The sequence below is a fragment of the Ascaphus truei genome, chromosome 14, assembly GCF_040206685.1.
Source record: "Ascaphus truei isolate aAscTru1 chromosome 14, aAscTru1.hap1, whole genome shotgun sequence".
Lineage (NCBI taxonomy): Eukaryota > Metazoa > Chordata > Amphibia > Anura > Ascaphidae > Ascaphus > Ascaphus truei.
In genome coordinates this window covers 42,465,070-42,753,427 of record NC_134496.1, presented here as the reverse complement: position 1 = coordinate 42,753,427, position 288,358 = coordinate 42,465,070, and the positions used below count along the sequence as shown (strand labels likewise).

Here is a 288,358-nt window from a genome sequence, read left to right as displayed (position 1 = left end):
GTTATCTCTAAGCCTCTGAGTTTAGTGAATAGCATATGAATAAGTCATTTGGTGTTACATACTAATTTTCATGCGCATTTGCATGCTCTGCATTAAAACTATTACATATTGCTGCAGTTAAATCCGATTATCACCGCTATACCGCTGGCGTAGTTGCTTTAGGGCAAGACTGTCCAACTCCAGTGCTCAAGGGCCACCAACAGGTCAGGTATTAAGGATACCCCTGCTTCAGCACAGGTGGCTCAGTCAGTGGCTTAGTCAGAATGACTGAGCCACTGATTGCGCCACCTGTGCTGAAGCAAGGATATCCCTAATGACTTGCCGGTTGGTGGTCCTTGAGGCCTGGAGTTTGCCACCCCTGATTTAGTGAATAAATAGGAGGATTGAAAAAAATGTCTTTGAACATTTATTTCCATTTATCTACATTTACTGCAGTTGTTGCAGAAATGTAGTCAAACCCAATAAGATAATAAATAGTGTTACATAGTTACATAATTACATTGTAGATGAGGTTGAGAAGAGACATGCGTCCATCAAGTTCAACTTATGCTAAATTTAGATGACAGATATCCTATATCCTATATCCGTACTTACAGTATATTGATCCAAAGGAAGGCAAACAAAAAACCCCAGTGACACATCATTCAACGATATCTCATAAGGGGAAAAATAAATTCCTTCCTGACTCCAAATAATGGCAATTAGATTACTCCCTGGGTCATCATCCTTCCCATGTTTACTTATTTGGAATATCCCTGTATACCTTTCCTTTCTAAAAAGATGTCCAACCTTTTTTTAACAAATCTATTGTATCTGCCATCACAATCTCCATGGGTAATGAATTCCACATTTTAACTGCCTTATTGTAAAGAACCTTTTCCTTTGTTGCTGGTGAAATCTCTTTTCCTCCAACAATAAGGGATGACCCCGAGTCCTTTGCACTGTCCTTGGGATAAATAGCTCTTTTGAAAGCTCCTTGTATTTTCCCCAAATATATTTGTATATAGTTATCATATCCCCTCTTAGACGCCTCTTTTCTAATGTAAATAAATCTAATTTAGCTAGCCTCTCCTCATACTGTAAGTTAGATTGTCCATCCCCTTTATTAATTTGGTGGCTCTTCTCTGCACTCTCTCTAGTTCCATAATGTATTTTCTAAGGAGTGGCCCCCAAACTTGTACTCCATATTTTAGGTGTGGTCTTACTAATTCTTTATAAAGGGGCATAATTATGTTTACTTCCCTTCCATCCATTCCACATTTAATGCAAGATAAGATCTTGTTTGCCTTTGCAGCTACTGTATGACTTTGGGCACTATTGCTAAGCCTGCTGTCTACCAGCACTCCTAAATCCTTCTCCATCAAGGATTCCCCCAATTTATCCCCATTTAATTTGTAAGTCGCCTGTTTATTTTTGCTTCCCAAATGCATAACCTTACATTTATCTGTATTAAACCTCATCTGCCATTTACCTGCCCATGTTTCCGGTCTCTTCAAGTCCTTCTGGAGAGAAATTACATCCTGCTCTGATTCTATTACCTTACACAATTTAGTGTCATCAGCAAAGATGGAGACTTTGCTCTCAATGCCAACCTCAAGGTCATTAATAAACAAGTTAAAAAGCAGGGGTCCCAGTAAAAAAAAAATACAATATACCCGAAACCATAGGAACATAGAATTCTGTATCACCATTGTCATGATATTTTTATGAAGAAAAGACATCTGAGGCACTGATGCACGCCAGGGTTACAAAATGGTGCACTTGCTTGATAGAAAACCACTTTCTTCTGATGTTGACCAATCTTCCGGAAGTTTTGGAAGTCCGTCTAATATTTCCAGGTTTGGCAGACTGGAGAACACTCTAAAATAAGAACAGAGCTATTTGTAGAGAAGGCAAATGAATGCATGCCACACTCAATAACATTACTACAGAAAGGAGCAGTTATGATAATAGGTGCACACTCTCCCTCTGTGTGACTATCTCCATGGGTGTTAGGCACATTGCCTCAGGGTCATCAAATGGCTGGTAACGCTGATTCGGGCACGATACAGGGGGGTCGCGCTTTTATTTTCACTTTATTTTCATTTTCACCCACAATTGTGTCTTGGTGTTTTGTGTGTTGTGTATGAGTAAAACACGGAAGGGGTGCAATGCTCACCAGGCCAAGGGGCTATTTAGGTTTCAGCCCTCACGTTAAAGCTCCTATTTTGAGGTGCAGTGTGCCGTCCGACTGTATTTCTATGAAATGTTACAATGTTTTTCTATTTTGGAGAAGCGTTGATGCAAATAATATGAAACCGGGTATATCTGGAGTCAATGTTGGCACTGCCAATGTATTTTTTTTCTATGGCACTGGATTAGGCTTTGAAGTCTACATTTAAAAAGCTATTACAATGTTAAAAAGGCACAGAAGGTGTTACATGCGTAAGTGATTTCTTTTAAAGCTGCAGTTCAGGCAATATCCTGCATGTGTGTTTTTTAATAAATCAGTTCTGTAGTAAGAAAAAATACTTTTAGCATTTTCTGTTTTAAAAAAACAACAACTTTGAAAGACCAATTTTCTTGTATTCTATTTTAACAAGCATGTTTGTTCCTATAGCAACGATTTACATTCCCCATATTTAAAGATGTCGCCAAACTTTGCCGATCAATAGACGGAGAACGAATTGACCGGCAGCTACGCTGTTCTTTAGGTAATTAGAGATTGCCCACATGAAACTATTGAAGTAAAAATAAAAATAAAAAAAATAAAAAGACAACTGCAGCCTTAATAGCAACTTCCGAATATGTTGTTAAGTGGGAATAGACAAACTTTTCACTGCCATAGGGCAGGTAGCAACTAACTTATTCCATCCCGTGCCTTATTCTGATTACCGCAATTGCCAAAGGATTAATATATGTCATTGTGCATTCATTCTACGGTTGTGGTTTGCCAACCCAACTTTTTTTTTTTTTTTTTTTTTACAATCTTGTGTTTTAGAAGTGTTGTTTTCTATGTAGGAAATGTAGTCATTTATATAACCACATGCAACACTCTTTTTGAAAGAGCATTTTGAAATAAACGTAGGCCCCAAGTCACATTGTTATGAACGGGGAAGTAAAATTGTGCTAAAACTTTGCGCCCTTTTGTGGCTGTTGGCCTAAGTGGGATACACAATTTCAAAGAGACAGTTGACAATATAAAAACACATTGTACAGGTTGTGTAGCTAGTACATTTTAAGAAAAAAACAGCAAATAAAACTATCCCTTGTGAGCACATTCACATGTCTCAGACAGGTCAGCAACCCTTCCTTCCCCCCATTATCTCTTATCATACGGCGCTTCCACTGCAGCAAGGGATTCTGGGTAATAACATGCAAATGAGCGCAGTGTGTCCCTTTTTGCTTAAAATTCATTTTGACATGGATCCCCTATAAGAAAAAAAAATCACAAATTCATCCGAACATAAACATTGTGTGAAATATTATTTTTTTGTAACAAAATATTAGATTCATGCAGAAAATGAATTTGTTTGGCTATACACAACTGCTGCTACACAGTAGGAATACTTTGAGCATTACAGTGAGAATTTGATACTTAGCACATACATTTTTAAGACTTACTGTAGTCTGTAGTTTTCCAGAAACTCACATGGATTTGACTTCAGAATAAGTGATTCCAGAGGAGTATGTTTCAAGTCTGTTAGCCCACTGAATGTTTCAATGTTATTTGCTGCAAGTGACAAGTGCTGAATTACAGGCATTTTTGGCAGCTGCTTGAAGGATATAAAGTGATTTCTGCTTAAATTTAATTCTTTGCACCTGCAAACAGAGAAAAGCAATGCATTATCCTTAGCAATCCCAGAAAGTCAATGTTTGTGGTAAAGATTTGTGTAATAGAAACTGGTCAGCGAAAGCATGATTGATTTTTAAAAGGCCTTTGAATGGTTTTCTTTGGATTTGTAATAAATAAATGAGATTTGGCTACATTTGCATCTGCAGTGACAATCTATCACACTACAAAAGGTTTTTCTTTTGGTAAAATGGCAGCGAAATCTGAATTTACAATGTGTGTCTCTTAAAGCTGCAGTTCAAGCTGCCGTTTTTATTTTATTTTTTCCATCAAATATGTGCATCAATACAATCTGCACACTGACAAGTGATTAGCTAAATTGCCAATCGATTGCTGAATCAGGGGTTATTTAATTCACTGTTAGGGCTGTACAAGAGTACCCAGGATGCAAAGTTCTGTGTTGAAGATCATGTGACCAGACAGGCCTAGATACAATTTGTGCACTGCTAGAGAGAGGGCAGGGCTCAAGAGCCAGAGCCGGTCTCAGAAGAGGAAGGGGATGTGACTTTGTAAATGATTGTTTTTTTTAATGCTACAAGTATTTTCTCATGGTACAGAATGGATTTTAAAAAAACACACATGTATGGTATTGCTTGAACTGCAGCTTTAACGCTTTCGGTGTCCTGGGACGTAACTACTTCGTAATGGAGTCTGGTGCTCCAGGGACTCCATTATGTCGTGACTACATCCCAATGTTACTGCTCTTTGTTCTAGGGGAGATTGTGTCAGCGCAGCCCCTGATCTACTCTGAAAAGGAAGTGAGGGGACTCCCCCCCCCTTTTTGTTTTATGATGGAGTGATCACTGATCGTAAGTAGGGCCCTTAGAGACTTAAAGGAACCTCTGTAAGTTTGGGTAACCCCCCTTCCCCCTGTTTGTTCTACATGGGCGGGAAATACATGCAATGTCTTGTATATAATGTATAACCTGCTCATTTATGTAACTGTATCTGTAACCATGTAGTATTTGTCTTAACTCTGTACCCAGGACATACTTGAAAACGAGAGGTAACTCTCAATGTATTACTTCCTGGTAAAATATTTTATAAATAAATAAATAAGTAGGGGGTCCCTGGTGGTCATTTTAGCTTTGAGGACCCCTTGGTTCCTGATATATATATATATATATATATATATATATATATATATATATATATATATATATATATATATATACCTGGAAAGGTGCTTCCAGTACCCTAATCTCTAGGGGAAACAAAATAACATTTTAAATCTACCGAGTCACGTGGACCAATGGGAAGCTACAACATCCTCTGTCGCTGCTTCCTATTGGGCCGCGTGACGCGAGCAATTGAAAAACCTGGTAGTGTATGAAGCCCCTTGTCCAGGTATGGGACTCGGAAAATTAGAGCTCAATTTAAAAAACAAACAATAAACACAAATGGCATCTTGCTCGAGGGTCTGTAAAATGACTACAAGCGGAGTGTAGGCTTGTCTATCCTTAATTCACTTAAACGTCGCGCTCTGGGTGGGAGTAAAACATACTTAATGTCATATGATTGGAATCTAACGCAATGTTCTGCTACAACAGGGGTAGCAAACTCATGTCCCCAAGAGCTACCGATAGGTCAGGTTTTCTGGATATCCCTGCTTCAGCACAGGTGGCTCAATTCAGTGGCAGTCAAAGACTAAGAATGTTTACGTGATGTTCTGAGAAGGGCCGGCTTGATGGCGGTGCAAATGCACTGAGCCCCGCACTTACAGCGGCACCCTGCTCTACCCCACGACATTTAATCTGATTGCCGGGGGATAGCACGGGTGCCGGCATCTCCTCCTGCTGTCATGTGACAATGCATCGCCATGACAACACCATATGACAACACAATGTCACATGATGCCGGCTACGGATAAGGGAAGAGGCCCCGCCATTATACTTCCACTGTACCGGGCCCCACCAAACTCCCGGCCGGCCCTGGACCTCTGAGTACAACAGAGCTTTCTGGATTTCGCCCTAAAAGTGTGTACATACCTTGGCAATCGTATGGCACTCAAGTCTTTCAATGCGTTATCGACCAACCAAAGTCTTTCTACTCTTATCAATCTTCGAAGTATCCTGTGAAAGTTTCTTTGTTGATAAGGGTCCCCAAGGCCCTGAAATGAAAGGTTTACATTCTACAAAAGAAAGAAAGAAAGTATTAATTCATGTCGCCCGCACTCTTAGTATCGCAGCCTAATCCTAATTGTCTCATTGCAGATCAATGCCAACATTCATTCACGCTTTTATACGTTTTGTGTAATTTGCCCGGCGTTGAAAGATGAAGGAATATTATGTAGAAAAAATTCGCCAGTGGTACAAATATGAAATCCTACTAAATCTGCACATCATGGAGAAAAAAAATGACTTAAAGATCAATAAAAAAAAAATATTTTCAGATATGTATATATACATATATGCAATTTACCCAAAAAATGTGACGCTTACCAATATTTATAATATATATATATATATATATATAGAGAGAGAGAGAGAGTGAGAGTGAGTGAGTGAGTGAGGTAAAAATAGAGGCAGAACAGTGGGGAAGAGAGAGCGGGAGATGGGAGAAATAGAGCAGGACCTCATAGGGGCAATAACAGTTAGGGAGCGCTCCCCTCCTCCCCCCTCACTTTATATGTATGAATTCAGATTGTAACCAACCTGCTGGAATACAGAAGTTCTTCTGTTTCCAAATGGGCATGCAACACATTTTGGGGGTATTAAGCATTGCAGCCCTCTGCACCACTGAAGTAAATCAACCAACGAGGCATGTCGTCCTGGTCTTACGGCTCATGTCTCAAATGGTTTGTGGTTAGTCACAGCAAAGAATTATTTGTAACTTCACAGAACATGCTGCAGCTACACTGTGTTCAGACAAATGATAAATCTCATGGAGATAGTAAGCAATGCCAAAATATATGACTTAGAAAACCAACATCAGCACAAAGGCTACAGACTGGAAACTTACAAGACCTGGCTGCATTGAAACTGTGCAAAGCCTGTGCATGGGTTGGAATGCTTTGAGTCTGCAGATACAGACACAGAACACCCGTTTCAAAATCCCGCCTAGTCTCAGCATCAGCTTTCCCTGTAATAGTCTAATTTCTCCTGTTGCAGCAGCTGTGTATCCCATGCCACGTGTATCCCATGCCACATGTATCCCATGCCACGTGTATCCCATGCCACAGCTACTGTGAGGGCATTGGTGTAGAGGGAGAAAGGGGGTGGCCCGGTATTAAAGGGGTTGCACCCCATTTGGCCATCCCCTGACCTCACCAGGGAGACAAGGGGTTAACTGGGCTGAGGTCCAGAACTGTGATTTAACCCTTGTTATAACATGTAAATGTATTTTCCCCTGTTCCCCTGTTCCATTGTAATGTCTGGTTTAATCAGTGTCTGCATCACACACACACTAGAATCCATCCGGGAGCACAAGGGTTAATAGTTCTTTAATGATTATAGCTCTTTGTGTAGTTTTCCCGCCTTTTCAGGCACCATTTTGCAGGTCCCCATTGGCCGCCATTAGGGCTCAATGCATTTCAATAGAGAATTGTGCTGTTTTAGTCCTGTTTCCTGTAAAGACCAGCAGGTGGCGTCCGAGAGGGAGAGCGGCGGTTTCCCATTGAAAGTCAATGGGCCCATTGACTTCAATGGAGATTCCTCGAGGTAACTTTCGAAGAACGAGTTGGCTGCCGTCCAGACCGCAAACCGCAAAGCGGATACAATGTCCTTTAAAAGAGTTAAAATCACTTGAGTCAAGTTCAACGTTAATTGGCGTGGGAATAAACAGTTCTAGAGCACCTAGAAATAAAATTCTTTTTGCCCCTAGTTCCTAGGCTTCCCCCCACTCGACCACAACCGGGTCCCCGAATCCTGGACCCCCGATAAGGGTCGAACCAGATAGAGCGGGTCACGCCATAGGCTTTGCCGGCGGCGGCAGAAACGGCTCAGAAAAATGACTAAGTGGAAAATGCTGAATTTTGGTATTCCATAGCTCCGGTTCCGGAGGGCCCAGCGGATCAGGGTTTGGGGTATCTGTATCCACTGCTCCGGCATCGCTGCAGAACCATCCTTGACCCGCTTGGACCAACCCGACGGAGTATGGACCCCCTTGAAAGTTCAGGATTTCTCCCATAGACTTCAATGGCGGCCAAACCCCATTGACCGGCTACGGCGGAAAACTCCCATTGACTTCAACGGCGGCATCGCCCCGTTGAAAGTCTATGGCGGGGATTCCCATAGCCGCCAACGGCGGCGGTTTGCCATTGAGAGTCTATGGCGGCGAAGCCCGTTGTTTTCAATGGGGATTTAGTGAAAAGCTGAGATTTCTTTTTAGCGGAGATTTTCGTATTAAAATGAAAAATGATTTAATGTGCATTTGTGTATCTCCGGTTCCGAAGGTCGTAGCAAGTCTCTTTTTGGACCATATGGTGTCCCAGTTCCGGCAATGAGAACTGGGAAGTTTGGACCTGCTAGACCCAATGGAACCGGATATTTTAATACGTTTATGTTTTATGTTTAATACTGTGTCCCAAGGTATGGACAAAGACCCAGAGGAAATTCCTTTGCATACCAGGATAGCAGATGGCCCTAGAGGCGACCCAATGTCTAGGACTTAAGTATTGTTCAAAGGGTTTTGTCACCCTCACTGTTTATTTGTGGGCGGAGAAGGCTCAAACCAGAGCAGTTTTTAAGTGTCCCATTTAACACCTTCCATCAAAGGTTTTCCTGCCAGAGATCCAAATGGGTAGACTGGCTGGCATTCCATTTGCATATGTGGGGCTACAGAAATGAGACCTCAGAGTTCTACTGCGCCTGTGCCAGCTAGCAGGGGGGCATGTGTTCAAATGTGTTCCCACGTTAAAGATTGGCTGGAGGGAATTGAAAACCAATCACAAGTACTTAATGTTAAGGATAGAGGGACAAAAGGTTTATAAACTGCTGTCCACCCTATATCCTTGGTCGTCTCCGTTTGCTGATATGGTTACCTGATATCACCTGAATGATTACCTGATTGCTGAAGAGAAATGCTACATCATACTTCTCATTCCCCAACCTCTAAGTAAGTGTACTTCTTGTCTGTTACTGTATTATTTCGTGTGTTCACCTATCCTAAGGAATAAAATCACTTTATTATATCTTAAGCCTCGTTCAGTTCAAACCCAGTTATTTTGTGTAATATTAATAGCCTGTTGAAGCTATCGTCACAATTGGTTTATAAGCCATAAAAGAACTTAAAGACTTAACTGCCATGGCATGAAGTGAGATGCCAATCTGTAGACACAGCTAGAGGGTGTTTGTTAATGGCTCTGTCTTCATATTTATGCCACATACAATGACACAACATACACAGATGTTCCTGAAAACACTTTCCCCGCTGAGTTAAATGATTATAGGAGTTGTGCAACATGCAGTATGCACTAATCTTAAACTCTGCAATCCGGAAAGTGCGTTCTGATGTCTAAATGTAAGGTTTTTGGGAAAGTCTTCCTTGCATATTGCACAGAGAGCTTATTCCTCCCCATCTTTCCATTGTAGCACTGTCTGTAACCCACTGTGTGAAATTACCTACAATATCTGGCATGCCAGGTATGATGTCTCATTTTAAGCAGGGGATATGTTTGCATAACAATGTACATCAGGGATATGCAAAATTCCAGAACCTCCACCTCTTTTTCTGTAATGTAGGTAGGGTTGCTACCTTCTACTGAAGGCCAACCTGGATACAAAATTATAAAATGTCGCGCTTACCGGTGGTTGATGTCTCCCGGCATCCTCAGGCATCGCTCCAACATCTTCGCGGCATTTCCTGCTGCAACCTGTCAATTTGGCCGTGCGGCGTTGCACATTGCCATGACAATGGGATGCTAAATGGCTTCACGCAGTGTCAAGTTGCCATTACAACGGGACGCCTTATGGCGCTGAGGCATCACGTGATGCCATGTTGTCATGGCATCGCGGCATCGTGTGACGTCAAGACGTCACGTAGGGTCCTGTTGTCATGTCAACAGCATGACCTGGCAACGTGGCGCCATTTGACACCACGCGACCATATTCAAAGGAGTTACTAGCAGGAGAAGATGCCAGGAGAACCCCCGAGGACGCCAGGAAACGCCGCCAAACACCACCACCTGGAGGTTTACTCGGTAAAAACGTGGTAAAAACCCGTAATCTCCAGGTCAAACCCGGAGTGGGGGCAGCACAGAAATCTTAGCATAGATCATGAGGCCAAATACAGGCAGCACAAACGTTCTGAAGGTTGAGTTAAATACCAGCCATAGCAAGATCGCTGTAAGAGGCAGATTCTTCCAGCACGGGAATGAGTTAGAACACCAATTCTGGCGTTAACTCCTACTGACCGTTGGATCAGATGCACTATCCTGTTACCGGCACTTGATGAATCTTCTCCTTGGAGTCCTATTTCATCTGGGTTTCTGATACTTAGTGAACACAAGTACATTTTGTACACTTAGATTGTAAGCTCTTCAGGGCAGGGACTCCTTTTCCTAATGCCAACTTGTAGTACGGCTGTAAAGTGCTATGAACATGGATGGCGCTATACAAATAAAGATATACAGGTGCGCCGACGAGTATTTTAACACTTGTCTTAAACTTGCCTTGGAAAATCTGGGTCTATCACCAACAAGACCCAGGTACATGCTGCAACATTTCACACATTTCTGCAGAGACTAATGGCCCATTGGATTAACACAGCAGGGCAGTCCCATTCAGTTTGAATGAGACTGCCAGGGACCCCCGCTGTTAATTCGATGGGCCATTAGTCTGTCTGCAGAAATGTGTGAAATGTTGCAGCATGTACCCAGCATGTACCTGGGTCTTTTTGGTGATTGCCCCTGATTTGTTTTAGAATAATCATCGGCACTACAATACATACATATACACACAGATATATATATATAAATACCTACATATATACATAAATGAGCATCGTCCAATATTTATTCCAGTCATTTATATAGCTCGAGTATGTAGAATACAATATTAAATGAAAATATAAATCTAATTAAAAAAAACATACAATAAAACGTGTTTTCATTGTTAGTCTTGTTAAGGATATCCTACTATATTGTCTTATTTAAAATGGGAATTGCATTGTTTTGCCCCAAAAGACAAAACGTATTCAAGAATATCACAGTTCTAATAAGTAAGGTAGAATATTTTGTATTTTACAGTCTTACCACACAGTTCTCCCAGTTTTCTTGCAGTCTTTGTTGCCATATCTCTTTATCTGTTACGTGTATCTCTTCTTGTAATAGAATGGCCTCTCCTCTCATCACAAGTTCATCACTTGTTGGCCCTAATTTAAATGAAATGTATGAGCACAGTTAATGCTAGTGAAACATCTCGTATCTGGGTTAAAACTGTAACCAACATTAAGGGGAACATTTTCAGTAAGACTTTAGCAAATGCCATTTAATGACCAGAATACTCTTACGTTACCTTCTCTCACTCTAGGGCATTGAATTTGAGTCCCCTGGACATCGTGTTCTTTTAACTTATGCCAAGTTAGATATTTGAACGCATCACATGGAAGCTTAAAAACCAGAGAAGAAAGAAAGCTAATTATTCTTTGAAGTGTTTTTTATATACATTCATGTAATACTTCAAAGTGACTGAATCACAAAAAAAAGCATCACCTTGAGTTAACCAAAGGCATACAAGGGCAAATATGTGAGAATAAATCCAAACACTAAGAACTTCTATCTGTTTTAAGGGTAACTCTCTATCTGGGGACTACTAAGTAATGTATGGAGTTAACGGCCTTAATGGGCTAAGCAGGTGGATCACTCTGGTATTTCCCCTCCCCATTGTGTGATGTAGAATGTCTTGTTACCAGGGATGTCACCATAGGGAGATAGAAGGATATATATAGAGCTTCACCCAATGTTCTAGAAGCAGGTTCATCAGAGTTCTGACAGAGGGCCTCATAGTGAGCCCTGTAATTATGTTTAAGTATATAGATATGTATTTTAAGAGTGTCCTTTACCTGTTTATAGTTTTCACTTAAGGAACGTGCCCTATATAGTTAACGCCTACAGTAGTGGCCCAAGATTGGTCTCATGCAGGAAGAGGAGTGAGCGTGTGCTTGATAGGAGTTCTCAGAGTAGTATCTCCAGATCTTAATTGGATCGGCCCAACCGGAAGGTCCTTAGCAAACTCCCATTCCAATATTCATGGACGAAGTATGCAGTACATAGTAAGGGGAAACAGATCCCACAAAACAGAATGTATTCCCAACAGCAGCCAACTTGAAATGGGGCACTATGGACGCTATACAGGAGATCTCACCAATACTAAGGGAAACAAACATAATTTCTTCTCCAGTGTAGGAGTGAGAGCTACCAAGGGAAGAAGCACAGAGTACCGTTATGATGTCCTACCAGTTAATATATCTAATGTGAAGTATGTCCTTGTGTGGTGAGCCTTATAAACAGATCTGAATAAAGCTCTTTTGTATTATAAAAGTTCCTGGTGCCCATTCTTATTCTATCTTCATATCCACAGGCAGCACCCTGAACAGGTGCAAATTGGGCAGTCGGGACACTGGGCGCCTGGTTGGCCGGTGGGTCCGGGGCCCACAGCTGTTTTCTGGTGCGGTGCTTTGTGTCACAGTTACAGGATCCCTGCTCTCCTCCCCACAACAATGAAACTGATTGCCAGGGGAGAGAGTGGAACTCTTCCATAGATGTCATGGCGTCATGTGACACTGCATCGTCATAGCAACATCACACGGTGACACGTTTTCATGACAACACACCATCACGGATGCAGCAACATCATGATGCTGCAATATCGCGGGAGGAGGTGCCGGCACTCAGTCAAATGCACGGCCCATATTTCAATGCCAATCCACCCCTGGATACTGAGCATTGCCATGTATAAAGTTCAACTCGATGTAAAGTCCTTCAGAGCCAGGAAACGAGGCTTACATACTTTACAGTAAGTTATATAGAAATAGCCCTTGGAGAGTTAATTTAATGATTGAGTGCTTAAAACAGCTTGATACTTCTCTAGTAAATAACTGAGATAAAAGTCATACTTATCCTGGGTATCTTGAAAGTCAGTGCAGAACCCTATAATAACTTTGGGCCATGGTTTAGTGAGATGGTGTGTCCCTACTTTGTTTGCATATGCAACAAATTATCTGTTTTCTGCAAATGTTTTCAATGTTTAATCAACAAAACAGTTGGGATAGGCTGTTTACCACAAGTTGTCAAAAACACAAATTGCTCTGTTTTGAACGTTCTCTACATTTTCTGGTCACTTCTGGGAAAAGCCAATAAACGAGCCAGCAAACTCTGCGTCCGATCTTCTCATCAGAGCCCATTTCCCAGTAGCCATTGACCAGGTATCTAAGGCTGCGTCCACGCTGCCACTGAACGCGCTTGACGCTTAGCACATTGAGTTCAATAAATCTCAATGTGTTCGGCCACGCTCACGCGGCCCGCGTGAAATTGATTTCCAGGGGCGCTGAAGGGTCACATGGCCTTCAGCAACCAATCAGTGCCAGTCACTACTCGGCCATGCCCCCAGACACGCTCGCGCTTGAAAAAAAATATGCAGGACAGCTGAGCGCTCATGCTTGGAGAGTTGGTGACATCACTGCTCTCAAGCATGAGCACACTCAGCGGCAGCATGGCCACAGCATAAGGCTTGCTATATAGTACACACTGCTGCATGGGCAGGCGCGTGCCCGGCGTTGCACGTGCATGTGGCATGCGCATTTAGTTGCTATAGTGCAAGCGGAGACGTGCGCAGCAAGGGGGCATGGCTCCAACGTCACAGCGTAAGGCCGCGCTGTGATTGGCTCGCGGTGGGGCAGCAGCGTGCAAACAAAATTTTCTTGTATTTTTCTGGTCTGCCGCGCCACCGCTCACGGCCGTGCACGCGCACCCCAAATATAAAAATATCTGGCTAACACAGCCAATTGTAATTGACGCACGCGCAATATGTTACAGCCCTAAGAGTTTAAAGCAGCGATCCTGTCTACTTCACAGTTTGGGCTTCCTAGATATGTGAGCAAATGTAAATCACGCAGGAATAAATTACCTGTATTAAAAGAAAGTCAAGTTAATATCCAAAAGGTGTAAGTAATAATAAAGCAAAAATAGAACATTAACATTTTTTTTCTTTGCTAAAATAGACATTCCAGATATTAATAAAATAACTATTGCTACTCAGCACCGCACCAAAACATATGTGTACTGCAACTGGTACAGTATGTGTGTAAAGAACAGTATATCTGTGACCATTTTTATGTTTCCAACAAAAGACAAAAAAGTCCAATGCTACATCCAATATGACAAAAAATATATAGTTAAATACATAATTGTATATCTTCCCATAATTAAGGGTCATACAGTTAAACTCTTTGGCCAAAGCATTATAAGCCTGCACCCATATCACGACATGACTAGTATGCAGGTCCTAACACTACCTGTGAAAATTCTCATTTACCTCAATTTTTTGTCATATTGGATGTAGCATTGGGTATTTTTGTCTTTTATTGTATACATTTGCTTCATTAGATGGGTGCAAATAAATGTCCCACCTTTAAGTGATATATCAAATAGCTCACGGTCTGGTTCTTTTCTCAATGTATTCAGAGACAAATAGAAAGCATCTTTTCCAGCATCGTTTCAGTCAGTTACATCAGGTGTTCAGGCGCACATACTGTGCAGAATGTGCTTACAGAGTGGAGAAACGTCAGTTTAGTTGATGTTAAATGATTCTGAATTCCATACATCCAGGTATAATCGTTTTACATTTTCCTCAACATCCTGTAGTAATCACCCGTTTTTCTCGCTCTCAGCCAAATGTCCTTAGTTAATCATCAACGTTAGAACAATGTTTCTTCATTTAGCAATATTTACTTTGATTTACAAACCCCCTTACTCTGTCACTAAGTATCTATAGGATTAACTGTGTTCCTAATCTTTAAAATCCAATCTCTATTATATTGTTTTACCAAGTAACTATTTCTAACCTTGGATTCCAAACACAGCCTTAGGCCCGTAATATAGTGGGGGCGCGCGCTGCGCCGTGCGCGCAGTTATAGTTGGCTGTGGTTAGCCAGCCGTTGTATGCTAGGGCTGCACTTGCGCACGGCAGTGAGTTTGGAGCCTGGCGATAGCGGGGTATACTCAGAAAACGAAGTATTCGCGCCGCTACCGCCGCTGTAATGTATGTGTGTGTGTGTATGTGTATGTGTATGTGTATGTGTGTGTTTGTGAGTGTGAGTGTGAGTGTGTGTGTGTGTGTGTGTGTGTGTGTGTGTGTGTGTGTGTGTGTGTGTGTGTGTGTGTGTGTGTGTGTGTGTGTGTGTGTGTGTGTGTGTGTGTGTGTACAATGTTAATAAATAATTTATTCTCAACGTGTCTTTTTTTTAATTAAAAAAATATATAATAAATTAATAACACACAATCTACATGTACACACACACACACACACACACACACACACACACACACACACACACACACACTGCAAACCTGTCGCTCCCGGCAGCACGGACTGTACACACAAAAAGTGTGCGTCACGTGCACGCGCGTCCGCACCTACTATAGAACAAGCCTTAACTATTCAACTCAGCAGACATTAAACATACCAAGTTTTATACAAAATGGAAATTAATAAAACAAGATATATTCTTGAGTCACATAAAACATTTCTACACCTGCCTGTCTTCAGTCTGATTTATGCCTTCTTATCTTTGCAGAGGCAGCTAATCATTTTCCAATATAATTTCTAACTTAATACTATATTCTTTATTTTAACTAGTTGCATGCTGAATATATATGTATATAGAGAATATAGCATATTTATTATTCAGGCTTGACATCGTACTATCTTCAGACATTTGGTCACACCCAAAAGCACTCATTTTGACACACATATACAGTATATGACATGCTGTGGTGGGTGTTGGGGTGAGAGTTTGCAGGGATTGTGTATGTTTGATCATTTTTATGTTACATGAAATCCAAAACAACCTTTTTAACATTGAAGTTTAGATCCACTGTCACCTTCAACAGTAAAGCCTAAACTTGTTTTATAAATGTATTTTAATTATAGTATCAATTAATACATGTTGACGTGGCTAAAATTGACTTATACCGTACATTTTGAAAAGGAAATATTGTTTTTTTTTGATAGGTTGTCACAATATAAAAGTTGACATTCAATTGTGAAAATAGTGACACTATATATTATTGTACTTATGTAGTGTTGCAGAAAGCACATCTAATGTACAGAAGTGTGGGATCCAGTTACTTTTTCATACCAAATTACAACCATTGTATTGTTTCAACTCTCAGAACCCAACATATGTAACCTAATTGGTCCATAAAACAACCATGACTTATATATAGAGTAGAGCAGGAGTGGACAACTCCAGTCCTCAAGGGCCACCAACAGGTGAGGTTTACAGGATATCCCTGCTTCAGCACAGGTGGCTCAATCAGTGGCTCACTGATTGGTGACCCTTGAGGACTGGAGTGGGCCAACACTGGTGTATAGGAAAATGGGCAGACTAGATAAAACGGGCAAAGTGATTCTTAGCTGCAGTCAAACAATGTTTCTCTGTCATATTCTATGTTGGATTTCTCACCTTGACGTGACGCTGGGTCACAAAGATATATGACATAAGAAACTACAGCAGATGACAATATTTAGCATTGCAACAATAAATAAAATTCTTTCTAGATAGCCACCTTTTCACTGTTTTGACAAGGTAGTTTGCCTTGGGCTTTGACCCTTTGAGATGCCGCTCCCGAGAAGAGACACCCCCCATCTCTCTCTTCCCTCCTCTCATTCACTCCAACACCTCCCCTCTCCCCCCAATCCTATCTTGGGGTGAGCAACGGTCCTGCGCCAGTCCAGGGACCCTGCAGCTGCGTCCTCCGGACAGGCGAAAGTTGGATCTCGGTGTCGACAGGAGGAGGGAGAGTATTGCAGACAGTGAGGGCCGGGCTGCTGCATGGGGAGCCACAGCACAGAATCACAGCACCGGCCCATCAGGGTAATCCCCATCGCCCGATAGGACAATCTGTCCCTGCCCGTCTTTATAGTAACTGCATCATAAAATTGTATTATTTATAAAAATGCCATAAAGTCGCAAACATTATTTTTAAAGATGGGCACATTTTTGGGGCGAATCTGGATCCGCAGTGGATCAGACGGTTCCTTTGGTCCACGGATTTCAGGGGATCAATGTGAAAAAGGGCGATTCACGTTTTGCAGATTTTTTATTATTATTACCAATACACTCTGTGGATTCCGTCACCAGTGGACGCATTTATAGAATCTAATCCTATTGGATTCTACAAATCTCTCCAGGGGTTGTATCGAACTGAAACCGCCCAAATCCGTTTGCGGATTTTACACCACGAAACGGATTTTGAGGGAAACATCAGCGAAAATCTGGGTGACGGATTTGCCCATCTCTAATTATTTTAAATGTACAGATGTAGCCACACTTACAGTCTCTGGTGCCGTGGCCGAAAAAGTGATAGTCCGCAGCACCAGACACAGTGTCAAGCTGCAGGGGATCCATGCTTCCGAATGGGAGTCGCCCCTCAGCGTTAATCCAGGGAACCTGGTTCAATTCCTGGCGTCAGCTCCGTGGGCAAGTCACTTATCTCCCTGTGCCTCAGGCACCAAAAGCATAGATTGTAAACTCATCCGGGCAGGGACTGTGTCTGTAACATTCCTATGTGCTGCGTACCGCGCGCTATACTGTAACTGTAACGCCCTTTGCGTCCCATTGAGAGAAAAACGTTATATGAAATAAAGTTATTTTTATTTACTTTCTCCTGTTCATTAAGTAGTTCTACTTTGCAAGTTCTGAGTTTCTTTTTAGAACTATACCTTTCCGTATAATATGAGCACCTTACTTCTCACCATAATTAAAACCAGTGTTCCGAAAGAGGGTTCAGCACAAAGGTCACATTGCTATGCAGACAATATCTAAAGAGGAATATCAAATCACATCAAGGATGCTTAACGTTTGGGATAATACTTACTGGGGATGAGATGCCAGAATCACATCTCTGCTGCAGTACTCCTCTGCTTGATAAAACTGGTAAAGGGGTATTGGAATCACTTAAATCAGAGCAGTGCGATGAGTAGGATTTAGAGAAGCTATTACTGCTTGTATTCACACCTGAGGAGCTAAAGAGATAATATTTCTAAACAAAGCATGGAAATCACAGGCTATGCTTCATCGCAGTGATATATTATTATACAGTATATATAAAAAAAAAAAAGAGAAGGTTTCTCCCACAAGGGAAAGATGGATGTCAAACCTTTACAAAATGAATACATTCTCTCAGACAGTACCAGAGACATTGATGGTCAGTCTTGTGGTCGGTGTACACTACAGTATGTGCTACAGGTGAATAGTATATTGCAACTGTGAACTAATATGAAACAATATAATATAAAAACCAATGTTATACGACTATATTACAGGGTTTTCAATTTTTTTTGTTTAAGGAATCCCTAGAATAAGATTGTGACATTTTGGGGAACCTCAACCCTTTCTCCCCCGTCCGTCTATCTCCCCCTGTTTAGCCCGTCTCTCTCTCTTCCGCCCTTTCACACTCCCTCCTCTTTGTTCCCCCTTGCACTCCCTCCCACTATCTCCCTCCCCCTTATGCTCTCTCCCTCCCCACCTTAGGCTGCGCTTATAGTGCCTGGCGACGGCAACGGCGCTCCAAAACAAATTCATTGACTCCGTCGCACGCGCTTATAGTAAGCGCCACATGTGACTGTCTCTAAACCAATCAGAGAGCGCTGCCCAACCCCGTCATGATGTCACTGGCCTTATCACCAGCGACGTCGCTTAAAACTAAAATATAACTTTCGCTAGTGGCGATGGTGACGGGTGACATCATCGGTCGCGTCGCCAGCACTATAAGTGCGGCCTTACACTCTCTCCCTCGCTCTCTACACCTCTTTCCCCTTACACTCCCTCTCTCATCTCCCCTTACTCCCCCTCTCCCCCCACCTTTCTCTTCTCCACACACACACACACACACACACACACACACAGACGCACACACACAGACGCACACACACAGACGCACACACACACAGACGCACACACACACACACACACACACACACACACACACACACACACACACACACACACACACACACACACACACACACACCCTCTCTCTTCTTCATAACCCCCCCCACCCCACCTCTTTGAGGCTGCGGTAAAGCGCTGATCCGCATCTCTCTCCTCCTGTCAGCCGGAAGTTGTACACGACTTTCAACGCCGACAGGAGCAGGGACAGGAACGATCGCAGTGACCGGGCGGCTGCTGCTGATGAGCCTGCCCATGGTTATTTGAGAGGCATTTTAAACTTTGCATACAAAATAACTGATCTCCAAGACTATTAAGGCTATATAAATGAATAACAGAAAAAAACACTTAACTGGCACAAATTCAATTGCTCATCAAACTCCAAGTCTTAATGTACATATTTATAGCGACATGTTTTTATGTCTTCAGGAAAATGAGGCATTAAGTTCTATATTTGTTACTTATTGTTTGTATATACGTTAAAGTCTGCAAAACATGATTGTAATTGCTTTCAGAAATCGCACAATTAAAGCCAAATGCACAACGCTATGCATTTAGTGTAAGAATTATGCATAATGTAGCTTTTATTATGCACATTTAATGTTACATTATTTCAAAGCCATGCTAAATGAGATGTAATGGCGTTTCGTAGCTCAAAATGATCACGTTGTATTTTAAAAATCTGGATTCCAATTAGTAGTTATTAAAAGATCATATTGGACATAGGGCCTTGCTGCGGAGAATAGATTTACAAGTATAATAAAAGCTTAATTCTAAGGGCTTTTAAATGGCACTCGTCAGCAAGAAATGATTTCAGTCTATTTCCACCCTAATTTAATTTAGTTCATATAAGAAATGCTTCTAAATAATCTGCCATCCAAAGTTTCAGGTTAATTTCAATATCTAGCACATTTATTTAACAAGGCTGCGCTTTCCCACCTATAATAGCTACTACCAGCTGTACGTCTCTGTACACTTTTGAAAAAGACACTTAATCCTGTAACTCTATATTGCTTTCATTCGCTTTGAGATCAGACAGCGTACAAATAGGCGATAACATTTTGTATTACTTTCCTACCTTTCTGACATGTCTTGATGTGGTCGCAGTTCTCACTTTGTGCATATAAATGTGACATCGGCTTGCAGAAATTTCTCACACAGGTTCTCATTTGGATTCATTGTGGCTGTTCCATCGCTGCTGGCTTTGTACTAAGCGGATGTATGAGAAGGTTCCAAGGATTCGGTTTCTCCAGGGACGGTATCGGTTACTTAGTAACACATCGTAATTTCCGCTCTTCTGAGCTCCATATGGCTCCATATTGAGAAGTAGACATATTTGAAGATGACGTGCAATAATATAGGTGCTCTGAGTTTAATCACTGAGCTTGTTTATATTAAAGGTTTTTATAAATTAAAAGTTCTGTTCATAGCAATATCAAAGATGATTTTTTTTTTGAGGATCTGAAGATTTGCTTCATTAGACGGGTGCAAATAAATGTCCCACCTTTTGGGGATATATCAAATAGTTCACGATCCAGTTCTTTTCACAATTTATTTAGAGACAAATAGAAAACATATTTTATAACATCATTTCAGTAATGTATGGCTTCTTATCTTTGCAGAGGCAGCTAATACTTTTCCAATATAATTTCTAACTTAATACTACACTCCTTATTTTTCTAGTTACATGCTGAATATATATGTATATACAGTAGACAGCATAGCATCTTTATTATTCTGGCTGGAAATCGTCCCATTATCACTAACTATATGTCATTTATCACAGTTTCAGAAGTAAGTAATAATAACTTTATTTCATATAGCACTTTTCTGCCAATGGGACACAGAGAACGTCACAGTTACAGTATAGCGCGTGGTGCCCAGCACATAAAAATTGTTACAGGCACAGTCCCTGCCGTGGAGCTTACAATCTAAGTTTGATGCCTGAGGCACATTCAGTTTACAGATATTTAATGGACAGTCAGAGATATGATTATGGCATAAGTAACATTTACAGACAGGATTAAACTTGTATTAGAAGAGGTAGGATAGACCTTCAATGTGTTAGAAGAGGCCCTGCCTCAAGGGGCATACAAACTATAGGCAGGGTAAGTAGACATTGGGTACAGGAGATGAGAGGGCTGGTGAGTTTCAGAAGCTATAGAGCAGCAGTAACATAAATAAACAGCAGTGAACGGTGGACAGCCTTTGGCTGCCCTTTGGCTGTCCACCTTTGGGGCAATGCAGATGTAGACTGAAGGGGTTCTGAATGAATTCGGCTGGGCTTTGAAATTCCTTTGTCCAGTCATAAACACTGCAGTAGGTCAAATCATTGTAAAAGCATTAAAACAGCAATTCACAATATTCACACTGCTCATTTTCTTTTTGTGATTATCAGCGATTTTCGTTGCGCAGAGGCGCGATAACTAATACACAACTCATGCGCAAAAATAGTGCAATACAGGCAAAATAATTGCAATGCCAATGTGGTAATAAGATATCCCACTCATATGTTCCGTGAGGGATTCAAGCTGTGTGGTTATCTAGAGCAGGGGGGAGCAAACTTTTTTCCCTGCGCCCCCCTGACGGCTGTCCCCTCGCTCCCGCGCCCCCCCCAACCCCAACTTACCCGCGCTCCGGCGTAATGACGTCACGTTGCCATAGCAACGTGACGTCACGTGACCTCGCAGCGTCATTTTGACGCCGCGTTGCCATGGCGACGCCGGGAGGAAGCCGCCGGAGCCACGGGTAAGTATGGTTTACAGAGGCCCTGCAGCTCCCCCGGCACTTAATTTAAGTGCCTTCGGGAAGTGCGCGGGGCCTCTGTAAACCCCGCGCCCCCCGTCGGCAGTCTCGCGCCCCCCCTGGGGGTCGCACCCCACAGATTGCGCACCGCTGATCTAGAGTGACCAACTCGTATGACCACCCAGACATCCTCATCAGCCATCCATCATTGTGAGATGAATAATGGAGGGAGGGGGGATTCCCACATAAAATAGAGTAAAACAACAATGGTGCAGATTGCTTTATAAGTTAAAATAAATACAGTAATAAACTCAAAATCAGAGCAATAGTTCAGGCATTGAGACCACCCAGGGTCAAAATCTGGAAGGCACACAGCACTTCCTCTCCCACCAATGTTTCCGCTGTCACAGCCATTTCCAACTGGGGATAGAGGAATTAGTTCTTGGCTGAGAGCACCTCCAGAAAGTCCAGGAACACCTGAGGGATCCTCCAAACGCCAGCATTACTCCACCCTGCGTGTTTCACTCTTCACGAGCTTCCTCCAGGGATTTTCCTGGTATTAGGTCACACAAATATATCCTACATTCAATTTAATCACTAACAACTATAGTGCAGTTTATGACATTTATATAATCCCTAATATACTGAATGTCTTTGTACGACACAGGTAACTTTTTGTAGTGAAAGGGTTTAGACCTATATTTAGTACATTGCTGGTAGACTATTCCCAGAAATAACGCAATGATTATCAGGGTCTGGCTGTGAGTAACGGCAGGTATTTGGTATGACCTAAATATTGAGGATCTGCGTTGGTAAAAAAAAAAAAAAGGCTCATTAGCATATGATTTGCATATGAGTAAGCCTAACGGGCATTACAATGTATCGATGCGATCGCTTTCACGTTAACGGGCATCATAACGCAGAACCCCTTTGCGGATATGCATTACGGGTATCAGTCCGATAAATGGCGGTAACATAGCGATACAATATTTAAAAGACTTCTGAGGATCTACTCTATTGATGCGAATTTACACACATCCACGCATGCGCGTTAAACTTAACAGCCGACACAATCTAAAATGAAGCTGGCTTGCAAAAACATGGCATATTTAAGGTCTTTAGCGTGGCATTCAGTAAATATCTTGATGTGTTACTTGTTGAAGCTTTTCAGAGTTTATAAAGGGACAGCCTATGGTAACAAGGAAGTTAACATAAATATAGCTGTTATTATTCACTTTAGTCTGCGTTGTTTTGATAGTTGTTTTTAAAACTCATCTAGCTTAGCTGGATTATACGTGTGTAAACTGAACATGTCACTTATTTAGACTGTCTTTCTGTATACAGTACACATTTGTCATGAAGGCCAGGGAACATATCGTTGTGTAATACAATACTAATCACATTTGTACATCCTGAGGCTTTTAAAGGCAGATGTTGGTTTTTTTTGTTAGAACATTTAGAAGTACAGCGTGAAGAGATCTCCATGTCCTCGGTTCTGATCCAGTTGACAGGATGCCTTATGGAAGAAGTATTATAACAGTGCACAATTTTCTGGACAACAGGAACCGAGGGTAAGAGTCAAATTGAGCATGAGATACTCAGACACAGGGGAAGAGAAGATTGATGTGCAGTTGTTCAGCTGTTACGTCGTTTTTTAAGAGCTGAGGGAAACAAGATGCAAATGAAATCTGATTAAAATAAAAAGAGTAAACTTTGCCCGTAGAAATAATGAATGAATTAATGCAGCATTTGCACAAAATCTGGGCCGTTGGTAACAAGATACTTGATAAATTGTTAGAAAGTTTGATGATATTCATCTGGTTAATGCAGGGGTGCTCAACTCCAATCCTCAAGCCCCCCAACAGTTTAGGTTTTAAGTATATCCCAGCTTCAGCACAGGTGGCTGAATCAGTGGCTCACTCATTGAGCCTGACCTGTTGGTGACCCTTGAGGACTGGAATGGGCCACCACTGGTTTATAGGAAAATGGGCAGACTAGATAAAACGGGCAAAGTGATTCTTAACTGCAGTCAAACTCTGTTTCTCTGTCATATTCTATGTTGGATTTCTCACCTGTGCTGAATCAGGGACTGATTGAGGCACCTGTGCTGATGCAGGGATACCCTGAAAACCGGACCTGTTGGGGGGTCTTGAGGACTGGAGTTCAGAACCCCTGGGTTAATGGATTCCCATTGTTTGTTCTCACCACAAGAGAGAAAGGGGGTAGATTATTCAAGCGCCAGTTAAGCGCACACAATCCGGAGTTAAGTGCCTGATGAATCTGCCCCATAATGAGAGAGCCAGTTAAAATATGAGGATTTCTTCTGCAAGAGTAGACTGGTATAACAGGGGAAGCAAATTGGAAGCAATAATGGAACTTGGTTGTCAACCAAGGGAGTGTGTCCAGATGAATCACTGAATGTGTAGGGAGTTGTGCTGCATTATGTAATGTGTGTGTGCTTTTGTGTGTCTCCAGGCCAGCAAACAGATATAGTATGGGCACCACTAATGCATGTACAGTATAGACACATGCTCTGCAATGGAAAGAGGCAGCTGTTATTTTCATACTCGTCTCACATTCTCTCGCCTCCTCCGTCCTTCTCCTCTCTCCCCCACCATACTTCTCTCTCCCCCTCCATCCTTCTCCTTCTCTCTCTCCCTCTGTCCTTCTCTCTCTCCCACTCCATTCTTCTCTCTCCCCCTCCGTCCTCCTCTCTCTCTCTCTCTCCCTCCATCCTTCTCTTTCTCCCTCTCCATCCTCCCCTTCCATCCTCCTCTCTCTCTCCCCTGTCCTCATCTCCCCCTCCACCCTCCTCTCTCTCCCCCTCTGTCCTCTCTCCATCCATCCTTCTCTCTCTCTCCCTCCGTCCTCTCTCTCTCCCTCCGTCCTCCTCTCTCTCTCCCCTTTCCTTCTCTCTCCCCCGTCCTTCTCCTTCTTTCTATCCCTGCGTCCTTCTCTCTCTCTCCACCCCCCCCCCCCTTCCTTCTCAATTTGGGTTCTTGGTTGGTCAGTGGCAAACTCTCAAAAATTTCTCAAATGGACCATGTTGGCCCTTTATCAGATGTTAGTCAAACTAAAGCGATACACGATTAAAAATCATTTGACTAAAATTAACAGGTGAAGAAATGTACATTAACCTCGTGTTCCATTTCAAACATGACCCCACACTGTCTTCGTTTTTCCTTTGGGTCTGAGGCCGTAGATGTGACCACTCAATCCTTTAGCAGGAGAAATGTCATTTTTACTGTACAAAATGTGTGGATGAAAACCTCCTATGGCGCTGAGGGAAGAATGGACACTGATTCTCTTGCTGCAGATCTTTTCTTTGAGCTGAAAAACCTCAGATAAAGGGAAGACAAAAGAGAAGGCAAAAAGCACCGCAATAGTGTATTACCAGGGATATGCTAGTGTATACAAATTAAGAGCAGTTTATTAAAACATAACAATTAAGACATAAACATATATCACATTGGACAATTAATAGATTAATCGGATATAAAACTTCCAAGCGCTTGTGCTATGGAAGATGTGCTGCTCCGCCTTGGTAAAATTGAAATCCTACTCACCGAACATGAGTAGGACATGTGCAAGGGTTTAGGGTCTTTTCCTCCAGAAGACACCGCTCGCTGTGGGGTACGTCCGTCTATTAGTGCGGGGGGACCGGCTTCAATACTCGTGGGCTGGTTGTTCTCTTGCCGCCAGAGTTCGCCCGATCGTCTCCTCCGATGACGTCACCGCCTGGAATCCAAAGCTACGGTGTCCCTGAGTTGCCAAAAACCACTCCTACGCGTTTCGAAACTCCTATTGATGGGTCTCTTCGTCAGGGATCCCTAAATTGCTCTTAATTTGTATACACTAGCATATCCCTGGTAATACACTATTGCGGTGTTTTTGCCTTCTCTTTTGTCTTCCCTTTATCTGAGGTTTTTCAGCTCAAAGAAAAGATCTGCAGCAAGAGAATCAGTGTCCATTCTTCCCTCAGCGCCATAGGAGGTTTTCATCCACACAGACTCTATATCTGGTTAGGAGATACCGGATCAACCTCTCAGGCTGCTCAAGGACTACCTTAACATCTCAGTATCACAGGTTTTAATAATACTGTTTGTTGTATATTGTTTGTGTCACATACGGTTTACACTAGCGCTATTTACACTTTTTTCCATCACTTTACTGTACAAAAACCTAAATATTTTACATTAAAAACTAAGCAGTATATCTTTTCCAGAAACACAACTGGAATAAACCATGGTGAGTTCCCTAGCGTTTTGGGGGACTACATTATCAGATTTACAAACAAATAACAAGTGTGAAAAGTATTCTGACACTTAGGCTGCTATACTGGGTTAGACGAAGGCACTTTGGGGGTTATTCAGTAAACTGCGATAGTGTCGATCGGTTCACTATCGCACAGAAACGCCCATTGGAGTCTTGGGGAGTTTCTGTGCAATAGTGCCCTGATTGGCACTATTGCAGTTCAATCAATAGCCCCCCTTTGTCACACGAGGTAATGGAGTAACTGACCTTTCTTTAACTTCTAATGCATATTATTTGGTTTCGGCAGAAAGCTAAATCTTTTCTTCAAAGCTGCAAAGGAAAACAATGTCAAAGTTTTGAAAAGGCTAATTGGAGAGGATGTTGATCCATGGAATAAAGGTAAGTTACTGCCCTATAAGAGGTTCCTGTGCTCTATAAGACGAGCAATCTCAGTGCTCAGCCAAGCAGGGCGACCTTCCTTAGTTAGCCAAGCATATTTGCGTGCTGATATGTTTTCACACGGAGGTGACATCTCTGCATGTTATTCTCTACACATATATAACCTTTTGTGGAAACGGCTGCCAATGATCACAGGTTTGTAATGCTCAGTTTAACTCTTCTATAGGCAGAATCATATTCATGTACAGGATTTATCACCAGGAGCTGGTGACCTTGTTGCCAAACACATAATTCATCCAGTGGTTGAGGGTCGGATTGCAGACAAATATCGGCCCAGGCGTTTTCCCTCTTAACGGCCTTCCTCCTTCTTACGACGACACGGCGTAATGTCTCGTTGTCACGGCGATGCATCACTACACATCGCGATGTGACGCCATGGTGTCATTTGATGTCGGGTCACCATGACTACAAGACGCTGCAGGCGTATACGTATGGGCAGCACTTCACTCACACAGGTAACTTGCCTGGGTGCACCAAAAAGTAATAATAGAACTACATGTGATGATGTAGGCCCTCATAGGTCTATTCAAGTGGTTTATTCAAAGGGATTGATTCTGCGATCAATGTTTTGGTTCATACATGGTTGCGGAATAATTCACCCTTTTTTCCACTTCACTAGACCTGCGAGTGCCTCCTCCATCCCATGTTGTTCTCTCACTCGTGAAAACATTCAATGTTCAGTACAGAAAGTTAGCATCTATCACTAGGCCTGACGAAGGGGCGCCTGAAACATTGTGCTGCCTCCTCTAAAATGTCTCAGTGACTACAGTATCTTCATTATTGAGTGCAACTACTGTATCTACTTGCTTTCTCTATTGAATTTGGAATGAAGGGTTCTCATTTAGGTGACTATCTACAAGATGCCTGTAACAGGGACTTAACACTGTCAAAATTAGGCTTCAATAGAAAGCCTCTAGTGGTCTGAGGAATCCAGCAGGGAGCTGGTTAATTGCAGCTAAAGACAATTAATCTGTCTGCACCTGGCTAATCGGACCCGTAGAAAAGCCTCCTGCTGGGAACTGACAGGGAGACTCTTGTGCACACAGAAGGACTGTGTGCTGCCAGAACCTGACATGAAGGGCCTTCTGCTTTTAGGTCCGCTTTTGGACTTTAGGGGATTAGGTTGGAAAGAGACGTATCCTCCCAGCCTTGCAGATAGGGATTGAGGATGTGAGTTAGCCCTTACAAAGGGATAGACTGTTTATTTCTTTGTGTATATTTCTTTAAACTGTGTCGTTTAAAGTCACGGGCTGAATAAATGCCATTATTTAATTTCCCCCAAACTGTCTCCCTGGTCGTGCACATGTCTCTAACAATGCCCTGTTTGGGAAGTATTGTATTGTGAGCGCCACTTAGGGTTGCCAGGTGGCTTCTCCAGAAATACTGGACACAATGGTGAAAGGTGTGACAAGCTCGAGACACACACACACGCTCGAGATACCCACACGCACTCTCGAGAAACACACACGCTCGAGACACACACACACGAAATACAGTTTCCTCATCTCCTTGGCCCCACCCCCAGGTTCCTGACACCTCTTCCTCCTGATTGTCTGCATTACTCAGCAGCAGCCTATCAGGATGGAGGAAGCTGCCCAGGCCCCTAGCAATAGGGGAAATCTCGCGGCCCCCAAAGCCGGTCAGGTCACTGTGTCCAGAAAGGTAATACTAGACACATGCATGCCCAGTATTACCTCTAATTTCTTACTGAACAGTGTCCATATTTAATACAGTCCGTTTTAATACTGGACACCTGGCAAACCTAGCCGCACTTGCTCTTCTATTACTATACAGCAGGACCCCGGGCATGCGGCTGGTTCCGTTCTATGGGCCCGCCGCAAAGCGGAACCGGCGTTTTTCGGAATGTGCACGTGCACAAACCGGCAATTCCCCCTTCTGCTCATGCGCAACCTCCGTTCGGTGCGCACAACCTCCGTTTTGCGCATGCACATCCTGGTCAACCGGCTGTTCTGCACATGCGCTACCCCTGACTTCCCCGTTCTGCGCATGCGCAGACATGGTGGCCCCCTTCTCGGTACTGCCATATCAGTGGATCGCCGAGAAGCGGGGCCTTCCTATATATAGTGAAATAATACAGTACAATGTTCGGTCAGAAAGCTATAATCTATGTCTCAATATTAATATAAGCTAAACTGTACAGTGCAACAATGCAAGGCAGAAAGACATGTAGAAAGCAACATTTCAGATGTAGCAATGCATTTTTAAGATCTCTACAAATAGATTACCGCAGACACGTGCCAATTATTTGCCGACTTTCGATTCACCGCGATTATGGCTTTTATTCACATGAGCTCGATTTAAAAAAAATGACATTAGCCTCGCCCACAAGTCCCAGAGTCTGAAACATGGGTGAGAGAGGGCGACAGACAGAGAGAGGCTGCGAGATGTCAGGATTCCAGAACTTCTGGCGAATCGAAAGTGCAAATGGCGGGCGCCGGCGGAATTTTATACAGTGGCTCTAATTTCTTGACAACATCAAGTGAAATTCGTCAAAAACTCTGCTAGTAATTTGCGGATTCAATTATGAGAAATTCGCCCATCGCAATGTGTGATATAAAAATAACCTGTTTCTATAGTTAGTGTATAAACAGTTTTTAGAAGATGTAAAATCTCAAGAAGGCATTTTATACAATGTAGTATTTTTTTCTTTTCGCTATTCAGGTGCCATTGGGGAAAATGCGTTACATATTGCAGCACTGTACAGCAATCAGGAAGCCCTCGTTGTATTGCTGGATGCATTTCCTGCCCTAATCAATAATCCAATAGAATGTGATCTATATAAAGGTATATACAGTTTACAAAAGAATATGTCAAATACATCTGTTCAGCTATAGGGCAATTGAATAATATGTTTTCCATACATAGCACCCTAAAACAGGGGTGAGCAACTTCTGTCCTCAAGGGCCACCAACCGGTCAGGTTTTCTGGATATCCCAGCTTCAGCACAGGTGGCTCAATCAGTCTCTGCTTCAGCACAGGTGGCTTAATCAGTGGCTCAGTCTTTGACTGAGACACAGATTGAACAGACTGTGCTGAAGCAGGGATTTCCTGAAAACCTGACCTGTTGGTAACTCTGGCGTTGCTCACCCCTGCCCTAAAAGCTAGTTAAAAGCAATGTCACAGATATTGAATGCAATTCTTCTGTCTTTACCTTTCTCTCTGACCACTATGTTGTCTCTGCTTATCCAGGGGAGACGGTATTACACATAGCAATTGTAAACCAGAATGTAGAAATGGTGAAGGAATTAATTGGCCGGAAAGCTGACACTCGGAATGCTCGAGCCGTGGGAACCTTTTTTGCCCCAAGGAAAAAAGGACACTATTATTATGGTAAAGTTACAGGAACGCTTTGGGCAGACGAGAGAGGAGAGAGAAGAGAGAGAGGAGAGAGAGAGAGAGAGACACCCCTGTGCTCTATCACATGGAAGATGGTTTCACAGTATACTGACCAGGGGGCATAGTTTTAGCGTCAATTTAACAGCAAAATAACCATTGTTTGTGTACCTTACTAACAGACGCGGTGCAGCTCTGACTGGGGAGGAACGTCCCTGCTCAGATATTCCCATACGTTTTTTGCTCTTGTAACTACAGATTATGGAGAGGACAGGGCAAACCGACAGGGGGGGGGGGAGAGCCAGGTCAAGGTCCCAGTGGCTGCGGGGGGCCAGGGCAGGTGGCAGGGGCTAAAAGTTGGACCTGGCCAGAAGTCGGGCAAAAATTGTGCATCTGGCTGCCGGGCCTCTGGTTTCCATTGGGCCCCGGCTGTCCCCAGCTGTGGGCCTCCCTCACTGTCCCGGGCAGGGCCTCTCTCTGACGTTGGTGCGCTAACACTAACATTGGCATGAGAGATAGTCCTGGTGTGTGACAGTGAGGGAGAGAGGCAGCAGCATGGAAAAGCCGAGGCCCAGCGGCAACCAGAGGCACAGACGCAGAAGTTGGGCCTGATTGGTGGCTGGACCCAACTCCAGGGCCAGCCGGGCCCCCCGCAGATATCGGCATGAGTGGCCCAGTGCGGGAAAGTGAGAGAGGCCCGCAGCAGCGTGGGAGAGAGACCATCCCCAAGGTAAATGTAAGAATGTATGGGGGGGGGGGGGGGGAGAGAAAACTTGTGTAAGAATGTATTTGAGAGGTAGTGTAAGAATGTATAGGGGGTTAGTGTAAGAATGTATCGGGGGTTAGTGTAAGAATGTATAGGGGGTTAGTGTAAGAATGTATAGGGGGTTAGTGTAAGAATGTATTTGAGAGGTGGTGTAAGAATGTATAGGGGTTAGTGTAAGAATGTATTTGAGAGGTAGTGTAAGAATGTATAGGGGGTAGTGTAAGAATGTATTTGAGAGGTAGTGTAAGAATGTATAGGGGTTAGTGTAAGAATGTATTTGAGAGGTAGTGTAAGAATGTATAGGAGTTAGTGTAAGAATGTATTTGAGAGGTAGTGTAAGAATGTATAGGGGTTAGTGTAAGAATGTATTTGAGAGGTAGTGTAAATGTATAGGGGGTTAGTGTAAGAATGTATAGGGGGTTAGTGTAAGAATGTATTTGAGAGGTAGTGTAAGAATGTATAGGGGGTTAGTGTAAGAATGTATAGGGGGTTAGTGTAAGAATGTATTTGAGAGGTAGTGTAAGAATGTATAGGGGGTTAGTGTAAGAATGTATTTGAGAGGTAGTATAAGAATGTATTTGGGAGGGTAGTGGAAGTGTGTATTTGTGGGGGGATTGTATTGGTATTGGGGGGAATTGTGTATGTGGCAAGAGGGGAGGAGGGAATGGGATTGAGTGAGAGGAAGGTAATTGAGTGATAGCTGAGGGGGGTGGAGACTGAGAGGGCTGTAAGAGGGAGTGAGGAAGAGAGAGGGGTGCGGGGGGAGGGTGATAAGCGTGAGAGAGGGATAGAAATACATGGTGAGAGGGAGGGGGGTAGAGGAGGGGGCTTGCAAGACGCTGGCAAGGGAGGGGGCCTGGTCCGAACTGTAGTCTTGGGTCCCAGGAAATCTGTCGGCCGCCCTGGGAGGGAATATATCAACATCACTAAAGTGTTTCTTACATTTGACACAAATTGTTAGGCAGAAAAGTTCAGACCTCCTCAGACCTGGCAGAGTTTTTTTGACGCGGATACAAAATACAAACGTGACACACCGGACGGAGAGTTTGCTACATCTCATTATATTCTGCGCGTCATGTTACTCCTCCCTAACTTCTATTGTCACTCCCCAAATTGCAAGCCGCCGCAAACGGCGCGAGATATTGAGCCAAGACCTTGATACAGTGACGCAAAGAGACACGAGATGAAAATTATGCATTTAGCATCAATTGTCCTCCGAATTTGCTACGATATGTCACCCCCAATATTTTTTTAATCTTTAACTATCCTTCACAATTTGATTTGTGAGTTCCTCTTAAATTGTACGATTTATTTATTTTAGAAAGTTCACCCTCGTTCGAAAAATGCACGAAAGTGGCTCTATGAAGAGTCACGTGACCTCAATGGTCAAAAGGTCTTCAAATGTGCTTGACGCAAAGAAAAATGGCAAATTTCACCTGCGTTGCAAACTTTACCAAAAACACTGCACATCTCTCTGACTGTAATTTATTCACTAGCCTGTTTCTAGTACAGCTGCACAAGCCGGTAGCATTAAAATACAGAGCAAGCCACAACAATCTGTTTTGTTGTTCGTCGATTGTGTTGGAAATCTTTATTCACGTTGCAGGAGAATATGTCACATCCTTTGCTGCTTGTGTGGGGAATCAGGAAATTCTTCAGTTATTGGTTGAAAGTGGAGCACCTTTGGATCCACAGGATAGTCAAGGTAACGTGGACAAATATAAAAAATGTATTTCATGTTTTGATTCATTTGAAGTATATATACAGTATATATATATATATATATATATATATATATATATATATATATATATATATATATATATATATATATAGTATATAGAATACTAAGTGCGCAAAAAGACAAAAAGATACAATTTACATCCAAAATATTAACAGTTGCTGCCTAATGTTCAGCTACACACAATAGCATATATATGGGGAAAGGGGGGAAACAACGGCGCAAATGACTGTTAACTGTATAATAAGTTTGAGCATAAGTAGAATGGGGGTGTGGTTTTACCAATGATTCTGAAATAAATGAAGAGAAACAAAATATAGTGAAGTACGTTTAGTTAAAATATATGCGCAAAAGTAGATCGCTACGTACTTCACTATATTTTGTTTCTATTCATTTATTTCAGAATCATTGGCAAAACCACACCCCCATTCTACTTATGCTCAAACTTATTATACAGTTAACAGTCATTTGCGCCGTTGTTTCCCCCCTTTCCCTATATATATATATATATATATATATATATATATTTATATATATATATATATATATATATATATATATATATATATATATTTCCATTTGCTATATGCTTTACTGTTGAGGGTTTTTGTCACCTTTTTACCCACCATAACTTAACTAAGTATGTATATTTGTTTGAATTTCATGGATTGTGTGCAATTAAATGCAATGAAATGAATGAATTGTAATGTGTACAGCACTGTGCTACTGTGTCAGTTTCAGGTGTTTAAAAACCAGAACATTAAAATGCCATTTTCTGCTCTCATCTGCACTTGTGTCTTAAGGCGGTACGTTTGGAAGAAATCGCGCGCCATGACATGGATATTCCGAGGTATACAACTCGTGATTTGTTAAAATAATGGCCGCTGCATCTGTATTTGTCCCGAGAAAAACTGAGCCAAATGTCGCGCACGCGCAGTTACGAGCACCGAGCAGCGAGCACCAACTGCACATGCGCGAGCATCGAGCGCATGCGTGAACTGCGTTTGCCAGCCGCTTATGCGCCTGAATGATCGGCACTTGCTAACCGCACATACGCGATCAGCAGTTGCTGACCGCTCATGGGCATGCGCGATCAGAGCTTGCCAGTCACGCATGCGCACAAGCAGCCGGCAATCTTCGATCGCGCAGCGCAGATAAAAACCAGGACAGTGGCCAGAAAAGTCTGGACCCAGGACAAACAGCTAGAAACCAGGACGGTCCCAGCCAAACTGGGATGCCTGATCCCCCTAACATTAACATTAAGATCTGGTGTATAAAAAGCCAAAATAAATCAAATCAAGTAGGGTTACCAATAACCTACATAAAAGTAATAAAAATGGGCCAAGTAGCTAGCGTGAGTGATTAGATGAAAAAATTGCAACTGTTTGAGCGCTTCTTTCATTCATCTATCTTAAAGACTGAACACAGTCTGTAAAAGTTGAAGCTGCATTTATTCACTGTCATTTCTATTTAAGTAACGTACACTTATAACCGCTTTCTATTACTGTATATCACTGGAAGTGCTTCCTTCCCTGTTTTTCCCCGTGAGTGATTAGAATTCACTAGTAAAATGGATGTTTTTAGTAAACCAAGGAAAGAAATACCATATGGGGAAATTCTAACCTAAACGTTCAAGGCAGTAAAAAAAAAAAGCATCAAATGTGAGTCGTACAGTATGAAAGCAGCGATTAAAATGATGCATTTTGTTTGAAGGAAATACAGTATTCCACATCCTGGTTCTGCATCCAAATAAGTCGATGGCCTGCAAAATGTACGATTTCCTAGCGTCACTTATTCCTGAAGAACGAGTTCTACATTTAGAAAGTATTACTAACAACGAAGGGCTGACGCCATTGAAACTGACTGCACAGAAAGGAGATTTAACGGTAATTTATATACGCATTGTATGTTCTTAAAATCTCCGTGCGCCCGTCTGTGTGGCAAAGAGTATTGGTTATATGCCATTTAAAGCCCGACCGGTCAGGTTTTAAGGATGTCCCAGCTTCGAAGACTGAGCCACTGATTGAGCCACTTGTGCTGAAGCAGGTACAGATTGAGCCACCTATGCTGAATCGGGATATCCTGAAAGGCTGACCTGTTCGTGGATCTTGAGGGCTGGAGTTGAGATCCCCTGCTCTATGTAATAACAGCTTTGTAACGATAGTCATTCTACACCAAAGAAACAATAAACGCTATTTACATTTTCTAGATGTTTAAGTACTTCATGAAAAAGAGAAGACAAACATATTGGGCATTTGGACCACTCACATCAACACTATACGACCTAACAGGAATTGATTCTTGGGATGACAGACTCTCCGTTGTTGATATTATATGTACGTCAGAGAATCATGCTGTAAGTACTTCAGAATAACTTTTCTAAAAACCCAAATGCAGATGTTAAAGAGCAGTCCAAGCTGTCTTTTTCTTATTTAATCCCCCCCCCACCCCCTTTAATATGTGCATCAATACAATCCACATAATGATAAGTAATTAGCTGTTGCCGATCGATCCATTGTCCTGTGATCGAACAGCGAAGAATCGGCTCAGGGGTTCACTAAATGGCTGTCAGTGCAGCAGAAGAGGACCAAAGGTGCAAAGTTCTGAGGGGAAGATCATGTGACCAGGCAGTCACTAGATACAATTGGTGCACTGCTAGAGAGGGGGCAGGGCTCAAAAAGGGGGTGAGCCAGAGCCTGTTTCAGAAGAGGAAGGGGATGTGACTTTGTAAATGGTTGCTATAGAAACAAAAAAAGGCTTGTACATTATAATACATTAAAAAAGGCTTCATCTAGAGTTGTTTACAATAATAAAAAAAAAAAGCTGCAAGTATTTTCTCATAGTACAGAACCGATTTATTAAAAAAAACACACGTAGGATATTGTGTGGTCTGCAGCTTTAAGAGTTCATAAAGTTTATGTTATTATTTGAAATAAAATGTGTTAACCCCTATGCAGTGCAAAGCTTTTAGCAACGTATTGTACTTGACCAATACAGATTAATCGTAGGTAGAGATGGGGAAAAACATTTGGGGGCGGATTTGAGTCCGCCACGGATCGGGCGGTTGCTTTGGTCCGCAGATTCCCGCAGATCAGTCTCAAAAAGGACGATTCGCCTTTACAGGGGTTTTTTTTATCACCGACAATCCAAAGCGCGCATTCCACAATCCGCTGGAGGAGTCGAAGGGTACAATCCGTTGATTTCCGCAATCTGTGGCAGGATTTTTATAAATCCTCCAATGGATTGCGGAATCCGCGGATTGGATCGGCAGAATCCGCGCGGATTGCACCCAGTGGTGGTTTTTAATTCATCCATATGGTTTGAAAGTGGAACAATCCGCTGTCGGATTTTACACCGCGGTACGGATTTTGAATGGAATGCTGGGAAATTCCACTAAACGGATTTTGACAGTTCCACCCATCACTAATTGTAGGCGGTGATGCAATTTAATGGACGAATAAGAAAGTTATTGATAGGTCTAATAGCTTAGAAACATATAATGAGACTTCTTAGCAGAACACATGAAGGAGAGAGCTATGGATGTTTGAAAACTGCACTCACTTTTACACGTATTATGGTTTATTTGTAAGACGCCAACAAATGCTTTTAATTCATTTGCTGCTAAATGTGCCTGTGATTTGTGATGAACTGTGTTCCAGGTCCCTCTGACCATAAGTGAGTTAATTAAAATGTGAAAGGTTGACGTTTTAGTAGAAAAAGGGAATTCTTTTTGTAATGTTCACTCTTTTATCTCAAAATAAATTAAATGCATCCACTGAGTGTCATCACAATGCAACGATTAACTGGTTCAGTCGTATTTATTCCCATGAATGAAGGCAAGAACCCTTCTAGAGATAACACCATTGAAGGAACTGCTTCACTACAAATGGACAGCCCTTGGATATAAATACTTCCTGCTGTGCACACTTCTATACATCCTGTATACAATCATCCTGACTCTATGCTGTTTCTATCGGCCACTAATGCAAGAGACCACAGATGGAAAAGAAACAAAAACCGTCAGGAAGCCATTAAATGTAAGTTATTCTAAAATAATTTTCATTGCAGTGATTCATCCATATTACAGAGAGAACCGATAGCTAAGGGGTGGCCAAATTCAGTCCTCAAAGGCCACCAACAGACCAGGTATTAGGGGTATCCCTGCTTCAGCACAGGTGGCTCAATCAGTGGCTCAGTCAAAGACTAACTTTGTGCTGCAGTCTGTAACATGCTGCAGCTGATATATAACATTCTATTACTAAGTTTCAGAGAAATAGACAGTCTGCTGTTTGGAACACAGCAACAGATCTGTTTGTGATACTTTGTTGCCAAAGGCAGAGCTCAAAAAGCTGGTTTCAAAAGAGAAAGTGGATATGATTTTGTAAATGGTTACTGTAGCAAACAAAGGATGATTACATTAAAAAATAAAACATTGCATTAGGACTTAAAAACAATATGCTAACAGTATTATCTAATACTATATAACTGATCTATTTTTTTACAGCTTTAAGTTTTGTGCTACTAAGCAAATCTGCAATTGCCCTAATTTAGAGCAACAATTTGATCTGCCATTCTGCAAGAGGCAGCTGGTTATGTCCAAAGTAAACTCCCCTTCCTATTCCGTGAGCAGCAGTCCGAGTACTTATGCTTATTCTTTAACAAAAGCAATAGCCTCTTTAAATCTGAACAACCCGCTTTTCTTTCTTGTCATCATTATTTGTTTTCAAATTGTGGTTGGAAAACACCTTCTTTACAAGGTATTATTTGCAATATTAATATGTGTTTGTGAAATTTGCAGGAGGCATACGAAACCCACAATGACTATGTGAGATTATTTGGTGAAATATTTGTGGTCCTGGGAGGATTTTTAATTCTTGGCCTTGAGGTACAGTATGCTGATTACAGGTGAAGAATATATTACAAGTTGCGGTCCAAATGAGTAATTCTTTAGGCTCTAAATGTCATATATATTTTATTTTTGTTTCCAAATTATGTATCAACGTCCTTACAACACCAACTTATTTACTGAGTCAGAACTCTCATCCTTATTTAACTACAGATCACAAACCACTTTTCAGCAGCACTGTTAGTGAAACGCTTTACATAATATCAAACAGTTTTACAGAGCAGTGCACGGAGGCGTCTCTGGTAGCAAAGGGAATAGCAGTGGTGGTGTTCTACAAGCAGTGAAACCATCTATTGCCTGAGAAAAATACGCTTCCACTAGTCTAATAATGTCAACGTTCAGAACTGCAACATGCAAGATAGATGTTATCGCAGTTTTAATGGAACCTGCAATGCTACTATACTGCGAAGATCTTATTATAAGGTGGCCATTGTTAGAAGATTTCTAACTCCATAATCAATCTTTCCTTTCAAACATTAGCCAATCATCCCAGTGGTTTTCGCAGTGTGTATTTCTCATTGAAGTCTCCTGGGCATGTGGGACTTGTTGTTTTGGGGAGGGAGGGGGGGGGGGGGTGAGGGCAACTCCAGTTCTCAAGAGCCAATAACAGGTCAGGTTTTAAGGATATCCCTGCTTCAGCACTGGTGGTTCAATCGGTGGCTCAATCATTGACTGAGCTACCGATTGAGCCACCTGTGCTGAAGCAGATATTTCCTTAAAACCTGACCTGTTGGTGGACCTTGAGGACTCCTTTGCATTCCCGATCTAGACTATACATCTGCATATGTAACCCATAACTCTATATTAACTGGACTTGACCATTATGATTTTAAAGACACAAAACACGGAAAAGTGCATTCACGTCTCATTCCCCAAGCTGTTCCGGTCTCTAAAGTATTTCCCAGAGTTTACTCTACAGTGAATATAAGTATAAATAACAAGTCTATACCCTTTTACATGTGCTGAGTAGTTGAAAGTCTTACTACAGATTGACTCCAAAATGACTAATATATTTGAATGTAAGTGTTGGACATAATTTAATAATTTTGGAAAAGATGTGCCTCTCTGTGGAGTTTGCCCCTAAGGAAGAGATTGCCAACTGGGCGTCCAATCGTTGTACAACATATTAGAAGCCAACCATTTCTGTTACACTCTTATCTGTTTCATGAAGGCAATAAAATATTTGGAATTAATCTGTAATGACTTGTGTACATATGGCTTGCAACACCTGTGATCAGTAATACTGTATATACCTGATTAACATCGATGGGAGGTTATTTACTAAAGTTTCCAGGTTGCAAAACTGAGGCAAAGTCTGTGCAAAAGAATTGCACCAGATTTCTCAAAAGGAAAAACTCCCTTTTCACTGGGATTCCTTTACTTTTCTGTTTTCTTGCTCTGGTTTTCCGTTACGTTTGCAGCCGTGCGACTTTAGGAAGTAGGACCACTGATTGTGGTAACGCTGCCACCATTTCTGTGCTTGTTTTGTATTACAGTTCTTTGTTTTCTATGGATGTAGATTCCACGGCTGATCCGAAAAGGGCCAAGACATTTCTTTGGCAACACAGTCACAGGGGGACCGTTTCATGTCATCATGTAAGTGTTTAGCTAAATATCATTTCAACTGAATCATCTCAGCCCAACACTTACCGTATCACATTTTGAGATGGATATTTGTTACAATTGTATTTTACTTATCCTTGGAATCTCAATATTTCAATGACTGGTCATCAAAACACTTCCCAAAATACTGCAGGTAACTTCTGCACTTTATCAGGAGACACAACTTTGACTATGCATTTCATATAAATAATAATTTGAATCTACAATAATGTTACAATTATTCGGACTGCATAATCTTTATCTGTAAATGGTGCAATGATGCTCCAACTTGGCTGCACCATTGTTGAGAATAGATATGCTCATTTGCATGTCATTACCCAGCATCCCTGGCTGCAGTGGAACCACTGTTTGCTAAGCGATAATGGAGAAAGGCAGGGTTGCTGACCCGTCTTGAGACATGAAAATGCACCACAAGTGGTATTTTTATTTACTGTACTGTGGAGGGTTTTTGTCATTTGTTTTTTTACCCACCTTAACTTTTCTTAATGTCTTGAGAATAGATAAAATCTAGGTCAATGCATTTAATAGTGGAATGTCTTTTAGGAAACTTTTGGAACTTTCAGGCACCGCAAATCTTCTAAGTGTGTAGTGATCGGACAAACCGCGGCTAGTGCTGGGGTGCTAAATATAACACATTTAAACTTGATTTTTAGGTTGCTGTATGCCTGCTTCATAGTAACGATTATGATACTGAGATGTTTAAATAGTGAAGGTGAGACGGTTGTAATGTCGTTGGCTCTGATAAGTGCCTGGTGCAATGTGATCTACTTTGCGCGTGGTTTCAAACACCTGGGACCATTGTGCATTATGATTCAAAAGGTAAGTGATCCATTTATCATCATATCCTACAATGTGCAAATAATTAATGCAATGATACTAATAAACAACCAATATTTTACCAGCACAATACCTCTCATATAAAGTACTAGTGAGAAATGTCTGACTGGTAACAGTTGTTATGCAGGTAGGTGGCACCTACCCCCAAAGCTCACTTCTCACCTTTTTAACTTGGGAGTTCTTTTCACTTTGCTGCAAAGAACAGGATCTATTATGGTTCTTTCCCCTCATACAGAGGTAAAGGGAAGGGTTCAGTGTAGTGTAGGACCTACATTCATTTTGGTTACACAGTATCTTGAAGTGGTATGCAGGCTTATGATGCTTTTGCCAAAGGGTTTAACTAAATAACCAAGTAAATATTATTATTATTATTATTGAAGTATTTAAACTTTATACTTATTACTGTATATGTTTTGTCAATTGGATGTAGCATTGGGCACCCCTGTCTTTTGTTGTATACATTTGCCACGCTCAGTGGCACTCTTTTTGACATAAATATATATTCATGATGTGGTGTGTGTAGGAGTTTGAGCTAGCTGGGAATGTGTGCCTTAGGCCTGGGCCTAATGGGAAATATGCCACTGACTAAGGGCTAATATATTTCATATGATATGCCACCAAAACCTAAAGTAGTGTTTAGACGTGCAAGATAGAACCTAAAAATGTATCACAAAGTAAAATTGCTTAATGTTTAGCTAAAATATATTTATTTTATATACAGCTGAATTATAACCAGTAATAAAGGGGAGATGTGGTATAGTCTCATCTGTATTGGATTTAATATTTCATGTGGACGTCCTAAATCTATTATCCAGAAGATAACTTTTTCAAGTATACTAGGCTTCTCCAATTCTTTATCTAAAGGAGTGAGATTTAACCTTTCTATAAAATCTAATTTTAAGAGATTCAGCTCGTTGTTGAAAACCTGCATCACCTAATATAACGGCCGTGTGAAATACTGTTTATCAAATAATGTTATTCATCTTTCTTGTAGATGATACTTGGGGACCTTCTAAGATTTTGTATCATCCTGATAACGGTTCTAATTGGATTTGCTGCAGGTATGATATAGCTGAACACAGTGAGATAAGCGTAGGTATTTACCTACAGGGACAGCAGACAGTTCTATACTAAGAATGCAGGGTGGGGGGTATCTGGTTTTGATTGGCTGATTTATTTTATGTATAGATAAAATGTGAAGGTATTATATTCTGTATAGCATATATTTTACCATTATTTTAATATCTAGTGATTTGTTCCTAACAAAGGTATCCTCGTGTTACAGGCACAAAGAATGTAAAGGGGAAACCCCAGGTTTAAGCTTGTATTAACCCCTTGTGCTTGCTGATATGTCACATATAGTAGCAGATCTCAACTTTAAAGGAAATTCTGTTTTTGGTACCTTTGTAATGGATAGTCCCATTCCCTTAAATCCTGTTATTAGCAGTGGCGTAAGTACTGCCCGGGATCCCAGCTCGGGGGAGGAGCCCCGAGGGAGGTGCGACCTTTCCGACTCATGGCTGCGGAGCGGCATCTCACGTGACCCGGAAATGGTTCAAGCGAACCCGGATGCAGTTCAGGGGAGGAAAGAAGAGCTGTTGCGCTCTCTCTTACCACCGACTGGGTTTGAGAGAAGTGTGACGAGAGCACACCAGCTCTAATCTCCTTTCCAGGTCCCCTCAGTCATTTGGGATGCTGCTCTGCCGCTGCTTGACAGACTTACCGAAGTGAGCACCTCTACAGCGAGCTCCTGGGAGGACTCCTGTCTGTCGGCAAGCACCACCCGGGGCACAGTGAGGCTGGGGAGGGGGGGAGGAAAGCAACCCGGAGAATCCACAGGGCCCACTGAATTTTGTGCCCAGGGGGCCATTACGGTGTACTTACACCACTGGTTATCAGCATTTTACTGCTGCTTTCCATTCCCAAATTACAGGGATGGATCTTATTGTGTCAGAGATTATAATAGTCAAATAAAATAATATAGATGGTGTAGCATCAACAGTGTAAGGGGCCTATTCTCGTAGCCCCAAAAGTTGTCATTGCCAAATCGTACATTTTGGCATGTTCAGAAGTCACGGTATGAAATGTGAGAAAAAATGGTATTCTCTATTGCAAATCCTAATTTCTAAACTGCGTCAATAAAAAGTGACAAGGCGCCTGATTTGTACTTGCTTTAGAGGCGAAATGACCTGGGGGAGGAGGGGAAGCTAATTTAGTAGTATCTCCATACATATATATATATATGTCCCCTCAAACATCCCTCCAAATAAATTAGGGAGAGATGCCTGTGCTGAAAAAGGAACACAGCTCAGGTAGCCTGGGAGATATGCTAATGTCTATACAAAGTATATTTAAATGAGTCACACGTGTGTAGTAGAGCTCAAAGGTATGCTGTGACAACATTTCTCAGCATCTGGGTTAGGTTAATGCTTGAGTTACTTCCCTGGATGACAGGGTTGTGGGTTCTAATACTGTTGAGTCTGATACTGGTACCCCCTTCATCACAAGGGCATTTAGACTGATTGGTTTTAAGGATATATTTTAGTTTATACTTAAGGTTGTGTGACTCATTTAGTAAATATACTAGGTATGTTCCTTGTTCAGCACAGGCATCGCTCCCTAATTTATTTTGAGGAAGGTTTGAGGTTTAATATATACAACTGGAGATACTAGGAAGTTACAAAGTAGTAGTCTCCCTCCTCCAGTTTTCAGTGATATTAGAATAAAGCGAGTTTGCAAAAACAATTGCAATTTTGGTCATTCCGCACGGATTTGCACCGTCAGAATGAAACCGCTTATATAAGCGCCTTTTACACATGGTTTGGACATGCGAAAACGGCTCACAGAATATCAAAACATGGAAATTCGCTTCAAACGTGTACTTTAGATGCGTTAAGTCACATTTCCAAGCTGCTAAAAAAAGGCCCCTAGGAGTTATTGAAGGATATATGATTAATATATTTAACATTAATTTACGTTAATTTCTGAAGATTTTCTGAAACCACAAGAAGTAGAAAAACTGGTCTAAAACTTTGACAGGTAGTGTGTCGAAAAGGCGCTACTGCATATGACAGAACTCCAGTAGGTCCCGGATGATGCAAAAAAAACTTTATTGGCACATAATGACACTAGGGCTACACCACGATCTTAACTTTATTTACCTCTCCACGCACTCCGGTAACTCTAGGGTTGCTCATAGCTTCCTCATACCCAGCACTAATGGCTGATTGACACCTTCTGGTGCACTGCAGTGTAGCTGAAGCGCAGGACAGGTTTTTCTTCTAAAACTTTGACAGTCCATACAAATTTTTTTTTATAAATAAATCCCTCTCCTTCTGGGTGGCTTATGCAAACCACTACAATTTCCCTTTCTTTTCCAGCTTTCGATGTCCACTTCCAGGCTATGAATGTAACCCTATATCCAAACTTCAGAGACTTCCCAGTTACCATGTTTACACTATTTCAGTTAATGATGGGTGTAGACAACCTACCAGGACCACCACATGTTACCATGCCGAAGATCATAACTGTTCTATACATGGTCTACATGTTTTTCGCCTTCGTTTTGCTTTTGAATCTTCTCATTGCACTGATGACAAGTACCCACTTCCGTGTTAGTCAAGAGCGCAATACTTTATGGAGAACACAGGTAAGAAATCATGCTAAATTCCCAGGCCATTTTGTTAAAATATGAACACACACACACAAAATCTTAGGCATTCTATTGACAGATTGATCAACAGTTAGGTAGGACCTTTCTGGGGACCGAAACGTTGACCAATCTGCCAATAAAATACCTGAAATGCAGACTGTTTGCCAGTCCCTATACTTCACTGCATGCTGCTTCTAGACTATCACAGCTTGACCTATGTTACATGTATATGATTATTATTGGGGTCCTTATTGATGTATTAGGGTTCTACCAACTATGCTAGATTTTATTTTTTTAAGCTTTGTATTCACTTCAACTTTTTTTTAATTCAGATCAGCATAACACAATAGGACATCCCTTTACAATTACACGCCTACATACGTAGGTAACCAAGTGAAAACTTACTAGGTTGTCTGCTTTGTTTTTATAGATTGCGTTTCATTATTAGATTCCTATAAATTGAGTGATGACATCCACACTGACCGTTTCCACAGTCAAAATGTCACTGTAATGTAGCTTACACTAGTCCGATAGACCAGACCCCTGCTGTCAAGTCTAAAAATATTTATTTTCTGTTAGTTATCGATCATCATGCACCGTAATCAATATACAGCACTGTATATACACACACACCATTGTACAATATAATTTGGGCACATCTGAATTGTAAACACCATTTAAATATAGGAGGGACCACTGACCCACTTAGAACATTTCCTATATATCATGGGGTGGTCCTAGCGGTAATTAATTTATTTTTAGATTGCAGCTACTACTATCTTGCTGGAGAGAACCATCCCCAGTTGGCTTTGGCCAAGGACTGGCATACCTGGAGAAATTCTTGGTCTAGGAGGAGGAAAATGGTATTTAAGGTAAAACAAAAAGACACAACATGACTGGATTATGTAAACCAGTGTGCTTTTTTCCCCCTCCCTTCTGTGGGTAACATTAATATAAAACCACTCAAAAGGAATCGCTTCTATATTGGATTATACCTTAGTATTGTTCTTACTAATAAAGTTATTTATATTGTGCTTTTCTCCCAATGGGACTCAAAGTGCTTCAGTTACAATTTTTTTTGATAGATATATAGAAGAAAACATTTAAAGGTTATAAAAAAGACCAAACACAAGGAAACATATAATACTGGATGGGATGGCACTGTAGTTATTATATTTCAGACAGGCTGTGGTTTATCAATTTAAATCCCTGGGTAAAACAAGTGGAGTCTGTTTTTATCGATTCCCAGAGAAGGGCCTCTCGAGCTGTACGAGGCTGTCTGTTCCAAAGAGTGGGAGCAGCGTGGCTAAGAGCTCGGGTGCCAAAAGGAAGTCAGATTCTGGGAACTGCTAGGAGTCCTTTACCTGCATTTTACATTTGCAAGTAGACTAACTATAGTTTATATTAAGACAATTTACAAAACATTTATTGTACAGGAAATGTGTATTTTAATTTTTTCCAAGATACCTGAATATTACATTTACCATGGATTTTGGTTACAGTTTTTATTTAAATATATTACCATAGGTCATGTACATAAATGTAATGCTTTTATTTATTTATTTGAAGTGGTTCAAACATTCTGTAATGTTACATTTTGGCTTTTGTTATAAAATGTTAGTGGAACCATGTTCCTCTATCCCAGGAATCTGACTGTTGTCCCCAAACTATACTATGGAAGCGATTGTGTTTTATATCTATAATGGTTTTTTTCAGGGTTGAGGAGAAAAATGAAGCCCTCTCCCCAGAGAAAAATGAAAGAAATTCCCAGAAACAGAAATAAATCTCATTATGGCGTTGAGTGGAACCTTTTTAATACCAACATTACTAATACAGTTAAGAACATTCATAAAAATTAATGATAGATGCTCAGGATTTAATGTACCATGATTAACACGTCAAAAAATTCAAGGTGGATGCAATAGTCTGTAATCTTTAGAGTCATTTTGTATTTGTATATACACAATATTTCCTTATTTTGTGTTTGTAGCAAATGGTGAAATCGATATGGTTACACAATATGTTGTAGAACTAAATGAAAGATGGGTCAAAAGAGGGAAGGCAGAAGGAAGTCTCCTTTGGAAAATAAGATCCGAGCTGGTCCTGGGGTGTGAATAATGCAACTTGTACTGCAGAAAAGCAGCACTGTCATGCAGCGCAGATAAATAATACAACAACGGAACACAGAGAAACACCGATTTTATAGAGCAACATACAGAAGCATAAATACATACAACTTTCTTCAGCCTCCATTTGGATTAGACAGTTACATAAGGGTCTTAGGACAGTACAATAAAAATATATATTTTTTCACATGTATACAATGTTATTTTGCAGACTGTCACAAGAAACACAGCCACAGAAACATATTACGGTAGGCTTTGCACCATATGTAACTTACCATTTAAAAACCACGAGATCCTAGAAGAACTTTAAATAGTAATGAAAAAAAAAAACATTTATACATCAAATTGTTTTATTAGCCAACTATGTGCTTCTATTATTTCCTGGGTGTGTATTAAGGTTCACAGTTCTTCAAAATCATGGCCACCAGAATTCAGTGCCTCTGGATGCATGACTCTTCCCATAAACAAAACAGAGCCTGAAATCAAAGCAGAATCAGAGATTAAAAAGAAGAAGTATCTGAATGTAGACTGTACAAAGCATGAAAACTGGAAAATCAGAACACTAATCCAAAGGGCAGCTGTACATCCCTGAGAACGAGTCTGTACGTACAGTATGTCCTTCTCTGGGGTGTGTGATTAGCAGGCGAGATACATTTCAACGACAACTCTGAACACCGATTATAAGGGCTCGACAGTCTTAAAAAAAAAAAACACTTGCGCGGGCCACCCCCCGCGAGTCTTACCTGCGGCATCTCCCGGCATTCTCAGTCTTCTCCCCGTCAAATGACACCATGTTGCCATGACAACGCGACGCCGTGGAGCATCCCATTGTGATGCCAACGCAGCGTCATTTGATGCCGCGCGGCCATTTTAATGGGAGCGGTTAAAGTTGCAGGGGAGAAGACGGAGAATTCCAGGAAACACCGCCGCCGCACGCCACTACAAAGTACCCGACAGCAGGCAAAATGCACTCACCCAGGCGAGTGCATTTTTCGAGCTCTGCCGATAATGATAATGTGCGTCAAAAAGGGTCAAGCAACAAAAAGTCTTTCCTGCTTCTGTAATTAAAGGGCTACAAATTCTGACAGCAAGTGTTACTTTGGTTATTGCTAAGAACTTCTACCAAAAACTAATGTCAAAGCACTCGATCCAGGGAGTAATCTGATTGCCATTATTCGAGTCGTCAGGAAGGAATTAATTTTTTCCCTTATGAGATCATTGGATGATATTTCACTGAGGATTTTTGTTTGCCTTCCTTTGGATCTATATACTGTAAATATAAAGATAGGATAAGTATCTGTCTTCTAAATTTAACACAGCTTGAATTTGGACATGTCATTTTTTTAACCTATGTAACTGCATTATCGATGGTAACACACCGAGATGTTAAAAACCACTCACCAGTTTTCCGGCTTCTAATCAAGAAGAAGAATGGATGATCAACAATAACCTGAGGATACAGCACTGCCATTCTACTACTTGCAATCATTCCTAGAAAAGAAAAAAACCCACAATACACCCAATAAACATGAGACACCTAGGGCAGAACATTAATCTATCAGACACAGAATGCAATTTATGTAACAATGGATTTCAATTTGGACAGTCATTTAAAGAACCTTTCATTTTGAAGTACAACATTCGTTTTATACCCAACGAAACTTAAATGACAAGTATTCTAAGAATGTATACCCATTTTATATAATAAAACACGAGTGAGTAATTTGGTTAGTGAGCAAAGAAGTTTATCAAATTAAACCGCTTGCATTTCTCATGAGCCTTTTTAAATTGAGACGTTTTCCAAGGGCCTGATTTACCAAGTGGTGCAAAAGGCATCATACAGCCTATCCAAGGGTGTTACCCACTATGGCTCGACCATTATTTACATAACCAAGGACAATATTCTGTACCGGAGGCTGCGGCAGCTTCAGACCCTTCTTCATTAATCTCTAGGAAAGACTTGTGGACCACTTTATCCACACAAAGATCCTTGTTGTCTAGTGGGACAAACACAAACATTATTATACACTTGACTGCTTGAGAAGTTTAAACATGGTTACGGTTCTACATGACCACATCCACCCAAGCCTCGACATGCAAAAACCCATTACCACCCACATTAAACCCCATGAACCGTGTGCATAGGTAAAGCGAATGACTATGAAAATAAACCAAACCCATTTGCACATCCGATAGTTATCAAGATACTTACTGGTGAATTCACAGAGGTTAAAACCTCCTGCAGAAGAAACCAAACGCCCTCACATGTGCAATGGTAACCACAGCCCCAAGGCACACCCAGTACAACACATTATTTAGTTCATGACTATAGCTTACTATTCTCCTAAGTTTGGGTCAATTACTGTAGTTCAATCTTTTGGCCAAAACAGAACAAGCCTGCCAACCATGCCAAGGTAGGTCTTGCAGACATTGTGTATGTCTAATTAGAAACAAAACAGCTGCCAAAACTCAGGCCAAAAAGAAGCCACAACATAGTTCGGAAATAATGCCAGTAACTTCACCGGTATCTCAGGAACTGGGTGGGGGAGAGAAAACATAAGTGCAATTCAGCCAAGCAGGGTGCCCCGGTTATAAAAAAAACAAAAAACACAAACACACAAATGTTATAGTATGCAATTATAGAATCTGACAACATTTTAGAAATATTTAATATTTCTATTTTTAATGGTAAAGGTTCCACAACATGCCCAACACTAAAGCGATCTTAATATATTTTCTTCATATAAAAAAATAAATAAAAATAAAACACACACACAAAAGGTTGAAACACCTGTCGGTGAGATTTTCTGGCAACGCACGTCTATAACCCAGGCTGTGCAATATGGCAGGCATAAGCTTACAGGGCTCCATGTTAAAATGGATCATAAGCAAAAGGTGAGGCAGTGTGCTCATTTGCATGTCATTACCCAGAATCCCTAGCTGCAGTGAAAGCATTGTATGCAAAGAGATAATAGTGAAAAGGGTTGCAGACTTGTCCAAGCGTGAATGTGCTCACAAGTGATATTTTTATTTGAGGAGACTTAAAAAAAAAAACAGCATGTTTTGCTTAAATTAAAATCACAAAGTACTTAGTTATATGTAAACCATTGCTGAACTTATACTTCGAGATCCTTTTATGCACACTGAATATGCAGGTATATTTAGAAAAAATATAGATAAAAAAAAACAAAAAAAAAAAAAACACCACATTGCAAGTAGGCTATTAATAATATATTACATAATAGTAATAAAAACAAAATGAGAGAAATCACATGGAAAGCACAGAATTAGGAGGGATATAGGACAGAACGGTCTTACCGGATATCGCAGAGAGATCCGCTTGTCTAGAGAATATCTCCGTGATGCCAAGTCGCCTCAATGTGTCCTTTAGATTAACTACTTCTTCTACTTTGAACCTATAAAAACAGGCGTATTAAGCAGTTGTAAATAAAACGTAATACTTTAACAGTAGACATGTACCAATGGAAGATGAACCATTAGATATTTAGATGAAACAAAAACATGTTATAAATGTTCAAATGGATTTGAAGCAAAAGGCGACACACGATGCTCATTTGCACATATACATTCGGAACATATACATATCATCATCCTGGATGGCCCTCTGCCGACTTAAACTCAACATGTCAAAAACAGAGCTCCTCATATGTCATCCCAAACCTGGCCCCACTACCTCTTTACACATTACTGTTGGAAGTTCTGTCATACACCCAGTAGCGCAAGCACGCTGCCTAGGGGTCACGCTCAACTCTTCTCTCACATTCAAAACGTATGTAAAACCGGTCGCTTTTTCCTCCGCACACATATACGCCCTTTCATCTGTTACTCAACTGCTAAAACTCTGACACAGGCCCTCATTCTCTCACGTCTCGATTACTGTAACCTCCTGCTGTCCGGCCTTCCTGCCTCTCACCTGTCTCCCCTACAATCTATCCTAAACACTGCTGCCAGAATCACTCTACTCTTTCCTAAATCTGTCTCAGCGTCTCCCCTCCTGGCCTATCAAATCCCGCATCTCACACTCAATTCTCCTCATCATTTTTAAAGCTTTACACTCTTCTGCCCCTCCTTACATCTCAGCCCTAATTTCTCGTTATGCACCATCCCGACTCTTGCGTTCCGCTCAAGGTCTTCTCTCCATCCCCTTTGTATCTAGAGCCCTCTCCCACCTTAAATCGCTCACAGACTGCCCCAAACCCAGAATCCCTAGTTGCAGTGGAAGCGCTGAATGCTAAAAGATAATGGTGAAAAGTAGGATTGCAGACCAGTCAGACGTGAATGTGATAACAAGTGATATTTTATTTTGCTGTATGCTATTGTGGAGGGCTGTCTTCACTTTTTTGGCCCACCATAACTTTTTTTAATGTGTGGTTGAAACCTATCCCAGCTTCACATTACAAAGCCAATATAACCAGCCTCACACCGAGACCCACAATGTTGAAACAGCTGTCTGTGATTAGGTTTACCGCCTATGCACTTGTTTAACACAGGCTGTGCTTCAAAAGCGGTGCAAGGGCTGGGACCCGCTGCGCCCAGCGGCGCGGGCGGCCGCGTGAGCGTTCCCCACTAGCAGGGGAATCCTCCTGAGCCGGTCCCAGTCCCCCCTCGCTGCTGGCTCACTACGCGCTGTGACGCGTCAGCCGCCAGGGGATGCAAGAAAATTGTGATCCCGAGCGGCGACACGTCACGTGGTGCGCTGATGAGCCAATCAGCGGTGGGGGCGGGAGCGGGAGCTGTCAGGAAGCAAGGTAGGGAGGGTGTGTGTGTTGCTTTTGCTTACCTTCCAGCTGCAGCCCGAGTCCGTGGAGGGAGGGAGGGGGGGAGTAGCGGGTCCCTCCGCTCAAGCCACGCCCCCTCCCACCCACCTCCGGCTCCCTACAGACCGCGTATCGCGGTCTGTGTCTGTCAGCGCCCCGCCTGTCTGCAGTGCGGGTGCGCTGACTGAGGGAGCGGGGCCTTAGCCTAATGCAGCAGGGATAAGCTGCATAAGGTCCATGTTCAAATGAAGCAAAAAGGGTGACACTGTTTATTTGCATGTCATTTCCTAGAATACCTGGCTGCTGTGGAAACATTGTATGCTAGGAGATAATGGGAAAAGGAAGGGCTGCAGACTTGTCTGAGTCATGTGAATGTGCTCACAAGTGATATTTTTATATGCTGTATGAGACACACACACACTAAAAATATACACACAAGCAGTAGTTCATGTTAGCAAATCTTTCTATAAAAGTGAACATGCTGCAATGTATGCAAGTGTTGATAACCTCAAAACTAAAAAGGAATTAGTCTTCATGGGTACTTCTTAAACAGTGCAGGACACACACACACACACACACACACACACACACACACACACACTTTATTGGATGATTAGCTATTTGGCATGGTTTCAGGAAAGCGCTTGTCCCAACACGTATTCTTCTATAAATGTTCCTACTTAATTACTATGAAACCCATTATGCTTCCGTTTTGGTAAAATATGTAACATAGCACTGCGACACCATGTCATTATAAATTCACTCTCAACCATCAAGAACCAAACCCACATCACTGCAATATTAGAAACCCAAGAGTTCTTTCCTAGATACCCATGCATGGCTTTAAATTGTTTTTTTTGCATAATTTGCTTATTGTGTTGAAAACAAACTGTGCCTTACAGATATAGTCGAGACTTTCTCACACTGGCAAGTACATTCACTTTACTACAGCCTCCCAAGTACTCTGCCGGGCTTGTTATTTTTAAACTTGGAGAAATTGGAATTCTCTGGCTGGCAAGGATTAGGGGAAATAGAAGTGATCACTCTTGTGCCTTAGCTTTTCATTTCTCAGTGGACATTATCTGCACGCTACACTTCATAGCAGGTCTACTCGCGTCAGTAGATATAAATATTTATAGTGTTTATTTAGTGCTTTGATAAAACTCGACACCGCTTCTGCATTTTAATCAAAAGCCAGCACTTTTACCAGCCGTTAATCTCACAAACCTAAGTAGGGAAATTACTGAATCACTACATCAAATTTCAATCTTGTTTTCCTACACAAGCCTGTATATCATGTTGATATAAAGCAAAAGGGGCACGCTCTTCGTACCAGCAACTGAATTGTTTAAACCTTTTTTATTGATGGGATCCAATGCAGAAACCTTGAACTTCATAAGAAGAGCCATGTGAAAGGTAGCAGAGAACATTGAATACCCGTGAGGTTAATAAAAATGTTACATATATTACAGATAATCGTTTGTACAACCCCCCCGCCCCCCTCCCCCAAAAAAGGCATGAACATTAATCTAAAGAAAACAGCAAGGACGCAATACCAAAAGGTTTAAAAGTCCAAAACTGGGTTAATATAAAAACGTGGGAGACTTTTAAAGAAAATCAGTCATCAGTGGAGCTATTGGGTAATGCAATTCTTTAGGTGCAGAACACGATTTGGATTGCCACAAACCATATTGTTAACGTTGCTCCGAAACGAATTACCTGCAGACAATCACTGAAGAGGTGACACACACACACACACCTTTCCATATTTTTTAGAGCTGTAAAACAAATCATATCTTCCCATTTAATTGTAGAGAAATAAATAAAAAAATAAAAAACCCAACATAGAACAACATGTTCTCTATTCTATTAAATCCTAATAAATTGTGATCCCTTATGGCCATTTATACTCCATGAAAAGTAGCCATGGATATCAATATAATGATAGTATTATCAAATACTCATTTCACACATATTCCTTTGTCCCCAAGGTAATTCGCTGATGCAGTACATCCATATTTTCTAGGCATCCGTTTCCTTTTACTGATGTAAGGGGACTCTCCGTAGATGGTTTATGCATTCACCAACCTGTCGACAGATGCTACATCAGTCATTGATGGCTTATGCTATTTACCAAGTAGGATTCGTCTTTCTGGGAAGCCCTCTGTTGGAGCAGCTATGTGCCAAATTATAGGATTTCTAAGCACAGCTCTTTCTTGTAAGTCTCTACTAAACACAGCAAATAGATATTACACGTAAGGTATGCTCCACAGTCTCCAATAAGTCATGTACTTAAAAAGCAGCAAAACATGTGAAATCATTTTTTTTTTAAATCTGTTCTGTAGTATTAGATTATAATTACTGTATTCATATAAATAAAAATTATTATTAAACTCAATTTCTAATAAAGCATCCTTTGATTTGTGTAGCGGATTTTTAGCCCACCTCCCCAGCAGTGCAAGATCTTTGCAACCAGTTCCTGTTTGTAATACTTTGTTGCCAATATTCCCAGCAGTTTGAGCTGTAAAATGTAACAATAGATGTTATTGTAGTAATAAAAGGATACATTGTAGCTGCTGAGTTACATTGACTGAAGCAGCTATTATGTTAGTCAAGCCATAATGATTTTTGACAGATTTATATCAGGAGCACCAAATTATTGCCAGTTTCGGTAAGAATGTAGAATTATACATTGCCACATGCTGTACATATACAGATACGGAAGGGGAGGGGGGATGTAGTATTGCTGTTTTAAGACCCTCTGATATCGACTGTCTTTTACTACACATCCCTCAGAAACCAAGAGTATTCCTGACAAAACCTGCTCAGCTGACAAACGGTTCAGTGACTTACTGCTGTCATGGATATATTACAGAATATAACAGCCATTGCCATGAAAAACAGTGAAAAAAGTTGGGTTACTAAAGCAAAGAGAAGCACCCTGCATAGTATACAGCAAAATAATGATCTCCAAGTGCTCATCTTTTTTAGCAAAGCTCTCATCTAAAATAACGAGAAGATTTGAGGCTTTCAGTGTTTCAGTTCCAGAGCAGCGTGCATTGCATGTGTCACCACTCTGATACCCCAGAAGAAATCTAAAACAATGGCTGCCACACAGGAATTTCAGTGACATGGATTGTTATGTTAATACAGGGTTACAAATGTATTCCTTCAGTTCTCAGCTAGGGAAAGTACATGGGAAAATGTCATCATGTTATGGTGCATTACAACAAGCACAAATGTGTGACCATGGCAGTTGCCTTCCATCTAAGGACGTGTGGGCAACTCCTGTCCTATAGGGCAAGCAAATAGGTCAGGTTATCCCTGCTTCAGCACAGGTGCCACAGACATTGACTGAGCCATATGCACTGAAGCAGGGATATTACAAAAACCCAACCTGTTGGTGGACCTCGAGAGCTGGAGTTGTCCACTGCCGACGGAAGGTGAAAAAGAAGACACAAGGCAGCATGCGCTACTCCTGCAAACAAGGTTACTGAAAGAACCACGAGAGCTTCAACACGACGCGTACCTTGGCAGGTAAACTTCCACTTTTTGCTTTTTCACAGAGTTAGCCCAGTCTTCAATCAGAGAGGCTTTGACCAAAGGTTCAAGTGTAGCCAATGGAACTTCCTGTCTGGAAAGAACGATCATCAAGCTTAATTCCTCCCCTTCATATGGCATTTCCAGGACTTGGTAGACTCCACCTGCCTCATTAGATCCATCACTAAATTCCCCTGCAACAAAATGCTAAATATTAAAGAATGGTTAACCAGAGGACACATGCATACCAAAAAAGAAGGCGCATGTACTCTTCTAAAGTCTAATTTTGTTAAAATATTTGTCTCCTTGTTATAACTTGGCTGCTTCAGGTCACATTATTGTTGTCCAAGTTCTACCTGGCCAGTATTGTGTGTGTGAATTACAAGTTCTTCCCCGGAACTTTTGACAAAGAACATTCTCAATATTAATATTTTATTGCATTACAAAGGCATTAGCATGTAGTAAACTGCGATCTCACAACATAGTGAGTGGGTGGACAACTTTGGAAATAATTACCAAATTCTCGAATAAGAGATGCTCATAACTTGAAGCTAGAACGTCTACAGTGAACTTCAAAAATCAATGAAAAAGGACCTAAATAAATGATCTTCCACTGGCAAATAACAGAAGTCTTAGATAAAGCATGGATTCGGACAATACACCTACAAGGACAACCATACATATCCAGAAAATGGATCACTCTGCAACTGTTCCTAATGCTAGGCCAGTCTCGTACAAAACCTGCTGCATGTACCATAGACTTAAGGCCACAATACATGCAGCATTGCATTTTTTTTGTTGTTGTTTTATTTGGGTTTGAAGCAGGGGGTCCCTGGAGTTGAACAGTGTTAATTTCAGCTTCTGGGACCCTCTGCTTCGAGAACCTAGCCTCTGTATGGGGTGCCGGTATCTCTGTGCAGTTTATATGTTCCGGTCACGCTGGCCAGTAGAAAACCGCGCCGGATCATGTCACTGCTTCCGAACGGCCCGTGTGACATTTAAAAGCCACCATTGTGTTAGATGCACAGGTTCCCTGGCTGCAGAGACACCGGCTCCCCTACAGAGGTTAGCATCACTGGAAGCAAGTTGTCCCTGGGGCTGAACAGATCAGCACTGAAGACTCCCTGCTTTAAAGCTGCAGTTGTCTTTTTTTTTTTTTTTTTTTACATTTATTTTTTTACTTCAATAGTTTCATGTGGGCAATCTCTAATTACCTAAAGAACTGTATAGCTGCAGCTCAATTCGTTTTCCATGTATTGATAGGTCGAAATTTGGTGACATATTAAAAGCTGGCATTTGTCTATAATCTGCTTGACTGGCAGTGGAAGCTCATGAATATTCATGAGCATTCCTGCACTGACAAGTGCTAGAGGGAGGGCAGTGCTGACAAAGGGGTGTGCCAGAGCTTGTGACAGGACATGAAGGGGCAGTGCCTTAGCAAATGGCTGTTAAAATAGAATACAAGAAAATTGGTCTTTCAAAGTTGTTTTTTTAAAAACAGAAAATGCTAAAAGTATTTTTTCTTACTACAGAACTGCTTTAATACAAAAAACAAACATGCAGGATATTGACTGAACTGCAGCTTTAAACCAGAAAACAAAAACGCAATGCAGAGCTGCTGTAAATGGGAACATCGTTATATTGTGCAGAACCCAGAGGCTGGATTCATGGACCCAGAGCATTGTTTCGATTAGATACTATACATAATGTGCGATGTGCTCATCACATTTTGAAACTAATAGTCTAGTAACTGTGCTGACATTTCTGCTTGTTTGCCAAAGGGAAAATAAATAAATAAATGTATAGTTTCCAAAGCCACTGAAGGTCATTTGATGATCACACCTGTGCTATAATCTTTCAATGTCACCATAGAGAAGTCATGTACGCACCAGGCATGGAGACCATCTCGGAGTTTACAGCTGTCTGGCTGCAGCTGGTGTTTTTCCACCAGGATTTATTTTCTTATCTTTATTAAATAAAACTGTTCAACTGATTTATAATCTACCTGGTTTATCTCAGATTTGTGCTCTGCGGTATTGTGTGCATATTTCCTCTCCGAAACAGAACAGGCCGGTGGTTGTGTGTCATGTTTGGCCTTCAATGCTTACAGAGGTTGCTATTCATTTCCTGGTCAGTAATATCCAGATCATAGACTAGTGAGATAACTACTAGAAAGATTAAGGCACCGGTTTGTGATGTACCTTCCGCTTACTTCATACAAAACAAAATAAATATCCAGCAGGAGTCGCAAGATTAAAACAAATTACAGAGTGCTGATTAGATTATAAAAGCTCTCAATTAACAAACTAGTCATTTTTTCTTCTCTAAATAATCTGCTAAAATGTGTCTTTTCTAAGTTTATCCTTCCTTGACTTGCAGAACAAAATGGGCCAGGGGGTTCTCATCTGCCATTAAGCTTTATTATAAACCCCTCTGCCATTTAAGGAGCGAGAAACGGTCAATACCAAAAGTTATCAAGTGTATGTTTTGTTAATATTAACTATAATTATGAATACAAAGCACTTTCACCTAGACCATTCTTACACTGCAGATGCAGAATTTAAAAACAGCCAAGTTATCATCAATAAATATTAAAGGGGCTGATCAATAAATGTGGGATCCCTAAAGCATCAAACAGGGTGAACTATTTATTTTACTCACCATAGTAAAATTCTCCCTTTTGGTACATCATTGGAATTTGCACTTCACTTTCATCATCTTTAGTGAAGGAGAAGGTCCTGGTGTTCTCTGGCCGGAACTGTGACTTCCAGTTACCCTTAAAGTAGACCGCATTGACCAGAACCAACTTGGTCAACTCATTGAAGTCTTCCGATGAGAAAAGATCCTGAATACGGTCTGTTAGATAGGAATAAATCAAGGAACCAGTTCACCCATTTTCAGAGGACTTTTATTCAAAAAAAAAAAAAAAAAGAAGGCTGTATAGTTATCTCTCTATCAGGGATGGAAAAATCCCGGGTGCCAGTGTCTACATTTTCTGTGCCATCAGTGCTGACTGACCTGTCACCACAGAGACCGCACTTAATCACACCTTATCAATTTGAGCGCAATGTGTAACTGGGAGTGCTGATGCTGGCCATGACTGACAGGTCAGTCCGCATGGCTTTGCTAAAGTCCGGCACGGGGCAGGGCTTCGGGACTATGTCCCTGCAGTTACCTTGTTGGAGGGTAGGAGTGAGGCAGAAGCATTCTGGATAGTTGGTGGGAAAACGGGATTGGTGGGGAGGGGTTCGTGCGTCACTGTGCAGGAACGCCCCCCTCACCACCGAAAACGTGGGCTCCTAAAAATTCTGCCTGGCTCCTAAGTATAATATATTCTTGTCCCCCCCCTGAATGATGGATATCTAGCGATCTAATGTTTTGCTCTGCAAGTAAACAATAAAAAACAAAGCATTGGACATTGTTCACAACACTGGACATTTACTGTAGCTCAATATGTACAATATACACTGAATCGTAGGTTTTTTATGGGGATGTCATTTTCTTCTTACAAAATGTCAAAGTAGTATAAAACCATTCAAAATTAAAGTTTTACATTGACACCTGAATAGAAGAGTTGATACTAATTTTTTTTATATTGCTAGTTATTTAATAACTAGTTTTTGTTGAGTGGAAATGTAATGGAAAATAATTCTGAACTGAAGATAACATACTATTGGTGTGATTTTCCACCCACATATTGATGCGATTTGCTACTGTTGAACCTTGACTGAAGTCTACATTTTCTACTTCTGCCTTGAAATATTTTTTCATCAACTGTACGAACTTGTCACTGATATGAAATCCATTTTGTAAGTACAGGGCATTGGCGATGTCCAACGCGTAATGTCTCTCTTTGGCTGTCATCATGCTGGAAAGATCCTTTAACATAGAAAATTCTTCACCTTTGCAGAGGGGGGAAAAAAAAGCAAAGAACAATGACAGACATTAAAGACACAGACCGCGTCAATCAACATTGGTCAACGAGATTGGGCAATTGACAGATAAAAAGCAAGTATGGCTACATACAGTATTTATAAAATATATTTCACCGGGAGAAAAAACACAATAAGATGTCTCTAGTTTTAATGCTTTAGAAAGAAAGCAAATAATGCAAGATGTAGGTGGTGAAAATAAAAATACAATTTTGACATTGATATTGTTACTTAAAACAAAACCAGAAGGGACACCAAGAAAGAAAACAGTGAATCCATAAAGCTCGGTAAAGATATTTTTGATGACCAAGGGGTCTGCTATCCAATTAGGAAAGTAATTAAGTAAAATTGCATCATTTATGCATTAGATACTTGTTTACAAAATGTCCCCGACTACCCTAAACTTAGGCTATGTCCTTGGTAAAGGAGATCGCATGAGCGCTACAATCAAAATGCCGTAAGGCAATGATCGTGGCCATAGAGGGCAAAACCGCTCACGTGATGCCATGAGCACGCCCCCTGGCATGTCGCAGACCTCGGCAAGTTCAGGTGTGCGTGACGTCATGCGCGTCTGTACTATATCCGAGGTCCTATACATTTATGAGAGCTGTGATTCAACAAAACCAATGTCCCCAACCTTGAAGACATTCCTGAGGAAATCCGTGATTTCTCCTTCTCCTCTCAGTCCATGTGTGTAAGAACAGGTACCGATTCCCCGAATCACACTGGTGTAATAAAGTTCTTTCACATCCAAAGCCCCCAAAACAGTTTGCCTAGCTCAGGGTTGGCAAACTCCAGTCCTCAAGGGCCACCAACAGGCCAAGTTAAGGATATCCCTGCTTCAGCACAGGTGGCTCAGTCAGAATGACAGCCATCTGTGCTGAAGCAGGGATATCACCAACACCTGGCCTGTTGGTGGCCATTGAGGACTGAAGTTGGCCACTCCTGGCTTAGCTACATTTAGCATGGCCTTTTCAAAATGTTTTGGTCATGCAATTAAGATATAAGATGCATAACAGTCATTGACATTGCAGTGACACTTTAAAATCAAGTAGATGTTTAATTAAAGATTGTGCCTTATCTTATTTTCCATTATGGAACCAAAACACGGAGAGAGATATAGATAGATAGATCTATATCTATATATTTATATTTATTTGAGGAGTTACTTTTGTTTTTACCCTGCAGGTGCTCTGTTGGGAAGGAAGAAGGGGGTGTGTGGTAACAGTTCCCCCTACATATTAAAACTATGAATAACAAAAACCTTGATGGAGTGTACAGTACCATTCTTCAGTTTGTTGTATCCCATAGTATGGCGGATCTCTTTCAGGGTGGAACCACGAGCCCCCAGCTCCGCCATTCCCACCGCCATTGCAATGCTCAGGGGCGAGAAGACTAGGTTCTCATCTTCATTTGTGGCTCGCAGTTCGTGGTAAACCTTGACTGAAAACTCTGTAATAGTATCATCATGAACACTTGTACCGAAAGCTGCAGCTTGCAGAGCTACCAGAGAGAGCAAGCTGAAGAGATGCATTGTTGCAACCTACAGATGACGCCAAAAGGCATAGAAAAAAAAAGTTAATGCATAGCAAGAAAACAATGAAAGGAAGAGACATTCAGATATATTTGAAGTGTATTTATGTAATGGTGCATTATAGGGCAGACAATCAAATACAGCCCTAAACAATCATTTTAAAGGGCTGAAACATGGTCTTGACAAGAGTCCACCTTTATGATAATACCAGTGGTAGTGTGATTAGACCTCTCCACACAATGAATATATATCTATTTTTTTAAATCAAACATATTACAATCTGGGGCTATTTACTGCTGGTGAAATGACCTTTATATGTTTAAAATACATACATTAAATAAACTGCCACAGCTAATCAACATATATTATGTAAGAGGGTAATAAATGAGCACTTTTTTTCATGTTTGAGAGCATGAAAATGAATAGAGGTGGTGGTGGTGGGGGGTTATGAGGAAAAAAAATATATAAAGTATGAAATGTATTTATACAGGCATACCCCGCATTAACGTACGCAATGGGACCGGAGCATGTATGTAAAGCGAAAATGTACTTAAAGTGAAGCACTACCTTTTTTCCCACTTATCGATGCATGTACTGTACTGCAATCGTCATATACGTGCATAACTGATGTAAATAACGCATTTGTAACAGGCTCTATAGTCTCCCCGCTTGCGTACAGCTTCGGTACAGGTAGGGAGCTGGTATTGCTGTTCAGGACGTGCTGACAGGCGCATGCGTGAGCTGCCGTTTGCCTATTGAGCGATATGTACTTACTCGCGAGTGTACTTAAAGTGAGTGTCCATAAACCGGGGTATGCCTGTACTGTAAATGCCAACAAAAGAGAATCCATGAATGATGGACCATGCAGATCATGGGCTGTGTGTCATTTACCCATTATACAAAAGCACTGCAAGGTTCGTGTCACTTTTACCCAACATACTTACATGTGGTATCCAAGATGTCAATAAAAGGTTGAGACCTTCACTAAAAAATCCCAGCATATGCAGACCCATGATAGTGTGGTAACCGTCAATTTCCCTGCCACCCCCCCCCCCCCCCCCCCCCAAGGTAAGCCAACCGTTATCTGCTTGGGTATTGCAGCAAAATGATCATTTTATCAATGTGTTGCTTATTTGTAAGACAAACATGCCAACAGTTAAAGTAATCCGCTGGTGGGATAAAATAGACAGCTACAAAAAATTTTTTTTAAACCCCACACTGAATATAAATTATGAAAATGTATTGTGGCACGGTGTTTCAAAACCACTCTGCGCGTCTGGCGTTTGCTCCCAGAGTACAATAAAAAGAAATAAATAGTACCGGTCTTATAATCCATCGAGCAGAAAGAACAACTACATTATGAAAACAAAATAAATGTGCCAGACACTGCATTACAGGTTTTTAGCAATTAAAACAATATGGCAATTAAAACAATATGGCAATCTATTTCCTCAAATTAAAGATCATAGATGCCACATATTCTGCAAGCAATGCGAAACGGGTCTAACCACATTTAGAAACACACGCTCTTGCCGACTTCAGGCACTATTATTATGATGAATAAAAAGTCACTTATTTAAGCAAAGGCAATATGAAATACCATTGCAGTGCGCTACATGCATTATTTGTACAGAAAGGAACATTTACTCATTTTTAAAATGTTTTACCAGGAAATACATTGAGAGTTACCTCTCATTTTCAAGTACAGAGGCGGCACATTTTATTTGAGTGCGGCTAGCTCCGCAAGCCTGGGGATGCCCCGGCATGCTAGCCGCACTCCCTCGGCGTGCCGCGCGTCATCGACGCGCGGTCACGCGTCATAGGGTGCCTGCACCCCCTGCACGCGCGTCCAGGGCTCCCCGAGGGAGCCCTGGTGTCCTGCGATGTGGGGGACGGCGGCAGGGGGTTCCGGGGGACCCGGCAGACCCGGCAGCGGGAGGGAGAAAGCCCCGATCGGAGGGCGCTCCTCCGTGTCTTCGGCGCGCGCCCGGCACCCTCTGGCGCGCGCCAGGTTACTGCTGCGGCCGAGAACGGGCAAATGCTCGAATAAACTCGGCCACAGCAGTATGTCCTGGGCATAGACTAATGACAATGCATCGTTATACGTTATATTTACTGACACTTCATGGACAGTTAGGGACAATACAAATGCTATGGGTGTATTTAAAGACAGTTACAGACAACATTAAAATTTGAGACAGCTGAAGTCTTCTGTAGGTGGCGTTGAGAGTCTCAGGAAGATTGTTCCAGATGTGAGGTGCATGGCAAGAGAAGAAAGAGCGACCGGATTTTTTGTTGAACCTTGGAACCATGAACAGCCTTTTGGAGAAAGATCTCAGATGATAAGTGCTGCATGTGGTAGGGGTGCGGAGCTTGTTCAGATAGGCGGGTAGCTTGCCCAGAAAGTATTTGAAGGGAAGACAGGAAAAATTTACTTTGCGTCTGGTCTCTAGGGACAGACAGTCTAGTTCTTAGGCTGCGTCCAGCAGTGCTGAGCCATGCGGACGCTCTGCGTTGAGCTCCGTCATCCTCAATGAGGATGTCTTGAGGGGGCTACTGTGAGCGTCCGCAGGCGTCCTGAGGCGCAGGGATTTTCAGCCGACGGCAGAACCCGTTTCTGAGCGCGCTGTCGGCTGAAAACCTCCAATCAGAGCGAAGCAGCATCAATGTCACGGCGCCGTGATGTCGACGCTTTGCGGGCTATTGGCCCAGTGACGCCCAATTTATTCCCAAAGAGAAATTCTCCTTCAAAAAGGTAAATTACACAGGCAGTTTTTGAATGCTGCGTCCGCCATCCACTGTGAGGCACAGCGCTCTTCTTGCCGTTACTGCATAAGCCATTGATCTGGCTGCCAGTCTTACCGCATCCAGTGATGCTTCAGCTACGTAGCCGGCTGCCCATTTGATTTATGACAATGCCTTTAAAATAGAAGTTCTCTTGACTCCCTTTTCCAATGCTTCTTCTATATTAGCAATCCATATCCGCATTGATACCAATGTCGTTGCCATCGCTGGTTTGCATGCTGTACCTGCTGCTACATATGCTTTCTTCAAAACACTCTCCATTCTCCTATCCATTATGTCTGAGTGATGCTGCATCTTCGACTGGTATGGTTGTTTTTCTTGAAACTCTGGAAATTGCTGCATCAATTTTTGGATTGACTTCCCAGCATTATACCTCCTCTTGTACAAAAGGATACACCCTGTTACATTTTCGGGGAAAATTCAGTTTTCTATCCGGCTGTGACAATTCCATTTGTATCATATCTTTGATTACTTGATGAATTGGAAAACATCTGGTTTTCTTCTGCCTTGTTCCAAATAATTTATTTGATTTCTTAGTATCTTCTTCTGTATCCTCTAATTCCAATGTTTCTCTCATTGCCTTTATAAAAAGGACCCACCATTTCTAAATTAAATTCTGATTCTCGGTGCAATTGTCAAGCAGCTTGACAATGGCACCGAGTCATGGGAACATTGACTGCAATAGGTCAGGCCCAAATTGGGCATTTAATGTTGGAGCGCCTGTGTCTCCTCTTCAGATACTAGGACAAATTGAAAATGGTAAGCACTGTTGGGAGGGGGTGGAGATATAGGGAAACACAGGTTCAGCTTCATGATTGTAGTTAGAGTTGCACTTTGATAGTAGGGAAGTAGCCAACCCCACAAAGTATACATTTGCAAGATCAATGGGATTTGTTATAGAGAGAGATATATATATAATGGTTTTTGAGGCAAAAAGTAACACTGTGTGCTCATTTGCATGTCATTTCCCAGAATCCCTTGCTGCAGTGGAAGTGCTGTATGCTGGGTGATAATGGGGACAGGCGGGGTTGTAGACCTGCCTAAGACATGCAGATGAGCATACAGTTGTATTTGCATACATATATACATATATGATAGAAGGCTGGAAAATATTGTTGACCTTCCAGAAGTTTGCTGGATTTGATTAATTCTAATAAAAATTGTCTGTGTAATATTGAGCTTTTGCTAGTATTGTTTGCTTTGCACATTTATTCTGCAGACATCTGTAGTTAAGATCTTTGGTAGTTCTCATCTATCTGTTCCACAAGGCATATGTTCTAGTACAGTGGTTTCCAACCTTTTTTTGGTTAAGGTACCTTATAATAAGAAGATTGTGAAATTCTGAGAAACCCCAATACGCTCTAATAGCGCGTCTGAGATAAGATGCATTGTAAGGAACCCCAACCCTCTCCAATAGCACGTCTGAGATCAGATGCATTGTAAATTCTTCTTTATTTGGTACAATTTTCAAATGACCTGAAAATTTCATGGAACCCTTTTGGGATGCCCGCGGAACCGTATGTACATCAACTTAACAGGCCTAATGCTTCGTGAGAAAGACCCTTGAAAGAAGGCAAAACGTGGATGAATAATGCAGTTATTCCTTTTATGATCTGATCGTACAAAAGAATGGTGAACAACAACAATATATTTATTACATGTACTACACAAAGTAAGTGACAAATATGTATACTGTACACCACTTCCATGCTACGTATGGAAGTCCTGAATATATAATGTGGACTAAACACAGTAGCCTAAAACTTTGACTTCCATGTCCTCCAGCCGTCTCTGCACCAACAGGGAAAAAGACAGAATACAAAAGTCTTGTTCAAATCATATACCTGTATAATACACCGCATTCATGTTGGTGGATGCAACTTTAGATTAACAAAATGTATCTTTTTTTGCACACATTTTTTTTCAGAATAGAAAAATTAAGTTAAAGATGATAACATATGTACACAGTACAGAAGTTGCTTGGATGGCGGTGCAGATGCCTTGAAAAAATTTGTGGGACCAAAATTGCAATGTGCTGGGTACAAAACGTTTAATGGCACATAAAAAACAGCCTTGCATAGGAACTCTGGCTCCTATTCCTTCACTTTATGTACACAGTAGAACAATCACATTATTTCCCCCAAATAAAAGCAGGAAATAATGATATTTTATCCAGGAACATTGCTCAGCAAGTTCAAAAATCAACAACAGTCACATCAATAAATCCTGTTGCACCGTTTGCAAGGCTCTGCCGGCCACTTGTTTCTCATCGGGATCATTCCACAACATTCATTATTTAATATATAGCCAGTCAGTCACCGATTAACAATACTTATGCTTTTATCGAATCACAGAGATACATCCAAAGACGCATTTTGTTTCTCTTGGGAAAAACGGCATGATCGCAAAGTTTACAATGTTAAACCATCTTTAAATATTACTATTCACTCACCACTGATGTGACACCAACTCAAATGCTAAGCACAGTCATGGCTTCAAGGCAATGAGTTTAATAAAAGTACAGAAGGGAGGGAACCAAGTCAGGCTCTTTTTAACCCCTTGTCTGCCAGAGGGGCATGTAAGTAGAGCTAAAAATCATAGTCCAAAACTGAATGGTCAACTATGACAGATTACGGCAATTGGACTAAATTAAAAAACTGCTTGAAATACGCATTACTCTGCTTTCGCCAAATTGAAATGGGGCCAGAGACACAGTGAAGCGATGGGACTCAAAAGCAGAGAATTCCAGCTCTGAAAACACTTGATCGTGCGAACCACCCATGCAAAACAGTACTATGCAAAACAGAACTATGCAAAGCAGATCACAAAACAACCTGTTTAATGAAAACGCTCATGTGGCATTGGTAATTGTAGTGGTTTACTTGGCTTGCATTGAGCAGGGTCCATAACACGGACAAAGAGTGGGCACATGTAGTTCTGCAAGGATTGTATGTTGATTTGAAACTATATCTATATATCTCAACAAAAAAACAACACACACAACTTGGAACATGGTTTCTACCTATAGGACAGGATTGTGGGGTTTTCAAACTCATCAGTCACTCCCTGCTTTACCAAAACAGGTTAGGATCAGCAAGAAATGTATTTGTAAATCAACATTAAGTTAACATGAATATTCAATTTCTAACAGGTGTCACAATTATTTCTCTGTGCAACTGGGTCTCAGCTATTGTATCATAATTGGGGATTATTTCTGGGGAAACCCTAAACCAGGAGTGGCCAACTCCAGTCCTCAGGTGCCACGAACAGGGCAGGCTCTAAGGATATCCCTGCTTCGGCACAGGTGGCTCAGTCAATGAATGAGCCACCTGTGCTGAAGCAGAAATATCCTTAGAACCTGCCCTGTTAGTGGCTCCTGAGGACTGGAGTTGGCCACTCCTGCCCTAAACGGGAAATCCAGGTACAACAGCAATTCTGGAAAACAAAAAACAAACGTCATGATGATTACTATTACTTTACCAAACAGGAAAAGTAACCACGATTCAGAATAGTTGATAAACACTTTCTTATCACTATGAATCACGGTTCTATTTTGTATTGTAAGGTTTATGTAGATTAAAGCAATGCGTTACAAGCACCCCCAACTGTGAAAGGGTTAAACAAATCCCTTTTCCTTTGTCTGGATGCACACACCGTACATATAGTTTAGTACCGGAATACTGCAATACCCTGACACTTCTAAGCAGCATTCAAATGATTGGATGTGACAGAGCAAAACTGCAAGCAGAGAGAGAGCATCAGGAAATGTAAAATATCCTTCACCGCAACATGAATTCTTGGTTACAAGCCAGATTTTGTATTAGTTTGGTTCTCAAGGCCTCCAACTACTGTACGTGCGTGCAATGATGAGGCAATTCAAAGTGTGTGGCTACAGGGAGCGTAGTCCAACTCCAGGAACATACACTGGAGCTCTAATCAAATAAAAGCTCTTTACAAATCCTTATCTTCTTATTTAGATGGATTACACAAACTCATTCACTTTTGACAGCAAGACTAATGCCCCAATCATTTCTCGAGCAGATCTATGCTGCCTGCCACACCTGCTACCTGCAAATAGGAATGCATATTGCTTCAAAGTAATGTGTTTTACATCACACAGCTTATTTTGTCTTTTTGACAAAGAGCCAAAATATGGTTGCCACTTTATTATGAAAAAAAAAAACACTAAAACACTAAAACACCTAGCCTGAGTGTTATAAGTCACAAGAACAATTTATATTGGAAAAAAGGTGCCAACATCAATATTTATAGCACGGTAACACTGTTACTAACTGGTAATAAAAATGGAGAAGTCTGGTTCTTAAGCCTCGGCCATGTTTACCGCTTGCTGGCGGAAGCGCACTAACGCGCGCTCCCACTCAGCACTGAGCCCCTACAGTCGCAATTAGAGCGGCTTTAGTAGGGGCTCACCTGCGCTTCCGCGCGCTTGCGGAAGCGCAGGTCTTAGGGGAATTTAAAATTCCCCCGCTTGCCGGCGCGACAGGCCGGTCACGTGAGCGGTTCGCCCAATGAGGGTGAACCAGCTCCGTGACGTCACTGGCCCGCCCCCGGCCAGTGAGGCGCCCGCCCCCTGTCGGCGCGTGCGGTATGCAACCGCAAGGCCAGGGAAAGCACCTGCTTTCCCTGCGCCTCAGCGCGCCAGCAGGGAGCATGGCCGAGGCCTTAGAATGCCCCAGGGAAGACTAATTTCTGAGGGCATGGGTAGCCAATTGTAAATAAATAAATATGTACATAGGTAAAAGCTTTCTACGGGCCCCCTAGCATTTTGAATGCAGTGTAGCAGAGTGCAAATGTGTTAAAATGTAGTGATACTGTAATTGATTCAATAACATCTTAATAAATGTTGGGGGGGGAGGGGGAGAATTGTATAGCAGTTTACATCATATGTGCATTAAAAGTCCAAAATATATGACTACTGTATTTGTTTTAGTAGAGCCTTGGAATTAAAAAAAAAAAAACAAGTAATGATACTTTTGGTTTGTACATTAAATTATACGCACATTTTAAAAATTCCATACCTCCTAATACAGGGGTGGGCAATTCCAGTCCTCCAGGGTCACCAACGGGTCATATTTTCAGGATATTCCTGCTTCAGCACAGGTGACAAATCAGTGGCTCAGCCTGTCCTAATACCACCAAGGCTGTACGCCAGGGAGTAACTGCCCTGAAGATGAAGTTAAATACCAATGTCTCGTTGATGAAAACCTGCATCTTAGATTTTAGGGGAGCACCTTGATAAAAAAAGGGATCAACAATTTGTGGGATATGATTCGCGCTTCTCACTAATGGAGAGAAATCTCATCTGGCCCCAACTGGGCTAAGACAGCAACACTGGTCCCTTGATAAAAAAAGGGAGAGAAACTGAGACCAGAACTACGGCGTTTCTGCAAAACAAGTTGTGATTTAGGAATAGAATACCAGTTTACGTGATATCGCATTTTCTTAGAAAGAGCAGCCCATGTATATCATTTTTCTAAATCCAAGCCTTTGCTTGTCCCCTTGCAATTTGATTTGTCAAAGCAACTATTTTAAATCAAACCACAAGTTAAAAACATGGTTCAATATTTTGGACAGGGTTAAATAAAAAATGAAGTGTTCAGCTGTTGAGTTTAATTATTTATTTTTAAAATTGCAAGTACAGGTAGCCCTCGCTATCCAACGTTTCACTTTATAACGAATGGCATATCCAACGCTTTACAATGCAACCCTATCGGCCGTTTTTCGACGCCGGAAAGCGTTATCCAACGCTCACCGCCACTGATTAACACGGGGGCTCACTTTACAACGGTTTCACTATCCAACGCTACGTCCAGAACGGATTCCGGTGGATAACCGAGGACCGCCTGTATTAATCTAATACTAAATTTAAAAAAAATGGGATTAACCCAAAAACCCATGTAGGATATTGTATGGATTGGTCCTTTAAAATTGACAACGTATGAGCATTTCCACCCTAGAGAAGAAACTCCACTGACATGGAATGGCATCTATTGTTTCTAATCTCTGATCTTCATGGAGACCCCAGGAAATCATGAAACACCAGAAATAAAACCAAGTGCCATTAATTCAAACGCAATGGTGGAAAAGATCAGTTCACATGCAGCCATCACACTGGTGTTTGGGTGGGAAGGGCTGACAAGGGAGAAGGAGCCTCAGATAGGACTGGTTATTATGGCATTAATGGTCCCCACTGCCATAATAAATAACATGCATACCTTCCATTAAAACCCACTTACCTGCAGAGTATGGCAGTAACAATACCTGCAGAGTATGGCAGTAACAATGCCTGCAGTTACTAAGACCAGCATGGAGAATGGTCATTGAACTGATGACAATGAGCACCCCCCTCCCTCACCTACCTCAGGACCAAGATGCTTCATCTCCAGCTGCTGCTCTGTAATGAAGCTGCGCCACCTACTCTCGCTGCTGACTGCAGGCTCCACCCCCCCCCACCTAGCGCCCGCCCACGTCAACGACGCTGATTGGCTCTCACACGGCGGCCTGGTTTACCATTGGATAACCAGCCTGGCGTCTCACGCCAAGCCCGTGCATTCGCTAAGCGCGCCGGGAGTTGTAGTTTTTCTTCGCATCGAGAGGCAGCGAGCGCTGCGCTCTAGCGAACTACACTTCCCGTCGTACCCCCATGAAAAATTGCCCGTCAGAAAGGTAAACTCAGTCGGACTGATTCCGGGCAACGCCTTGTTTCTGCTTGAGGACAGCGGACACTTCCTATAACGAACTTCCGGTGCCAGTGAATCAGGACCGGGCTGTAGTACACAGTCGGGGAAGCCTCGACCTTCCGTCGGACCGCAGGTAGCTCCGGTTATATTCAGCCCCCCGCTTTTCCTACCGCGGTGTGACCCGCTGGGCCCAGGGGCGGCCTGTCACTGCGCTGCCAGCTCCCCCCGGGCCTGCCCTGTGTGCTGAGTAATGCTACACCCTGGCCTCGCTCCTCTCCCTTCCCCCGGCCTCTCTTCTCTCCCTTCCCCCGGCCTCTTCTCTCCCTTCCCCCGGCCTCTCTTCTCTCCCTTCCTCCGACCTCTCTCCTTCCCCTCCAATCCTATCTTGTTTGTGACCTTATCCTGACTTGTCAGTGTGACTCTAAGGACAGGGATCTCAAACTCTGTTCTCCAGGGCCACCAACAGGCCGGCTTTTATGGATATCCCTGCTTCAGCACAGGTGGCTGAATGAGGCACTGACTAAGGCACCTGTGCTGAACCAGGAATATCCATAAAAACCGGCCTTTGGTGGCTCTTGAGGACTGAGTTTGAGACCCTTGCTCTAAAACCACCCCAAAACGGTGCAGATTACCCTCACTTCTACAGCCCGATCCAACACCTTGTCAAATCCCCCAATGCTTCTCTGGCTTGGCAGGTTAACCTATACATATTTGTGTGGGTGTTTGTCTACAGCACCTCTTGTGACTGTCACACATTTTTTTTATATATATTGTTATATTCAGGGATTTCATGTAGTGCTTTTTGTGGTTGGGGCCTAAATTTGCAAACTGGTAAAATGTTAATGAAGTTGTTAATTTGCATGTTGTGACGTTGGACTGGACCTTTTTAATAAGTAATATTACTTGCGCTAGTATATACTTGAGATGTGTGGAAAGGGATTTCTTATGCAACAGTTTATGTATTAAGTATTCAAGATATTGATACGCGTACGCCTAAAACCATTTACATTTTTGGTCAACTGAATTAATTGCGGATTTGGTTGCTTAAGAATTGAGTGGTTATGATATCAGACTTTCTTATACTGTATGTGGCTTTAGGGTAACCCGTTCCAGAAGTGATCTGTCAACATTGTTATCTTTACTGGCACTCTGTATCAGTGAATTTAACATCTGATGAATAGAAAAGTGAGTGAATCATTTGATTCCCATGTACGAAATCTCAAGAACGGTCATGTTCATCTAATAGAAGGTATTGCAACTCCTAGTAGATGTGAATTTTCTTTTCTCCCTTGATGGCTATTAAAATGTACACCATCTATTAAGTCGTGCTGTGCTTCAACGCTGTACATAGAGTATTTTTTTTTTTATAGTAATAGGCTGGGCTTTCTACACCCAGTTAAAAATTAAATTAAAGAGGATGAATCATTTTTAAAATAAAATAGTTTACGCATTTCTAAAATTGAAACTAGATAAAGTACGGCATACTATCACATTATCACTTTAACCACTGATTATCTCACTCTGATAGATGCTGACAATGTGTACTCCTGTAAGTAACAGAAACTTTTCATATACTTGTAAAAAATCAGTTGGCACTATAAGAATGAAGTGTCCATTTAACTGACAGCTGGATCTGTAACCTCCTCCCTCTCTGCCTTATTTAGCGGGCAATGGTTTTCTCCCAGATTATTAGAATTTAGACAGTGCTGGATATACATCTGTTTATTTTTCAGCATATTTAGTGGGGGGGGGGGAGACAAAGGGATAGGTACAATAGTATTCATAGTACATTACAATTTCATACAGGTAATGATTATTTGGTATTATGTAGGGGAGGGGGGAGGGGAGACAGGTCTCCTCACCTCTGACTCTACCAGGAATCACCCACCATGGTCCTCATCGGACCTGAGATATGCGTCACAAATAACTGCATCAAGGTCCTGTACCCCCTTCAGCAATCGGCCATGTTCCCCATATTGCTGAAAGTGTGTGGGTATTGCCCCGTATGAAGGCTGTGATTCGCTGCATGAATAGCACATACCACACCTTGTGCTTGATGGCGTTAATATAGGGAACTCTGTTGTCTCCAGGGGGCCGCTATTGCACACCTAGTTGCAGGAGGATCTGGTTTGCCAGTTTGATTGACATTCAAAGTAGGTCAGGTGTGGGCCTACCCATCGAGGCAAACCACAAGTCAGGAGCGACATCCTCATCTAGCATTGAGCTAATCGGGGCAAACATTTGTCTCCAAACTGGCATGGTCGGTGGGCAGGATTGTGATGCCATGTATGTGAAAGGGAGCCATTTTGGCCACAACCCCAAAAGCATAGAGGTGATACAGCAGGATTGTGTGCAAACTGGACTGGGGTCAAGTACCACTGGACCAGCTGTTTCTGGCTGTTTTCCTTCAAGGTTGTGCATATAGAACTCGTGACTACTGCCTCCCATATCATTTCCCATTCCTCAATCTCAAGAGCACCATCATCCAATTTCTCCCTTCCATTTCTGCAGAATGTACATTTACAAGTGGGTTCAACATCTAGGAGCAACTGAAAGATGATGATGATGATGACATGTTCTTGTATAGCGCTGCTAGTTTTTATGTAGCGCTTTAGAGACATTTCCCCTGCCCCATGGAGCTTACAATCTATGTTTTTGGTGCCTAAGCACAGGGAGATAAAGTGACTTGCCCAAGGTCACAATGAGCCAACACCGGGAATTGAACCAGGTTCCCCTGCTTCAAATTCAGTTCAAGTCAGTGTCTTTTACTCACTGAGACACTCTTTCTCACATCTTACCCCCTTCCAAGTGCCTTGCCCTGTAGATTAGTTAGAAATACGTAGATGTGGAAGGAGCTCTTTTGGTGTGGATTTTCATGGCAGAATATCTGACCTGTAAATAGCTAAAGATTTCAGGAAGACTTCAAGAGCCCAAATGTGGTCACATTCATATTCTACTGTTCAATAAAAAAATAACAACTTAATACCTGATCCAAATGGTGATGTAGTCGTCTATAAACAACGTTTTTTTGTTTGTTTTTTTAAATGTATTATTTATATAGTCTTCCTTTTTAAAATATAACAGGATACATTTGTCAGTGTAAGGGTTCCAGTCCATGCTTTGGCTGGAACCTGCCCTTATCTGACTGCTATGAACTCTGTCATTGGATGCACCTGTTCCAGGTCTTAAATAGCAGCCAGTGACTCCCAGTTCCTGTCCGATCATTGTATACGTTTAGTTGTGTTCCTGGCCACTCTGGGCTCTAGTTCCTGAGCCTTCCGTGTGGCTTGCCTATTGCTGTGTCGTACCTATCCCTGTAGCTTCCCAGTTCACTGTATTTCCCTGTTGCTGACCCTGGACCGTGACCCTGACCTCACTGCATTCCACCTGCACTGATCTCTGCCTGTCTCCTGGACTTTGTAACTCTGCCTCCAGCCCTGCTTCCATACTGACTACTGATACTCTTACAGGACTTAGTCCCGGGGCTCTGGTCGGTTTATTTGCATCCCTACCTTACCCCTGCTGGTCCGCTTCCTGATTGAAGGCGAGCACCGTCGCAGTCAGAATGCTATTGGGAGAATGTGTTTTACAGACACAATACATAAACATTCCCATCATTACATTGTGATGACCTTTATCCACAATCATGCATTTGGATCATGTTGTAGCATTTTATATAGGGACTGGACAAGAAATGTTATGACTACTTAAGCTGCAAATATTGGTCAATCCTAAAACAAAAAGGATTTATTTAACTATCTCATATCGTTTTGATGAGTAGTGGAGGATACTTTAATGATGCATGTCTTCAGATATTTGTACACCTCATTTTAAATTTTTCCAGTTCGATGATGGGATATTAAAATTGATATATAGGTTTCTCGTTTAGTGCCCCACAAATGGACAGGCTGGTGTTCCTTCTTGTGAAGGCTCTTCCCACATTTATACTGTCAAAACGAGTGTAGTTTCTCTTCAGTGTGTGCATTGATGCTGCAGGCTCACATTTTGTAACACCGAGCTATTTCCTGGCTAATTTCCAGCTGCACCCCATGTACGTGGTTCTCTGCTTCCAACCACACCCACTTTTCTAATGGAGACCGGTTGGGTTACTTGATGTCATGATCTGTATTAACAAGATATCCTCACGGAAAGAACGGAGCACAGCCATGATGTCTACCATGGAATAAAGGATTTTTAATAGCGGTATCTAGCCCCCTTCTTACTGCAATTGCTGTGCTCCGTTCTTTCCGTGAGGATATCTTGTTGCTGCTTTTCCCAACGTGATGCACGCCGTGGGACTCACTACACAGGACTTCTCTCTACTGTGAGTACACCCATCCGTTTATTACGGTTTTGGTATTCATTCATTGTTGTCCTTTCTCCAGGGGGATACTACATATTGTGTTACTGGGAGGTCAGAGATTTTTTACTGACACTCACCAATATAACACAGTTCCCCCACATTTTAGGAGATACAATCAGAGACACCTTTACACATATGTCTTGCAGAGAGTGGTGTTTCCCTGCTTTCCTCAATTAGAGGCATTATTCTAAATGGACATTTAAAGATTTCCTGCAGTTGAGCACGGTACACTGGGAACGCTGTATCCTAGTATCTACAAATGATCTGTATTAAGGCAGATATCTAAGAACGAATGCTGGATTTGTTGCTTCATATTTACTGAAGTAATTTGCTAATTTTTATGGGGTTTTGTACAATATAATTCCATAAAATCTCAGATAATTTATCTGTTCCGATCGATGTAGATATAACAATTCCCAGAACAGGTACTTCATGAACTTTTGGATCAAATGCTGAACTTCTATTTACTAGCCTACGTCCTTTCTAACTTCTCAAACTTTTTTTTTTTTTTCCTCCCCAGGACATCTTAGTTTTGATATTGGCTTACAGTAAGTCACGTAAAACCAATTTTTAAGTTTTTTTTTATTTAAAAGTTTCGTTGCTAACCTTTAGGCCTCGTCCAGGCTCTTCGCTTGCGTGCTGAGGCGCAGGGAAAGCAGGTGATTTCCCTGGCCTTGCGGTTGCTTGCCCTGCGCGCCGTCAGGGGGCAGGCCAGTGGCATCATGGAGCTGGTTCGCCCTCATTGGGCGAACCGGTCACGTGACCGGCATGTCGCGCTGGCATGCGGGGGAATTTTAAAATCTGCTAAGACCTACGCTTCCGCGCGCTTGCGTAGGCGAGCCCCTGCTAAAGCTGCTCTAATTGCGACTGTAGGGGCTCAGTGCTGAGCGGGAGCGCGCGTCAGCACGCTTCAGCAAGCAAGCAGTTAACATGGCCGAGGCCTTATGCTTTGGCAAGCATCAAAATGTAATACATAATTTATCATGGATTTTTTAATGGGTAAATTATACATTTGGGGCAATGTTGCGAAGTCAAGAACGGCTATTAGACATTGTATTAAAAAGCAAAATCCCACCAATACAACTACCCCCCCCCCCCCCCCCTTATTTAGTCAGATTAAAAAAGACCTAGAAATCTGGAAAAGTCACCAAATTTCATGGTTTGGGAGAATGACGGCAGTAAAAATGAACGTCCTCCCAAGACTGTTGTATAATTTCCAAACCCTCCCAATTCCGGTCCCACAAACATCGCTTAAAAACATGCAGTCTCTAATTCTCCAATTCATTTGGAACGATAAAAAGCTCAGAGTCCCTCGGTCAGTGATGCTCTCGTCGAGCGAGAGGAGGTGTGGGGGTCCCCGACCTAGCAAAATACTATTTCGCAGCACAGCTGAAGCAGGCTGTAGTTTGGAATTGCGACCCGGCCTTAGCTTCTTGGCTAGAGATAGTCTCACTACGCTCGCCCCCTCTCCTTCCAGGTGGCAATGTGGTCCACTGGCAGCAGCGGGGCCAAACCGCCAAGGTTTGCCCTGGGAGCAATGAGATGCACTTGGGAAGTATGGCTTAAATGCAAAGGGAAGTATGGTCTGGTAGCATCCCCCTCACAGCTCACCTCCATCTTCGGGAACCCCAAATTCCCACCAGGGTCTTCCCCAAGCTAATTTGACCAATTTCAGAGTCACAATATTAGGATGGTGGCCGATCTGCTGCAGAAAGATGAGATCGCTACTTTCCAGGCGCTTAGGGACAAATTCGAGATCCAGGGCTTCCACCTGTTTAAGTACCTGCAAGTTCGGCACTTCCTTATGTCCCTCTCCTCAACCTCCAAATTCCCTAAACTAACCAGATTCGAAACTTTGTGTGCCAAAAACACCTACCAAAAAGGCCTGATCTCTCAAATATACAAAGGATTAGAGTCGCCTTCCACCCCACCAAATCACCGATACATGCAAAGGTGGTCTGAGGAACTAGGTCTTCCAATAGATCTGGAGGACTGGGAGGAGATCTGGGAGCAGGCCCCAAAAACATCAGTTTGCACAACAATAAAAGAAAACATCTATAAAATCCTATTCCAGTGGTACCCGACTGCCGCTAGGCTGAGCCAGATCTACCCCGGCGCGGTTGACCTGTGCTGGCGGGGATGTGGTCAAAAGGGGGATATGGCCCACATTTGTTGGTCATGTCCAGAGATTCTGGTCCATGATCCAGAAGCTCACACACGAAATCTTGGGACTGTCCCTACCCATGGATCCGCTGACACTGGTGCTGAGCAAACCAATAGAGGATCTGCCCCCTCCAATGTCCAGACTAATAACAGCCATATTGACGGCGGCCAGATGCTCCATAGCAGCCGCATGGAAACAGACTAAAGCCCCCTCGAGACTGACAGTTATTAGGAGAATTAAGGAAGTTATGACTATGGAGAAACTAACAGCCATGCTCCAAAAGAAAATGCCCCGTTCCTGAATACTTGGGACCCCTGGTTAGCAAAATAGACCCAAGCGAAATGGGCTGCGTTGGCAGGCGCGCGCTTCCCCCCCCCCAGCTCCTGGGGGGGAGAGGAAGAGAGGGAGCTCCCTCGATGCCTCTCCCTCCCTCCTCCCCACCCCTCCCCCCCTTCCCTTACCCTTGTATGTCTCCCTCCTCCACCCCTCTTTCTACCCTCCCCCTATTTCCCCCCATTAAAGAGAACGGAAACTGTTATTTGGTCACTCACAGATTGTAATAACCATCACTGTCATGGGATCATGACACCCCTGTATGTACTGCAATATCTGATTGTGCCCAATAAAAAAATTGTTATAAAAAAAAAAAAGCAAAATCCCTTTGATGTTTTTTTTTTTTTTTTTTTTTTTTAATGATGCACCTTCAATTTAAGTTGGGAATAAAAACTTTTAAAAAAATCTTACTTGCAAAGCAAATATTTTGAGGTTTTTCTTACCTGAAATTTAAGAGGTGAGTGCAGTGTAGCGGTAAACGCATCTATGAGTGTTTTTTGTTGTTGTACAAAGTTTACTTTTGGTTGGAAAGTGTTCTGTTCATTTTTACATCCTATTGAGATGGGTATATTTTAAAATCCCCCCCTAAAACAGTCTTTTAAAAAAAAAAAAGAGCTTTGCAAAATTAAACATCTAATACCTGTTATATCCGTGCAAACCATTCTAATCTTAATATGTGTCCAAGTTATGTGAAAAGCATCAGGTTAAAGCAAAGTATTGCGCAAATATATTGTAAATTATAGATAAGGATATACAGCAGTAAGATGTTCTCTGTGGCCTTCTTTGCTGTCCGTTTTATTTAGCTATTTCCAATTCATTTATATATTAGGCTGCCCCCCCCCCCTCTTTATGGGTGTTATGTAGATTTAAAGGCATTGAAATGTCAAATAAAATCAGGACATTCTTTCTTCTCGGGTAGCAGTAATGTGCAATTTGTGATCTCATTTATGACTGTGTAAGGTGGAATTCATCACTAATCTTTGGTCTCTTTTTGAAAGAGCGCACACCTGCCCATTTGCACACCCACCTTCTCCAGATGATTTAGACTGCAGCACTGAGGGAAAGGTCAGGTTTTTGATGAAGCAGTGACCACAGTGATTAGCAATGAACTTCTCAGGATGAAAAATATAAGTATCTGTCTTTTTTTTACACTTTGTATATCTCCTGTAGAGTGCATACACATTAAGGCTAATTTTTAGTTAAAACCCCATACCAACTCCCCCTGCTTTTTGTAAAAAAAAAAAAAAAAAATATGTATTGCCTAGGTGGAAACTAAGTTTTCTGGAGCCGAGTCACGCCAATTTCAGCCTGGTGGCCGCCTGGCTACCAGGAGACTTGGGAGAAAGTTCCAGCACTACCTTTACCAGTATTTAAATGCTGTGCCTCACAGAGGCCAATAGGTGGGCCTGCATGAAGCGGGGCATTTAAATCGCCGATTTGTTACCCCTGGAGACGACAGGGGAAATAGTTTGGAAACCAGGAGGTCCGTTGAGCTGAAAAACGCACCTTTCAGCTTCAGGGTTACAAAACAATGGGCAGGAGGCGGTTTCAGCTTTAAAAGAATTACATTGTTGCAGCTTATTTTTGTTGACTTCTAGCCAAGCTTCGGCCCAGATTCCCTAAGCCCCGTTGGCTGTTTAACTTAACGTTAACTCCTGTTAATCATAACGTAGTATTCGTTCAAACAAATAACTTGACATGAAGTGTTTTACTCCAGTAAAAAGTATGGCGTGGCTTTTTTTTTTGTTTGTTTTTTTGACGGCCGTTATGCTAAATTCTGTGCAAATAAGCCTTTAATGATATTAATTCCGCAATTCATTGTGCTCCCTTAGGGGAAATAACTTTTTAAATCATGCCTAACTCGGGCATGACTTTTTTTTTTTTTTATCCAGATCCTGACGTAGGGCTTTTGCAAGACAGATTAGAGGAGAGAGCGACTCCTTTGAATATATTTTACATATTTAAATGGCATATTTTCCGGGTTTGTTCAACATATATTTCCCAACTTGGTTTATAGGTTAATCTATTTTGAGGTATATGTGAATGTAATCTTCCAATTTTCTGTGTGTAATTTATTTCCATTCCCCCCCCCCCCCCCCATTTTTAGGTGACATTGGATTATTTCTTACTGAAGTTAGAAAGACGGGGCCGACCACACTGAATGCAGAGTAACTGGCTTCCATAGCATCGTTTTCTAACAGTCGGGGCTTTTTTGAATGAGGATGACAATGGAAGAGATGAAGAATGAAACAGAGACCACTTCTATGGTTTCCATGCCCCTTTATGCTGTTATGTACCCAGTTTTTAACGAGGTTGGTATATCTTCTATATTTAGTCGTAGCATATTTCCATTTCTAATTAATATTTCACTACAATCAAGGCCAAAATTTAGGATTTGACTACAAGTTCTCAACCTTTTCCTCAGAACTGCATTCATGCATTTGTTTTTGGCTTGCCTGCCTATTCTCTCTTCTAAGCAAGATGTTTGATAAATATACTAAAAATCTAGTATGACTGGGGTATTGCTGAATTAATTTTATATACAGTCCTATAGAACCAAGTGGCTCATGGGTTATTTAAGGAGCACAGGCATGCAAGGAGTATTGAATAGGTAACGTGACCTGTTACATATAGACATGTTTGGGTCATACGACGGAGTTTCAGTAAAGATTGATACGTAATTAACAAACAACTTAAGTTATGTCATTGCTTCATGTGTAATAAAATGCTGACAGAAGCCAGGCAAATTGCTACGTTGTTTACAAAATGTGCTTAAGGTTCCTTTTAAATTGTAATAAAATCAAATTCCGTACCAACACTAACATGAGGATTGATGATGGGCGCAATATTTTCCCGTTTGACTTTTTTTGAGATTTAGGCTAATGGCTAACTTGGGAAAATTTGCTTTTCGCACCTAAATGTACAGTTATTGTGAAGACTTCTATGAACGGTGGCAGTTCATGCGATTTTGAAGGCTCTATGTGGAGTATTGTTGTTTCAATCTAAGCGGGAAATAAATGATACAAAGATGTGTAGTCACAATCTGTTTCCCTATACACAGGTCGTAAATAGCATGTTTATTTTATGGGAGAGAACTGGTCTACAACCTGAAAACCTAATTTGGATCAATAAATACCACATAGTTTGATGCACACTGTTTTATTTTAGTGATTCATAATGATAATGGGAAGATGCAATGATTCCAACGTTAGCAGTAATCCCTAACCTGGGTCAGCTGCAGGTTAAACACCACTTAATAATCTGAAAAACTGCTGCTTTCAGGTAATCCTGGTAGAGTTGTATGAACAAGTTCTGAGAGCATTTGAAATGGGAGCTGTGTTTTTTAAAAGGCCCCAGAAAAAGTATAAATTATCAGATAAATGCTGCACTATTTCACAATGTATCCCCATCATAAAAGGGGGGGGGGGAAGCATTTGTAAAATCTTGCAAAGATTTAGTGGGCTCTTGCTCAAGGCCAGCAGTATATGTCGTTTTAGGTTAAATACAAATGTTGCCTCGTAACATTTCCTATAAACAAAGCCACAATCTTTTCTGTTATCTGTGTATAAAGGTTTTATTTTATTTATTTTTTCTCACATTTTATGGGCAATTCTGCTGCGCTTTTCCTTTTTTTTCTTTTTATGGAGTCTTCGGAGATGCTAACAGTGATTTATGAGCACTGAGGGGTGTGCGAGGAATAAAGGACTGTGTGTGAAATGATTGCTTCAATTTGTGCAGTGCGTTGCAGTGCCTTCAACTTGCGTCCATCCAGAGGTTGGGCTTCAGAAGTGCCATTGTGTTATTCTTGGGGCAGCTGGTAAACCATAATGCTGGTGCATCTGTATGGGAAGCTGTCCAATAGGAAATCATTTAGACACACTGCTTTTGGTTTAATGTTTTCTTTTTACACACTGAAACATGCAGATGCTGCAAAATCAACTACAGTTGCTTTCTTTTTCTCTAAAGGTCTGTGAAATACAGACGATGCAGATTTGTTTAGACGTTCATGGTTTCATTAGTTTTTAAAGCCTTGTGGTGTAATATTCTTCATGTTGCTGCATTCAGCACTTAAAGATAGCTCTTGTTTTAGCACATAGCGGCTGTGATTAACCCCTTCTGTGCCTGAAGGTATAAGGCAGTGCAACTCTGCAGTTGAGGATCTTGGTACTTTTCAGAACTGCATTGCAGTTGTTGAGGAAACTGTGACAAACAAAAGTGGGTCAAATTCAGGCTGCACGAATCGGTTCACAAAAAAGGGAAAATGACCGAAATGCTGGATTCTGACCTCTACTGCGAAAAGGGATTTCAGTGTGTTCTTTGGTCATGGCTGATTTTTATTTGGCGTTCAGAGCAGGATTTTCATGTGATCTATGCAGGTCTTTAGGTCGGACTTCACTGTGAACGAAACGTATTCGGAAAATTTAGGGCAGCTTTTTGTATAGAGATCTTCAGCCTTGGAAATCTTGCACTTTAGACCTTGACACAGGGGTGGGCAACTCCAGTCCTTGAGGGCCACCAACAGGTCAGGTTTTCAGGATATTCCTGCTTCAGCACAAGGATTGAGCCACCTGTATTGAAGCAGGGATCTCCTTAACCTGACCTGTTGGTGGCCCTTGAGGACTGGATTTGGCCACTTCTGCCTTAGAACATTAACATAGTTAAATGTGTGGTGTGTCATCTCCAATAAGAGGCGCTGTTACTCGATCCTGCGTTAACTGATTAGAGTCTGACCGGTAAAATGTCATGGAGTACCAATATCCCTTATCAGATATTACTGAATCCCCACCCTCGCACACATCTGTATATCCAGACTTGCTGGGATATAATCCTGTATAAATAAACTACAAGCTATTTCAGCCTCCTAAAAAAAAAAGTGTTTTTTGTTTTTAACCACAAGTTGGCTATTAAAGGTATCGCTCCTACCCTACTTTACTTCATCTACACAGAAAAACAAACACCCATGTACATGTAGTGTATTCGTTCTTAATTCTAATGGAATAGCTGTTTTTCACTGAATTGGATAAGGGTAGATGAATGCTCCTCTGTGCAGCTCTTTGAAAAAACGCATAATATGGCTTGATGAATCTATATGTATTTTAATTTTATTTATTTATTTCCCCTTGCAGCTAGAACGTGTAAATCTTTCAGCAGCTCAGACACTCCGGGCAGCATTCATAAAGGTAAGGGGCTTCAATAACGACAAAGAGCTTTGGGTTCAGTGCTGAATTTTATTGGATATTTTCTATGGGAAAGCGTGTGTACATGCCGTTTTGTGGTTATTAAAGCAGTTAAATCATCCCTTCTCGCACTTTGTTTCCCACTGGTACTGCAGGCGTTGAGCTAACATGAAATGATCATTATGTGGAGGGTAATTTGTGTTATGCAAATTCCTACACTGCCTTATCTTTGTCACTGTTGATACAGATGCAGTTAATTTGTTCCATTAAAGCAGCATTTCTGCTGGGGAAGGTGGGGGTTTTAAAGTGTTGTATCTCGCATGTGGGAAGCAGGGGGTTCTCTGGACCTGAACCACGTTAATTTCAGCTCCGAGGGACCCCCTGCTTCCCCAGATACGTGGCGGCCCACACAATATGGATGTTTAAAGGTCTCCGTCTCACAGGGCTATAGGAAGCTGGAACGTCATCCCTTGTGGCTTCCTTTGTGGGACCTTGAAACCAGATTGAGATGCCGTAGCACCTTTTCAAGGTGTTTATCTTGGCAAACGGGGTGCAGGAAATAAAATGAATGCAGTGCAGCTCTGGAGACCCCAACTTCCCACGAAGGGGGGATTTTTCCTTTCTCCCCCACCCCCCCCCCCCCCCCCCCCCCGTCCCTTTAAAAAAAAAAAATGATATCTATAATGGTTTGTTAAATCCGGTCACTAGTGTCAATGCCTCTGATGTGCTAAGAAATGTAATAGCTTTTAACCCCATAGTTTGTCTGAGCAGCGCATTGTTCTGCAAAGTGATGACCCCTCAGGCAGCAAAGTCGTTAATAATAATAAATTAGTAAATGAATTTTTGGACTTATAGTGTGTATATTCTCAGTACTGCAGCATTGCAGTTGTTCCCTCAATCTCTTCTGCTTTGTTCTCCAACCCTTCCTCCAATATCATCTTGGTGAAGGGGAAGACCCCATATGTGCCCCACAAGCTTAACGTTTATCATTTTTTATTATGTCCTCAAATAACACCTAATGCTATTTCGGCAAATTCTGTCTGGTGATGGATTCCGCGCGCTCACTTATATCCAAGTTGTATGCAGAGGTTACTGCTTTAAAAGGTCAGGCCTGAAACTTTACTTGCAAAGTGTTCTCACCTGGGAAGCAAGTACTGTAGTTGGAATGCAAATGTAATTATTTAAAGATGTTTCGTGCGACACTCTGCACCTCTGTTTATTTGCCAAGGTGACCTACATGCTGGTATAGACGTAGAAGATTTGCAGTCTGCTTCTGGATGCTGACTGTCACAATCAATCATACTTTTAATAATCTTGTAGTTTGACTGCCTTCAACCTCTACACCAGGGGTGGGCACAAGGGCCACTCATAGGTCATGTTCTCAGGATATCCCTGCTTCAGCACAGGTGGCTAATCAGTGGGAGTAAAATAAGACGTATATATGGAATGCAGTTTGAACCATTCTGTATGCTGCTGTTCTTATATATAGCAGGTTGTACATCATCTGGCAGCTATAATGCCCATACTAGAATGGATACGAAGAGGGGAAATTTATTCTTTAATTTATTCTTTAATTTAAACTTTACGGTGCTGAATGGCAATTGCCGTATTTCCTTTTGCCTGTGTGCCCACGCGCTACAACTGTGATCGTTTTGAATTGGCTCACTTTAAAGGGGCAATCCCTGCTAGGATGAAAGTGGAGTACACCGCCTTAAACCTTTCTCACACTGTCCCACACCTCTGGAATGCCCTTCCCCTCAATATCAGACTAGCAAAATCTCTATCCACCTTTTAAGATCCACGTTAAAACACACCTGCTTAACGAAGCATATGTGTAGCTCCGTGTCTGATACTATACACCTCATATATAAAGCTTGGCCCCTTGCAGACGTACTTGCCAGGATGCCCTCCTACTGTCTCTGTTCTACCTACCAATTAGATTGTAAGCTCTTCAGAGCTGGGACTCCTTTTCCTAAATGTTACTTTTATGTCTGAAGCCCTTATTTCCATTATGTGTTTTGTATTATTTGTTGTTTATATGATTGTCACGTGTATTACCGCTGTCAAGTGTTATGTAAATAAAGACATAAATACATACTACAGGCAGTGACCTATTTTAAGGGGTTATATCTGGGTAATTGGTGTCTCTTGCCCAAATCTGACACAAGTATTCTGAAATCATTGTTTAAAGTTAGTTTGTACACCTGTTGAGCTGAGACGTGATTTTGTTTTTATTTTGTATCTGGTTTCTTCTCTTTTGTCTGGTGTCGGTATGTTTAGCATGTGCTTGCACAGGCAGAGCCCCCTTCCTGGCCCCTTACTTGCTCTCTAAAGGCAAAGGAACAGTTGATGGTGCAAGCCAATAAACCACTACAATTACCAATGCCACATGCGTATTCTCATTAAACAGGTTGTTTTGTGATCTGCTTTGCATAGTTCTGTTTTGCATGGGTGGTTCACACGACCAAGTGTTTTCAGAGATGGAATTCTCTGCCTTTTTGAGTCCTGTCGCTTCACTGCGTCTGGACCCATTTCAATATGGCGAAAGCAGAGTAATGCGTATTTCGTGCAGTAACTTGAGTTCAATTGCCGTGATCAGTCATAGTTGATCATTCAGTTTTGGACTGTGAATTTTTTTTTTTTGTTCTACTTGCTTGCCCCTCTGACAGACAGAGGGGGTTAAAACGAGCTTGCCTTGGGTCGCTCCCTTTTGTGCTTCCAAACTCCTTTCCTTGAAGCCATGAATGTGCTTAGCATGGTTAGATTTGTTTAGTGAAGCCAATTAGCTTCTCTACAAATGATTTTTTTTGGGGGGGGGGGGGTTCGGCTGCGTGGAATTGTAACTTTTAAATAACGTAATAATAACTCCACATTTTCTGGGCTCTGGATCAGGTTTTGTTTCTAAACTCTCATCCCAAAAGCTTTTTTTTTTTTTTTAGTTAAGGGTGTTTGAAGGTCTCAGAATCTGCTGAAATGTAACTTATAACTTGTTTTGTGATGTATTAGCAGTTGTGCGTAGCAGTCTTTCTAGTTACTTTATTTGCTCAATAAATAAACGGTCTGTGTTTTTAATGCAACGTTTCAGGCCGTCTTGACAAGAACATTCATGGTCTGCTATTGCAATAAATCTAGGAAGTGATGGGCTGTGTAGTAAGATGCTTAGGGCCTTATTCTTGATCTGCCGAAGTGACAGTTCTCATGCAGTTTTCTGCTGAATATCCCCAGTGAGATCTATGAAGACTTTCGGTCGAGTACTATATAGAATGTATCCCTTAGAGGTAAGAAAACTTGCTCTAATGAGGGGGAACCTAGTTCATATCCCAGCGCCTACTCTCCTTGTGACCTTGAGCTAGTTTTCTTTTTATCTTCCTGTACCTCAGGCACCATATACTCTGTGCCGTGCTAGGGAAGAAAAACACATTGTGAATACTAATTAATTGCGTTTTACACGCTGGGTGGTATAAGATTTGTTTTTTTTCTAACCTAGGCAGAAAAAGAGAATCCGGGTCTCACACAAGACATCATTACAAAAATCCTGGAGAAGAAGAGTGTACAAGTCAACTTTACAGAGTCTCTTTTGCGCATGGCTGCCGATGATGTTGAAGGTGAGCCAAACTTGGAATGCCGAACCTATTTATCCGATTAAAAATAATACAAATATGTTGATGTATATTGAAGGGTAGTTGTGATGTGCTGGAGGGTGGGTCCAGGCACAAGCCGGGGCCCTTATTACCTGGAATTCCAGTGGGCCCGGTAGAGCAGACAGAGGTTGGCCCAGGCTGGAGGACGGATGGTAGTAAGGGATGGGTCCCACCTCGGTCCAACTTCCTGTCTAGGCTTGCTGGGCCCCCTCAGAACCGCCGGGCCCGTGACACTTGTCATCTACATGTACTGCTAAGTGTAGGGTGATTTTTTTTTTTTTTAATTTTTTTTATTGTTTTGTTTTTGTTTTGTTTTTTATTATTATTTATATTATTATTATTATTATTAGCACTGTTAACTATAATTTGGGCTTTGTGTTTGTATGCTTTTTTTCAGAGTACATGATTGAAAGGCCAGAGCCAGAATTTCAGGAGCTGAATGAAAAAGCACGGGCACTTAAACAAATTCTAAGCAAGATTCCTGATGAAATTAATGACAGAGTGAGGTTCCTTCAGACAATCAAGTAAGAGATTTCTGTACATCTGTCCTGTTTTGACCCCGTCTCCTGGGTTCCATTCCAGAATGTGCTTTTATATTCTATTACAATGTGAAGCTGAGATGGAACTCTTAGAACACACCTTGTGCTAAGTTGTTTTGCGTTGCCACACACTGCTGCTATAGGTCACAGCGAGCACATTTGCATTACATTATTAAAGCTCAGTGCTCCGGGGCCACCAGCTGGCCAGATTTTAGTTGCCTTACTGATCATTTGAGCCAAGTAAATTACTTTGTTGAAGGAGCCCTGAAAACCTTTTTATTGGCCCTTGAGTACTGAACTTGTAGTTATATATAAAAGCCTGTGCATTTAATACACATTCTAGTACATTTTATTGACGCCCCTTAAAAATGGAGACCAGATAGTAATCTAAATATCCTTTTTATTTAATAACAGAGACATCGCAAGTGCAATAAAGGAACTTCTTGACACAGTCAACAACGTCTTCAAAAAGTATCAGTACCAGAACCGCAGGGTAAGTTCTCCTGAAACCTTTCTACTTGCTGCCCCACAACTCTTGAATGTTCTTCCCCCTCAATATCCGACTGGCACGCTCTCCACCTTTTTTAGGACCTTTCTTAAAACACACCTCTGTAACGCAGCAGCATATGGGTAGCTCCGCTGGCTGATACTATACATCTCGGATGCACTGACTTTAGACCTTACCAGAACACCCTCCTTCTGTCGCCAAGTTCTCCCCACTTACCACTTAGATTGTAAGTGCTTTGGGACAGGGACTCCTTTTTCCTATTTTGTCTGAACCAATTATTCCAATTGTGCTATACAGTAATATGTCACGTATAGTAAAGTGCCATGTTCCTGGATGGCGAGCTAAAAATAAAGCCGTACACACACACTGGTTATTTAATTTTTTTTGGCTTGGTTATTTAGATTTCTGTTTACTATCCTCATTTTAACCCCCAAGACAACAATGTGTGTATAAACTTTCCTCTCCAACTCTGATCTTATAACGTCTTCCGTAAACTGCGGCCAGATGGCTTCTCAGTGGTGTGCGAGTTCTTTGGCCATGGTTACTCAGTGATATTCTATCTGTCTCTCGTTTCCAGGCACTTGAGCACCAAAAGAAAGAATTTGTAAAATACTCCAAAAGTTTTAGCGACACTCTGAAAACATATTTTAAAGATGGAAAGTAAGTATCATCTTCTTAGATTTAATGAAATAACTAGTTATTCCACTTCAAAGGTGTAATTGCTCGGGTTTATCATTTCCACACAAAAAAAGCCTTTCAGATACTAACGAGGGGTGTGAAATCTGCCTGAGTTATCGTCTCAACTTTTTAAGAGTACATTTTCTGGTCTGAATGGCTTAGAGAGAAGTGATTAGAACAGGGACCAACCCCAGTCCTCAAGGGCTACTAACATGCCAGGTATTGGGGATATCCCTGCTTCAGCACAGGCAGCTCAATACTGATTGTCACCTGTGCTGAAACAGGGGTATCCCCCGTACATGGCATGTTGGGGGCCCTTGAAGACTGAAGATGTCCACCCCTGGATTAGAACATTAGCCGAATTAATAAAAATAATTCCTAGCATTTGTTATAAGAGAGAATGTATCCTTTTGGTAATTACTTTTTCTTGTATGATGTGTTGCTTGCATATTTTTTTTATATGCACTGTTTAATAATTTGAAGTGGGATTAAAGACGAGAAAAGTGGACAGAGAAAGATAGAAGAACTTGTTACAAACTAAGAAAGGCCGAACAATAGGAAGGTTAGGGACTCTGAATCTGCCAACCGCTATGGGGTCAGTCTGTAACTGTAAGACTAAGATAGAATGGAGGATCAAGATAAAAAGTAACGTCCGTTTCCTTATAAAATTCATTGGGTTTGATTATTTGGCAAACTCTCTTGCGCTATCTTCTTGTACCTAATTAACTTTTATTTTCTTTCACAGGGCATTAAATGTATTTATAAGTGCCAACCGCCTAATTCATCAAACCAACTTGATACTCCAGACCTTCAAAACTGTGGCCTGAAAACTGTATATGACGAAGAGCTGTAATTTTCAGTGGCGGACAGAGCTACCTTTTATTATGTAAATTAAGTTTTGACTGTATAAATTATCGGTTCCATCAGAGGGACATAAATGCAGGATGTTGAATGGGACTATTGCCATCTTACACCATATTTTTGTAAGATTTATTGTAGCTTCTCATAATCTCACGATGAAGATTTTGAATCACTTTTTGCTATTATCATTCTTTTCAGAATTATAAGCCAAAAGAATTTACGCCTTAATGTGTCATTATGTAACATTCCTTATAAGAATTGTAAATACTGGTGTTTCTGACATTTTAACTTGAAACCGAAAAAGCTGCAAGATTATGTATTTAACAATATTTGGTGGCAAATATTCAATAAATAGTTTACATCTGTTAAACTGGATATTTATTTGTACTTATTCTTTGGGCGAATACATGCAGAATGTTTGTAAAAGCAGAGTTTCCGAACTTTTCTTTTTCTTTTTGCGTATGAAATTGGAACACTTCGTTGTGCTTACACAATAGTTCTTCTTCATATACTGTACTATCCAGATGCAAAGAATCCACACGTGAGTTTAAAATGTTGTTTTGATATCGGAGACTCCGTGAGTGAAAGGAAACCGTTGCACAGCTCTCGGATTAGAACCGAGTGATTTTCTACTGTCGCACAACACAGTTCTTGATCATTTTTAGCATACACGTTGAAAGCCTAGCTCTGAATAATGCATCAAATACCACTGAATCAACAATAAATATTGCTCATCCGGGGCTTGTTACCAACAGCGGAAATCAAAATGGACAAGTAACATCTGTTACATTTTGTAATGGTTAAATAATAGTTTAAGATCTATTTAATAGTTTTTGATATTGGGCCATAAAAAGAACAGTAACAAACATCACAGAATTAGATTTTGTTGGAGGTTTTTGTCAGAGAGGAGAGTATAATTGTGGCGTACCAGTGACTAGATCCATCGTTCAGTGTCTCATCACATCGGTTCTAGAGGCCTGGAAGTACAAAGGAACATATCCCATGTCTGCAGATATGATGTTGGTCTGTGATGCAGAATATGAAGTGTGTGCGGCAGTGGAAGTAACATTTATTTTAAAGCCCTGGATATCTGAAAATAAAAGTTGTAGGGATGATTGTATTCTCTCATTGCAAATTGCGATTGACAGATTCTACCTTCAACGATGAGCTTCTCATTATGAAATTTGTACTTCTGCTCCTTGCTTCGTTACTCTGAAGGCAGCTGGACTGGATCAAACAATGATGCACTGGATTAGGGCTCTTCAACTAGTTCTCCAAAGGGGCCAGCTCAGAAAACATTACATTTTCGATATATTATTTCTCAAGTCGTATTTCAACATTTTGCAAGTACACACTGTACATACGCAGATACAGTTGTGTGAAAAAGAAAGTACTTCGTTTTTCACATATGGCTTCTCCATTTTGGCTTTATTTTTGTTAAATCATGACGCGGAGTAATATGTCATGTGTTGTTGTTCATGTGAGGTTGTATTTACCTAATTTTAAGACCTGCTAAGAAACAGATGATTGTTATGTCCTGATATGTAAAACCATAGAATTCAAAGAGGGTGTACTTTTCTTTTTCACACCACTGTATATACACGCGCACACATCTACACACACATTATTAACAATAGTTTAATTTGCAATTTACGTGTCAGTATGAACAATTACACTTGGATGCCTGAACAAGTATGAAATTAGCAGGGACGTCCAAGAGCCACATCCAGGCCCCTCACGAGTTTCATTTGGCCTTGGGCCAGCAGTTGAAGGGCTCTGGAAACATCTTTCCATTATTATTATATTTTTAACTCCCAAAGTAAAAGAACACTTTGGTTGTAAACTATCTATCAATTGCTTCCTTAAACTCCTAATAATTCTTATATTAAAGAGGCAATACAAAATGTGTGTGTGTGTGTGTGTGTGTGTGTGTGAGCTCTGGGGATCGCCTGCTTACCTCGGATAGGTGGTACCGGTAGCGGGGCTGCCTGGGCTAGTTGCGTGTTATCGTAACGGCGGCTTAAATGTCCTGTATCACACGGTCCAATAGGAAACCGTGACGTCCTCCCTTGTCTTCCTATTGGTCCACGTGACGTGGGAGCTTTAAACAGCAGAGAGAGACACCTCTCTATTGAGTGCCAGTAAATCTTGGGAACCTGGGTCCGCAGAGCTGAAATCAACGCGGTTCAGCTCTTGAGACCCCCTGATTCAACCTTAAATAAAAAATAAAAAGTGGCTTGGAGCGCTCCTTAAGTGGGGTGGTATAGGGTGGTTGCCTATTTTGGGGTTTCTTAGAATATTTATATTCTCAGTTGGATCCCTGGAGAGCAGACTGAAAAAAAAAAAAACTGATCCCAACCTTTCATGCCATAATAACTTGTGCATAGCCGTCAGAACAACCAGCATGGACTGGTCATTTAAACAGTGACACCCCTCATATGGGAGAAGCTAAAAAAAAAACACTTCAGGTCTCGTTGTTTAAAAATGGTCTGATTTATCCCCTGAAATGTACCCTTCTTTACCCCTTTGCAGCTTTAACAGCCTCCTTGTGTTGCAAAATCTAATTTTTTATAAGAAGAATCTGTTTCTCTTAATGATTTTATGTTTATGACTTCAGATGCGAGTTGTTTGATGCACTTTGTGTTATCGTGATTTAAGATGGATTACGTTTTTATTTCAGTTTTGCTAAACCACTTTGATGATGGCTCATTTTATGATTTGAAGTGTACATTAAACTAGCAAGGTCGTATATAAACTTCTTATGCCCGTGTGGGCCTCCAATTGTGTTTTCTATCATTGCTCACACCCATGCAACAATCCAATAGTTGTTGGACTCATGGACTGTGTTTGACCGGCTTTGTGTGGGGTTGCCAGGGAACAGGGCACTAAGCCTGGGGAAGCTAAGGACACCAGCATTCCTCTATATACCCATTAGTGTAAACTCCGTCCCAATAGAGAGGAAAAGCATGTTGGCTCAACCTATGAATGATTGAAACAAATCTACACATTACCTGCTTGTAAGGTAAGGAACATCACTTTTATAGTTCTTTTCTTAGCTGGAGATTTGTAGTACTTGTATGCAAATAAGAGTCTCTTTATTTAAGTACATTGGCCCTTTTCGTTTTTATTATTTTAAGCAACGAAACCCTTAGGATACGTTTGCTGTTTGTTTTATTTCCCTGGGTTTATAACACACACTGCTGAATCTAGTTCACCTGACAGGGACCTGTTTTTATATTTCAAGTACTAGAGGGTTTATGACGCGGCTGCAATGAGCAACCAACTAATTCCACCTAAAGAGAGGGAGTCTAGTGCTACCTCTGCCCTGCAAAGTGGAGAAGGCTCAGAAGGAACCAGACATGCAGGTGAACCCATTGAAAACCGGCTTAACATAAAGGATTTTGCTAATATTCAGACCCTATTTACGGTAAGCTAACAAAATGCTGTGTGCCCGATATAAAAGTTGAATGATTTTTAGTTTTCGTAGGCTAATCGTTTTGAAATATGTATACAGCTTTCTCCGTAAACATGGTAAGTTAATAGGTTTGCAAATACCCCATATGTAACCCTATTTCAACCCCTACTTTTTATTCTATTTATCTGGCCTTTGGAAACCCTTCTCCATTCCCCCTCTCATGCTGTTTATTCCACTATTCTACTTTCTTTGATATGTTCCCTCTCTTCCTTCCATTTTAACAAGTTGTATGTACGGTAGTTTGTGGAAATATTCGACCCATCAAAAGTTCCTTTCCTGTAGAAAGAAGTCCTGCCCCATACATTTCGTTTAATGTTCTAGATTTCTGGAAGGCACCAAACCGGTTTGCTGACTGTTTTTTTGCTCCATCTGCTTTCAGAAAACTACAAAACACCAAATCGCTGTGTTTATAGGAAATGTCTACACCAGTGTTTCTCAACCTTCTCCTTTGGGTTCTCTGGACAGGCCAGATTTTAGAAATCAACAATGTGTTTCCAAACGTACACTTGTGTATGTGAAGGGCTAGTTATCCCAAATACATGGCGTGGGTAGAGTTCCGGGAAGAAGCGGCTTTTGAAACACTGGTTTACAATGTGAGCTTTCTACAATTTATAGGAGGGTCACCTTGGCAAAAGCAAGTTGTGATTTATTTTAATTAGCAAGTTATATCTATTTTAATAAACCCGTGTTAAAAAAGGGTATTGTCATGTTTTCCCTTCCCAGTCTGCAGAGTTAAATAAACCAGAATGTATGACCAGAGAAGAATTTGTGGAGAGAACATACGCTGCAATGGGGCACGGCCTGAAAGATGAATATGGTGAATTATTTGATAAGATAGATGTGAGTCGAGAAGGTTTCATTGATTGGGACACACTAACATCCTTCATGCTGCTCGAACTTTATGAGAAAGATGAGCGAGTGAAATCATCAGTAATCCCCCAGTGGAAGGACAGTCACAGCCTCCCATTAATTCACAAGGAAAACATCCAAAAAATAGTGTATTTGAAAGGGACCTGCCGTTACATGACTTTAAGTAAAGATGGATTATTGGGGATCTGGGGAGAGAATTTAAAACTGCAAAGACGCCTGCGGATCAGCACAGATACGGTCAAACTCAAGGACTTATGGGCAACAAGCTTGGTGTTTCTGGCCAATGTTAACAAGGTAAATATGAGTGTAAATATAGAAATATAATGTATAGAAAGGAGGAAGCACGGGCAGTTACCATGGTTTGCTTTATTTAGTCTCCCTCTCAAAGCATCTGCAGTACTGTGTGAAAGACCTGGCAAGGATCGGGTCGTGATTTAGCTTTGGGAAAGGTATCCAGAAACAGAATTGCCTGTCTATGTTGTAAATGAGCAATGTCAGGGTGAAATGAAAAACATAAATCTTAGCAGAGATGTCGCCTCCATTATGGGGTCCCATGGAGAGTGTGATGATCGTCCTGATGAACATTTGGTTGTCATCAAAGCATAGTGAGTTTCATGGATTCAATGATTATCTTGACGGTCACTAAAGGCACATGAAAACCAATTTATGCAAAGCAGTTTTTTCAGCATCAGATATCTTACTACAAGCAAGACTTGCTGTTTTTTTTTTAATCAGTTGTGTAGTATTAAATACTTACTGGATTTTAAAAATATATTTTCTTTCCTATTCTTAATGCCTTTTTTTTAATGAGTTTTAATAATGTACTAAGCATACTTTGGCTGCTTAGCAACCATTTAGACACTCACATGCACTTCCTATTTTGAAACAGACTCTGACACACATTTTGGAGCTCTACCATTTGGCAACAAAGTATCACAAACTGATCTGTTGCAGTGTTCCCACCAGCAGACTGTTGCTGAGCTGAAAGCTGTAACAGTAATGTGTTACACTTCCTAATATAATGTTACATTGCATCTGTAGCATTTCACAGATTGCAGCACGGTCAGAAGTCAGTCATTTTGATAGCCCTGGGAGGAGAATATTTGCTGATCGAGCAGCAGCGTAGGTAATCATTTCTCATTAAAGCTGTTCACATATAGAAAAAAACAAAAAAGGCAGCCACGACTTTAACTGATGTTGATGTAATTTTTGACTACATTGTTCAATTGATAAAGATTAACCGTGATCATTCATAAAAGATGAATAAATTAGATCTTAACTCAGCAATATTTAAATCGACTATAGGAGTGAGCCTGTTTAGTTATATTCTACTGATCTGTATTCGAATGTAACAGGAGGAGGGCAGTGTGGCATACGGTATGTGTGGCATGAACCCTTACTGGCAGATAAAAACGTGTACAACAGGCGTAGATTTTTGATTGATTTTTTTGTGTCTAATGATTTGGGGTAGTACTCCACAGGTTCAGCCCTCAAGATTCGCAAACAAGCCAGGTTTTGAGAATTCTATAACACAAAATTAACCATTTAACAGTAATTCTAGTTATCACTAAGAACTTGCCTTGACCCAAGAACCTGACCTGTGGGTGGCGCTGGAGGGCTCTGATTTATTGAGGGCAGTGAGATGAGGCTGTACTCGTGAACCTCTGAACTTGACTAGTATTAGCACAATAGTTTGTAATATACAGTACCTCTGGGGCTAGAAATGAGTTACCTTGGTAGTTTAAGGGGTTAAAATCAATGGATCCAAATAGGTTTGTGTTCTGATTTCTATGACTCAAAAAAGTAATGGCAATAAAACATCTGAAGTCTCTTCTATTTAACAATATCATATGAATCACTACCACCTTTTCCCTCTAAACACTAACAGGTTCTCCTGGGCAAAGATACTTGTCCTTGTCTAATATACTGAAAAATAATTTAGTCCTGTCTGTAACATGGGGAAAGGTGGCTTCACAGCCTATTAAATAGAGTCCCCAGTGTGGTAGAGGACATTCCAATGAGGACCAAATAAAATCAGCCTAGATCTGAAGTTTGAGAGTCAGGCAGAATTTGCAGAGCTTTTTGTGCGGAAAAATTGAGCAAAAACAGCAAGATTCGCAAAGAAAATGTGGCAAGCATTAAAAGTCGATGTGCAAGGTCATGTGGCTGTTTATATGCTGTGATATACTTCAATTTTTCCTAAATTCTAGCAAACTTGGTAGGATTGACAACATTCACAATGTTCAAATATTAAAGCTTCAGTCTAAGCTGCCGTCTAAAATAAATAAATAATTTCCCTTTAATATGCGCATCAATACAATCCACACAATGATAAATAATTCACGAAGTTGCCGATCGATCTGTTCTCCTGTGATCGATCGGCGAAGATTCGGCTCGGGGGTTCACTAAATGGATGTCAATGCAGCAAAGATGCAAAGTTCTGTGTGGAAGATTATGTGACCAGGCACTAGATACAACTTGTGCACTGCTAGAGAGAGGGCAGGGCTCAGAATGGGGTATACCAAAGCCTGTTTCAGAAGAGGAAGGGGATGTGACTTTGTAAATGGTTGCTATAGAAACCAAAAATGCTTGTTACATTATAATACATTAAAAATGTCATTCAGAGGTTTTTTTTTTTAATGCTACAATTATTTTCTCATAGCACAGAACCAAATTTTTTTTTTTTTAAAACATACATAGGATATTGCTTGGTCTGCAGCTTTAAGAGAAAACCGCAAAAATGTTGGCAAAGCAAGCTTCAAGACTTTTGCACATCTCTAATTTAAAACCCTCTCAATATAAAGCACCCAGTGTTAAATGTGAGGGTAGCATTGGATTTTTCCCCAAATATGAAATGTATGTCTATATTTATTTATATAGCGCCATTCATGTACATAGCGCTTCACAGCCGTAAATGTTGCTGTAGCTGTAATGTTGAAGAGGGCTCTTTCCCCCCAGATTGCGGTTGCGTTCACCAGCAAGGAGATTTGTTTCTATGATCTCAACTCGAAGCAAGATCTATTTTGTCAATATAAGCTTAAAGGTCTTCAAGGAACCCCCATATGTATGGACTACTGGCACAACCCTGATGATGGAAATGACGCGATCCTTACCTTTGGGGATGTCACTGGCCAGGTAATCAAGCCAAGTCACTTAACGGCTCGCGGCAAGTTGAGCATTTTGCAGCGATCACTGCACGGGTGATCACTTGCCTAATATTTCATGTCAAAATGATCTGTTGCCTTCCTAGGTCCAGGCCATCTGTTTCACCACCGCTCTCATATCCTTGTTTGAACGACCTGTGAATTCTACTGAAGACCAACAAACTACTCTGTCTATTACCTGGAGTGAATTGGCTTGTGGATACCACAAATGTTGCTTTACTTTAAAACACAAGCTCCATGAAAATAACTGGGTTCGCCAAGGTACCGTCCTTGTTAATCACCTGCATATTGTATTTGATGTTCTGTGCTAGTTGAACTAACTAGGAGTACACATTTGAATAAGCCGGTTAATTTTGGAGTACTAACAGCTTCGAATGTTGCAAAATAATTATTCCCTTTCCTTGAGCACACAGAACATTCAGTAGCAAAAATGTTAATGGTTGTATATTAAAGGATAGGCTTGGGTTTTGCTTCAATTGCTGCAGTAACATTATTCTCTTAAGATCTCGCCAATATTTCACTTTTATCATTGCAGAAACATTGTCGTCTAATTGCTGTGAGAACTGTACCTGTGATATTATGTCTAACTTGACCTAAAACCTCTTGGTTGATATAGCTATTTCCAGTACGTTTAGAAATTGCATGTTCTATGTATTATGTCTAATAATAAAGTCACGGTGTGACTATAGATTGCATATAGTGTCAAATAATGTTTTGGTTCAGTAGGAAACGTTTGATTAAAAAAATGACAGCTTCTTAATTGACCTTAATGTAACTGTAGTGCTCTTGTAGCATTTTCAATCTGTCAAGGTAATAATGATAATTCTCAGTTTTGCGTGACATTTTCTCTTCTCTGCAAGGCTCTGCTTGATGGACCTTCAAATAGTATCTTAATGAGAATATTTCCGTGCTCTCTCTCAGTTAGTTACAGTTCTCATTTGGAAGCGTTTCTTTCTTGCACAACAAATGACAATAACACAGTGATATTGGCCTGGAGAGAAAAAGCCATGTCTCACCTGAGGACAACATCTCTGAACATTGCTAAGGGAATTAATGGTTTCGACTACCATTCAGGACTCAATATAATTGGTATGTATCAGACGTACAGTACCGGTGCCGCTGAAAACCCTAGGGCAGGGGTGGCCAACGCCAGTCCTCAAGGGCCACGAACAGGTCAGGTTGATTGAGTCACTGACTGAGCCATCTGTGCTGAAGCAGGGATATCCATAATACCTGACCTGTTGGTGGCGCTTGAGGACAGGAGTTGGCCACTCCTGTTCTAGTACAGGGGTGCACAATATTTTCCTCCTGCGCCCCCCTACCTGCTCTCCTCTCCTGCTTGCGCCCACCCCCCATGCTCGGCTCCAGCGTCAAATAACGCTGCGGGGTCATATCAACGCGATGTCACATGACCCCGTGGCATCATTTGACGCCAGGTTACCATGACGACGCGTTGCTGGAAGCCAAAACACGTTAGTTACAGAGGCCTTGCACGGCCCCTCTGTATTTAATTTAAATGCCTTGGGGGAGAGCGCGGGACCTCTGTAACCGCCGTGCCCCCCAGTTTGCGCACTCCCGCTCTAGTATATTAACATTGAAGAAGTTAGGTAATACATGGACAAGTAATTGTAGCTATCATGAAAAACCTCTACAAGCAAAATGAGCTCATGAAAAAACATAAGCATTTTGGGCTTGCAGAGGACATCCAAGTTTGATTTCAGTAAAAGAACTTCAAAGAATGCTGATAAGATTAATGAGCACAAAAATACAATGGAGACGAGTGTAAAAAAAAAAAAACCCCAGACGCTGGAAAAGAAAGAATTGTAGATGCACTTACTCTTGGGCTGAGATTACTCCAGTCATCCTAAAATTGCAAACACATATTTTTCTTTTCACATCATATTATATTGTATTGTTACAAAAATCGATTTGGCTTCTGTAAAGAGTTGCTGAACATTTAGGTAACGTCTGCTTCCAGTGTGAGATTGGGCAATAATAGCTTTTTTTTTTATAAACGTGCAAATCAAAAGGCTTTTAAAAAACTTAGCGGAGTAAAATAAAATATACAGTGGCAAGAAAACGTTTGTGAACCCCTTAGGATTTTCACATATTTCAAACCTAAAATGTTATTAGATCTTAATCTAAGTCCTAATAATAGATAAAGATAACCGGATCAAACCATTGATACAAAAACATGTTTAGGATCGTTGTCTTGCTGCATGACCCACTTTCGCTTCAGCTCATGGGCGGATGGCCTGACATTCTCCTCTAGAATCTTCTGTTACAATGCAGAATTCATGGTTGGGTCAATGATGGCAAGCTGTCACGGTCCAGAGGCAGGAAAGGAGCCCCAAACTATCACGCTCCAACCACCATGCTTGACGGTTGGGATGAGGTTCTTCTGTTCGAATGTAGTGCAGTATTTGGTTTTCATCAAATATAACGTTTCTCATTGAGGCAAAAAGTTCTACCTTTGACTCCTCTGTTTAGAGAACATTGTTCCAGAAGTCTTGTGGATCATCTATGTGTTCTTTAGCAATGTTATTTTTAGAGAGCAGTGATTTCCGCCTGGCTATCCTTCCATCACCACCATTCTTGTTCAGTCTTTTTCTGATAGTTGAGTCATAAACACTCGCATTAGCCAAGGTGGGACTGGCCTGCAGATCCTTGGATGTTACTCTAGGGTTCTTTGTGACTTCCTGGTTGATTTGCCCATTTGTTCTTGGAGAGATTTTGGTGGGACGGCCGCTCCTGGGTAGAGTGACTGTGGTCTTGAACTTTCACCATTTGTAGAACTTTCTCCATTTGTCTGACAGTGGATTGGTGGAGCCCCAACTCCATAGAAATGGGGTTGTAACCCTGTCTAGGCTGCTGAGCATCAATAACTGCTTTTCTGAGGTCCTCAGAGATTTCTTTTGATCGTGGCATGATGTGTTTCCACACACCTGTATGGTGAAGACCAAACTCACAAAGTTTCTGATCTTTATATAGGGTGGGGCCTCCCAAATTCTCCTCTGAAGATCTACCTAATTATTTAAACACCTGATTCTAATTATCCCTTTTAACTTATCTGGTAAAACCAGGGTTTCACTTACTTTTGCACATACTCTTAATTACTCATTGTTTGTCTAATTCATACATAATTTTGTTTAAAAAAACAGGGAATTGGTTAATATAAACTCTATTGGATATTTAAAAAAGATTGGTTTTGATTCAAGAAGGTTATCATGGAAAAAGTATGGAATTTCTGTAATTATCATTGGGGTTCACAAACTGTTTCTCGCCACTGTATATTTAATATGTTTTCATATTTTAGCCCAAATGTTGACATACTGTATAAATGCATGTTATATACAATTCATGGAGCTTCTGCGTGGAACATTGGGATGCTACAGTGATGCCAAAGTTGCCATAATTTCCAGTGAGTTATAAGGCATTGCTTAGAAAAAAAATTTGTGTATTCAAATTGTATTGTACATTTGCTGCTTTCTACAATAAGTCAAAACACATCAAACATGGTAGGCACAACATTCAATTCTGCCCATGAAATCACCTATACATTGTATATTGCAGTCCTCAACTATAACATTGCTCGTCTCCGATACGAAGCCGACCCGCAGGGCTGAGGTAGGGGTCTATGATCACCGACCAGAGCCAGGAAAGTGAGTCCTGTTAGAATAGTCATAGTCATGATCCAGGCAGAGGTCAAGGCAGGTGACAAAGATAGAAAGTCAGGATACAGGCTGCGGTCAAGGCAGGTGGCACAAGAGCAGTGGTCGGGATCACAGACTGGGGTCGGCAACATGGAATCCACAGGGACAGGGAAGGCTCAGGAACAAACTCATGGGGAGCAGGAGCACATTGTGTAGCATACCATGCTCAGGCAGGGGCTGGGAGTCCCTCACTGCTATTTAGAGCCCTGAAACCGGTGCAGTCCATTACCAAGTCCAGGAACAGGTTTGCCAGGACGTAAGGGCAAGTTCCAGAAACTGGAACCCTTACATCAACATAACAATAGAGGGATTCAATATAAAAGTAAACACAAACATAAATCAAGAAAAAGAATCAACTTTATATCGATATTATACAGTTCTTTTTTAATCATATCTGCTTAGTTTCAAGATTAACCTTTTTTGGTGTAGGAGGGGCTTTAGTATTATGACCCATAGCCTCAGATCCAAAAAGGGTGACAAAGCGCCTCTATCATACTCGTGATAGCCCATATTTTGTAATATTTTGGTCTTTGATACCTAAGAGAATATGTCAGCTTCTCCATTATTCTAATATATTCCACTCTCTCCCACCATTCTTCCACGGAGGGGGTGTTGGCCCCTTTCCATGTTCTAGCTGATATATTTTTGACGGCATATAGGAGATGTCAAATTAAGGAATATCGTATGGTCATCGTATTTTAAATGATGACACATCCACATTTTATTAACGTTACAAAAAGTGGCGGAAAGAATTTAAGCCTGTGAAAGGGAAATAAAATGAAATAACGTTAAATAATATTATTTTTTGAACCTTATAACTAGGACTCTAATCACGCTCTCTATAACTAACCATCTTTTTCCCAACCGGTCATGTTATATTAATCATACATCCATGCTAAGCCTTTCACGAGGACTTTCCAATAAATGTTTGTATTTCTAAAAGTTTGTACCTACTATTTAGTCCAAACCCTTTTATTGTTTACCTGCTTATCCCAAAGTTGTTTATTCCATTGCCCCCATCAGAAGTCTTATGAATGACTTAAAAATTGGCAATTTTAAGCAAGTGCTTAATGCATGTTTATCTTTATCTATATAGCGCCATTTATGTACATAGTGCTTCACAGCAGTAATACACGTGACATAATAATATAAATAACAAATTACACATAATGGGAATAAGTGTTCGAGACATAAAGGTAACATTTAGGAAAACGAGTCCCTCTCCGAAGAGCTTACAATCAAAGTGGTAAATAGGAAGAACGTGCAGAGACAGTAGGAAGGTGTTCTGATAAGTGCGCCTGCAAGGAGCCACGGTCGATGTATGAGGTGCATAGTATCAGCCCTGGAGCTACCATATGCTTCTTTAAAGAGATGTGTTCTAAGATGAGTCTTAAAGATGGAGAGAGTTGGTGCTAGTCGGATATTGAGGGGAAGGGCATTCCAGAGGTGTGGGGCAGTGAGTGGATAAGGTTTAAGGTGGGAGTGGGTTTAGATACAAAAGGGTTAGACAGAAGACATCCTTGAGCAGAACGCAAGAGTCGGGATGATGTATAGCAAGAAATTAGGGCTGAGATATAAGGAGGGGCAGAAGAGTGTATAGCGTTAAAAGTGAGGAGACTTTTGTGTGTAATATGGGATTTGATAGCACTATTAAATTCTACAAACCACAGGCCATTTATCTGAAACTGGCATAAGTTGTGTTAAGCTCGCGTTGGTGCGCTGGCAGAGTTACAGTAGTAAACAATAAAAATGTGTCTCCAAAGGGTTCAGTCGGAATCAAAAGAATCCTAAATTGCAGTAATTGGCTAGTTTTTAGCTTTGACATTCAAAGCTCAATATGGCTTAGCATGTAATTACTTGAGATCATTGTTTTGGAATCTAAATTATTTCACAGATCCTTTCTAATCTGTGTTGTGCAAAAGCCGGCACCTTCAGCCTTTTAAACCTACTGGGCCTTTTTAATGGACAGTCTGCCATGGAGAGGTGCTGTAGCCTGTGTGTGTGCCCGCAGACACTGCTAAGCATTTTGTTGATATGCATTTCCCTAGATTTCATTAAATTCTTATTATATTTCTTATAGATCTTGAAATGGTCCCTTAGGAATTCATTACTAAAATTCATTACTAAAATTACTATGTTTGCAAATATATATATATATATATATATATATATATATATATATATATATATATATATATATATATATATATATATATATATATATATATATATGAGTTCTTCAGTATTAGGCGATACCTTTTTTATTGGACTAACAATTTATGTCATAGGACAAGCTTTCGAGAGTTCTCCTCTCTTCTTCAGGTCAAGCAATACTGATATACAAAGGATTCAATGGCTAAAACAGTGTAGAGAAACAAAAAAATAAATAAATAAAATAAAAATAACAACAGATATGTACTGTAGATAAGGTAGGGTGTTTGAAGCCAGGGGACGGTGACAAGGGAAGGTGGGGAGGGGGAGGGATGCTGGGGGGGGGAGAGAAAGTGTTGATAAGAATGGAGGCAAGCAGGATAATTACAAAAAAATTTGATAGGGTGTAAGAAAACCCATATCCGCATTAAGTCCTTTGGTTTTGGTGTTAAAGAGTCTTATCATTCTGAGTTCAAACGTTTTCCGTTCTTGGGTGCGTTTAAACATTCCATTGAGGATTTTGATTTTTAAATCATTTATGGAATGATCTGGTTGTGAGAAGTGATGTCCCACAGGTGAGCAGTATCTTCCTTCTTCGTGAGATCTCTGTTCTCTCCAAGGGACTAACATTCTGTCCCACCACCAAACTGGATCAAATCCAATTATTCTCAGACCTAGAAGAATTCTTCAGGAGACTACGACTGAAAGAATACTTCCACAAAAAAGAGAGCACCCCCATGACGACAGAGAACAACAATAATATATATATATTATATATAAAGAATATCATAATATAATATATAAAGAGAAAGACTTGTGATTATTTTTCTTCTTTGTATACATTCAAATATGATTTTAATCCTTTCATGGCTAAAGTCGTTTGCAACTATAGATCAGCCCACGGAAAGGGCCCTTAGGTTTGTCCATTTAATGGTATTGCATTAATCAATATGGCTATAATGTACAGCACTGGAATTGTTATAATAAAAAACATTTATCTTGTTGCTATAATTATGCACTTAAGTGCACCAGTAATATGAACAACATTCTACAAAAATATATGCTTCCTTTTTATACATTTCTTAGCAGGATTACCAGACATGTTGAAATATGTTTAAACACTAAAGCATTCGGTCATTTTGAATTCAGTGGGTGTCACTTTGAAGGAACACTATATTTAGGTATGATTTTTTATGTGATGTTATTACTTCAGCAGGTATTTATGTTAATTCTAGGGCTGCTACAAACAGATTCAAATGTATACAAGTGAAATTATACTCTCAAATAAAATGGCTTTGCTACAAATTCATGTATTTATAATTAGCGCGTTGATTATAGTTGAATGTAGCATTTGCCCTGCAATTTTGGTTGTAAAACACTTCCTCCTTCGTACAAGAAAATGCCAGCCAAAAGGAAATGCGAAACGTTATTTCTAGGATAGGTTTACCTTGTGTATTCTGGCAGTAGTTAACCCTAGGTAATTTGAAAACAACAGATGCACAGCAAAGGAGACATCAACCAAGTCATTCCAATCACTGCAAAGCAGGGTTTCTGAGCGTCTTCACCATTTTTAGTTTAAGGGGGATTATTCATTAAGTTATAATAGTGCTGAGTTGGGCACTATCACACAGAAAGCCCTATTGAAGCCAATGATAGTTTCTGTGAGATAGTGCCCCGATCGGCACTATCGCAGTTTAATAAATAAACCCTGAATAATTCCTAACCGGAGCTTTTTAAAGGAGCAATCCAAGCTGAACCCCGTTTATTTCAGCTCAGTGGAACCCCTGCTTCCAGAGATGCTTACCTCCGAAGGGGGGTGCCGGTGTGTGTCTGCTTTTTAAAGCTCCCACATCACCTGTGCCAATAGGAAGCTGCACCAGATGATGTCACGGCTTCCTATTGGACGCTTTGAAACTCTGTCATTACGTGAACCCTGCTAGCCGAGGGGGGCAGCTACCTGCACCCCCTACGAGGTAAGTATCTCCAGAAGCAGGGGGTCACTGGAGCTGAAATTAACGGGGTTCAGCTCCGGAGACCCCCTGCTTCAATTCAATGTTACATAATAAAAACCGCAAAAGAAATCGCCTGCTTGGATTGCCTCTCTAAAGGGGCAGCCAGAGCTTGGACGACACTGAGCTATGGTTAGTTATTACTAGGTGAGAGATCTTTTTAGTGAAACCAAACAGGTATTAGTATTTGAAAGTGTTTCCTGACGTTAGCAAACATTGGAACCTAAAGCTTAACATGGATCAGTTCCTCCCCCCATCCTAGCTAAAGTTCCTATTGTGACAGAAAACAAAGTTTAGCCTTTGATGAATGATATATAAAAAAAAGGCTTATATTTGTTTGACTTCTTATGAAATATGCATGCATAGTTGTAATATATTGTAGGCCAGATATACTAAACAGTGCTTCTCCATAAGACATCTACCATACAGGAAGACACTTAAAAGGACCATAAAGCGCTACATTTACTAAGCTCTGTCACACGATAATACACTTTTCATTGCCTGAAGGACATCAATCATACAGCCTGTTCATTTGAATGGTCTGTAAAGGGCATATTTACTAAGTTGTAACATTGTGTCTTATGGCGTAGCACTGCTTAGGCAATATGGCCCCAAATCATTCATTGACATCAGCGGGACTCCACCTATAACTGGAGAATGCCGTTATTGTGGTTCACAAACATAGCACTTATGCTGCTATCAAATTACTCACTTGTTTGGCTTGCTTTTATTGGCAGCTACTGCTGGCATAAACAACAGCATTTGTCTCTGGAATCCATATGTTGTATCCAAACCCACTGGAGTTCTGCAAGGCAATATGGCCAGCGTGATCACTGTTCAATTCATTGTCGGACGGAGACAGCTCTTTAGTTTTTCCAAAGACAAGGTAGGTTTTAAAATGTTTTATTTTGTATTAACACGTAAGGCTAGATAATTGTCATCTTGGTTTCCTACTTGTTTCATGGCCCTATAGATGGCTGAATACAGTATGTGAAAAGTCACCACACATACAGTACATAGATTCGATTGATGCAAATCTGTGTACATTTGGTCATGAAGATGAAGGCAAAAGAGAGTCTGATTCTACCAGGTCCAGTGGATATTGGTAATGTGGATGCTCTTGGTATGGGTGTGTGCTGAAATGTATATGTAAGAGAAGCTTATGCTGGGTAAGCTAACTGAGAGCTCCTGTCTGATCAGTAAATGCACGAAGCCCATATGAACAGGACTCAATCTATAGTGATCCTTGTAGGTACAGCTTCATTTTTAATGTCACATAATATAAAAACAGCTAACAACTATATCTAGCTCTACAAGGCCGCAGACAGCTTTTCTGGGACCCAGGACTAGAGTTTCCACCGGGGCCCCCCACCCACGTGTCGGAGGCCTTGCCTTATCTCGGACACTCCCCCCTTCTCACACACCTCCTCGCTCACACACATACTATTGGCCCACTTGACGCAGAAGCTTTAAACTTTACCGAGATACTGGCACCCCTTTTGGAGGTCTGTATCTCAGGAAGCAGGGGGTCCCCGGAGCTGCAATTAATGGGGTTCAGCTCCAGAGACCCCCTGCTACAACCATATGTTAAATAATGAATGAAAAAATGCATGAATTGCTCCTTTAAATCAGTCATATTGTACCTTCAAAAAAATATTTGCATACAAACTGCTTGAAAAAGAAAAGTTTTTAATGTATTAATTTTTCCAATCAAACATGACAATATTTCAGTTGTCCTTTTTACTTTGGAAATCTGTATTTCTTTCCCTCTGTGTAAATGATAAATTCCACGACAGTCAGATAGGTAAATGATGATAAAGGTTTCATATACACACAAAGTGTAGGTGGAAAATTAAGTTTATGAGACAGCTACATGACTCCGCATATGGAAATATTAAAGGTACACTGTTCAGTATATTTAATCATGGCTACTTTTTTGGTTGTTGCCATTTTATTAAAAAACAAAGCACTTTCGTTGCATTTCTAGTTCAATCTTGCAAGCTGTTCCATGCTACCCATTTTGAATGAGTAAAAATACAATATGGGCAATGAATATAATGATCTAAAACACCAGGAAATAAAAACTTTGCAAGAAAAGGTAAAAAAAAAAAAAATCACCATATGTTTGCTCAACATCCCCCTTGAGGAAGTGAGGATGTCAGGTTAAATTATGTTCAAATATATCAGTGTTTTTCAACAGGGGTTCCTAAGAACCCTTGGTTTCCCCGGGCATCGCTAAAGGGTTCCCTGCAATTTTCAGGTCATTTCACAATTGTACAAATACAGAAGAATTTACAGTGTATCTGATCTCAGACACAGTATTAGAGATGGTTGGGGTTCCTCAGAATTTCACATAGGGTTCCTTCACCAAATAAAAGGTTAAAAACCACTGAAATGGATGAAGAAGTAAAGAGTGACACTATGCTCATTTGCATGTCATTGCCCAGAATCCCTGGCTGCAGTGGGAGCACTGTTTGCTAAGCGATAATGGGGAAAGACAGGGGTGCAGACCTGTCTGAGACATGCAAATGCACCACAAGAAGGGTTGTCAGGTGGCTTCTCCAAAAATACTGGACACACTGGTGAAAGGTGAAACTCGCTTGAAACACAGACACACACACATGCACACCCCTCTATCCGCTCCATGCTGGTTTCTCCTCTCCTTGGCCCCACCCCCAAGCTTCTGACACCACCTGATTGGCTATACTACCCAGCAGCAGCCAATCAGGATGGAAGAAGCTGCCCTTCCCCTAGCAACAGCCCTGCTCTGGGAAATCCTGCAGCCCCCGAAGCCAGTCAGGTCACTATGTCCACAGAGGTAATACCAGATGCATTCATGTCCAGTATTACCTCTAATTTTTTACTGGACGTTTAGCATCCAAATACAGGACAGTCCGGTTCAATACTGGACACCTGGCAACCCTAAAGTAGTATTTTTATTTACTTTAGTTAACATTTTGGATGACAACTCGCTTCCTAGTACTGTACTCATCTAGGACCTTCGGTGTCCTGTACATTAGAATGTACATTTGAATTAAAGTAAGCTTATTGCCTCTTCTTGTAGCTGAGCTGTGATCCCTGGCTATGTCCCCAGCATGCCTTCTGCTCTCTCTGCTCTCTGCTCATTTTGTCTCCACTGCCCTATTCAATTTAAAACCTCTGAACTATCTCACTCATGTTTCCTGCCATCCTGTTGTAACTCCCTTTCATTTACTATTTGCCAAGATCCTTCTCTCATCATTTTCAAGACGCAATGCAATATATATACAGTGTTCGATAAATCCATTAAAATAAAGGCCCATGGCGACTGGATTTGACCCCGTGGCGACCTCCACATGGCCAACACCAAGCAGGGTGGGATTGGGGGCAGGACTAGGTGGCGAGTAGATTTTTGGGTGATTTGTCAACCACTGTGTGTGTGTATATATATATATATATATATATATATATATATATATATATATATATATATATATATATATATATATATATATATATATATATATACACACTGTATATATAAAATCACCTTTCTAAGGATAGAGTTTATTAGATTCTTAGATTCTTATCACCATTTTATTACACACACTTGATACATTACATCTACCACACGGTCTATTAATCAAAGCACTTACACATGCTCCTACTATCCATTAATTCAACGATCACATTACCTTTAATGGGGAAAGTGCATACTAAAATATGTCTGTGGTGCAAGATTGCAGCTAAAACTCTGACATATGCCCATTTTGCCTTTTGCCTCTATGGTACATCAATTAAACATCAAAATAATATGATACCCTTTATACTCTGACCAAAGTCAGTGTGTTTGCGGCTTGCGTTGTTGCATGCTACCTATTGAAGAAATATAAACTGATTTATCGTTGTTTTATCCCAGGTATTGAGAATATGGGATATTCACCATCAGCTCTGCATTCAAAGAATAGCTGGAATTTTCCCCAAAACTCTCGAGTTCCATTCTACCCTTTATTTCGATGAACCTCATGGGCGTCTGTTTATATCTTTCAATAATCAGCTGACACTTCTGGAAATGAAAAAGGAGTCTGGCAAAAGAGTTGTAAGCCATGAAAAGCCAGTAACGTGCGTGCTTTATAACTCTGCCTTCAAACAGGTAACTTGAATTTCTGTATTGTTAAGGCAGTTGCTGAAGTATTTAACCCAGCGATGTGTGGCAGCGTCCTCTGACAGCGAAAGGGTTACGATATTTTGTAGAAAGGCTGAATTAAACATAGCAGAGAAAAATGGCGAAACAAAGTGATAGTTCGTATAAGGTTGCCAGGTGGCTTCTCCAAAAATACTGGACACAATGGTGAAAGGTGCGACATGCTTGACATGTGCTCAACACAAACCTCTCACCGCTCCACGCTGTCTCCTCCCCCCCCCCCCTTGGCAGACTTCCGATACCTCCTCCTGATTGGCTGCTGAGCAATGCAGCCAATCAGGATGGAGGAATCTGCCCAGCCCCCTAGTAACAGACCTGCTCAGGGAAATCCCGCAGTCCCTCCCCCTCCCCCACCCCCAAGCTGGTCAGATCACTATGTCTAGAGAGGTAATACCGGATACATACATGTCCAGTATTACCTCTAACTTTTTACTGGACAAAGTGTCCAAAATACAGGACAGTCCACTTCAGTACTGGACACCTGCAACCCTAAGCTTGTAGGTGGTAAGGTGCATTCTGTAACTAAACTATCTTCTTACAATTCCTCATGTATTGCACTTACCAATCATGTTAAAGAGAACCACTGTACTATAATGTAACATTATAGCTCCCTGAGGCGTGCAAATTGTTTCCCTTTAGGAAACCAAAGGGTGTTGGGAGGATTCAAAGTATATGTACTATGTTGCTTGTCCTAGATGTATAATGTTATTACAAACCATGATTGGTGATGTCCTTCCTGTTCACCCCTTTTTTAATTTTCTGTCCCCCACAAATCATTCAACGTTTCAATAAAATGTAAGTTTCAAAGAAAAAAAAAGTGCTTGAAAAATGTCACTGTGATCAAACAGTCCACGCGAAAGTCATTGAGTTTTCTAGTTGTGTCAACAATTTTGCAGTAAATGTAACAAATACAGTAGCTGCTGTGATGTCTAACCTCTTTTTATATTTGGACCTAAACGTGAAAAGCTATTAAACATACAGCAAAATAAAACAAACAACGTGTGCCGCATGGCTAAGTGCTTGAAGTTCATTGCGCGTCGCATATTTAGGACAGTTTAATGTAGTCAGATTCTCTGAGTCAAAGCACAGAAATGTGTCAGACATATAAGACAACAGTTATGATTGAAATGAGATCTCTTGTGTTTTCCTATTTACTTTCCAGGTCATCAGCTCGGATACAGGATCCACGATCACTTTCTGGATGATTGACACTGGGCAGAAAATCAAACAGTTTTCACGCTGTCACGGAAATGCCGAGATTAGCACCATGGCGCTGTCTCCTAGTGAGACCCGGGTCCTAACCGGCAGCACAGATGGAACAGTGAAGGTGAGGAAAGCACACTTAAAACCAGTTCATTCAATGATACTGATTAGTAAAGACATAGAAGGTCTAGATAGAAATATAGAGACACTAATTAGACACATTCTATCAGCAGCTAGATCCCTGATAGCAGCTCACTGGAAACAGGCAAGTCCAGGATCAACCAGGGCAGTGCCAACTAAAATAAACAATATTATGACTACAGCTGGATCCGCATCGGATCGGCCGGTTCCTTTGGTCCGCGGATTTCAGTGGATCAATGTCAGAAAGGGCGTGTCGCACTTTGCTGATTTTTTAATTATTATTACCAATACACTCGGATTCCACACGCCGCGGACGGATCTGTAGAATCCAATCCGCGGATTCAGCAGATTCTTAAGAATCCGCCAACGGATCGCTGAATCCACGAATCGGATTCTACAAATCCGTCCACGAGGTTGTATCCAATGGCGGATTTTGAGGAATCCGCGCGGGTTGAAACCGCCCAAATTTATTTGCGGATTTTACACACCGCCTAATGGATTTTGGGGGTAACATCAGCGAAAATCCTGAAAATGGATTTGGATGGATTCACCATCTCTAATTATGACCATGGAGAAATGAACTAACTTGCTGAACGATAGCTACCTGAGGTTTTAAAGGTCTAGAACCAGGGATTTCTAAAGGATTACATGCTGACTACTCACACACAATGAATGAGGAAAATGGAGACGAAGACGAGAGAAGACACATTGTTGAATCTATGTATTAGTAAATAAGCAACTAAATGAAGGCCTTTACCCCCTTACTATAATACAATGTGGCCACCGTCTTATGATATTCTGATCCTCCCTCGCCCGCTCCCCCTATTGATATTACGCAAAAACTATTTTTAAAAAAGCAGTTAATTCAGTCAATCAAAATATTTCCTTAGGAAGCGGAAATATCTATCATACACATCTAGTCATTTAAAAATAATGCAAAACAATAAATAAAAAATTCATGTGCTTCCCAAACTGGGCATAGTTACACTGGTAGAATATGTCCTTGTAGATGTGTAATCACTTCTTCTGAATATATGTGACCATTACTGCACAAATGCAGCTCTGCCAGATTGGTAATGGAACAGCGCAGTATTTTGTAATTCACTTTCCTTCTCGCGTTGTTATTGTCAAGGTGATGATGTATTTTGTGATACATAGTAGACAACAGCAGTACTCCATCAGGACTGCTTTGGAACAAAAACTCATTATCTAACTTCATTCTTGTCTAAGAATTATTTATGAATGATAGATTAAATAATTTCAAGTAACATATAAAACTCGTATAATATAATATTTATAGTTCTAAAGGTTCCGCAATGCTTCTTGTATACTGGACTGGGATTATATATTGAGACGATGTCCCTCGATTTCTAATATTTCTGTTATTCTTCTAGTTGTTAGGATGCACTAACAGGAGTTTATTTTGTTGAGACAAACAGCAGTAAAACCACCAATTCTGTTTATCTGCAGAATCAATGAGATCAGATGCATTGTAAGGAACCCCAACCCTCTCTAATAGTGCGTCTGAGATCAGATGCATTGTAAGGAACCCCAAACCTCTCTAATAGCGCGTCTGAGATCAGATGCATTGTAAGGAACCCCAACCCTCTCTAATAACGCGTCTGAGATCAGATGCATTGTAAGGAACCCCAACCCTCTCTAATAGCGCGTCTGAGATCTGATGCATTGTAAGGAACACCGACCCTCTCTAACAGCGCGTCTGAGATAAGATGCATTGTAAATTCTTCTGTATTTGGTACAATTTTCAACAGACTTGAAAATTGCAGGGAACTCTTTAGGTATGCCCAAGGGTTCCTAGGAACCCCTGTTAAAAAAACACTGGGTTAGGGTGTTCCATAGGAATTTCTCGATCCAGCACGACTAGAGGAACTACAGTGGTGTCTTTTTTTATGTGCAAAGTGTTGGAAGGTCTGCTAACACTCAACAACTCCACCACATAGTGAGGGTATGTGGGAAAAAACTGGACAATTAAAATAGTTATTAAAAGATAATTGCTAACAGCACTTCCTAAAATCCATGACCTTCAGATTTCCACAAAATTTGTATCTTGATGAATTGAATTAATCAAGATATTGCCTTCCTGTTGGCAGAACATTTAAATGCCTAGTGGGAGTCAAATCATGCTGTTTGGGCAAGTTTATAACTACTGGACATATTTCCTGCGCTCCTCCCTTTGTGAAGTATGCAGCTGGTAAAAGGATTGGCCTTATATTTATGGAATACAAAGAACAATTCCTGCGCTTCTACCAATTTGAATGGCAGGACATTACAAGTCCGATACTGACAGTCCTAGGTTTAAGAGGGCAAACACTTACAATTTACTTGCAGTCAGCAAATTAAGGGCAAAGGTTTTGCAACAATATCAAACCATATATAGTGCTAAGGATTTGTTGAAGACAATCTACTGTTACATAACCATTTGAAACCCTAAATGCTAACCCAGCCCTTGCTTAAAGGCACCTGATCTCAACTATGGTACGTTACAGAAGAATTAAGGTTACATTTTTGTATTTAGTCATGACTGGGACACCAGTTTAATTGAGCTAAAATGATCAAGAAATATGAGGCGGAAAAGTATGGTGACACAATGACATATGTTCAGATGTATGATTTCCCAACCGTAACTCAGAAGGTTTTGTTCAGTTATGATAAGAAAGATGTATACACAAGGTACACGGTTCTGTTCCTTCCTAAAATCCAGATCTCAGTTCTTATTAGAACCGCTCTTATATCTATCGCCCTAAATAGGAAAGAGTAACCCTTGCTGGTTTCAGCAGAAGATCACTAGTAAATGAAACATTGGGGACGATTTAAAGTTGTCTAACAACAGTGAAGTCGTAGGGCGAACTTATTACATGAGCGCAAATGGGAGGATAGCAAAAATAAGAAATCAATTCAGAGTTGACCAAAAAAAGATATACCGTATATCGCATTTTGCACTGATGTTGGTAAAATGATCAGAGATAAAAAATTCCAGAACCTGAGTATACAGTAAGAACTCCGATGTACTGTAACTGTGCGGAAAATGTGAGGTTGGTTGGCAGACATGTTATGTTGCAATGAATCTGTAAGAGATAAGACCAGCATATTGCAGCTTTCTGCATTTGTTCTGCATAACGCCAAATAAATTCTCATGACAGGCTTCATTTTCTTCAGCTTAAAGCTGCAATACGGGTTTCATTTTTTAAATATTTTTTTTTAAATTATAGGATTGAAGCAGGGGGGTCTCCGAAGCTGAACAGTGTTAATTTCAGCTCCGGGGACCCCCTGCTTCCAGAGATACTTACTTCTGCAGGCAGGGAACTTGTGTGCTTAACATAATGGCGGCGTTTAAATGTCAGGCGGACCAATAGGAAGCCATGACGTCATCTGGTGCAGCTTCCTATTGGCCTGCGTGATTAGGACCTTTAAACTTGCTAGAGATACCGGCACCCCCTTTGGGGGTAAGTATTTCAGGAAGCAGGGGGTCTCAGAGCTGATATGAATGAGGTTCAGCGCCGGAGACCCCCTGCTTGAATTCTGTAATAGAAAAATAAATGAAAACAAGGATACCTGGATTGCTTCTTTAATGTGAATGGCATATCTAAAGCAGGAACTTTTGTTGTCTAGAAAACTGATGAGAAAAAAACATCTGTGAATAATGGTCATGTCCGTTCAATAAAAGGTTTTGTAATATGCAAAAAAGCCAGTGTAAATCATATTTTATGGCAAAGGAAAAATCTAATTTTCTTCTAGTTCGAATTATTAAAAAAAAAAAAACTACAGGTGCCTTCGTTTTTCTATTCATAACTCAGTCTTTAAATAATACTTGTCACTTTATAGGTATATATAATCTGATAATATATTTTTGGCTTCAAAGCAATTTTATAGTTTTAAGTGGATCAATAAATAACACATTGGATTTCATTAACAACGCTTGTATTTGTTGCATAAACTAAAAGTATGCTAAAGAATAAGCATGACTTTTTATAAACTGATGAGTCAAAGATATATTGAAAACATATTTTTAATGTCCATATCTTGCAAACTAAAGCAGCTCACAACTTATATAGAATCTCTGCCTTTTACAGTAAAAAAAAAAAAATACTGTATGAAATTGTATTACTATTATTCATTGGGGGTTTTGTTTTTGTTTGTTGCCGCGTGAGGTCATAGCCACGCCCCAAGAAAACCCCAGCCACACCCCCCCCCCCGTCGCAAACTCCTCCATCTTCTCACAGACCGCGGTGAAGGTCCCTACCAGGTGTGCGTGCTACAGTGCACACTGGGACCGCAGCCTAAGATGTCTTATGGAGAGACCCCATTTACTAAATAGATTTACTAATCCTAGTCAAATAATATGAATATATATATTAAAAGAGATGAGCGCAAAAACGCTTCTCATGGCGTAATAAAGTTTTAATTATAAGAAAAACAATTAAAATGCACACTCGCAATGTGATAATTTCACATCGGGTTATTTTGTTTGTTCTTGATGAAAGCGTGTCCTTTAATCCAGTTCTCGGCTCGCTGCTGCCATGGGGGCGGGTAGCGCCCTCCTCAGCATGCTCGTTGCCAGGGAATTCCCTTGTCGGGCCTCGCGATGTGCCGAGCTTATGGCGTCACCGGTTCGTCGACTCGTTCGTCTCACCAATTTGCCACCATCACCCTATGCGTTTCGTGTGTCTCCTTCCACATCTTCAGGGATTTTTGGAATAAGATAGATCGTTACCCTTGAGTTTAAGTACCTGCTTATTACTATGGTGGCACCATGAATATATCACCACTAAATCCTAAATAGTGAATATGACACCTTTACCAGAAAGGTTTACATGTTTATAAAAATCAAGAACGTATATATATATATAAAATATATAAACTATATAAACTTACATGAAATCTTGTTGTATCTTATCGTAGTAGTGACGTAATAGGATTTTTGATCGTTTTCTAGGAGAGATCCCATTCAGAGAACTGAACGAGATCTAAAAGGAATCTGAACAAGATCTAAAACGGATATTCTGTTCGTGTGATCATGTGATCGCTCCCGAGGAGCAAACACATAATCGCAATGTCGCATAAAGGCTGATGCATTCTGGGGATGTGTCTCCTCCGACACTCGTATTTAAGTTCTCACTCACATTTTTTTCATTTTCATCTGTAGCACTTGTATTGATCTTTTACTTGCTTGATTAAAAAGAAAATCTGTATATCATTTTGTACAGTGCTGAGTACATATTCAGTGCTATATTAGAAAAAATAAAACAAATATATGTTATCCAAGAGACTTATTGGCATTGTTACATTTTGTTTCAGATTTGGGATTTCAATGGTCATTGTCACCATAAATTAAATGCTGGAAGAGATCACCCAGCTGAAATCTCTCAGATACTAATTCTAAAAAGAACCATATTGGTTGTGGGATGGGAAAGGTATGTTTTTTTTATTCTTGATAATTAAATGCATTTGTTGAAATTCATACCAGGAATAGTCAACGTATAAGAATTTCAGATCTTTGTTTTGTTATGTTCTTTGTATAGGAACATATATCTGAAGGAAATGTATGAGAAACTTAGTGTAATAAAGGATTATTAGGGAGTTGAACGTTTGTAAAGTTGACCAAAAAGGCCTTGGGCATTAAGGCCCATATGTACTAAGTGGTACTATGCCATTAGCCACCATCCGCCGGGGGCCGGCGCTCTTGGGGCCAACTCGGCAAGTGCCATCACGCATGCGCAGTTGACAAGTGCAGATCACGCATTCACAAAATTTTGCCCGGGGGCCCCAGCATGTTTAGCTACACCACTGTCCATACTTAGCGGTGCAAAGACACATTCTGGCACCAAAATATATCTTACGGTCCCTTCCCTGGACACCAGGTGTCTTCCAGCACTGCAGTGCATTTTTTGGCATGAGTAAATATAGCCTTGGATTGTCTCAGACGAAAGGGACTTGCAAAAGAAGGAGGCCAAAGCCTATAAATTGCAGTTATTGCTAACACAGATAAGGCAATTCATTACAAAAGTATTTAAAAGGAATGTTTTGGCTATGAGTCACTTGCATCCTACTACAGTTCTACAAACCCTTCTTCTACCTATATACTACCAAAAAAAACCCCACTATAATTAGCTCATGTGTCTGCTCCCAATGATTGGATCCAGTTTGGCAATTCATATCCCATTTTCTTCTTCCAAGGATAATTACAGTTTTCCGACTGAACACTTTAACACAGTTCTTAATTCAGCCTTCAGAATGGAAAGGAGGGGTGCAGCACCGCGATGATATCTTGTGCGCAGGGTTTTTACCCCCACAAAGTCTGGTCACAGGTAACCATAAAAAATAAGTACAGTAGCAATCATATAATCATTTCACTTATAGGGTGTTATGATGGTAAGCTCTTCGGGGCAGGGACTCCTTTTCCTATAGTTTTATGTCTGAAGTGCTTCATTATGTGCTATAATATTATGCCACGTGTATTGTAAAGCGCTATGTACCTGGATGGCACTATATAAATAAAGATATACATGCATGTATCAAAGCCTCGCAGGCAAAGCTGGTGCAAAGCAGGCGCTAGATGTATAAAAAAAAGGAAACGCGTTGGCATCAATGGGATTTAGTTCCTATGAATAATCTGGTGCAGTATTAGTCTCGGCCCCCAGTCTTACCCCAGTTTTGCAGCTGGGAGACTTGAATAAATAACCCACTATGTGTTTCACTGAAGGACATGTCTGGGCTCCTTCGGTATTAAGCTCATGAGTTTATTAAAGTACAACAGAGGGCTAAAGATTCCGCTTCTTTTTCCCACCACATCTTTTCCTGAGAAATGACAAAGAATATTTTGTTGTTTTTTTTGGACTGGAGGAGAAAGAACGGAGACATCGTTTTGTAAGATAGACAATCAGATTGGTGACTGAAGTATCAAGTTATATATCTGTAGGTACAGAATCGCAGACGCTAACTAAACACGTGAGAAATGCCTCGGTGGGAAACCGTCTTTATGTCAAGCCGTGAGAAACATGAATCCTAGCTTGCGTTTGCTATCACTTCAATTTGATGCATGGGGTCACTTTTTTATTTACTGTGCCATGCTTATATCGCACCAATTTGTAGCTGTGATTGCTTTTTCAAACCCAGGGAGTTATGATGGGGAAATGGTTGTTTGGAACAACAGCACTGAAAATGCTTCCCGAAAACTTCACCCTGAAGGTGGAAGAGGTGTCAAATCGAAATCAGGTGAGGAAATTATGCAGTGCCTCTGCTGTGTTATGGGGTCCTGGTTGTTGTGTTAATTGTAGACCATACACTGATTACATTTTCTTGTTTATTCTTCTAAGACAGAATCCGACCAGCCAATGACTTAGGGGCTTTATTCTATATCAACCGAAGCTGACGATCGTTTTTTGGGTGAAATTGCCCAACTGACTGAAAATAGTGAATTTCATCCGAAAACAGCAGGTTGACTGCTTCTTCCAATATAGAATGAACCCCTTGAAGAACTAATCCGGGGGGGTGGCCAACTCCTCTCCTCAAGGGCCACCAACAGGTCAGGTTTTCAGGATATCCCTGCTTAAGCACAGGTGGCTCAATCAGAGGTTCAGTTAAAGACTGAGCCTCTGATTGAGCCACCTGTGCTGAAGCAGAGACTGAATGAGCCACCTGTGCTGAAGCAGGGATATCCTGAAAACCTGACCTGTTGATGGCCCTTGACGACAGGAGTTGGCCACCCCTGTAATAATCGCTTGTACTGTAAGTACTAAAAAAGAATTTGCTGGTCAGTCACTGCTGTGGCTGATAATGTTTCACTCTAGAAATGAAGATTATGAATAGTGCAACTGTCCGCTTGTTCACTGTAAAATATCTCCGTTCACCATCCTAGCTGGAGACGTATATTTAAATTCTAATCAAGCAATTGTGGTGTTCATTTCACAACCAGTGTGCTGCATCCCACTTACTGACTTAATTGAACAGCAGAGCTGGGTCAGGTAGAGTACATTGCAGCTTTAATTAGTATAACAGCACTTCAGTATTAATTATGATGATGCAATAACGATTTGCATATTGCCTGCTTATGCATCTATATGTTTCTACAATTAATTTTGTATAATTAGCTACCTCTTTGGCACTGAAGACAATTGATAGGAACCTTATTCTCTAATATGCGTTGTGTAATGCAGAGCTTCAAGCCGTTACAATACTTTACTACCTTATTAAGATATTAACTTCTTACCCAAAGCAAAACATTTTACTTTTTTAGTACTTGACCCATTAGCCGAGCACTGAACACGTCATCATATATTCTGCTTGTGATGTATTTCTTGTTTCATGCAATTGAGTTAGCACTGCATTTCAATAGAATTTTACTTGCCTACTAAAATAGATGCTTTCTTTTCATTAATGGCTATTTCTGCAGATATAATATTTAGAAATTGGATGGCCAGCAAATCCCTTTGCTGCAAGCGCCCACTATCTTCCCTTGACATCACTGCTTGCACTGAACATGTGTATGCTTTTTGTGGTCTGTTAAAAAGGGAAGGGTACAAATTTGGAAGAATTGATGCAATGTGGAATTTTGTAACGCTGCATTTAAAGAGTCAGTCCGCGCCTCAAATCGTTTTGTTTTGTTTTTGTATATGCCGCCTTTGATTACCTTTATTGAAAACTAATGACCTAAGCTGCTGACCAATTAGTTCTCCTGTGATTGATCAGCAAAGATCCTGCTTCCCAGAGTTGGCTGCCTTTCCATTTCAATCAATCTTTCAGTCAGTGTAACTCAGCAGCTACAATGTATTCTTATATTACTAATGGTAACATTGTCTATTGTTACAGTTTGCAGCACAAACTGCTGGGAATATTGGCAACAAATTATCACAAGCAGGAAAGTGTTACAAATATCTTGCTATAGAAATCAAATGCTCAGTATGTTAAAACTCATTAAAAATGGCATTAATAGTTGACTAAGAAAAAATGCAGTAAGAACAATCAAATACTACAAAACTGATGTATTAAAAAAAAACATTTAGCAAAACCCCGTATGATATTGCAGGCATTGCTGCATTAACCAAACGATTGTGAGCCAAATAATACTGATATTTCTGTATCCAGAGAAGATTTATAAAAAGCGTGTTTGTTACAGATTCTCAATTGCAGAGTGCTAGAAATAGAAGCATGTCTTGCTTCTCTTCTGAAAGACAAACACGCTCATTGAATTGCATCTATAATCCAGACTGTGACAGCAATAATAGTGTAACCAGACTGTTCTTCCTTGAGGCAAGAAAAAATATCTCGTCAACAGGTAAAAGCTTTTAAGAAAGTGTTTTTACGATGTTCATCTATTGATGCAGAATTTATATTGATTGAGTACCTGGAACCCATCTTATATTAAATGTATTATGTTTTCTTTACATTAATGTTGTCTATTTATTAGAACAGGGGTGGCCAACTCCAGTCCTCAGGGGTTACCAAAAACGAAGAAACTCCGACGCACGACCAGAATGAAGGAGGAGGAGGATGACTTGAGTATAAAAATGCTTTAATGGATCCTTGGCAAACAGACCGGCATGTTTCGCGCTCGGTGCGCTTTCTCGAGGTCCCTTCTGAGCTGGCCTCTGTCGGGACTTTTAAATACCCTGCTTTCCCGACAATTATTAATTAATGGTGGAACCATTTCTATGCTTTTACACATCAATTTCTTGAGATTACCCTGGGGACATAGAGACACATATTTGGATACCGAATGGTTTAAATCACCCTTTATAATGAGCCTGACTTGTTCTTGTATTCCCTGTTTGAGATGTCTAATCGTCCTACCCGCGTATTGCTTCCCACAGCCACAGGTCAGGAGGTACACCACAAACTTGGTATCGCAATTAATGAATGATCTAATAAGAAAACTTCTGCCTGTGACTGTGGAAGGAAAACATGGGGAGGCTTGCATATTAATACCAATATTGCAATGACCACAAAGAAAAAAACCATTTGGTTTATCAGTACAAATGTTAGTTGTGTCTGATGCAAAGAGGCTTGATGAAAGACTGTTCGCCAGGGTCTGACCCCGTTTTAACATACATTTTGGACCTGGTCTACTATATCACTTATAGATGGATCTAGTTGAAGTATCCCCCAATGTTTTTGGACAATTTTCTTAATAACTTGTGCACGAAACTATGTGACAAACAAGGGGGAATCACTTCTTGTATCAATTCTTTTATTTCTAATCAAAGTGAACGCTCTCTCACTACATTTCACCTCCTCGGTTGTTTTATCTAAATCAGAAGAATTATACCCTTTATTAACAAATTTTGGTTTCAAACAGTCCTCTGTAGAGCAGTTCCTCTTAATTCGGAGGAGCTGACCCTTGGAGATTCCTTTTATCAAAGTTTTTGGATGGCAGCTGTCCGCACGCAAAAAAGTGTTACTTGTATTAATCTTGATAAGAATATCCGTTTGAATTTTTAAATTTAAATCAACATAAAGAATTAGATCGAGATAATTTATATGTTGATAATTCTGATTATACATGAATTTGAAATTGAAAGTGTTAGTGTTTAATAAATCAATAAATGAAATGAGTGAAGTAATATCCCCATTCCACACCAAAATCAAATCATCTATAAAGCGACGATAAAAAATAATGTTGTGCCTATCCCTAATCCCGGCGTTTGGGGATTTCTATCCCCTAACGTGTAGTACTGTACCCACCAACCCATAAAAAGATTGGCGAATGATGGCGTAAAACTAGTGCCCATTGCGGTTCCACGTGTTTGGAAATGGAAAACCCCATCAAAAAGAAAATAAGTATGTGATAAAGGAAAGTGAATGGAATCCAAAATGAAAGTGCTCTGAAAAAGTCATAAATTAGATCTATCCAAAAAATAGCGGACAGCTACCATCCCTTGAGTTTTATCAATTATATTATAGTGTGCTGTCACGTCCAGCGTGACCCATACATAATGTTTTTTCCACTCCATACTCTGTATTTTATTAATGAGGTCCCCACTATCCAAAAATAAAGGACAGTAATTCTTGCACCAGGGGTTGGAGGTAGTGATCAATGTAGCATGAGAGACCATCTCCCAAAGATCCAATACTTGTGACAGTATTCCCTGGAGGAGAGACCAATGTCTTGTGGGTCTTTGGGAGATGGTGGAAGATAAGGATAACGGGGTATTGTTTAAACAAAAAATCACACTCATCACTTGATACCCCCAACAATGTACCCTGCTCAAGCAGGTTTTGAAGGTCCCTTGAAAAGAGAGGAGTGGGGTCAGACCGTAGCACAGCATAGGAGGAAGCATCAGAAAGCTGGCATAAAGCCTCCCTATGGTAATCCCTCCTATGCTGCACCACTATTGCCCCACCCTTATCTGCACTATTTATGATTAAATCTTCATTAGCACGTTAAAGCTGTTTTTTTCGGTAGATGTAAGATTACAGTGCGTATAACTCTGCCGAAGAGGGCAAATGTCAAAATGATATTCTCCTGCCAACAGAAGAACATCTCTCTCCACAAGTTTCTCAAAGGTCGAGATATAATGACCTTTGGAAAATGTTATATAACAAATTGATTCGTTTTGGAGACCAGAGCCCTTAGTAATATTAGTTTATTAGCACTTTGTGAGTCCTGCATTCCACTACGGTCCAAAGTTCAAACATCTTGTCTATGAATTCTGACTTATGACTTATGGTTAACATATGTTCTTTACTATACAAATGTGTCCATAAAAGGAAAAGTTGTGCCAAAGCTTGTAAATAAGCTTAAAATAAAATACATTTAAATAGGTGTAAATATATTCAAAACATGTTTGTGATATTTTAAGATTTGATTGATTAAGTTGCACTTATTACTTATATGTATAATTCTCACTATATTAGCATTATATTGTGGTATTTACAGATTGATTCAATGAATCCTATTATTCTCTAGTGATATATTAATCTATAATAGAGTTAATTAATATTTGATGATTATTCTGTATATTTTTTTTCTTTAGGTTGTCATTGTCAATCTTTATACATAGTTATGTTGTATGGTTTGTTTTACAATAATGTGGTTTCGTGTGTTGAGAGGCAATTATTCAACAGAAGCTATGCCTTTTGTTGATATTTTGTTTTTATTTGTCTAGGGACAGTGTGTTGCCCCTTTCTCGCTACTTTATTTCAATATCAAGGTAGAAGGAATTATGTGGAAGGATTTGGCAACTCCTGTTTCCTTGTTTAAATGTATTTGGCTAATAAAGTTGTTTTAGATTTTTTTTAATGTGTTACATACCTCGCGTGATGACGCAGAGACCGGGTTTTTTTGCCGGGAAAGCAGGGTATTTAAAAGTCCCGATGGAGGTCAGCTCAGAAGAGACCTCGAGAAAGCGCACCGAGCACGAAACATGCCGGTCTGTTTGCCAAGGATCCATTAAAGCTTTTTTGTACTCAAGTCATCCTCCTCCTCCTTCATTCTGGTCGTGCGTCGGAGTTTCTTCGTTTTTTTTGCTCTATTCACTTCCGCAGACGGCACGCCGGAGGACAATGGTCAGAACCGGAGTTCAAGAAATTATAAGGTACATCTGACTTTGTGCGGCCATTGTCACTTACCTTATTGGAGAAGACATGTGGATGTCTAGGGGAGTGTTTACCAGGTGTTATAAGGATTTAAGAATATTCTGCTCCATTTATTTTCCTGGATGCTGCACGCTGATTGTGAGTCAGGCCATGTCGGCGTTGTCTTATTTTCTATTACTGGATACTCCCACACCTTTACTCCACATACATATTTCTGATCCTATCCACATATTCTATAAGAAAAGTTCTCTCAATTTTTAAGGAGACCTCTAAAGTCTCTTGTTGCTGGAATATTTTTGAGCCCTAGTTTCCACTGAACTTTCAATCTCAAGGGTTACGAACAGGTCAGGTTTTCAGGCTATCCCTGCTTCAGCACAAGTGGCCCAATCAGTGGCCCTGTCTTTGATTGAGCCACCTGTGCTGAAGCAGGGAGATCCTGAAAACCTGAGCTGTTGGTGGGGACTGGAGTTGGCCACCCCTGTACTCAGTGTCACCGACAGGGGGAGACAGCCGGTGTTGGCGTCCTGGGCTCGGTGAGTCAGTGGTCTGGGCCTCCTGCTGTTCACGTGTCACTGTCGGCGGCTGTGGGTAGTGGTGCTGCAGATCCCCCCATGTGTCTTCCCTCCCTCAAAACCACCTGGGCCCTAGCCATCCTTGATCCTCAGCCCCGCCCCCCCAGGCCCTACCGGTATCCTCTGCCCCCTCCCTCTACCGGAATCCTCTGTCACCTCCCTCTACCGGAATCCTCTGCCCCCTCCCTCTACCGGAATCCTCTGCCCCCTCCCTCTACCGGAATCCTCTGCCACCCCCAGGCCCTACCGGGATCCTCTGCCCCCTCCCTCTACCGGAATCCTCTGCCACCCCCAGGCCCTACCGGGATCCTCTGCCCCCTCCCTCTACCGGAATCCTCTGCCGCCCCCAGGCCCTACCGGAATCCTCTGCCCCCCCCCAGGCCCTACCGGTATCCTCTGCCCCCTCCCTCTATCGGAATCCTCTGCCCCCTCCCTCTACCGGAATCCTCTGCCCCCTCCCTCTACCGGAATCCTCTGCCCCCTCCCTCTACTGGAATCCTCTGCCCCCCCCCCAGGCCCTACCGGCATCCTCTGCCCCCCCCCCAGGCCCTACCGGCATCCTCTGCCCCCCCCCCAGGCCCTACCGGCATCCTCTGCCCCCTCCCTCTACCGGACTCCTCTGCCTCTCTACCTGACTCCTCTGCCCCCCACACCCAAGCCCTACCGGCATCCTCTGCCCTGCCCCCCCCCCTACCTTCCACCTTCCCGGCACTGAGTCTGTCCCCCGTTGCCCGTCTGCAGCAGGCTCCTCTGCCGCCTCCCGGTAGTGGTGTTGCAGGCCCCCCACGTGTCTTCGGTAAGTCTGTTTTTTTAAATATGTATTGGGGTGGCGGGGGTCTTTTTAAAATATATTGGGGCGGCGGGTGTCTTTTTAAAATGTATTGGGGCGGCGGGGGTCTTTTTTAAATGTATTGGGGCGGCGGGGTTATATCTATTTAGGTGGGTGGGTTTTTTTGGTATGTATTTTGTGGGGACGATTGAGTGAGAATAAGGTAATTGACAGAAGATAGGGGCGAGTGAGAGACGGTGGTAGGGAGTGAGTGAAGAAAAGTGTGAGTAAGAGTGAGACACAGGGGAGAGAAATACATGCGAGGCGGGAGGTGGGAGGGGGGAGAGTGAGTGAGATAGAGGGGAGAGAAATACATGGGTAGAGGGTGGGAAATAGAGGGGGCCCATGAGGTGTGAAATTGGGGGGGGGGGACCACTGGGGGGGAAACCCAGGACGCACCTCTAGTCCTGGGCCCCGGGAAATCTGTCTGCGGCCCTGCCTGTACCATAAGATATTTGTAAACGAAGCTTTGTGATGTGCTTTATACGCTTTGGTCCTTTACATGTTATTCCTGTGAAACATATAGTAACACAGTCTCACAAAAGGGCTACAAATGAACCGGTCATTCACTCAGTTTGTGGATATTTTGGGAAGAGAGTAGTGCAGAGGGAGATTTCATGAGGGAGGCAATGATGAGTTGTGTGTGTGCACTTAGGGTTGGTGTTTTTAACACTATCAAGCTTATCACTGCAATCCCAATGCCAGAGTTTAGAAGAGCGTTCCAAACCTCTGATTGTGTCTTGTTACTTATTTATCACCACAAATGTTAACTGCACTTTAAAATTCTTCATGGAATAAGTCACCGATTGGCCTTTATTCAATAAGCTATCAAGCTGCTGCTTCTTGCCAAAGAAGATTTTAGTCTGATTCAAGTAAACAGGACAAACATTTTCCTGTCAAGGAGAATCAGCTGCAGAGCATGTTAAATAGCGGCCTATGCCGGGCACTGCTATGGAGCAAGAGACCTTCCGTTTCTTTGATATATCTTGTGCAAAGGCTGACTGCTACTGCCTCCCAAAAAATGTCCCGCCGACCCCAAACTCCACCCTTGCCCAAGCAATGTCTGTGCCTCCCGGCCCAAGCATTGTCTGTCCTTGCTGGACCAAGCAACGTCCCGCCTGCCCCTTCGGTCCAAGCAACGTCCTGCCCACCATCCCCGGCCCAAGCAACGTCTGTCCCTGCTGGCCCAAGCAATGTCCCGCCTGCCCTCCCTGGCCCAAGCAATGTCCCGCCTGCCCTCCCTGGCCCAAGCAACGTACCGCCTGCCCTCCCTGGCCCAAGCAACGTCCCACCCGCCCTCCCTGGCCCAAGCAACGTCCCGCCCGCCCTCCCTGGCCCAAGCAACGTCCCGCCCGCCCTCCCTGGCCCAAGCAACGTCCCGCCCGCTTTCCCTGGCCCAAGCAACGTCCTGCCCACCATCCCCGGCCCAGGCAACGCCTGTCTCTGCTGGAACAAGTAACGTCCCGCCCGCCCCTCCGGTCAAAGCAACGCCCACCCTCCCCGGCCCAAGCAACGTCCCGCTCGCCCCTTCCTCCAGTCCAAGCAACGCCCGCCCTCCCCGGCCCAAGCAACGTCCCGCCCGCCCTCCCTGGCCCAAGCAACGTCCCGCTCACCCCTTCCTCCAGTCCAAGCAACGCCCGCCCTCCCTGGCCCAAGCAACGTCCCGCCCGCCCTCCCTGGCCCAAGCAACGTCCCGCCCGCCCTCCCTGGCCCAAGCAACGTCCCGCCCGCCCGCCCTCCCTGGCCCAAGCAACGTCCCGCCCGCCCTCCCTGGCCCAAGCAACGTCCCGCCCGCCCGCCCTCCCTGGCCCAAGCAACGTCCCGCCCGCCCTCCCTGGCCCAAGCAACGTCCCGCCCGCCCTCCCTGGCCCAAGCAACGTCCCGCCCGCCCTCCCTGGCCCAAGCAACGTCCCGCCCGCCCTCCCTGGCCCAAGCAACGTCCCGCCCGCCCTCCCTGGCCCAAGCAACGTCCCGCCCGCCCTCCCTGGCCCAAGCGACGTCCCGCCCGCCCTCCCTGGCCCAAGCGACGTCCCGCCCGCCCTCCCTGGCCCAAGCAACGTCCCGCCCGCCCTCCCTGGCCCAAGCAACGTCCCGCCCGCCCTCCCTGGCCCAAGCAACGTCCCGCCCGCCCTCCCTGGCCCAAGCAAAGTCCCGCCCGCCCTCCCTGGCCCAAGCAACGTCCCGCCCGCCCTCCCTGGCCCAAGCAACATCCCGCCCATCCTCCCTGGCCCAAGCAACGTCCTGCCCACCATCCCCGGCCCAAGCAACGTCCTGCCCGCCCTCCCTGGCCCAAGCAACATCCCGCCCATCCTCCCTGGCCCAAGCAACGTCCTGCCCACCATCCCCGGCCCAAGCAACGTCTGTCTCTGCTGGAACAAGTAACGTCCCGCCCGCCCCTCCGGTCAAAGCAACGCCCACCCTCCCCGGCCAAGCAACGTCCCGCTCGCCCCTTCCTCCGGTCCAAGCAACGCCCGCCCTCCCCAGCCCAAGCAACGTCCCGCCCGCCCTAATATGTGCATCAATACAATCCACACAACGGTAAGTAATTAGCTAAGTTGCCCATTGATCCGTTCTCCTGTGATCGATCGTCGAAGTTCGGCTCAGGGGTTCACTAAATGGCTGTCATTGCAGCAGAAGAAAACCAAAGATGCAAAGTTCTGTGGGGAAGACCATGTGACCAGGCAGTCACTAGATACAATTGGTGCAGTGCTAGAGAGAGGGCAGGGCTCAAAAAGGGGCGTGCCAGAGCCTGTTTCGGAAGTGGAAGGGGATGTGACTTTGTAAATGGTTGCTATAGAAATAAAAAATGCTTGTTACACTATAATACATGAAAAAATGGTATAAGTATTTTCTCATAGTATAGAACTGATTTATTTAAAAAAACAACACATGTAGGATATTGCTTGGTCTGCAGCTTTAAGTTTCTTAATTGCCAAAACACAATATCAAAATGACACACATGATTATATTTAACACTCAGTTGCTGGCCGGGCTACATGTTGGAACCCAGTCATTGCCAACTCATTCACACTCATAATCAAGGCTGAACGATAAAAAAAAGGTGTTTGCCAATTATTTTCAAACACAGGAGACGTCTCTCGCTCTTAGTTCATTAGCTTTGAAACAGTTCTCTTTGAAGTATAGTGTATTAATTGCACTGATATCTGTCAAAGGCACTTTTGAGATCTCGTCCCTTTATACATTTTAAATAATGAACCCCTTTCCTCGCATGCTGCAACCACAAGGTCTTCAAATAGAGAACATGACTGCGTACTGTGACCTCTAACACATCGTTTGATTTTGCACTTGTACAGACCCTGCTGAGCTGCATCTTGGACTTTAGATGTGTATGCAACTTGAGTTCCCAAAACACCGGATTGCCACTTGATTATCTTGTTGTTACTGTGTTGAGCCCCCAAGTAGTACACAGCAAAACATTGCGCATTGTATTCTGAAAATAGTTTTTTCTTGCATAACACTGACAGTGTGTGTATTGCTGTGCATATCATTGTTACAGGCTCGGGTTCCTGCCCGGTAGAGCTTACAATCTATTTTTTGGTGCTTGAGGCACAGGGAGAATGACACCGGTAATTGAACCAGGCTCCCCCTACTCACTGAACCTCTCCTTCAGCCCATTTATATGAATTCATTTATTGAATACGTAAAACCAACAGTGTTACTTACTTTTAATTATTCAGGTATTAAAGCTGCAGACCAGGCAATATCCTACATGTGTGTTTAAAAAAAAAAAAATTAGTTCTTGCAGCATTTATTTTTAAACATCTCATTGTTTATGTATTATAATGTAACAAGCATTTTTGTTTCTATAGCAACCGTTTACAAAGTCACATCCCCCTCTTCTAAAACAGGCTCTGACACACCCCTTTGAGCCCCGCCCTCTCTCTAGCAGTGCATCAATTGAATCTAGTGACTGCCTGGTCACATGATCTTCCCCACAAAACTTTGCATCTTTGGTCCTCTTCTGCTGCACTGACAGGGATTTAGTGAACCCCTGAGCCGAATCTTCACCGATCGATCGGCAACTTAGCTAATTACTTATCATTGTGTGGATTGTATTGATGCACATATTAAAGGGAAAAAAATAAAAAAAAATTAAAATGGCAGCTTGGACTGCTGCTTTAAAGTAAGTATTACCAGAAACTTTAATTAGATATTGTTTGCAAAAAAAGTGAAATTAAAACTGGAATAAACAAAGCTTTTTGTCTTCATTCGTCAATTTGATTACCAACAGGCTTTATATATACAGTAGGGCCTTAAAATGGAAAGTAGACAAAAGTGTGAAAGGAATTATTGCAGGTTTCAACCTCAAGTTTTTGGTACCATGATATATTGGTTACTGAGGACATTCATGTTTAAGATACCAGAAGGAAACGCCAATTTCTTTATGCGAGAGATCTGCGCAGCGGCGGATTGCAAAAACCCACGGCCCTTACATGTGGCGGCTGCCTCCTTCTTGCCGCCCTCCTTCTCCTTCCGACTCTCAGCGTCAAGTGACGCCACGGACGTCACCAAAGGGACGTCTCACGGCATCGCGTTATCGCGTTGCCATGGTAATGTGACGGCACAATGTAATTTGATGCCGCAATGTCACGTTGCCATAGCAACGGGACACCGTGTGACGTCACGTTGGGGACGTCCGCGGCGTCACCTGACGCTGAAAATCAAAAGGAGAAGGAGGGCGGCAGCAAGGAGTCGGCCGGCATATGTAAGTGCCTTCCCTTCAGACCCGATATAGCGGCAAATGTGTATGGGGGCGGACATATTTGCTGCACCCAAATTTCACTGACCTAACGGGAAATCCGACACTGGATTTGCCGCTTAATGGAATTATATCCCTATACCTTTAAGATGTGTGTCACTGTATATTTGCTACCATTATCACAATACTGTAATATATGCTGTTGGAAATATTTTCGCATGCTAGTTTTTTTTTTTTTTACTGATTTCATCAACTTTTCTATTGCAGGTGGAGCAAGCCTGGTGTCTTGTGGAGGATCTGGTTATGTCAGATTTTGGAATATATTTAGAAGCCATTTAATGGCAGAATTTGTAGCTCACGAAGGAGCAGGCTCCATCATTATGACTGTAGATAAAACAAATCAGTACATCATTACAGGAGATCTAGATGGATGGCTCAAAGTGTGGGATATACAGGTAATGGAAACACTGTTCCCATTCCACTAAAGACTGTAGCAGTAATTGGCATTTTGGTGTATGTATGTATGTATGTATGTATGGCCATCCAGGTACATAGCGCTTCACAGCAGTAATATGTACAGGTGACATAATATAACACATGATGGGAATCAGCGCTTCAGACATGACAGTAACAATATGAAAAGGAGTCCCTGCCCCGAAAAGCTAACAATCTAAGTGGTAATTAGGGAAAACTTACACAGTAGGCGGGTATTATGGAAAGTGCATCTGCAAGGGGCCACGGTCAGGGCATCCGAGATGTGTAGTATCTCCCCATATCGTTAAAGAGGTGGATTTTTAGTTAGGTCTTAAAGGTGGATAGAGAGGGTGCCAGTCGGATATTGATGGGAAGGGTATGCCGGAGGTGTGGGGCAGTCAGTGAGAAAGGTTTTAAGTGGGAGAGGGCTTTAGATACAAATGGGTTAGACAGAAGACATCCTTGAGCAGCACGCAAGAGTCGGGCAAGTATATAGCGAGAAATTAGGGCGGAGATGTAAGGAGGGGCAGAAGAGTGCAGAGCAAAGCATTTTTGGGCTATACGATCAGGTAAATATTGCAAGTATGCTAATTTGTGGATATATCCATTATAATATGTAAAATGACAGATGCAAATAAATGCAATATACTTTCTAGAGACGTGCAAAGCGTTCTCCCCAGTTGGTGAAACGTGAGAAATTGGCCCTTCTTGAGAATAAGTCAAAGTTCAGTCACAGCATGGTCAACATTAGCCAAGCATTTCAATGAATGATGCTACCTCCCTTCCAGAGCTTGAGAAAGGGCTTTTGGTAGAGATAAGACAGCACGAGTCCTGTTTCAGGCTCTGGATGGGAGTTGGCATCATTAAACTAAATTAAAATGTTTAGCAAATAACTTGCGAAATGTACAGTAACAGCTGCGATTCAGGTGAAACAGAGAATTGACGGTGGAAATGGGTGATTTTTCTGAGAAACCTTTGGCCCCTTGTAGGTGAGGTAGTGACAGGAGACTTGCATGTGGAAAAGTAAACTTAGGAAAAGAAGGATCCAACGGTTTTGATTACAATGCTAATTTATTGGTGCCACACAACGTTTCGACCTAAATAGGTCTTTCTCAAGTGACTAGGCATGCCATATTTAGGTCTAAACATTGGGTGGCACAAATAAATTAGCATTATAATCAGAACCGTAGAGCGTTGGATCCTTCTTTTCCTGAGTATTGCCCTGGAATTACTCTGACAGGTACTCCTTGAACCATCAGCACCGGTAGACTGTATGTATATATTTTTTCATTCACCTTTACGTAGGGTGACCAGATAACCAGGACAGTCTCTTTTTTTGGACTTTGTCTCGAGTACCGACTTTAAAAAAAAAATCCTTTTTTTTTTTGTGCCGCTTGTCAGCCACGCATGCGCACGAGCGACTGGCAAGCGCCCATTGCGCATGCGTAGCCAGCCAGCACCCATTTCACATGTGCAATGGGTGCTTGCTGTTTGCGCATGCGTGAAATATGTCTTAGTTTGTCCCTGGGAAAATCTGCTCACCTTACCCATAAGGCGAAGTTATGCCACTGCTCTCCCACATAGGCTCGTTAAGCCTCCTGCCTCCTCCGGGCAGGGATTAACTCCTTGTTGGGCAAAACCCAACAGTCCTAAAAAATCCGTTAAAGCATTTTGGGAAGTTCCTCTGGATAATCCTAGCAGCATTTTTTTTTTTTTTTTTTAATTTTTATTGGGTTTGTCAGAGGGTAGGGTACAGCATATCATGTCACAACAAGCTGGTACAGAAGTCATTGGGTATTTTTTTTAACAAATTGACAATGAAAGAGCTTCCGCACAACCTGTTAGGATCCAAGAGTATCAAGCCCGCCCCTCAGTCCGGAGGGTAGGTGTCTATGGATGTGCACCCTTCCCTCTTTTTCAAGTGGAGTGAGGATAGTTAAAAGGAAGAGAGGAAGAAAGAGGGGAGCGAGAGAAGGGGAGGAGGGATCATAGCAGCATTTTTTTAACTTAAAATACAGATATTGAAGGCGCTGTGATTTTAAGCAGCAATCTGTGCTGTTTCTATTTGGTACGACCGCTCTCTTGTTTCAAGCTGGCAATTGCTTCACTGCAGTAGGTTAAATCAGGGGTGCTTAACTCCAGTCCTAGTCAAACCCCTTTCAACAGGTCAGGTTTTCAGGATATCCTTGTTTCAGCACAGGTGGCTCAATCGAAGACTGAGCCTCTGATTGAGCCACCTGCGTTGAAGCTGAGATATCCTGAAAGCCTGACCTGTTGGGAAAGGGGGGGCTTGAGGACTGGAGTTGAGCACCCCTGGGTTAAGTTGTTCAGCGTTCTCTATTTTAGATTTCAAAGCACAGTTTTAAAATCGACTTTCATGGGCAGATTGACTTGCTGTAATCTTTGAAGCCTATTGTACTAATGTCTTTTGAAATCCTCTGTAAACTTCTTTGGGGTGGGAAGGCTTATGAAAACTCTCACTACACAGACTCATGTGTTTCTTAACCTTGGCTACCCTTCAGTGCCTGAGAAGCAGCCCGGCTCTGCAGATGTAATACAAATGAGTGCTGAAAAAGCTCCTGCTCTTGGCTCATAAAAAAAAAAGAAGGAAGTTGTAAACATCTCACCGTATAATTGGGCTCCTTACACACACATGTAATCGTCCCTTTAAAGCAACAGTTTTGTGCTTGCAGTTTATTGGTTTATTTTTGTTGTATTTTACAGTTATGTCTCTGATAACCAATTAACTGTGTTCTTCAACTGTGACATGTGACACTCTTAGGGGGAGAATTACTCCCCTTCGGGACAGGTTAATGTTGCACGTTTCCTGCCATTCAAGTCAATTAACCCGTAGCGGAGGTTAGTGAATCTGCCCCTAATTTTGCTATTTATCAAAGTCACCTTGCTACAAAAAAAAACAAAAACCCCCACTATACTAGATTTTTCAAGGGGTAACATTCCTGTTATAGCCAATGGGGTTTTGTTCATTAATCATTCTGGCGCAGTATTTTTGCACCACTTTTGCACCACTTTGGCACCTGGGAGGCTTGGAGAAATTACCCTCTGAATATTGTTCATCATAATCCTACATGGTATGGTGCACAATGTCAGAAATGGAAAAAGGAGACATAAAGGGCATCGGAGATGCATACTTGCTTATTAATAATTATTAATAAGTTGCTTCCTTTGGAGCTGACACACCCAAATCCAATCCACTGGGGCAGGGGTGGCCAACTCCAGTCCTCAAGAGCCACCAACAGGTCAGCTTTTAAGGATATCCCTGCTTCAGCACAGTCGGCTCATTGTGCAACCTGTGCTGAAGCAGGGATATCCTTAAAACCTGACCTGTTGGTGGACTGGTGGACTGGAGTTGGCCACCCCTGCACTAGGGGTTAATAGAGATTGTTCAATGCTGTATCAGTACAGATAGGTGATAAAAGACCAAAGTATGATTTGCAGCATTGTAGAACTTTATTTCTGTACTAAAAGAACAGGAGACGCACCTTTATTTAATCTTTATCAGTATTTATCGTAACTACCCTTATGTCAGGCCTTCTGTTTTCTCATCTGATTGTTTTAACATCATCAATCAGGAGGGGTCAGTATAATTGGAATTGGAAAGAGGTGTGTGTGTGTGTGTGTGTGTGTGTGTGTGTGTGTGTGTGTGTGTGTGTGTGTGTGTGTGTGTGTGTGTGTGTGTGTGTGTGTGTGTGTGTGTGTGTGTGTGTGTGTCCGTGTCCACACATACCACGTTGTATATATCTACACATATATACATACATATATACCACAATTTAAATACATAATGCACAACGTGCTGATTCAACTCTCTCCTATCCATCATATAGTGACATCACAAGAAAGGAAGCACAGCTGAAATAAGTGTGACACGCCTAACCTTCAGGTCACAAATTTTAAAAGCATTTAAAAAATAATTACAAATACTTATAGATGTCTGATTTACAAATAGAGCATCAATCACCAAGCTGTATCCCCGTAGACGTGTCACTGCCATGGGCTCACTTTGGTTCTAGGCGTGACTAAACTTTTAATGCGGCTCTCATCTAACTTTGAATAAGCAAATTATTGGTATTGCTCAAGAGCATTGATTTTTTTTGTGATCCTCTTTTGTACACTGTTGTGGTACATATGAATGTACACCTTAGAGCGTCAATAAAAGTTTAAAGAGGCAATCCAAGCGGCAATTTCTTTTTTAACATAGGTTTGAAGCAGGGGGTTTCCCGAGCTGAGCCCTATTGGACCCCCTTCTTCCGGTGATACTTACCTCAGAAAGGGGTGCCGGTAGCCTCTTCGTTTGGCCAACAGGGATCACGTACTGGCCACTTTTCAAAGCTCCCACGCCCTGCAGGCCAATAGGAAGCTGTGATGTCATCCAGTGCCACTTCCTGTTGGCCGACATGACACGGAAGCTTTAAAAAGCAGGGAGACACCGGCACCCCCTACGGAGGTAAGTATCTCTAGAAGCTGGGAGTCCCCGGAGCTGAAATGAATGGGGTTCAGCTCCGAAGACCGCCTGCATCAAACCTATGTTTAAAATAAATAAATAAAAAAAGCTAAATAATTTGCCTGCTTGGATTGCAATGGTGTGCAATGTACAGTATATGTCATGCTTGTATAGTAACAATCTACTCTACAATAGGAGTACTGCATTGATTACAGTGAAACAAGGAATATCGACCCACCTCCCCTGGTGACATCTTTCCAGCCTCACACTGATTGTGTCACACACCTGGAAACTTGTGCACACAGTGGCTGTCTCCTGATACTCTCCGCCTCTGCGGACTGCAGTGTGTGTGTCAGTAATATCCTTGGAACTCCAGTTGGAATATTTGGACAGGTGAAGTCTATTATATTATGTAGTATAGTGTTAGAAATAGTCTTTATGTCATACAATTCTAACTAACAAATGTTTTGATGAGCTGGACACACGAGGTTAAAGAGCAGGACTTGTTTTTCATCTTATAGTGGATTTACGGCTTGGTTTATCATTTTAATATTGACTAGCTGGGAAGCAGGGGGACCCCAGAGCTGATCCGTGTTGATTTCAGCTTCGGGGGACCCCTTGCTTCCTGAAATGCTTGTGTTCCCTGTCTCAGCCTGATCAATACACGTGATGTTTCTTAACTTTAATGTGACCCCTCTTTATTACCACAGCTTGATTTGGACATATATTAGGGCGAGGGCCTGAGTCCTACTCCCCAGTTTCTACGTAATGCCAGGGCCGGCGCAAGGTTTCATGCGCCCTAGGCGAAACATAAAATTTGCACCCCAAAAATAAAATAAACACTGGCGTAGCTATCGGGGGCTGCAGGGGGTGCGACCGCACTCCAGCGCAACGCAAATAAAAATAGGGCGCCAAAATACAGGACAAAAAAAAGAAAAATAATTTAGAAAAAGATAAATAAATAAAAAATAATAAGAGGAAAAAATTATTATTATTAATGCGCCCCTAGGACCTTTGTGCCCTAGGCGACCGCCTTGGTGTGTGTGTGTGTGTGTATATATATATATATATATATATATTAGTATCAGTACTGTGTTAGCCGAGCTTCAATAATCAAAGAATAAATAGATGATACCGTTCGGTGGCTAACGAAATGCTTTTATTTGTGCGAGCTTTCGAGATACACTGATCTCTTCTTCCGGCGATGTTACAATCAATGAAGCAAGCAAAAGCTCTACTATAGTATAGCTTTTGCTTGCTTCATTGATTGTAACATCGCCGGAAGAAGAGATCAGTGTATCTCGAAAGCTCGCACAAATAAAAGCATTTCATTAGCCACAGAACGGTATCATCTATTTATTTTTTGATTATATATATATATAATAGGGGTTATTGTGATAAACTGTCATAAGTGGTATATATATATATATATATATATATATATATATATATATATATATATATATATATATATATATATATATATATATACCACTTATGACAGTTTATCACAATAACCCACCAATGTGTGTATCGCTGCGCTACTGTCCCTCAGTGTCTTTCTCATTCCATGTGGCCCAGTACTCATCAAGGGGGCCCATGTAGGTACCAGTACAGCATTGGAGCTCGTTTTTACTACTGCGTTGTGTACAGTTGTAGGTCTGTTTCTTCCCAAAGACTTGGGATAACTCGTGTCTACTGACAAGGATACCACAGGGTTATAGGGGTGGTACCCTCGTGGGTTACTCATGGATCCCGGGACACTGTAGGATAACGGTCGTCTCTGGACCATTGTTGCTCTTTATCGCCGCTCCGACTCTGTTGATCTGTGACGACTCCGCTCTCGCGCTGATCTTTTTCTCCTTGGTTTCTTGGCACAGGGATCTGCTATGATCCCAGTCTCTGCACCTCTGCTCTCCTCGTGCTCTGCTTGGCACTCTTAATCACTTGTCTCCACCCCATTGTTCTTCCTTTTTTCAGATAACTAATCACACGAACCCTTCTTTGGGTTCACAGTTATAGGCTGGGTGGCCGGTCTATGTTACCTAGGGTATTCCTGAGGGTGGCAGTTACATTACCTAACAGCTTAAATCCGACTGTTTTAGGAGGAGCGCTGGAGGATAGAGAAATGTCCACCTTTACATGTGACTGACAATGTCCCACGGGAAAATCCTACAGAAAACGTAACTGGGCACATGCAAACAGGGGATTCAACGACTCGTTTTGATGAAGCAACAGTATGTGCCAACACTCACCTAGAAGATCTGCACGTGGAGGACTTACCCTTCAAGTAGGTTATTACAGATTTGTTCTCCCTTGTTCAATTAAAATGTAATTAGTTTGCAGTGTAGTGTTATGCATGTCATGTCATATTTTGTTATAACTGGATGCTTCCATCTGGGTAGTTCCGAATAAGAAACGTACATGCTTGGGTTAGCAAAGTGCTATCTCAACTTTTTTCGGATGTTACAAACTGCAATTGTCAGTTCTTCAGTTATTCCGCTAGGAGAAATGTTCACAACATCTGGCAGAGCAAAGCTGAGCATAGCTGTCCTTGTCATTGCCTATAAACCTTTTCATATTCTATAATAGTAAAACAAATTGGGCAGCTCAAGAGCATAGTGCCTTATTTAATATGCCGCGAGTGGTTTGCAAGTCATGTGAAAGGGGATGATCATTTCGCAAGAACTGAGATATTTTAAAGCGGCAATACAGGTTTCATCTATTGTTTTCTTTCTTTATTTTTCTATTACAGGATGGAAGCAGGGGGTCTCCAGAGCAGAACTGTGTTAATTTCAGCTCCGGGGACCCCCTGCTTCCCGAGATACTTAACACCGTAGTGGTGCCGGTATCTCTGCAGCCAGGGAACGGTTATGCTTAACGAAAAAAGGCGGCTTAAATGTCCTGGTCACATGTGCCAAGAAGAAACCATGACACCATCCGGTGCGGCTTCCTATTGGCCTGGATATTTAAACGCCACAGAGTTACCGGCACTTCCTATGAAAGTAAGTATGTTTGGAAGCAGGGGGTCCCCGGAGATGAAATTAACACAGTCTAGTTATGGAGACCCCCTTACTATCCTGTAATAAAAAAAATTAAACCTGTGTTGCCATTATAAGTACCAATGTGAAATCTTTCATTACATATGTCCGGAGTGTTCATTTGATTAATTTAATTCATTTAATGATCTTTTCTGGTTTAAGATAATCTTGTGTAATCAAGCAGCAGGTGGGTTCTTTCTTTTATCCTTTATTTGTATCCGTATTTGATATACCATTACCATGGTATGAACAATGGAAAAAAAGTAATTCCCCAAAAGTAAATGGGCATTCATTATTTCCAGAAGCAAACCAGACGTTTCACTTGACCAATCTACCTGCACATATAAAACAGCTTACCAATTGTACCTGTTGCCCACTACCTTGCAGCAACGAAGATAGCAATATTTAGTTAATGTGTGCTAACCGTATCACTTCCAGGAACAGTCCATGGGAAAACACAATTTTAGGTAAAAGATACAAAGAGAATGGAATAAAAGAAAAATTGCACACAAACTACAGGGAGGAGTTCATCCAAAATTCAACTGGTAAGTATTTTGTGACATTTTCTTTTGGTATTGTTCCGTGTAAAATTCACGATACAGTATATTGTCTGTTAAACATTGCGGCTTTCAGGCATAAAATATTAGCAGCCACAATGCCACTGAAACAGATTTTTTATTTTTAAAATTTTATTTGTTCCTCTGAAAAAGTATTTTACACGTGTAAACGAGCCCTGGAAATCTGCTACATGATACTATGTTAAGAATTAACGAATGAAAGCCCTGTGATTAGTAAGAAACACATACAATCATAAACACATTTGATCAATTTTGATCTATGCTGTATAGTTATTCAGACTGAGAAATGAGTTATGCCAGAGAGAAACAAAATCTATTTGAAACTCTATCAAACCAACTTTAATTCCTTTTTTCAGTACGTTAACATTTTCAGGTGAAAGTTGAAATGCAGAAGGACCGTTTTAATATGCTTTACTTTTGGTTGGTTCCTGATCATAGAAATGGGCGAATTTTTGGGTCGATTCCGCATTCTGCACACGGATTCCGCATTCTGCACACGGATTCCGCAATCTGCACACGGATTCCGCAATCTGCACACGGATTCCGCAATCTGCACACGGATTCCGCAATCTGCACACGGATTCCGCAATCTGCACACGGATTGCAGAATCCGGAGATGGATTGTTAAAATCCCCCCGCGGATTGTATCCAATGGCGGTGTTGGATTAATCCGCGTGGATTTTTACTGTAACAATCCGTCGGTGGATTTTACTCCGCGGAACGGATTTTGAATGGCAAATTCAGGAAAATCTGGGAAACGGATTTTGGCGGATTCGGCCATCTCTACTTATGTTTTGAACATCCATCCAAGCATTTAATTGCATGAGCACATGATTCTGATATTCCGTTACACTGCTTTGATTGTCCCCATCTGTTCAATATTGAAGAAAAATACTTCTATCATTGATAACGTTTATGGGACACATTTTTACCGTGTTCAGATGTTTATTATATCTCAATTACCATTATCCTTTTCTTTTTGTTGTCATTCAGAATAAGCTGCAAATGTACTAACCAGAAAGCTTTGTCATTTTTCTTTCTTTTTACATTTAAGTTCATGGTGCTCTGCACAATACACAGTAACAAAATATATATTCATAATTAATTCACTGCTTATATACACGAAGACCAAGGCTGCAGCCACGCTGCTGAGCGCGCTCATGCTTGAGAGAGGTGACATCACCAACTCTCCAAGCATGAGCGTTCGGCTGTCCTTCTGCAAATTGAGAGAACGGGCGGGGGCCGTGGCGTTTAAGGTAGGGGGTGTGCCATTTGCTGGATTGGGCTTGTTATTGAAGGAACTATCGTGATGAAATTTTGGGTCATGTGACCCTTCTGAGCGCTTGGAAATCAATTTAATATGTCGCCCCAAGCGCTGAGCATTGCCGAGCGTACGTACGCAAACGCACGAAGCGTCTGCGTGGCCATGCTCATTAGGCTGCAGCCAGGGTGACACTGAGCGGGCATTCACGCTGGCCACGATGAAACACATTGCAGCAATGTGTGTGGCTAGCGTGAGCGAGCGCCTTCGCGTGCTCGGCGCTTAGCTGCTTTCCAAAGCAAGCGAAATTGGATTTGCCTCTTGCTGGCATGTCACCTGAGCGGTTCGCCCAATGAAGGCAAACTAGCGCCGTGACGTCATGGCCGCACCCCTCGACACGCCCCCCCACACGCGCAGCTAGCCGGCCACAAATCTCCCGGCCGAGCAGGGAGCATGACGTCACCGCACGCTCGCTCGCTCGCTCCCTGCCTGGCCTCAGCCTTACATTACATTAAAGTGAGCGCGCCAAGCATTAGCGCGCTCAGCAGCAGCGTGGCCGCAGCCTAAGCCATAAGAGTTTACTTTTGCTTCCAACTACGTACCAATATTAACACACAAATCAGTTAAAGTCACAGTGCACATTTAATAATTAACATGATAATAAACGAAGGAATAGGAAACAATATACCTGTTCTTCATTTTTCCTTCTAGGGACATTCAGTTTATTAAATATAGGTGCCCTGCAGGATATTGTGGAAGTGAACAAGCCTGACTTTGTTACTAACCCTGACAAATACTTTGGAGACAAGGCAGAAGAGAAGACTTCTAATAATGTATATCTTCCTACCCTCTCCGAAAGTAAGAATGGATTTCATGGCCGTGCTACTAACATTATCTGACTCCATGTAACCTTGTAAAATGGAATGAACCTGTCTGCAGCTGATAAAAGAGCTTCCTGGAAACCCATGTGCCTGCATGTTCCCCAGACTAACAGATCGTAAAAGAGATATAAAGCAAATTACACTTGACCCAGTGAATTCAGGAAGCAGCGAGGGGGAGGGGGGGGGTGACACTCTGAGAAAAGTTAGAGGGAAGTTATTTGGGAAAAGACAGTAATAATTGAAGGAATGTTCTTCTAGTATCTGTGAATGCATCATACCCAGTGTACCTTGGGTTTGCAGTACACAGCATTACATGTCTACTAAGCGATGCTATTGCACACGGCATTTTCGGGAGCCGGACGGTGTTTTATGGCATTGCAACCGAAATGCCATATATAGCATAGTACACATATCCGAAATGTTTAACCCCTTGATTGTTTTGTAATAGACTTATGTGCAATAATGACTTTTACATTCTACATCGGAGGTAGCCAACTCCAGCCCTCAAGAGCTACCAACAGGTCAGGTTTTCAGGATATCCCTGCTTCAGCACAGGTGGTTCAATCAGTGGCTCAGTGGAAGATTGGTCCACTGATTAAGCCACCTGTGCTTAAGCTGGGATTAATTGAGCCCCCTGTGCTGAAGCAGGGATATCCTGAAAACCTGACCTCTTGGTACCTCTTGAGGACTGCAATTGGCTACCCCTGTTCTACATTGAGCGAAAAAAACAACTTATTTCATTAGTGTGATGTTTTGTTACATCTATTTCACACAGTGTTCAGTTATTTCATATCTCAGAAACTACATGATATGAGCCCGCATGGAATGCGACGTAAAGCTGCTTCCCAAGCTTAGGAACACTTCAGCTTCATTCACATCAGACAGAGGAAGATGGCTTTAAAACATAAGGGTTATAATGCTGTTTGCTGCTGTCTGAGACTCTCATTGAGCTGTCCCCAGGAGCATGCTTTATCTTGCTCTTTCACACAACATTTGGAGTTCAGGGTGTACATGCAATATCTTTATGGCAAAAACACAAATATTTAATTTACTCAGAAAACAAATTGAAGTCACACTTCAATATGCATATGACACTTTTCCTGTATCCATTTAGAATTGTCGAATTTACTGCCATACAAGAGATTTCAATAGCCTGGACTCACGGCTACTGTCCCACAGTCACTCCTACCATCCATAGTGGTGAAGCACTGCTATCTACTGCACTTATTCCCTCACCTGCTGTCTCTGTGAGTTTCCCGACATAGTACTTAGATTGTAAGCTCTCTGGGGCAGGGATTTCCTTTCCTATTATCTGACTTTGCTGCGCTTATTGTATTATTATAATTCCCTGTGCTGTATTGTCTTTGTAAAGCGCTGAGTACACCATCGGTGCTATATAAGTAAAGACATACATACATACACTACATACAATTCAAACTTACATAACAGACTGCTCACTTCTGAAGGAGGAATCTATGTCGTCTTTAAATTGCTTTCATGTTTCATTTGATGTAAGAATGTATGTAGAAATATTTAATAGTATTACAAGCGGCAGAGAATCCGGCTTGTACATTTCTGGCGCACAATTTGAGTCAACAGAAGAGTCAATAATTGATAGATTTCTTGTTTCACGAAGAGGGTAATCTCAAATATTATAGAGACGATGGTTTGTAAAGAGAACCCCTCAGCCATAAGTGGGGGTGATATGACTTATTGGGCCAGACTCCCCCGCCCCCCACTTAACCCCCTCCCTGGAAGGGTTCTTGCCTTCAGGGCCATTGTGCTTTGGGTACCCGGAGCCAGTCTCGTTGTTCCGTCATCTGCGGGCCAGGGCTGTGAGATCCTTGCCTTGGGGTTTCTGTAAAGCAGTAATGCTCAACTCCAGTCCTCAAGACCCCCCTCCCCCCCCAACAGGTAAGATTTTTAGGATATCCCTGCTTCAGCACAGGTGGCTCATTCGAAGACTGAGCCACTAATTGAGCCACCTATGTGGAAGCAGGGATATCCTAAAATTCGGACCTCATAGAGAGGGGGTGGGGCGGGGGGGTCCTTGAGGACTGGAGTTGAGCTCCCCTAATGTAAACCACAATACGTGTGTCAGAGATGAAGACAAAACAAGCACATGTTTCTTAAATGCATATATTAAAAACAGTTATTCATTTTGCATGGCTGCTGTTCTTCGTCATCTAAAAATGTCACCTTGTCTCCGATAAGGGAGAGCACGGTGAAGTAAAAGTGGGACAGTTTAGCAGTGCTCGGTGCTAATAAAGACTTTTTGGGTACTCGCCAGCCGCATGAATAATGTAGATTTGGTTCTATCACTGTTGCAGCGCTGAAAGCCGTGTTTGATGAGAGAAGCCTCTTCCCAAGAGACATTTTGGAACGTGAACTAAAAGCAAAGCAACTGAATGAGAAAACGTGCCACGAAAGCCAAGATAAAAAGAAACAAAAAAACCCAGCAAGGCTCAACGAAAAGTAAACCATTCTGGTTGTGCGAATCCTGGGAATGTTAAAGACAGAAAATGTCTATTTTCTGGATACATTTGTATATTATGAAACAGGAGTAAAAAGAGTAATGCGATGTAAACTGCTGGTTTGTATTTAAGCACATTGTATAGTAACATTTGTTTATCCTGTGTGATAAACATGCCCTTTACCAATTAGTTTGGCAGAGAATCCCTCCAGAATGTAAGAAATCGCCCCACTCCGCACAGTAAATTATAGGCTGCACCAGTGTATCTTTAACATTTCCTTTGAGATTTAATACTGTTAAGTCCGACTGCGAGCGTCCTGCTTGGGAAAAGTGCTGTCCCTCAGGAGAACTTGTATTCATATTTGATTCGGCGATTCAATGGTGAACACACAAGAGGGAAGAACATGGGAATTAAGAGTGGCGGCGAAAAGTCCTAGATGGGGAGGGGTGAATCTGCACTAATCTGTGTAACGGATTTTCATGCATTTCCCCCCCCCCCCCCCCCCCCACCAAAATCCGTCTCGCGGTGTAAAATCCGCAAGCGGATTCGGGCAGTTTAAATCCACGCGGATTCATCAAAATCCACCATTGGATACAACCCGTGGACTGATTTGTAGAATCCAATCCGCGGATTCAGCAATCCGTTGGCGGATTCTTAAGATCGCGGAATCCGCGGATTGGATTCTACAAACCAGTCCACGGGCTGCGGAATCCACGAAGTGTATTGGTAATAATTTTTAAAAAATCCGCAAAACCTGAAATCGCCCTTTTTGACATTGATCCGCTGAAATCCGCAGACCAAAGGAACCGGCCGATCCGCTGCGGATCCAAATTCGCCAATCTCTAGTTCTAGACCGCAATAAAGTGAGTATGTATATAATGGTAACACCGCCGAAATGTGCGCTCAGTTGCAAGGTATTATATGTTCTAGTGCAATCACCGAACAATCCCTGAGCAAGAAACGTTTGACTTGTACCAAATATTGTCTTAGTCATGATGATGACTAAGTGTGTGGTGTGTTGACGGCACATCAGCTGGAGCCTATTTGTAATCTTTAGGCCTTTGTAATGATACAATAGCAAATAATACTATAATAAAGATAAATAATACATGGTGCCCAAGTTCGGCAACGGATTCAGAATCCCTGGTACGTATCAGCGGTGTATTCATACTCTACATTTGTTTCAGACAAGAGCAGGTCTATCCACTCATACCAAGACTACTATTATATAAATGTGCAATTCTGTGCATCTATAGATACTTGTTGATCATTATAATACAATTTTTTCCCCCAACCCATATAATGTAAAAAATAATAAAACTGTTGTGCACATATAATACATGTAAATTATAATATAATATTTACCTTCTGTGTCTGAGTATTATTATCATCATCGTTTATTTGTAAATTGCCAACATATTCCGCAGCGCGGTACAATAAGGGTACAAAGTTATGTATATTACATAAACAAAATGACATGCCCAATAAGGACAGGCAAGCGCAAACATACAGACGGTAATGAGGGCACTGATCCTGGGAGCTTACACTCTAGAGGGAATAAGGGACAATGTTGAAACAAAAGGTAAAGCGGCTGTTCATTGTGGGATGGAGTATACATCAGGATGGAGTATGGTCTAGCCGCCCAGCTGATCCCATTTAGGTTAGGGGCGGATCTTAAGAGGTGTTAGCATGGAGTTTGGTTTAGCCGCACAGCAGGTCCCAATAGGGTTAAAGGGGGTGGTAGATTTTAGGGGTGTGCCAGATAGGCTTTCTTGAAAAGGTGAGTTTTCAGGTTTATTTAAATGACTGGAAGCTGGGGGAGAGTTTGATGGTGTGGGGTAGGGAATTCCAGAGAGTGGGGGCAGCACGGGAGAAGTCTTGTAGACAGGAGTGAGAGGAGGTAATAAGGCAGGAGGAAAGGCAGTTGTCATAGGTAGAACTTAGAGGCCGTTTAGGGATATATTTGGGGATGAGGGCAGAGATGTAAGGGGGAGTAGCATTGTTGAGAGCTTTGTAAGTCAGAATTAGGGTTTTAAATTTGATTCTAAAATATATGGGAAGTCAGTGTAGGGATTCGCAGAGTGGCGCAGCAGAAGTGGAGTGGTGAGTGAGGTAGACAAGTCTGGCAGCAGCATTTTAGATGTATATATATATATATATATATATATATATATATACATCAAATAAAAAGATCACTTGTGAGCACATTTGCATGTCTTAGGCAGGTCTGCAACCCTGCCTTTCACCATTATCACCCAGCATACGTTTCCACTGCAGCAAGGGATTCTGGGAAATGACATGCAAATGAGCACACCATGTCACCTTTTGCCTGAAAAACCATTGTTACATGGAATCCATATAAGCTAATACTCGCTGTGTGTGTATATATATATATCAGAAATAGCTGTGTTAGTCCATTTGCAGTGCAGAATAACCAATGCTCTTATCCACACCTTCCCCCCCCCCCCAGCACCCCCTTCCCCATTCATGCTGTTCCTTGTCACCGTTTATTACCCTTCCAATGTCTCTGTTTTGTTGTTGTTTTTTTCCCCTTGCTTTCCTAACCTCTGTTTTAGCTATAGATTCCTTTGTAAACCAGTATTGCTGACCTGAAGAAGAAAGGAGAACTCTCTTAAGCTTGTCCTATGATATAAATTGTTAGTCCAAATAAAAAAGGTATCACCTACACTGAAGTACACACACACACACACACACACACACACACACACACACACACACACACACACACACACACACACACACACACACACACACACACACACACACACACACACACACACACACACACACACACATATATTTGTGCCTGAAATCCACTTTTACATGGAACCCTTATAAGCTAATGCTCGCTGTTAACACAGCTTTTAAGCACAGCATGGGAATCAGATGCAAAGTCAGAAAAAACGCTTACAGTGACTCTATGACTCACAACCACTGTGAGTGGTTTTCTGGCTTTGCATCTGATGCCCATGCTGTGCTGAAAAGCAGTATAATGCATAATGCATAAGCTGCATAAGGGTCCATGTTGAAATAGATTTGAAGCTAAAGGGTGGCACTGTGCTTATTTGCATGCCATTTCCCAGAATCCCTTGCCCTATGCTGGGTGATAATGGTGAAGGGCAGTGTTGCAGACCTGTCTAAGGCTTGTATTGTAGTGCTAGCTGGTGCGTGTGCGGGCGTGCGCACGGCGTTGCACGTGGCGCAGGCGTTTGGTTTGTAGAGGGTAAGCAGTGACGTGCGCGGCTAGGGGGCATAGCTATGACATCACAGCGCTAGGCCGCGCTGTGATTGGTTCATAGCATCATGTGGCGCGGCGACAGCGCGAAAATACAATTCTCTTGTACTTTCTCTGGTCTGCCACGCCACCACTCACGGCCGTGCGCACACGCTTCTCGACTGTATCAACGTCAGCCTCCCACAGTCAATTGTAATTGACGCACGCACGGTAGCGCAACAGCGTGCTCTATATTACAGGCCTAAGACATGTGAATGTGCTCACAAGTGATCTTTTTATTTGCTATATGAAATATGGTGGAGGTTTCTTGTCGCCTTTTTCACCCACCATAGCTTAAAAGGTGTATGTGTACATGTATGTAAATGCCCAAACCAGAACTTAGTTCTCACTGACTTTAACAAACACTTCAGCTTTTATTATTCAACATATTTGTTTTATGCACTAATACAAAGAAACAAATATACCAAGCCCTTGGATATGGTACATGTGTGGGCTCCACCTAGTGGCTATAGTACGGTAAAAAGAAAAAGGCTTACATGTTTTATTACAGACAGGCTGCAGCAATATATATTCACACATTGCTTTTACATTTATATTGTTTGAAGCGCTCAACCCTGTTAATAACATATCACGGGGGTGCTATTTATTACCTCTAACTTCCCCATTCCGTCCTCATCACATTCTGTACTGACGGATTCTCCATTTATTTTCAGTCTTGGTCACCACTGTGATTTTCTGTACAACTTACTCTTTTATGACAGGGCCAAATCGCTATGTCTTTGCAGTGGAAGTTCTGCTTCTTCCTCAGATAGGAATAAGATCTTAAACACACCAATAAATAGCAGTGATGGTTGTTTGATATTTGTTGCTTTTTCTATTTTTCTCATCAGACCTAAATCTGCAAAGCTACCAACCCTCTGGTTCAATGAGTTATGTGTATCTCCACCAGGCTGCTCAGCGTTCAGTCATCAAGGTTTTAGCACAATGCATATGTAGCATGGCTGGTCCAGACGGTCTCTCTACCCCCTGTCATGTAAGCCCATAGGAGCTCTAGACTGTGACAGGCTATCCTGGGGGCATTGACCACCCCCCCCTAGTGCTGACTCTCTGAGTGACAGAAGAGGCGGTGCCACAAGGGTCTGTGTACAGCCAATAGTGGTACAGACCTTGTGCCCTCCCCTTCTGGTGCATCAGAGAGGAAGTACTAAATTATAGGAGTTCTTTTCCACCCCTCCTGGAGAGAGGAGGTGAGCCAGGTTCCTCCCGGCTTGGGGGTGAGACCTACCAGTCAGTCCCTCCTGGGCTGGCTGGTCAAGAGAGATGAGAGGCCTTACTATGACCATAAGGCCAAGCACCATCCAGAGGCCTGGGACCCTCTGACATCCATCTGCATCCGCTGTATAACATTTGCAGTGACTGCACCAATAAAGTCCCTTTGTTTTATATACCCCTGCCCGAGTCTATAGTCTATTGGGCAGGGGTGTGAAAGAAGTCTGTTCTGGTGAGGACTGTCTCTGGAAATTCTGGAGCCTGCTGGAGGCACTGACACCCTGAGTGAAGACTATCACCAAATGCCTGTCCTGATCCCCACACCATCGCGGACCACTCAGCCCTCCTGGAACCTCACAGGTATGACCGCACCACAAACAGCAGTAACCAGTAGTACATCTTCCAGAGAGGGGGGGAATGTGTTACACATACGTGTACAAATTAGTAGATATTTATAGCTAGATTAAAGCAGCAATACAGGTTTCATTGTTTTACCTGTCTTTTGTTCTTTTTTTTATGATTACAAAAGCCTCTTTATCTGCTTACTATGCGGACTAACATGTGTTATGGAAAAATTAAGTTCCACACTTGTCACTTTTCAGGTAAAAGATTTGAATAGAGACTTTATTGCAAACAGCCCTTAGCAAGAGTGCATTTAATACGAATCAAACATTACTGTCTGACTAACACAAAGGCACTAACTATATATGCCCCAAACAGTCTATTTTTGTCAGGACTTGGGGCACACGCCGCCCTCGGCGCTGCCCTTCCTTACCTGTACCGCTGGCTGCGGTCTCCTCCGTCCCTGCTTGGTGCCTCGGCCCGCTCCTCCGCCCCCCGCGGCTTGCACGCATGCCACCGACGCCGGACTCGTGGTCGCTCCGCTTACAGGGCGCGCGCAACTTAATTTATTCACTGCACCGGCCGGGTAACTCCGCCCCCCGGCCATCTCCGCTCTCAGGCTCAGCTCCTCCCACCATCCTCCGGCAACAAACCAGGCCATTAATCCCTGCCCGATCACAAAGGGCTCCTGGGCGCACCTCTGCTCTGCCCCTTCCTCCCATTGGTCCTCCTCACTTTATAACCCCCGTGTTTCCTCTCCAACTCCGCTCTGCATAGTTCGTCTGCCTTGTGCTGTTTCTCACTGTGCCTAGCTCTCTCTCAGTTCCAGCTTCGTTACCGAATCGGCTTGTCTTCCTCCCCTCTCTGGCTCTACGACCCCGGCTTCCACTCGACCACGCTTACCTCTCGGATCCCTTGAACTCGGCATTTGGACCTCCACTTCCCGGAACTCTGTTATCCTCGACCTCTGGCTTCGGACTTTACTACGGCACCTTCTCTACGCCCGGATCTGGCAAGTACTTTACCTACCCTGGTACCCCTGACCTTGTCCACACAACCAATCCACACTCCGGGCACGCTCTCTCACTACTGCGGTTGCGTGGTTACTCACTTTCCACCTCAGTATTGGGGGTTAGTCTGGTCTGCGGGCAGAACAGCGTGACAATTTTATACCAAAAAGAAATAGTCGTCAATACATAATTTTGCAATATCCGCCCAAATGACTTCATCGGGCATCCTATTTTATTTCTACATAATTACCAATTATATTTTGCAAACTAGACAGGACAAAGAAAGATATCATTTAGGGAACCCTCCAAAACCCTTAGCTGTTTCCCCTCATTCGCCTAACTGCTCAAAGGAATTTTTACAGAAAAGAAGTAAAGCGAGAAGCCCATCTAGGAAAAAATAACAAAATAGAGTCAGCTTTTATAAACATGAGAATAAAAACTTCTTTCATATGTCTACTCTACTGCTTCACTGCTACCCATGATACACTGTAGCACAAGGCATGGCTTTTTTTTTTAGTTATACATATGTTAATAATATAAAAAAAATATTATACTTCCACACAGGGTACCACCTTCTATCTACCTGCTCATCATTGAACCCTTAAAACCCTGTGCTGTTGGCAGACCGTGAGGACTGAGCTTGGATCTAGGACCAGCTTGCCCAACATAAGAAAGTAATACTTTTCCTGCATGTCGGCCTATTCCAGACATTTCTGTATGTTCTTCTACGAGCTGTCAGCAGAGACAAATGAAATCGTGTTTATATCACCATCCGCCAGACCACCATTTACACCGAATATTTTTTATCATGGACACTAAGCCAAAAAATGCTTCAGCTACAACTGACCAGTTTGTCAAAAATTGTGAAAGCTAGACACGTGTTTTCAAAAAAAACAAAGTGGAAGAGCCAAAACCCCCAGATTTGGCCAAACTCTCAGGTTCCACACGTATCTCAATAACTGTCAAACGGTATTTGACAGCAAAAAAAAAATGTATCCGGACTTTCAGTTTTTGGTGAATCAAATTTGTGAATCAGTAAGCAGGGGGTTAGAGAGACAGCCACTGTCTGACCCATAACTGTTGACTGAACATGCAGACATAATATTTTTAGTGTGGCCTAAAAGTCTCAAGATAGCAATGTCAACAAACATGTTCTGGCATTTAGAAAATTAATCATTCGCCTGACAGCTTAAATGTACTATACCTGTTCTCCCTAAGCTTTCGGAGACATTTACTTTTCTTGCCAGGGGAAATACTGTACTGCTTTACAAGTAAGTGCCCTTTAAGTTAAAACTAAGGGTGGCAAAATAAGAGAGAGGAAAAAGCTATACATTTTTTTTCAAATGAGCACAAAATAACATGCTTTTAATTTTTACCTTTTATTTGGCCCTATTAATTATGTATGGATTTAAATGAGAAAATGTTAATCAACAAATATTGCTTTGACTACCAACGTAATACATGTATTGTATGTTAGCACATACAATTAGGTAAATTGGAACCAGCTCCTGGAACTGATTATGTTTATAAAGGCAACTATTTTAAGAAAAACTTAAGCATGATGCATCAGTAATTCTTCGCATACTAGGGAGAAACAGCAAGTGTAAATTTCATTATATTTTCTCTTCTGTCGGATTTTAACAGTTAAGCAGTTTTCAATGGAATGTTCCCCCCAAATCATATAGTTTTAGGACAGTAAAGTAAAATTAGATTTTTTTGTAATGTCCTGAGCTTGTATTATGCGTTTTCAGTTTCAGAACCCAAAAGAGCACTTGAAGACTGTGATACAATGAGACAAACCTTTCTCCCCATCTTACTTGTGACCCTTACTGGAGTTTCTGTAACCTGCAATGCTTCAAGCCTGTGGGGAGATACCGTTACAGAACTTGCTGTGGATCTGTTCCGTGCTATTCGTTCAGCTGCTATGGACGACAACATCATTTTTTCCCCACTTGGCAGCTTTTTGATCCTTGGAATGATAAAATTGGGAGCAAGAGGAACAACATTGCATCAGATAAAACAAGCTTTAAAACTGCAGGGAAATCAAGAAAGTGAGTCTTCTTTTTTATTAATCCCAAATATGTAATTTCTGCAAGTCGTTTTGTAGCACAGGTAAGACTCATCAGTGCTTCCTCCTCCTGCGAACAGAGAGAATTTGGCCTCCAACACCAAGGGCGTTAATGTATGGAAGATAACTAGGGAGCCCAGGTGAAATGAAAAAGTTTGGGCTGGAACCACAACCGATTTATTTTGCAATCATCTTTGGACAAGATATCCATCATAGATGAATACATTCAGAAATTGGATAGAGTAGTGCCCTACGTGGGATGGACAGCACTATTCATTCAGAGAATTTTGACAGCTCTGTTGATGCGTTCTGTACCCCTGCGCTGCTTGTTAGCATTGATCAGCCTCCTATATTTCGAAAGAGTTTGCTGTAGGAAATAGTATCAGGGACGCATGATGCCATTGCGAATGGAAGCTAAAAAGAAAAACTCTTATGGTTGACAAAGAGCAGCAATGTTGAGGATCTCCTGAAGGGTGGAATTTCTTTATTGGGTTAAGGATTATTTGCCGGGGTGCTCAACTCCAGTTCCCAAGCTCCCCCCAACAGGTCAGGTTTTCAGTATTTCCCTGCTTCAGCAGAGGTGGCTCAATGAAAGGCTCTGACTGAGCCTCTGATTGAGCCACCTGTGCTGAAGCAGGGACTGTTTGAACTACCTGTGCTGAAGCCTTGACCGATTGAGCAACCTGTGCTGAAACTGGGCTATCCTGAAAACCTGACCTGTTGGGGGGCTTGAGGACTGGGGTTGAGCACCCCTGGATTATTGCATGGCTCCAGTACTAAGCAACTTTTGGCTGCAAAACAGGTTTACAGATGTGAGATTTAGTCCAATTTTACAGTTTTAAATAACGCGTTGAATCTTTGTCCACCAAAGCAGGTCGTTCGGACCATTTTCGGATGAAATTTCTCATTGAAGTCAATGGGGAATTTGTCAGAAAACGCCCCAATGGGCTTCTTCAGCGGGTATATAGAATAAAGCCTAAGTGTTTAGTATGCCTGCTGCACAGTGATATATCACATTTGCCTGTCGGGGGAGATGTCTTCCCTATGCTCTCAACCAGAAGTTGTACTGACATTTTGCACTGAAAATTGCACACTACTGCAACTATATGGTGACCTTCAAGTGACCTTCACGAACAGCACATTTTCTACCCCTCTACACCGGGGGGGGGGGGGGGGGGGGCTCAACTCCAGTCCTCAAGACTCCCCCAACAGGTCAGGTTCAGGATATCCCTGCTTCAGCACAGGTGGCTCAAGCCATTTCTGCTTCTGCTTAGGTGGCTCAATCAGGCCCCATGCCTTTAGCGGGTCCCTGCTTACTCCTCTTCCTGCCAGTGCCAGGATCTAACTTCCGCCCAACCAGAGGAGAAAACGAGGGGCCCCAGACCGGCCCCCAAGCTAAGTGTGTGCTCCTCACCACAAAGTGTGTGTTTTGAGGGGGTCTTGCCTTCATCGGAGTGGCCCTCCTCCTGCAGCGTCTCGTTGTCATGGCGACCCGATGTCACATGTCGCCGTGACATCATAACACCGCAACACTGCAGAAGGAGGGCCGCTCCACAAGGTAAGTACCCCGACCACTTCCACCGGAGGGCCCAGCACATCCTAATCCGGCCCGGTCTCCCAAACCCTTTGCCGTGTGGTGCGCAAACTGGGGGGCGCCACGAGATTGTCTGCGGGGGCGCGGGGTTTACAGAGGCCCAGCGCGCTTCCCGAAGGCACTTAAATTAAGTGCCGGCGAAGGCCTCTGTAAACTGCACTTACCTTGCTCCTGGAGACGAGTCGCCACGGAAACGTGACGTCATGAGGCCGATGCTGGAGCCAAGGTAAGAGGGGGGGGGGGAGGGGGCGAGAAGAGAGGGGAAGAGCCGGCAGGGGAGCGCAGGAAAAAAGATTGCGCTCCCCTGAGCTATATCCTGCGTTAGAATGCGTTGTTTGCACATCCGCCAGAAAGGGATCCAATTAAAAGTTTTGCTCCAGCATAATTGTTTTGCACTAGCATATTTCTAATTGAAGCAACAATCTTTCAAAATAAAAATAACTGCAGGTACATTTGTCACATTATATTGTATAATTGGAGCAAACATTTTTGCTAAATCCTGCAAAACAATATACCTTGGCGAGCACAAGAAAAACAAATTCTATACCTGGTTTTCTGCCGGAGAAGAACACGCTTGGCATTCGTTATGTTTATGTTGATCATTAAAAGCCACTAACACACAAATCATTTTCTCTAGGTGAAGAGTTTTCTGGACTCAAAACACTTCTCGCTGTCATCTCAGACAAAAATAAGGAATTTACATTTAATCTCGCCCATGCCCTCTACCTTCAAGACGGATTCCATGTGAAGGAGCAGTATCTCCATAGCAACGAGGACGTTTTCAAGAGTGCAATAAAGCTGGTGAATTTCCAAGATTCAAAGGCTTCTGCTGAAACAATGAACGCATGGGTAGAAATGCAAACACATGGTAATCTATCAATTCTTCGGAGCTACACTTTCTGTATTGCAATTGACTGTTCCAGTTAGTTACTAATATTCTACCATATTTAACAGGTAGCTGCCCTTTATAGAACTTGTATTACATATTATAGAATTGCAATAGACTTATTGTTGTGGGGAGAGAACTCGATTTTTAGTACGTTAGGGTCGGGTTTTATTGAACCGACATACAAATCATACATTATTTCACGTGAGTTTGCAGACTGCATAAATGTCTAATGTTGAATAGAGAAATAGCCGTGTTAGTCCAGTTGCGATAGTGAAGATTAAATGAGTACGTCAGTATTAGGCGATACCTCTTTTATTTGGTATAAAATAGATATTATAAGACAAGCTTTCGAGAGTTCTCCTCTCTTACTCGGGTCAGCAATGCTGAGGAAGAGAGAGAGAACTCTTGAAAGCTTGTCTTATAATATCTATTGTTAGACCAAATAAAAAAGATATCGCCTAATACTGATGTAGTCATTTTAATAGAAATGTTAGGAGGGAATTATTTTAACGTTTGGGGTTTATATATTTCTATTGCTCCTGTCCTTTTATAGCAATTTTATATTACTCCATTGTTTCTGTGAGATCACCATTAATTCACCAAAAGTACAATTGACATTAGCAATCACTAATGGCCATTGAATTGAATTGCTGATAACAACTGATAATGTCTCATACTTAAGTATCTCTCATACTTAACACTCCCTACTGCAGGGGTGGGCAACTCCAGTGCTCAAGGGCCACAACAGGTCAGGGTTCCAGGCTATCCCTGCTTTATTTCTTAACAAGGTTGATCCAAGAAGGATCAGAAAGAGACCCCAAAATTTGTACTCGTGCCAGTGTTTATATTGTATGAAATATGGATTCAAATTATCCTTGAGAGGTAATATCTCATAGAGGAAAGTCTATTCAGTAAGTCAATACGCTTGCCTCTATGAGATATTACATCTCAGGGATATTTTGAATCCCTATTTCATACAATATATACACTGGCACGAGTGCAAATTTTTGGGTCTCTTTCTGATCCTTCTTGGTTCAACCTTGTTAATAATATATACGTTTATTCCCCTATGCACCTTGCAATCTCTTACATATACCTATAATTTAGGAATACTCCTGGTGAGCTGCTTGTCACCTCTCTATTTATCCCTGCTTTAACACAGGTGTCTCAAGCTGTGCCGAAGGCTGATTGCGCCACCTGTGCTGAAGCCAGGATATCCTGAAAACCTGACCTGTTGGTAGCCCTTGAGGACTCGAGTTGTCCACCCCTGTCCTAGTGTGATATATTGTTTAGGCAACAACACTGAATAAAAAAAAATAGTCTTTGCCGTGCTGCAATGTCCTGTAACCCTTGTGACCAGTAGCATTGGACACATCTGTTCATACATATTTCCTCTCACATTAACTTCTAAGAACGGCTGCAGGGAAAATATCTTGGTAACAAAGTGTTTTTTTTTCTCTGCATCATCAGTCAGCAAAATAAATAGAACTTTGGAATTCACATGTTCTCTTCTCACAATTATTGCAAATCATTAATACATGCTGTGAGCTGTTTCTTTGCCATTTTGAAAGCATCTATCTAACTATCCAACGGCATAAAACCGTTGCATTAGTTGAAATGTCCACTGTGAAAAAAAAAACGAGGGGAAAAAAAAAATGTTGTTTTTTAAGTGAAAATAATAAAGTATCTCTTTAATATGCATTTAAATGCTTTTTACGGATTCCTTTCTTATGCTGAGTGATTGCAGAGATACCTTTATCTAACCAGGAAACTACTGAATAATTATAATAATAATAATAGTAATTTAAAAAAAAATATTTAGGTTGAAAAAAGGAAAAATTAAAGCAATGTGTAACAAACTAAACTATTCATCTATATTTCGAAGCAAACTAAATGGGGGGTATTTACTAAACGTATTAAATGCGTGAAAGCCATTATAGCATCAAGTGAAATGGTTAAAACCTCAACAGCAGGTGAGGCAAACTCTAGTGCTTAAGAGCTACCAATGGGTCAGGTGTTCAGGATATCCCTGCTTCAGCACAGGTGGCTCAATCAGTGGCTCAGTCTTCGACAACCAGAGGTAAGTAGTAATTGTATCGGGGGGGGGGGAGTAGTATTAGTAATTAAACCTGGGGAGGGGTAATTGTATCTGGGGGGGTGCATAGTGGTGGTGTTTGTATCTGGAGGGTTGGTGGTGTTTGTATTGGGGGGGAGGTTAGTGGTGGTGTTCATATATGGGGGGGTAGTGGTGTTTGTATCGGGGGGGTAGTGGTGGTGTTTGTATCGGGGGGTAGTGGTAGTGTTTGTATCTGGTGGGGTAGTGGTGGTGTTTGTATCTGGGGGGGTAGTAGTGTGTGTATTGGGGGGTAGTGGTGTTTGTATCGGGGGGGTAGTGGTGGTGTTTGTATCGGTGGTAGTGGTGTTTGTATCGGGGGTAGTGGTGTTTGTATCGGGGGTAGTGGTGTTTGTATCGGGGGTAGTGGTGTTTGTATCTGGGGGGTAGTGGTGTTTGTATCTGGGGGGTAGTGGTGTTTGTATCTGGGGGGTAGTGGTGTTTGTATCTGGGGGGTAGTGGTGTTTGTATCTGGGGGGTAGTGGTGTTTGTATCTGGGGTAGTGGTGTTTGTATCGGGGGTAGTGGTGTTTGTATCTGGGGTAGTGGTGTTTGTATCTGGGGGGGTAGTGGTGTTTGTATCGGGGGTAGTGGTGTTTGTATCGAGGGTAGTGGTGTTTGTATCGGGGGTAGTGATGTTTGTATCTGGGGGGTAGTGGTGTTTGTATCGGGAGTAGTGGTGTTTGTATCTGGGGGGTAGTGGTGTTTGTAGCTGGGGGGTAGTGGTGTTTGTAGCTGGGGGGTAGTGGTGTTTGTAGCTGGGGGGTAGTGGTGTTTGTATCGAGGGGTAGTGGTGTTTGTATCGAGGGGTAGTGGTGTTTGTATCTGGGGAGTAGTAGTTGTATTTGTATCTGGGGGGGTGGTTAGTGGTCTTTGTATCTGGGGGGTAGTGGTGTTTGTATCAGGGGATTTAGTGGTGTTTGTATCGGGGGGGAGGAGTGTTTGTATCTGGGGGGAGGAGTGTTTGTATCTGGGGGGAGGAGTGTTTGTATCTGGGGGGGAGTGGTGTTTGATCTGGGGGGGGAGTGGTGTTTGTATCTGGGGAGGTGGTGATGGTGTTTGTATCTGGGGGGGTTTAGTGGTGTTTGTATCGGGGGGAGTGGTGTTTGTATCTGGGGGGGAGTGGTGTTTGTATCTGGGGGGGAATGGTGTTTGTATCTGGGGGGTAGTGGTGTTTGTATCTGGGGAGGTGGTGATGGTGTTTGTATCGGGGGTTTAGTGATGTTTGTATTTGTGGGGGGTAGTGGTGTTTGTATTTGGGGGGTATTGTGTGTATTGTGGGGGGATAATTATTGTGTGTGTGTGTGTGTCTGTGTGTTTGGCGGGTTGTGTGGACAGTGTGTGGGGGGGAATTGTGTGTGTGTGCGGTCGGGAGGAGGGGGAAATGAGTGTGAGCAGGCGGTAATTGAGTGATAGTGGAGGGGAGAGTGAGAGACAGAGAGGGAGGGGAAAAATACAGCTGTGAAAAGGGGAGGGGTCGCAAGGCCGGGGGCGCGGGGACACGGACATGGGAGGGGGGCGAGGCATGGTCTACACTTTACTCCTGGGCCCCAGGAAATCTGTCGGCGGCCCTGACAAATCAACACGCAAAACTAGCCCCCCAGTAAAAAAAAAAAAGAGTTTAAAGGAAACTACTCTCTATTAATGTTTACAGCTGCTGAGAATTGTGGGTATGTTTGTGGTCGTTGTTATCATCTAATTCAATTTCCTAGCTGGATACTGGAAACACCTATTGACAGAAATGTCAGCACGACAAATACAAGGTAGACACGTCCAAACCATGTAATTCCTTATTGCCACAAAAGCCAAAGCGTATAAAAGCTTGTCATGTACAGTTCATAGGAAACGTCAATAACAAAGTGTCACTGGGAAAAGGGATTAAAACAAGACTGAAAGCCGTCTAAGTAGAAAGAACTGTTCACCTGTTTTTCTTTTTTTTGTCCAGGAAAAGTCAGGAACATGTTTGCAAGTGAAGACTTTGGCCCACTCACGAGACTTGTCCTGGTCAATGCTATTTATTTTAAAGGAGAATGGAAACACAAATTCAGTCCAGAAGAAACTCGGATGGAAGAATTTACAGTGAAAAGAGGGTTTGCAACAAAGCTACCAATGATGCATCTGCATTTGACAACAAAGCTTGGTAATTGCTTGATACATTTTATGTTTATAATTATAGTATACGGAATTAGACCTCAACAGGTTCACTCTAGAACAGTGGTTTTCAACCTTTCTTTGGTTAAGGAACCCTATCATTATATTGTGAAATTCTGAGGAGCCCCGACCCTCTCTAATAGCGCGTCTGAGATCAGATGCATAGTAAGGAGCCCCAACCCTCTCTAATAGCGCGTCTGAGATCAGATGCATAGTAAGGAGCCCCAACCCTCTCTAATAGCGCATCTGAGATCAGATGCATAGTAAGGAGCCCCAACCCTCTCTAATAGCGCGTCTGAGATCAGATGCATAGTAAGGAGCCCCAACCCTCTCTAATAGCGCATCTGAGATCAGATGCATTGTAAGGATCCCCGACCCTCTCTAATAGCGCATCTGAGATCAGATGCATTGTAAGGATCCCCAAACCTCTCTAATAGCGCGTCTGAGATCAGATGCATTGTAAGGATCCCCAAACCTCTCTAATAGCATGTCTGAGATCAGATGCATTGTAAATTCTTCTTTATTTGGTACCATTTTCAAATTACCTGAAAATTACAGGGAGCTATTTAGGGATGCCCATTGAATACCTTTTTAAAACACTGCTCAAGAAGGAGGCGGCAGAGGGTGTACGTGATAGAAGCTTTTAAATACATTGTGGTATAATCAAGGTAGAAACAGTTTGTAGAGATATTTGATGGAAGTTAAACAGTAAAGGAATTAAAAACGGCAAATAGACAACAGTATCCCAACTATGGAAAATGAGGTCGGAACTTCACACCAGACAGCAGCATGTGTAGACAAGTGTAGGTCAAGTAGTTCTTATCTGCTATCAGTTATATGTTTCTATGCCTTCAATTTAACCAGTACTTATTTTTTTTACCATTGTCTCAGGTTATTTTACAGGGAAGAATGTAAGCTACCAAGTTTTGGAACTACCTTACAAAGGAGAAACATTGAGTTTAATTCTAACCCTCCCTTCAGAAAATGTGGAAATAGAAGAGGTGGAAAAGATAATTACAGCTCCTCTTATCAAAGGCTGGTTGACTGACATGGAAGAAGAGGTGGTTGAACTCAGTTTGCCAAGGTGTGCTTTGGCTGAATTTCAGCTGATTGTTTAAATTAAAGGCTTCAAAGACTATTAACTTCAACAACCTGTCGAAAATTATTTGCCATACTCACCATGGCCGGTGAAATGTCTCAATACAGGCATACCCCGCTTTAAGTACACTCACTTTAAGTACACTCGCGAGTAAGTACATATCGCCCAATAGGCAAACGGCAGTTCACGCATGCGCCTGTCAGCACGTCCTGAACTGCCTCCCTACCTGCAGCGAAGCTGTGTGCAAGCGGGGAGACTATAGAGCCTGTTAAACATGTGTTATTTACATCAGTTATGCACGTATATGATGATTGCAGTACAGTACATGCATCAATAAGTGGGGAAAAGGGAGTGCTTCACTTTAAGTACATTTTCGCTTTACATACATGCTCCGGTCCCATTGCGTACGTTAATGCGGGGTATGCCTGTACTTTACATAATTCCACAAAAGTGTTATCGATGTTCTATGGCCCTTTTCTAACTGTACAGGCGGTCCTCGGTTATCCAACGGAATCCGGTTCTGGAAGTAGTGTTGGATAGTGAAACCGTTGTAAAGTGAGTCCCATGTTAATCCGTGGCGGTGAGCGTCGGATAACGCATTCTGGCGTTCAAAAACGGCCCATAGGGTTGCGTTGGATATGCAATTCATTGTAAAGTGAAGCATTGGATAGCGAGGACTACCTGTAAAACTATTGTTTAAAATGTAAGACCATAAATATTGAAGGGAAAAATAGACTCTACGAGGTAAAGCAAACTTTCAGATATGTAGCTATTTATATTACAAATAAGAAAATGTTATCTCATGATACCCACAATTATCCCAGCCATTGATCACTGAAGAAGTGAAGTGAAGTGTTTTTTATGGAAATATTGAGAGAAAATTACAGGTTGTTGATTGTCATTGACTAATCAAAAAAAATAAAACTAATTTAAATGATTTACTCATTTGAATTTTCCATTTTTGTTTTACCTTTTGCAGGTTTAAAATAGAACATAAAGTTGACTTAAAAAGATCTCTCCTTAACCTGAACGTCACGGACATATTCAATCAGAATTGTGATCTTTCTGGAATAGCAGGTGCTGCGTTTAATTCATGCTAATTAGTAGCTTTAATCAGTAGCGTTAACTTCAATTAACTAAAGAATAATGTTGGCAAAGTTCACAGGCTTACATCATGCAACAATGATCATGTAGTGTTATTGGTTAATGTGTTATTCAATGTAAGGGCTAATATATGGGGTTCCCACACATTCACTTGTTTTTCCAACACTGGGTCAAATACGAGAACTTTGGTTTTCTGTATTATTAATAATAATAGCATGTTCTTGTATAGCGCTGCTAGTTTTACGTAGCGCTTTACAAAGACATTTTGCAGACACAGTCCTTGTGGAGCTTACAATCTATCTTTTTGGTGCCTGAGGCACAGGGAGATAAAATGACTTGCCCAAGGTCTCAAGGAGCCGACACTGGGAATTGAACCAGGTTCCCCTGATGCAAACTCAAGTGCAGGCAGTGTCTTTCCTCACTGAGACACTCCTTCTCCTGTAATGCATATTTTCTTATTTTGCTTAGACTGGGAGAAGTATCGAACATTAACACTAGATGCACTAAGTAAGTTCCATGAAATTAGGTGAAATAATAGTATGTCACTTAAAACAGGAACAGTCATTATGTTAACTCCATATCCACAAAACTAATAATGTGCAAAACCAAAAATCCATACTACATCTTATTGAAATCGGCTTTAGGCTGAGGCCCCGGTGTCAGCGCTGCACACGCGCCTGCCAGGCTGGTGGTGCGTGCAGCCGAGATCCCCGGTCTGCAGTTACCTTTATTGAAAAAGAATGATCTAATTCTAAGCAGCCAATCGTTTCGTACTCCTGTGAGCAGTAAAGATCCTGCTTCCCAGGGTTCACTAAATTGCTGCCTTTCAGTTTCAATCAATTCTTCAGTCAGTGTAACTCAGCAGCTACAATGTATTCTTATATTACTAATGTAACATTATTTATTGTTACTGTTTGAAGCTCAAACTGCTGGGAATATTGGCAACAAATTATCACAAACAGGAAAGTGTTGCAATAATCTTGCACTGCTAGTGTTAAAACCTGCTATAGAAATCAAAGGATGCTCAGTATATCGAAACTCATTAAAAAGTGTATTGTGTTGAATTTAAAAACAAAACAAAATATGTAGTATTATCTAATACCACAGGTCCAATTTATTAAAAACAATAACACACAAGTAGAACATTGCATGAACTGGTCCTTTAAACGAAAACACCAAAACAATATCATAGTCACATTATCACTCTTGAAGTACAGTAGTTCTTGTACTTGCAATAGACTACAGAATTTGGGAACATTATGCGAAATATTTGGTCTGAGGAAATAGTGTAGCAGTGCCTATGATCTCTGCAAATACATCTGATTAGTAAATGCTTTATAGACTTGAATTCAACGTACCAGATTATCGATCTATCAATTTATCTGGAACTTTCCATTAGATTCATCTAACCTATACATCTCCAAGGTGGTTCAGAAGGTTTCAGTTGAAATAAATGAAGAAGGGAGCGAAGCTGCTGCCTCCACAGGTATGAAATGATTGCAAAAGCATGCACAGTTACATAGCTCTCTTTTAAATGTAGGGGTGGACAAAAATATATAATACTTAGGAGCCAGACAGATTCTTTAGGAGCCAGAAGTGTGCTGAGCAGAGGGTGGTTGGGGCATTTGAGGAGTTTGTTGATCGAGAGGGGAGTGCCTGAATTATCCACTGGCCTCAATAGCCACAGTGTCAAGGCCATACGAAGCTCCCAAGGGCCTAAGAAAATGTTTTTGGGCCAAAAATGTTTGACGACTCAAAAATGAGGGGGAAAAAACTGCTACATTAAACTTCGGAATTTGCTTTAATTGAATTACTTTACAAAAACTTTTTATTATAATAATACGAAAAAGGAAAAGCAAAGAAGAAAGCAGAGCACTACTTCCATATAGGAAAATGATTGCAGAGGATGCGTTCCCGTGAATAAAAAAATGGTTATTTTAATGGATCATGAAAAAGACATACAGGAGCAAGTAGCCCACACCTACGTGTTTCGCGCCAAGGTGCTTTGTCAAGACCTTGCGCGCACATGCTCTCAGCCTGGATGAGCCCTAACCTTCTTCCCAGTAACTCATGGCCTCCTCGATCATTAGAGGCGGACAGTTACATATCAGGCAATACCGCTAACAGTATTACAAACAACATATCATAGTAATAGTATCAAAGTATCAAAGGCATATATTATATAGATCTATTATTATATTATGGGACCTATACATTGTATACAATGCAAATATCTCTATAGAATCTATAGATCGAACTTGGGGGCCTACGATTATGAGAGTGCCCAGGGCCTACACAGACTACTTGAGTCCGGCCCTGCGTTGCGAGGGCGTTTGATGCAGCAGTTACAAAACCTTAGGCACCAGAGATGACATTTTAAGCCCCCACCGCCTCGACTTTGCCATGCCCGTTTAACTATAACCTTACAAATGGTTGTAACTCATAGATGAAATGTATTAATGGGCAAGAGAGAGAGACGCAGATACAGTACGTATGTGACACTATTTACACCAATTTCCATTTAAAAATATGATAAAGTGAAACCCACACCACTTCTACATCTTTTACACATCTTACTGAATAAACGGCTGCAATTATTATTTTATGTTATTGTTGTATCTCAATGTTTATATTTTAAAGCAGCAACCCCCTCAATAGCATATACGAGTCTAACGCCTACAATGTTAGTGTCTTGCTCCCTAAATATATATTTTTTATGTTTTTCTAGTGTTAAAAACATGATTTTTTTTAATCTCTAGTTTCTGAGGTTACCATAGTAAACTTTACACGACAATGGACTCTGGGGACAGCTCCATTTTAACTACCCGGGCACTGAATATTTTAAATGCTTCTATCTCCTTTATGGAACATCAGATTAAAAAAATATATAAACAGTCACGGAAAGAGCAAGAGAAGAAATTATAAAGTAATTAAAAAAAATAAAAGTCAAACAAAATGGTTACTTGCACAGACTGCTGCTTTAAGTAAATCTTCAGGCCGTTTAAATAGGACGGGAAATAAATGTACCCCCTGCAAGCAGATGAATCATAATATAATTATAAGATAGCATATAAAAAAAAACGTAACAATGTCTAATTTATCTGTATTGTACATTTGCAGGAATGCAAGTAGCTGCAATGAGTCTGAGTCATCGCAGGTTTGCGGCCGATCGCCCTTTCCTGTTTTTCATTAGACATAACCAATCAGGTATGTTTATTACAAATATATTCCAATGATTTACATATGCGAACACGAAATATACAATCAACCCCAGGCGCTCTTCACATCTAATTCTTTTCAAGTGTCACATCCATATTGTTTGCATAGTGCAAATTAAAAATGGTGATTTCTATTTGTAGAGTGTTATAATTTGTGATTAACTACAGAAAGTTATTAAAAATAATAATAATAAACAGATTTGCTACTCAAAAACCCAGATGCACCGTCCTTGTCGCTCCTATGGTAGGTGCTCTATCTTCGTGTTGTGCCGAGCGCAGAATCACGCCAAAAATACAAGAAACAAAGAAAACATTAATAAATCTTAACCAGGGGTGGCCAACTCCACTGCTCAAGTCAAGGGCCACCAACAGGTCAGGTTTTCAGGATATCCCTGCTTCAGCCCAGGTGGCTCAGTCATTATGACTGACTTGTATGTTGGTATCATTATGACTGAGTCCCTGATTGAGCCACCTGCGCTGAAGCAGGGATATCCTGAAAACCTGACCTGTTGGTGGCCCATGAGGTCTGGAGTTGGCCACCATTGATCCAGACTGTAGGAAGATGAAATTCTGTTGAAACCTTATGATGCCAAACTCACATGGCTCCAGTAGGTTAAAGGCAGTAATATGCAAAGCTTCACAATGAACACTCGCATTCTGATAAAGCAGCAGCGAAATGCGTTGAGCCGGCATCTGGAGAGAGGAGACTGGTGCTTGATCAGCAACTGCGAGACCCCGAGACTGCAAGTAACAGAGAGTGGAAAGTAGGCATCAGGTCTGGAGACGTTGGCGTTGAGATCTTTCTCTGAGTGGGGGATTCGCTGGTTGCGCTTGGAACCAACTCTATTCTATGCAGATCATTTAACCAGCAAAGGATTTTTAGAATGTGAGTGGTAATTTTTAGGCATTTAATTTTTTTATATACACAATCAAGACAATCTACACTATTTGTTGCTTTTAGAAGGAGAAACTGTCAGAAGGATCCTTGGACATAATTAATTGGGTCAATTCTAGGGTTGCCAGGTGTCCAGTATTGAACCGGACTGTCCTATATTTGGACACTCTGTCCAGTACAAAATTAGTGGTGATACCGGATATGTATGTGTCTGGTATCACCTCTCGGGAAATAGTGACCTGACCGACTTGGTGGGGGCTGTGGGATTTCCCGAGCAGGGTTGTTGCTGACCAGCTTCCTCCATCCTGATTGGCTGCTGCTGGGTAATGCAGCCAATCAGGAGGAGGTGTCAGGGGCCTGAGGGTGGGGCCAAGGAGAGGAGGAAACAGCACGGAGCAGGGAGAGGTGTGTGTGTGTCTCAAGCGTGTGTGTGTCTCGCACATTTCACCATTGTGTCCAGTATTTTTGGAGAACCCACCGGACAACCCTAATTACGACCTTTAACCTACTGGGGTCATGTGAGTTTGGTATCATAAGATTTCAACAGGGTTTCCTCTTCATACAGACTAGATATAGTGCAATATGTTTTCTTTACATCTTGTATTTTTGGTGGCATCTTGCGCTCCCCACAACATGAAGAAATTATTACATATATAGTTTAAAATAGAAGAGTATATAGTATATATATATATATATATATATATATATATATATATATATATATATATATTTGTGCTGTATTAATATTTCACAAAGTAGGTGGAGAGAGAAAAAAAAACGGAGCACTGTTTCCATCAGCAAAAAAAGACCACCAGGAAAGCGTTCCCATAATATTAAAGCTATTTTAATGGATCCAGAATTAATACAATACACACCAACGCGTTTCGGACCTGTGATAGTCCTTTCTCAAGGTGAGAAAGGACTATCACAGGTCCGAAACGCGTTGGTGTGTGTTGTATTAATTCTGGGATCCATTAAAATAGCTTTAATATTATGGGAATGCTTTCCTGGTGGTCTTGTTTGCTGATGGAAACAGTGCTCCATTTTTTTCTCTCTCCACCTACTTTGATGCTCATCTACTAACGGAAGCACACTCAACCCTGGGACTCTGGATTCAATGGACTCATCACTCATCATGGACAAAGAATCCCAAGTGAGTCTGTTCCAGTTTGACCGTTGATTCATACTGTTACAAAATTAGGATGTTATAATCTACTGGACACCGGCAGGTGTAAATGACTTTGTCCTTACTGCCTTGCATTGTGGGATCATTTTTACCAGGTTACATCCTATTGTACATTCAATATATAAACGGTTGTTTTTTCCCAGCATTATCATTTGCTACCACAGTTAGTCTTTTAGAGCACCATACAACACGCTTTTCTATTTTTAATATTTCACAAAGATGAATCGTTAGGCTGTATAAGGAATTTATTGAAGTCAATGAAGAAACGAAAAGCTGTCAATTTTTAACATATGTCGCATGTTATTGTGACAGCAGTTTTAGTTAATGGCTCAGCAGATGACAATTGCAAATAAAATATTTCACCTCTAGGTTGACAGTCCACAGCATTGCCAAGTCACTGAATGTCACAAATCAGATTTCATTACAGGGCAAGGCAGTGCCTCCTCTGCATGAATAACAGGCAGAGATCCGCTCATGTTACATACAACATAAGTAAACCAGAAGCAAAATATTGATCGTGCAGTAAAGAGATTTTTCACACAATTTTGCAAGGTTCTAATGCAAACCGAGATTGTAGATTTTTGTAGCAGTATCTTAATACAAAATCTTGTAGCACAAGTTCTTACAAAGTAATGTGGAAACCCTACAAAAGGATACAGGTCTATGTATGAAACAGTAGATCTGCTGTGAAATATTGGCGTCTAAAAATGTTGATTATTTTTTTTGTCCAAATTGCATCTTATTTATGGAGTATTTCTACTGCTACGCTTAAATTGTGCAGCAAAATCACTGCAAGGGGACTGAGAAAAACCGCGCAGAAAACCTGCAAGTCTTAATACAGAGAGTTACACCAACACGCACATGTAATTTCCCCCTAACTCCTCCCACTTGCTCTGTAAAATCTCTCATCTCGTAGCGTACAAACTGGTGCACATAAGATTGCTACATCAACGCAGCCAGGCGCTGGAATTCTACAGCGAGGCTTGCAACGAAAAAAAATCCTTTGTGCCACTTTTTAGGGCTTGAAGATTAGACCCCGATATGGTCGCTAAAGCTGTGATTACACCAAAAAAACGCCAGTGGCGCCAAAACAAAGAGTGTACATCCCCACAAAGTGATTATACCTATGGCGATGGTTGCGCTGCGTCCTACTGCAATGCGGGAGACAGTTGAAGAGAGTGGAAAATTTGTTTTCAGATTGTGACGGGCGCGTCACGTGACACAGCCGTCCAATCAAAGTACAGATGTCAGCCTTGCCTCTCCTGCAGCCGCGCACTCAGAAGAATGTGCTTGTGCACATGTCGCTCTGCGAAGGCGCAAATGTGACGTCACAGATGCGCGAGCATTGCAGTACTTTTGCATAATCGCAGCGCAGCCTAACACTGCCTGCTGAGGACGGAGTGCCATGTAATAGGCTCCCTTTTTGAGCACTTTTTAGGCTGATCTTCCCATTGCACTTCCGTTGTTTATCTGCAAGCAAATTACTCTTTTTTAAGTTGAAACATTTGACATTAGATCTGGCGGTTTCCATTTGATTAAAAAAAATAATGGAGAAAATGTTGATACGTTCTATTCAAATCTGTCAGTCAATAGTTACTCACTGACATTATTGGATCTAAATTACAGCACCAGACTATAATATATTGATGACAGGCATATTTGTAATTATTTTATTAGCATTGGTTAAATGGCAGGACAGCGGTTTGGGGCTGTATATAGAACGTATTCGTTGTGCTACATGGTCCTATTATTTCTCTTACAAATAACCAAGAGCAGTAGTGTTTGCTAGTACATAACGGCAGGTGTAAGCTTATAGGATCCATGTTAAAATGGATTTGAAGCAAAAGGGTGACACTGTGCTCATTTGCATGTCATTTCCCAGAATCCCTAGCTGCAGTGGAAGCATTGTACGATAGGAGATAATGTTGAAAAGCGGGGTTGCAGACCTGTCTGAGACGTGAATGTGCTAACAAGGGATATTTTTATTTGCTAGTGCATAAAGGAGTATTTATTACCATTAGCTTTTATCTTTCTTTGACTGGACTGTTAGTGGGGAGGGTGATACATGCTGATAAATTGCAAACTGGTCAATCTTTGAGATCTATACCACTTTCATCTGTGACTTTCATGGCCGAAATAGACTACAGGGGCTGGTTTATGGTCCATACAAGCTAATGGCTATCATAACCATATGTGACATGTCACAGACTCTCAAAGGCCACGGTTACAGTCAGAAAATGGGAAATCCTACCACAGAACAGGAGGTGAACAGGTTAACTTGCTACCAGGTGGAAAAAGCAGTGATGCATGACCACTCAGATTCATGAAATCAATTTAAGATCTATATCTGCTCTGCAACATACCGTAGGCATCACACAAGCACAGTATGTGATAGAACACCAGTCTCAAACACAATGGCCGTGACAAATTATCCACTGTCAGCAACACATTTTGTTTTTAGCTTAGTGTGCAATGGATGAAAATCCCCATGTTTTAAAATAAGCCAATAATCTGATATTAAATACATCATTGAAACGACTACCGATAATGTAAAAAAATAAGTACTTTATTCAATTACTACAGGGGTTCGCAACCTGGGGGCCGTCCCCCCCAGGGGGGGCACGGGATTTTCTAGGGGGGGGGGCACGGGATTTTCTAGGGGGGGGGGCACGGGATTTTCTAGGGGGGGTGGTGTGCAGCAGTTGCAGAGGCCCTGCACTCTTCCCCCAGACATGTAAACTAAATGCCGGGTGAGGACTCGTGAAAGGAGTGGCTCAGTGAGTAAAGACACTGACTCTGATAACAAAGACCCTGTGTTTTAAGCAGGGTAACCAGGTTCAATGCCCAGTGTCGGCTCCTTGTGCCACACACTATACTGTAATTGTGAAGCACTTTGAGTCCCATTAGGAGAAAAATGCTATAAGAAATAAAGGTATTATTATTAAATATTATTGTATTCTAATATGTGTTTCCCCCCCCCCCCCCCCCCTAGGATCGATTCTGTTTATGGGGAAGGTGACAAACCCAGATGTGAAAGATGCAAGAGGACGGGATTTGGAATCCCTATAGATAAAAGGAAAGGCACATACTCTTAAAACAGACATTTCCGGTGAAGCTAAGGGACTTATTCTATATTGTCCCAAATGGGCATTTTCGAATGGTAAACCCCTCCATGAAGTTAATGGGGTTTTCTGGCTCGAACGGCTACATCGGACTATATAGAATGATGCCCTACGTGTGTAAACTATTTACTCGTTAGTAAATTATGTCTGGGCAGAAGATTTATCCACCTTAGAAAAGAGTATACAAGATGATGGAAATATGGATTTAACAACAAATAAAAATTTGATTTGGAAAAAAAACAAAAAGTGTGAACTGTATTTTGGAAAGATTCCTTCCTGGGAAATTTAAATTTTTTTTAAAGCAAAGTTGGAACCAGTGGGCCCCCCAGAGCTGAACTGCTCTATTTTTAGTGCCGGTGAGCCCTGTATTTTCTGAGGCACTGCATACTCACTGGTACACCCTCCTGAGGAAACAATATGGCTGCCAAATCTTGCAGGATCCACAGGTCAGTCAGAAGCTGCAATCGATGTCATTGCGGCCTCCCATTGGCCCTGTAGCGGCGGCCATATGGAAATCTCCATGAGGACCGCCGGCACTGAAAATGGTAGTCATCAGGTGTAGTGGGGAGGAGGGGTGGTGGGGGGGATTAATATAGTGGTTGTCACTACAGGGCCAATAGATAGCCGCAATGCCATTGATTGTGGCTGTCATGGTAGATGGGGTCTGGCCCGGGATTAAAGGGGTTACACCCCATTTGGCCACCCCCTACTCTCACCTGGGAAGCAAGGGGTTAACTGGACTGTGGTCCAGTAATGTGTTTTTACCTTGCTTCAGCATCCTAATGTATATTCCCCTGTAAAAATGTATTGTTTCTGATCCAGTGTTGCATCAACACATACACTGGGATTGATGCGGGAGGCTTAAGGGGTTAATGAGCTACAGTTTAGGAAAATACAAATATGTGTGGTCAAAAAACAAAAGAACAAGGCGCACAACGCACATAGTGTATTAAAGTATAAAATGTGACTTTATGGTTAAAAATAAATAGTTCTGCGTACATCAAGTAGGAAATAAACAAGCAGTTGGTATATAGGTTTACCACACCAGGAGATGACACTGTGCGACACCCTCAGATGGATCTCAGCATGCACTGGGTCAGCAGTCGTCTCATCAGTCTCTTCCAGCGTCCTCTGTTAGGGGATGGTAGGTGGATGAGTCCCTTGTAGAGAGAGCCCCACAGCATACAGCTCACAGGTAAGTAAAGAAGCTTCTTGCGGACTGGAGTTGTGCAGGCCTGTCTTACACCCATATATACGGGATTGTCCCTTTTTTCCAATGCATTGTCCAGTTTTCCCTGAAATGTCTGTTGGGACGCATTATTGTCCCGTATTTCAGGGGCAACAGAACAATTCAGGGAAGAAGGTCCGGCGGACAGCGGCGCGAGCAGAAGGCGGGGGATGGCGGCGGGAATGGAGGGCAGTGGTGGAGCCCGGAAGTCAATTACAACGTTGTGTTTTTGTCGTGAAAATTTATAGGAAATGTCTGGATTAAAATGTAATTTTCCTACTAGATTTTGCCATCCCATATTTAAAAAAAAAACGTAAATGTGGCAACCCTAGGGTAATATCAAGCACTTTGAGACTGTCCCCTAATCACTGTGTATATTTAAAACTCTGTGTTTCACTTAAAACTCTGTGTTTGTATCCAAATCTACACTGGATGGGAAGCCATTTTTAAGTCCCTTACAAACATTGATTCCTGCTGATTCTTTTTCTGATTTTATTGGACTTATATGGTGATTGCAAATATCACGTTGGAAACATTTATTACAGGACATCTGTGGACCCATTTTGTTACGTCATGACTATTTTAGTATCATTGGATCTGCAACAGGGTTTATAATCCACCTGGTTTGTGTATCATGCACTACATGTGCGATTTCTTTTTTTAATCGCATGTGAGTGGGTATTTATCTGAAGTTCATTATTAAAACCTACAACATTTTGTACTTTATTGCACTGGGAGTGTGCACATCTCATCTTTTCTTCCAGCTAATTATCCTGATGTGGTTCATCTGTTGGAGAAGCAAGCCCTAACTCCAGTTATTAATTGACCATTCCCTTTCGCTACGTTTTACTGTCATCTTTGTCTTTTATTAGTTACTAAATATCCTCAATGTGGACTATTATTCATTTTGGATAACTGCAAGTAGTTATTCTTATCACCGTTTTGAATATTCACTTGATTAGTGTTGTATTTCCATATTTTTTCACTATCATGTAAACACATTTAATATATTATCACTGATTATGATCAGATTATTTGTTGTATTTAGACTAGAGGAGAGCTGATTACCCCCCCCCCCATCTCTTTTTTTCATATATGTCAGGCAATGCTCCTTTAATATTAATAATATATAACAATAATATGAGCTTCTCTCAATCTAAAACTGAACATGTGCTGGAGGAATAATTCGAAAGTGCATCCAACTGAACCAAACTAGCTCTGCAGGGCCGGGCTACCTGCACAGGCACCCAGGGTGCACATTAGCACCAGGCACACAGGGTGTGAGGGGGGCGGGATGCACTGGCACACAGGGGCGTGCCTCAGTGCCATAGGGTGTGAGGGGGACGGGATGCACAGGCACACACGGTGCGGCTCAATACCACAGAGTGTGAGAGGGACGGGATACACAGGGGCGTGGCTCAGTAACACAGGGTGTGAGGGGACGTTTGCAGCAGCTCTCTCAAATATCAACCACGTGGGGGGCGGTCCTTATTAAAAAATAGGCGGGGCCAATGGCGTACGGGGGCGTGGCTTATCAAGCTTAACCGACACGGAGCTACAACAACCAAATGCTTGAGGGGCGTGGATTGGTTGATGGGCGGGGCTTCCAGTGGCTCCCTGTTGCTAAGGACTGTTGCCTAGCAACCAGTAACCGAAGCTTGCCGGAGCTGTGTTGGGCTGTAGTGAACGGACCCGGTGAGGCCCGGTGAGGCCCGGGAGAGGCTGGTGGCCGGTGAGTGCCAGAGAAGGTTATATTTTGTGATGTGGCTACAGCTGGTGCAAAGATCTCTGCTGATTGTCAGTTTGTAGGGCTGTTGAGATGCACCTACTACCACAGCAGTAATATTACCATATATATTGCACACCGCTAGTATACAGTGCTCTATCATATATAAATTACCGTATATAGAAGGTGTTTTTTTTTTTTTTTTTTTTTTTTAATATATATATATATATATATATTAAAAAAAAAAAAAAAAAACACCTTCTATATACGGTAATTTATATATGATAGAGCACTGTATACCAGCGGTGTGCAAACTGGGGGGCGCGGTAGAATTTCTAGGGTGCGCGTGGCGGTTACAGACGCACCGTGCTCTTCCCCACAGTATTTAAATTAAATGCCGGGGGGAGTGTAACTCACCTGCTGCCAGCCGGATCTTTGACGACGTGTTGTCAAATGACGCCGCGGGTCATGTGACGTCACATGACCCGTGACGTCATTTGATGCCGAGCCATTGGGAGAGGGGTGCGAACGCTGCGGCTCCCGGCATAGATATATATGTATGTATGTATATATATATATATATATATATATATATATATATATATATATATATGTATATATATATATATATATATATATATATATATATATATGTATGTGTATATATATATATATATATATATATATATATATATATATATATATATACACACACACACACACACACACACACACACACACACACACACACACACACACACACTGTATATCCTATATCTCTATCCGCACTCACCTAAAAAAAAAAACCTGCTGTGCCAGGTAAACCGGTAGATGCACGAAGGACGTATATACATAATAAATGCACTAAATACTGGCACTGACAATATGTATGGAGAAAAATATAAAGTGTTTATTCCATAGAACAGGGGTGCGCAAACTGTCTGCGCCCCCCTGTCTGTTCTCCACCCCTACTCACGGCCTCAACCTCCCACTCTCCCTTACCTTGTCTCAGGCGTTTCTGATGCCACGACATCAGGCAACGCGATGTCATTTGACTCAGCGTTGCCAGCGATATTTGACTCTGAACAAGGAGGAGGGCGGCACGAAGGAGAAGGTTAGAAACCTTTACAGAGGCCCCACGCTCTTCTCCGGCAATCAGCGGCGAAGAGAGCGAAGACCCTGTACATGGGGTGGGGGTTGAGGGGGAAAGGAATTTGCTGCCCTCCAGTTATTACGGGCCTAATAGGAAATCCGCCACTGGAAACAAGGTGTTACCTCTTTAACAAAGCATATGGGTAGCTCCGCTGGCTGATACTGTACATCTTGTGCACTGACCTTGGTCCCTTGCAGACACACTTACCAGAAAACTCTCCTTCTGTCTCTAAGTTCTTCCCACTTCCCACTTAGATTGTAAGCTGTTCAGGGCAGGGACTCCTTTTCCTATTGTTTTATGGCTGAAGAGCTTATTCACGTTATAATATTATGTTACGTATATTACTGCTGTAAAGTGCTACGTACCTGGATAGCATTGTATAAATAAACATATACATACATGTTAGGGTGTAGCCACACAGGTTAGGTTAACTTTAAACCAGACTTTAGGTTCACTAAATGTCTGTCAGTGCAGCAGAAGAGGACCAAAGATGCAAAGTTCTGTGGGGAAGATCATGTGAGCAGGCAGCCACTAGATACAATTGGTGCACTGCTAGAGAGAGGGCAGGATTCAAAAAGGGGTGTGACATAGCCTGTTTCAGAAGAAGAAGGGGATGTGACAAATGTTTGCTATAGAAACAAAAAATGCTTGTTACATTATAATACATTCAAAAGTCACTCCGAGTTATTTAAAAAAACAAATGCTACAAGTATTTTCTAATAGTACAGGACTGATTATTATTATTTATTTTTTTACACATGTAGGATATGGATATTGCTTGGTCTGCAGCTTTAAGTTAGCTATATGTGACTGGTGTCCTATGAAAAAAAAAAAAAAAAAAAACATTAGGCAATATAAGTAATATTTTCCAATAGCTTTTGTAAATATTTGAACCCGAAGTTTGGGTTTATGTTTCCTTTTCCCTGTCTTAACTCTCACTTGTCTGTCTCCTGTCTTTCTAGTTGTGTGTTTGAATTCAGAGGATGTAAATAACATTTTGTTCCCTTTTTCGCTGAGATGGAGCAGACACATTTGATAATAACCTCTCTCCTTCACAGTCTCTACATTGCTACGGAAAAACTATTTCACCTTTCCAAACGTTCAAAATGATTAAACAAACGACAAACGTTCTTTTCTGGTTTTGTTAAAGTTTCTGCCATCATGTTTGAACTAAATTAATCTATATTTGTCATAGATCACTGAGGCTTTTAGCTACTTCCATAAATTGTAGTGCAGTAAACCCTCCACTGGACATGAAATTATATATTGGTCATAAGCTGTATTTTGCCTTGATTGCTCTGCAGTCATTAAAGTTTTATTCCTATTTGGTTGTACAGCTACAATTTTTCCAGTCTTCCATCTGCCTTTTCCAGATAAAAGTAATGGGGTATTTGCATTGATCTGCTGACTTATGTTGTTATAGGAGAAAAATGGAACCGAACTTTGTTAAATCCCATCCTCTCCATGAGACTCACTTGGATCATTCCTCTAAGACAGCAGTGCGAAAACATGGGGGTGCGCTCCCCAGGGGGGGGGGGGGAATTTATCGGGGGGGGGGGGGCGCGGGCGGTCACAGAGGTCCCGCGCTCCTCCCCAAGGCATTTAAATTAAATTCCAGGGATCAAGTGAGGCCTCTGCAACAGTAACACTTGCCGGGATTCAGACGCATCTCCATGGCAACGCGGGGTCATGTGATGTCACGCGACCCCGGAGCGTCATTTGATGCAGCTGGCAGGTAGGAGAGGGGGCGCGAGACCGGGGTAGGCCAGGCATGGGGGCGCAGCTTTAAAGGTTTGCGCTCCCCTGCTCTAAGATATGGCCCGTCTTACAGTAAAGCAAAAAAGTCTTTAGATGAATGTAAATGGGTGAAAATCAACCAATTCCTTCCAAAGGGACAAATGCAAATATATACCTGGGTCTGCCTTTGTAATAAAGTTGGTGAGAGACGTACACATCCCTCATTGTGTGGAGAACAGAATGAGCTGTGCCCTACGAACAGGAGTTTTAACCCATTCCGTGCTATAGGAGTTTACAATGCATTGCAGTGCTCTTCCCCTAGTACAGGAATGGTTAATTGTCAGTCCTGGGAATGCAGAGAATTAGGAATAACACGTATGTTAAACTACTGCAATTTGTGTTACGTTTGCATTGCATCCGCTCATAAACACTTAAGAACCTGACTCAGTTTTGAGGCACAATGCAGATGTGTCATTTTTCTGGTAGTAGACATAATTCTGATTCTTTTAAAGGAACCACAATTATGTAATTTTACTATAACTAAGGTTCCAGGGATATATATCTTACAAGTCTTATTGGGACTCACAAGTAGCTAGTTATTGTACAAATTGCTGTAATATACTTTATCATTAATATAGATCCTACAGTATGCTAGTAAAACACAGTGTGATTTCAGGTCCTGAATTTATGTCCATTTAAATGGTAGCACGATGGGCCAGATAAACCCATCAGGTGGGATCAGATTAAGGCACGTTATATAGTGCCGGGCGCGTGCTGCGCCGTGCGCGCGCGGATTTTTAGTTGGCTGACGTTAGTCAGCCTTTCTATAGAGGGGCAGCTCGCGCGCGCACGACAGGGAGAGGGGAGCCGACAGACAGCGGCGAAGATGAAGAAATTCATCTTTTCGCGCCGCTGCCTGCGCTCAAATGTTTGTATATGTGTGCATGTATGCGTGGATGTGTGTTTGGATGGATGGATGGATGGATGTGTGTGTGTGCGTAAATAACTGCAGAAGTAAAAAAAAAATATATATTAAAGTTTTTTTTTTCTTTAAAAAATCTATCTAGGACTTACATTCACTCACACAACCCATGCACACACATATACTCACACATACGCACACATACACACATATATACATTACCTGCGGCTCCCGGCACTATATACAGGAAAAGTATGCGGCACGTGCACGCGCGTTCGCATAGGAACGCACGGCCGCATCCTGTATAGAACAGCCCATAAGGCCATGTTTCCTAAACCGTGTTAAGCCGCACGGCACCTAGGACTAGATTCACGAAACTTTGCTATACTTAGGTAAACATATGTTAATAATGACCCCTTTGAGTGCCCCAAGACATACCCTGCATGTTCTAAAGACTGTTTGGCACTTTAGGGGACCTCTGAGGGTACGTCAAGCTAGAAGTCTAAGGCCGTGCCTATAGTGCCGTCGTTGGTGACAGCGACATGGCGGGTGACGTCACTGGTCGCCGTCGCCACCGGCGAAAGATATGTTTCGCCGGGCGGCCGGGTCGCGGGATTCCGGCAATTTGATTTTTCAAGGGCCGTCACGTGACGCGACGGCCCTTGAAAAATCAAATTGTGCTGGCTTCAGGTTTTCGCGACGTCGCGTCGCCGGCACTATAAGCGCGGCCTAAGGAGTGATCGCGGTCAGCGATGAACGCTATCAGAATGGAATCCTCCAGTTCTGTCCACGTCCTTGGGGTCCTGTCCGCAACCACTTGATCGCAACACTAAGCGATCACGTCATTGAGTGCCAAAAGATTAAGTATCGCTGTGTTCACTAGGAATGACAACTCTCTCTCTCTGTCTCTAATGTATGCTTTATTATTGTTTTTGTGTACTATATGTATGGTTTATTGCCATTTAAAAACTTTTTTTATTTGAACCATGACCTACAAGCCCTATTAGCCATCTTTGGGTAATAGCGCTGGGATTCTTGTGTTGAGGAGGGGAGTAGAGGTGATAGGGGTTAACCCCCTTGTTAGCCATAATGGATAGTAATACGTAGCCAAGCAATGCCCTATTAGCTTTTTTCATATGCAAGAGGGGGGTGGGGGGTATAGGTAGGTAGTGGTAGGGTAGTCTAGTTAACAGTTGCTTAATGTTGATGGAATATATTTTTATAATCTATACCAGGTTGGTTTAGGTTATCTTGCATATATACACACAGATACCCAGTAATCTCATATAAACCCCAAAAATTACCACTATAAAATTACCAATATATATTGTATATATGTGTCAAAAGGAGTTCTACTGGGCGTGGCACTGTATACTACAAAAATGTAGACTGTATAATGGCCAATATATATAAAGGCAAAATAGGTCTAGCCCCAGACAGGGGTAGATGATACAAATTTCTGTTAATTTTTGGCATTATCCCAATATCTACAGATATTGGAATTTAGTTAAAATCACATTAGCCGTTAACTCGCTAATTGCATACCGATTTGTGCTAACATGAATGCCCAAATATCACAGGTAAATATGCACATTATTAAAGCAGCAAAACACTTTGCGCTACATCTTTTTTGTTATTGTTCTAGGATTTAAGCAGGGGGTCTCTGGAGCTTAACTGTGTTCATTTCAGCTCCAGGGTCTTCCTGCTTCCAGAGATACTTATCTTAGTAGCGGTGCAGCCAGGGAACTTGTGTGCCTAACAAAATGGTGACTTAAATGTCCTGCATCACACGGGCCAATAGGAAGCCGTGACATCATCCCTTGCGGCTTCCTATTGGCCCACGTGACCGGGACATTTAAACTCCAGAGAGATACCAGCAGCACCTACGGAGGTAAGTATCTCTGGAACCAGTGGTCATCTAATAGAAAACGGGGGCTGAGAAAAGCACTGCTACCAAATTGTGCCAAAAACACAACCCATCCTAAAAATGTATATAAAGGCGGTGCTTCCTGGAGTAAACCAAATCCTGCCGGTGGGATCTCTACGCCAGGGAAGTGGAAACGTTTTGTGCTGCGCCCCCCTGTCATCCCTGCTGCGTCGCCCTCGCCCCCTCCCTACCTTAGAGCTGCGTCAATTGATGCTGCGGGGTCACGTGACCCGCGGCAGCATTTGACCATGTGACGTCACGTCACATGACCCCACGGTGAAATTTGATGCCGTATTGCCATGGCGACACGTCAACGAGCGGCTGAATCTGGGTAAGTAAAGTGTTGCAGAGGCCTCACGCGATTCCCCGGCATTTAATTTTAATGCCGTGGGGAAGACTGCGGGGCCTCTGCAATGGCACGCGCCCCCCCAGCAAAATCTCCCACCCCACCCTGGGGGGCGCGCCCCCCAGTTTGGGCACGCCTGCTCTACGCCATACTGTGGACCTTCGGTGTACCTGAGGACTCCCCTTTGAATACTCTGGACCTGCGCTATACTCCGGTGGATTGCGGGGTACGTCCAAGGAGTTTCCGGTACCTGCTGTATATCTCAGTGTTTATGCACCTATCCCAATGGCAGCACTTCCCCCCACCTTCTCCTAACAAGGTGTTTGCAGGCTGGGCTCACACAGAATGTGACACAAAGATACTCAGCCAAAAATCTACGTGACTGGTCTGTATGAATATGGGACTCTATATTTTCAGAGCTTGCTCATATGAATTATCGTTGCAATATCAAACGCATTATCCTTGCTTACCATAGGCGATCTGGGCATTTCATAGATATTTCTATGAGTTACCAAACTATCATTGTTTGGGATCGTTATCCCTGTGATTGAGGATCTGATTTATCATGCATTTACCTATCATAGACAGCACTGCATTTGATTTCACCTGGGTTCACTATATACAGACCTTTTTATATACATTTTTTTCATGCAGGTTTAAACATACTGTGACTAGAGGTTACTAATTCGTCTATTTCTTGCCGACTCGGCAGGTATCCATTTGTTTAGGAGAGGTCATTATTTAACCCCTCCTAGATTTAAGGGATTACTTTGACGTTTGAAATACTCTTAGGCTGCGCTTATAGTGACTTGTGACGGCGACGCAACGGCGCTCCGAAACAAATTTAGTGACGGAGCGACTAAAAATTTGGAAGCCGGGTAAATTTGATTTTTTAGAGACAGTCGCCATGTGACTGTCTCTAAACCAATCAAATTGCGCGGCCCGCCCCCTTTAGTGACGTCACTGGCCCTGTCGCTAAAAATCAAATTGCAACTTTCACTGGTGGTGACGGCGACGGGTGACGTCATCGGTCGCGTTGCCGTCGCCAGCACTATAAGCGCGGCCTAAAAATTACCTGATGTGTTTCTCTTTGTTACATGGTGCCTGGCTTTTATCATACATGTTTAGGCATCTTCACAGCTTTCAGCTTTCTGGTGCCATTACTGACTTTACTTAAGTGATTTGGAGACGGGTTATATTCATGTTTGTGCCCCGTTATGGAGTCTCTGCGAGTTCTGTCTCTTGGGATTTGCTTTTTCTTATGCTGGTCACCTAAGCACCAGCTGGTACTGTGTATATGGGCCTTAATCCTCGAATATCTTATTGTGTAAGAATAAGAAGTGAACTGGTTAAACCCAGAGTTACAAATGAGCTGTCACATCTTACGAGTATCAAAACGATTTGAGATAAACTAACACAATTTGACTTTTTGTGTTCTTAAGCATAAATCCTTTGTTGATTTTTCACTATATGAATTAAAAGCATAAGGTTATCGTGATACAAATTCTGACTTTTAAGCAACTCTTCAAGGCCGGTGACCTTCAGAAATCGGGTTGATGCCAAGCTCTTCAAAAACTGATTATATTTGACATTCATGCATTATGTATACTTCCTTTAGCAACAACTACCCTGGCATTTCAAAACTATTTTTGAACAACATATTACAAACTGCATTCTCACTTTCTATTGTGCTTCACACAGTACAAAGAATGTTGCAACTCGTTTGAAGTTTACAAGGGGAATTTCAGGATTCAATGTGTCTGTGTAGAAAACGCAGGATATAAGTTCATTGGTTTAGCCTATCAATAAGAAATCAGCAATTCAAAAAAATATTTGTCCTGTGTATGAAGGCTTCATACAGAACGTTTAATGCATAATTTGTTGTTTGAAAAGATTTTATGACACATCCCTCATGTTGAGTACCTGATTGATACCATTTACTGTCAATTAAAACATAATTGTGTATTTTTTTTATTTATAACTGGTATTAGTAAATATCACTAATATCACTAATATCACTAAAATGATTAGTGGTTTTTTTTAAATGATTATTATTATAGCCATATTGTGAAACCATTACTTACATAATGAAACATCCGTTTTGTGTCAAATTATTTTTTGGGTTCATACATAGAAACTATTGACCTTGGGGTTGGCATAGAGAGCAAAGTCTCCATCTTTACTGATGACACTAAATTGTTGTAAGGTAATAACATTAGAGCAGGATGTAATTTCTCTCCAGAAAGACTTGGATAGACTAGAAACTTGGGCAGGTAAATGACAGATGAGGGTTAACACATATACATGTACTGTTATGCATTTGGGAAACCCAGAATAAACAGGCAACTTACAAATTAAATGGGGCAAATTTAGGTGAATCCATGATGGAGAAGGATTTAGGAGTGCCTGTACACAGCAAACTTGGCAATAGTGCCCAAAGTCATGCAATAGCTGCAAAGGCAAACAAGATTTTATCTTGCATTAAACGGGGATTGGTTGGATGGGAAGTAAACATAACTATCCCCCTTTATAAAGCATTAGTACCACACGTTGAATATGGATTACAGTTTTGGGAACCATTCCATAAAAACGATATGGAACTATAAAAAGTACAGAGAAGAGCCACCAAATTTAATAAAGGAGATGGGAAATTAGACATATGACGAGAGGCTAGCTAAATTAGATTTGATTATATTAGAAAAGAGGCATGTTAGAGGGGATATGATAACTACATACAAATATATTCAGGGTCAATACAAGGAGCTTTCAAAATAACTATTCATCCCAAGGGCAGTAGAAATGCCATCCCTTAAATTTAAAGGAAAGGAGATTTCATCAGCCACAAAGGAAAGGGTTATTTACAGTAACAATGTGGAATTCATTATCCATGGAGAATGGGATGGCAGATACAATAGATATCTTCAAAAAAAGGTTAGACATTGTTTTAGAAAGGAAATGTATACAAGGGTATACCAAGCAAGTGAACATGGGAAGGATGTTGATTCAGGGAGAAATCCGATTGCCATTACTGGAGTCAGGAAGGAATGTATTTTTACCCTTAAGAGATATCATAGGATGATGTTTCACTGGGGTTTTTTGTTTGCCTTACTATGGATCAATATACTGTAAGTACAAATATTGTATACAGGCATACCCCGCTTTAAGGACACTCACTTTAAGTACACTCGCGAGTAAGTACATGTCGCCCAATAGGCAAACGGCAGCTCACGCATGCGCCTGTCAGCACGTCCTGAACAGCAATACCGGCTCCCTACCTGTACCGAAGCTGTGCGCAAGCAGGGAGACTATAGAGCCTGTTACAAATGCGTTATTTACATCAGTTATGCATGTATATAACGATTGCAGTACAGTACATGCATCGATAAGTGGGAAAAAGGTAGTGCTTCACTTTAAGTACATTTTCGCTTTACATACATGCTCCGGTCCCATTGCGTATGTTAATGCGGGGTATGCCTGTACATATTTGTCATCTAAATAGGTTGAACTCAATGTTCATATGTCTTTTTTCAACCTAATCTACTATGTTACTAAGTAACTTCATTCTGTGCCAACAGTCACATGTATTAAAAAAAAAGTTTTAGAGTTTACGCCAAGTTGAAATAGGTGGACAATTTTAATACACTTTTTTTTGTATCTATTGTCTCACAGAAATTATATATATATATATATATATATATATATATATATATATACATATATATATATATATATATATATATATATATATATATATATTTTTTTTTCCCATTTGGAACGTGCCGGTTCTCTGTAGGTAACAGCGGGGCTATACATTCGCTAAAACACATCCGGTTTGGCTAGAGGGCACGCCATCACTTCCGGGTTAGAGCCCCAATAGCGATCTCCACTAGATGGTTGCGGGAAGACCGGGGCCCTATTCTCTATGAGAGCGGCTAGCCAGCGAAGGTACAGGTACAGGATAATCTTCTGGTGTGGACTTTAAAAGGACTTAGTACCTCGCCCGTTATTACATTGTACGGGGACAAACATCCACGATCCTGGCATCCGGTTTACCAAAGAGATTGTTACACTTCCGGGTCACGGCTCCAGAGGCATGCACAGTTCCTGCACTCAGTAAAGACGGCAGAAGCAGCTGACATCCTACTTGAGAGAGAGCATACAGCAACGGCGCCATAGCAGCACACGGAGGCGAATGAGTATACTCATTACATGCTTTTATTGATTTTTTGTTTGTGAGTGCATTTATGTTGGACCTAATCTATTTTTATTAAAAGTGTATTTTTCATGTTGCACTAGGATCGGGCGCTTTCTTTTCTTGTTGTTCTCATATATATATATATATATGTATGTATATATATATATATATATATATATATATATATATATATATATATATATATATATATTGTGACATAGTCCAAAGATGTTAGGCAGCTTTCTGCCCCATTTTAGAGCAGAAAGTGCAGGAATAGTTACAAATGATCCGTTCCACAGCTTCCCATTACCTCAGGCAGCTGGATGGAAAATCCAGACCACAGATTACAATGGCTCTAGTTCTCCCTCACCTGCTCTTCTAATCACATACACAGGTATTTAGAGCAGAGAGGTTTTGCATTTCACTCTCTCTCCTTGGAGCCTGGGGGCTGGGGGTGTCACTGCTCCCCTGCATCCAGTATCGGGGTTGACGGCCCCTCCACGTATCACAGTACCAGAGGATTTGCCTGGACTCCACGAACAGATAAGACAAAACAAATGGTTACTGCTGTTGCTAAAAGACTGTACTGTATCTTGTGACCCTAAATGAGAGAGCATTGTTTTAAGCTGGGGAACCAGTTTAGTTGGCCAGCAGCTGTTAGAGAGACTGATTCTGATGTGTAGTTAGATCCCTGAAAGGGATAGGATTTTGCTTATATGATTTTGGTTTTATTTCTTGAAATAACAGTGTGGGAAATATGGTAACACTGAAATATGTGAACTGTTGAATGAAAGTATCTGAGTACCTCTAACCTTCACATGTTAAAGCTGCAGTACCTTACTTGGATGAAAATAAAGCAGGCAGAAGCCTGAGTTAAGCAGCATAATACTTTGCATGATCCTGTTTGTTGTATAATTAACCCTAGAAGACTGTGTCGGGAAGAACCCAGACAGACGTCAGCACTACAAAAGAGGGGCGTTTGTCACAATATATATATATAATTTTTTTTAATTTTTTTTTTTACTGCATACCATTTACATTTGTATTTTTGTGCTCCAAAATAAATGAATTTTTTTTTTTTTTTATAGCGCAGATGGAGACATTTGAGCTTATTACACAGACTCAGACAATCACAATTGAAATTGAGTTGGACCTGCAGCACTTTTGCATCCAAAAACTCATTTGCGATGCTTAGTGCACAGATCTCTCGGATTGTCCTTGGTTGAATAATAAGTAAATACAGAAGCTGAGAATAAGTGGGATTGTGCATGATCTTTATTACAAGGAATATTAGAGCATATTTAAGATCCACTGATTGTTTTTTTATTGCCGTGTGTATACAAAACACACAGATGGAGTATCTTGTTTACAAAAAAGAAACTCTCACTATGCAGAGCTGGGCTTGAGGGGTTATTTATACAGAACATAGCAAGCTATTCTAAGCTCACCTTCTTAGTGAGGACACAGCTGCTAAGGGTTTCTTCCGCATAAACTATTTACCAATGTTTCATTTCCTTTCTGTCATTTTATCAGGAATCCGAGCTTGTAAAATAATAAAACGCCACACAATCTTTAATGGTCTTGTCATGTCTGCTCACAGTGGGACCAGTGACATGAACTCTGCTTCACTGCTCAGCCGGCCTGAATGGATTACGTATAATTATTAAATTATGTGTAGCTTTCATTATTTGTCATGCTGCTGTTCTTTAGGAAATGACTGGAAAAGAATGCTCTTTGTTTCCTCGCTTGTATGTGAGCCTCGCATAATCTTTTCTGTTTTAAGATTTTAGGTCCATCGATAAATTGAATTCCAGCAGTGACTGATATTTGAACGCGGAGGCTTGCGTTTGAAACTGTTAACTGTAATGTGTTTTATTTTAATCTTGTGCAAGACAGAGACTTAGTGGCCTCTGTGTGTCCCCTGCAAATACTAATATTTTTTATTAAGGAAAAACAGTGATCTTATTAACAGGGTGAAATGTTGAAAATCCCCACTACATGGTAACTCCATCCCAGGAAAAATAGGTTACCCTTACTGTGGGTCTGGTACGATGCCCATTTCCATTGAATTTAATGGAACTATCACAATTTAACCAATACATAATTATTGTCTGTGCATATAAAAAACATATACAGCTAAACCCCATTATAGCGCGGTCCTCGGGGGCCACCCGATCTGACCGCGCTAGAACCGAGGTCGCGCTAATTTTAAAAAAAAATGGCCGCCGCGCGCCTGATCGGGAGGGAGGGAGTGAGGAGGGAAGGAAGGAAGAGGTGGCCGGAAGCCCTACACGTCCCCTAGCAACGGCGAGTCCAGCCGCAACCTGCTCCTTACCTCCCACCACCGGCATCCATTTCCTCCCCCCCCCCAGGCCCCCACACCTACCGGCCCTCCGCGGCATAGCCCACGCGGCCCTCCGAGTCCCAGCCTGCTCCTCACTCACACCCCCTCCTCCCGACACCCCCCCTCCTCCTGATGCCAGCTCCGCTCCGATCTCAGCAGCCGACACCAAAGGTAGGGAGGGGGAGTGGGAGGTGTGCTGTGAGTGCTGTGAGAGTGTGCTGTGAGTGCTGTGTGCTGTGAGAGTGTGCTGTGAGAGTGTGCTGTGAGTGCTGTGTGCTGTGCAGTGAGTGTGTGTGCAGTGAGTGTGTGTGCAGTGAGTGTGTGTGCAGTGTGCAGTGAGAGTGAGTGCTGGGAGTGTGCAGTGTGGTGTGTGGTTTGTGCAGTGAGAGTGTGTGCAGTGAGAGTGTGTGCAGTGTGTGCAGTGAAGAGTGTGTGCAGTGAAGAGTGTGTGCAGTGAAGAGTGTGTGCAGTGAAGAGTGTGTGCAGTGAAGAGTGTGTGCAGTGAAGAGTGTGTGCAGTGAAGAGTGTGTGCAGTGAAGAGTGTGTGCAGTGTGCAGTGAGAGTGTGTGCAGTGAGAGTGTGTGCAGTGAGAGTGTGTGCAGTGAGAGTGTGTGCAGTGAGAGTGTGTGCAGTGAGAGTGTGTGCAGTGAGAGTGTGTGCAGTGAGAGTGTGTGCAGTGAGAGTGTGTGCAGTGAGAGTGTGTGCAGTGTGTACATTTTTTTTGAAAAAAATGTAAAAAAAATCAAAAAAAACGGGAGCCACGTGAAAACCGCGTTATAACTGGTCGCACCTGTGTGTGTATATGTGTATATATATATATATATATATATATAATGTAAAATCTTTTACTTACGGCACACACTAATATATTATTGGGCTTTAACCCATCTGCAAAGTGCATTTCTTTTGACCAGCATCAAATTACAGCACTTTCCGGGATATAAACTTACTTGAATAGGGACCTGCTAATGCGTCCTGAATATAGAATTACTCAGCGAGGCATCGTTTGGGCTTGCTGTGTATAAAAATCAATGACTGCTCAGATGCTGTTCTTTTTCTCTGTAAACTATATTCTAAAATAAAATCTGTGCAGCCTTATACAGCTCACCTTGTGATTACATCTCAGGTTTCACATTCTAGCTTCTTTGACAAAGACCATATGCTGTCATTTCAGCCGCTTGATGGATTTTCAGGCTCTGTATATGATGTCCATACATTATCTGCTGTACAATAGTAGTCCGTAATTGGAGAAAATGGAATACAGTAGCACTCGGTTCCACTGCTTTTTTATTTGCTATATTGCTTGTTGATGGAAGCTGGTAAAAATCAATGCAAAGCACCTTCTTTCTTATTACTTTTTAGGTCATAGGCATAAGCAAGCGTTATCTAACCAGACTCTCAAAAGGTATTCATTCAGTAGCTATATTACATTACTATTATGTAATTATGTCATGGTAAACTAGATTCTAATGCTTTACCTGTAGCTATTGTCTCTTGTCTTTTTACTCTGATCTTAGTTCTGTGTTCCCTAACCCAGGGTCTTGATCCCCAGGGTGCCTGAGAGGCTTAGAAAGGGAACTCAAAGGAGTTGGACGGTACATTCATGATGGTAGATACAGGCAAAGACAAAGAAGGGCAGAGAGGGACAAAGGACAGACACAGTGGGCCAGAGCGAGCGACAGAGAGTGAGTCACAAAGAGAAAGAAGGCAGCTTTCCTGCATCAATAAACCTAGTGATATATTTCACCAAGTGTAATTCTTATTCTTTTAAATTAGATGTTTTGGGGGCTCTTAAAATGAGCATCTTATTTTGTTCACCGACCAGGCAAAACAATTACATGGGGGAGGGGGGGGGGAGAGGGAGGGTGGAGTTGGGAAGCAGTTTCAAAAGGTTGGGGACCACTGCCTTAGGCCCCTCTCACACAGCACACTACTGTGACGGTCGTCACAGATTCCTGGCGGCCAATGGTAGTGTTCAGTATTGAAACTACCATTGGCTGCAAAGTACGGCGTCGACGCTGCTGCAGTTGCGGGAGTCTTTTCAATCTGTGATCTCCGGCTGCAGCAGCGTGACGTCAATTTCAGCAGCCAATCAATGTCCAGACGTTTACATTGATTGGCCGCTGAAATTGCGACTCGGCAGTGAAGACGAGGGATGGGGGTGGGGGGGTCTGGTCCAGCATAGCGCAGCCTTGGATGGAATCATGTATACACATGACTTGTCAGTACGCCGGATTGCTGCTTTATTATATCCTCCCGTGCTAAAGGGAGCTCCAGCACAGTGCTGAGGGGAAAAAAAAAAGCACCATCCATTTGCTCTGCGCCCGTGACACTGTGCCGCCGCCCCCCGCCCGCCCGCTTTGTCGGATCACTCCGTCTGCTGGGAATGATCATACATCGCCCAGCAGACGGAGGCGAGCGGACGCAGCGTCGCGAAGCCCCCAGTGTGAACGCGGCCTTAGTCCCTTTGGCCTGGAGCTGTTTTAAATCACTTAAAGTATTTACCTTATCTTTTTCTTGTGTTCTCCTCCTTCTTTCCCAAACTTTCCCTTTCCAATGTTATTTTATTGCTTCTTTGTCACTCCTCGTTTACCAGTTATTTGCTTGAGCGGTTTAGGGAGAAATTTCAATTGCCACAGAGCAGATGTCAAACTCTGAATCATGTTAGTGTAGGTCTGTAATCTTGCAAGAAGCAGCAAAGGGAAGAAAGCACATAGAAGTGCACTGATTTTAAAACAAATGCACACTCATTCATTTTGGCAATATAATTAATTACACATGACTTCTAAACCCTTGATATGAGAACGGCCTACAATGCACTGTCGGACCTTCTGACAAAGACATGTTTCATTGTTTTACCTCACTTTCATATGCTCTGCTAAGACAGACAATTATTTTTTACAGTGTTCTTTCTAGTCACATAATTAATCATATTTTGGAAATTACATGTGAATACACATTTTTTTTAACAAGTGTAGTAATTATTATTCTGTTTTATGTTTCTTTTTTTCATAACCGAGCCTATATTTTATTGACTGTGTAGGAAGTGCTTGCTTTATGAACCATGAACACTGACTTTGTAACACTTCCTGCTGCAAAAAGTGGAAACTCGACCAAGTTAAAAACAAAGTAAGTACATTTCTTTGGTATTTCATCTTAACTAAGAGGTCTGACTCATCTCTACCCCCATGTGGGGCTGTTGATTGTGTTGCATCTATCTATCTATCTCTTTTCTGCGCTCCCTTCACCCATCTCTAAATTCTCTACTTCTATTTGGGGGTCCTGGAAAGACCCTTAGGGTTGAGCTGCAGTCACGTTTATTTTTCTATTTTCTATTGTCAGAGAGAGTGCCGTAGTCTCTTCCGTCAAATCTCTAAAGACTGAACATTATTAGAGTACACTGAAAATGTCCCAAGATCTCTTGGACCAAATTATATAGACAGTGCACATTTTATATTTTTCTTTGTGTAATTTACCAATATTCCTATTGAATTAGTACTTTTGGGTAGGAAAGATTGACCGTGCATTACTAAAAATTACTTTTAGTCCTTTCTGGTACTAAAGGGATTGTTGAACAGTATTCTCACTTCAGTAACATTTGTAAGGAAAGGTGTTACCTTAACTAAAGATCACTCCATGATCAGCACTGAGTATGAGTAACCGTATGGTATAGGCTCTGCTCTGTGAAGTTGGACAGCCTAGTTCTAGATCAAATATAAACCCAGTTTAAACATGAGCATGTTCGTTATTCTCCTTGTGCTAATGAAATAAAAAATAACGATCAATTGAAATGTTTTTGAATGAGAGAATCGTTGTTTAACTTGACAGCGCATAGTTTACGCGGAGAGTGCTGTGAGTATTGTACCACATTATTTCCTCTGCGCAGTGGTCCTACTTCCCGACATTTTCAACTATATTTATCTGGGACAACTTTCTTTGACAGTGCAATCGGATATTAAAACCCAATTAAACCATATAGTGTCTTTACAACATACATTTTCCCAGGAATGTACGAGAGCTTCGCATGGAGACTGTACAGCTTGAGGTGCAGAACCAGGAGATGGAGCAGAAGCTGAACCAGTTACGTCAGAGCATGAGTAGGGAGAAAGAAGAACGAGAGTAAGGGAAAATCTTAACTCTACAGGTGTCAAGATCTTTCTGCAGAATATTTAATATTCACCCTAAAAGGAAAACGGTCCTATTTTTGGGAAATGTATTCTGTGACTGAGACAAATTGGAATTGGTATTGAAAGGTTGACTGTATCAGCCATTACTGTTGGTGTCTCCTAACTCTTGTTGGAAGAGTTTGCACACCTGGCATTAAAAAACATGTCAATTTCTTTCTGAGCCAATCGTTAATGGCAATTTCTGCTTTAATTAACCAATGGCTATCTGCAGTAGATTTTATGCTCTCAAAAGAATTCAGATGTATACTCTATTGTAAACTAAACTACAAGCCTTTCTGTCACTATATCAATTGCCATGGTTAGATTACCTTATCAGCATTTAGCTTTTATGATTAATTCTTTTGTGGTTGGACACAGTAATGTTAAGTATGAACACTAAAGTAATATTAGAGTACTCCCCCCATTCTACTCACTACATGATGTATGTACGTATCGTTACCATTGACTTTTCCATAGCAGAATTAAAAACAAGGAGACGTGAAATATTCACAGCTTGCTTTTGCTTTACAGACGATCAAATGGATATCACTGGAAATCTGGCCAACTTGGCAGTCTTAGTAATCAAAACCCAAACCAAGAAAATGCTGGAAAGGTACAGTAAGATAGTTCCTTTTATCTGAGCATATGGATAGATATTATCTTATTATATATTTGTGAAAGCACTGTATGCCTGTCTGCATCTTCCTGTGTCCCTAGGGGAAATTTCATTGGTCTCTTGGGCCGCCCGCCCCCACACCTCTCATTGGCCTGAGGCGGAGTGACCACACACACACACACACACACACACACACACACACACACACACACATACACATACACATACACATACACATACACACACACACTCTGTTGCTTGGCCTCACTCTCCCCCGTCAGTTGGACCGCAGCTCACCTTCCACACCCCCCCTCCCTCCTCTCCCGGTGCCCCTCCTCTCCCGGTACCCCTCACTCTCTCCCCCCTCCCCACCTCACCCAAATCCTCACGCTCCGCAACATCCCCAGCCGCACCATCACCCTCACCGTGAGCCGCTCCCGGAGAGGGGAAGCGCGGCCCTCCTGCTCAGCAGCAAACTCCAGGCTCCTGCCTCCTCGCTCACAACGAGGAAAAGCGCGGTGCGGCCCGGGCCTCCTGCACTCCCCCTCATGTGCGCCGGGTCCCGGAGAGGGGAAGTGCGGCCCTCCTGCTCAGCAGCAAACTCCAGGCTCCTCCCCCCTCGCTCACAACGAGGAACGGAGGGGAAGCGCTTCGCGGCCCTCCTGCACTCCCACTCACGTGCGCCGGCTCACGGACGGAGGGGAAGCCTGGCGCGGGCCTCCTCCTCACGTGCTCCGGCTCCCAGACGGAGGGTAAGCGCGGCGCGGGCCTCCTGCCACTCTTGCCCCCCGCCAGCTTCCCGAACTCACCTCCTGCCCCAGCCAGATGCCACGGGGTCAAGGTAAGTCACCCACCGTCTCCCACCCACGCACTGTCACCCAGTCACCCACACACCCACCCAGTCACGTTCACCCAGTCAGCGACTTTCACCCAGTCAACCACCCACCCACCCACTCAGTCACCCACCCACCCACTCAGTCACCCACCCACTCACCCACCCACTCACCCACTCACCCACCCACTCACTCAGTCACCCACCCACTCACTCAGTCACCCACCCACTCACTTAGTCACCCACCCACTCACTCAGTCACCCACACACCCACCCACCCAGTCACCCACACACCCACCCACACACCCACCCAGTCACCCAGTCACTTTCACCCAGTCACCCACTTTCACCCAGTCACCCACTCACTCAGTCACCCACTCACTCAGTCACCCACTCACTCAGTCACCCACTCACTCAGTCACCCACTCACTCAGTCACCCACTCACTCAGTCACCCACTCACTCAGTCACCCACCCACTCACTCAGTCACCCACCCACTCACTCAGTCACCCACCCACTCACTCAGTCACCCACCCACTCACTCAGTCACCCACCCACTCACTCAGTCACCCACCCACTCACTCAGTCACCCACCCACTCACTCAGTCACCCACCCACTCACTCAGTCACCCACCCACTCACTCAGTCACCCACCCACTCAGTCACCCACCCACCCACTCAGTCACCCACCCACTCACTCAGTCACCCACCCACTCACTCAGTCACCCACCCACTCAGTCACCCACCCACTCACTCAGTCACCCACCCACTCACTCAGTCACCCACCCAGTCACTCAGTCACCCACCCACTCACTCAGTCACCCACCCACCCACCCATACAGTCAGTCAGTCACCCACCCATTCAGTCAGTCACCCAGTCACCCACCCATTCAGTCACCCACCCATTCAGTCAGTCACCCAGTCACCCGGGGGAAGCCCAACCCTGTCGTCCGCCCCCCCAAAATTACATCCCGGGCAACGCCGGGTCTCTTAGCTAGTAATATATAAAATAGCAGTGGTTGTAGTGAATTACAAAGTGCTTATGTAGGAAAAACTACCCATACCTCTTCTTCACGAGGGGCACTGCGTACCACTAGAGATGGGCACATTTTTTTCTGGATCTTTCGTTCCACGAATTTCTGCAGATCAGTCTCAAAAAGGCCATTTCGGATTGTTTTTTTTTGCAATTGATTTTAGTATTTTGTAGTATCTTCAGTTGTGTATATACAGTATATCCCCTCAAACGTCCCTCTAAATAAATTTGTGAGATATGCCTATGCTGGAAAAGGAGCACACAGGTACCCGGCTGGGAGATATGTTAATAGTTATGCAAAGTATATTTAAACGAGTCCCTTCCTACACTTCCTAAAATAATTTCCATACCAACTATATAGAGTTTATGTCTAAATCACAAACCTAATGACTGGAATGCTGTCAGACCCAATAGGACTAGAACCCACAACCACTGCTTTTCTAGGCCGCAGCTCTAGCAGTGTGAGCGAAACCAGCTGATGGCTAGCTGAATTCAATATTATATCCGAGTTTGGATTCTTAAAAATCCATCTGGATTCTCTTCAATGACCGATTTGAATGAATCCGCGCGGCTATTTTAGTTCCCAATCCGCAGATGGATTATGGTTGGGGTGATGGATTTGAACTGTTTTTCCAATTTCTACGTACCACCATTCAGTTCATTTCCGAATTTTTTTACTATACAACATCTATGGAAATATCAGACTACCATTGTACAGATCCAATGACAGAGAATAGAGAAATATTAGTGTCTGTTCATAAACCTATGCTAGGCAGGACCCCAAAGCTATTTTTGAATCTGTTTTTTCTTGCTATTTTAAGCTTGTATTTTGGTTTGCTAACGCTGTAACTACCTCCACTTGTCTGAATGATCTACATGTGTATATTATAGCCTCAGATAATTGTTTGTTTTGAGATCCTAGGTTTCATCTGGAAGAATAAAGTTGAAAGTCCTCAAAAATCTGATTCAAGGTAGAGTTTAAAACTTTGTTCAAAAAAATACGTTGGCAAGGTAGATACAGTAGGTTAGAAAGCTCCCCGCAGACTATAGGAATGCAGATTCTGAATAATGAAGCTAATTAAAATGGGAAAGTCAATATTTTTTTTAATTTTAAGTGGTTTTCAATATTCCACAACCACAGTAGTTCACAATTGTATAGTAGGGCCCCGCTCATACGGCGGGTTCCGTTCCAGGGTGCCTCCAGAAAGCGAAAATCACAGACAAGCGGAACATAGCATTTGCTATGTCCACCGGCGATTTTCCGTGTCTCCTAGCCCTTCTGCGCATGCACAGACTCTGCAGTCCCCCTTCTGCACATGGTTGAACTCGTCCGCTCCCCCGTTCTGCGCATGCGTGAACTCGGGCGCTCCCCCTTCTGCGCATGCGCGGACATGCCGGCCCTCTTCTCGGCACCGCCTTATTGGCGGATCGCCGAGAAGCGGAACGCCGTTAAGCAGGGCCCTACTGTACTAAAAATCTAGAGACTGTGAGCCCTTATTCACTAAAGGGCAGTTGCTGTAATACCGAATTAATATTCAAGTGAACGGATGCTAACACCGTTTAGTGCATGACCACCATATTTCCCTTACATACAGCATGTGACTTTCTGCTGCTTGTGATGAAATCTACTTTGACTAATTCCATACTCATGCGTTTACCACTTGTCCGTTACCAACCCTGCAAAATAACTTTAAATGAATGCATCTTAGGATGTGTTGACTAGTGAGATGTGGAAAAATAAATCAACCTTGAATACTATAGAATCTGCTGAACGTGTGGTGCGTATGAAAAATTATTTGTCACTGGAAATTGTCAGCAATTGACGTGTCTCTGTCAGAAAATAGTTCACGGAATATTTCTCAATAATGTGATTGACGGCTTTTGTCTGCATAGTTCATTCCGCAGTTTCTTATATCTGATTCGGAACTTTATCACATTTTTTACAGATCCTGAGAAGCAGAATGCGGTTTCTAGATCTGCAAATGTTACGGCCACTGAAAAACCAAAAGTAAAAGGGAAGTCTTGTGGACAGTGTGAAACAAAAAGTGCATTGCTGGTAAGTGTCTCTTCTACAGTCAGTAAGATACAGCTACAACATTTTATAATTGTATGACATCTTGTGAATGTGTGACATATTTTAAAAAGTAGGTTTCTTATAAATCAGCAATCGGTAGACAGAATAATTTGAGTTTGAAATGTCTTCAAAGGAACCTTGAAAGAAGCCATAGTGTGTAGTTACCCTTTAAGACACAAACCATCTGATTACAGCATAATGGGATCATTTTATCTCCCTGTGCCTCAGGTACCAAAAACATAGATTGTAAGCTCCACGGGGCAGGGACTGTGCCTGCAAAATGTCTCTGTAAAGCGCTACGTAAAAACTAGCAGCGCTATACAAGAACATGCTAAAAAAATAATATTTTTTTTATAGTACCTGGTCTGTCACAGTGAGGTTTTAGGGGCTTATTCAATATCAGCCAAAGCGGCAGATTGCGCTGGTTCAAATTGGTTGACATTTCCCATTTAAGTAAATTTGGCTGATATAAAAGAAGCCCCTTGGAGAACACATTTTACTGGCAGATGCTCTTGGCTGTAAATTGGGGGTACAGCATACTTATGTAACCTCCATTTTCTTCCCCCAACATCTCAACTTACTGTAAGTTTAATGTTTTTTTTTAATCTGTGCTTTAAAGCGTGCTAAAAATTATTCAAATTAATTTGTTTTAATGTTTATATTTATTATCGATGATGATCTACTTAGGATTGTAGAAAATTACTCTGGAGAACTTTTCACCTGTCCAACATTTAAACTGCACAGCAGCACATGTACTAGAGCAGAGGTGGCCAGCTCATGTCCTCCAGGGCCACCAACAGGTCAGGTTTTCAGGATATCCCTGCTTCAGCACAGGTGGCTCAATCAGTGGCTCAGTCAAAGACTGTTTTAGTCGACTGAATATCCTTGAAACAACACAAATACCTGGTATCAGACAGCTGGTGTGTTGAAGAGAATGCAATGAATTGAACAAGGAGGGTGGATGGATTTAAAGCTGCAGTTCAGTCAATATCCTGCATGTGTGTTTTTTTTTAGTAAATCAGTTCTGTAGTAAGAAAAAATACTTTTAGCATTTTCTGTTTTTAAAAAAACAACTTTGAAAGACCAATTTTCTTGTATTCTATTTTAACAGCCATTTGCTAAGGCACTGCCCCTTCATGTCCTGTCACAAGCCCTGGCACACCCCTTTGTCAGCCCTGCCCTCCCTCTAGCACATGTCAGTGTAGGAGTGCTCATGAATATTCATGAGCTTCCACTGAGAGAAAGAAGCAGAAGAAAAACAGATCCCTTCACTAATTATGTCACCAAATTTCGCCTATCAATACATGGAGAACTAATTGACTGGCAGCTATACAGTTCTTTAGGTAATTAGAGATTGCACACATGAAACTATTGAAGTAAAAAAAATAAAATAAAAAAAATAAAAGACTGAACTGCAGCTTTAAGGGGGCCAGACAGAAGTGCTAACTCACCATGGGGTGAGGTTAGTTAAAGCAGCAATACTAGATCCACCTCCCACCCCCTTTTTTTTCTTACTTCTTTTTTTTCTTACTTGTATTTATGAAGCATGCGACAATGTATAATTCTACATTCTTACCTAAGCTGGACATCGTTTGGGGCTCCTATTATAAATCTGTCAAAATCCTGATTGTGTGCCTACCGAAATGGCCGCTTTCTAATTTTGTGCTGCAGTCTGTGAAATGCTGCAGCTGCTATGTAACATTGCATTACTAAGTGCAACACATTATTGTAACAGCTTTCAGAGTAATAGACAGTCTGCTGTTTGGAACACAGAAACAGATCTGTTTGTGATACTTTGTTGCCAAAAGGCAGAAATCAAAAATGTGTTTATTTCAAAGGAAGAAGTGGGTTTGATTTTCTAAATGGTTGCTCTTGCAACCAAAGGATGATCAGTACATAAAAAAAAAATCATTACAAATTGCATTAGGAGTTTAAAAAAATGCAGACTGTATTATCTAATATTACAGAACTGATTTATTAAAAAAAACTAAGGATTTTTCACGTTTTGCTGCTTTAATGCTGCCAATTTATTTCCTAGTTTACTAAATCGGGGGAAATAGACAATTAAGAAGATTTCTCCAATGAAAGAAACACAAATAGCACACAGGAATAGGCATCGAATTCCTTTATCATCACACCATTAGATTGTAAGCTTCTCGGGGCAGGGACTCCTCTTCCTTAATGTTACTTTTATGTCTGAAGCACATGACCTGTTATTTATATTATCTGTTAATTATTTGATTACCACATGTATTACTACTGTGAAGCGCTATGTACATTAATGGCGCTATATAAATAAAGACATACAATACCATAAATACTGTAATGTGGAAAGGTCAGCATCCTTGGGGTTGATTGTAGCTTATTAGATGCCATTTAGATTACCCAACACTATATCATATATACTTTATCTAGTTTTATTTCAGTCACACTTGGAGGAGCAATTTAAAAATGTAATGAACTGTTCAGATTTCATCAGTACAGCTGTTAATACCTGCTTTAGTGTTTACATTTGATTCCTCTTCAACATTATCGGGTCTGTTTATTAATGTGTCAATTGTTCTATAATTGAGTTCATAAGGAATATATTCTCTTTCTGCACCAGCATTAAACTGGCTTCCTAAATGTAATGTACAGCACTGGATGTGACAGGTCTCTGCCACTTCAGATCTGGACATGTTTCCTGCAGTACATATCGAGGACCCCTTATACATCTAAGCTTAACCCTTTGGGTGCCCTATAGGACTTAGCTACTACATTACATCAGGGTGTCTGGCACTCCAGTGGCTCCATGACGCAGTACCTATGTCAACTTGTACCTGTTCATTTTTGTTGGGGAGATCGCGTTCTAGGAGCGCAGAACGCGTTCTACAAGGAAGTGTAATGGAAGAGGACTCCCCCATTCCGTCATCAGTGATGGAAAGATCACGTGGTTTCAAGTACCGGAGAGGCCGTAGCACTCAAAGGGTTAATCTCTGTGCTGGCTCACTGCCCCTTAACAGTCCTCATTGACACTCCCAGCAATTCTCACTACTTTGACTACGTCTACTACTGTCGTCCCGCTAGAAACCTGGGCCAGAACTAGTGGAAAAGAAGGACTTCATATTTATCAAAGAAAAAAACCAACTGGCAATTGTTTGTAATTGAAATCCTTTTCGTGGATATAGATCTGGTGCAATTCTCTTACATCGGGTTTGTGCAGCTTAAGTAAAGTAACCTCAATGAGACACACCAGCACAATGCCACTTTTAGCATCAGTTTATCAAAATGGTTGTTTGCATTACTTGGTAATGGTACTACTTAGATCAGGAGTGGCCAACTCCAGTCCTCAAGGGCCACCAACAGGTCAGGTTTTAAGGATATCTCCGCTTCAGCACAGGGAACTCAATCAGTGGCTGAGTTAAAGACTGAGGCACTGATTGAGCCCAGTGTGCTGAATCAAGGACCAATTGAGCCACCTGTGCCGAAGCTGGGACTAGTTAAGCCACCTGTGCTGAAGCAGGGATATCCTTAAAACCTGAACTGTTGGTGCCTCTTGAGGACTGGAGTTTGCCACCCCTAACTTGGAGGGACTGAAATTGTGTCTCTAGCTTGGAAAGTATTACAGATGTATTATTCCAACCTAAAAAAATATTTGAAATTTGAAAGTACTTTCGTTACATAGAGTACTGTCAAATGTATGATTTGTACAAAATTATAGCAACTTAAGCTCTGCCAGTTTGCTCAATACTAATAATTTTGTTTTTTTTTCTATACCTCAAGATGTGTTTGGAGTGTGGAGAAGATTACTGTTCCACTTGTTTTGCTAAAATTCACCAGAAGGGGGCATTGAAACTACACAGAACTATGCCTGTCCAGGTACCATGTTTTCTACGCACTTACTCCATTTGTATACAGTTACGCTTTTTGCTTAAACCTATTTTCTGTGACTGCACAAGTGTAGATTTTTGTAATGCTTTTTACTTTATCTCATGGAAAAAACAGTATATTAATGCATATATTTATTTGATTTTCTTTTACAGTAAGCCACATACTAAGATTTGAAATATCTAAACTTTCTTAGATTGTAGACAATGGCTGTAACAAACCTTTTTTTGAAGTGAAACTTCTTTAGTGGCACCTCATCCCTACTGGGACAAAAATGGATTGTAGGGGCAGAAAATGAAACGGATGTGACGTCAAAGTGCTGACGTCACAGTGCTGGCAGATGAGGCCGGGCTGTGTTCTGGCAAATCACATGTGGCGGCTGCGATAGCCGCCGGCGCCACTCCTAATAGGCACCGCTCCCCCCACACGGCTGATGACATATGCGGCGGTGGCGGCGATAGCCGTGGCGCCGCTCCTAACGGCCACCATTCCAACCATTCCCCCCACACCGTTCCCCGCCCGCTGCCTGCGCCTGCTGACATCTAAATGCCGCCGCATCCCCCACACAGCCGCTGACATGCGGCGGCGCCGCTCTCCCTCACCCGCTCCTCCACACAGGCAGCCATCCTCCTCAACGCATGCGCAGAGGCTCTGTCCATAGCCATGTTGTGGATGGCAGGTTTCGTGTGTGTGGTGTGGTTGGCAGAGGGCGCTGCTGCGAGGCAACCGGTGATTGGCTGTCGCGTCCCGCCGCTGACGATTGGTTGAGGGGCTGTCAGTCAGTTAAGGGGTCCCTTAATTCCCCTCATCCGGCACGGGCTCTGCGGTGCTGCCCGCCGTGGAGTACGCTGCTCCGTGGTGGGGTAGCTATCTGAGGCCGAAGCTCCACCTCCTGCCCTGTCGCTCCTGCTTTGGTAACGGGAGGAGGGGGTAACGGGACCCCCGTGTCGCCGGGGGGGTTGGGAGTCCGCAGCTCCGTGTCCGCAGCTACGCCTGGGGTAGTGGGAGTCGGGAGGAGGGGGGTAACGGGACCACCGTGTCGCCGGGGGGGCTGGCTGCAGCAGGACACACAGCCGTGTCCGCAGCTCCGCCTGGGGTAGTGGGAGGGGGAGGAGGAGGAGGGGTGGGGGGCACAACACAGAGAGACATTCACACAACACAGAGAGAGAGACACACACTGACTGACACACACACACACACACACACACACACACTGATTGACACACACTCACACTGACACACACTCACACACTGACTCACACTCACACACTGACTCACACTCACACACTGACTCACACACACACTGACTCACACACACACTGACTCACACATGCGCACACACACACTGACTCACACACGTGCACACACAGACTGACTCACACACGCGCACACACACACTGACTCACACACGCGCACACATACACTGACTGACACACGCGCACACACACACTGACTGACTGACACACGCGCACACACACACTGACTGACTGACACACGCGCACACACACACCGACTCACACACACACACACACACTGACTCACACACGCGCACACACACACTGACTCACACACGCGCACTCACACACGCGCACACACACACTGACTCACACACGCGCACACACACACTGACTGACACACGCGCACACACGCTGACTGACACACGCGCACACACCCTGACTGACACACGCGCACACACGCTGACTGACACACGCACACACACACACACACTGACTGACACAAACACACGCACACACACTGACTGACACAAACACACACACTGACACAAACACGAACACACACTGACTGGCACACACGCACACACACTGACTGGCACACACACTGACTGGCACACACGCACACACGCTGACTGACACACACACTGACTGGCACACACGCACACACGCTGACTGACATGCTGACTGACACACACGCACGCTGACCGACACAGAGAGACATTCACACAACACAGAGAGAGAGACATACACTGACTGACTGACACACACACACACACACACACACACACACACACACACACACACTGACTGACACTCACACACACACTGACTGACACACACATGCACACACTGACTGACACACATGCACACACTGACTGACACAAACGCACATACATACTCACTGACTGACACATACACTGACTGACACATGTGTGCCGAAGTTTCACTTACTATGCGCGTGCACAGCACACACAGCTTTTTTAACTTGTTTGTAATGTGCATCAAATTATTAAATATATACCCTCAGCGATGTTTTCATCTACCATTGTATATGTTAAAATATTCTTTTGGGGCTTTGTTGCAGCTTTGTAACCTAATTCCTCCTCTGATCACCAGATTGATGTCAGCTCGAAATAATTTCTCTGGTAGTGTTCCTTTTCTTTGTGTTTCTTTGTTTTTGATGAGTAATTTGGTGTCGTACAAGCACTCAGACTTCCAGAAATAACATTTCCGCGTGCTTATAACGTTGCCCAATACATAAGCATTTGGCTGTTTGAATTAGAATGTTACAAAACACCTTTACTTGTGCATAATCAAATTAGCAAAAATGGATAATGAAAAAAGGTTTGCAATAGAAAGTAAGATCAACACTAAAAAGTTCTTTAAGTACCTTAATAACAAAAAAGGAGAAAAGAATATATAGGACCTTTTCAGTGTGAGATGAGCAGGCAGATTATTGGAGATAAGGGAAAAGCAGAGATATTAAACAAATTCTTTGCCTCTGTGTTTACCGGGGAAGAATCAATTTCAATTGTAGTGCCACAGGAGGAAGCCAAAACCTCCATATTAATGAACAATTGGTTAACTGAGGAAGGAGTTCATAGGCGGCTTGAAAAAATTAAAGTAAATAAGGCACCTGGCCCCGATGGCATACATCCAAGAGTTCTCAAGGAGTTAAGTTCAGTAATAGCCAAACCATTAAATTTAATATTCAAGGACTCCTTTTCCACAGGCTCAGTACCACAAGATTGGCGTAAAGCAGATGTGGTGCCTATTTTTAAAAAGGGAGCTAGATCACAACCAGGGAATTACAGATCTGTAAGCCTGACTTCAAAAGTGGGGAAACTACTTGAAGGTTTAATACTGGATAATATTCTTAATACGGGATAATATTAAGGATTACTTAATGGAAAACAAAATTATTAGTAATAGTCAGCATGAATTTATGAAGGATAGATCATGCCAAATTAACCTTATTTGTTTCTTTGAGGAGGTAAGTAGGAATTTAGACCAGAGTAATGCAGTTGATGTGGTCTACTTAGATTTTGCAAAGGATTTTGATATGGTTCCACACAAGGGGTTGGTGTGCAAAATAAAGCAAATTGGACTCAGTAAAAATATATGCACCTGGATTGAAAACTGGTTGAAGGATAGACAACAGAGGGTTGTCATAAATGGAACTTTTTCAGGTTGGGCTAAGTTTGTGAGTGGAGTACCTCAGGGATTGGTACTGGGGCCCCTGCTTTTTAACTTGTTTATTAATGACCTTGAGGTTGGCATCGAGAGCAAAGTCTCCATCTTTGCTGATAATACTAAATGGTGTAAGGTAGTAGAATCAGAGCAGGATGTAATTTCTCTCCAGACGGACTTGGAGAGACTGGAAACTTGGGCAGGTATTGTAAATGGCAAATTAGGTTTAATACAGATAAGTGTAAGGTTATGCATTTGGGAAGCAAGAATAAACGGGCAACATACAAATTAAATGGGGATAAATTGGAGGAATCCTTGATGCAGAAGGATTTAGGAGTGCTTGTAGTACTTGCAGACAGCAGGCTTAGCAATTGTGCCCAAAGTCATGCAGTAGCTGCAAAGGCAAACAAAATCTTATCTTGCATTACACGGGCAATGGGTGGAAGGGAAGTAAACATAATTAAGCCCCTTTACAAAGCATTAGTAAGACCACACCTTGAATATGGAGTACAATTTTGGGTACCACTCATTAGAGAAGACATTACGGAACTAAAGAGAGTGCAGAGAAGAGCCACCAAATTAATAAAGGGGATGGACAATCTAATTTACGAGGAGAGGCTAGCTAAATTAGATTTATTTACATTAGAAAAGAGTCGTCTAAGAGGGGATATGATAACTATATACAAATATATTCGGGGACAGTACACAGAGCTTTCAAAAGAACTATTCATCCCAAGGGCAGCACAAAGGACACAGGGTCATCCCTTTAGGTTGGAGGAAAGGAGATTTCACCAACAACAGAGGAAAGGGTTCTTTACAGTAAGGGCAGTTAAAATGTGGAATTCTTTACCCATGTAAACTGTGATGGCAGACACAATAGACTTGTTCAAAAAAAGATTGGACATATTTTTAGAAAGGAAAGGTATACAGGGATATACCAAATAAGTAAACATGGGAAGAATCTTGATCCAGGGAGTAATTCAATTGCCAATTCTTGGAGTCAGGAAGGAATTTATTTTTCCCTTTATGAGATATCATTGGATGATATATGACACTGGGGTTTTTTGTTTGCCTTCCTCTGGATCAATAATGAAGTTTCGATATAGGATACAATACAATCGAAGCAGAAATATAACAATATTAATTAAAGAAAACTACATGAACTCTGTCACTGCTAGAGGGACCTGCAACATTGTTCTTTTCAGACAACAAGCGGATATGATACCATTATGGCTGGCAATCACTTCATTAAAAGTTAGGAATGACTCGCTGATTCATAGTTACAGTGGGCGACAAGTTCAACTGTTACTCATCCCTCTTCAGCTTTGTCTTTACGTCACAAACAATATTACAAACTACGACTGTACAACAACCTTGGGCATTGCAGGATCAACAATTAAAGCAGTCTCATTTTAAAGGAGCAATCCAAGCGCCATTTTTTTTAACATGTATTTAAAAATTTTTTACCCAGGATTGAAGCAGGTGGTCTCCGGAGCTGTACTCCATTCATTTCAGCTCCGGGGACCCTCTGCTTCCAGAGATACAGACCTCCTTTGTATGGCGTACCAGTAGCCACTCCTGTTGAGCTAGCTGGACTTTAAAGTTTAAAGCTCCCGCGTGAAGCAGGCCAATAGAAAGCCGAAACTGATGACATCACGGCGTCCTATTGGCCCACAGGGCATGGAAGCTTTGAACGGTGGCCATTACGTGATGCCTGTTACCTGAGCGGAGCGGCTACTGGCACCCCCTACTGAGGTAAGTATCTCCGGAAGCTGGGGTCCCCAGAGCTGAAAGGTATGGGGGTCAGCTCTAGAGACCCCCTGCTTTAATCCTAAGGGGGGGGGGGGCTTTTTTTTATAAAAAAGAGATCTTGGATTGTGCTTTAAGTGTAAGGATGAATATTTAATCCTACCCATGGTATGAAAATGATGTATTTGTAGTTTTAGAAGTAATATTCAACCGAGCTGTTATCCTCCAAATCAGCGAGATTTTTAAATTCTGCTCTCCCACCAATTGAATTTAATTTTATTCTTTTGACAATGAAAATATGACAACAATAAAAATCAACATTAATGGGACGATAACAGAATTGGTAAATGTATGCACTTTAAAGTATGTATATATTTATTTTATTTGTAAAATATTTTACAAGGAAAAAAATACACTGAGAGATATCTCGCATTTTCAAGTGTATCCTGGGCACAAAATAACGTTGACAACATTACAAGTTACAGTTTGAAACAGGTTTAAAGTAGGAAGCAGCCGAGGTTTTCAAGGGTTTTAGACAGGAAGCGGATTTGAAGAACTCAGGTATATTGTTCCAGCAGTGGGGTGGTCAATACGAGAAAGAAGAGCAACCGGATTCTTTATTGAACCTTGTAACCATATGCAGGTTTCTGGTGGATCTTAGGCCAGGTCCTCATTGGCCGCTGCATCGCGTGCTGTGGTGTGTGTGCCACACACCACAGCACAGCCCTCTATGGGGCAGCTCCCAGTGACCGTGTGTGTGTGGTCGCCCAAAGAGCTGCGAGGCGTACGCTGGCAGGGAAGACAATCATTTTGTCTTCCCATGCTGCAACGCGGTCACGTGCTCGGCGGGCAGCCAATGGAAGGGCAGATATGCCCTGCCATGGCCGTTCCCCTCGTCATGGCCGCGCCCCCCCTGTCTTGGCCACGCCTCACATAGCTCCCTACAGACCACTGATCACGGCTTTTATCTGTGCACGCGCCTCCAGGACACCAGGCGCGCATGTGGCAGTAGTTACTGGAGCCGTAGCCTAAGGAGATAAGTGCTGTGTTCAGTGGGCGGGAGAAGCCTGCTCAGGTAATTGGGTAACTTATCTAGAAAGTACTTGAAGGTAAGACAGAAAAGGTGTACATTATGTCTGGACTCCAGGGATAGCCAACCTAATCGAATTAACATATCACAATGGTTGGTGTTGAAGTTACATAGTAAGGCAAAAGGGCATATTGAGTTGTAAAGAATGTAAAGTTTGCTGAGGTGAATTTAAAGTGCTGCACCATACACTATATCTCTATTGTCGATAATTGGCATTAGCATCTGCTGTGCAAACTGCTTTCTGACCAATGAGCTTAGGCAGGATTTATTTCTATATAATACACCCAGTTTGGGATGCCAGTTTATCACTATGCAAACCAAATGTTAAATTGGAGTCGAGCCACATTCCCAAATATTTCAAGCTAGTAACTGAGGCAAGATTAGTTATTGGTTCTGATCAATAGATCTGTCATGGGCAGCTTACGAATTTTAGCCAATTTGTTTTGGGTGATCCAGTTTTCAACCTTTGAAAAATCAGATTGCAGCACATTTTCAAGGTCAGAGAGGCTGGGACTGCATGCATATAGAATAGAATCATCAGCATAGACATGCAGAGAAGTTGTCTTACAAACTGGGCAGGTGATTTAAAAAGACAGAAAAAAGGAAGGGCTCCAGAACAGAGCATTGGGGGACCCCACATGTAATATCCAAGTGGCTAGACTTGTTGCGTTACAGTTGAGATAGACACATGTTGGAATCTTCCTGATAAATAAGAGTTAAAGCATGTGGTCCAATATCAGAGTACTGGCGCTTGTTTAACATAATAGCGTGATCAACATTATCAAAAGCCTTTGTAAAATCTAGGAATATTGTTACAGTCAACATTCCCTGTTTCATTCCATATAGGATTTTGTTGCACATTTTTAAGAGGGTCGTTACTGTAGAGTGATTTGGTCTGAAGCCAGATTGGAATTCACTAAGAAATTTTGACTTCTTATATAAATTGATTAGTTGGGAATTAACGCATTTGTCCATGACTTTGGATAATAGAGGTATAACCAGAAAATAAATAATAGAGGTAGAATAGAGATAGGTCTGTGGTTTGTCACCACTTTTGAAAATAGGTTATATAATAATATAGATTATTCAAGAAATATTAATGTTGGCATTGTAATAAAATGTAAGTGAATAGGAATGTAAATGTGATGTACAGTATTCCTGAAAGCAAAGGAAGTGAACAGGGTAGATGATGAATGAATAAAAATATTTAAAAAAAAAACAGTGGTAATTAGTCATAAGGCCCCATTTAGAAATATTCTGGTAGTGATAGGTTGGGCTCACCACAATATTGCTGTACTGTGGCTCTCAGCCCTAAGTGCACTTAGTTTTGATCAACAGTCACTTATGTCCCGTTTACACTAACAATTTTTCCAAGGACGCCATTTTGGCTCTGTAGTGGGCTTGTACCGTTGGGTGTGGACTGCCGCCATTTTGAATGAACCACTTCTATTCAGGATTGATGCAATTGTAACTTTCGTATATCGTGAAAGCTTTGCAATACATAGTCCACATAAAACAAACTCTTCGCCCTAAAAGTTCCAAAAAGGGGAAAACACAAACATTCTTTCTCTTTTTCTCTTGCTTGCCCAGCCCCACCTTGGGCACCTCCCTGCCTGGGAATCTTCTAGAACGATTATATTGGTGGGTTGTATAGGGCTACTCTGCATGGGTTACCTTGATTCAGGGGCTGGATTCAGGCGGCTGGGTGATGAGCTAGCAAGGTTGTAGAATAATGGGCACCAGGAACTTTTGTAGTACAACAATCATTTATTTGTGTCCCCATGGAGAGGGACCGCTCACACACATTAACAACGTTGTACAGTACTCAGTTTTATAATAGACATACATGAATACAGTTCTTCCATCAGTGTCCACTCTTAAGACTCAAATGAAAGTACTTTGACTTTGTTGCTCTGAGTAAGTGTGGGACCCAGCCCGGAACCATCATCAGTATTCATTCGATTACTCAGGCCTCTATCCTGACAGGTCTTTTCTCACTTGAACCGATACCATTTGCCTTTTTGGGAACTGCCATTTCTATGTAGACTGATGAGGAATATTAGCGCAGATCCACCAGCACCCGGTTGGCCCCTTTCCTGAGGCCTTATGGCCATATTCCTTTTCATTACTTATTCAGGACTCAGTTCCTTCTTTTAGGGATCCTAACTTAATTGATACTGTCCCTATCTACAACATAATAAACAGGAGTGCCTGGTCTATACTATTACTTTAGAAATATTACTGATCTACTCTCCCCGATGCTTCTCTCGTCATGTCCTCCTGGAACTTAACCTTCTAGAATAGTCTCTCTTCCTTAACTACCCCTGCGTGACATCTGGATCCTCATAGCAACCCAGGGTGGGGCCCAGAATTCAACAGCCATGTTTGTAACCCTTTAGGAGGGGGTTACACACAGACCCATATTATATATGTATATATACACATATATATATATATATATATATATATATATATATATATATAGATAGATGCAGCGTGTGTGTATATATATATATATATATATATATATATATATATATATATATATATATATATATATATATATATATATATATATATATATATATATATATATAATGTGTATATATATATATATATATATATATATATATATATATATATATATATATATTTAATGCAAAACAGACGAGTGCTAAAAACATTTCAGAATGACCAAAATCAGCAGCAATGCAAAGCAAGTGGGATGTACTGTACTGTATACAGTATCAGGAAATAACTCTTTATAATGAATGCAGTTTTAACGTTTTAGAACCGATTGCTTTCTTTTAAAATTGTTCTAATTAAAGTAAGGAAAGTTAATCCTGAGCGCGTATAAAAGAAGCTTTACAGTTAATGTACAGGCTTAATTCTTAGATTTAGCTAAATCCTAAACTGATTCCAGTATTACTATATTAAAATTATCTTACAGTTTTTCATTTACGGAGTTCTGGAGGTATATGACCTAATTGAAGAAGATTGTAACAAACATTAGAAAAGTTATTTTGATAAGCGAAAAGAAATAGCCTGCTACTGCTGTCAGGATATCTAATTGGAGAATTGCAGAGAACACGCCGTAATGGGACAATTTATCTAAGACTGTCTGCTTAAGTGAGCAACCTTTTAATTCCAATGTTTTATGGAGATGAGTATTTCATCAATCAAGAATATCTATTTGAAATTCACTATCACTAGCTGTTTCTCTTCCTTCCGCGTAGTCAACATTATGTCTCTTTATTCGGTTTGAAGAGCAACCGCATGGCTTTCTCCAGAGAAGTACATGCACGTAATGCAGTCCTAAAGTCAGCAAGACCAATTAGCATGGTAAGGAATGTCCATCTTTAAAATCTATTACAAGTCTCCAAGTCCTCGATACAAACCGCTTAGATCAGGGGTGGACAACTCCAGTCCTCGAGGGCACCAACTCCGGTCAGGGTTTAAGGATATCCCTGCTTCAGCACAGGTGGCTCAGCCAGAATGACTGAGGCACTAATTGATCCACCTGTGCTGAAGCAGGGATATCCCTATTACCTGGCCTATTGGTGGCCCTTGAGGACTGGAGTTTGCCACCCCTGGCCTTGGTCAGGGGTGTGCAAATTGGGGGGGTGCAAAAGTTTTCTGGGAGGGCATGGCACTTACAGAGGCCCTGGAGGAGGCATGGGGGGGGGGGGGGGGGGCATTTCAAATACAATGTCACAGAAAGCACAACCAAAATAAGATTTTAAAGGTGCAATGAAAGGATTGGCAACATCACTGAATTAAATTAATTTAACTTCAGTTAATATAAGTGCATGAGTCACAAAAAGCTAAAGCAGCAATCCTGATGTAATATTACTATGTTTATATATGTAACATGACCTGAGCGAAGGTGGAATCCATCCATAGCAGAACAACCGTTCTCCCACAAAATCCCAGTGCTAAGACATGGCCACTTGATGCAGCAGTCAATCAATGAATGGAACATTCTTCCCGTGTCAATGGCCAGTGGCCATTCTGATTTCCCATTACACTGGAAAATTATTAAAGTTTGCATGAACTACTGTAGTGCCGACGAGTATTCTAAAACAAATCTGGTGCAATCACAAACAAGACCCGGGAACATGCTGGGTACATGCTGCAACATTTCAGTGACATTTCTGCAGACAGACTAATGGCCCATCGGATTAACAGCGGGGGTCCCTGGCAGTCCCATTCAATATGAATGGGGCTGCCAAGGACCCCTGCTGTGTTAATCCGATGGGCCTTTAGTCCCTGCAGAAATGTCACTGAAATGTTTGCAGCATGAACCCAGCATGTACCCGGGTCTTGTTGCTGATAGCCCCAGATTTTCCAGGGCAAGTTTAAGGCAAGTTTTAGAATACTCGTCGGCGCACCTGTAGTTACTAGGGAAATGTTCAGACAACATACAAAAGTAAATACATTCCTCCCAGCAGGATAAATACCTTTTAAAGAGTAACACCGAAAAAATAAGCACTACTATATAAATGCAGCTACTCTACTGCCAGCACATTACCAACTTCAAAACTTGACCATTTATGTTCTTATTTAGACAAACACAATGTACAACCCTCCATTATAGTATTATCAAATCAACCTGTTTGCTTTCCAAGGCAAGCGGATCAATCAGCGATGCTGCAGCATTAGTCTGTAAACAGTTACATTCTATATTGCTCATGGAAAGGAATGGAAGGCTAGAGATTGTGACAAATTCAAGTGTAAGTGCACTTTAGGTAAAGTATGCGCATATCACTCATCATAATGAGAAAGATCTTGCAAACAGTGAGTTCTTTAATGCCTGGGTGTTTCACTGGTAAAATTGATTATTTGCATGCTGCTGACTGATCAGCTGCTCACTGGAAGTGTGCTGAAGCACAAAAGGACGCCTGCTGCCCCAGCGAATCTCCTTTGAATAAGCTGGTTAGGAAAATGGAACATGACGATAGTCAGAAAATGTTCTGGTCTGTTGAACGCTGCATGAACGTAGCAAAACATGACTCAAGTTTCATGGATTTTGCAACTGTTGTCAAAGTACAGGCATAACAAGATCTTCATCTTGGTTCAAATGATGTAATGGTATATACCAGGGGTAGCCAACTTCATTCCTCAAGGGCCACCAACAGACCAGGTATTAGGGCTATCCCTGCTTCAGCACAACACTGTGCTGAAGCAGGGATATCACTAAAACCTGACCTGTTGGTGGTTCTTGAGGACTGGAGTTGGCCACCCCAGGTATATAGAATTGTGTACACTTTGATATTTTTGTGAAGAGTGCATCTCTTTCCATGTCAAACAAAGGTCTCTTCATTGTTGAAAATGATTTACCGGTAGCAGAAGTAAAATCATTGAAGCTGCTATGAGAAAAAGACACATACTGTAGTATATGTTTTTATTAGGACACATTTAAGACAATTCCACCATAACATTTTCTTTGATTGAAAAATACACATTTTAGCATCCCTACACCAGTTGGTGTATGAGTGTAAACGGAAGTCCAACAGAGCATAAGAGAAAGAGAAATGAAGCTCTGATTTTAGGTCAGCGCTCAACGCTACGTTGTGGAGATGTTGCCATTTGGCCTTTGTAGCATTTATGTTTAGGGTTATAACAAACAAAACCAAAAAATGACATTTAAGAGAAAAGTAAACCAATTACCAGACTAAGATGGAGAGAAATTCTAAAAATAACATTCAGCATTTCCTTTGAAAGACACATAGGGAGTTATTCATTAAAGGGTGATATAGCTGATTGGACAGCACCGTTTGGAAGACCCCCGTTGACTTGAATGGGCATTTCTATGCAATAGTGACTGTGAGCAGGCGAAGGAGAGGCGGAAAACACAAACTGGCATTCAATGAAAGTTGGAGTTTATTTTTCTCCAATAAACAGTGTACACAGCATACAGTCCAAATACATGGGCCATCAGACTAGCTAAGGCAGAGGGTGGTCCTAGGAACAGGCTGTAGGTATATCAGGCAGGGGTTACCTTTACCTTCTGGGCAGGGAACCTAGACCATGCACAGTCTGTCCTCACCCTTGAGCTAGACCTCAGTGCTCCAAACACAACATTCCACAGTGTTGGTCTTTCTGTGTCAAGAATTCTCTACAGTTTGCCAGCTAAGCTTTAGCACCCCTTTACTCCTGATGTGCTAAAACTTAGCACCCTTGTGTGGACCTGGGCCTAAAATGGCTGCAGCTTTATTACTTGAGCTGCCTGCCAGCTGTGCTCTTGATTCCTCAGCAGCTCAGGTAAGAAGAAAAAGCGGAACTGGCTTACAACTGCAAGTATTCATGAGCGGGTTGTGACACTGTCCTGTCACAGTGCCCAATTGGCACTATCACACTTTAATAAATAACTCCCATAGACCTTTCAAGAGATCTTCTGGGATTAAATCCAGTCTGTAAGGCTTTTACCACCTACTAAATCCATCTATTGAAGCCACATCTCAAAAAAGGCATGTCAGAGAAGGGTAAAGTAATTGATGCGTGGTATGTATTACCATACTTAGAAACATTTATACCTAGAAGTACACTGTAGCATGGTGGGCAGAGAGTATGATGGAGGCATTTATGTGTTGTCGATATATCTACCCTGAAATATGGGAGAGATGAACTCTGCGGAGAAAGAACGTTAGAAAAGTAGAGTTCTTGCTATAGAGCCGGAGTTCTTGCCTGTTACACCAGAAAATACTTAAAGTTGAATTCTTCCCAAAGAGTTTTTGAAAAGGACACTGTATTCTTAAAAATATGCAGCACCCTATTTTATTGGCTACTATTTTTTTGTTTAGGACTCATACTGTATTATACACATTGAAACAGAAGGCAACAAAACAAAGCAATTTTTTTATCCCCCACACGATAGATACATTAAGTAGATATTTCTGGAGCGTAACAGTATAAAAAGAGTTGCTATGCAGAGGATTTATTGAAATGCAAGATTACAAAATATATGTTTTTAAAGAAGAGGATCAGGGATTTTTTTCACTTTGACATTTTTTTTAATTGACCTTTCAGGGTGGGAAGGGGTACAAAAAGCAGAAAAGGGTTAGCGTTAAACATAATATGGAGAAATAATTAGGTTACAACTTAGATAGTATATAGTAAGACAGGGGTGCACAAAGTTTTTGTCCTGCGCCCCCCTGCTTGGTCTCCCCCTGTTCACACCCCCTCCCCCCTCTGCATGGCTCCGGCGTCAAATGACGCCGCAGGTTCATGTGACCCTGCGGCATCATTTGACACCGGGTTGCCATGACGAAGTGTCACTGGATGGTAAGGTAAGTGAAGTCAGGGAGTTTTACAGAGGCCTCGCGAGATCCCCGGCATTTAATTTAAATGCTTTGGGGATGCGCAGGGCCTCTGTAATGGCGGCGCCCCCCACTTTCCGCACCCCTGTAGTAAAATACAGTTTGTACATGGATATTATGCGTAGAGAACCTGTCTGATCCTTTACTACAACAGGTTTTGGTCCATTGGTCTGATCTATATCATACAGCTTTCTGCTGAACGCATACTATGTACTTGGATCAACCGATAAAGAATCTTTTAGGATCTTGTCTCCTACAAGGGCCCTGTTTTTTTCTTTTGTGAGCGAGGGATGTTTCCTCTGAGAACCATGGATCCCACACCCTCAGGAATACAGTATATAGATATTATCATTGAGGAATATAGTCATCTTTTCGAATACCATAGTTTGATTAATTCTATTTTTGATTGTTTTGATCATTACTGGATCTGGTTGTTTCCAGTTCAAGGCAATACAGCATCTGGGAGGATCAGTGATTATTTTACCTTTATAGGCACAGACTGAAAATTCTATATGCATTTGTTACCGTGATATAGAAACTGCACACTGGAATGCTGTAATTTGTCGAATTAACAAGACTTCTAAGACTGAACCTTTATAATGAATTGGATGCAATCCGTAAACGACATTGCTTCATCTTTTATACGGTAAGGAGCGATGCGTTGTGGAGGCCAGCGGCAGGATGTTCAATACGTCTCTAGTGATTCCACACCATTGATCTCGATTTAGGGCGGCTTTTTGGGCTTCGGCTACTGTCTATTGGAGCGGTTTGAGATCTTGCGCCACCTGGTTCAACCACGTTTTCTTTGGCGCATTTCGGTCCACTTTCCAGCCTATGGTTCGTGTGGTGTTGAGGCGTTGGTATGGTAATCTGGTGATGTCCATACGGCAGACGTGGCCAAGCCACCTAAGTCTTTGTCGCTTAATGTACTGGTCGATTGTGGATTGGTTTTGACAGGCTAACCGTACATCTTCATTTTCATTTGTAATGAATGATCATTAAAGGTCGGGGAACTCAGGAATTCCACGTTGCTCCTTACTTCTTTCAATGCTTATCATGCCAGTGTTGTGAAGGGTTAAAGCCTTTATACTGTCATTGTACATATACATTCTACTTTTTTCTCCATTCGTCTGGTTCCATTACTTTGCAGTCAGTTTGCTATTTGATAGCAAGACTCAAGTTGTTTAGTATGGAAATTAACATTTTAAATGTGCAATCTTACATAAGTAGTTGCCTCTTAAAATACACCTGTATTCCATAAGAAAGCATTTTAATTGAACTTGCACTGGCTTTAGTTTTTAACGTAATTGAACTACAACTGCCAACACATGCAAAGCTTAGTGTCATAAAAATAAAATATGTCAAAATCCAATGTAGCCGTGCATTGCATTCCAATATAACGATAACTTGGTCTTAACACTGCCTTTTATTCCATGAGATAGATACATGTGCTGTAAGTAGCAGAAGAACATTTTGCTCTAACAAATAATTCTGCTAGGCTTTAGCGGTTTCCTTAAGTACATTTCTTCTTTGCCAATTTGCATTATTTTAAAATAACTAGCTAAGTATGGACAATTCAACAAGAAAATGTAGCACACATCAAGTGCAGGGAAAAGTAAATGTCCACTGGAAATATCTTTATGACATACTGGGAGTCAGTGGGTTGCTAATTTCATGCATTTACGTCTGGGGTAAAAATGTTTTTTAAATCGGCTTCATTTTATTATTTTGTATTTACAGGGGAGATCTCCAGCTGGCAAATTAGATGTTTCACATCAACTCAAAAAAGAACTGAATTGTGATGAATCAAGAGAAAAACTTGGTACAGACAAAGAGATCAGTGTCAACCTGGTCTCAACTGGTGTGTCTTCGTCTGTTCAGAAGCAAAACGTTAGTGGAGAGGTTAGTTTGTGTGTCTCTTGCTGCAACTAAAGCTACATAAAAACATACAAAGCAACTTGTTTATTGTTGAACAAGTCTCTATGAGATATCCAGATTTCTGTTTCTGTTACATGGTCATGAATATATCCAAACATGCTTTTGGTGAGAATTAAATGTTTTTTTTGTTTAGATGTACAGTATTTAGGCCATCTTAATACTGTGCCCACGCTTCAGGTTTTTGGGGCACAATAAAATCAAGAAAATCTATGTGAAACATAGAATTAGACTGTAGATAAGAAGAACTTGGGTCACCAAGTGGCAGCCACTGTCATATCACAGGAGTCATATCTGCACCAGCACAATGTACACATCTGTAGGAAAGGAGTGAGTGATGCTCTATACTACTCTTTCCCAAAAGCTTCCTGTAATTGCCACAGTTGGAGACAGAACACTGGACTTGTTGGATAAATTCCTATCTGACAACTTTCTTGGCAATTCTTATATTCTTATGCATGGCGGCTTAATCAGTGCTTTGTATTTGCTAATAATGTTGGTGAAGACCATTTGTTTCCATTTGGAATGAAGTAGAAATGAGTTTTCTAATTCTGAAACAGGTATCTTACTCTGTATCAAGAAAATCTGAGCTTGAAAGTGGTGGATCATTGCTGTATGGTACATTTAACGAAGAAAAATCTGCAAAGTCTTTTAATGAAGCCTTAATGGAATGGAGAAATGAAGTTCATGATAACCAAGAGAGAGACATTGTGGTGGAGACTAAAAGAGGCATGTATTTCTTTCTAAAATGATAACTTTGGATATTTTGTCTTTCTCATGCCCGTGTAGTGCAGACACATCGAGAAGCAATGGGACACTTTCTGCAGTTTACTCTTATGAGATATGACTTCAAATTCTTCAGCCCTCTGGAGGGACCTCTAACACAGGGGTGCTCAATTCCAATCCTCAAGACCCCCCCAACAGGTTGGGTTGTAACAATATCTCAGCTTCAGCACAGGTGGCTACTGATTGAGCCACCTGTGCTGCTGAAGCTGGGATATCCTTAAAACCCAAGCTCTTGGGGTGTCTTGAGGACTGGAGTTGAGCACCACTGCTCGAACATATCCTTGCTCTATTTAAGCCATATACCACACAACAGCTAACAATTTGCAATTCAGATGATTATTCATCAGAAATGTGAGCATTAGCATTTTGCATTTCTCACTAATTACAGCTCGTACATTAGTAGGCTCACATTCTACAGAATATTTTGATGCTTTATATTTGAACTATATTCTTCTTTTAAAGCTTTTCAACAACACAGGGTAATCATTTGGAACAAACATACTATATACATATATTAAGGAGAACAGAAGCTGCTACATTTTTTATTTATTTGATTAATCTTGGCTGTGTGAAAATATTGGTACTATAGGTTCTGTTTAGCATATGGAACAATTTGATGCCTCTTGGCCTCCTACTTAATATGTGAAAAACGTTTATTAGTGTTCTAGACCCAAACTTTGACTTTGTAGAGGCAGAGTGTGTGTGTGTATGTGCGTCTGTGTGCGTCTGTGTCTGGTTTACAGGAATATAAGAAAGGCACCCGAATCACTCAAACAGATATATTAGTTTTATTATATTTATATTAATGCTCAATTAATTAAAGTAGCACTTACCAATCATATCTAATGCACGGTTTTATAAAGAATAAGTGCGTTAATCTATGGATGTGACAAAAGTCAAACAGACATGATCATGTTAGAAATGTAATTATGTAAATTTTCCAGCAATATTAATATTTAACACTTCTTACTGTAATGATTTGTACATCCAATTTTAAATTATAACGGTGCTCGTCTTAGATCAGGAAGCGAACTGCAGGGCTAAGCTAGGGGTAGAGCCAGAGCCAGGGGACAGAGTTCTGTTTAGAGTTAACCTAGTCGTGTTGCAGGCAGAGGATCAAGGCAGGCGGCAAAGGTGCAAGGTGCAAGGTCAGGGTCAGAGGCTGAGGTCAAAGCAGGTGCAAGGTCAGTGTTAGAGGCTTAGTGAGGGTCAAGGCAGGCGGCAAAGGTGCAAGGTCAGGGTCAGAGGCTGAGAAAAAGGCAGGTGCAAGGTCAGTGTTAGAGGCTTAGTGTGGTCAAGGCAGGCGGCAAAGGTGCAAGGTCGGGGTCACAGAAAGAGGTCAGCAACAGGGAATCCACAAGTAGATGAACAGGGACTACGCATTAACAGAGCTGGGGCTGCAACAAGATCAGGAACCTTGCTCAGCAATTTTCAGTAGGAAGTGCAGCCTTAAATAGGAGGCTGCCAGGAACCAAGATGGCTGAAAATAGCCAAGTGAGGGCAAGCTCCAGAAAAACCTGGACCGGAGTACAAAACCAGGCACGAATCAAGCGAAATGTCTTACAGAAATGTATTGAGACCTTCTCTCTAATTTCGGTAACCCTTTTTCAGGAAGCCTTTTGTGTGTTCTTTCACAGAGGGCACAGGAAATTCTGAAGCTCAAACTATCCTGACAGTGATTCCCAAACCACTTGAAGTAGAATTTAAAGAAATCGGTCTCAGCTATTTGGAGAAATTAATGGTTAAGAAACACAGAAGGTACATTAAATAACAAAATAAATAAAAAAAACTAATCTAACATTTGAAGCGCAAAGTTATTTCTTTCCATTTAAATGTTGAAGACATTCACTGGCTTTTCACTCACCATTCTTGTGTGTTTTATTTTCTGCTGGTACTGGCACGCTGCCCACTCAAACAACTGGTTTTCAAATTCCCCTGTGGATTATCCTGATAGTGAAGATCATCCAAGCAAATAATAACTTATGCATTAAGCATGACATTCGGGTTCTACGCAATATTGTACGTTGTGTAAAGAAGACATATAGATGAATATGCTTGGAATTTAACCTAAGGGGCTGCTGTGACAGCTGAAACGTTGGACCCTTTATTTGGCTCCAATAAAGTATTGCATTTATTAAATCCGTGGAGCCTCTACTCTTCCTTTTTTGTCTATCCTGCACCTGGATTGTAGCGGGCGTTCCCTTTGTATCCTGTACCTGGTATTGCAGCGGGCCTTCCCTGTGTATCCTGTACTTGGATTGCAGCGGGCCTTCCTTGTGTATCCTGTACCTGAATTGCAACGGGCCTTCCCTATGCATCCTATACCTGGATTGCAGTGGGCCTTCCATGTCTATCCTGTACCTGGGCTTGCAGCGAGCCTTCCCTGTGTATCCTGTACCTAGATTGCAGCGGGCCTTCCCTGTGTATCCTGTACCTAAATTGCAGCGCGCCTTCCCTGTGTCTCCTATACTTGGATTGCAGCGGGCCTTCCCTGTGTTTCCTGTACCTGGGATTGCAGCGGGCCTTCCTTGTGTATCCTGTACCTGGATTGCAGCGGGCCTTCCTTGTGTATCCTGTACTTGGATTGCAGCGGGCCTTCCCTGTGTATCCTGTACTTGGATTGCAGCGGGCCTTCCTTGTGTATCCTGTACCTGGATTGCAGCGGGCCTTCCCTGTATATCCTGTACCTGGGCTTGCAGCGGGCCTTCCTTGTGTATCCTGTACCTAGATTGCAGCGGGCCTTCCCTGTGTATCCTATACCTGGGATAGCAGCTGGCCTTCCCTGTGTCTCCTATACTTGGATTGCAGCGGGCCTTCCCTGTGTTTCCTGTACCTGGGATTGCAGCGGGCCTGCCTTGTGTATCCTGTACTTGGATTGCAGCGGGCCTTCCTTGTGTATCCTGTACCTGGATTGCAGCGGGCCTTCCCTGTGTATCCTGTACTTGGATTGCAGCGGGCCTTCCTTGTGTATCCTGTACCTGGATTGCAGCGGGCCTTCCCTGTGTATCCTGTACCTGGGATAGCAGCGGGCCTTCCCTGTGTATCCTGTACCTGGGATTGCAGCAGGCCTTCCTTGTGTATCCTGTACCTGGGATTGCAGCGGGCCTTCCCTGTGTATCCTGTACTTGGATTGCAGCGGGCCTTCCTTGTGTATCCTGTACCTGGATTGCAGCGGGCCTTCCCTGTGTATCCTGTACTTGGATTGCAGCGTGCCTTCCCTGTGTATCCTGTACTTGGATTGCAGCGGGCCTTCCCTGTGTATCCTGTACTTGGATTGCAGCGGGCCTTCCTTGTGTATCCTGTACCTGGATTGCAGCGGGCCTTCCCTGTGTATCCTTTACTTGGATTGCAGCGGGCCTTCCTTGTGTATCCTGTACCTGGATTGCAGCGGGCCTTCCCTGTGTATCCTGTACTTGGATTGCAGCGGGCCTTCCCTGTGTGTCCTGTACTTGAATTGCAGCGGGCCTTCCTTCATTGAGTTAGAGAGCACCGGTATCGGTATCGGTATCTTATACTTCATTTGATTATTGGTGTGCAACATTTCCCCACATTACACCTATTAAAAGAACAGCGCTTTTTTAACAGACGTTATCTTAATATATAAAATCGAAAGGTTGGTACTAGCTGCGGTGAATCTGATTGGTCCTCAGCCTCTGGCCAATCAGATTGGTGGCTCTATGACGTCACCCGGCTCTATGACGTCACCCAACTCCCTCTCCCTCCCACCGGCTCCCGGACGGAGGAGAAGCGCGGCGTGGCCCTCCTGCCCCAGCTGCCAACGCTCACTTCCCTCTCCGGCGGGGGGGACAGGCAGTGGGCAGGCAGCCTCCGGAAGGACCCCTTTCCTCCTGCAGCTGCCCCCGGTAAGATGGCAGCGCACAGCGGACAGGCGGGGGTGGTTTTCAGTCAGGAGAGAGGGGGGGTAGTTAGTCAGGAGAGAGGGGGGGAGGGAGTCAGGAGAGAGGGTGGGGGAGAGAGTCAGAGAGAGTCAGGAGAGAGGGGGGGGAGAGGGAGTCAGGAGAGAGGGGGGGAGAGAGGGAGTCAGGAGAGAGGGGGGGAGAGAGGGAGTCAGGAGAGAGGGGGGGAGAGAGGGAGTCAGGAGAGGGGGGGAGGGTGTCAGGAGAGAAGGGGGGGAAGCTTGAACAGCTGTGAAGAGGGGGAGAAGGGAGTTGAGAGGGAGGATGGGGGAGGCAGAACATTACATCACGGGCAACGCCGGGTATATCAGCTAGTTCTAAATAATATGCAAATGAGCTTAGATTAAATCCATTCCATATTTCTTAAGCTGTTACCCTGTATTAGCTCGTCCCATTAGTTTCCCTGATTGACTGGAGCATAGTCAATCTAGGCCTAAATAACCACACATTGTGGAGTCACACACCCAAACTGAGATTGACATGAATGAGTAAGGGTGTGTTACCCCACAAAAGACCTTCTGTGAATCTCCTGCACAGAATTTACACACATGTTATGTTAGACAGTGATGATCTCTCAAATTAAATATAATACTGCTCACTAAAGTTTAGATGAATTTCGAGTTAACATTATGTAGACTTAGATTAAAAAATGTTGTCTCATAATTCATGTGAGCCACACAACACATGATAGAATAATTGTTAGTCTTCGCTTTAAAGCTGTCCTATGAATAACATTTTTTTAATTTCTAATTATATTTAATTAAAATATAATTTGTGAGCACATTCACATGTTTCAGAGAGGTCTGCAATCCTGCCTTTCCCATCATCTATTAGCATACAGTGCTTCCACTGCAGCCAGGGATTCTTGGAAATGACATGCAAATGAGCACAAAGTGTGTCACCTTTTACTTCATGCGCATTTTAACATGGACCCCTGTAACATATGCCTGCCGCATTACGCAGCTTTTCAGCACACCCTGAGTTAAAAAAAAGTGCAAAGACAGTAACCCTACTCACAGACAGTTGCTTCAACCTTTTGAGTCTCATCCGTGTCAGGATGGTTATTCTGACTTTCAACCACACATTATACAAGTTATGGTGGGTAAAAATGTGACAAAAACCCTCCACCGTACAGTATACAGCAAATAAAAATAACCTCATTATTTTAGAAAGATAGAGACATGTTAATGTTCACTGCCATATGCCAAACACTTTGTTTTCCAGAGTCTATCCTACAGCAAGTCAGGTACAACTTGTCAAACCATTTGATCCATCAAATGAAAAATGTTGTATACATATATACAGTATGTATCCTTACTCCATGTTTTATCTTTTCCAGAACTCCAGTTAATCATGTCAGTAGCAAGCAGCTACCTAAATGCAGATATTCCCCCACTACCTCTTTGGCTGCATCAGACTATGAACTAGATGAGTGTGAAGGTTTGACAGGTTAGCATGTCTCTTCTGCTCTACTGTTACTTATTACATTACTAGATGAAACTCTAATGCTAGATTGGCTTTGTGCTGATTCTTACCCGGTTGTTATTTGTTTAAGCTGAAGAGATGGAAGACCATGAACATTACGTAGCGCTGTTCCAACCAGAGGAATATGTCCAGACAATTGTGATACAGGAATCTGCTTTAAACATTGTGGAATTAGATACGGTAATGCAAGATCCCTTATACTTTGGAGGTTGTCAAAAGTGAATTTCTAATCATAATACACGTCCATTTTAAATAAATTGCATAGTTACAACTTCTTTATTATAATGTAACCTTTACTTTGCGTTTTCACATCACCCCATTTTCTGTTTCTCACCTGCATGCCACCCTTCCCCTTTCTAATCTCTCATGCACCTCCTAACACAGCATGTTAATTCACCCGTGGCAGGAAACTATTAACCTTTATTTGGAGAATTAATCCGTCTTCTTTCTTTATGGACAGATCAGTTGTCTATATCTAATTCTTACAGCACTCGGTTATGCGTCATTCCCGAAATAGTCCAACATTATGCATATAACTGACAAGTACTATGAAAATATGTTCCGTATTCCAGTCTTTTGTCTATACTGTGTACTGTATTTATTTACTGTGTCTTCATCAATCATTATTTGGAGTTAACAAGGTTATCATTGTGACTTGTTGTGCCAATTAAGAATTAAGAGTATTTGGGATCTTATCTTGAATCCCTCATAGAATAGATAGAGCGTGAGGGGCTATTCATTAAACTGCAATGTTGGTGCACTATTGAAGTCTATCCGTACCATAGGGCACTATTGCAGTTTAATGTATACCCCCCTATATCTCTAATCCTCACACTTAAAATAATTAGTTTTACCCGTTTTAATGAAAGCAACCAGACTTGGAAATCCTATAGTGACACTTATTTTAAGTTAACCAGTGTAGGGTGTGCATAGCTAGCCTGAGGCGTACCCCAACTCTCCCACCTTGCTGTCTGGTCTGTGCCACCTTTGCTTTTGGCTTTGTCAGTGCAGAAACTTAGAAATTGTGACGTTGAAAGAAAATCTCACCTCCAAGTTCATAGCAGAGTTTGACGTTTTTTGTTATTATTATTTGAATGTTCAATAGGAACTTGCAGCATGTGCAGAAGACGTTTTAAAGTGGGTCTCGTTAGGAATAGCAAGTAAATCCCTAGTCTTCACAAACCCAGTACATTTTACAGCTGTGACATTTGATGCAGTTTCTCTGCTAATTTGTTAACAATGTGCCCAGTTCTTTGTATTACATGAGTAAAGTTTAACTTTAAATGGTTCGGCGATCATAAGAATAAAAGCATGACCGCACAGCCAAAATACTTAAATGTACTTTCTGGAAATGACTGCTGTTGCTAGGCTGCATTTGATCAGTTATTATTAGTTTTAAAAGTGAATATTCCAGCTCTTCTCCATACAGTCTCTCTGCCCAGTTATATCATATTCGCTTTTGTTCGTACCTTAAATGAGCTGTTTTTCTCCTGGACATTTTTCATTTCACGGATATTGAGTAATTATGAAAAATAAGTAATTTTATCCAGCTGAAATTTGCACCCAACCTTTTCATGTAAGAAAGGTAAAATGCATGTTATTAATGGATTATGTTTCACATTTAATGTTAAATTCACACAACATTCTATTCTAGTAGCTTCGATAAAATCACTGCTAAATCGAACGGTTTGGTATGACCCCACGGAACAGTCTGACATTTGTGTTATCACGATATTCAGAAAGAATCAGAAAGCATTACCGCAAGTCACAAACCGTGAGGTAGAAAAATGCCAATACCGCTCGGGATAGCTGTGACCTTATCTCAGCCTCATTCTAAGTTTTACTGCTGCGATCTTCCCACATTCTGTAAGAACTGCACAGAGAGCGCTGCACAGGGAGAGCTGCATCTCCCTGCACAGCTCTAACAGGCGATCACACTGTTTTTATTTACATGCAGAACCACATTGATTTTAGCCTCGGGGACCCCCTGCTTCCTGAGTTACAGGCCCCGTCCAGTATGGGGTGCCGGTATCTACTATGCGTATAAATGTCCCGGTCACGTGACGCTGGAGATTTAAACAATGCAGGGGGATACCGGCACCCCATACCGGGCCCTGTAACTCGGGACGCAGGTTCCCGGACCTGAAATTAATACAGTTTAGCTCCGGAGACCCCCTGCTACAATACTGTGTGATTAAAATAAAATAAAAACAGTTTCATTACCGTAGCGACTAGCCGCTAAGGCAATGTATTGTATTGTATTGTATGTCTTTATTTATATAGCGCCATTAGTGTACATAGCGCTTCACAGTAGTAATACATGTGGTAATCAAATAAATAACAGATAATATAAATAACAGATCATGGGAATAAGTGCTTTAGACATAAAAGTAACATTTCGGAAGAGGAGTCCCTGCCCTGAGGAGCTTACATTCTAATTGGTAGGTAGGGAGAACGTACAGAGACAGTAGGAGGGAGTTCTGGTAAGTGCGTCTGCAGGGGGCCAATCTTTATGTATCCTGTGTTCAGAATATCCACAGTGCTATTCATATGCTTCTTTAAGCAAGTGTGTCTTAAGGTGGGTCTTAAAGGTGGATAGAGAGGGTGCTAGTCGGGTACTGAGGGGAAGGGCATTCCAGAGGTGTGGGGCAGTCAGTGAAAAAGGTTTAAGGCGGGAGAGGGCTTTAGATACAAAGGGGGTAGAAAGTAGACATCCTTGAGCAGAACGCAAGAGTCGGGATGGTGCATAGCGAGAAATTAGGGCTGAGATGTAAGGAGGAGCAGAAGAGTGTAAAGCTTTAAAAGTGAGGAGAAGAATGGAGTGTGAGATGCGGGATTTGATCGGAAGCCAGGAGAGGGATTTCATGAGGGGAGATGCTGAGACAGATCTAGGAAAGAGTAGAGTGATTCTGGCAGCAGCATTTAGGATAGATTGTAGGGGAGACAGGTGAGAGGCAGGAAGGCCAGCCAGCAGGAGGTTACAGTAATCAAGACGGGAGAGAATGAGGGCCTGAGTCAGAGTTTTAGCAGTCGAACAACGGAGGAAAGGGCGTATCTTAGTTATATTGCGGAGGAAAAAGCGACAAGTTTTAGAAATGTTTTGAATGTGAGGGGCGAATGTGAGAGAGGAGTCGAGTGTGACCCCTAGGCAGCGTGCTTGGGCTACTGGGTGAATGATTGTAGTTCCAACAGTAATGTGGAAGGAGGTAGTAGGGCCAGATTTGGGAGGAAGTATGAGGAGCTCTGTTTTTGCCATGTTGAGTTTAAGGCGTCGGAGGGCCATCCAGGATGATATAGCAGAGAGACATTCAGAAACTTTGGTTTGTACAGCAGGTGTAAGGTCAGGTGTTGAAAAGTATATTTGTGTGTCGTCGGCATAGAGGTGATAATTAAACCCAAAAGATGTTATTAGGTCACCTAGAGAGAGTGTGTACAGAGAAAAGAGAAGAGGTCCCAGGACAGAGCCCTGGGGTACCCCCACAGAGAGATCAATAGAGGAGGAGGAGGTGTTAGCAGAAGAGACACTAAAAGTACGATGGGAGAGGTAGGATGAGATCCAGGATAGAGCTTTGTTCCGAATACCTAGAGTATGGAGAATGTGGAGGAGAAGAGGGTGGTCCACGGTGTCAAATGCTGCAGAGAGGTCGAGTAATATGAGCAGAGTGTAATGACCTCTGTCTTTGGCAGCATGGAGGTCGTCAGTTATTTTAGTGAGGGCTGTTTCCGTGGAGTGAGCAGTGCGGAAGCCAGATTGTAGAGGGTCTAGGAGAGAATAGGTGTTGAGAAAATGGAGCAAGCGAGAGAATACAAGACGTTCAAGTAGTTTAGAGGCAAAAGGCAGGAGGGAGACAGGTCGATAGTTAGAAAGACAGGTAGGGTCAAGCTTGCTGTTTTTGAGTAATGGTATGACTGTTGCATGTTTGAAGGAGGATGGAAAGGTTCCAGAGCAGAGGGAGGAGTTAAAAATGTGTGTAAGCGTAGGGATTATAGTAGGAGCTAGAGGTTTTAGGAGATGGGAGGGAATGGGGTCAAGAGGGCAAGTGGTAGAGGGAGAAGAGGAGATCAACAGCGACACATCCTCCTCTGAGACAGTGGAAAAAGACTCAAGGAAGGCAGGAGGAGAGTTAGGAAGAGGTGTAGGATGGGGGGAAGAAACAGAGGGGATGTTCTGCCGTATGGATTCCACCTTTTCCTTAAAATAGTCAGCAAAGTCCTGAGCGGAGATGGAGGAAGGAGAGGCAGCTGAGGGTGGTTTGAGTAGAGTATCAAAGACAGAGAACAGTCGGCGTGGGTTAGACTTGTGCATGTTGATTAGTGCAGAAAAGTAGGCTTGTTTAGCTTGCGAGAGGGCAGAGTTGAAACAGGATAGCATAAATTTGTAGTGAAGGAAGTCTGCGAGAGTGTGAGACTTCCTCCAGAGGCGTTCAGAGGAACGAGTGGAGGAACGCAGCATGCGCGTGTGGGAATTTAGCCAGGGTCTAGGGTTAGAAGGGCGAGGGCGGCAGAGAGAAAGCGGGGCATGTAGATCAAGAGACGAGGACAAGACAGAGTTGTACTTTCTGACCAGGTTGTCGGGGTCTGTAGCAGAGCTGAGAGAGGAGAGGGAGGAGCGTAAAGTGGACTCAAAGTCAGGTAAGTGAATAGAGCGCAGGTTTCTGCAGAACCGGGGTGTAGATGGAGGTGGAGAAGGGGAGAAGCGAGATAAAGAGAATGAAATGAGATGATGGTCAGAGAGAGGAAAAGGGGAAATGGAGAAATCAGAGAGAGAGAAGTTTTTAGTGAAAACCAGGTCTAAGTAGTGGCCATCCTTGTGGGTGCTGGCTGCAGTCCACTGTTGAAGGCCAAAAGAAGAGGTAAGAGAAAGAAAGCGGGAAGCCCAAGAGAGAGAGGCGTCATCAATGTGGCAATTGAAGTCCCCAAGGAGAAGAACAGGGGAGTCTGAGGAGAGAAAGAAAGAGAGCCAGGATTCAAAGTGAGAGAGAAAGGCAGAAGGGGGATGAGTAGAGGTAGGTGGGCGATAGATGACCGCCACATGAACAGGGAAAGGAGAGAAGATCTGGACAGTGTGAGCCTCAAAGGAGGGAAAAGCAAGAGAGGGGGGAATAGGAAGGGTTCGGTAACGGCAGACAGAGGAGAGCAGGAGCCCCACGCCTCCACCCCTGCCATCAGGGCGCGGAGTGTGGGAGAAGGAAAGGCCACCATAGGAGAGGGCAGCTTCCAGAGCAGAGTCAGACTGAGTGAGCCAAGTCTCAGTTATAGCAAATAGGAGCAGAGAGTGAGAGAGAAAGAAGTCATGTACAGAGAGGAACTTGTTAGAGAGGGAGCGAGCATTCCAAAGGGCACAGGAGAATGGGAGAGAGGAGGGAGGGTGGCAGGGGATGGGTATGAGGTTAGAGGGGTTGACACCAGAAGGAGTAGAAGTTGCATGTGGGAGGCGAGGACGAGAGCAAGTTGAAATAAGACAGGGACCAGGATTGGGAGAGATATCCCCAGAAGCAAGGAGGAGAAGCATGGATAGAAAGAGGATGTGTGAGGAGGATTTGTAGGGGTGTTTTTTAGTGCAGGGGATATAGCTGTGTGGTGTCAGAGGATGCAGGTAAGAAAGGAGTTCATGTGAACAGAGAAGTGGTGAAGGAAGGAGAGATGGAGATATATGAATAGAGTTAGAGACATACTGAGGCTGGTAAAAAGAAGTGCATAATTTGAGAAGAAGTGAAGTCACAGCAAATATAAATGGTAAAGGCAGCATCACAGCAGTAATGATGCAGTCTGGTATTGATGATATCCTCCTTTCCAGCGTAGTTCAAATACAGGAATCAGGGCCAGATGGGGTGTCCACTTCTTCCTCACTTCTTTTGAACTTCCTTTTAAACTTCAGTTGTTCAATAGTCATGCCACTTATAATGGGCCACTTGGATATGGTCTGCAAGCAGACTAGCTGTTCTGACTGGGTTTATATAGGCCTAAAAAGTCACCTGACAGTGTAGTTCTGTCTGCTTAATTAGCACATCTGAGGCACATTCAAACAAATGGTTTTCTACACAGGGTGTTCCCTGCCTAGGTGGCAACACTTAATTTGATTAGGGGTAGACAGAAAACAGCATTCAAATATGGATTTTACCTAGCATTGGATCACTTGCATATACTATATAATACACACAGCAGAGGATTTAGAGATGGATTTTACCTGAGGAGAGAAGAAGGATAAGATAAGATCCATTAGGGTAAGAGTTCCTTCCTTTTAAACTTCAGTTGTTCAATAGTCATGCCACTTATAATGGGCCACTTTGAATATGGGCTGCAAGCAGACTAGCTGTTCTGACTGGGTTTATATAGGCCTAAAAAGTCACCTGACAGTGTAGTTCTGTCTGCTTAATTAGCACATCTGAGGCACATTCAAACAAATGGTTTTCTACACAGGGTGTTCCCTGCCTAGGTGGCAACACTTAATTTGATTAGGGGTAGACAGAAAACAGCATTCAAATATGGATTTTACCTAGCATTGGATCACTTGCATATACTATATAATACACACAGCAGAGGATTTAGAGATGGATTTTACCTGAGGAGAGAAGAAGGATAAGATAAGATCCATTAGGGTAAGAGCTCCTTCCTTTTAAACTTCAGTTGTTCAATAGTCATGCCACTTATAATATGGGCCACTTTGAATATGGGCTGCAATGAAGGGGTTAAACACGAGTACCTGGTGTCTTAGGGGTACAGGGGGTGGTGAAGGGGGTAGTTGCCCAGGCGGGGTGTTTATGCCTACCGGGAAGGTTGCAGGAGGGTTTAACCCCTTCATTACCTTAGCGGTTGTAACCGCTAAGGTAATGAAGGGCGGCTGTTAACTCCTCCCACAACCCTCCCGATAGGCATAAACACCCACCATGGGCCATGTACCACCTTCACCCACCCCCTCTACCCCCAATAAACCGGGCACTGGTATTTAACCCCTTCATTACCTTAGCGGTTAGCCGCTAAGGTAATGAAGCTGTGTGTAAATGTATTTTTATTACATAGTATTGAAGCAGGGGGTCTCCGGAGCTGGTATTAATGCGGGCAGCTCCGGAGACTCCCGGCTTCAATCCGATGCAGTAGAAAATAATTTTTTCTTCTAAGTCCTACCGCAAATCCCATCCCACCACCCTTGAGGTGTTGCTCGCTACTTTCAGCCCTGATTAGATTTTCGTAGCTACTAGAATAGGGTGATAAAAAAAAATACGAGTTTGAGCTCTTATTGAGCTCCCGCTCTGTGTCTGAGCCGCAACGTTACCCCTCGGGAAGGAGCCCTTCCCAAACGATTTTTGCATGTTATCGAAGCCTTCTGAATAGCTACCTATGCCAAATCATTCAAGAAATGCTCAAAAAGCTTGATGACTTAGTTATCGAAGTTTATAGAATAGGCCCCTATATCTTGTTTGCTGCAATGAATACCGATGAAGTTATGTAGTTTTATATTTTTTAAACTGCGTTTATTTAATTAGGCTCCGGAGGAGGAACTGGAAGAAACTACAAGTTTTGTGGTGTCTGAAGTAGAAACCAATGAAATAAGCGACCAAAAAAGGTAAGATTATCATTTTGGGTAATAAAAAATATATGATGTTTTCTATAAAAGATACGATATGGAGTGACGCTTTTGTTATCTTTTTAAACCAGATTTATATGTTTAAGGGTTATTAACTTCAATTTAATATCCAAGAAAGCTACTTTGAAATAAAAGTCCAGAAGGCTTCCAGAAATACTTATGTAAAGAGAAGATACAGATGTAAAATTACACTTTTTTGTATCCATACATTTATTATTATTATTTTGTTTTCAACCTTTGGTGATAAAATCGAGTGTGACAGAGTTTATCTCTGTGCCAAGAACAGATAATATAGAACAGTGGTGCTCAACTCCAGTCGAAGACTGAGCCACTGATTGAGCCACCTGTGCTGAAGATGGATATCCTTAAAACCTGACCTGTTGGTGGCTCTTAAGGACTGGAGTTGGCCTCCCCTGGAGTAGGTATGATACCTTTTATTGGATCAGCAAATAGTTGATATGTAACAAGCTTTCGTACCTCTCAGGGTTCTGCACCAGGTATGGCTTTTCCTTTGTTATTTTACCATGTGGAAGAAAGGACCAACACAGCTACTTACCCTTCTCTACCAATAGGGGGCTGTTGAGTCCCACATTTCCACACTGAGATAGTGTGTTCATACACACTCATTATCATCATTATTTGTAAAGCGCCAACATATTCAGAAAGGCGGCACAGTGGGGGTGCGGAGATTAGATAATTGAATGAAGAGTTACGTAACAAATATGGACAAGGATGCACAAACAGATTCAAAAAGGTACTGAGGTACCAAACAGATATATGGGCCTATTCTCGTAGCTACAAAGCGGTCAGTGCCACACCGCATGGTTTTGCATGTTCAGAAGTAACCAAATGAAATGTGAGAAAAATCCCTATTCTCTGTTGCAAATCACTTCTTCTAAACTGCTTCTATAAAAAGTGACAAACCGCCCGGTTTAACAGCCAATCCAACCAGTTTGTACTTGCTTTAGAAGCGAATTGACCTGAGTTGGTGCTAACTCCATCCCCAGTCTGACTTATGGGTTTTGATCTCTCAGCCAAACCCATATTATAGGCTCTGTGTGTAACTTGCAATACCAATCTTGTCCCCCCCTTTTAGGTGGGGATAAAAAAATGCTAGTTTTTAGAAGCGGGTTGCATAATGTAATTACGAAAATTGCCGTTTTCGTTACAAAAAAATGTGAGTTGGAGGCTTTTTTGACAAACGATCGGATTGTCAGAGCCAGAGTGAAACCGCTTATCAAAATGCCTTTTTAGACACGGATTGGACATGGGAGAAGGGCTGACAGAATAGCAAAGCATGCCAATCCGCTTCTAAAGGGCACTTTTGAAGCGGTTTGTCACACTTCAGAGCTACCTTCAATCCTATAATTAAAAAAAATAAAAAAGAAACTTGTATTGCTGCTTTACGAGATGACCCCCTGATATCTCCAATATGCTGTGATGTTGTGTAAACTTCCTTTTGCTTGGTGCTCTCTTCCATATGACTCCCATGCTTGAAGTTAAAACATAAGGCAATGGAGAGGCGCATGCGCGACGGCAAGGAGCATGGTCGCATAGGTTAGTAGCTCCGTGTCTCGTTTTACAGATAACGTTAGCTGAAACCTAACAAAAGCACCAAATCTACTACCAGTTACCATAAATAAAGCCCCTATTGTCCCAGGATGTCCAGGAAAGGCCCCAAGGTGGCTAAAAAGAAAGTATTGCCGGAATACTTTGGCCGTGCAGGGACGAGTGGAGTGGGAGGGGAAATGGCGCCTCATTCAAATGCCGGGTCGGAGACAGAGCCTGACTGCGAAGAGGATGAGCGGGACAACCCGGTGCTACGACCAGTCAGACAATGTGACTTTGATAAATTATACACCGATCTAAAGACACTATCCCAGGCAGAGATTAAAGACCTGAAGAAAGAGGTGTCCGGCCTTGGGGAGAGGACAAATATTCTGGAGAACAAAATGGACCACTCGATCAGAGCGATCAAAAGGCAAGATCGGAAATACACGGATCTGCAAGATCAGATAAATGAATTACGGGAGCACCAGGAGGACTCAGAGAACAGGGACAGGCGTAATAACCTCCGGATTAGTCCCTGAATCTGTCCTGGACTGCGACGAGTTTATTACAAAATGGCTGGAGGCTCTGCTCCCAGACACCCCAAAAGATCACCTGGTGATGGACAGGTGCCACAGGGCCCTAAGAGCTAAACCGCTCCAGAACGAGCAGCCCAGAGATATAGTACTCCTGTTGCACCATTACAGAACAAAGGAGGCTGTCCTACATAAAACCAGACCCTTACCTGTTGTGGAGCACGAGGGCACGAGGCTGTCCATCTTCCAGGGCCTGTCCCCAGTGACGCTGGCCCGCAGCAGATCCCTGCTACCGGTCACGAAGACCCTGAGGGAGAAGGGGGTCAGGTACAGGTGGACCTTCCCCTTCGGCCTCCAAGTGAGGAGAGGAGGCAAGGCGTTCACAATAAGGGAGTCGGAAGAGGGGCCAGCCTTCCTCCATAAGCTGGGCGTGGGTGAAGCCCCTACTGCCTCTGACCCAGCCAGCCCGCTTCCAGAGCCCACATGGGAACAACATACTAAGTCCCCCAGGGCGCAGAGGGACAAAGAATGATCCAAAGATACCCACACGTTAAAGTTGCGGCAGTAGTTGAATGACTTAAGTTAAGTGCTGAGAAGTTGTCCCCAGGTCCCAGAGGATCAGCGCCACAGGCAGGCTCCCACCACCCAAAGGTAGAGAATTGAGCTCCACACACTTGAATGCGTCTGTCCACAGCAGCGGGCCACAGAAGACACCAGATGATAAAGTAAAAAAAAAAAAAAAAAAACATTCAATAAACTTTTGGCCTACCTTTCCCATGAAAGCACCCCCACAGGCAAGATGGCGAGGATGCCTGAGATGGGGGGAATCCACGGTGAGGTGCAGGAGCCGGAAGGGAGCGAAGAGCGGGAAGCAGGAGCAGGTGCCCATACCTCCGCACTGGTGAGAAGCGCGATCCAAAATGGCGGCTGCCCGGAAGCACGTCACCTGATGGAACCGGAAGGAGCGACGCCATCTTGGAGGTGGCGCGGAGCCAGCCCCCGCCGTCGCAGACAGATGACATCAACGCCGCGGACGGCGCTTGACGGAAGCCCCGAGAGGTGGCTACGAGGCGCCGGACCGACAACCCTGGCGAGAAGAGGACACCATGTCAGGCGGAGGCGGGAGATTTAAAAAATTAAGCAGCAAAGAAGCGGAGGCAGAGAGAAGAGGGGGGCCGCCGCGCATAGAGGATAGAACAGAGGGGAAGAGAAGGAAGCGGTAATAGCAAGAGGGTAGGGTAGGTTAGTGAGGGCTAAGCAGGAAGTTGAGGAGTAAAGAAAGGGAAAGTAAGTTGAAAGAACGACAGCAGGGTGTAAGGTAAGAGAGGGGGAGAGGGGGCAAGTTGTAAGTGCGAAGAAGGGTAAAAGAAAGTGTTAGTGAAGGAGAGTGTAAGTGAGCGGAGACCATGGAGAGGAGTAGACACAGGTCACATAAGCAAAGAAGAAGGCAAGTTGGGAAGAACGGAGGGAGGAGAGAGTGGGGACTGGTAGAAGTGGGAAGGGGGGAAGTGATAGTAGGATGAGAAGAAGGTGACGAGAAAGGGTTAGAGGGCGGAAAAGACAAGGTTTGGGAGAGATGGTGAGTTGTAGAGCAAGTGAAGGTAGGAAGTGAGCTAGAGAGACAGTGGAGGTTAACACGAGAAGGGAATGAGGGAGAAGTGAAGGGCATCAGGAGGAGGGGGTGGTCGGGTAGAGAGAGGAGACAGAAGGGAGAGAGTGAGTCCTGTAGTAGATACAACACTAATAAAAACAAGGGGAAGAAACAGGGCCCGAGTTGGTATGGCGCTGGGGAATCTGGGCTATGGGGACAGCCACTAGTAGTTAGTTAGGTTTCGTTAATATAAATAAGGGACGAGCGAGGCAGGAGTGGTAGGAGGTGACCTGCTTCAAAGTCCGCATGGGCCACACGCTAGGGGGGAGGAGGGTGGTTCTCCTGGGCCCTAGTGAAGCCCTTTGGGTCAAGACTCTGGGGGAGGGCGGCACCCACCCCAAGTTATTCCCGGACTGCTGGAGAGGAGTTCGGGTACCCAAAGGCATTGACCTCGACGAGATGGTTACCTCGTCAAGACGTCGAGAAATGATATGTTCCAGAATATGTTGTGTGTTGTCTTTGTATCCCCCGGTTTCCCCTTTTGTGTGCCCCCCCCCTTCTTTGTTTCCTTAGGTGAGAGGGAGATGTGCCGTGATATAAGGAGGAGAAGAGGCTCCAGAGTTGGACCCACCGCGCCGGACAGGAAAAGATTACGGCAGACAGGACGACCCACATGCTTCAATGAGTAAGGAACTCAGGCTAATATCACACAACGTCAAAGGATTCAACAGCCCGGCAAAGCGTAGAGTCGCCTTCAGGGATTATAAACGTAAGGGGACAGAAATTTTATTTTTGCAAGAAACACACTTCTCACAGGGCAACTGTCCCAAGTTCCTTGATAAAGATTATAGGGTATACCTCCTGTCCTCCGCAAAGGTTAAAAAAACGAGGGGTGGCCATATTAATCCATAATCGTATACCATTCGTACCCGATAAGACATTTACTGACAGGGAGGGTAGGTTCCTCATCGTGCAGGGAGCAATACGTGGATTCCCTATCACACTAGCAACGATATACGCCCCAAACGAAAAGGCCACAGAGTTCTTTGACAAATTCTTCGGGAAACTTAGCAAAATGGCACGAGGGAATATTATCGTAGCAGGAGACCTGAATAGGGCACTGAATGAGGACCTTGACAGATGCTCGACCACTAACGCAACACACAGACTTGACGTACTAACAATTAAAAAGGGATTAAGAGACTGCCAACTACTCGACATATGGAGGGAACAACACCAGGGAATGAGGGAATATACCTTCTACTCACACCCGCATAACAGCTATAGCAGGATAGATTACTTCCTTGTGTCGAATAGAATGGTCCCCGGGGTCTCTCGTTCTGAGATCCATGATATTTCATGGTCTGACCATGCATCAATCGAGCTGCGATGCACACTAATACCACTAGACAGACCTGGAGCGAATTGGAAATTGAATGAGATCTTGTTGAAAATCCCAGCTATACAGATGGAAATAGGGGATAAGCTCAAACAATATTTCGAGGAGAATGAGGGGAGTGTGACAGCACAATCCACGCTGTGGGAGGCCCATAAGGCTATCAGGGGGGTACTAATGAATCTGACCGCTATAAGGGAAAGAGCGAAAAAGATCCAAGAGCTAGAAAAACAGCTAGCGGAGCTCTCTTCCCTACACAAAATAAACAAGAGTGACCACACGCTGAAACAAGTATTAGACACCAAAACTAGACTTAATCTCCTCCTTTCCGCCCAGGCTGAGAAGGAAATGGCCTGGTCTCAGCGAAAATTTTATGAAAAAGCAAACAAGCCTGACACACTACTTGCCAATAAGCTAAAAAATAAGCTTCCAAATGATCACATTCACGCAATTCGAAACCACGAAGGCGACCTTACCTCCATTCCTGGGAAAATTGTAGAAGAGTTCAAAAAGTATTATGAAAAATTATACAATGGAGATAAGGTGACCCACAATCCGAGAACAAGAGAGTCGTTAAAGACCTTCCTAAAAGAGGCGAACCTACCAATCTTGGAGAGAAGTGACAGGGAGGCACTCCAATCGGGTCCAAACCACTTCACGATGGAGGAGCTCTCTGGGGTCATCAAGGCACTAAAACCTGCCAAAGCCCCAGGGCCGGATGGCTCCTCAAACTTATATTACAAGAAGTATATTAAGATACTAGCCCCCCACATGTTAAAGCTATTCAACGGAATTCAAGCAGGGGCCTCCTTCCCAGCACAAATGCTACAAGCCTCAATCTCTGTGATCCACAAACCCGGAAAGGACCCGGCAGACTGTAAGAGCTACCGGCCCATTTCACTGATTAATTCGGACATTAAAATATACTCCAAACTTATAGCCAACAGGGTGGGTAGAGTCCTTCCCGGGTTAATACATACGGATCAGGTGGGGTTTATCGGAGGTAGGCAAGTGGCAGATAACACCAGGAGAATTATTGACCTGATTGATCTGGCCCAAAAGAAAAACATACATTCCATAGTGTTAAGTCTGGACGCTGAGAAAGCCTTTGATAGGATAGATTGGCCCTACCTAACAGAAACATTGAGAGCGTTTGGCTTTGAGGGACGCCTCCTGCAGGCCATCCTAGCGCTATACAAGAACCCTACAGCAAGAGTGAGACACCAGGGTTTCCCCTCAGAACAATTCGAAATCAAAAGCGGAACGAGGCAGGGGTGCCCGCTGTCGCCACTGCTGTTTGCCTTGTGCATAGAGCCCTTAGCGGCACACATTAGAAATAACCCGGATATTTCTGGAATCCCAGTTGGAGACCAGATGCAGAAAGCCGCTCTATACGCTGATGACGTCATTCTTACATTAGCCAAACCTCTCACGTCTCTCCCAAACATATTCAACATCCTGGGTAAATTTATCCAAATCTCGGGGTTTAAGATCAATCAGTCTAAATCCGAAGCCCTCAATATCAACTTACCAAAAGAAGTAGAAAAGCTGATTGACCTCAATTTTAATTTCAAATGGCAAACCTCCGCTATCAAATATTTAGGGGTTTATCTCACGAGGGACTACAAAACATTATATAAAGCAAACTTTCCCAGGGTAATTAAGACACTGGGGGAGGATCTCAGGACCTGGATGAGGGGGAGCATTTCATGGATTGGGAGGATACATAGCGTGAAAATGAACCTCCTCCCAAAGATGTTATATCTTTTCCAGAGTCTCCCCATCCCTTTTGGTACAGACTGACATCCTCTCCCTCCAGTCACAAATAATGAAATTTATTTGGAAAAAGAAAAACCCAAGAATTGCTAAGGGTATTTTAAAGCGTCCCCCCACCATAAGAGGAGGTTTAGCGGTGCCTTGCTTGCAGGCTTACTACAAAGCAGCCCAATTAGGGCAGATTCTCCAATGGCACACAGACCCAAGCTTACGGAGATGGGTAGAGTTGGAGAGGAACTATTGTGCACCGATTGAACTCCAAAACTTAATCTGGCTACCTAAAAGAGGGGTACGCAAGATGGAAATGCCGCTACAGACCATCGTCAATTCACTAAGAGTTTGGGAGGCCACTAAATTTAGTTGTCAGTTGACTACTAAAGAGTCATTGATGACGCCAATTGTGGGCAATCCAGACTCGCTCTGGGTCTGAATAGCAAAAACCTCTTAAATTGGACTCAAAAGGGGATAACCCGTCTTAAAGATCTGGAGGGTAGAACAACCATACAAACCTTTGAACAAATTAAATCCACTAAAGCTATCCCAAACAGCGAATTCTTTAGATACCTCCAGATCAGAGATTTTTTATAATAAAACGCCAATCAGACCGGCACAAACTAATTTTGAGCAGCTGTGTTCTAGAGGTACGGACACAAGGGGACTTGCATCTAGAATGTACAGGGAAGTGATCTGCCCAACGAGAACAGACTGTGCTACATTAGACACTGGGAAGAGGACTTAGGGGAGACACTAGAAGACGAAGAGTGGGACAGAATTATTCAGGCAGCTGCAAAAAGTTCAATCTGCACCACATTAAAGGAGAACGCATATAAAGTCCTTATGCGGTGGTATTACACCCCAACCCGCTTAGCTAAATGTGTGAGAGGCTACTCCCCACTTTGCCCTAAACAATGTGGGGAGGTGGCAGATCTACGACACATGCTGTGGTCTTGCACAAGGGTGGCCCCATTTGGGAACAGATGAGAGACTGGATTCAGCGGATTCTCGGTTTGGAGATCCCCCTGGACCTGTGGGTGTTCCTTTTGGGCAGGCGGATCCGGGGCTTGTCAAATGCAGCACATAAATTGATCGCGCATTTTGCAACAGCCACAAGATGCGAGATCGCAGCATTATGGAAGCAACCAGAAATCCCTAATATCCCTAAGATCAGAAACAGGATTTGGCATGTCTGCAGGATGGAACAATTAACAAGTTTGGTTAATGACTCCGGCACAAACTACCTAAAAGTCTGGGCACCATGGTTGGCCCAGTTAGACATCCCAGGGGTGGATGCCGCCACGATTTTGCATTAATAAAATTAGATGCGTTCTCCTTTGAAGGTCGGATATGCGACGTGACGTAGCGACGTACGGGTAGCAGAGAGCCCCACGGGTTAAGACTAGGAATGAGGACACAAAGGCAGGTCCCGCCCCAGAAAACAAACCCAGTCAGCACCTGCCAAGGCGGCACAAAGACAGCAACGAACAAAGAAGCTTGAAGCCTCCTCCTCTCTCCCTTCGCCCCTCCCCCCCCCCCTCCCCACCCTCCCTCCCCACCCTGGTTCCCTTGTCTGGTTCGTCTCGTCTTGTTTGTGCTGTCGTTTGTTGAAGAGTGTTAGTGATGAACAAAAGTGTGTGTTTTTGTAACTGGAAGTGATACAATGGGCTGTGAAACAATGTTTGCACTTGTAATTCCAATAAAAATTTAAGATGAAAAAAAACACATAAGGCAGTGGACGGAGTATGGCCTCACCCAAGCAGCAGAAAGACCAGTTAGTCACAGTCTTGACAGTTTATAAAGGGCACCACTTTAGTCTTGACTGAAATGATTAGTGTGCAATTATTTGGGTCATTAATCTTATCGATGAAGTTTCATTACCAACCACTTAATTTGAAGGGGGTTGACAGCAGGGGTGTGTAAAATAATTATATTATTGATGCTTCAGGCATAAAATGTTTGAGACATGTCTATTATACAAGTTGTGATAACTTTTATTGGAACATAAATATCACAACGATGTGTTATACGAGCCTTTGAGATCACAATGCTTTATCGCTGCTCTAAATGTTACAAACACATTTGAAAACTGGATCATATTATCTGTCCTTCAAGTGTTGCTCATTATATGGGCGTGTGTTATATTACATCTCAGTAATAATAATAATGGTTTCTTCTTGTATAGCGCTGCTAGTTTTACAGAGACATTTTTTCAGACACAGTCCCTACCCCATAGAGCTTACAATCTATGTTTTTGGTGCCTGAGGCACAGAAAGATAAAGTGACTTGCCCAGGGTCACAAGGAAACGACCAGGAATTGAACCAGGTTCCCCAGAGTCAGTGTCTTTACTCACAGAGCCACTCCTTCTCTTAACTAACTGGTTAGTAATGTTTACTGCCAGTCTAACAAGATTTACCAGAGAACTGCTACTAATCTGCAAACCTCTAATGCAAAACCAGCCCCATTCTGCTGAAATTGCTCGTGACTTCCTAAACAAAATGCCATAACACCTGGACTATAATATCTCTTGACGGACCTTTCTCTGATTGTGTTAATAAGTATATAATCCATTTATAACTTTTCATTGCTTCTTGAGCTAACAACTATTCACAAACATATTTTGAAATCTTTATATTTGCTGTTTGCCTCCCAACATTACTTTATACTAGGCCGCAATAATTTAATTTTAGTAATTTTTTTAAGGTATATTTATGATTGCATTGAATTTGGAAACCAGGCAGGCACACGCTTCTTAGAATGGTATTTTGGCAAAGGTTGGGTGTAAATTACGTGGTGCCCTTAAACTGTGATACATTGGTATTACCAATTGTACAGTATAATAACCACCCTCTCCTTCTTCCTCGCTGTCCTGGGACTACAGTCTCCTCCGTTGCCATCCACAATTTCTGTAAGCAAGTCAGCCACTGGGTGTTGTGCCTGCTAGGCTATATATCTGGCACATTACATCATACTGGTGACATCATAATGAGTTGCAGATATCTTGTACAGCTGAACCTTTCTACGGAAACATACCTAAGATTTTTTTTTATAGATATACAGTATAGATGCAGAGATATGATATAGGATGCTATGGGCCAAACATACCAGAACCCCACCTACGCTCTTCCTTTTTATCTTATCAGATAGCATGCCAAGTTTGGTGGCTCTAGGATTAAGCATGTGGATTTGTATAGCTGGACAAACACATTTTCTGAATCATAGTATAGATATAGGCAGAGAATGAGAGAGGGTGAGAAAGCAGAGCATACACATTGTACCTGCTTAACTGTGCTATGCAAATAAAACCATTATAGGAGGAGTCTTTATCTGAAGAAAAATAGGGGCATACAATGGTGTCACTGGATATGACCAAAGTCCTGTCTACTAAGCAGTAGGCTTAAAGTTTTGTATGGGTCAGTGTTTGAACGAGATGTGCAAGATAGAAATATCTGGTATTGTCCAGAATGTCACCATTGTTGATTTGAATTGGGAGAAAATGATTTACTACAAATCCGCGCTGTACACATTTTGACATGATTTGTCCATCTGCTTACTATTCGGAAAGTATGCAATTGTCATGGTGTCTGAGACATAGAAGGTTGATAGTTTGCAGGTCCAGCAGGTTCAGTTATTTTTAATGATATCTTACCTGATGTCAGAGGGCCTAGGTTTTTTCCCTGATCCAGAATTCATTCCCTTCTGCTGTATATATTGTCTGTCAGAGTAATTGGAATGCATTAGGTATGCTGAGTTCCCGGCTAAGGTCATACAAAATGAAGCCTATCATTCCCACAGCGCTTGAAGCCTAATTTAAATATGCAAAATTCTCTACCAGCAAAAACAAATACATTACTCTAATATTAACATTATGTCTTCAGATTGTTTAAACCTTTGGCAGTTTAAAACATTTTCCAATATGACTACGCTCACCTCATGTGATCTTAGCAGTGAATTTTTTTTAAGAGGATCACAAATATTCCTTTTTGCAAATCATTTTTTATCCAAAAGAAAATCTCAACAAAAACAGTGACTCTAGAACGCCATGTTAATGTTGCCTAATTGAAACATTTGTTACAAATTGCTTAGTCTCATTTGTCAGGTTGCTATTTTTAGTGCTAAATTCACTAAAACCTCCGTGTCTGGAACAAAGAGTTTTAAAAGTACAGATTTGATGCCCAGAATTAGGAATCGGTAATTAGGCTTAATGTTAAAAGGGAGAGTGAAAGCCAAACATAACTTTCTCTGATAAATTTGTTTCATGTTCGCTGCTTGAATTCTAAATTCATTGATTCACGTGTTTGTTTAGCCTCAGTACTATTGTCTGTTCCTGAAAAAATATATCCTTAAAGTACAATATTTGGTTTTGAGCATTTCGTTTTTTTGTAACTTATTAAGGGAAGGAAGGGATACAAAAAATAGAAAAGGGAGGTGCAGGGTGGAATAAGTCAAATTTCAAAGCATACAATATCAACATTCTGTGGTTACGCAGATCCAGAATAATAACCGCAGTCAAAATATACTGTACATACAGTAGGATCCCACCTTCCACATTCGGTCCTCGGACCAGCCCAGGGACCATCTGTAGGATGGATGGGAGGATTACTTAGAAATAACAGACTATTGTTAGGTAGAGATAACAAGGACGAAGGCAGAGGAGGGGGTACTGGTTGAAGAAGCATAGATAACGAACAGAGAAAGGTCTCCATAATAAGCTGTGACCTACTTGTTCCTTTCGTTGGAGAGAATTATTGAAAGAAATCTGTAAAGTTGTATGGGCTCTGTAATTAAAAGAGACCCCTGGTGGACCTTGGTTCCTACAGTAGTTTAGCCAAGGGTCCCAGATCTGATAGAACTTGCGTGTTTTATGCCCTACCAATGCTGGGAGATTTTCTATGAGCATACAGTAACATTGTCTATTCTATGCAAGAGAGAAGTTAGTGAGGGAGTATTTCGTTTTTGGCATGAGGCAGCTGATTTGGGGCATTTTATAAAGAAGCCCTGCATACTGAAAAGCTGCAGGAACCATGGACAAGTCAATTTAATTTCCAGCAAAAATGTGCAGATTTTCCAAATAAACTTTTCACTTAAATCCTCTGGCTTTTGACATTTTTATGAATTTCTAGGAAATGTAACTGAAGCCACAACTAACGTTGTCAACTAATAGGTTTTCTTTTTATAGAATTAAGGGTTACAACTACTTAAAAGTACTTTCTCTTGATTTTAATTGTCTTATTTTTCTGTTTTAATTTTCAACAATTAAGTTCCCCAGATTCAGAAAGTACCAATAGTGCATTCTGTTTTGCAAAAAAGTCAGCCGCTTTGCCAGTCCAAGCTGGTGCGAAGAAACGGAGATCCCCTCTGCGTCCAACTTTCTTTGTTGGTGGAGAAAATCCTTTAATGTCTGCTCGTGATACCAGCATTACATGTACTGACAGCTTGGAAGGTATTTACGCACCAGCTAAAAATATCTGATCTTTTAATGTACAGTGAGCCGCACGCACAGTTTTAACATAAATTTGTAAGTAAATGTTGGAATAATAAATCAAATATATTGGTTTTTTTTTGCTAACTTTTGATGTTTTGGGATCTTGGAAACGAGATTAAAATGATGGATACAGACTACAAATGTGAAATTTACAAAGTAAACTAGAGGTTCAAGGTTAGGGATCTTTTTTCAAAAACACAAATAATACAAATGCTAGCTTGCAATTACCAATGTTATATTAGGGGCATTTATTTTAAACAAAACTTTTCTTTTGTAGTATTGTCTAAATCGGGGGTGCTCAACTTCAGTCCTAAAGCCCCACACCCCCTCCACCCCCCAACAGGTCAGGTTTTCAGGATATCCTAGCTTGGTTGCGCCAAGTTGCGCGCGAAACGTCCGCAATCCAATGTCTGATTCCGGAGCTTCTGTGCCAAGTAAAAGGGAACAATATTAGTATTCAGGATAGGCACATTTTATGCAATATTTTATCAGAGTGTAATAAATGTTCCAGTAAACCTTATCATTCTGCTCTTTCTACCAGGAATGTTTGACACCAATCAAAAATATGATGTTGTCTTCTTGCTAAATTAATTGTGTATATCAATCAGTGACTTTCTTTCATTTATGTATTGAATAATCTATTGATAAATACAACTCTCTTTGTGCCAAAAATCCTGCTACACACTGTTTGTTCTTATGTGAGGTTTTTTTTTTTTGCGGCATTCATGGGGCTAAATGAAAGATACTAAGAGACATAAACATTAACCCGCAGAATGTAATCCATTTTAACAATTGGAAAGACATATACTTTTTACTTTTTTCAATATACTAATTAGGACAATTCGGTGTGCACTAATGCGAAATGCTCCCTTTGTCTTATTATTTGACACTAAGTGTTGCACAACACTGTTAATCCCCTACAATTCAATTGTGTTGGTACTTTGGTGTTTAAGCTACCAAAGATTTTTTATATACTGTATTAAGTAATTTACAAGTCTGCAAAATGATGCTACATGTGTAAATAGTATTTCTGTCCACCACAATGATTGTGACAGACTATGCAGTTGAGAACATTGAGAGCAGTGGTAAGACAGGACAATTAAGCAGATGACAGCAAGGTATAAACTTTTAATGCATTCAATACAGATCATCTTCTTACAACATCACGGTTGAAGGACAGCAAATCAATGGAATACAAAAGCTTCAATGATAACCAGAGTTTAGATCCAAATGCAGCTGTAAATGTGTCCAAGGTAAAATTGAATAAAAACTTTTATTTCTTCACAATAGATTCATCAGCATATATTATACTAGAAGTACGAGATTTCTTATTCAGTATGGTTTAATAGTCCTACGGTGTACTGTAGACAAACCATTGTAAAGTACAATGACGCGGCATGCTTTGATCTATTCCACATCTCCTGTTTGTCTCCTTTTTTGTTGCAACATGGTTTCTTATTAGAACATAATTAATGTCGTAATTAAGTTCAATGCTTTGATCTGTGTGAATGCTTTATTTATTTTGTATAATCTCTGGGAGATATTTTTTATGGAGGTCTCCTTAGAGTTTCATCATGACGAGAAGACATGGGTGAATTTTTGGGTTTCGCCATAGATCGGCCAATTCCTTTGGTCCTCGGATTTCCGTGGATCAATCTCAAAAGGGGGGTTTTGCCTTTCCTGGAATTTTTTTATCATTGATAATCCAATCCTCGGATTCCGCAATCCGCTGGTTGATTTTAAGAATCCAATGCTGAATCTGTGGATTGGATTCTTAAAATCTACCAGAAGATTACGAAATCCGCGAATTGGATTAGTAAAATCCACCAGAGGATTGTATCCAATGGCGGTTTTTGATCTGCACGGATTGAAACGGGCACAATCTGTTGACGGATTTTACACCGCGGAACAGATTTTGAATGGAAAGCTCGGGAGATTCCGCTAGACAGATATTGACAGTTTCGCCCATCTCTGATCACGAGGACAAATCAGTTGGTATAATTCACCAGTGGGATGTGTGTTTCAAATACCATTTTATTTACATTTCCAATACTGATTGGCACACAGGATATTGGTGGGGTCTCAAGAACGTTTATGTGAAATATCCTCAGAAGTAAGTGGTCTTCAGTTATAGGAATGAAGTTGTCGCTCACTTGCAAGGAATACAATTCCAACCTTAGTTTCGGAGTTTGAGTGCTCTTGTCCTTTTGTACTGATGTGTTCATTCTAAGTTCCGCTTTCAGGGCAATTCAGATGGTTAGATGCTGCCGGGAATTCTGAGATTCTGTCATCTTGAATGTACTATATCAAGAGTATATCTTTATCTCGTTCTCTGTTTTAAAAACAATCATTAAACTGACAACTGAATGTGTTGGTTTGATAAATAATTTGTAAAACATGAATAGCTGCTACATCTAAATGTCTGTTGAAGTAACAAGCCTGAGAAACAAGTCACAAACCACTTTCATATCTGTTTTATGCACAGACTCAATTTATTTTAGCGTTTCCGTGACAAATATTTCTTAAAGGATACATTTTAAATGGCAAAATATTAAGTCCTGAAAAGCTCCAGTATTTGTTTTTTTCTCCAACTTAGGAATTTAAGAGGATTGCTCTTAGAGGGAAAAGTACAGTATCAAAATACCAAGACCTTGAGGAGTTTTTCATTTTGGATGTTGACCCAAATGAGGTGAGACTTGACCATTGTCCATCACTAGCATTTGAACACAATGCAACAGACGAGCAGATCATCTTTGAAGGTAAATACAAAAGACGAAATACATTGCTACTATTAATCAAAACATTCGCTGTGATATTGCTAGAATAATTGAAACTACAGTATGTCTAATGTTTGTTTGGAAATGCTAACTTATAATGTTATGTTTATATAAGCGTCAGCTATTAACACAGAACTGTATTGATGTACAGAACATGATAAATATAGGCACTACATGTGAAATAGAAGGTAAGAGAAACGGATATAAGTATATATAGAAATAGGGTAAATCCCTATATAAAAGGGCCTGTTTGCCACATTTTAAAAAAACAGTAGAGATTAATATAAGTGCATGATGGTGCATTAATAAGTGTGTTTGATGATGTGGTTCTGTCATGGTTAGGCTATTAAAATACTTGGTAAAGACAGATGGGAAGAGATTTCCAGAAATAGGTGGCAGTAAATTAGAGAAGCTTCAGGCCTACAATAAGTGGTAGAGACCTGTCGGACAGGAAGTAGACAATTTCAAGAGGCAAGAGAGATTACAGATGTGAATAAAGAAAGTCAGACTTATAAATCCTTGAAGCCAACGAGTAGACGTTTTTAATTACTTACATTAAACATTTACTCAAGTGGAACTGCAACTCACATCTTTAAATTGCATTACTAAGTAGGAGTTTAGTGTACTTTTTTTTATTAAACAGAATTCTAACACATTTTTTAATACATTGTTCAAAATATATGCAGTGTAAATAAACATGAAACCTCCGCAAAATACTTCATTTTGTAGATGTAAATTTCACAATAAAAAAGGGATATTACCCATTTTATTTCTATTTATGCATTTTTCTACTTCCTAAATTGTTTGCTTACAAGCTTTGCCTATATCTGTTTATTACCCTTTTAATTTAATGGTAAAGTACAACATTTTATGAGGTGGTGTAGCAACCTTAGTGTGATCTTTTTTATGCTTCCTATCTTCTTGATACTTAAGTGAAGTCATTTTTTAGTTCCTACACTTTTAAAGGAATAACAGGAGGGAGGATGAATCAATCATCTTTGTAGATGTGGAATAGAAACAGCAAAACACAAACACCAAATGTCCAAACTAAAGCAATACTGTAATAATAATAATACAATTGGATGATTTTCTCCTGTTTGCGCCTATGGCTACAATATGTGGTAATTTGGTCTCAAATACATGGCAAGCAGCATGCGATACAGTTCCTTTACAGTAACAAACAGAATTTCCTTTGTACAAGACAAAACAGCGAGGAATATTAGGAAGTCACTGTTCTGATACAGTAGAAATATTTTAATGAGTTCTTCATGGGCACTGCAGTACCAATTATCCAGCTTGTTTTGGTATTCTTTGAACGCTAGCCTTTTAGTTCACTTATTATCTAAGCATAAAACTAAAAACGTTAATTGTAATGTAACTTTAACATTTTAGTGTGTCAATTTTAATGTGCACCTGACTTTTAGTTTCTAAATCATATTTTGTATGGAGTTTTCTCTGCTATATTAGAGCAATTGTTCTAATTTTCATTTCAATACAATGCACAATTGAGTCATGCTAGTACTATTAGAGCCATGTTCCCTCTTATTTCATGTATTGAATAGGCTTTGAAACTAAGCAAGGTTACATGATATAGTCGTTTGTGTAAAACTTGAGTCAGGTGAGTGATAATGAAAAACCCATTGGGGGAAGAGACAGGATATTAAAGCTTAAGCTATTTACTAAGCAGTGATAAGTTGTACAGCACATTCCAGGTAATGAATCATAAGGTGCCTTATGTCTTCACACTTGTTAGTGAATATGGCACTTAGTCTCAAGCGAAATCGTGGCCCAAGATAATCAATTTACTTTCCTCTGATACTATTAACTCTCAATAGTCGCCGTCCATCGTTGCTGCAATACCATTAAGAGCTGTTCTTTCTTTTTGTACTTGTACAGATGCAGCCAGCTTCATTATTATTTCTGGTGTGATATTATGGGGTTAATTGCAACACACTGTATCCACATTGCCATGGAATCCTATGGAAACTCTTACACTGAGATATGTTAGGTTATCACTGCTATCAATGTCACTGGCTACATCTGTTAATGCATGTTTGGGAATTGTGTTAGTTTGCTATAAAAACCATGTACAAAGTACTTGCAGCCCTCATGTCTTTCCTAACCTTTTAAAAATGTACTGCGACCTCAAGTCAATTGCATGTGACAATCATTGGCATAAGGCGTGAACTTCAATGTGACAGCTAAGGTTATATAATTTGTCCTTAACAAATAGTGAATCAATAGGCCTCAAAGCTGTACTTGCAAAATACATAATTAAACAATCTAAAAGTATTAGTGCTATTATCATTGTATATACTGTAGACCCTATATCAACTCAGAGTCAATACATTATACTGTATATCATACATTGTTGGCTTGATAACCTTAGATGGATTAAAAAGATGTGATTAGACCAATTAGTTAATATGTAACACATTGTATCTACTCTTGATATTCTTTCCCCCAAAATGTATCTTTCCATACTTCGTATTATGATAATGTTCGGAATCATTTTTTCCTATCTTGATGGCTCTTAAGATATATCGCAGCATTTCGAGGATGATATTCAGAACAAATGTCCATATTAGAATAATATCAGAGGGCTTTACAGCACCATAGAAAATACTAAGTGGCAATTATTTGAATTTCATGGTTGACATTTTAACATTAATAGAACTGAACAAATCTGCTTGAGGGGCTCGTGAACAGCTCCACTACAGCTATGCTATTCATTCATTGCTAAATTACAAGAAATGTGTTCTCACAAAATGAATTAAACACACATGTATGTGTTTTTTAGATGCAAAAATAATTGTATTTAAATTAATTTACTACCAAGTACACTGTTACCATTTTGTGTTTAGTGTTAATGCATGAGTTTGAGATTGAATAATAATTCTCCCTGGTAATTGTATATATTTGTGTGGTAAATAACACATAGATTCAAGCGGTTTATGAAAATAAAAAAGCATGCAATGATTACTCTGTTCTGCTATTGATTCAGTACAATGAATACAGCTGGGTTCTTTGCTTGGGTTTTTGCTTTGCAGGTGACAGCCATTGGAGACCAGAGAGCAGTTTCACTGAATACGCAGATGACTTAATTGTTCAAGATATAGTGGCAAAAGCTCAGGCTCAATTTCCGAGTCATTTTGTAGAGCACAGCATTAATCCTAGAGAGTCTCATCAGAGTATAAGGCAGAAACAACTAACTGGTGAGTACATTAAAGTCATTACTGTAGATTCTGAGATAAACACATTCACCCCTTTAGTGTGACAATAATTATTGGCTGCTAATGTCACTGCCTTGTCACTATCTTTGAAGCACCTAGAACCTGGATTCAGTTCCAATGTAAATTCTCCTCGTGACCCTGAGGAAGTCACTTTATCTGCTTGTGCCTCAGTCACCAAAATAAGATTGTAAGCTCTTCCGGGTAATGGCTCACTGTGCTTGAAAAATTGAAAACACGTAGGATATTGCTTGGTCTGCAGCTTTAACATTGCAAAGAGGCAATGAAACAGCGGTTTACTTTGCTGTCTTCCACAAGATTCAATGTTTCAACTGGATTGTACATGTTACGGTATCGTTAGCCAAAGTAACACGTGTGACAATATGTATAATGCCTAATAGATAATATGGCTCGTTGCCTACAGCTGGTCAAAGAAAAATAATATTTTCATGTTTTCTTTACATAGTACTGTACTATTAGTGCTACGTGTAGTATTTTCCATGCACATGTCTTTGCCACACAGAGCTTTCAATCTAAATTTAGTACTCGTCAAATAGGGAGATAAAGCAACTTACCCAAGGTCGCAAGGAAAGGGCACTGGGATCCAAACCAGTTTTAATGACAGAGATGTTACTACAATACTACTCATCTTTTTGTGTTTTCCAAATCATATACAATGTCAGTAATAATACTTACATGTTAGCAATGTGTTAAGTGAAGATGTGCTTTCAATCATAATACAACATAATTGACAAATCTATAACTAGATGGCACTCATATGCAATCAAAGCTTAGGAAACATCTATATTTCCTAAGCATTAGGTCAGCACTACATATATTAAGCCGGCTTTGTGATTTCCACCTGCCTATGCTCCATCTATACAGTAGGTATTGCGACATAGTCCCAGGATAGTGGGCAGCTTTCTGTCTGCTTTATAGAAGAAAGTGCAGACTTAGTATGGATGTGATCCACTCCACAAATTCATAGTCACTAAGGCTGGTGGATAGGAAATCCATACCCGACTTTACAATGGTTCTGGTTTCCTTCACTTGCTCACCTAATTAAGGAACAGGAATATATTGCAGTGAGGTTTGCTGCTCCAGTCTCTCTCTTAGAGCCTGGAGGCTGGAAGGAAACTGTTCCCCAGGATCCAGTTCGGGGTAGACAGGCTCCCCTCACATGTTGCAGCAACTGGGGATCAATTGGGACGCTGTCCCCATCTGACAGTTAAGGGCTCAATGTTAGCTCTGTGTGTTATTTAAAGTTGGTAACTGGCTTAGCCAGCCAATATTGCAGCTAGGAATATGCATGTGTGTTAGACTCCTGACAGGAGTAGATGTTTCGTTTTATGATTTATTTTCTTAAAGTGACAGTGTTTAAAAGTTTAGTGTCACTAATGGAGGTTGAGGGCTGAGTGCCCCTTGTGTGTATACACATGTTTTCCCCCCTTTTCTACATATTAAACCCTAGAAGACTGTGTCGCAAAGAGCCTTGGCAACCGGCAGCACTACATTAAGGGAGCCGTTTGCCACTGTATATTGTAAGTGGAGAAGTAAGAAGGGTGTAATGATTCCAACCATGTTCTATTATTTTATTCCGGTAATAATTCTATTCTTTCCTCATGTGGCTGATTCCTCTCAAATCCTTGATGAGGTTCAATACCTGCTTTCTAATATCCTTCTTATTTCCACCTTCTTAGTCCTGAGAGACTTTAACTTTGACAATTGTAATCTTCTTCACTTACTGCTCTGCTTCATTACAGCTATTTTTCCTTCCATTCATCACTTCCTACATATGTTAATATGAAGTTAATATACTCAGAAAATATGTTTTTTTTATTTCCTGTGTCAGCCGCTGATTCCTTGTTCTCAGACCACTTTTCTACTGTCAGTTTCCGTCTTTCACCTTGAGATATCAAATTGTTTGATCCTCCTCATATTCTTCCTCCCCCCCAAAAACAGTTGTCTAACTCAAATATTTCTCATTCCTCTCATATATTGAACCATTCACATCTCTTTATATTGACACTGAAGCCTATATATTGTGTTCTCTGTTTATCTTATAATGAAAAGTCAACTAAACCATATCCTGTTATTCACCTTCCTTTCCTGAACTGTGGATCATTTCTGCTCCTTGTTCATTCCACTGTAGAGTTTGAGAATTAAAATAATGCAGATATATACAAGGTTTGAAAGAACTGGTTGACCCATACTGACTGATTAAAAGTAGAGGTCAAAGTGCAAATATACTATAGTCAGTACTTATTTATTAAAAATGTCCGAGTACTGCTACCTTTCTACTGTATTAACAAATGTACAGCTACGTTTTCTTAAAGCTATTTTTCATAATAATATTTCCCAATTTGTACATAAAATGAATATAAACCTTTGTAAAATGAGATCCAAAGAACTGTGCCACATTTTATTAATCAGATATACTGATAATTCCAAAATTGATTCCAACAGGTTTCAATGAGGAATGAAAATACAGACTGCTCTTTGTACCAATAAAGTCTTCTGGCTATATATATACAGTATATCATTATGTAAGTTCCTTATACTACAGTATTACAATATATATGAAAATGGAGGAAACCTATTCAATATAAATTGGGCAGTGAAAATTGTAAATAGTGATATTTTCCATTTATCTTAATATCTCTTGTCCACGTAATATTACGATATTTAGTAAGCGCCAGTAACTTAGTAACATTATTGACCAGGTTATGAGGGGTTCATTTTTAAAAATTTTTTTAAGAAAAGTGTTTCCTTAACAACCAGTTTGCTATTTATAGCATGAGATGTGGGGCTGGTGCTCAATAGCCCTGGCAAAGCTGTGATATGGAGCGAAAGGTGTGCCAGGCACTAGTGCCGTCATAGGAGTGTAACGTTGCTAACTGCAGTCCAGGAAATGGACCTGTAGAGCAGCGGTCGGGAGTATAGTCAGGGCTGCCAACAGGTGGGGAGATCTGGGACAGCTGTCCTGGGCACAGCAGCAGCGGCGGGTCCAGCTGGCCAGAGCTGGAAGTTTGGCCCAGCCAGAGGTCAGGCCCAACTTCTGTGTTTGGCTTCCAGGCCCCTGACTCTCCCCAGCTGCCACCCATGCCAGGCACCTCTAGGCCCTCTCTTTTACTGGTGCATGCCGGAAACTGGCCCTGACTTCTGGCTGCGCCGAGCTTCCGGCGTGCACCGGCAGGAGAGAAGCTCGCAGTGCTGGGAGAGACAGGGCCCGGCGGCTTCAGACCACCGGCAAGGTAAGTGTGTTTGTTGCATTTTCTGTATGTGTGTGTTGCATTTTGTGTGTGGGAGGGGTGGTAATTATTGTGGGGGGGCTTCTTTTGGTCTGGGAGGATACTTGTATGGGTATCGGGGGGTAAGTGTGTGTGGGGGGGAGGAGGGAATGAGTGTCAGGAGGAGGGATTGAGGCAGCGAGTTTGAATGAGAGGGGGTTATTAAGTGATAGCAGAGAGGGGTGGATGGAGGAGGGGGAGAGTGAGAGAAATACACAAGGAGTAATTTGGTATAGAAGGCACTGGGGTACACATAACAGAAGGGGATCAGAATAATACGCAGGAGTATTTGAGATTTTATTTACCACAGAAACTGTTATAGTGCACTCTAGAAAATTTACAAACAAGTATGAGGAGGTTCCTCATCTTGAGCGGGCAGGCGAAGGGGACTCCTTCATACTGTAGTTTGATACTTTCAACAATATTAATCTAGAGAACCCTTTATTTTAAATAAGTACTCAAATGAATATCCTACAACTCTACACATAGCATCACCATTATGCCCTAAAGGTTTAACAGAGCATGGTTAAGGTTAATAATTGTATGAAATTAACAAGTGTATTTTATCTGCATCTTTGGCTGCTTAATTCCTCCCCTTCCCTAACTTGCCTCATACTTTGGGGGTAAATCTATGTTGAAGAAGAAGAACTGCATCACACTTAAACCACTACAACACAAAGTCAGAAGGACATTTCAACAATGATTGATTGTTGCAGAAAAGGAGAATATCGCAACAATAAATCATCATTGAAATGTCCTTCTGACTTTGAGGTTGTGATTTCAGTGAACAGAGTTCTTCTTCAGTACTCATTTCAGTGGGGTTGAGGATTCCGCCACATCATCTCTGCACGAGCACCAGATCAAACAAGTCTATTCTGTGAGTGTCTAAACCCCCCATAAATAATTTCAATTGTAGTAATTCTACATTGTCCAAAGCAGATTTCTCCATGGTCAGCCGAAAACGCATCTTGAAATTGAGGAATTTTCTTGAATTACCCCTGATTTCATTTCTGTTCTTCCTTTTTGATAAGAAACAATTTTTAGTATTTAACATTTCTTTTAGCTTAAAGTCACCCATTAAAGTTTTTTGATTCTAACTACCCACGTGAGTGAAACGTGAAAGTAAACGCTGGCATTTCTATAATCCAACTTTACTTCCTTATTTATGTTGTTCTCTGTATTGCACCCATTGGTTCTTCCAGATGTATAGTGGTCTGTACAGCCAATAGTGAACTCAGCTGTGAACGATCCTCTATCCATATAGTAGGTGTGTATGCGAATCACTGATCGTTTAAGACTTATTCATTATGTTAATGCTCACTACTAAATTTTAAAATTGTAATTTTTAGGTGGCAATTACAGAAGATCGTTTTCAGCAAAACCTACGTGCCACACTCCAGAGTCTGGCATTATTGCACGCCCCAGTAGCACAGCAGCACGACCTGTATCAAGAGCTGCTAGTGAGATTTCAGAAATAGAATCCATTGACTCAACAGACAAAGATGATCTTCTCTTGGAAGATGCAGATGACCAAAAATGGCTGGCTGTCTTAGAAAAAGAATTGCACGCGTTAAGAAGTCACTCGGGTATATACAACAGTTGAAATCAGCGTCTTGATTTAGACCTATAAATAGATGTGATATACAACTGAACTTTTAGGAGCTAATCCAATTAAAAACCGAAGTGGCTGTTCAGGACCTTTTCGGTCCAAAATTCCCATTGACGTCAATTAGAATGGCCCCGAACGTCCGCTTTGGTCTTTATTGAATTAGACACCAAGTATTAACAAATTAATTGATGTAGATTTATGTCACAGTTTTACAGCAGATCTCCGGCTTTAACAAGGATTGATGAGTTCTTTATAACAAAAATAATCAACCAATATATCCTTCCAACAAAAGACAGGGGAGCGCAATGCTACTTCCAATTGACAAAACATATTGGTTTATATTTTCATTTTGCTGTATGGACAGGACCTGCTATGGTTGTTCCCCCTCATACAGAGGTAAAAGGAAAGGTTCACAGTGTAGTGTTAGGACCTGCAAATTTGGTTATGCCTTGACGTTGGCATGCAGGCTTATGATGCTTTGGCCAAAGGGTTTAACTAAATAACCAAGACAATATTATTACTGAAGTATTTAACTTTATCCTTATTACCATATATGTTTTTTTCAATTGGATGTAGCATTGGGCTCCCCTGTCTTTTGTTGTATACATTTGCCATGCTCAGTAGCACTCCTTTTGACTTAAATATATTTATATATGATGTGGTGGGTGTTGGGGTTTGAGCTTGCTTGGATTGTGTGTGTTAAATATATCCTTCCACTCTTTTAGAGATCTATTAGCTACACTGCTGAGGTTGAAGAGGGTCAAAGATCAATACACATGTGAAATATAGAAAGTAATTACGTTTTCTCTCCTTTGCCTTTCATGTTGGTAACAGATGATGATTGCAGTGTTTTATGTGTCACTCTGGAAGAGCTGAGTGTTTATCCTTATGATATACTTTAACGACATTCTTTTTCTGGCGCAATTCATCAGGCAAACGTATTAACTGTAATGAAACTGCTAGTTTGTTAATTTGAAATAATTTATTTAAATTACAGTAGGTGAGTTTCTAAAATTTGACGTGGGTGGAAGTAGAGCGTAATAATTATAATTTAAATGTCTTTAATTAAATTTGCCAAGCTATCAGTGACATACTTTAAACTACTGAAGAAGTTATGTGAAAAAACAACCCACTCATTCCACTATAAGTGCATACACATGCTTTGTGTAGATATAGCTGCTTTTTAAAACAAAAATACCTCACCTTAAATGTAATAGGCACATATGTTTTGCACAAAAGTTACATTTTAACAGTCAGCAGTTAAATATAGGAACGTTCGTATGCATGATTATGTATGTATGTATGTATATCTTTATAGCGCTTTATGTACATAAAACCTAGGTACAACTCTACTCTCTATGTGCTTAGATGCAAGGTACAGCACAGTTGACAATGAATGAATGGGAATGAATCAATAGTTGGCTTTGTGCTACCTCACTTCCACCATATGGAATGTGTCTAATGGATCACGTGCATGATGTTGATGTATCTTATAGGTATGCTCTTGTCTCTGAAATGATGATCCCACTGAAAACGGTGGTATACTGTAAGCTCTATGTAAATTTGGGCAAGATTGCAGTAGTAGTTCAAATTCGACTTTACACTGTTTAGGACAGACATACATTTTGCTGTCTCCCATCTACAGAATATTTAATGCTTAAATGTATTGACTTCCTTTGGCCACCGAGCTTTTAGCCACGCTGCTCCCACTCTTTGGAACAGTCTGCCTCGTACAGCTCAAGAGGCCCCTCTCTGGCAATCTATAAAAACAGGCTCGAGATCTTTTTACCCAGGGATTTAATTAATGAACCCCAACCTGTCCGGCATTTAATAACTACAGCACCGTCCCATCCTGTATTGTATCTTTCCTTGTGTTTTGGTCTCTTTTGTAACCTTAAATGTTTTCTTCTTTCTTTATTTTTGTAACTGTAAAGCGCTTTGAGCCCCATTGGGAGAAAAGCACTATGTAAATAAAGTTATTGTTATTATTATTTTTATTACAGGTGGCAAAGAAACTTTGCATCAACTATCCTCTCAACAACCCTTTTCATGTAGCAAAAAGTTCACTGATTTCAATGAAAAGTCACAAATAACAAACCATACACCTAAAAATAGGTAGGTGCACCTTAAATGATCAGCGACAGAACACTTGACACATCAATCCACTTGTATACAGTCATTTAGTTATTTTTATGTGAATGACCCCCCATGTTTTTCATAATCTGATATTGTAATATTGTATCTGGCACTGGAATATTTAGCACTTTTAACCAAATAATGTGTCCGATGCACAAGCGATAATGTGTATACATAGTTACATAGTTACATAGTTTTACATAGTTACATAGTAGATGATGTGGAAGAAAAAAAACATATGTCCATCAAATTCAACCTATTCTAAATTTAGACAACAGATTCTTTATCCTATATATGTACTTACAGTATATGATCCAGAGGAAGGCAAACAAAAAAAACCCAGTGACACATCATCCAATGATATCTCATAAGGGGGGAAATAAATTCCTTCCTGACTCCAAAAATTGGCAATCAGATTACTCCCTGGATCAACATCTTTCCCATGTTTACTTATTTGGTATATCCCTCTATACCTTTCCTTTCTAAAAAGATGTCCAACCTTTTTTTGAACATATCTATTGTATCTGCCATCACAGTCTCCATGGGTAATGAATTCCACATTGTAACTGCCCTTACTGTAAAGAACCCTTTCCTTTGTTGCTGCTGAAATCTCCTTTCCTCCAATCTTAAGGGATGCATGCTTTGCTTCTGCAGAAAAATACATTTTTTTGATGTCGAAAAATAGATATTATGATGGACAGTTTTCTTTTTTTATCGACCATAACGTTATAGGACATGGTTTGTAACATCGCTCAGTAACGAGAGGGCATATAACAGAGAAACAATGAAAGCGCTCATTTGCATGTCACAGTGGTGTACTTCACTTTTATAGTACATTGTTTTTGTTACTTTTTTTTGTCACAGTAACTGTACTTACGATTTGTGAATCACATTTTAAGAGAACAGTATGTTTCTTATTATGTGTAATGAAGCGGTATTTCATGTTTATGTTTGGATGACTGTTATTTCTTTGTCAGTTCACCCAGGCATGCTGCGGAATCTGTGGAAAGCGTTGATGGAGAAAGTGAATCAGATAACGACGAGACTCTGCAGGACAAGCTATACGTGTTGTCACTTCAATAGCCTGTGACGCCACCATGCTAGAAGAATCGCTAATCCGGCTGATTATTCCTTGTTTATACATTTGTGTCTAACCATTGATACATTTATTGTCTATAAATTCCTTTGGTGCAAGTTACTTCATGTCATTCAGTTTCTGTTCTCAGACAGTGATGGATTAAAATAGAGTGTTAGAAGTATTTATGACAATAACCACCCCTTATTGGAAAAGTGACTTTTCATTGTCTTAATTGTTTGCAGCAAGTTAAACTGTTCGTGTTATGTTAGTAATAAAACTTGAATTGGCTGGAAACGTTTGATACTGTACTGTATTTTTTGTTTCTGAGTTAACGAAGTCAATGCAAAGGACACATAAATCCAAAAGTTATGTGCAATTGAATTATTAATATAAAAAATGCAGGACTGTGGGTATGTCTTAAAATTTTCTTTTTTTCTTAAATTTACCATTTTGGCCAACGTTTAACAAAAAGTTCACATTGCTCAGAATTTTGCCAATTTGGGCAATTTGGCCAATTTTGTCATAAATCAGACATGATTTTGCCAGAATGTTGCTTTAATGACAAAAAGCAAATTGCGCCTGTTTTGTGAACTTCAGTTAAAATTGTGCACATATCTATTTTTAAGGGAGACTTACTGTATAATGTTTCCATATCTATTTCTCTATCCATCCATCCTTTCATCGATCTCTCATCTATTATAGGAGAGGTAGAGAAGTGTCAGACTGAAAGGAAATAATCATTTGTTTATGTTTATCTCACATTTTGTATGTGACTTAAGTAGGGCTATTAGAACAAATGAAAAGTTCAGTCCGCGCTCTGGCTCTTTATCTTGGTAAATCTATCTCTCATCTTGGTGCGCTTTTGTGTTTTTTCTTGTTTTGCTATTAGAACAAATGGTTTGAGTGTTACACAAGTGTGACAGGCAAGTAAGGGGTATCATGAAGAAAACAGTTATTTTACAAGGATTTTTTCTAGACTAAATGACATGGCTAAATTCCCTGTATTAACAGTAAATGGCAGGGTGTGGAAAGTTATGAGAGAAAAAAAGAAGCTATTTCTGTGTGAAATAATATTTAGCCGGCAAATACATAGTGAGTAGAAAATATAGACGAGTAATATTTCACCTATGATCTTGTCTGTCAGTCATATACTGTAAAAGCACTGATATATATCCATGCAAAATGGTACAGCTCAGTCCCCTTATAACTCTGTGCATCACGTTATAAGCGGATTCGCATTTTAACGGATCGCGTTATAACGGGGTTGAGCTGTATATGCATGTCTAATGTAAAAGGCCTTGGAACAGTCCGATACTTACTTCGTATACACATGTTTAGACTAGAATTTCTGCTGATCAAGTTTCAAAATGTATGTACTGTATGTATGTATATCTTTATTTATAAAGCGCCAAAAGTGTACTCAGTGCTTCACAAAGAATACAGTACAGGGAATGCTAATAATACAATAAGCACAGCAAAATCAGACAATAGGAAAGGAAATCCCTGCCCCGAAGAGCCTACAATCTAAGTGGCATGATGGGAGACTTACAGAGACAGCAGGTGAGGGAATAAGTGCTCTAGATGGCAGTGCTTGGCCACAATGGATGGTAGGAGTGACTGTGGGTGTGGGACAGTAGCCATGAGTGTAGGCTATTGGGATGCTTGATTTGTGAGGCGAGTTTTAAGGTTAGTCAGTATTAAATCAAATAGGTTAAAACCATAGGTTAAAACCATTAGCAGGGGAAGAGGTGGCAGGGAGGCATGAGTGAGAGCAGATGTGTATATTGTATGGCTGGGTCCAGGATTAGGAGAGATATCTCCAGTAGCAGGAAGGAGTAGATAGAAAGATAAAATATAAGAAAGTACATTTATATCATCTTATAATGATTGCATTTGGGTTCCTGTAAAACAAACTCTATTTCTAGGGTTTAATTGAAAGTGGGAAACATACAATTTCATAATGAGGGATACAAAATCTCTATAATCTTTCAGATTGCAATCCTCCCATATGTATATTTAAGAACAAAGAGATGCTGGTGCATGGGTAAAATGGTACTTGGTTCTAGGCAGGAACTACATTGTCTTAAATGCATTCTTTTTTTAAAGTATATTTCTCTGAGTAACTAGCAGCTGAGTTGTTCCCCAAAATATCCATTGCTTTTTAAAAAAAATGTTCTGAAGCTGCATTTCATGTGCATTTAAGATATTGGTCCCCTGTAAATGATAGCTGACAGTGGAAGCAGTTAAGTCTGACTTTCTTTGTTGTTGTTAAAATCAGATGATGTGTATTAAAAATGGATTTATGGAAATGACTTGCTCTAAGGCAGGCCTGCACAACTCCAGTCCTCGAGGGCCGCAAACAGGTCAGGTTTTCAGGATATCCCTACTTCAGCACAGCTGGCTCAATTAGTGGCTCAGTTATACTGAGCCACTAATTGAGCCAGCTGTGCTGAAGTAGGGATATCCTGAAAACCTGGCCTGTTTGCGGCCCTCGAAGACTGGAGTTGTGCAGGCCTGCTCTAAGGATTGTCATTGGCATATTTCACATTTTGTCTAGGTTGCAAAATTTTATTCTGATTTATGCAGGTAGTGGCTTAAAGTCATTACCATATCAAAACTTTTTTTATCTGAAATTAGTTTGTTTCCTTAGTGTTTTTTTGCAACTGAGAGATGTCAACTCCCCCCCCCCCCATCCTAGTTAGAAGACAGATAAGAAAATCATAGAGCCACAGTACTACAAATTCCGTAGAGAAAGACCGTTAGTGATTTCTTTTGAAGAAATTAAGGTGGCAGGTAAAAAATTACTAACTTTGTCAACAATGTGAGAAATGTGGTTGGTGTTGAAATACATGGAGTGCTTTTTATAACTGTTTTGTTCATATAAGGACTCTTTCTGACCTCTAAGAATGCCACATTCTTTAGGTACCTAAAAGTGCTGCTGGTTCAGGTTATGGATCTCTTTCAAAATATATTGAACAAAAGAGAGAAAATTAACATTTTCACGAGTGGCAAAGTTAGAAATGCGCGGGCCCCCAGGCAAAAACAATTCAGGGCCCCATTAATATTCATTCAAACTGCAATTTTTTTCTCCCTCCTCGCATTCTCTCCTTGATCCTCTCTCATCATCCTTCCCCCTCCTCATCATCGCCTCCTCAAAATCTCTTCCCCTCCTCTTCTCCCCCCTCTCATCGTCTCTCCCCCCTCATCCTCTCCCCCTTCTCATCTCTCCCCCTCATCCTCCTCATCATCTCTCCCTCTCCTCACCCACATTGTCCTCACCCTTCACCCAGCATGTCTCTCTCCTCTCCCCCAAGCATGTCTCTCGCCTCCCCCCAGCATGTCTTTCTGCTTCCACCCCCAGCATGTCTCTCTCCCCTTCCCCAGCATCTCTCTCCCCCCAGCATGTCTTCTCTTCCCCCAGCATCTCTCCTCTACTCCCCAGCATGTCTCTCTCCTCCCCCCAGCATACATTTCTCTCTCCTCCCCACATAGAATCTCTCCTCCCCCGCATAATTTTTCTCTTCTCACCCAGCATGTCTCTATCTCCTCTCCCCCAGCATGTCTCTCTCCCTCCCCTTGAGCATGTCTCTCTCCACCCCCAGCATTACTTTCTCCCCCCACCATGTCTTTCTCTTCTTACACTGCTCATATCATTCTCTCTGTTCTCCCCTCATGCATTTATCTTATTTCCCCCTCATGTCTTTTTTCCTCCCTCTTCTCTTTTCCCACACATGCCATTCTCTTTATTTAATCCCTCATATATTTTCCCCGTCACCCTCTCTCTAACAACCTGAGGTTTCCTTTCCCAGCATCTTTTTCTCTTTTCCTTCCCCTTTCCCCCTCATATCTCTCTGTCTATTCTCCCCTCAGATCTCTCTCTCTCTTTCTCCCCCTCGTGTCTCTCTCTTTTCTCCCACTCATGTCTGTACCTCTTTTCTCCCCATGCTATCTGTCTCTGTTTTCTCCCCCTCATGTCTCTTTCTTTTTTTCTCTCCTCATGTCTTTCTCTTTTCTCCCCTTTATGTCTTTCTCTCTCTTTTCTCCCACTCATGTCTGTTTCTTTTTTCACATTCATGTTTGTCTCTATTTTCTCCCCCTTGTGTCTCTCCCTCTTTCTCCCCACGCCTGTCTCTTTTCCCCTCATGTCTCTCTCTATTTTCTTCCACTCATGTCTCTCTCTTCTCCCCTTCATGTCTGTGTCTCTTTTCCCCTCATGTCTTTCTCCCTTTTCTTCCCCTCATGTCTTTCTCTCTTCTCCCATTCATGTCTGTCTCTTTTCCCCTTGTGGCTCTCTCTTTTATCCTCATGTTTCTATCCTTCTCTTTTCTCCCCATCATGTTTCTCTCTTTTCTCCCCCTAATGTCTCTCTCTCTCTCTCTCTCTCTTTGCTCCCCCTCATGTCTTTCTCTCTATTTTCTCCCCTCATGTCTCTCTCTTTCTTTTTTCCAACTCATGTCTCTCTCTTTTTTCTCACTCATGTCTTTCTCTCTCTTCTCCCTTTTGTTTCTCTTTTCTCCTCTCCCCTCTGTGTCTCTCTCTTTGCTCCCCCTCATGTCTCTCTTTTCTCCCCCTCTTGTCTCTCTCTTTTTTTCTCACTCATGTCTTTCTCTCTCTTCTCCCTTTTGTTTCTCTCTCTTTTCTCCTCTCCCCTCTGTGTCTCTCTCTTTGCTCCCCCTCATGTCTCTCTTTTCTCCCCCTCATGTCTCTCTCTCTCTTTGCCCCCCTCATGTCTTTCTTTTCCCCCTCACGTCTCTCTCCTTTCTCATCTTGTGTATGTCTCTCTTTTCCCCTCATGTCTCTCTCTCTTTTCTCCCCCTCATGTCACTCGCTCTCTTTTCTCCCCCTCATGTCTCTCGCTTTCTTTTCTCCCCTCATATCTGTCTTTCCCCTTTTATGTATTTCTCTCTTATACTTCATTATCTCTTTGTGTCTCTTCTTTTCTGTCTTCTTTTTCATGTCTGTTTGTACCCTTGTGATTTAACCATTACCCTCCCTCTCAACTTTCCCAGCCTGTCTCTCAGGCTGCAGTCCCATCCCCACACAGCTATACTTCAGGCCCCGCCCCCTGACATAGGCCCCGCCCACCTATGGAGGCTCTGCAGCGGAAGGGATTTCCCCTCTGTCCTTCCTGCTACATCGCAGGGCCCCGCTCCCTGACAGGCCCCGCCCACCTTCAGAGACAGGGATTTCCGACTGTGCTTCCTTCCTACTGCATCTCAGGACCCGCAATGTGTTGCCAACAGGGGGGTGGGGGGAGAGAACGTGGGCCCCCTGGCTTTGCCCAGGCTATAGCTACACCTCTGATTATCACAAATAGTAGGTTTTAAGTCATCGTGCTGATAGACCTAGGCTGTTTTTGGAAGATTTTTGCAATGATGTTATCATTTTTGGTAACAACTGGTCTTTCTTTGGGTTTTTTTTGTGACAGGTTTCAAGTGTGGACATGGCTTGATATACAGGCATACCCCGCTTTAAGTACACTCACTTTAAGTACACTCGCGAGTAAGTACATGTCGTCCAATAGGCAAACGGCAGCTCACGCATGCGCCTGTCAGCACGTCCTGAACAGCAATACCGGCTCCCTACCTGTACCGAAGCTGTGCGCAAGCAGGGAGACTATAGAGCCTGTTACAAATGCGTTATTTACATCAGTTATGCACGTATATAACGATTGCAGTACAGTACATGCATCGATAAGTGGGAAAATGGCAGTGCTTCACTTTAAGTACATTTTCGCTTTACATACATGTTCCGGTCCCATTGCGTATGTTAATGCGGGGTATGCCTGTACTGTACAATTGTCCAAGTTCTGTTTCATCTCTGTGCTGGTTGCTTAAGGTTGCTCAGGTGCGCTGATTATTCTCTTGACGCTTAGTACAGTAGCTGTGAAAAGGTTAATGTTTTATTGAATTTTGTGGATGGCAGCTGGTGTTAAATGCATTTAAATGGTAGAGTTCTCTTTTAAGTAAAAATCTTAATTAATAGTAAAATACCCATGAATTCAGTTCTGTTTAATTTCTGGGAAATATGCTGTGCTGAACCTACAGTAAAGTGGTGTGGTTCATTAGTGAAGCCACAGCTTCCTTAATGTCTTACAGAATCCAAATTAATTCTAGAAACTAGCACACTCCAGTGACATCTCCTTTAATGATCGCCGCTCTGATTAATCATGGCATGGTTAGAGACTGAAAGAATCCCTTGTTAAAGAAAAGAGAACCTGGCTTTTCAGTCATAGGAACAAGGATTCCAATTCATGTTAGGTGTGTGGGAAGGGTATGGACCTTTTATAGATCTGCTTTAGACCCTCGGTTGGTTTATAACTTCTGCTTCTCTTCTTGGGTTTGTTTTCCAATGCAATGTTGTTGTGTTGCGTTCAGAGAAGATCTTTGGATGGAGCACGTTCGGAACTGCTAATGCCAATTCACTACTAGAGTGTCTACACTAGGTGTCTCAAACTCAGTCCTCAAGGGCCACCAACAGGCTAGCTTTTATGGATATCCCTGCGTCAGCACAGGTGGCTCAATCAGTGGCTCAGTCTTTGACTGAGCCACTGATTGAACTACTTGTGCTGAAGCAGGGATATCCATAAAAGCTGGCCTGCTGGTGGCCCTTTAGGACTGAGTTTGAGTCCCCTGGTCTACACCATTAGAATTAGTTCATGATAGACTGAGGGATTTTGTAGGAGAGTCACATTTGGTCTTCCCAGACATACAGTACAGGTTATTTACGGAGGATCTTACTATCTATTTGTCACTGAAACTATGAAGTAATCTGTGCCAACCTCAAGATCTGCGATCAAATGAAATAGAAAATGTAAGGTGAAACAAAAGGTGCAAATAATATTTACTGTGCATCATAAATAGCTTTTCGTTATTTAATAGATTTAGCCTATACGCTTGCTCAGTATATGCAGTGAAAGTTCTTCACTGAAAACCTGCTGAAATTACTGAGAGAATAAAGGACTTCCATGACCTTATTTGCCAGTCAGGTCAGCTTTAACTTTTACCACTTGATGAGTTCATGTTTGAGCAGCCGAAATGAGATTCAACTACATCTCACATTTTGTTAATGTAGTTACCATTGATGTTTATTGTAAAGTCGTTCGGCAGAAGGGAACATTGGAAAGACAACCCAGCTTGTTTTAGAATAAATGCATTGCAAGCTAATACCGCTCTACTGTATAAGCTTTTGCTCAGAACGGCAATAGCTCCATCACACACTGTATTTATGTATTTCTAAAATGTTTTGCGAGGAAGTAATACATTGAGAGTTGCCTCTCGTTTTCATGTCCTGTGCACAGAGTTATGATGATACATGGTTGCATTAAATGAACAGAGGTTATACGTTATATTTACAGACATTTCCTGGACAGAGATAATATATGATTATGGGCCTATGTAACCATTACAGACAAGGTTAAAGTCCTTTCACGGCTGTTTTTATAACAGTATGACGGACGCAAGTCAGTCTTGTAGTCTCCATACTTGTAGATGAAACCCCTACTGTTATGTTTGCTCTCAATTTGATGACAGAATATTAATTTTGGCCATGTGATTTAAAGTACAGTAAATACATTTAATTTCCATTGATGTGCACTTTTCAGGAGTCCATGGATCGATATAATAATAATAACTTTATTTCATATAGAACTTTTCTCCCAATGGGACTCAAAGCGTTTCACAATTACAACATGCACGGTACACAGCACTTTGGAACTTTTACAGACACACTCCCTGCCCAGATGAGTTTAGGGCATTAGGCACATGGATATAAAGTGACTTTCCCAAGGTCATAAGAAGCTGACACCAGGATTTAAATCAGGGACATTGTTTACAGATTCTTTACTCTGCCACTCATCCTGTGGTTCCATTTGTCTTAGAAGTGATATACTGGATGAATTATTCAAAGCAATATCTCTCACTGTGATTGCATTTGGGGAATTGTTTTAATTGTGTATTTTAAAAAATACTTTTATTCCAAATAATTTCTATGGAATTCTTAAAAATATTTTATAGGTGATTAGTAATAAATTCCTAGTCTTGGCCATTAGACATTATGCATTTTCTACAGCTGCTTTGCCAATCTCCAGTGAGTATGGTTAGGTATGTACTGTGGGAGCACCTATGTAGCCCCGCATTAAAACAATGGAGCTAATGTATTGACGCCAAAGTTGTGCAATTCTGGAGCAAGAAAAGTTCAATGATATGTATCAATATGGGCTGCATGCTTTGCATTATTTGTTGTTGGGCTTTTACAAGTTTGTATTAAATGTGAAAATCTGTTTGAGGCAATTAAAGCTTGAGAACCAATTACCAAAGTTGCCGATCTATTTGTTCTCCTGTATTGGAACAGCAAAGATCCTGGTTCACTAAATGGCTGCCTTTTAGTTTCAAACAATCCTTCAGTCAGTGTAACTCAGCAGCTACAATGTATTCCTACAGTATATTTATTACTAAAGTAACATTATCTGTTGTTACAGTATGCAGCTCAAACTGCTGGGAATATTGGCAGGAGATGATCACAAACAGGAAAGTGTCGGGGAGGTGAGCTAAAACCTGCTATAGAAATCAAAGGAGTCTCAGTATAGTAAAACTCTTCAAAAATGCCATTAAGAGTTGAAGACCCCGAATTCAAACCTATTTAATTAAAAAAACACACCAAAAAATGCAGTGTTTGGATTGCTCCTTTAATGGATGAACTGCATTTTGGCATCCATACTTGTATTTTAATACATAGCACCAACCATTCATCTAAAGCTTAACTGAATGAGCATATAGATAATATAACACACGGATAGTTACATCAGGTATAAAAAGCATATATTAAGAAATAAGAAACATTGCCTCAAAGACCTTGTCACAAATCGTTAATACAGTCTGATTGACTTATAGCATCTCCATTGTTTTGCAGATTTTTCTTAAAAGTCCATCTGAAGAGATAAAAAAAGTATAAGACCAGAAAGTTGTTTAGCAGATGAACTTCAGGCAAACAATTAATCTGTGAGTTCATGTAACTCATGGCTCTAATTTCTATTGGTTTCTAATAGGCACAAATACAAATGTATTTCATAGCAGATATTTTTATAAAAAATTCTCGCAAGAAAGAGATATTTCCTAGAAATTTGCATGTAAATACTTAATACAGCTCAACCCCGTTATAACGCGATCCGTTACAACGCGAATCCGCTTATAGCGCAATGCAAGCGTGGCTCCCAATTTTTGTATTTATGAATACTTTACAACATGATTATTGGTATCTTAAATACTTTATTGTACAATGCATACAATTGCATATTCTTTCTAATGCGATCTGCTTATAACGCGATGTGATTCTTTGGACCCCAAGCACAGTGTTATAAGGGGGTTGAGCTGTACGGCCCATAATTGAAAAGTATGATGTCTGTAACAGGGGACTTATCCCTGTTCACAAAGGTGCCTATAATCCAGCAGTGTGGTGGTTAACTGCTGGTAGCAAATTAACTAGCACCACCTGCCTGATTACAGGTAGTAGAAAAAGCCTGCCTTTGAGACAGGAAGTAACTCCTCCCTAGCTCTGACTGAGAGCTGACCTTTGGAGAGACAGAGCAGAGGTTCTTGAGTCCCAGGAGAGACTGACCAAAAGAAACCCAGATCTCTGGAGCTGACCGGTCTTGAGCTCTGCACAGCAGAGCTGAATTCAAGACACAGGGAAAACTACTACACCTGAAGCTGAACCAGGAAGTGAGATTTTCCCTCCAAGAAACAGATAAGACTTGTATGCTTAAGAGACTGCTTATATCTGCTTATTTCATGTTATATGTTTTGGGGCTGCGAGAAATGCTTGACTAAGGGAGATGTGAATTATTGCATAATGTTTCCCTAGAAATACTCCCAAGTGAATGGAAGCTTTGTTCTTCCCCCCTGTGTTTGGATAATTTTCCTGATAAAAAGGAACAGGCACAATAAAGCCTATTATAATTTCACATTATAAAGCCTCCTAATTGTGTACCTCTTTGAACGTCCGTCCACATATGGTGTCAGAAGTGGGATAAGAGGTGTCTTTGTAGTTAAAAAGGACCAGAGATTTTTGTGTGAAATTTTTTTATGCTTTTTGCCTACAAACAGTCTGAGAAAACAAAAAACAAAAAAAAACCTCATGCAACAGAGATCAGAATTAAAGGGACACACCACTGCACTGAAACTTACACTGCATTGAAACTTACAAAAACACAAATGGACTCTTTACCCCAATCCCAAGAGGGGAGAGACTGCTGAAGCAGCTAAAACTTTATTTGCCTATCACAAAGCGTAATATGGTCATTGAAATAGGGGTTTTGCCTTCCAGCCATAGTCAGGGTTCAAGAAGTGAGTCAGCCCTTAAAAGGGATAGGTGTTTGTTGTTTTCAAAAGTTTTGCTGAAGCAGTGAATACAGATGGTGACCCACGATGGTACTGATTTTGCAAATAAAGGTTGCCACACCGCATAGGGCTACCAGCTGTGAATGGAGTATATGCAGAAAAGTGTGAAAATTGATACAAGACTGTGCTGAAGCAAGGGAATTTTTAGCAAACAAATGCTGAGTGTAAAATTGCCCTATAAAGAAAAAGGTTTTTCAAAGCCAATTGGTGAGTGTTGAGTCCACTGCAAAGAATGTTTTTTTTTCTGCAAGTAAAAAAGTATGCCTATTATCTTGGGAGCAAAACAGACACCCAGAGTGTGAAGTGTGAATGCCATAATACCCAAAGATGAGACTGAAAATTACTGAACTCAGACAGAAAACCAAATTCTGTTGCTGAAGCGGAGGGATTGCACCTAGCAAATAAATGGTGTATAGCAAATAGACTTTTTTTTACCTAGCAACTGCACAACTTGTATACCTGATAAAAGTTGCATGCACACACTGCTGATATTGAAAAAAATTATCCAAGAAAGAAAAGTCTACAGAGATGCCTGTCAGAGCTACGACCTCTATAAGCAAAATATGCCCATCTGTAGGACTACCACAATTGGGGGTTCTAGCAAATACAGTGGCAACAGCTGCAATAGCGCCTCCTGAGGTCAGGAAGAAAATTACACCTGAAAATTATTACAGCCTAAAAATGGAGGACAAGATGCAGCGTTCCTGTAAAAAAAATGATTACAGCCTAAAAATGGAGGACAAGATGCAGCGTTCCTGTAATGAACACTACCCCACTGAAGAGTGGCCCTTCCAGTCTAATAAAGAGGAAGATATCTCTTACAGGGAACCCAAACCGAGTCACACCCACAAAACACCCCAAGAATGGTGGGGGTGACTGAACTCGGCACGAACAGAAAAGACCGCTCCCTTTGATGATGAATATGATCAGCAGGAGACAGAGCGGGAGCAGTGGATCACTGAATATTTCTGTCAGCTAAAGCAGCTGAAGAGAAGCTTGTGGCGAGCGCAGGTGTCACCATATATATGCAAAGGAAAAATAAATATAGTGTGGTATGTCTATACAGGTACAGCAATCAACACAGGAATCATGAATGGAAACTCACATTCTGCCTGTTGTAATACAGCATTTGAAACAGCAATAGATGCAGTGAATGGATTCAGCACTGTGCAGGGGGGTCTGGCTTTTGGACACTCCCTGATGTCAGCAGGACAACCATGAGCAACTTGTGCTTAGACACATAAAATTCGATGCACAGCATAGGTGTGTGTCATCCCCCTCACTCCCGAAGTCGCGTCGCGTCACTTCCGGTCCGGCCCGTCACGTCACTTCCGGTTTCGTCGGCGATCGCAGAATGGATCAAAACGGGTTCTGGGGTATGCTGGGCACACGTCTGGACTGCTGCAAGATTCACTCAACGCGTTTCGCTGGCGTGGCAGCTTCGTCAGGAGTCCCAAACCGAGTCACACCCACAAAACACCCCAAGAATGGTGGGGGTGCCTGAACTCGGCACAAACAGAAAAGACCGCTCCCTTTGATGATGAATATGATCAGCAGGAGACAGAGCGGGAGCAGTGGATCACTGAATATTTCTGTCAGCTAAAGCAGCTGCAAGAAAAGCCTGGCGTATATAATGAAGCTGCTAAAACTTCAAATGAAGATGGAGACCCCAGTATCCCTGAAGGGACGGTGTCATCCAAATCAAAAAGGAAGAAAAAGAAAAGCAGTTCTTCACTTACCGTGGAAGGAACAGACACGTCCGCAGATCCTGTGGAGGAAAAGGGGGACCGAGTTGCCCTGCAGCCTAGAGAAAATGGAGAATTCGTCCCACGGTTAGCCGAATATCCAGAGGGCCCAAGGCAGAAGTTGTGTACCCCAAAGAAGTGTCTGTCCGGTGCCAACAGTGAGGAACCCTCAACTAGTCATCCCAGGGAAGCAGAGCCGGAATCAGTGAGTGACGATCCTTTGACCAGCCCTGAAGACGCCCTGAAAATTGCCAGGCATGACTGTGATCTGCTCTGTGAAGAATTAGGAAGAGAGAGAAAAAATAATGCTGAGCTACAGAAGACTGTGCTCGCAATTTATTCTGCGGCCAAGACCGAATTGAAGGATCTCAAGACTGAGCTAGCTACTGCAAAGGCTACTACCTCCGCCATGGATGAAAAGCAGAGCCAATCTGTTAAAATGGTGGCTATGCTAAAGCGGAAGTATGAGGAGGCACTGAAGCAGATGACAGTCTTCCAACAAGAGGTTCACACTCTTCGTATAGAGCTTGATGCCTCACATCATGAGACCAACAGCTGCCGCACAGACCTGGAAGTTTCCAGAAAGGAACTACACAGTCTCACAGAGGAGCTGGACATTTCAAGGAAACTATCCTACATCTTAACTTAGATCTCAAAGTCTCTCAGAAGGAGCTTCAGAACTTAAACCCGGAGATGGAAGTCTCACGCCAGGAGACAGCCCGCCTCCAAGCAGATGTGCAAAAATGGAAGGTGGACTGCAAGGAAACCCTGAATAGTACAGAGACTGAAAAAAGAGAAAATTTAAGATGGAAAAAAGAAAATTCTGAGTTGACAGAATACGTCAAGGGAAAGAATGAAGAGCTGCAGGCTCTTAAAGAAATAAATAAACTTTTGAAAGAGGAAATGTTTGAAGCAGAGCACCGACTGCAGAACCAACTGCAAGGTCTGCGTACACACCTCCAGTATGCTGAGGAGAAGCAGCAAACGCTGCAGGAAGAAAAGCTGCAAGCTGCTAAAGAGGTACAAGCGCTGCAGGAACGTCTGAATACCCAGTACGTCCCCACAGAGCAGTATGAGGAGCTAAAGGCCACGCTGCATGTCTTCAGAGCATCATTTGAGGTGGCGCTTCGATACCAGGTGACTCTGTATGAGAGGGAGCGTGAGAAGGCTCAGAAACTGGAGCAAGAGCTGGAGAGACAGAGAGACTGTTCCATTCCCTTGAGTCAGTACACCAAGGAGGAAACAGGCGCAACGGCAACCTTGACAACAAAAATTACGGAGCTCCAGAATATGAAGGAGACTCTAATACAGCCACCTAAGAAAGCACTAGCCAAACCTACAGCTGCCCAACAGGCAACAAACAGAGTTAGGAGTGCAGAATCAAAGCCAGAAGAATCCTTAGCTGAGGAAGCTGAAAAAATAGGACGTTCTCTGGAAAAGGAGGTGGAGGTGCAACTCAGTCCCAAAGAAGGTGAACTGGCGACTCCGTGGTGTGGAGAAGAGCAGAAAACTCTAAGGGCTAGTCCTAACTGCTCTACAACTGTTGCCATACACTTTGTCTATAAAAAGAGGAGTGCCCGATGCAACAGAAATCTCATGACCACGCACGCGATAAAAAGACTTTACGTGGAAAAAGTCCTCCTCGAGCGACAGAGGAGTGCTGATCTCAAGCACCTTCGGGAGGAGACAAAAATAAACTGGAGAAAGGGCTCCAATCCCAACGTGACAGAGTATTCTCTTCCTCCATCCACTCTCATTCAAGTCACAGAAAGATCTCGAATGAGAGTGGAAGGATGGGCTTTGGCCGTGGTAAGCCCGAGTTTCCCACAAACAGGGGAGGTATGTAACAGGGGACTTATCCCTTTTCACAAAGGTGCCTATAATCCAGCAGTGTGGTGGTTAACTGCTGGTAACAAATTAACTAGCACCACCTGCCTGATTACAGGTAGTAGAAAAAGCCTGCCTTTGAGACAGGAAGTAACTCCTCCCTAGCTCTGACTGAGAGCTGACCTTTGGAGAGACAGAGCAGAGGTTCTTGAGTCCCAGGAGAGACTGACCAAAAGAAACCCAGATCTCTGGAGCTGACCGGTCTTGAGCTCTGCACAGCAGAGCTGAATTCAAGACACAAGGAAAACTACTACACCTGAAGCTGAACCAGGAAGTGAGATTTTCCCTCCAAGAAACAGATAAGACTTTTATGCTTAAGAGACTGCTTATATCTGCTTATTTCATGTTATATGTTTTGGGTCTGCGAGAACTGCTTGACTAAGGGAGATGTGAATTATTGCATAGTGTTTCACTAGAAATACTCCCAAGTGAATGGAAGCTTTGTTCCCACCCCTGTGTTTGGATAATTTTCCTGATAAAAAGGAACAGGCACAATAAAGCCTATTATCATTTCACATTATAAAGCCTCCTAATTGTGTACCTCTGTGAACGTCCGTCCACAATGTCCCTAATTAAAAATACCTGTGTTCACTTCCCAAGGCAAAGTGAAATGGCAGTGTTCTTGATTCAAAAGATATGTGCATATAAATACATTCAAAAACCGGACTGAATTTCAAATTATATATTACTAACCCATAAATCTGTTCATCTGTATGACCTTCATACCCAGCTGCAGGGCAGCAATGAATTACTGTCTTGAACGTTAAAAAAAATAAAAAATTATAATTTCACGAACAATCAGCTAATGGTCATTTTTATTTTATAAGATTTATGACAATCACAACATTTGCTAAACCAGAAACTTTTGTATTTCCAATAAGGAATGAGAAAATAAAAAGTGTTTAAAACATTGTCAGATGATCAAATACTTGCTGGTTTAGATTCCTTCAAAATGCTTCATTGATATAGGAAAGAGGATAGTGCTTCTTCACAGCTCAAATTGGTGGATTTATGCAGCATAGCAGAATTAGAACAGCTGGATGCATACCATGCTATCTCCTAGAAACTGGAATGTACCCAGCAGTAAAATATCATGTCATTACTTTATCATCAGTGGCTAACAATAAACTCTTATATAGCATTTCTATATTTGCCACTTAATCTTAAACAGCTACTCATTAATACACATTATACATTAATTAGAATTACAAAAAAAAGAGAAAAAATAGCGTGGTGCTATCGGTTATAGTATAAATAAGAGGAAAATACCTAATGCAAAAAAAATAAAAATACCAAAATGCATACAATACGTATCAGTGTATATCCAAAAAAAACAAACAACGTGTCCTGTGAAAAAATAGTGTATCAGGTAAATGCAACCTTGTAGGAGAGGAAAAAGTCAGAAGTCCATCCTGCAGCCAGAGTCCCAAGGGTTTCCAAACCCCCTATTTAACAGATTCAAAAGAAGAGTGGCTCCAAGCTCATGGATCATAGTTTCCAGGGTATAAAAGAGAGGAAAGTATGATAACATTATAACAGTCTCAATATACTATTAAGTGATGCATTCACATTAGACGCCTCAATAAAAAAAAAAAGTCGCAATTGTTATTTTTGATATAACCAAAAGTTCTTGTTTTTAAAGTATCCAGGCTATTTATGATCTTGAGGGATTATCTTTGTTTTTAGAGGAAAACACAGAATTGGTACATTACCATATGTTTGATTAAGATGAATAGATTGATAAAAGGGCAAGTGTCAAGAGCAACAGCTAACAAGTAACTTGCTCTGATTAAAAAGTCAGTGAACACAGTCCCACGTATGATTTGAAAGAGTTTGTAGAAGTCACAGTGGGCGCCGGCTGATGAGGCTTAACCTTCACTTAACTGTATAACATTCAGCAAGGTCAGCTGCTTAGGGAGGTACTCGGCCAGGGAAGTAAGTGGATCCTCACTTCTTTCCTATCATAAATAGCCTGGATACTTTAAAAACAAGAACTTCTGGTTATATCATGCGCTTGTAGAAACTCTTGTTTCGTTCATGAATTAGAATGCGAAGAGGTTCAAATAAATGTGTTGGTTTTTTTCCTCTCTAAAATATCTTCGAATTAAAGGATTCATTAAAGCAGACAAATGTTTAATAAAAGATTCTAGGGTAATGGAAAGGGACCTTGGGAAAGTGCAGCCTCCGCGAAACATGTTGGTCTTCCTGCTGTTGGCCCAATAAACTTTTTTACTTTTGGAGTTACCCTCTTCCTCGTTATTTGGATTGGGGGTGCGTTGCAGTTTTTTTCTCTTAGCAGACAGCACACCGGAGAAGCCTGTTCCTGTCCGGATTAATTTAGGAAGACAAGGATTCATTTCTCACAGACCAACTGCAAGTCACTTGGTGTAGTCAATTTGGGGGAATTTATGTTAGGATAAGAATGCTGGGCGTCATTTATTTCAAGTTCCTGGATGTTGCAAGCTCTGAGTCAGAGTGACGCCAGGTAGGCGCCATCTTATTAGTACCAATCATTATTGGATCCCCTCAGACTGACACCCTCCCATATCTGTGATATGTGATATTTCATTGGACTGAATCAGGTTTCTTCCTATATATACATATATGCATATGGAGTGGAGACTTTGTTAGTCTCTCCTCCTCTTGTTGGATTACTTTTTGGAGCCCCAGTCTCCCACAGACTCTATAGGGTAATGGAAATGCAGATTCCAAAAGTTCTCTTTCTGGAAAAGCAGAATGCTAATTAACAAAGAAATATGGTCGAAAAATAGGGTTTCTGCCCCTTTCAGGTACTGATGTTTTATACCACTACAAACAAATATTACTTTGGGTTAATTTAGAATGTAATATGTTTTTACTAAGATAACTTGATTAGTATGGCTCCCTTTTTCTACACTTTTTTTTTATTTGTTGTATTGTGGATAAACCTGATCTTTCTTTCTTTTTCTTTCTTATCACACAGTCCTTTTGCATTGATATACATACAGTACATTCCACATGAAAAGTTGTCTAGATCCACCCACATGGCAGTTGTATCTCAAAGTTTATGAGCAAAGTATATTAAAGGTGTGACATAAATCAGACATTTGATGAATTAAAGTCTATCAGGACTGCCAAGTTGTTCCAAAATCTTCAATCCTATTTCTTACCTGGCTTTATTCTTAAGCAGTGTTAATTCTTCTGATATACTGTAATTGTCACCAACACGCCTGTGGCTGATCCATAAGCTTGTTTTTTTAAATACTTATTTTCCATACTCTGTGCATGTCTGTGCTTATTTGTATGTAACCGTTTATGTAATTATCATATCTCCACCCCCCCATTGTACCACGCCACAGAATATGTTGGCGTTTTAAAAATAAACGATAATAATAATACAATTTTATAACTCCCTGTATTCTAGAGCCTATTTTTCTGAAGCTCTTCATAAGTGGCTATCACTTTTAAAACAAATATACTCATGATACTGTATACATAATTAGCAAGACATATTGTGCTAATACCGTAAGCTTATGCCTAGACCTCAGTAAATTGCAAATGTGTATAAAATAGTATGGCGTGCACAACACATTTGGATTTAATATGTCCAGTAAAACTCAGGAAACTATATACTGTAAGTACAATTGTTATGGTATATTGTTTGCAGAAGGCTTCAATGTAAAGCAGCAACCCGCAAATCACTCTAGCAATGAATTAGTATGGTTACATTCAAATAATATACCTACAGTTCATTACAGTAGAGATCACATTATCTAATAGTGGTCATTTCCAATTGCAGGTGACAACATCTCAAAAGTATATAATGTTTAGGGTGACAAATCACTCATGTAGAACAAAGAAGCAAAAGGCACACTGCCAGGGAGTCAGGTGGTGAAATAATAAAATCCATTTATTTCAGAACATATCTGATAAAAACATCACCTGATAAAGGACCTACCCATCCGAAACGCGTAGGAGGTTGCTTGTTGCCCCCCCCCCCCGCCCCCCGGGGTGATGTTTTTTATCAGATATGTTCTGAAATAAATGGATTTTATTATTTCACCACCTGACTCCCTGGCAGTGCGCCTTTTGCTTCTTTGTTCTACGTGTATCTGGATTACCTCCATGCTGGCACGCCACAGTGGACCCCTAGAGACAGCAGAAGTGGGTAAGGATTATATATCTTTATGTTTGACCACTATAGTTGAGTACTCTAACTTGGACTGTACAAGCTACCATGAGGATATCATTTTACATATTGTTATGAGTGACTCACAGGCCATTTCATTTAAACCCACACTGCTATATTGGGGTCCATGAAGATTTGTACTTTATGATCTATTTGTCACAAGATTGGAGCACCCCTTAACTCTCTATTCCTGACAAATCACTCACCCTAATAATTCCATAGAAATTGAGATATTCTTCTTGATCCTGGCAGGGAACAATCAACTGCGAGTCCCTCTCCTTCTGATCTGATGTTGATCGCATGACCTATTAAATAACTTTTTTTTGTGGTGAAGGGGTATCTTCTATTGCCATTGCGTTTTCCCACATTATTAACTCAAACTTTTGAAGCACTGACATCATACATACCTTGATATATGTAAAGATTAGTGTTTTACTGTATTCAGAGAGCATGTATTATTTGAACTAAAATACAATAATACAGGCAGTAATAGAAATGCTTTAATAATTCATGTTCCTAAGAAAAATGTTGAATGTCCCATGACACTGCTCTATCGAGCTGCTCCATACACTTCCTGCTCAAAATTAATTTCAACTTACAGTACTAAAATATATCTCAAACTAGCCCGAACGTACACATAGCCATTCCAATCCCATTTTGTGTGCTGCCCATCACCACTGCCCATAACCCAAAGTAATGACCAACAGGGGAGTCACTTTCCCCAGTGTGGGAATCTCTACTGGATTTGGGAACAGGTTGGAGCACATCACAACCTGTCAGTAAATGTCTCCTTGTATGAGTTTGATGACTGTGCAGCTATCGAAAGTAGGCTAAAATTTATTTGTGGTTTGCTGCCATTCTTTCGCTGCGACTGCAAGGGAAAGGGTTTGTAAATACATGATACATGTAGTACTACATATAACAGCTAAAACACATTATATTGCAAGCCCTTTGTAAAAAGCACGAGTTTAGCTAAAAGTGCATTAGCAGAATAAGTAGTGTAATGGACCTTGAATACAATACAAATGCAGGCTTGAATTTTGAAGTATTTCTACATACAATTCAAGTAGAAGTTGTTTAAATCATTAAACTACCCCCAAGTCAATACAATCTTTATTTGGGGGGGGGGGGGAGGGGAGGAGAGGATGCTTGCTATATTTATTGCAGTTTATTACAACATTACTAGAAGACAGTGGAATAATAGCTATCTCTCCATCTCTGTGACATTTGCAGCTCTTTGATGTACTTTCTTGGGAAACAATGTTCTCTTCTAATAATAAGTAACCAGAAATATAACTAATTAGTCTGTGTTTTGCAACCCTATGCTCAGAAATGTCTTTGCTTTTTTTATTTTTATAATTAATGTAGTTGTTGCATAGACAGAACTGTGTAAGGGCATTTGTAATATACCAACGTCTTTTCATTTGTCACTTTCTTTAATGAGACCGCTGTGCTAGAGCAGGTTTTGATTTGATATTCTAGCACCTACTAATTATTTTATTTGACATCTTTGTTTTCTGAATGATAAGTTTAGCACGCTTTTGGTTAAAGGAGGAATAGAAATGTGCGACGGCAAATACAATCTGTGCCCAAACTCTATCACGCTACTTGACCGCCATGTTAGATTTTTCACTAGTGGTAACATAGTGGTACAATATCTATATAGTGGTATAATAATATATATGTTATTTATAGCTTATAAATCGGGTACGGATACCGGGATTTACTGGGGTCTAATGTTGGGTATCGCACCCAATCCAGCCCTAACTGCCATTGGCTTGAATTATTTTTTAATGCTGGATCCGGTACAATACTGCGCATCAGACCTTACTAAATCTAACCATAGTTTCTGTCCTGGGATTGGAAGGCAAGTTCGTGTCCTGAAAAGTTTGACTCCTTCACATTCTATTTCCTCCTAGAAGAACCAGCAGTGGTGGCGGATGGTTTGTAGTGATATTCATTTTCGTTGCACAATATATTAAGTTCAAGAGGCGTAAAAATATTTGCACCTTAGACCTTCAACACTGCTATAACTGGGTAAGTAGGCAAACACATTATACTACCTATTGCTGCCATAGCATATATTTTCTGTTCATGTTCCTTAAAACACAATACAGTGAGATGTATTGAAAATACTTTAAACTGAAAGCCTACACCACACCTGCACAACATACGGCCCGCGGGCCGCATGCGGCCCACCTGGACTCCCTGTGTGGCCCGCAATGACCCTCCCCCCCCAGCCCGCTCTGCAGACACAGGAGGGAAAGAGCGCCAGCATTTTGACAAGCTCCCCACCCCCTCCTGAGCCCACTCTGCCGAGCGCTAGCATTGTGATGTCCCCCCCAACCCCCTCTGTCTATTAGGGAAGGATCGGCAGCACTTTGATGCGATCCCCTGCAGGCAGAGAGGAGAGAAGGGACAGAGCTGAGGTCGGTCTGACTGCAGAGGGTGCGGGCGGGGTCTGACTGCAAAGGGTGGGGGCGGGGTTAGTGACAGCGGAGCCTCAGCAGTGAGAGCAGGAAGTGAGGTGCCTGCTGCCAGGGCCCAAGATGGCTTCACCCCTCCTCCCCCCAGCCATGCTCCACAGTGAAAGGTAGGGCACCCCCCCCCCTGCAGCTGCTCCTCAGAGCTAGTGGCAGTGGCAGTGTGTCAGAGTCAGTGGCAGTGTGTCAGTGTCAGAGTGTGGCTGTGGCTGTGGCAGTGTCAGTGTGGCTGTGGCAGTGGCAGAGTGGCAGTGGCAGTGTCAGAGTGGCTGTGCGGGTCAGGGTCAGTGTCTGTGCGGGTCAGTGTGGCAGTGGTAGTGTCAGAGTGGCAGTATGGCAGTGTCAGAGTGTCTGTGCGGGTCAGTGTCTGTGCGGGTCTGTGTCTGTGCGGGTCAGTGTGGCAGTGGCAGTATGGCAGTGTCAATGTGTGTCAGTGTGGCTATGTCAGAGTGGCAGTGTGGCTGTGGCAGTGTCAGAGTGGCTGTGCGGGTCAGGGTCAGTGTCAGAGTGGCTGTGCGGGTCAGGGTCAGTGTCTGTCTGTGCGGGTCAGTGTCTGTGCGGGTCAGTGTCTGTGCGGGTCAGTGTCTGTGCGGGTCAGTGTCTGTGCGGGTCAGTGTCTGTGCGGGTCAGTGTCTGTGTGGGTCAGTGTCTGTGTGGGTCAGTGTCTGTGTCTGTGTGGGTCAATGTCTGTGTGGGTCAGTGTCTGTGTCTGTGCGGGTCAGTGTCTGTGTCTGTGCGGGTCAGTGTCTGTGTCTGTGCGGGTCAGTGTCTGTGTCTGCGCGGGTCAGTGTCTGTGCGGGTCAGTGTCTGTGTCTGTGCGGGTCAGTGTTTGTGCGGGTCAGTGTCTGTGTCTGTGCGGGTCAGTGTCTGTGTGTGCGGGTCTGTGTCAGTGTCTGTGTCTGTGTGGGTCAGTGTCTGTGTCTGGGCGGGTCAGTGTCTGTGTCTGTGCGGGTCTGTGTCTGTGCAGGTCAGTGTCTGTGTTTGTGCAGGTCAGTGTCTGTGTCTGTGCAGGTCAGTGTCTGTGCAGGTCAGATTTTGTGTCTGTGCAGGTCAGTGTCTGTGTCTGTGCAGGTCAGTGTCTGTCTGTGCAGGTCAGTGTCTGTGTTTGTGCAGGTCAGTGTCTGTGCAGGTTAGTGTCTGTGCCTGTGCAGGTCAGTGTCTGTGTCTGTGTCTGTGTCTGTGTGGGTCAGTGTCTGTGTCTGTGCGGGTCAGTGTCTGTGTCTGTGCGGGTCTGTGTCTGTGCAGGTCAGTGTCTGTGTTTGTGCAGGTCAGTGTCTGTGTCTGTGCAGGTCAGTGTCTGTGCAGGTCAGTGTCTGTCTGTGCAGGTCAGTGTCTGTGTTTGTGCAGGTCAGTGTCTGTGCAGGTCAGTGTCTGTGCCTGTGTGTGATGTGGAGGGGGAGTATTATATGTGAGGGGGAGAGATGGGGGTGTGAGAGAGAGGGGGAGTGTCGCAAAGGCTGGGGGGTGGGGGCAATGGAACAGTTGTCTTGAGCCCCAGGAAAGCACTCTACGGCCCTATCTGGTATGACCATCCTCATATCTCCCCCAGCAACCCTCATCATCACCCTCATATCTGGGTTGTGGGGGGGGGGTGATATGATGAGGATGATGATGAGGGGTGCTGGGGGAAATATGATGATGATAATGATTTTACCCGTGCGTCCCAAATCAGTTTTCTTTGGAGCAGTTCGGGCCTTCTCACTTTACAAGTTGTGCAGGCCTGGCCTACACCATACAATGATTATTTTGCTCTGTATAACCTTTTCATTGCCCTAATGACGTGACAAGGGCTGGCAAGTTGATGGCCCTTTTGACATTAATGAAATATATAGCATTATTGCTTGTGTCAATATCTAATCACAGCAGTGCTTCTCAGAGACCCGCAGATGAAAATGGAAGAAGACTTTCCCTTCCATTCCCAACGCTACATTAGGTGATTGTGGGTAGTGACCTGGAGTCAATGTGCCTGCTGCAACAGAGTACTATGGACAATTGACAGCAAAGGGGCATTTGATTCATAATTTCAAATCCAGATAAGGAAGCCTTACTCCAAAAAGCACAGCAACAAATGCAACCGAATACACAATACATATACAGGTGGGCCTCTGTATCCGACGGTCCATTTTCCGTTGAATGGTTTATCCAATGCCACATAATGCAGTCCGCTGGTTGCATTATCTGACGTTGGAACTGCTTATCCGACGCTCACTGCCGCGGATAAACATGGAACCACAATCCAACAGTCCCTTATCCCAGGGGTGAGCAAAGTTTTCCTCCTGCGCCCCCCTGCCTGGTCTCCTCCTCTGCTCGCACCCCACTCCCACTCTGCTCCGCGTCAAATGGCGCTGTGGGTTTACCATGGTGACGTGCCGGCTGAATCAAGGTAGGATACAGTTACAGAGGCCACCCGCTGTCCCCCAGCATTTAATTTGAATGCCTTAGGGGAGAGCGCGGGACCTCTGTAACCACCGCGCCCCCCAGTTTGCGAATTCCCTGCATTATCCGACGGCGGTTTGGAGGACGGATTCCGGGGGATAAGCGAGGACCGCCTGTACAGTTCGTTAGTGGCTTGGATCCCATGCACTGCATAGAAATAAACACGTTGCTATTAGTTCAAAGTTTGATAGATTTAAAAGCAGTACCTAGGAAATATATGATGCTGTTTTAAGAGGTCCGAATAATTTATCATAACAAATCAAACTTCACAATGATATACTTTGAGATTTCACAGTGAAGTGAGTAGTCAGGAACAATAGAGATTAATTAGGCATTAAAAATGCAAACAGAATAAGGCTGTGAATAACCAAACATGAATTTGTTAAATAGTAACAATACACAAACTCTCACTCCCACTGCAATCAATGCAGCATGTAAAATAGTTCATTTGTACGGCTAACGGTTCTCTTTCTAATACACTGAACTGAAAATAAAGGTTTCCATTAAGCTGACAGTATTGTTGCAAAGATAAAACCACTTTCTCAGTTCTACTTCAAAACCAATGATTTATTTCTTCCGCTGAACGGCAAATTACATTTTGACTTTTAAGACAACAAACAAAAGAAAGGCGAGCAGTATTTTATGATGTTAGGTGTATGTACCAAATATGTGAAATCAGTGGAGCCTGTTGTGAGCGATTAAATAAAATGGCAGAATTAAGGGAAATTACAGATTCTATCGATCACTGGTGTGGTGCATTTATTTGCTGTATTTGTAATAGTAAAAACAAATAAACAAGGCCTCAGAAAAGGAATGTGGAGGTTCACAGGCAGTGGCGTAGCTAGACATGTGCAGGCCCTCGGGCAAAAATGATAAATTATAAGGGAACATACACTGGCGACACACTTTATTCGAGCTCGGCTAGTCCCACGAATTCGGGTATACTCGGGTGTATTGAGGTTTGTGACTGTTTTCTGCCCGAGTGCATTGCGTTATTTTCCAGGCAGGGATTGAAGCATTTTATTCCCGCTGGCTGCAATACTGCACAGTATATATATATATACTGCATTACAATTCATGAATTTATGCCATCTGGTAGACACGCGAAGCATTGCAGCCTATTAAATCCTAATCATTATCATTTAACAGATCAGCCGCCCATCAGCCAGGCATGAACCCAGGCTGGGAAGGCAAATGCAACGGGGCTTGTCAGAGGTGAGGAGCGGCGCATTCCAGGTATCTGCCAGGTACATACTGGGTATTTGCTCGAATAAAGTGTGTCGCAGCAGTATTCCGTAGATTCAGGGGAAAAAATTGCCTTGATTTAAATTAGAAGATATCTGTCCTCATCACTCCTCAGCTCTACCCCCTCCTCCAGCTCTCTCCCCCTCCTCCTCATCATCTCTCCCACTCCTCCTCATCTCTCCTCTTCTCTCCCCCCTCCTCCTCCAGCTCTCTTCCCCCTCCTCCTCATCATCTCTCCATAGCTCTCTCCCCCTCCTCAAGCTCTCTCCCCCTCCTCCAGCTCTCTCCCCTCCTCTTCCTCCATGCCTACCTGTGGGACAGGGTGGTGATAGAGACAGGTGGGGGGAGATGACGGTACGTGGCGGCGGCGGGCCGCCAGAGTTAAGCAGAGGAGCAGCCGGCAGAGGAGTTAGGAGTTGCACGGAGTGAGTGTGTCTGCATTCCCCTGACTCACGATGAGAGAGAGGAACCTAAGAAGCTGACTGGACTGAGACCTGTCTGTAAAAGACCCCCAAAGATCCCTGTACATCGAATGTAGGATTATTACAAAATGTGAGTGTGATCATTGGAATGTGCACAAACTGTATTAATCCACTTGTTATATCTGCTCCCTTGAATTTCTCCTTCATTATCCGTGAGACCCTGGAGACAGATTACAGTTGGCTGTGTGTGAAGTAACGTCCCAACAGAACACTTAAAGTGGATGGCCATGATCTGTACCTTTATGGTTATATATTAAAATCACACCAATAACACATTTAATATTACATCGCAGTATGTTTATAATCCATATATTTAATAGGCACTTTGCTACAAATGTTGTGTTTATAACATTTGTAAAGTTTGCACACAGAATTGCACATATTTTTACCATTTGTATATGCATCATATATGTCTATTGCACTTTAATGAATTTTGCACTAGCACTTTAATTGAGTTCATATTCACTGTTAATAGCGCTCCCCTACTTTTTCTATACTAGGAGTTGCACAGAGGCAGAGCCGGATGGCCGGCTAGCAGCGTGCTGTAGCAGCACAGACACCGAAAGTAAGAAAGACTTCTGGGTCAGACCGCTGGAGCGCTTTCCTGACAGGCCGTCCTGCTCTGCCTCACTTCTGCTTTGCCGCTCTGCTTCATTCTGGTGACCCGCCGCCACCACATACCATGCTCTCCCCCTGTCTGCCTCTATCTGGGTGAGAAGGGAGATGGTCAGCAGGGCCTCCGAAAGGGGGGGAGAGCGAGCCCCCAAGAGCGCGGGTCCCCAGGCTTTGCCCAGGCTATATCTATGCCCCTGTTCATTTTTAGAAAGCTCCTCGATGAACCCTCTTGTGAACTCGTCGCCCTCCACGGCCTGATCTTCGTAGATCATATGCTTTATCTGCTCCCCGATCTCCTCCCTCATGGTCGGGCACACGCTGAGAGCCTCCAAAGAAGCTCGTAAGTTAATTTGCCGTTGTTTTTTTTTTATACTTTACTGCCATCTTGGCTTTGTTCTGGGGGTTCTGTGCTGCTTCTCGTGTCTTTTTTGGTTTGGGAAACTTGTGTTATTATTACTATTCTTGTAGGGTCCCTGGAGCTCCCTCTCTAGGCTTCCATTCCCGATGACATCACCAGAAGTTTCCCCACAGGGAATGTTCTTAGTTTTAAATCACAAGTATAATTCATAAAGTGTCACGCATAGAGCCTACGCTAGATCCCTCTCCAAACTGCACTCTAGATGTAGTAATATATTCTGACTTAATAAGTTATAGAATCTCAATATTCTTGATATGGCAATGTTATACAAATAAGTAGTTCGCTTAATTAGCAATATTCTGGGAAATACCAACAAAATTGATCAAGTACTGAGAACATCAATTACATAATATGAAAAACAATAACATTTTAATGATGCTACTAAACAACGACGCACGTGATTAATATGTACAGTGAATGGTTAAAAATCCTCAAGATGAGGCGACACAGAGATTCACAATATTGGATAACCTGTAGAAAGGTAAGTATAATACCAATAAGGGTCTCAAAATAGTGTCTCTGATAGGGTAATCAGAGATACATCCAATCGGAAGCAAAGATTTTAATTTAAATAGGATAGATGCCCATCATATAGTCACACAATTCATACTCTGTATTGGTATTACTACTCCCAATATCATGGTAATATGTGATTAAGATGGGTCTGTCAATACAGAATTCAGTAGATATATCAGAAAGTCTCACCTTGGGGATTTTTAACCATTCACTGTATATATTAATCACTTGCCTCGTTGTTTAGTAGCATCATTCAAATGTTATTGTTTTTCATATTATGTAATTGATGTTCTCATTACTTGATCAATTTTGTTGGTATTTCTCAGAATATTGCTAATTAAGTAAACTACTTGAATAACATTGCCATATCAAGAATATTGAGATTATATGATTTATTAAGTCAGAATATATTACTAAAGCGGTACGCAACTGACTCCAAGAGGTCAGGTGACGTGACGCGTCGCCATAACAACGTGCATCAAATGACGCTGTGGGGTCATGCTCCCCCACTACCACGACCCCCCCAGATGATCACTGAGCTCCAATCCCCCACTAAGCCACAGTGGAGGCATTGGTTGGTCAGGAAGGGACCCACATCAGTTCAGTTTCTGCCTCAAATTCGGTTTCATAGGTCCGAGCCGCAATTCGTATTGAACCGAAAAATGGAAGCCCTGAACTATCTGAATCGGGGAATCTGACATCCCCCACCCCAAGTTTGGGGGTTTCGGATTACAGGATTTCTGAACTGCCCATGCTCACCAGATGGCTTTCGACATCATTATAATGCATCAATGGATTTCAATAAACATACATTGACGACTAATTTCATTGTATTCTACAGTATATCATATTCAATAAAAGCAAATTAGGGCATTAAACAAAATGTAATAAGAAAGTCTAACACATATTTTTTTTAATAAGAGTACCAAACTAGGCAGGTTATTTATGACCATTGTGGACTATATTGTGTCCCCGAAGAAATCATGTTTGTCTTCAATACATTGCCACGTTTAATGTTTTAAAATAAGAAAGTCAAATATTTAAATGCTTAAAAAAAAAGAAAAAATCCAGGTGAAAATAACTTCAGTATGAAATCGTTTTCTTGATTGAATTTACGTTTTGCCCAAAGGTTGTTAAGTATTGTTCTTGCTAGGAAAAAAATGCAAATTACTTGAGAGAAGTATAAAGAATTACAGCTCTAAATTACTTTGTCAGTCAGAGCATGGACTACCTTCTCAAATATGATTTTAGCTGTGGCTGAAAGGGATACAAATAATGACAATTTCTTCTAGAGGCTTTAACATTTCAAAAATACTGTTAAGCAGAAGGACATACAGGGAGTGCAAAAACAGTTTCATTGTCAACAACGAGGATGATGTATGTATGTATATCATTATATATAGCGCCTTCCAAGTACAGAGCGCTTCATAGCAGTAATATGTACAGGTGACATAATAATATAACACATAATGGGAATAAACGCTTCAGACATGACAGTAACAATAGGAAAGGGTGTCCCTGCCCCGAAGATCTTGCAATTTAAGTGGTAAGTATAGAAAAGAAAAGAAAGAATCCCTGTTGAATGCACTCACAGTTAGAATAACTCATTTTTAGTATAAATTAAACCTTTTAATGGTAACAATTAAAAATAATAGTGAAACGAGGATTGGTAGTAATAAGTCCATGAAATCCTTTAAACCACACACTAATAATTAACGTATATACAGAATGAAACGCTAATATAGCAGTTTTTAGTATGTTGTACCTCTTAGAGACAAATATATACCTCCAATGGAGTCTTACTAGTATAGGCTCCTCAGGTGTGGGGTATTTATATATCTAACTTGGTCTCTAATTCAACATTGATATATTTTAATAAAACGCTGGGATGGTTAGTACAGCCCAGGGCACTGAATCACCAATTGGTGAACGAATCAAAAGAGGATACACATAACATACTATTTAAAAAGACGGCATAAAATATACATTTGAAGCGTACGCACAACCTTGGTGTTCATAGGTGTGGGGTCCTCAATACCTAGTTGCTGAGCTATTATTCATATGTACAGATGATTTATTCACTGGAAAATATCACTTCCGGTAAGTGAAAGGTTAACTGATATACTGGTAGATTTGTACAAAGGCATGGAAGCCTATGATGCCACTGTATAGCTGCTATTGATTTAGCAGAGGTTAAACCAAATATTTAGTGGAATGACAATGAGGATGATATTATTGGCTTTGAATACCTGACATACTGTACAGTAATAGTCAGAGGTTAGTATGTCAAGTATAATAGAACTTATGAGCAGCAATATTTACTGCTCCTTAGTCTAATAACTTCCGTATATCTTTAGTACTGTCATCTACCAGAGTGACTCAATAGCTTCCAGAATTTAGTTACTGATACCAGTTAGATTATTTACATTAATTGTAGAGTATCATTAGGCAAGTGAGAGGTTAACTCCTGTAATCAGAATTATTATCAGAGACATATAAGCCTATAGTGCCATGGTAGTATATGGCTGATTGTTACCTGGTAGGAGTCAGACAGTGTATCTGCTCAAATTATGACAATGTTAATAATAACTGCTGTTAATATCTGATTTAGTAACCCAAGGCTAGTATATTGAAAGTATAGTGAAAAAATCTAGGCGCATGGATGTTAATTGCTCCAGATTCATCTCATTTCAATATATCTCTGATTCTGTCACTTGCCAGAGTGGCTGGATGGCAATGAGCTCTTGTGTATCAATAACATTCAAATTAGATAGTTAAATAGAGATACTTAACTGGCGTACTTAAGAATTAAGAATTCCTTATCTGGTTCAATGATCAAGTGATGCTGTTAAAGCAGCTATATACAGGTACACAAGTGTGTGTTTAAGGCTGCGTCCAAAGACACTGCAGCCGTGCGGAGCCGCGCGGAAGCTGAGGGAAAGCGAGTGCTTTCCCTGGCCTTAGTACGTGCGCCGTCCGAGAGCGTGCCTATGGGCGGCCAGTGACGTCACTGAACTGGTTCGCCCTCATTGGGCGAACCGCTCACGTGACCGCCCTATCGCGCGACAAATCAGTTTTGACTGATTTCATGTGCATCGCGCGCCCTCTCCCGCTTCCGTGTGCATGTGTCCGCACGCTGCATAGACACAATTACTGCCTTTAGGCAGTCTGATCGCTCAGCGTGCGGACGCGTCCGTGCGGTCTGCCCCTGTATAGACGCAGCCTAAGCCTGGAGGCGCGGTTCAAATGGCTGCATCAAGTTATAGCCTCATTCGGAGCATTACAGTGATACAATTGTATCTCTTCCCATCAGCAAGAATTGCCCTCAAGCCCTTCGGTATTGTGACGTCATTGCGCTGTACCACCTAACGTACGTTTCACGTAATTTGCGCTTTCTCAAAGATGTATACGCCCAGTTAGTGTCTGGACATTTATAGGTGAGTGGTTCTTATGACAATCCCCCCCCCACCCTAAATACTTCTAGGAACAGATTTGATGGCAAGAAACTTGAGACCTGATGTGTCACCCTGGTGCATCTGATTGATTTGATTTGCCAATGGTGTATCACGATGATTACTGATTCACCCAGATGTTCTAAAATGCTGTGGCGTAGTTGTCTAGTCATTTTGCCAACATACTTTGTTCTGCAGGTACAGATTGCTAAATAGACAACACCTACAGTTTTGCAGTTGATAAACTATTTCATCTTATAACTGCGACTGTCATCCCAATTTTGGAATGTTTTTGTTGGGATGGAAAATGTGCAGGGTTTGCAGCCTTGGCACCTGAAGTTACCTACTTACGGTTAGCTAGCCAAGTGTCCCTAGTTGGTGATACAGAATGGCTATGCACCAGTTTATCCTTGATATTCATGGCTCTTCAACTCACTAGAGTTGGTCTTTTCTGTAAGACTTTACATAGATCTTCATCCTCTAGGAGGATGTGCCAATAGTTATTCAGAATGTTCAAAATCTGGGAGCACTGCTTATTGAAAGTCCCTATGAACTGGATAATATGTTGTTCTGGATTCTGATCTTTTTTTTTGGAGAGGAGGTCGTTCTGATCGGCAAATTTAGCTCTGCCATATGCTTTATTTACCGATTGTTTACTTTATCCCCTGTCCAAGAATCATTGTTTCATCAGAACAGACTGTTCCTCGAACTCCAAGTCTGTTGAACAATTCCTCTTGACTCGCAGAAATTGTCCCAACGGAATACCGGATATCTGGTGATAAGGGTGGTGACTATCAGCGCGTAATAGACTGTTGGTCGCTGTGGCTTTATGGTGCATAGTTGTTTCTATTTTACCTGATGAGGCACTCGAGATCATTAGATCCAAGAATGTAATCATGGTTTCATTGATCTCAAAAGTCAACCATAAGTTCGGTGCATTCGTATTTAGATGTTTAATAAATTCTTCGAAGTGTTGCCTGGTACCCCTCTATAAAATGAAAATATCATCAATATATCTCGCCCACATGAGAATGTGTGAGGCATACCATTGATTCAAGTCCTGGAAGACCACCTCTGCCTCCCACCAACCTAGGTACAAATTGGCATAGGTAGGGGCGCAGGTGGTCCCCATCGCTGTTCCTCTTAATTGATGGTAAATCTTTCCATCGATGATGAAAAAATGATGGGTTAATATAAAGCGAAGTAAGTCAAGAATTAGGAGATTGTGATTAGTGAAGTCGCAACTTCTGGTTGCAGAAAATATGCCACAGCTTTATTACCATTTTCATGTCTTATTGATGTATATAGAGCTTCAACATCCAAGCTGATTAACAGCATCTCATCAATAGTTAGATAATTTAGTCTATTTAACACGTCTTTCGTGTCTCTAAGGTAAGACGGTAACAACTATACAACGGGTCTAAGGACATGATCCACATAGGCACTTGTGGTAATAAGGGAGAACTTACAGAGACAGTAGGAAAGTGTTCAGGTAAGTGCATCTGCAAGGTGTCAGGGTCAGTGCATCCGAGATATATAGTACCAGCCAGCGGAGGTAGCCATATGGCTTCATTAAAGTGGTTGTTTTTAGATAGGTCTTAAAGGTGGATAGAGAGGGTGCCAGTCAGATATTGAGTTGAAGGGCATTCCAGAGGTGAGGGGCAGTGAGTGAGAAAGGTTTTAGGCGGGAGAGGGCTTTAGATACAAAAGGGGTAGACAGAAGACATTCTTGAGCAGAACACAAGATCAGAGAGCAAAGACCAACATATGGGTGTACTAACTTTATTATTGGCATGCAACTGCCTCAAATGAATGTTGCTACAATATCTTAGCAGGTAATCCACAGCACTATGATTTTGTCATTACTAAAGTAATTCATCAACCAGGACCAGACTGTACTTAGATTATTTAAAGCTTTGTTACAACAGGTTTAAAAAGATTTGCTTATGAATGTTTATGCAGAATACTATTGGACCAAACAACATGATGCATATGTATGTTGAACAGTTTACCCTAAATTGATGGATAACAAGAACATATAAATGACTTGAGAGATTAAAAAAGCACATTTGGTAGTAGTTCCCAGTATTATTTTCTTTACTAAACTGATTCTCTTGACATTTCCAAATCAGAAGTCACATCTTAATGTTAGACCAGAGGTTCTGAGCTCAATCAGAAAACAAAAGCTGAAAAGCCCGTTTTAATGATTCATGGTTCTTTCTTAATTATAGAAATGCTAAAATATTAACTGTGACCTTTACTTTCTGCTTGCAAAATGTATTCAGCGTCTTAACAATTAGAGTGGTCAATATTTCATATTTGGTTATAGTTTTATTATTTAAAATGTTATTTTTGCATGAGCGGTTCTTATGGACAAAGAGACACTATTTTTGGACTGCATCTATAATTTACAGACAATACATGTTGTTTTTCAGAAAGATGCATTTGTTTTGTTTGTTTCCTAGTTTGGGATATTGTTATAACATTATAGAATGTGAAATACAGTACCTACATTAGCAATCTGATTTTAGATTTCAAGATATAAAATAGACACAGTTGTAGTTCAGAGAACCATAGATCTGCATTTCCAAATGTTTGTTCTGTTTGCGGGAGGCTAAAAACTTTTGCTTGAATTTTTTAAAAAGTTTTTTAATTTTTTTAAAGAAATAGGAAACGAGATCCTTATATAGACAATGTATTAACACAAATTATTGACTTCTATATCCGAACGCATATGCACGTTTCTATTATTCCACTCATATAGAGTGCACGTATGTTATAAAACTATGAATTGTCCGTGTGCAACTGGCGGGGTCATCACCAGCGTCAGTCTGAGGTATCTGGAGCCTTAGAGAGGGGGAGTGAGAGAGAGGAAGGAGAGAGAAAGAGGAGAGGGAAAGAGATGAGGTGTGAGAGAGAAATGAGAGAGGTAGGAAAGGGGAGAGAGAAGCAGGCCAGCAGAGAAACAGCTGACAATTGGCCTCCATCTCTTCTCCCTTCTCACTCCTTCCTGATTCCTTGTAGTCGCAGGTCAATGTCTGCATGTACAGTATATATATATATATATCTCACGAAGAGGACTCTGCAGAGAAAATAACGATTACTTATTATTTCTACAGTAGCCTTTCCTTTATGATACTTCTAAAAGCAATAATGTAGTCAATAAATCAATGCACAATGCCTGTATCAACCGAAGTCATGGTGCCTCCAAGATATAGTATGAACATAATTAAAAGCAAGTATAAGACATGAATACGCACAAGCTTCCGTGAATGTTCCTGCAATCAAATTTCCCATAAATAAGAAAATGAATTGCGCATTTTCTATCCAAAGTTGTTTTGTGAGCCTTGATTAAAGTGCTGCTCTGAAGAGAACTGCATATAAAATAAGGGCAAAGCCATGAAGTATGACACTGTGAACTTGTATCTTCAATAAAAAAGCAGCGACTTCACAGTTATTCTTTCACATTTAATATTCATTTTTGCTTGTTATATACAAAATAAAATTGGTTCCTTTCTGCTTTGTTAAGATTAATATATCAGTCATCTAAGATGGAAGAGAAATTCAATTTTAGTGATTGAATCTACATTTTTTTTTAAATGTTGTTCAAGACATGTTTTAAAATATGCAAATTGAAAAGAGGGAGCGAACACTTGCTTTATTGGTGACAGTCAAATAACATCACATCTAGTGGGAAATTAAGTAGAATAGGACACTTATTTTCAAGCAGAGATCAAGCAAGCTAATTAGTACACTGTGTCTTATAGTAAATTGGCTTCTATTTAGATAATTTTGTTTTGCCTGAACATCACTAATACATATGTAATATAGCAGACAGTGACTTATCATAAACTCTGAAATATTCAGTAATTACCGAATATTAGGAAAACGACATGAAGAAATTGACATGCCCAATTATGCAGCACTTTTTAAATTTTGACCCTTAAAAATCCCGATAACAGAAAGTTCCTTCAGATAATTGCTTGGACAAAAGCCAGTTCCTTGGTATGGCAAAAAATAAGCAAAAACATTAGAAAACCTTAAGACAGTTTGGTGTTGAACTACGAAGCAAGAAGAAGGTCAGGCCATAGAATCATTTATCCATTTAATAGTGAGAGAATTAACCTGAAGATGAGGAGCGGTTACTGCTGATCACACACTTCACATGCCAAAATGTGTTTGCACAAACTGCAATGAAAGGCAACATTTTTATCACTCGCCCTAGTACATTTTTGGGAAATATAAGTGTCGCTGATAATGTTGCTGGGTGTTTATTGCCATTTTAATCTGAGCACATGCATAAAAAGACTATCAACACATTTTAAAATGAACGGGATCGCAGTGTGATCATCATTTGAGTAGGCGCAGAAGCAATCTGTGCTTTTCCTACTGTTGGTATTTGGGGCCTGGTGTTTGAAGTTTGAATCATATAGAGGGTGTTGGCTTTCATGCTCCAGAAAAGAAAAAAAAACTTGCGTAGAGGAAAAAGGAAAATCCCAATTTGGAAGCTGCGTTGATAAATTAGGAGGAAAAAGGAATCCGGTTTTGCAAAATGTAAACACAAATTTCAGTCTTCTAATTTGCTGAGCCTGTAATGCAATGCGTGCTCATCTCTAATGCTCAAGCGCCCCCACCCCCCCCCACTCCCCCAACAGGTCAGGTTTTCAGGATATTCCAGCTTCAGCAAAGGTGGCTCAATCAGAGGCTCAGTCGAAGACCAAGTCTCTGATTGAGCCACCTGTGCTGAAGCAGGGACTGATTGAGCCACCTGGTCTGAAGCAGGGACTGATTTAGTTACCTGGTCTGAAGCAGGGACTGATAGAACTACTTGTACTGAAGCAGGGACTGATTGAACCACCTGTGCTGAAGCAGGGATATTCTATTCGGTTTTGTAATCCAAGGTTCTAGTACAGATGTAATATAGCAACGGAGGATCAGGGGGACAGCGGACCCAGAAAATAAGCATCAACAACTCACCGAGTAAGTGAAAAATAAAAAAGGTTTATTAAATTACATATTAAAAAACACAGAATATACTGGGGACAAAACGAAAATCTCCTCCCACGCGTTTCATGCTAAGAGCGCTCTTATGTTTTTTAACATGCAGTTTAATAACCCTTTTATATTTTTTCACTTACCCAGTGAGTTGTTGATGCTTATTTTCTGGGTCCGCTGTCCCACTAATCCTCCGTTTCTATATTGTATCCCTGCTTTCGATTGGAGTGACGCGCATCAGCTCTGTAGGTTTCTCTACACTGGATTTGCTTAGCCAGATTATACGGAGATGGTGTTTTACACGGAGCCGCCATACTCCTCACCGTGACTTCAGAGACCGAGGAGGAAGTTCCACACGGAGTGGGGATTCAGAGGTAATTCATTTTCCCTCTGAAGTGCATACCCCCACGGGTTGTTCTACACGAGCCTCAAGGCTCATTCCTTATTGATACTCTGTTAGTCTTGATCTCTAAGTACCAACCATTTGACTTATTCCTATTACTCTATACACCTGCATTTCCATTGCTGCTGATAGCACCTAGTGTATACAAATCTATACTACACGACTTTGTTTGTTCCAGTATTATTGTTCAGTTCCTTGAGGTAAGAGTGGCTATCTCTGCTTATCTAGTACAGATGTAGGAAGATTTACTGTCTTTGGAGCCATGACTGAAAGAACAAAAATCTGTGTGTCGCGATGTGCGGGGGGTCCATTCTTCCGGATCGGCTTCCCCGGTGCCGTACACAATAAGCTTTGCTAATGTACATCTTGTAGGTTCTGATTTCACACACCTGGTTTTGCCCAACTCTACTAAAAAAGATGCCATTTTGTGTCCACTCATTTTAAATAGCTTGGATCACTTTTTAAGCACTTGTATTTCTGTCCCATCTGTACCACTTGCTGGGAGATACAATGTGACTTCCTTTGTAAACATGTCTTCCTATGTGAAGGGTTTAGAAGTCTGTAGCACCCTCCCCAACGTTTTTCTAGCATTTGATCCGTATGAAGTGGTGGTTTTGGACGGTTACCATTGGATGACTGAACATTAGAGATGGTGCTTGCTGCTCCCAGATGTAGGTATAATCAATAGCAGTCTACAGGAAGGGTCGGTGAATGATGTAACCAAAATCTCTTTTGTGCATTATATATGTATGCAATACAATGAACCATCCTGTAGAAACAAAACAGTATTTGGTAACCATATGACATTATCCGTTCATCAACTTCTTTCCCCTTAATACGTTTCAAATACAAGTATTTCTATGTACAGGCGGTCCTCGGTTATCCAACGGAATCCGTTCTGGAAGTAGCGTTGGATAGTGAAACCGTTGTAAAGTGAGTCCCATGTTAATCAGTGGCAGTGAGCATTGGATAACGCATTCAGGTGTTGGACAACGCATTCCGGAGTCGAAAAACAGCCCTTAGGGTTGCATTGTAAGTGTTGGATGTGTCATTCGTTGTAAAGTGAAACGTTGGATAACGAGGACTACCTGTATACCACCTGTATACCACACATTATCTTGGTAGACATTTTTACTCCATTTCTGCCAGCAAGCTAAAGCCTTTTTTTCCTGTGTTAAAAATTTATATTTTCTTCTTGTCTGAAACATACCATAAATACAGTCTTTGCGTACTTATATATTTTTTGACAGCACAATACATAGGTTAAGAGCATTATTACATCATTCTTCTGAGAGACGGATTGTACAAAGTATTTGTAATCCAAAATTGTACTTTAAAAAAACCTTTTCATGTTGCCGTCAATCTTTTCTTCTGCTTTATGAGGGACATGGATGAGGTGAGGTAGGGACACAATAATTAAGAATTAGGGGCAGAGATCTTCCATTGCTCAAGCGTGCCCATGTTCACTAAAGGTTATGATGATCCCATTAACTTTTTATTGGAAGACATTTAAATTAAGATGTAATATAAAATGCTGTAGACAAAATACTACACCCAGTGGAATTATGAAGTAACTAGATTTTGATACGTAAAATGTTTAAAACCTCTTAATGTTTGCAATTATTATGTCTGCAGACAATCTAGAAGTTAATGGTTGACCTAGCATTTAATAAGGCTCCACTTTTCAATCATTCATTATGACAATTGACTGAGAAATCGGAATGGGCTGTTAATTTACACTTTTTGGTTTGGCAAACGTGCCAGACTTGGAGTGACGTGGCAGGGGTAGAGTTAAGGCACCTTCATTGTGAAAACATAAAAGAAAGACCTCAGATAAAATTAAATACATGTAACCATAATGGTTAGACCTTAAACCTCCCCCTGGCAGATATATATAGATATATATATATCCATATTATTCCATCCCTATATACCAATAGGGACCACATAGTATCTACACACACTTTTAGTAATGCAACACTCTCTCACATTTCCACACCTACCCACACCATTGATATACACTCCCACTCCACACACACCTTTTGTAAAGCGCTGCATACACTGTGGGCTCTTCATTCATTTATATTTACATCCATACACACTCACTCTTACATCACTAACATTCAGGGACTATTTAACACCTCTAGCCATAAATCGCATCTACACACGGGGGAGGGACAAGCACAGATAACACTCCAAGAGACACTGTTTTTAAGTAAACCCTTTGCTTGCTTTATTCATTGTAACAACGCCGGAAGAAGAGATCAGTGTATCTCGAAAGCTCGCTGAGGATCCCATTATTGAAAGAAATTGACCCTCCGCAGTGCCGTCATGTCCGCCACCTCCCCCAGCACTGTATTTTCCTAGCATTTCAGTCGCGGTGCAAAAAAACGTAAGGACAGCTACATCTAAATGTAACAGTTACAGACACGATTAAAATGTGAGACAGCTCTCTCTCCCCCTCTCTCTCCAAGAGTCAAATAATGTTTTGCTTTTGGCTGCATTCCATGGCAGACGTCAATGTTTACTGTTACATTGATATGTTTGTTGTGGATCTTTTCAATCCTTAATTCTCTTCTGTGGAAGTCACTGCAGCTTCATCCAAATTCCGGAAAGCTGTGATCTCGTTTGTAGTTTTATGGTTGTCATATCAACCAAGAGGTTTCCCAGCAACTAAAGAGGAAACATTATTTTATTCCTTCCCGTTCTACACCAAAGAGAGTGGCATAAAATGCATATTTCTGTTTTATTGCAATGTGGTAATCGACCACATCCGTGTCATAAATCCTTCATCTCAGATTGGAGTATAACCTTGTCATGATGCTACTGTATCTCTTTAAGATCTGAGAAGTGCAAATAGTTACTAAAGGCAGTACTCTAATGGAAATCTTTGTACTACTTCAAGCATCTTTAATGGTTCATAAACGTATATCCCAAAGTTTACTCATTATTGGACTTCTGTACAGGAAAAAGGATCTAGGGCAGGGGTGACCAATTCCAGTTCTCAAGAGCAGGTTTTAAGGCTATTTCTGCTTCAGCAAGCTGGCTCAATCAGTGGCTCAGTCGAAATGGTCCTGATTAGATGTTTGACTTATTTTCTCAAACTGTTTAGTACAGTGCAACCTTTTTATAAATGACCCAGTAATATATTATACAAACAAAACCGTTTAATTTCTATATGTGATGGGCCACTTCAAAACTAGCAATTAGCACCATAAAACATAACATCTCTCTGCTGAATATGTTTCCACTTTTATTGTAACGAATGTTCTGTATTGAAATGTTGGAGGCACAGTGTCATGTGATGTTAACTGCAGGCAGTGTAAATATGACCTTCTTTCAACATATAATTTAGAAGACTCTATTAAAGCAACACCTGCTCTATTAGAGACAAAATCACCATTTCTAAGAGCACCTGCGGTTCCCTGGAGAATGCCTATTAAATCCTTAATAATCAGGCATGATAGCATTGAGCTTGTGGGACAAAGCTGCTTGTAAACACAGTGCGTTGTTTATAAAGAGCCGAGGGTTTGCACGAAGGTAAAAATAATACACTTTAGCCTCATTACTGGAAAGTTATCAGAGACACAAAATTGCCAAAGAAGGTGAAACATAGTTGTTGCCTAAATTTATGAAAAAGGTGATTATGCATAAATTAAACAAAATTGCATTATTTTTATATTACAGGCCCACAAATTAACCGTTTGACTGTGCACTGCTGTGCAGCCTCCCCTTGCATCAGAACGACTAAGAAATGACCCATCATTTGACTCACAAGTGGTAAGATCACATGAAATGTAATAAAATAAATAAAATGTAACTCATGACATAAATAATAAAAATTGAATAAAATAAATATCTCATTAATACTAGTCCTATAGGTTTTAAGAGCAGACATCTGTGAATGTGTTAAAATTTGATTCACAACATTTGTAGTAGTTTAATGTAAAAAGTCACATTTTCCCCCCCAAAAAAACATTTTAAATAAAAATTCATATTGCACAGACATTCTCAGACAGACATTTTTGCCTGATTAATGTAATTGTTTTTTTTATTGTAAAACTTACAATTTTTGCAAATTTCTATTTTCAGCAAAAAAATATACACATCTCTGATTTGGAGTTAATTGCACACTTCAATGTATTTTAACTGCTGGTGACTAGAGATGTTGAAACTTTGGT

The 288,358-nt window shown here is 41.8% G+C and overlaps 7 protein-coding genes across 17 annotated transcripts in view; 5 read left to right on the top strand and 2 right to left on the bottom strand.

The window, feature by feature from the left end:
* The window catches only part of LOC142466022 (uncharacterized), a 27,691-nt gene extending 7,540 nt beyond the window's left edge, over window positions 1–20,151 (bottom strand). Inside the window, exons 1-7 of one of the 4 annotated variants that reach the window (XR_012788031.1) lie at window positions 20,022–20,151; window positions 17,871–18,018; window positions 11,287–11,380; window positions 11,025–11,143; window positions 5,821–5,963; window positions 3,604–3,801; window positions 1,689–1,860 (exon numbers count right to left, since the gene is read on the bottom strand). Coding sequence is in view for 3 of the 4 variants with exons in the window: in XM_075570627.1 (XP_075426742.1) it covers window positions 1,746–1,860; window positions 3,604–3,801; window positions 5,821–5,963; window positions 11,025–11,143; window positions 11,287–11,380; window positions 17,871–18,018; window positions 20,022–20,032 (828 nt within the window). In the remaining variant the exon portion in view is untranslated. Of the gene's footprint in view, window positions 1–1,661; window positions 1,861–3,588; window positions 3,802–5,820; window positions 5,964–11,024; window positions 11,144–11,286; window positions 11,381–17,870; window positions 18,019–20,021 lie in introns of those variants that run through there. The other 3 variants (XM_075570628.1, XM_075570627.1, XM_075570630.1) reach the window with 3 other exon arrangements.
* A 2,940-nt stretch (window positions 20,152–23,091) lies between these two features.
* Window positions 23,092–45,788, top strand: LOC142466019 (transient receptor potential cation channel subfamily V member 6-like). Its single transcript, XM_075570623.1, has 15 exons — window positions 23,092–23,259; window positions 26,250–26,341; window positions 29,084–29,206; window positions 29,612–29,752; window positions 32,128–32,226; window positions 33,976–34,148; window positions 34,472–34,618; window positions 36,099–36,299; window positions 37,061–37,147; window positions 38,688–38,764; window positions 39,445–39,610; window positions 40,623–40,689; window positions 43,009–43,277; window positions 44,043–44,152; window positions 44,997–45,788. The coding sequence occupies exons 1-15, from the start codon at window positions 23,201–23,203 to the stop codon at window positions 45,061–45,063; spliced, it is 1,878 nt and encodes a 625-aa protein (XP_075426738.1). The 5' UTR covers window positions 23,092–23,200; the 3' UTR covers window positions 45,064–45,788.
* Window positions 45,463–68,477, bottom strand: SERPINI1 (serpin family I member 1). 2 transcript variants are annotated; one of them, XM_075570624.1, is made up of 9 exons: window positions 68,376–68,477; window positions 58,941–59,199; window positions 57,396–57,626; window positions 56,386–56,580; window positions 53,714–53,918; window positions 48,725–48,822; window positions 47,317–47,403; window positions 46,808–46,897; window positions 45,463–45,882 (listed from the first exon to the last, which is right to left on the bottom strand). In XM_075570624.1, exons 1-9 carry the CDS (start codon window positions 68,394–68,396, stop codon window positions 45,806–45,808), a joined length of 1,263 nt encoding a protein of 420 aa, XP_075426739.1. In that variant the 5' UTR covers window positions 68,397–68,477; the 3' UTR covers window positions 45,463–45,805. The 2 variants fall into 2 exon arrangements, with proteins under 2 accessions (XP_075426739.1, XP_075426740.1); XM_075570625.1 differs by lacking the exon at window positions 68,376–68,477 and adding an exon at window positions 67,035–67,173.
* A 197-nt stretch (window positions 68,478–68,674) lies between these two features.
* Window positions 68,675–87,330, top strand: PDCD10 (programmed cell death 10). The gene is made up of 8 exons (XM_075570626.1): window positions 68,675–68,829; window positions 77,664–77,868; window positions 80,683–80,736; window positions 84,221–84,338; window positions 84,772–84,898; window positions 85,328–85,406; window positions 85,999–86,081; window positions 86,845–87,330. Exons 2-8 carry the CDS (start codon window positions 77,773–77,775, stop codon window positions 86,924–86,926), a joined length of 639 nt encoding a protein of 212 aa, XP_075426741.1. The 5' UTR covers window positions 68,675–68,829; window positions 77,664–77,772; the 3' UTR covers window positions 86,927–87,330.
* Window positions 87,331–89,847: 2,517 nt separating this feature from the next.
* WDR49 (WD repeat domain 49) lies at window positions 89,848–141,050 on the top strand. 2 transcript variants are annotated; one of them, XM_075570621.1, is made up of 19 exons: window positions 89,848–89,982; window positions 90,205–90,387; window positions 91,159–91,599; window positions 94,264–94,440; window positions 94,556–94,730; window positions 95,391–95,558; window positions 103,080–103,228; window positions 106,241–106,474; window positions 107,688–107,852; window positions 113,186–113,301; window positions 114,065–114,195; window positions 115,004–115,102; window positions 117,003–117,161; window positions 126,810–126,997; window positions 131,677–131,874; window positions 133,587–133,771; window positions 134,961–135,067; window positions 137,073–137,219; window positions 139,573–141,050. In XM_075570621.1, exons 2-19 carry the CDS (start codon window positions 90,232–90,234, stop codon window positions 139,719–139,721), a joined length of 3,144 nt encoding a protein of 1,047 aa, XP_075426736.1. In that variant the 5' UTR covers window positions 89,848–89,982; window positions 90,205–90,231; the 3' UTR covers window positions 139,722–141,050. The 2 variants fall into 2 exon arrangements, with proteins under 2 accessions (XP_075426736.1, XP_075426737.1); XM_075570622.1 differs by lacking the exon at window positions 137,073–137,219.
* A 3,152-nt stretch (window positions 141,051–144,202) lies between these two features.
* Window positions 144,203–165,238, top strand: SERPINI2 (serpin family I member 2). 2 transcript variants are annotated; one of them, XM_075569375.1, is made up of 9 exons: window positions 144,203–144,601; window positions 147,345–147,644; window positions 149,893–150,123; window positions 154,202–154,396; window positions 155,299–155,491; window positions 156,486–156,583; window positions 158,010–158,096; window positions 159,731–159,817; window positions 164,902–165,238. In XM_075569375.1, exons 1-9 carry the CDS (start codon window positions 144,544–144,546, stop codon window positions 164,976–164,978), a joined length of 1,326 nt encoding a protein of 441 aa, XP_075425490.1. In that variant the 5' UTR covers window positions 144,203–144,543; the 3' UTR covers window positions 164,979–165,238. The 2 variants fall into 2 exon arrangements, with proteins under 2 accessions (XP_075425490.1, XP_075425491.1); XM_075569376.1 differs by lacking the exon at window positions 144,203–144,601 and adding an exon at window positions 146,813–146,864.
* Window positions 165,239–167,856: 2,618 nt separating this feature from the next.
* ZBBX (zinc finger B-box domain containing) lies at window positions 167,857–249,233 on the top strand. Of its 5 annotated transcripts, XM_075570617.1 has the most exons (21): window positions 167,937–167,991; window positions 181,972–182,014; window positions 183,653–183,738; window positions 184,615–184,728; window positions 185,307–185,388; window positions 188,179–188,227; window positions 189,203–189,312; window positions 193,093–193,188; window positions 208,521–208,682; window positions 209,276–209,444; window positions 211,139–211,259; window positions 214,758–214,867; window positions 214,974–215,083; window positions 222,388–222,467; window positions 234,592–234,773; window positions 235,962–236,068; window positions 237,412–237,574; window positions 240,643–240,807; window positions 245,462–245,698; window positions 247,725–247,836; window positions 248,835–249,233. In XM_075570617.1, the coding sequence occupies exons 3-21, from the start codon at window positions 183,674–183,676 to the stop codon at window positions 248,938–248,940; spliced, it is 2,340 nt and encodes a 779-aa protein (XP_075426732.1). In that variant the 5' UTR covers window positions 167,937–167,991; window positions 181,972–182,014; window positions 183,653–183,673; the 3' UTR covers window positions 248,941–249,233. The 5 variants fall into 5 exon arrangements, 4 of the variants coding, with proteins under 4 accessions (XP_075426731.1, XP_075426732.1, XP_075426733.1 ...); XM_075570616.1 differs by lacking the exon at window positions 181,972–182,014 and having other exon boundaries at window positions 167,858–167,991; XM_075570618.1 differs by lacking the exons at window positions 167,937–167,991; window positions 181,972–182,014 and adding an exon at window positions 182,204–182,294.
* The last annotated feature ends 39,125 nt before the right edge of the window (window positions 249,234–288,358 follow it).

Excerpts from the sequence above, each read along its gene's own strand:
- LOC142466019 (XM_075570623.1), top strand. The coding sequence starts at position 23,201 with ATGCCTTATGGAAGAAGTATTATAACAGTGCACAATTTTCTGGACAAC. Across the intron at positions 29,753-32,127 it reads AAAAGGACACTATTATTATG|GAGAATATGTCACATCCTTT; the intron begins GTAAAGTTACAG and ends TTCACGTTGCAG. Across the intron at positions 43,278-44,042 it reads ATACTTTATGGAGAACACAG|ATTGCAGCTACTACTATCTT; the intron begins GTAAGAAATCAT and ends ATTTATTTTTAG.
- SERPINI1 (XM_075570624.1), bottom strand. The coding sequence starts at position 68,396 with ATGAAGCATCTTGGTCCTGAG. Across the intron at positions 47,404-48,724 it reads GGATCTCTCTGCGATATCCG|ACAACAAGGATCTTTGTGTG; the intron begins GTAAGACCGTTC and ends TTGTCCCACTAG. Across the intron at positions 45,883-46,807 it reads GATTAGAAGCCGGAAAACTG|GCTCTGTTTTGTTTATGGGA; the intron begins GTGAGTGGTTTT and ends CTTTGATTTCAG.
- PDCD10 (XM_075570626.1), top strand. The coding sequence starts at position 77,773 with ATGAGGATGACAATGGAAGAGATGAAGAATGAAACAGAGACCACTTCT. Across the intron at positions 84,339-84,771 it reads GGCTGCCGATGATGTTGAAG|AGTACATGATTGAAAGGCCA; the intron begins GTGAGCCAAACT and ends GCTTTTTTTCAG. Across the intron at positions 86,082-86,844 it reads ACATATTTTAAAGATGGAAA|GGCATTAAATGTATTTATAA; the intron begins GTAAGTATCATC and ends TTTCTTTCACAG.
- WDR49 (XM_075570621.1), top strand. The coding sequence starts at position 90,232 with ATGAGCAACCAACTAATTCCACCTAAAGAGAGGGAGTCTAGTGCTACC. Across the intron at positions 90,388-91,158 it reads ATATTCAGACCCTATTTACG|TCTGCAGAGTTAAATAAACC; the intron begins GTAAGCTAACAA and ends TTCCCTTCCCAG. Across the intron at positions 126,998-131,676 it reads TCAAAGTGTGGGATATACAG|GAGTACTGCATTGATTACAG; the intron begins GTAATGGAAACA and ends ACTCTACAATAG.
- SERPINI2 (XM_075569375.1), top strand. The coding sequence starts at position 144,544 with ATGCCTGTCCTGATCCCCACACCATCGCGGACCACTCAGCCCTCCTGG. Across the intron at positions 147,645-149,892 it reads ACTGCAGGGAAATCAAGAAA|GTGAAGAGTTTTCTGGACTC; the intron begins GTGAGTCTTCTT and ends CATTTTCTCTAG. Across the intron at positions 155,492-156,485 it reads GTTGAACTCAGTTTGCCAAG|GTTTAAAATAGAACATAAAG; the intron begins GTGTGCTTTGGC and ends TACCTTTTGCAG.
- ZBBX (XM_075570616.1), top strand. The coding sequence starts at position 183,674 with ATGAACACTGACTTTGTAACACTTCCTGCTGCAAAAAGTGGAAACTCG. Across the intron at positions 208,683-209,275 it reads AGCAAAACGTTAGTGGAGAG|GTATCTTACTCTGTATCAAG; the intron begins GTTAGTTTGTGT and ends ATTCTGAAACAG. Across the intron at positions 236,069-237,411 it reads CAGCTGTAAATGTGTCCAAG|GAATTTAAGAGGATTGCTCT; the intron begins GTAAAATTGAAT and ends TCTCCAACTTAG.